At 46.9% G+C, this 278053-nt stretch overlaps 8 protein-coding genes and 1 pseudogene across 9 annotated transcripts; 7 read left to right on the forward strand and 2 right to left on the reverse strand.

The window, feature by feature from the left end:
- Positions 1-35851: 35851 nt before the first annotated feature.
- LOC117193640 lies at positions 35852-37468 on the reverse strand (annotated as a pseudogene).
- Positions 37469-37553: 85 nt separating this feature from the next.
- On the forward strand, positions 37554-38205 carry LOC108158646 (gamma-secretase subunit pen-2). The gene is made up of 3 exons (XM_017291130.2): positions 37554-37770; positions 37840-37944; positions 38014-38205. Exons 1-3 carry the CDS (start codon positions 37710-37712, stop codon positions 38151-38153), a joined length of 306 nt encoding a protein of 101 aa, XP_017146619.1. The 5' UTR covers positions 37554-37709; the 3' UTR covers positions 38154-38205.
- Positions 38206-48868: 10663 nt separating this feature from the next.
- On the reverse strand, positions 48869-240707 carry LOC117193553 (pneumococcal serine-rich repeat protein-like). 2 transcript variants are annotated; one of them, XM_033398299.1, is made up of 11 exons: positions 240298-240707; positions 60038-60338; positions 58771-59038; positions 55852-58528; positions 55443-55560; positions 54220-55381; positions 53113-54151; positions 52844-53057; positions 52532-52785; positions 51151-52466; positions 48869-51081 (listed from the first exon to the last, which is right to left on the reverse strand). In XM_033398299.1, exons 2-11 carry the CDS (start codon positions 60086-60088, stop codon positions 51008-51010), a joined length of 7173 nt encoding a protein of 2390 aa, XP_033254190.1. In that variant the 5' UTR covers positions 60089-60338; positions 240298-240707; the 3' UTR covers positions 48869-51007. The 2 variants fall into 2 exon arrangements, with proteins under 2 accessions (XP_033254190.1, XP_033254191.1); XM_033398300.1 differs by lacking the exons at positions 60038-60338; positions 240298-240707 and adding an exon at positions 59186-59338.
- On the forward strand, positions 64080-64748 carry LOC117193042. The gene is made up of 3 exons (XM_033397778.1): positions 64080-64142; positions 64208-64354; positions 64392-64748. Exons 1-3 carry the CDS (start codon positions 64080-64082, stop codon positions 64746-64748), a joined length of 567 nt encoding a protein of 188 aa, XP_033253669.1.
- Positions 66204-67147, forward strand: LOC117193554. Its single transcript, XM_033398301.1, has 3 exons — positions 66204-66450; positions 66510-66662; positions 66724-67147. Exons 1-3 carry the CDS (start codon positions 66355-66357, stop codon positions 66934-66936), a joined length of 462 nt encoding a protein of 153 aa, XP_033254192.1. The 5' UTR covers positions 66204-66354; the 3' UTR covers positions 66937-67147.
- On the forward strand, positions 68780-69516 carry LOC117193043. The gene is made up of 3 exons (XM_033397779.1): positions 68780-68842; positions 68906-69003; positions 69091-69516. Exons 1-3 carry the CDS (start codon positions 68780-68782, stop codon positions 69464-69466), a joined length of 537 nt encoding a protein of 178 aa, XP_033253670.1. The 3' UTR covers positions 69467-69516.
- On the forward strand, positions 71208-71881 carry LOC117193044. Its single transcript, XM_033397780.1, has 3 exons — positions 71208-71278; positions 71343-71495; positions 71570-71881. The coding sequence occupies exons 1-3, from the start codon at positions 71216-71218 to the stop codon at positions 71879-71881; spliced, it is 528 nt and encodes a 175-aa protein (XP_033253671.1). The 5' UTR covers positions 71208-71215.
- Positions 72454-73424, forward strand: LOC117193045. Its single transcript, XM_033397781.1, has 4 exons — positions 72454-72537; positions 72608-72760; positions 72813-73016; positions 73086-73424. Exons 1-4 carry the CDS (start codon positions 72454-72456, stop codon positions 73422-73424), a joined length of 780 nt encoding a protein of 259 aa, XP_033253672.1.
- LOC117193046 lies at positions 73827-74884 on the forward strand. The gene is made up of 2 exons (XM_033397782.1): positions 73827-74487; positions 74543-74884. The coding sequence occupies exons 1-2, from the start codon at positions 74485-74487 to the stop codon at positions 74882-74884; spliced, it is 345 nt and encodes a 114-aa protein (XP_033253673.1). The 5' UTR covers positions 73827-74484.
- Positions 240708-278053: the final 37346 nt, after the last annotated feature.

Below are 278053 nucleotides of genomic sequence, written 5' to 3' on the forward strand. Positions count from 1 at the left end.
AGAGAATGACCATATCTTTAAGACTGCGGAATCTGAATTGGATCGTAGCATTATTATAGCCAGCATCAAGAAAACAATTTCATTTTTTCTCGCCCTGTCTCTCTCTAACACACACGTAGCATAGGCGGCTTTGCTTAGAGTAAAACATTAGCGCCTAGATCTCAGAGACTACAAAAGCTAGAGCAACCAAATTTGGTATTCACACTCCTAATATATCGGACCGAGACGAGTTTGTTTCAAAATTTCGCCACACCCCCTTCCGCCCCCGCAAAGGACGAAAATCTGGGGATATTAAAAATCTCAGAGACTATTAAGGCTAGAGTAACTAAATTTAGTATCCGCACTCCTGTTAGATCTTACTATAAAACCCCTTCCGCCCACACAAAGGACGAAAATCTGTTGCATCCACAATATTGCACATTCGAGAAAACTAAAAACGCAGAATCATAGATAATGACCATATCTATCAGACTGCTGAATCTGAATCAGATCAGATCATTTTTATAGCCAATAGGAACAAATCAATTTGCAGTGGCTACGCAGCGCCCGACGTCACGCTCAGACTGATTTTCTGTCTCTCTCGCACGCACTCTTTGTCGTGTCGTTTAATATTAGCGGCGTCTGCCGGAGGAGAGCCATACTGACTTAGTATCGGGTATAACCGTAGAGTTGCGGTGTCCGCAGCAACTCACAACGTTCCCCCTCGTTAAGTGATATTTCACTGATTTTACCCCAGCTTCCCAAATACCTCCGAAGTGAGGTCCTGCCGGGGAATAAAATGCCACTCGATCTGTTCTCTTTTTAATATTGGAACCACTTTTATGTTGTCTTTGAGGGCTTTTTGGTATTCCTCGTCTAATTTGCGCGAAGCTCCCACAAAGTTAGTTCCATTATCGGAAACAATTTTTGCACATTTTCCTCTTCTTGAAAAAAATTTTCTAAGTGCAGCTAGAAATGCATCTGAAGTAAGATCGCTGACTACTTCCAAATGAATAGCTTTTGTCGCCATGCATACGAATACGGCAATATATCCCTTATAGGATTTCTGCCCCCGGTTTTTAGAGCATCGGATATGGTAAGGCCCGGCGAAGTCTACCCCTGTATTTGTAAACGGGTGCGACATTGTAGCTCTGTGTTTCGGCAAATTTCCCATAATTTGTTCTGCAGTATTCTGTCGATACCTAGCACAGGTGACACACTCTTTAAGTTTTTTTTTTAAGCAATTTCTTAGCCCGAATATCCAAAACTTTCGCTGGATATAGTTTCGCATCAGATTAATTCCACCGTGCAATGTTTCTTTATGTGCATTCTTGATAATTAAAGTCGTCAAGTGACACTTATCTAAAATCAAGGGATGTTTAACCTCAAATTCCGCATTGGAGTTTTGCAATCTACCTCCACCTCGTAACAATCCGTCTTTATCTAAGAACGGATTTAAGCTTAATAGTTTATTTTTTGTTTCTATTTCCTTTTTATACCCGATACTCAAAATGAGTATTGGGGAATATTAGATTTGTGGTAAAAGTGGATGTGTGTAACGTCCAGAAGGAATCCTTTCCGACCCCATAAGGTATATATATTCTTGATCAGCATCGATAGCCGAGTCGATTGAGCCCTGTCTGTCTGTCCGTCTGTCCGTCCGTCCGTCCGTCTGTCTGTCCGTCTGTCCGTCCGTCCGTCCGTCCGTCCGTCCGTCCGTCCGTCCGTCCGTCCGTCCGTCCGTCCGTCCGTCCGTCCGTCCATCCGTCCGTCCGTCCGTCCGTCCGTCCGTCCGTCCGTCCGTCCGTCCGTCCGTCCGTCCCCTTCAGCGCCTAGTGCTCAAAGACTATAAGAGCTAGAGCAACGATGTTTTGGATCCAGACATCTGTGATATGTCACTGCTACAAAAATATTTCAAAACTTTGCCCCGCCCACTTCCGCCCCCACAAAGGCCGAAAATCTGTGGCATCCACATTTTTAAAGATACGATAAAACCAAAAATGCAGAATCGTAGAAGATGACTATATGTTCTAGAGTGTAAAATCTCAACCAGATCGTATAATTATTATAGCCAGAATCAAGAAAACAATTTCATTCTTTCTCGCTCTGTCTCTCTCTAACACACAGGTTTCATGGTTGGCTTTGCCAATTGCAAAATATGAGTTCAAGGATCTCAGAACCTATAAGAGCCAGAGCAACCAAATTTGGTATCCACACTCGTGTGATATCTGACCTTGACCGTTTCGTGTCCAAATTTCGCCACACCCCCTTTGGCCCCCGCAAAGGACGAAAATCTGGGGATATTCAAAAATCTCAGAGACTATTAAGGCTAGAGTAATCAAATTTGATATCCGCACTTCTGTTAGATCTTACTATAAAACGTGTATCTCAAAATTTCGCCCCACCCCCTTCCGCCCACACAAAGGACGAAAATCTGTTGCATCCACAATATTGCACATTCGAGAAAACTAAAAACGCAGAATCATAGATAATGACCATATCTATTAGATTGCTGAATCTGGATCAGATCGGATCATTTTTATACCCAAAAGGAACAAATCAATTTGCACTGGCTACGCAGCGCCCGACATCACGCTCAGACTGATTTTCTGTCTCTCTCGCACGCACTCTTTGTCGTGTCGTTCAATATTAGCGGCGTCTGCCGGAGGAGAGCCATACTGACTTAGTATCGGGTATAACCGTAGAGTTGCGGTGTCCGCAGCAACTCACAACGTTCCCCCTCGTTTTGGTTTTGATTTGAATAAACCTCAATACATATGCAATGACTCTTTCTAGCTTATGCATACACGAATATTTTTGTAATAATTTACAAAAAATGTTATTTTTTGCTATTACCATTGTTGTGCTCACAACTAATTTTTCTTCAATTTCCTCTTTTGGCCAATGTTCCTTAGATTTCGCCAACCATTGAGGCCCTTTCCACCAAATCTTAAAATCTTTTAGCTTATCTGCACTAATGCCCCTTGATGCTACATCTGCTGGATTGTCTTCAGTTCTAACGTGTCCCCATTTAATTTCCTTAATCTTTCTTACTTCGTCAGTTCGACGCCTGATAAACTTGTCTTTATTGTCTCCATTCTTTATCCAGGCTAGAGTAATAGTAGAATCACTCCAGGCATAACACTCTACATTACTTCCAACCGCTACTTTCACCCGTTGAATTAATTTTGCCAGAAGATGTGCTGCACAAAGTTCTAATTATACCCGATACTCAAAATGAGTATTGGGGTATATTAGATTTGTGGTGAAAATGGATGTGTGTAACGTCCAGAAGGAATCGTTTCCGACCTCATAAAGTATATATTTTCTTGATCAGCATCAATAGCCGAGTCGATTGAGCCATGTCTGTCTGTCCGTCCGTCCGTCCGTCCGTCTGTCCGTCTGTCCGTCCGTCCGTCTGTCCGTCTGTCCGTCTGTCCGTCCCCTTCAGCGCCTAGTGCTCAAAGACTATAAGAGCTAGAGCAACGATGTTTTGGATCCAGACTTCTGTGATATGTCACTGCTACAAAAATATTTCAAAACTTCGCCCCGCCCACTTCCGCCCCCACAAAGGATGAAAATCTGTGGCATTCACAATTTTAAAGATATGAAAAAACCAAAAACGTAGAATTATAGAGAATGACCATATCTTTAAGACTGCAGAATCTGAATTGGATCGTATTATTATTATAGCCAGCATCAAGAAAACAATTTCATTTTTTCTCGCCCTGTCTCTCTCTAACACACACGTAGCATAGGCGGCTTTGCTTAGAGTAAAACATTAGCGCCTAGATCTCAGAGACTACAAAAGCTAGAGCAACCAAATTTGGTATCCACACTCCTTGTTCGGAGCTGAACCCAGCCGATTAGCTGCTTGCCAAATAGCACCTAATTCTTGGCCCTCAGCCGCTTATTTTGTTTGTTACTTATGTCTATGTCACTCATTTGTTTGTTAAAGCTCTGCGCTTGCTTGCCCTGCTAAACGCTCTCTGCCAGCTCGCTCTTCGCTATCTCCGCTTTGCGTCTGCCTACCGACGTCGGCCGAGCGAAGCTGCGCTTAGCGATCGGAGCGGCAATGTAAAGGGCAGGCAAGCCACACTTGCAATTTGGATGTCACGCATTAAACAACATATCGTAATTTTATTTCTGCGCCGAGTTTTATTTAATTCGAAATAATTAATCGGCCGATTGGGGATAAAAAACATTATCTCCACATAAAATTTGGTGACCCCGACGTGATCTCTGAGTTGCAGTGTCAATTAATAATCATTCGCGATCGACATTCGTTAGCCCTAGCAAATTTTCGGCGGTTAAGCACAATTCGGTGCTAAAACACACTTACATACACCTACATATAATTTCTCTGTCGCGACAATTCGGTCAGTGCAGTGCGGTAGGCAGTGCAGCGAACTCACTAATACACACAAGCGGAGTACAAAGCGGAATCGGACAGCTCGCACAGCCGCACAGCTAAAGGCATTAGCTGGAATCCCTTTGCTTTCGGTTCCCACGTTTATACGTATACAGGGTGTCTTTTTCGGTCGTGCTGAGTGACTCTTTTAAAACCTCAACATGGCAGCACCTGAGCATACCAATGTCGCGAACGCAGCAATGCCGAGTGATGTAGATTTCTACAAGCACAAGGCCGAGTCCATCGCGCGCCAACTAAAGGCCATGGATCGCTTTCTCACCAAGGAAGAGCTTGCCGAGTTAGATGAGGCAGAACTTCAAGCTCGCTTAGAGCAGATCGAGCGAATGAATGCGGATTTCGATGCCGCTCAAACGAGCCTTGAAAGGCTGGATTTCCTGCAGTTAGCCCATGATGCCCGACTGGACTTTTCGAATGTTTATGTCAAGGTTAGGTCCAGGCTGTCGCGGGAGTTGATGGCTGCTCGCACGGTAAAAGTTGCCAATTCAACGGCTCGGCATACTCTCGAGGGGAATTCGTCGTTGTTCGCCTATAATAGTATAGGCCGTTCTCGAATGCCCGAGTTGCAGCTTCCGCGATTCGGTGGGTGCTACATGGATTGGCCAGAATTCCACGCGATGTTTTCGACATTGGTGCACAAAGACCATCGTATACCAATCATCGAAAAATTCCAATATCTTCGTGGATGTCTAGATGGTGCTGCGCTGGATACGATTCGTTCCTTGGAACTTTCTGAGGAGAATTACGACAAGGCGTTGAATTTACTAATGTTGCGATTCGATAATAAACTGTTACATTTTCAGGCACACGTCAAGGCTATTTTCGGGCTGCAAGGGGTGGAGAAGGGCTCGGCTATCGGCTTGCGCGCGCTCAGCTATAAAATCAATTCGCACTTGCGTGCACTTCAGACCTTGGCGACCCCGCAGGAGATTTCCGATGGGTTGCTGATCTTCATCATAGGCACGAAATTGGACCACAAGACCAAGGAGAAATGGGAAGAGAACTTGCCGACGTCAGGATTGCCTCGGTGGTCAAGCATGGCCTCATTCTTGGAGGCAAGATGTCGGATGCTGGAAAATTTGGGATCGGCTATGGTAACAATTCCTAGCCAGCAGGTGGGAGAAAGTAAACCTAGCACCCTAATCACCTCCATTAACGATCATAATAGCTCAACATGCAAGTATGGCAAATCCTCCGATCACTACATATCCCGATGCCAGGCATTTATAGATCTCCCTGTTTTTTCTCGATACAAGGAGGTGAAGAAGCGCCATTTATGTCTAAACTGCCTCAACAAAGGCCATTCATTGCAACGCTGCAAGTCAGGGGCATGTAGAAATTGCCAAGCCAAGCATCACACACTGCTCCACATGCAGTCGGGCGCTGACGCTGAGTTGCCGTCGCCGAGCACGGAATCGACCCAGCATGATCCTGCAAGTGCCCTAGTAGCAAAGCAAATATATTAGCCCTCCCCCCTCGAGTCAAAAATCTCTGCCTAGCCAAAACGTGCTGCTAGCTACTGCAATCGTATATGTCAGGGGCCGTTTTGGATCGCTTATTCCATGTCGTGCCATTTTAGATTCCGCTTCTCAGGTGAACTTTATAACATCGAGCCTCGCCAATCAGCTGCAGTTAGATCCTCACCCGTCTCACGTTCAAATCGCCGGTATTGGAGAGTCAATTCTACCATCCAGCAAGGCTGTGGACATCGTCCTGCAATCTCAAGACGAAAGCTATCGCGGTTTCCTCTCTGCAATTATCACTGCCTCAATCACAGGAATGCAGCCTAACTTCGGCCTAGACGCAAAGGATTGGCCAATGCCAAATAATCTAAAACTGGCTGATCCTAATTTCGCCAAGCCCCAGCGTGTCGATCTGTTGATAGGTGCTGGTTTGTTCTTCGAATTAATGTGCGTTGGACAGATTCGACTGTCAGACCAATTGCCAACATTGCAGAAGACGAAACTTGGCTGGATAGTGTCAGGAAGTATTAAAAACTCTGAGAAAGCCCGTGCGGCGCTAGCAGCCGTTGAAGATCCCCCTGTCATCTCCGCTTGCGAGACTAATTTGTGCGATATTGTAAGGTGGTTTTGGGAAGTCGATGGAGATTATTCGCCCTCATCAATTTCGGAGGAAGATGTTCATTGCGAACAGCATTTCGTCACAAACTGCATTCGCCTAGAGTCCGGAGCTTACTCCGTGCGTTTGCCAACCAAATTAAGTCTAGAGGAATTAGAAGAATCGTATCAGCAGGCGCTACGTAGATTTCTCAATTTGGAGAGGAAGCTAGCAAAAAATGCACAGCATAAGGCAAAATATATGGAGTTTCTCCAGGAGTATCGTGATTTAGGACACATGTCGCCAGCTTCGCGGCAGTCAGACCTCCCGCAGTACTTCTTGCCTCACCATTGCGTCCACAAGCAGGATAGTACAACCACCAAATTACGCGTAGTGTTCGATGGATCTGCCAAAACAGCGTCTGGAGTATCACTGAATGATGCGCTAATGGCTGGACCCACCATCCAACCTAAAATTCTGATAACTCTGCTTCGTTTCCGCTTTTTTAAAGTCGCCTTGTGTGGCGATATCTGCAAAATGTACCGCTGTGTACGCGTTTCCCATCCCGATACGCACGTGCAGTGCATCCTATGGCGCAATGACCCGAAGGAGGAGATTCAGGTGTTCAAGTTGGAGACTGTTACTTACGGAACCAAACCTGCCGCTTTCTTAGCAATTCGTGCTATGCATCAATTGGCAAATGATGAAGAGTTGCGTTTTCCGCTTGGCGCTGATGTTGTTCGAAGAGATTTCTATGTCGATGATCTGATATCTGGAGGGGACAGCATTGATTCTGTCATCAAGATTCGTCAGCAGGTAAAGGAGCTACTTTCGAAAGGATGTTTTCCCATACGTAAATGGTGTTCCAATGAACCCGCTGCTTTGGAAGGCGTATCGGAGGCGGATCGCGAAAAGTTCCTTACCTTTCATGACGGGACTGAAGTAACCAAGGCGCTTGGTCTAGTTTGGGATCCCACCACGGACAATCTTCTGTTTAGCTTCGCTCACGTCGGAACCGCTGCAGGCCCAACCTCGAAGCGTTCGGTCCTGTCTACACTAGCTAGGTTCTACGATCCTCTAGGGCTCATCTCTCCCATCATCACAAAAGCTAAAATATTTATGCAGTCGCTATGGAACGAAAGCCTAAAGTTGAATTGGGACGAAAGCCTGCCCCAGGATCTACATACGACTTGGATTGAGCTGACTTCGCAGTTGTCGATGGTTAAAAACTTTAAGTTTCCACGTTACGTGCTTCGGCAGCAAGCCAGATTAGAAATGCACGCGTTTTGTGATGCGAGCCAAGCAGCATATGGCGCCTGTGTATACATGCGTTCGGAAGCTCTTGGCAGTCATCTCTTATGCTCTAAATCCAGAGTCGCGCCCTTGAAAAGTATGACTATCCCCAAGCTTGAGCTGTCCGCTGCCCTCGTATTAGCCGAACTAGTGTCCACCATAGTTAAGGGATTATCAGCTCCATGCCAAATACATTGCTGGTCGGATTCGTCCATAGCCCTTGCCTGGATTCGAGAATCACCATTGAATTTTAATATATTTGTTTCTAATCGAGTTCAGCGGATTCAGGAGCTCACCGCTGGAATGACTTGGCATCACGTGCCCACAAAGTTGAATCCTGCCGACATCATATCACGTGGATCCACGCCCGCAGAACTAATGGATAGCAGCCTTTGGATCTCTGGACCACCATTCTTGCGTCTGGAGAGCTCAGAGTGGCCTGCAGGCTTGCAATTGCCGACCGATGTACCAGAACGTCGTCATGCAGCATTGGTTGTTTCAAACGAAAGGGATGTATCGTACGATTGCAAATTTCAAAACTCATTCGGATCCATGCAGCGCGTCTTTGCTTACATATATCGATTCTACATTCTCAAGGACAAAGGCATAGCGCGGTCGAAGGGTCAACTTACCGTAATCGACATCTAAAATGGTACGCATTTCCTCATAAGGGCAATACAGCAGCAACAATTTTCGGAAAAGATAAGGGCCCTCGCCAGCAAACAGGCCCTACCCCCAAAAAGCACGATGGCCTCACTGAATCCATTTCTGGATAGCTTTGGATTGCTGCGTGTTGGAGGCCGCCTCCAAAATGCCGAATTGGACTACGACGCGAAGCACCCGATCCTGCTTCCTAAGGGACATCCTGTCACTGTCTCTATTATTATCTTCTTTCACGAAAGGTTTCTCCACGCAGGAGCAAAAGGATTGCTCGGACTGCTTCGGCAAAAATTCTGGCCTATTGGTGGACGCAAATATGTTGCGGGAATCATTCGCAAATGTGTTAGATGCTTTCGTTTGAAGCCATTGCTGAGGGAACATATCATGGGAAACTTGCCTGCGGATCGCGTAAGGACTAATCCAGCATTCCACACAACGGGCGTTGATTTTTGCGGACCCTTTTATCACAAGTCGGAAGTCAGAAGCAGGCCTCCTATCAAATGTTACATCGCTGTCTTCGTATGCTTTAGCACCAAAGCAACTCATTTGGAAGTCGTTCGGGATCTATCTACAGAATCCTTTCTGGCAGCATTAAGGCGTTTTATAAGTCTACGTCCCAAACCTCGAATCATCTGGTCAGACAACGCTACAAATTTTGTAGGAGCAAAAAATGAGCTTTTGGAGCTTCGGCAAATGTTCCTCAGCGATCCTCATACGTCGGCTGTGTCACATCTCTGCGTTTCTAGTGGAATCGACTGGAAATTCATCCCCCCTCGCTCACCTCATTTTGGGGGTTTGTGGGAGGCGGCTGTTAAAGCAGCTAAATATCATTTTCATCGCATCGTCGGGACCTACATTTTTACTCTTGATGAAATTCAGATCTTGGCTTGTGAAATCTCTGCTTTGTTAAATTCCCGTCCGCTTTATGCAATTACAGAAAGTCCCGATGATCTAGATGTGCTCACGCCAAACCACTCTCTCAATGGAGCCCCGAAAGCTGCATTCGACGAGCCAGATGTGGCGCATCTCCGGGTCAACCTACTTAGTCGATGGCAGCGGCTGTGTCAAATGAAGCAGGCGTTTTGGAGAAAATGGAGCACGGCGTATCTTTCGATTCTTCAGGAGCGGAGCAAGTGGCGGTCATCGTCTCCAAACATCAAGCTAGGAACGCTCGTCATGATCAAGGAGGAAACGCTGCCACCATTAAGGTGGCCGCTTGGCCGCATTGAGAGCGTCATACCAGGAAAAGATGGAACCATCAGAGTAGCCGTCATCCGCACTCAAAAAGGCCTTTTCAAGAGGGCCGTTGGAAAAATAGCGGTTCTGCCCCTTCAGGATGGATCTGTTGAAAGCCTTTGCCTTCCAACGGGGGGTGAATGTTCGGAGCAGAACCCAGCCGATTAGCTGCTTGCCAAATAGCACCTAATTCTTGGCCCTCAGCCGCTTATTTTGTTTGTTACTTATGTCTATGTCACTCATTTGTTTGTTAAAGCTCTGCGCTTGCTTGCCCTGCTAAACGCTCTCTGCCAGCTCGCTCTTCGCTATCTCCGCTTTGCGTCTGCCTACCGACGTCGGCCGACCGAAGCTGCGCTTAGCGTTCGGAGCGGCAATGTAAAGGGCAGGCAAGCCACACTTCCAATTTGGATGTCACGCATTAAAGAACATAACGTAATTTTATTTCTGCGCCGAGTTTTATTTAATTCGAAATAATTAGTCGGCCGACTGGGGATAAAAAACATTATCTCCACACTCCTAATATATCGGACCGAGACGAGTTTGTTTCAAAATTTCGCCACATCCCCTTCCGCCCCCGCGAAGGATGAAAAATCTAGGGATATTCACAAATCTCAGAGACTATTAAGGCTAGAGTAACCAAATTTGGTATCCGCACTCCTGTTAGATCTCACTATAAAACGTATATCTCAAAATTTCGCCCCACCCCCTTCCGCCCCCACAAAGGACGAAAATCTGTTGCATCCACAATATTGAGGATACGAGAAAACTAAAAATGCAGAATAGATAATGACCATATCTATCAGACTGCTGAATCTGAATCAGATCAGATCATTTTTATAGCCAATAGGAACAAATCAATTTGCAGTGGCTACGCAGCGCCCGACGTCACGCTCAGACTGATTTTCTGTCTCTCTCGAACGCACTCTTTGTCGTGTCGTTTAATATTAGCGGCGTCTGCCGGAGGAGAGCCATACTGACTTAGTATCGGGTATAACCGTAGAGTTGCGGTGTCCGCAGCAACTCACAACGTTCCCCCTCGTTAAGTGATATTTCACTGATTTTACCCCAGCTTCCCAAATACATCCGAAGTGAGGTCCTGCCGGGGGAATAAAATGCCACTCGATCTGTTCTCTTTTTAATATTGGAACCACTTTTATGTTGTCTTTGAGGGCTTTTTGGTATTCCTCGTCTAATTTGCGCGAAGCTCCCACAAAGTTAGTTCCATTATCGGAAACAATTTTTGCACATTTTCCTCTTCTTGAAAAAAATTTTCTAAGTGCAGCTAGAAATGCATCTGAAGTAAGATCGCTGACTACTTCCAAATGAATAGCTTTTGTCGCCATGCATACGAATACGGCAATATATCCCTTATAGGATTTCTGCCCCCGGTTTTTAGAGCATCGGATATGGTAAGGCCCGGCGAAGTCTACCCCTGTATTTGTAAACGGGTGCGACATTGTAGCTCTGTGTTTCGGCAAATTTCCCATAATTTGTTCTGCAGTATTCTGTCGATACCTAGCACAGGTGACACACTCTTTAAGTTTTTTTTTTAAGCAATTTCTTAGCCCGAATATCCAAAACTTTCGCTGGATATAGTTTCGCATCAGATTAATTCCACCGTGCAATGTTTCTTTATGTGCATTCTTGATAATTAAAGTCGTCAAGTGACACTTATCTAAAATCAAGGGATGTTTAACCTCAAATTCCGCGTTGGAGTTTTGCAATCTACCTCCAACTCGTAACAATCCGTCTTTATCTAAGAACGGATTTAAGCTTAATAGTTTATTTTTTGTTTCTATTTCCTTTTTATACCCGATACTCAAAATGAGTATTGGGGTATATTAGATTTGTGGTAAAAGTGGATGTGTGTAACGTCCAGAAGGAATCGTTTCCGACCCCATAAAGTATATATGTTCTTGATCAGCATCAATAGCCGAGTCGATTGAGCCCTGTCTGTCTGTCCGTCCGTCCGTCTGTCCGTCTGTCCGTCCCCTTCAGCGCCTAGTGCTCAAAGACTATAAGAGCTAGAGCAACGATGTTTTGGATCCAGACTTCTGTGATATGTCACTGCTACAAAAATATTTCAAAACTTCGCCCCGCCCACTTCCGCCCCCACAAAGGGCGAAAATCTGTGGCATCCACAATTTTAAAGATATGAGAAAACCAAAAACGTAGAGTTGTAGAGAATGACCATATCTTTAAGACTGCGGAATCTGAATTGGATCGTATCAATATTATAGCCAGCATCAAGAAAACAATTTCATTTTTTCTCGCCCTGTCTCTCTCTAACACACACGTAGCATAGGCGGCTTTGCTTAGAGTAAAACATTAGCGCCTAGATCTCAGAGACTACAAAAGCTAGAGCAACCAAATTTGGTATCCACACTCCTAATATATCGGACCGAGACGAGTTTGTTTCAAAATTTCGCCACATCCCCTTCCGCCCCCGCGAAGGATGAAAAATCTAGGGATATTCACAAATCTCAGAGACTATTAAGGCTAGAGTAACCAAATTTGGTATCCGCACTCCTGTTAGATCTCACTATAAAACGTATATCTCAAAATTTCGCCCCACCCCCTTCCGCCCCCACAAAGGACGAAAATCTGTTGCATCCACAATATTGAGGATACGAGAAAACTAAAAATGCAGAATAGATAATGACCATATCTATCAGATTGCTGAATCTGAATCAGATCAGATAATTTTTATAGCCAATAGGAACAAATCAATTTGCAGTGGCTACGCAGCGCCCGACGTCACGCTCAGACGGATTTTCTGTCTCTCTCGCACGCACTCTTTGTCGTGTCGTTTAATATTAGCGGCGTCTGCCGGAGGAGAGCCATACTGACTAAGTATCGGGTATAACCGTAGAGTTGCGGTGTCCGCAGCAACTCACAACGTTCCCCCTCGTTCTTAATTGGTTCATAGTGGAAACTGAACCTAAACTCGTCTTTAACCGGTTCCCATTGTAGTCCTAATGTTTTGACGGATTCATTCTCCTCAATGGTTAATACTTTATTTTCTTGGTCATCTCTAATGCCTTCTATAATTTCTGGGATATTTGTTATCCACTTTCTTAAGTTAAACCCAACCTTATTAAACTCCCGGGTAACTTATTTACATGCTTTTTAGCATCCAGTATCGTGTCGTCACCTGTCATCAGGTCGTCCATATAAAAATCATTCTTTATGATTTCCCTAATTGCTTGATTTTTGCAATTATCTGCTATTGCAACAAGCACCCTGGTTGCTAAGTAGGGTGCTGAAGCTGTACCGTACGTAACGGTTGTAAGTTTATAATCTTTTAACTTTTCGTTTGGATTATCTCTCCAAATTATATGCAAATATTGTTGATCCTCTTTATCAACATTAATTTGCCGGTACATTTTTTCAATGTCCGCAGATATTACAAATGGCCATTTACGCCATTTCACCATAATATCGAAGATATCTTTTTGGACCCTTGGTCCAACCCACATGATATCATTTAAACTTTTATTGTTTGTGGTTTTTGCTGAAGCATCGAAAACCACCCTCAGCTTTGTCGTTAGACTGGAATCTCTTATGACTCCTTGATGGGGTAAATAATATTTCCCATCTTCTTTGGACTCTACCATTTTGAATCTCCTAGATCCTTTTCTTTTTATACCCGATACTCAAAAGGAGTATTGGGGTATATTAGATTTGTGGTAAAAGTGGATGTGTGTAACGTCCAGAAGGAATCGTTTCCGACCCCATAAAGTATATATATTCTTGATCAGCATCAATAGCCGAGTCGATTGAGCCCTGTCTGTCTGTCCGTCCGTCCGTCTGTCCGTCTCCTTCAGCGCCTAGTGCTCAAAGACTATAAGAGCTAGAGCAACGATGTTTTGGATCCAGACTTCTGTGATATGTCACTGCTACAAAAATATTTCAAAACTTCGCCCCGCCCAATACCGCCCCCACAAAGGACGAAAATCTGTGGCATCCACAATTTTAAAGATATGAGAAAACCAAAAACGTAGAGTTGTAGAGAATGACCATATCTTTAAGACTGCGGAATCTGATTTGGATCGTATAATTATTATAGCCAGCATCAAGAAAACAATTTCATTTTTTCTCGCCCTGTCTCTCTCTAACACACACGTAGCATAGGCGGCTTTGCTTAGAGTAAAACATTAGCGCCTAGATCTCAGAGACTACAAAAGCTAGAGCAACCAAATTTGGTATCCACACTCCTTATATATCGGACCGAGACGAGTTTCTTTCAAAATTTCGCCACACCCCCTTCTGCCCCCGCAAAGGATGAAAATCTGGGGATATTCACAAATCTCAGAGACTATTAAGGCTAGAGTAACCAAATTTGGTATCCGCACTCCTGTTAGATCTCACTATAAAACGTATATCTCAAAATTTCGCCCCACCCCCTTCCGCCCCACAAAGGACGAAAATCTGTTGCATCCACAATATTGCACATTCGAGAAAACTAAAAACGCAGAATCATAGATAATGACCATATCTATCAGATTGCTGAATCTGGATCAGATCAGATCATTTTTATAGCCAATAGGAACAAATCAATTTGCAGTGGCTACGCAGCGCCCGACGTCACGCTCAGACTGATTTTCTGTCTCTCTCGCACGCACTCTTTGTCGTGTCGTGTAATATTAGCGGCGTCTGCCGGAGGAGAGCCATACTGACTTAGTATCGGGTATAACCGTAGAGTTGCGGTGTCCGCAGCAACTCACAACGTTCCCCCTCGTTTAAATGGTATTTTAACCACATACCTACCATTCTCATCTCTTGTTGTTGTTTTCAAGAAATGCTCCTCGCACACATCTTCTTCTACGTCATTCTTTTCACTTTCCAATTCCCAGAACCGCTCTAAGTCCCCAACTTCAATTGTTGTCGCCACAATAAATTTATCACCTTTTGATTTGGTGCAACCGGATATAATCCATCCGAATTCTGTATTTTGTCCAAGTAGTCCGTCTATTTTTACTACTCCTTTTTTTTTTAAATATGGGTATACAAATCTATCCCAATTATTACATCTACCCTACTTGGTTTGTTAAAGTTAGGGTCTGCCAACACATAATCTTGCCACTTACTTTTATCAATATTGAAAGACTTTAATGGTAAAGCTTTCATCAATTTCGGAAGAATAATTGCTTCAATATTTAGAGGACCTTTATTATAATCCCGAGTTTTTACCGATAAACTAACTTTGTACTTTGAAGTGCAAGAGTCTGTAGATGACACTCCACTCACCTCGGTGTTCGCTCTTTTTCGTACTAAGTTTAATATTTGCGCAGCTTCTTCTGAAATTATGGTACATTGCGACCCACAATCAATGAGAGCTCTAAGGTTTTGATAGCCACCATTCCTTGCCCTTACTTTTATAAGTGCTGTGGCTAAGAACGCTTGTTCTTTTGTCAAGCAAGTGTTAACATTTTCCCTTTTTTCGTAGGGAATACGGAGCATCGTATGATGAGGTTTTTTACAAATCCCACATAAAATTTCAGAAAAGCATTTCTTATACATATCATGCCTACAGCATTTTGTGCAAAGGCGCTGTTTTTTAATAAACTGGCCTCTATTTATCGGACTCATTCCCTTAAACTTATAGCAGTGAATTATGGTATGTCCTGCCATTTTACATAACGGACAATTTTCTTTTATTTTACCATATCGCACTACTTTTTTCAACGGTTTCCACTCTTTATCCTGCGACGTGTAAAGAGAAGTGTACCGTTGTTCTAAAAATTCCATCATATCTGGCAATGCTTGGATCTCTTTTGTCCTTTTTATATGACTTTCATATAATTGTAAGGTATCTTTGTTGACTTTTTTCAACACAATGTGCGCGAAAATCACATCAACTTCTTCTGTTAAGTGTGACTTTAATTTAATTAAATGTATTGACTCGTTTATAGAATCAGAAAACCATTTAAATGTTTCGCTGAAATATGAGACTTAGCTGATGAATTCTGCTTCTGCTGTTGTTGTTACTGCTGCCTCTGAAGTCGCTGCTGCTGATATCGCTGTCGCTGCTGCTGGTGTTGCCTCTGCTTAAGTCGCTGTCGCTGATCTTCCTGTCGCTGCAGTTATTGTTGCTGGCACAGGGGGCACACACAAACCCATTTATATATTTCTTTTTCACAGTCACAGTTATTACCCACTTTTTTTTTCAATTCTAGCCATTAAGCACTTTCGATGTTTCGGATTATTATTTTTTCTCTTTCGATGTTCCGGCCTCAAAAACGCCACCGTCGCGAAAAATTTTTATTTTTCAATTACAATAGATATACATATTTCGTTACCTATTAAAATACAGCCTGTCCAGCTCGTATTTTCCAAATTATTAATTGAAACTTCCGTTTCATTTATTTTTTTTTGTTTTATTCTCCGATCACAATAGATATACCCAGTTATCTATTAAAAATACAGCCTGTTTAGCTCGTATTTTGCCAAATTATTAATTTCATTAATTTATTTTATACTTTGTTCCTTCCTGTAGGAGGGAAATCAAAGTTTTTTATTTTGCTACCTTTAGCTGTCAGTGAACTAGACACTTGTTCAGTCTCAAGGAAGCTGGTTTAACTCCGTGCTCTTACCACAGGGGGGAAACAACGGAGAGTTTCGAAGGACCAAAATGTTAGGACCTTAAAAGAAAAGTCTAGACATTTGCGAGTTGAGTTGTAAATTCAAACTAAATTTTATTCTTAAAATCAGAGCCTTATATGTGATTTGACAATGAGGTAGGAGGTACAATTTGGTAGTCTATAATTATCGTTAGACCTACGCAGAGGATACACTTTACTGAGGGTGTCTTTTTGAGTACATGCTTACATTAGTTTTATTTTAGGACCGCATTTGTTAAGTGTTTTCTCCTTTTGTGTTTTGTTGTCGTATTAATGGGTTACAGATCTCTGTTTACACCAGTGCACTCATAACTTGTCTAATTTATGTTATTTCTTTAGAGATCGGTGTTGTTACATGAGTTTATGTGTACCATAATCTATTTATATTTTAAGCAGGCCCACTCCAGGGCGAGCATACGCACTTCAGACAATTCGAGAAGCAATCCGTTTCGGTCTCAAGGAAGTCCTCATCCTAGGAGTGCCCACTCGTTCGAGACCACAGTGAATCAAACGAGGAGCACGTGTGATTTCTGCTCCAAAGAGTATCATCCAATCCGGTTATGCCCTTACTTCCTTCAATGCCCGCTGGCGCTCGCTTCGACTACATTAAGCCAAAGCAGCTTTGTTTGAACTGCTTTGCAAGGGGCCACCAGATACGAGCATGCCCAAGCGCCCACAATTGCATAATTTGTGGTGACCGGCACCATACGCTTCTACACCGTAGCGATTTCCACAACGGCACAAAATTCCTCAGCGTGGCCCGAGTACCAAGCGTACAAAATCCAAGTTCGTCCGAAGCCCAGCCAAACGTTCAGTCGTATTTCGGCTCCGGCACGAGTGCTGTCCTCCTAGGCACGGCCATCGTTAATATTTGCCACCTGGGAAAACCTTTCCACGCCCGCGCTCTGATCGACTCTGGCTCAGAGGCGCCGTTCATTACAGAACGTCTTGTGGACATGATCAAATTGCCATTCCAACGTATTCAGGCACAGGTCTCCGGCCTAAATAATGCCGTATCCGCTCAGTCAAAGAAGCTCTGCAGTTTTTCCATCCGTTCTCCGACTAAGCCAGGCTTACAACTAAATGCCACAGCCTACGTTATTCCGGAATTGGCCGCGAATATTCCATCGCATCCGATCTCGCAAGGGTTCTTGAGAGACCTGCCGAACCTCTCATGGGCGGATCCGACCTTCTATGAGAGTTCACAAATAGATGTCCTGATTGGAGCGGATATCCTTCCGTCCATTCTGTTAAGTGGCTCACTGACCAACATCTGTGGCTCTCTCCTCGGGCAGGAGACCATTTTCGGCTGGGTACTCACAGGTCCAGTGCCTCAGGTGATGAATCAAATCTCATCGTTCTCGAGTCAAATTTCCAGACGACCTATCACACTGGTAGAAGACTCGGGGTCTTTTTACGACAGCAATTTCCTTCCAGCTCCCTCCGCAGAAGTTCTCGAACGGTCTCCTGACCGACGGAAATATTTCCAAAATATGCACTGTATGAAAGCTCTACGCTCCGGTCCGATTTCAAGCCTGAACTCGAAGGTGAATCCGTCCTTAGATCAACATAGCCTCACCGGTCTATGTAACCGGGCGGCAATTTCCAATGTCTTAAATGTGCCTCTCACCCGTTCCAAGACCGTTACTAATGTGTTTTCGACGCCTTTATTTCAACTTAGTTCTCCGCACCCAGATATGGCCCCACGTCCCCGCGCCAACCGCACCAGGGAGAACCGACGTGCTCGGGAAATTGGCTCCGACCGTTGCCGAATCTGCCAAGGAGTCCATCCGCTACGGACCTACCACCAATTTCTTCTCCTGAGCCCCGAAGAGAGACTCCGTGCTGTCCTTATCAACCAGTATTGCGGGAACTGCCTGGCTCACCAACACTCCGGCAAGAACAACCACACGCTACTCCACGTACTCACGTCTCGTCGTCCAGCCCGCTCAGCCTCGGGAGCTTCGTCACCATCTAAATCGAACCATGCCAAACGCCGCCCTCGTCGTCCAGCCCGCTCAGCCGCGACTGTACCGTCGCCATCTACATCGGCTCACGACGAACGACACACTCGTCTCCCCGCGAGCCGCCCCGTCGTAGGACCCACGGCGCCATCCACAAATTCCTCAAGAGCAACCCCCGTTTTGCGCATCCTCACGCCTATCCGACCGTGGAGTGACACTGAGTCGACGTCCTTGTCAAGTCCAGAGCGCTTTTTTTTGGGACGAATCGGGTCCGGGGCGTACGCCCAGCCATAGGCCACCCCATTATACTTTGCAATCCTGCAAGGGGGGGAGGACTGGACGACGAGACGTGGGGCAATGTTTGTAGTGGGGCGGATCGAAGCTCAACTCTCCCACAACGCAATTGATGTAGCCGTCATAAGAAATGAAAACCGTTCTGTTTCGTGGTATATATATAATTATGTGTGTGTATTTGGTTGGGCGGTCGCTCGGTAGATCGGCCGTCTGAAGCGGGGGTGAAATCGTAACTGCTTAACTCTATGCATTATGATGCTTTTTCTGCCGTGAGCGCCGTGTGGATCGTGGATTGTGGATCCGAGCGCCCCTCCGAGCGCGCGAGAGCGAGTTGTGACCGGGGCGCACGGAGTTGGCACAGTGCGCGGAAATTGTTTACTGCTGGCCTGAACACAAACAAACAAACAACGTGGATACACACACACATACAAACACACACAGGGGGGACCCCTGGGTGCGTTTTCGAATGAATGTGCGAGTATGGGTTAAGCTTTCCTACATTTCTCCCTGCAACTGCTGCTTGCTGCTGGCTGCTCATCATGGCAAATGGTAAAGTCATTTCTCATGTTGCCAAGATTTATGGCTTCCACCTTCTCGAGTCGCATGTGGAAGCCGCCGCCGCCGCCGTCTCACAAACGCCTCAGAATGCGGCTGCTGCCAGGAGCTGCAGCAGCAGCAGCAGCAGCGGCAGTGGCAGCAGCAGAAGAACGACTGCCATTCGCACTGAAATCGAATTCTGCTCCGTTGCGCACATCCCGCTATGATTGATCACTAAATTGCACAAGCTTAAGCCCGACGCGAACCCCCATCATGGAGGGGCGGGGAGCCTGGAGCATTCGCAGGGAGTAGGGAGTAGGGAGTAGGGAGTAGGGAGTAGGGAGTAGGGAGTAGGGAGTAGGGAGTAGGGAGTAGGGAGTAAGGAGCGGGGGTGCGGGGCAGGGCAGGGCGGCTCACATTTTTGTTGCATGCTTACAATCAGATCTGACAGATCAGTTTTCTCTTCTCGGCGGAGGATTTCTTGTTTCTGTTTTGTGAGCTCTTCTTCCATTTTCGGCAGTTTTGTTTTGTTCGCCGATTCGACGGCTCTCCTTCGGTCTGCTCTGCTCTGCACTGTTCTGTTTTGTTCTGTTCTGGCATACGTTTAATCCGACTCCTGCCTGGATGCTGAATGGTGGATGCGAGAGATCTGGTACCCGGCACCAGGCACCAGGCATCCGGCACCACTACCTCACCAACTCCGAAGGCGTTCCATGGGGCGTTTTATTGTTATATCGACACCAGTAGTTTCGGTGCACAGTTCCCGTCATTTGCATTAAGGCTGCCGCCATTTCCCCAGTGGTTCGAGCCGGGTTTGAGTGGACCAGTGGATCGGACCACCAAAAAGGCCATTAAAATCGCTCATTGAAAATATTTTAAGTGTTTTTATACCCGATACTCAAAATGAGTATTGGGGTATATTAGATTTGTGGTAAAAGTGGATGTGTGTAACGTCCACAAGGAATCGTTTCCGACCCCATAAAGTATATATATTCTTGATCAGCATCAATAGCCGAGTCGATTGAGCCATGTCTGTCTGTCCGTCTGTCCGTCTGTCCGTCCGTCCGTCTGTCCGTCCCCTTCAGCGCCTAGTGCTCAAAGACTATAAGAGCTAGAGCAACGATGTTTTGGATCCAGAATTCTGTGATATGTCACTGCTACAAAAATATTTCAAAACTTCGCCCCGCCCACTTCCGCCCCCACAAAGGACGAAAATCTCAACCAGATCGTATAATTATTATAGCCAGAATCAAGAAAACAATTTCATTCTTTCTCGCGCTGTCTCTCTCTAACACACAGGTTTCATGGTCGGCTTTGCCAATTTCAAAATATGAGTTCAAGGATCTCAGAACCTATAAGAGCCAGAGCAACCAAATTTGGTATCCACACTCCTGTGATATCGGACCTTGACCGTTTCATGTCCAAATTTCGCCACACCCCCTTCCGCCCCCGCAAAGGACATAAATCTGGGGCATCCACAAATCTCAGAGACTATTAAGGCTAGAGTAACCAAATTTGGTATCCGCACTTCTGTTAGATCTCACTATAAAACGTGTATCTCAGAATTTCGCCCCACCCCCTTCCGCCCCCACAAAAGACGAAAATCTGTTGCATCCACAATATTGCAGATTCGAGAAAACTAAAAACGCAGAATCATAGATAATGACCATATCTATCAGACTGCTGAATCTGGATCAGATCGTATCATTTTTATACCCAAAAGGAACAAATCAATTTGCACTGGCTACGCAGCGCCCGACGTCACGCTCAGACTGATTTTCTGTCTCTCTCGCACGCACTCTTTGTCGTGTCGTTGAATATTAGCGGCGTCTGCCGCAGGAGAGCCATACTGACTAAGTATCGGGTATAACTGTAGAGTTGCGGTGTCCGCAGCAACTCACAACGTTCCCCCTCGTTTTATATGTCATTTTATGGCTGGATATGGGATTGAAATGCGGGGATGGCATTGACGATGGGATCTCTTTTATACAGCTGATGCTCGGTAGAATTTGTTTATCGTTAATGGCCCCCATTTACGATGTAATTCTGTGATGAATGCCTAAGCATCCACTTCCATTCCATTCCATTCCCGGGCAGATCGGTTTCCTGCGCCGCCGCCTTATCTGTGCCAGAGCTTCCGTTGGGCGCCCAGATCGAGAGGAGCGATTGATCCTCAAAAATGCAAATGCATTAATAATAGTTATAATATCGAATGTGTTAAGCCCCCTCTAAATAGGGGCAAGCATTTTCACACCTCACCCAGCCGCAGAATAGATAGTTGATGTGGCCGTGGGTGTGGCTGCTTCATGGGGCTGTGGATGCTGCTTATGGACTCGATTTCATTTATGGCAAACCCAACAAACTTCCACCACAAAATGGTTAGAAAGCTCCAGTCCACTCCACTTCAGTCCACTTTGTAGCCCAGTGTGTGTGTGTGAAATTAACTTATTGCCTTTTATTGGCAGTATAAACAACTTGGCAGACATTTTCCAGCCCGGCCATTTGTTATGGAGCTACTTGTCCAACCGGAAATGTGACTCGCTCTGCGTCTGCGTCTGAGTTTGGATCTATGGCTGGTTCATACGGACCCTCGCCCTTCCTGGCCCACTGTTAACGCAGAAGAACGAACAGATCGAAGCGCCAGAAAACGCCCTGCAAGGATTTTCATACCAGCTTTGGCTCTGGCTCTGGCTCCAGCTCACTGCCGAATCAATTGAACCATGGAGCTCAGCGCTTATTTGCTTATTTGCATGGGAGGCTAGCGAAACTGGCCATGGCATAGAATCTTTCGTGTTCGCCGTGGCCGATGTGGCCGATGTGGCCGCTCCTGCCGTGGCTGACCTAACAACATGTTGCCGATGTACTCGCACTCGTATCCGCAGGAGAAGCACAAGGAGGGTCATTCAGTGTATGGCGATGATATCTCTCTTAGTGCTGAGAGCCGAGAGCTGCAGCAGCTCCACCAACAGCTCCAACAGCGCAAGATGTTGCAGCAGTGCCTATTTGCTGTTGCTGTTGCAGTTGCGCGCATTTTAATTGAATTAACATTTTTACTAGTGTAATGATTTCAATTAGTTTGCACCTCGCCATGTATTGTCAGGCTGCTTGGATGCACAGCACTCAGCCACTAGCAGCCATGTGGCAGTTGCAGTGGCAGTGGCAGAGTCCCGACATTGTACCGGCATTCGGTACACTCGAGTATACGAGTATACGATCGTATTGGTACGAGTATGTCTGCCGTCTCGATCTCGATCTCTGTTGCACTGAGCTGGTGGCTGGTTCGGCGGTGCCCTGCCTCCTGCTCGATTTGGCTGCCGGCTTCGGGTCTGGTCTCCACATTTGCATTAATTGCTTGTTGCTGTTGCAACTCCTGCATTGCTGTTGCAACTTCTTCTCTGGCTGCACGTGTTTGTTTTCTGGCATTGTACTCGTGTTTGGCTTACTAATGGCTTAATAGTTTTATTGCCGCATCGATTTGCATTCGAGTTTGGTCAGATCTTGAATACCTTGTGGCTGCGGTCCCTGCCCTTGTCTGCATTCCTGACCCGAGACCCAGAGACTCGAGTCTCGAGTCATCGAGGACCCTCGCACACCCTTCCGTCGCCCGCGTTTGTCAACTTGTCGTTTTGTTTCATTTCGCCGGCTTATCTTCAGAGTCGCATTCATTTTCGATTTTATTTCTGCCTTCTGACATCGCGGCCCCGGCCCTGGCCCTGGCCCTGGACCATCCTCAGTGCCCGCGTCGGCGTGGCCAGGCCCAGGCATTGATAGCAACAACAACAACATCTGCCGTGGTTGGTCCTGGCGGGCATGCATTAACTTTAAGTGTAGGTTACTGATAAGCGTGCCTCGGCATTGGTGATGCATCGCCATCGCTGGGTGCCGTGCACTCTCTGCCACTGCCACTGCACGCCACTGTCCCCTCTCCTCTGCCATGGTCCCTTTTTTGTGCCACTTTTTGGGGGCCCTACATCCTGCGCGCCTGTCGCCGGCGAAACAAGTTTGTGCGTTGAGTCTTTTGTTTTATGCGCTGATTCTTCTTTTCGGAATGTGATTTTGCGGCCAAATCACTGCATATGCATAAATAAATTCGATAAGGCCGGTCGCTGTCGCTGGGCCCCGCAACACCCCCCCTCCACCCTCGCCACTGTTGCCACTATTGCCACTCTCTTTTGCATATTTGTCGATTTGTCGTTGTCCCTCATTTCGTCGCAGCTTCCATTCCATTCCACTCGACTCGACTCCACTCCACTCCACTCGAGTTCACTCCACTCCATGACATACGATGTGTTGGGCTGCAATTCCCTGAGATGGGGAATACATTAAACTGGTCCCCGGCTACGGCTACGGCCCCGAAGGTCCGCTAAAAAGATATTCTGGTTTCGGGGGCCGTCCTACCCTACTCCCTTTCCCCTTCTGCCAGAGAATGAGACTCGCACAAATCTCGCTAAAAATTAATTATACCCGATACTCAAAATGAGTATTGGGGTATATTAGATTTGTGGTAAAAGTTCCAGAAGGAATCGTTTCCGACCCCATAAAGTATATATATTCTTGATCAGCATCATAAGCCGAGTCGATTGAGCCATGTCTGTCTGTCCGTCTGTCCGTCCGTCCGTCTGTCCGTCTGTCCGTCTGTCCGTCCGTCCGTCTGTCCGTCTGTCCGTCCGTCCGTCTGTCCGTCTCCTTCAGCGCCTAGTGCTCAAAGACTATAAGAGCTAGAGCAACGATGTTTTGGATCCAGGCTTCTGTGATATGTTACTGCTACAAAAATATTTCAAAACTTCGCCCCGCCCACTTCCGCTCCCACAAAGGACGAAAATCTGTGGCATCCACATTTTTAAAGATACGATAAAACCAAAAACGCAGAATCGTAGAGGATGACTATATGTTCTAGAGTGTAAAATCTCAACCAGATCGTATAATTATTAAAGCCAGAATCAAGAAAACAATTTCATTCTTTCTCGCTCTGTCTCTCTCTAACACACAGGTTTCATGGTCGGCTTTGCCAATTGCAAAATATGAGTTCAAGGATCTCAGAACCTATAAGATCCAGAGCAACCAAATTTTGTATTCACACTCCTGTGATATCGGACCTTGACCGTTTCGTGTCCAAATTTCGCCACACCCCCTTCCGCCCCCACAAAGGACGAAAATCTGTTGCATCCACAATATTGCACATTCGAGAAAACTAAAAACGCAGAATCATAGATAATGACTATATCTATCAGACTGCTAAATCTGGATCAGATCGGATCATTTTTATACCCAAAAGGAACAAATCAATTTGCACTGGCTACGCAGCGCCCGACGTCACGCTCAGACTGATTTTCTGTCTCTCTCGCACGCACTCTTTGTCGTGTCGTTTAATATTAGCGGCGTCTGCCGGAGGAGAGCCATACTGACTAAGTATGGGGTATAACTGTAGAGTTGCGGTGTCCGCAGCAACTCACAACGTTCCCCCTCGTTGTCTGTTATTATCGTGGATTATTCATAATTTATTCTAAGCTCAAGCTCGAGCTGAAGCTGTGGCTGAAGCTCATGACCGAACTTAATGCCGAAGTCGGAGCTGGAGTTATGCATTCGTTATAAATTAAGTCCAACTCGTAATTATGGTCATTTGGCAAGTGTTTACTTAGCGCTTAGATCGGGCGTGCCCTCCATTTGTCTTCATAACAAAGCCAGCCATGCCAAGCCATGCCCATGCCCAGACTCCCTCATTTGCATAAGAGAGCGTCTTCCCATCCAACCATCCGACAGCAGCCTCCGATCCGAAAATGTCAGAAACACATGTAATGCGCCTAATTACGAGTCTGCCTGCACTCGAACAGCCGAATGTGGCTCCGGATCGGTACAGATTGAGAAGAGAACCGCCTGTCCAGGGTGGGATTCGTCCGCCCAGTTATCCAGCTTCCGATCGTTACTCGCATCCCTTGAAAATGCCCCGCGTGTTGGGCGCCTGCTGATTGAGTCCGCTCCTGAAGGGTCCGTGCTCAAGCAACGATCAATAAAAAGCTGCCAGGCTGAAGCTGAGCCTGAGTCATCCTCTGTCCTCCGTCGCACTCTCTCTCTCTCTCTCTTGTGGTTGGGGCTGCTGCAGCAGGGCCACAAAATAAGAGCAAAGCCATCCAGAAATGCACAAATTTTTATGGTAACAACTTCAAGGAATTTGTCAAGCCAGAAGATGGAGATGGAGATGCTGCTGGAGCCAGCCGGGACTCGCATTGTCTTCATCTCGTTTTGTTTTGCTTCTGTTCGGTTTCGTTTCGTTCTTGGGGTCCATTTAATGCCCAACAATTTGTTTTGGGCAATTGTCACACGAGTTGGCACAATGTGCCTCAGACCTGCCAGGCCTGTCCCCATCCCAGTCCCCATCCCTTCACTCTCCTGCGACAGTGGCAGTCAAGAGGTTTCCCTTCGGTTTTCAGTGCGGAACTTAATTAACTCGCTGCTGTCTCATTTGGCCTGTCACATTTCGAGCTGCCTTTCTCCGAGAAACCGCAATGGGATGATCATTTGAATGCATTTTGTCATCGCTGCAACAGTTTCAACTACTCGAATTACCGCCGCTGACGTGTGTTTTGGGATGAGAGTGAGAGTCCGGGCCGTGGGTGGCGGGGAGGCCGAATGAAAGCCAAAGAAAAGCCGGCAGAATCCGCTCAAGCGCAAAAGCAGCCCACTGAGCTTTCTTGTCTCCTTTCAAATGCGGCGGCTGCATCGCATTTCCATGCGGGCCAGGCCAATACACCCTTCGTCAACGAGGCGGATCCTCCGCGTAGGGCCAATACTTTGCACTCACTTTGGCCAAATTGTAAATTATTTGCAATTTCTCAATTAGCAAATTGCTTAAATTAGCCCTCATCGAGGGAACAGACGACGGTATTTGGCATTGGCATTGGCAGAGGCACCCACCCAGGTGATGGCCATGGCATTGGTCGCAACATTTTGATGGCGCATGCGGCATTTATGCTGATTATGTTGCATATAAATTCTTTCCTCCTGCCGGTGCTGCCGCAATGGAGAATGTTTACATGCGAACGCGACTCCGAGTCCGTCTTTCGAGTCCGGCCCTTGCTCTGCGGTACTCTGATCTGGCTGCGGTTCATAAATTTTGCCAAAGCTCTGACTTGAACTCGTTCAACGCTGCAACGCTGCACTACACAGGCAAAAAGGCGACCAACAAGGGTAAAGGAAATCTCAAGAGGGCATTCAACGAGGCGGCAAACACCGGGAGACGCTTCCTTCGCAAACTCTGGATACCCTTGGGGCAACGGCAGTGGGAGCCCTACTGCAGGACTGTGCGAGCCCCTTGCCATAGTCGTCGCTGGTCGATCGGTTAGGGTACGGCGAGTAAACATAAAGTTCCATACAAATTGTTGCCTCGTCTCTTGGCCACTTGGTGGAGCAAAGTCGAGGCCTTCGTCTTTGTGTCCGTCTTCAGCAAACACATTTTAGCCTTTTGAGCGCGCCTTGACGACAGATTTAGACGTTAAGAAGCCGCGTTAAGTGTCCCCTGGGAAACGCGGCTAAGCATGCTCCGTGTTGACAAAACGACTCCATGTCTGGATGTTGTGACTCATGTTGTTGCCTCTTGCTCCCCAGTTGCTGTTGCTGTAGCCGTTGCTGTTGCTCTTGCTGTTGCTGTTGCTATTGCAGTTGTTGCTACTGCCATGTTGTTCAAGTGCTGTCGTTGCTGTGGCAATTTGTATGGCCATAGATGCAATCGCGGTACCAAATTTTAGCACCATTACCTGACCACAGTTTTCAGCTTTTAGTTCTCCGTTTCTTAGGTTTTTAGCAGCTCTCGAGTCGCGCTTGTTTGTCTCAATTTGCTGCATATTTTCGCGCCTAATTTGCGGCGGATCGGGATCGTGCGGCCCCACCCTGAAGCCCCGTTCTAGTCTTTGTGTGTGTGCACAGCTGCTCGGTGGGGCAAACGTCGTGAAGTGGCAGGCCACAACCGCAAAACGCTTGAGCTTTGAATTGAGAGGAAAGATGATTGATTGATTGATTGCAGCCAAAACGTCCCTCGACTGCAGTTTCCCCTGCCTCGGCCGCCTGTGGTCAGCGAAATTTGATCCCCATCTGAACATCAGCGCATCAGCAGCGGGGCCTTAGCCGGTAGCAACAGCGATGGTAGCGATGGCACAAGTGAAAAAACAGCAACAAAATGTAATAATTGATAGCGACAGTGTGGACAGTGGCTTTAGCTGGGGCTGTGGCTGATGGTCCAGGTCCGACTAGGAGCAGCCCCCTTCTGTTGGATTAAGCACAAATTGTGTTTATGTTCCACACATAGAAATTGTGACAAGTTAATATACGAGACGCAACAAATCCGATTATAGGCATGACTTGATTTCATTTGCATCTGGCCACCTGTCCGCAAATTGTTGCAGCCGCAGAGCACCTCCCATCGCCCGTCTTCCGACCCCTGTTTCTGTGTCTGTGTCTGTGTCTGCGCCAGGCCTTGGCTTGTCCTGTCCAGTACCGTACCGTCCCGCCGGCTCCTAATTGCATCCCCTGAACATAAAAATTAATTATAAATTCCATATTTGGCGGCGGAGAATGTCGCGAGTGTTGCTTATTTGATTGTTATGGTCAACCAGTTCTGCCACTCACTGCAGCTGGGGCACTGTTGTTCCAGCCAGGAGCCAGGCTGCCCCCAAACACCCAGACAAAAGACTGAGACGGAGACGGAGACTGGGACTGGGACTGAGACTACGACTAAGGCTGAAAAGCACAGCTTTTCAATTTAATTTAAATGGGTTTATAATTTATTTGATGCCTGCTCCGATCACACAGGGACCACACAGCACCACTATATCGCGTAGAGTATAACAAATTATCTCGTGGCCAATTTAAAATGTTTAATTCAACATAAAAATCAACCAGCAGAGTGGGAAGATTCCACTAAAGAGCCACACAACACATTATGTGGAGAAACAGAAAAAGAAACTAAATCCAAATGAGACACGAAACGCGATAAATTTGTACAATAAGAAACAAAACTGATTTCCGTCTAACGCGATTGACACCTAAAAACAAACACACACAATGGAGGGAGGGGAAACCAAAAAACCCTATACGACCTATAGTTTATACCCTATACATACTTCTGCGCCTATTTCTAGCATCTTTGTTTCGCTTGATTCCCAATTCCCTTTCCCATTCCAATTCCTGTGAAGTCAACCAAGTCAAACAAAGCCAATCACAAAGAACAACAGAAACAAACAACCGAAATAAACTGAAATACAAGATACATAAATAATGTTATTAACATAGACACACCACCATCGCCATACCTACTGGCAGTGTGACTCTGGCGCTGACTCGGGCTTGGGCTCCGACTCCGACTCTGACTGGGAGTCAGGCCGGGGGCCGTGCCAGGTCAGGTTGATTAGCTCATCACTTGGACCACTGATCAGCTGACACTGATTGGTCGCTGTGGTCCACAACTTGACAACGAGTAGTCGACGAAAAGAGAGAGAGGCAGTGAGAACTTTACTTTTAATGCTATCGACTGCTTTGATACCTGTCATTTTTATTAATCATTTATTCAGGGGGACTGGTTTTTACTTTCGCAAAAACTTTTCGATTTACAAATTGGCGCTCCCGTTTTTGCAAAGCTCGAAATTTTTCAGGAAACATTGATACAACAAAACGAATCTTAATTGCAGAAGGAAAACAAATTGATGACTTACATACATACAGTATGTCTATTAATTGTTTGCAAAATGAAAAAAGTCACGCAAGTTCAACTTAAACATAATTATTTATTAGAAAAGGCACTTGTTTTCATGTTCAGTCCTATACAATGGTTTTTTTTAGTGTATTCTTAACAAAATAGGTAACAAAAGAAAATGAAAAAGAAACAAAAACATAAGCAATTCATAAAAACAAAACAAAACGAGGGGGAACGTTGTGAGTTGCTGCGGACACCGCAACTCTACGGTTATACCCGATACTAAGTCAGTATGGCTCTCCTCCGGCAGACGCCGCTAATATTAAACGACACGACAAAGAGTGCGTGCGAGAGAGACAGAAACCGCAACGGCGTATGACCGAAATCGAGCAAGAATATGAAACAGTTTGGGTTGGATTACGGTACCAGCCATTAAAACGTCGTTCAGGGAATATCCAGATGAGGTTGAAGCGGATCCATCAAAAACGACGCGAGGCTTGGTCGTAGAACTATCTTCCTTCATGACGCAATGGTGAGGCAAAAAATATCGGTAGTTGCTGATTGACTGGGTAGGAACCTGAGACATATGGCCTAAATCAAGGTACTGCTTTATAAATGCTGCATACTGAGATTTAACATCAGGGCGACGATCTAACTTTCTCTCAAGGGTCAGGAATCTACGAGCGCTTGATTGTAAGATTCTCCAAGGAGATCCAAATTATATTTTGCTGGCAGCCGAACACAATAATCGCCTTTATGTAGTCGACGGAAATGCTGCACAAAGTGTGCTTCACAATCTAGCTCTTCTTTGGTAGACTTTATTATTGGTTCGATGCAATTTTCTACCTCCCAAAACCTCCGAAGAAGCACCTCAGCAGCTACGGCCCGAGCGCGAGAGACCATCAACGAGGAACCTTTTAAACGCGAACAACTTCCAGACACGACCCATCCCAAGCGAGTTTTCTGAATTGAAGGCAATCCTGGCAGTAGCTTGACCTGACCAACACACAGGAGCTCGAAAAACAGACTTTCGCCAATTAGCAGATCGACGCGCTGCGGCTTATAAAACTCCGGATCAGCTAGTGGTATGTTAGATGGAATGTTCCAGTTTTGAGTGTCAATTCCAAAGCTTGGCTGTCGATCGGTTATGCTAGAGGCTACAATGGCAGTGATGAGAGTTGAGTAATCCGATGAGCGAGAGTGCAGGCTAACGTTGACCGAAAATCCATCCGTGACGAAGCTAGAGTCGCCTATTCCCGAGACTGCAGTCGATGATTTCATTTTTCGAAGCTGAAGCTGATTCGCGAAACGAGAAGTTATTAGATGCAACTGGGAGCCGGAATCCAGCAACGCTCGGCAGGGAACTAAAACTCCGGCACGATTTTTGACTAAGACCGTGGCCGTGGCAAGTAAAACAACACCATTCCTGAGATCTTGGGCAATAAGGGCAGACGAGGTAGCCGCTGAAGTAGAGGGCTCAGTGGTATGCTCAGACGGCGTAGACTTAGACAGTGCAGACTGAGATGGAGTATACGGCGCTGATTTCCCTTGCACTGCGGTATCTTCAGGGCTACCAAAATGAAGGAGGGTATGGTGTCTACCCCCGCAGGTACGACAGTTGCTCGAGGTGCACTGAAGTAATCGATGCCCTGTTCTGAGACAATTTATATACAACGAAAGCCGCTTGGCTTCTTTATGGCGATTTGTGGGGGACAGCGCTTTAAACTTCTGGCAGTGCTGGACCTCGTGAGCACCAACGTTGCACAGCGCGCAGCGTGCTACGGTTTGGTTCGTTGTAACCAATGTGGACCTAGAATTATTATGCTTTCTACTTCTGCCCACCTGATTGCTCAACGCATAGATTGCCATAGAAAAGTCCATCGTCTCCAATGATCTGCATCGCTGCTCCAAGAACGAGGCCATAGATTCCCACGACGGAATTAAGTTTGCGAATGCGGGGTCGTTGAATCGTTCCTCCCACTTCTCTTGGCTCGCTGGATCCAGTTTTCGGAGAATTTCCTGCACGACGATGCGTCCTGCGATCTGTTCAGTGGTGCCCAAACCCTGGAGCGCGCGCATATGTGAATTGAATTTGTCTGAAAGCTCCCGAAGCATGACCACTGACCCAGGTTCCACAGCCTGGAGCGCCAAGATCTCATTGATGTGTGCCTGAAAGACCAATCGCCGATTATTGAATCTGTTTTCCAACAAATCTAATGCCACAGCATAATTGCCATCTGAGATTTCCAGCGACCGAACAGTCTCCAATGCCGAATCCCGCAGACAGGAACGCAAATGCTGGAGCTTTTCTATGTTTGTTAAGTCCGGATGGCTGTCGATGATGGTAGCAAACATTGAATAAAAGTCCGTCCATTTCGCATACCCGCCGCTAAACGTCGGCAATTGTATAGGAGGCAGGGATGGTACTTGTCTACGGTGAGGTAGAAATTGCGAGCCGGCAAACTCAACCGTAGTATTTCCTCCAGCCCAGGTAGAATGAAACGGCATGCGGCCGCTACTCTTAGCCATTTCCCTCATAATCGCCGCCTTCAGCGAGCTTGCAAGTGACTCAAAAATGTCACACAAACCACTGTGAATTTCGCTTCGATCCAATTCCTCAAGCTCGCCGTGAAACATCTCAAATTTGCTGATCAACTTCTCGACTTCCTCTTGCTTTACCACGAGCATGTAGTAGTCACAGTCTGACGACTCATTCTGCCAAGCGGTAGCTAACCTTTTCATTTTCTCGCATAATTCCGTTGACTTAAGCTTCAAACGAGGGGGAACGTTGTGAGTTGCTGCGTACACCGCAACTCTACAGTTATACCCGATACTAAGTCAGTATGGCTCTCCTGCGGCAGACGCCGCTAATATTGAACCACACGACAAAGAGTGCGTGCGAGAGAGACAGAAAATCAGTCTGAGCGTGACGTCGGGCGCTGCGTGGCCACTGCAAATTGATTTCTTGCTTTTGGCTACAAAAATGATCCGATCTGATCCAGATTCAGCAATCTGATAGATATAGTCATTATCTATGATTCTGCGTTTTTAGTTTTCTCGAATGTGCAATATTGTGGATGCAACAGATTTTCGTCCTTTGTGGGGGCGGAAGGGGGTGGGGCGAAATTCTGAGATATACGTTTTATAGTGAGATCTAACAGAAGTGCGGATACCAAATTTGGTTACTCTAGCCTTAATAGTCTCTGAGATTTGTGGATGCCCCAGATTTTCGTCCGTTGCGGGGGCGGAAGGGGGTGTGGCGAAATTTGGACACGAAACGGTCAAGGTCCGATATCACAGGAGTGTGGATACCAAATTTGGTTGCTCTGGATCTTATAGGTTCTGAGATCCTTGAACTCATATTTTGCAATTGGCAAAGCCGACCATGAAACCTGTGTGTTAGAGAGAGACAGAGCGAGAAAGAATGAAATTGTTTTCTTGATTCTGGCTATAATAATTATACGATCTGGTTGAGATTTTACACTCTAGAACATATAGTCATCCTCTACGATTCTGCGTTTTCGGTTTTATCGTATCTTTAAAAATGTGGATGCCACAGATTTTCGTCCTTTGTGGGGGCGGAAGTGGGCGGGGCAAAGTTTTGAAATACTTTTGTAGCAGTGACATATCACAGATGTCTGGATCCAAAACATCGTTGCTCTAGCTCTTATAGTCTTTGAGAACTAGGCGCTGAAGGGGACCGACGGACGGATGGACGGACAGACGGACAGACAGACAGGGCTCAATCGACTCGGCTATTGATGCTGATCAAGAATATATATACTTTATGGGGTCGGAAACAATTCCTTCTGGACGTTACACACATCAGCTTTTACCACAAATCTAATATACCCCAATACTCATTTTGAGTATCGGGTATAAAAAGACACCCTGTTTTGCTCACTGGTCATTGGAATTTCGTTAGCAGCATTAATTTCCATGGTAGCGGCAGCGTTAGCAGAAAGACCAACGTCTCTAGCGGGAAGATGATCGCAAAGAGTAACACGAGCAATAGACGACAAGAACCGAGCCCAGCAAGCGAACAGCTATGTACGAACTGTATATACAAAGGCGACCGGTGTAAGAAACGTTTCTTGCGGGAAGATGACCGAAAAGAAAAGCGCAAGCCAACAGCTCCGTGCACTACCGAATATGCAGGGGAGGCCGGTGTATATATGTATGGATAACTTATGTGGTCGATGACACTGGTTGAGATGGCAATTAGTTAAGATCTTTGAATGCTATATTAGTTTGTGATTGCACTGATGGATTATTTATTGCACAATCACGTCGGGGTCACCAAATGTTAAGCTATTAAGCGTTTTTAACAACTGTTGCAATTTGAAGTTAATGAAAGTCGAGAGGCTGTTTATAATTCACAATTTATTTGCATATGTAAACCAACTTATCGCGTGTGTACATATGGGGATGATTGGGGCGAACGATTGATGCGAGGATGTTAGTCTAATAGCTGCGACGATTAGCTCAAGACTGCCCATGCAAGGGCTGACGGGCCAAATTGCCGGGCCCTATGCAGCAAGCTTAGACGCGAGCGAGAGCGTATGATAGCCCGAGAGCGTTAGAGCTGCTCGGGGACGCTGTTAAGCCGAGTCCGAGAGATTGCGACATAAGGAGACGAAAGAATTCCGCTGCATGCGCATATGCGGTAGCAAATGATCTTTGCAATGGGGGCATTGGAAACGACAACACCAAAATGCATTTCCTTTGGGCCGCACCACTGGCAATATGTTTAAAATATTTAAGCTGCTAGACCCGACAAGCACTAAGCTGTGCGTTTGCGAAAACGGGAGCACCTAAAGACAAAAATAAAACGTTTTGGCTGACAATGCACAACACAAATGTAAGTGAAAACCCAAGCCTGCCTGATTGTTTCGCTAATTCCGATATTTTGTAGATACAAATGAAACGAGCATGCCCCACAAGCCATTAGTAGTACTGGGTATGCGAGCCGAAATAAATATAAATTCGTATAGGCCTTATAGAGTGGGATGACTGTCGGAGTGTCTATTTAGAGACAGACTGTCATTATTTATGGAGTTAAAATACGCGTATGGGATGTTCCGATGTACAACTCTGATCAAAGAATATCTTTGCATAAAACCGTCATTCCTCACGATTAATTATGTTGGGAAATATGTACATATAGTATGTACATAATTCGATTAGGAATTCAAATGGATTCGGCCAAGTTATAAACTTAATTCTGATGGGAAGCATCCATCTGCTGCAAGTGTCCTTTTGGGAACAGAGTTCACGCTCCCAAGCTCTCAGGCTCTGTCTCCGGAACAGCAACCGCAGCAGCGACAGCAACAGCAACGGCAACGGCAATGAGCCTGGTCAAGTTGCAACAATTAGCCGACTGATTTATCTATGTGGAGCACAGCCCGACAACGAATGCCATGCCTCGATCGCATGGCAGTAGTACGGACCGGAGCTGCTGCCTCGCTCCGTTTCAATTTGATTTGATTTGATGTGAGCGGCTACGAACGAATGTTCGCTGCCCGCTGGCTACTGGCCGGCCGGTCGTGTTTCTTTTCGTGTTGCAAGCATCAGAGTCGAGTCGGCAGCGGGCGCATTTGCTGCTGTGGCAAACGCATAATCTTAAAATTTGCAGTGGAATGTTGCAATATTTTTCGCGAGTCGCGAGCAATTTGCGCGTGAATTATTCCAAACGTTGCATTACAAATGTTTTCAGCAGCAACCAGCAGCGACAACGTCTTTACGTCTTTAATTGGCTTGCAACGAGGAAGTCATCGGCCAGACCAGGCCAGCACTCCTTATGCTCCTCCGCATCGCTATCCGCATCCCATTCTCTCTGACTACGTTGGACCCGCTCCACAGTTCCCCTACATAGGCGTACGTGATGTGGACAAAAGTTCTGTTTTCGGCTGTAAAGTCATATTCAACTTATTCCATGAATGTCACACTTGAGTTGCGGCGGAACTGAAGATGGCTGGCCATGGGCCTGGTCTTTTCGGGGGGCTACACTTTGCCGGGTGTGGGCACGGCTCTATTAACTAGTCGAGTAGCCCAGTCGAGGGAAACGTTCTTGCAGGCTTCCATTTAATTTCCATGGCCAATGGCATTTGGCTTGGTTTGCTTAAGCTGCCATTGTTGCCCCTGGGCTGCTGGCCAACCGAAGTCTGAAGCCTGAAGTTTACATGGTCGTCGTCGTTGCCTGGTTGTCGTCTGCGTCGTTGCAGCCATGTAGGTAATTCCTGGAAGTTAATTTCATTAAGAGCAACTAGCAATGCGCGGCGTATTTATTAGCCACACGATATATTGTATGGACCAGGCTTTGTTTTTCAAGGAATCTGCCGCCTGCTGCCTGCCGCTTGCTGGCGGTCTGGCCAACTGGCTGTTCCATGCATCTGTGGAATTCATCATCGGCGGCGACAGGCGGCTGCAACAGCCACCACAACTGCAACTGCAACAGCAACTGGCAGCGTTGGAGGCTCTTCTCTGGCATTTCCCCTGAGCTGCTGCTGTTGCGATTTTCATAACTTATTGCTGGCATGCATGGAACAGAGACCAGACCCACCCGGATCCGGTCCCGCTCGCCGCCTCTAAATATGGCACGAAATTTCCTTAAGAAAATGAAGAAATACGCGCAAGTGCGATTTCCAGTTAATAGCATTCAACGGCCACCCCCAACCCCAACATCAGCCCCAAGACGGTCGGGTTTGCCCTGTCCCCCTCCCGGTATTGGGTTAGATTTAAAAATATCGCACATTCACAGCAAACTTGAAAAATACTTATTAATTCTTATCGTAAAACAAAGATTTCTACTCGTCGCCGGACACCAAAACCAGCAGCAGCTGTAGCAGGAGCAGCAGCAGCTGGAGAGGAAGAGGACGGACGGTCTAAAGGGGCCGCATGGGCAGTGATCTTGTCATTGCGCCTTCATTTGGTCACAGTCATGCCGACAAGTGTTGTACACGCATTCCGAATACTTTTCCATCATTAGTCGATCGTCTCATCGTTGTCGCTGATGTCCGCTCCGATGTGATCTGCTCTGGGCAAACACCTGCCAAGTGCAGTGGATCGAATGCCATTTGAAAATACTCAAGTGGAAGCAATTCCCCTTTAAGTGGGCTTTATTGGAACACGGATAACATAAAATTTAGTGCTAGACAATCTCCAAACATAATTCAATTGAAACATAGTTAATACAGCGCCCGCGGATATTGACGGGAATCTTCACAAACAATTTAAACGGCGCGTTCCTGAATCTTATTCTAAAAAGCGAAGTTTGTTTTGACGTTCAATAAAGCCCACTTAAAGGGGAATTGCTTCCACTTGAGTATTTTCAAATGGCATTCGATCCACTGCACTTGGCAGGTGTTTGCCCAGAGCAGATCACATCGGAGCGGACTCTAGGGAAACAGGAAATAGACGCCAATCAACAATATGACTACGAACAATATAAACATTTTAGACTTAAGATTATAGGCTTCGTTCAAGCTATTGAGCCAGCCACGAAAGGCAGAGACACTGGCCTTGTTCGAGCGCAGGGAGCGGCGTGCCTGGGGCTCATAGCCCATGGAATTGGAGCTGGCTATGGTAAGCCTGTAGTGACTGTTGCGGTCCCCGATCTTTTCGGACCGCAGGCGAGCCAAATTGCGAGCAAAGGTGCTCTCGTACTGAGAATCTTCCGCCTCGTTTTCGTCGCTCAGCTCGTTGGCAAACGGTTGACGTGGTGGGGAACGACGGTAGCTGGAAGTGTAGGCCAGAGATGGCGCCGGTGCCATAGCTGCTGTAGCGCCCGGTGGGGTTGTTGAGGTAGTCGTATGAAGAGCTGCTTGTCTGTGCACGAAAGGCGGTGCTGGTCGGAGCACCTGATTCATATGCCTGTCGGCGGGGTGGGTCCGCGGCCTTGCTACTGGAGACCAGTGGAGCCATCGAGACAGCTGTCTTGCCACTATACTCGAATGTATTGGTTGTGGTAGTCGTCAGCTTCGATCTGGGTTTTGGTTTTTCCTTAGCCTTGTACTGTAGCTCGACAAGGTCAGCAGCACGTGCCAACTGCTCGTCCTCCTCTTCGTCGGACTCCAGGACGATCGTCGAGTTGACCTCCAAAGTGTTCTCATGGTAGCTGGTGCGCTTAGGCACAGCAGCTTCCTCGATGATAGACTCTGGCTTCTTGACTGGACGCTCAGATACCACCTCCCGCTTTTCTGAGGAAGTGGAGATGCGACGCGTCTTTGTGGGAGCCGCAACTACTGGTTTCTTCACCACCTGCTCCTCAGGGCGACGACGGTCAGCGGCTTTGGCGTCGATAGCTGTGGATGCAATTGTGCGGCGTGCTTTGGTGGATGCAGGGCCCGGCTTCGTTCCATCTGGTTTGTCCACCGGAGTGGAAGCAGAAGCTGGAGCTGCAACCGGCGCCAGGGTCTCACGCTTGTTGGTTTTCTTGGGACTGGCAGTGACTGCCGGCGACGCCTGGCCACCAATGGAGGCGCGCAGACGCTTGACCAAAACTTTGCGGCCGCTGCTTGTCACTGGAATATTCGTTAGTCCCTGGGCAATCATCTTTGCCCGCAATTCGGCATCGGATATAGTGTCAAAATCGTCCACGTCGGCCATTGCTCCCAGTTTTTTACACAATTTTAGCAATTTGTTGAAATTGAAATCAACGTCACTTTTACGCGGCGTGTGCTAAAATAGTGATGGGCCAGGCGCACTATCGATAGCTAAAAAGCGCAATTTTGCAGCACTGGACGTGATGAGAAGGGTCGATAGTCACTATCAAACAATCGATACGGTATTATCGATAGTACCATCAGATACAGAGCGAAAAGAGGAAAAATATTTACCAATTCTGTATCCAATCCAACCTACGTGCGTTTAAAAACAACTACGATATTTGCTCACACAACCGGTCAGACAACATAAAAGCTTACAAAGCAACGCCTACGCACAGAAAATGTATCATGGACTTCTCAAAGGCACCCAATCCACGAAAACTGCAACTCTGCCGTACATACTTCTATGGTACGCTGTGTTTTGGGCGACTCATCTCTCTGAAAAGTAAAACTCAATGAATTCTCCCTCTACTTTCAGCTGGATTTGCCCTTCTGCCCTTCGTGTGGGCCATCAATGTTTGCTGGTGCTTTGAGGAGGCATTCCGCAAACCCCCTTTCCCGGAACAGAGCCAAATAAAACGATGTTGGTACCAATGAAGTTATCTAAATTCTAAACGATGTGATTTATAACGCCCCAATCCAATCTTTACAGTTGTCATATATTCCGCAGTGGGAACGCTTTTGTGGATCGTTGCGCTCATAGCTTGGATCATCATATTCCAGACGAATCGCACCGCCTGGGGCGCAACCGCCGACTACATGAGCTTCATGATTCCGCTAGGCAGTGCATGAGAAAATGGCCAAGAACTTTAGGCATAAGTAACTTATGAAATTATTTACGTATTGTAAACTTTTAATAGCACGGTTTTATTATATGTTCTTCTTTCTTGATCGGCGTATTCGAATGAATGTGTGTTGGCATATCGATACTTGTCGAGGACAAGTATCGATATATCGAGTACATTGGTATTTCTTATAATACTATCGATGAGTAAATCTTAAACTAATATTCAAATCTTATAAACTAATTGTAGTGTATTGCCACTCAGACTTAAGCACGCGTTGTCTTCAAGATTCTCTTTTATTCTATATCCCTTGGATGGTGTAACCGTATATAGATATTAATATAATACCTAACACGCCTCTCCTTAGATGTTTAATATACATGTCATTTACAAATCTATTTTCTTATAACAATTTGATTTGTGTACTTAATCTAATTAGCGTATATAAAATTTATGTGATTTCGTATTTTTCTTTCTTCTTAATCTGTTTAGTATTTGTTTCAGTGTTTAATTTGTACATAATTTGATTTCATAATTCCTTTCTTTATATTATTTTATTGTTAAATACGCTTTACTACCTTCCCTGCCTCACGTGGTCTCAACTCTCTCCTGGTGGGTGTTGGTTGAGAAACTATTTGTTCATTGTTGGTTTTGGAATTGTCATCTACTGAACAATTGCTTTCGACATCAGGTGTTTTCGCATTAGGCGATGTATGATTGTTAGTGCTTTGGTTTCTAATTTGATCCAGGTGACGTTTTATTTCTCTGTTATTGTTCGCCAAAATACAACAATACGAATGCGGGCCCAGTTGTTGTTTTACAGTTGCCTGAGTCCAGCTTGCTTTGTTAGGATTTTTGTAGTCCCTAACCATAACTTTTTGACCCTTTAAAAATTCTGTGCTTCGTCTCCCTTTGTGATTTACAACACACTCAGTCTGTTTTTTATTTATTATGCTTTCGGCCGTAGGTGGTTTTAACAACGAAAATCTTGTTTTTAGTGTACGACCAAAAAATAATTTAGCAGGAGATTCGCCCGTAGTACAATGAATCGTATTTCGGTAATCGATCAAAAATCTATTTAAAATTGTATTAAAATCTTGTCTTTCATTAGCCTTTATGTTTGCATATAGTGATTTCTTAACAGTCTTTACAAAATTTTCTGCTTGACCATTAGTCGCTGGATGTCCTGGAGCAGTAAAAATGTGATTAACACCATTGTTTTTCATAAACGTTTTAAAATCATCAGAAGTAAACTGTCGTCCATTGTCACTAACTAACACGTCTGGTAAACCATATCGACAAAATACTTCTCTAAGCTTGTTGATAGTAAACAATGAAGTTATTTCCTTCGTTTTGAATACTTCTGCCCATTTTGTATAAGAATCTATAATAACCAATAAATGAAAACCTCTAATTGGTCCTGCAAAGTCTATGTGTACTCGACTCCAAGCCTTTCCTGTGGATTTCCACGGTATTAACAGACTCTTTTCTGGACTTGATTGTAGTTCCTGACAAGGAATACAATCTCGAATTAATTTCTCAATTTCAGAATCCATGCAAGGCCACCACACATAAGAACGTGCTAACATTTTGGTTTTTACTATTCCCAAATGCGATGCATGAAATTCTGCTAAAATAGCTTGTCTCAGTTTGGTTGGAATTACTACTCTGTGTCCCATAAGATACAATCATATTCCACTGAAAGTTCATTTGTTTTAGAGATGTAGGCAGAAAACTCGCTGCCTTTTAATCTTGTCTTCGAACCAGTGTTAATTGCCTCACAAACTTTTGATAATATTGGGTCACGTCGTGTTTCACGAGCTATTTCTTTGAAGCTAATTTTGAACACCTTTTCGGACTGTATAAAATGTATGTAATTATAGTCTTCGTTTGGTACAGCCGTTTCCCATTGAGGCATTCTTGAGAGTCCATCTGCTATATTTAAGGTCCCTTTTATGTGTTCAACTGTATATTGAAAACCTGACAAAGTCAGTGCCCATCTTTGCATTCGTGCAGAGGCCATCAATGGAAGTCCTTTCAGGTCTCCAAATATGCTTAGTAATGGTTTGTGATCTGTTCGAAGGATGAACTTGTTTCCTAAAAGATACTGTCTTAATTTACTCACACAGAACACTATAGCCAGGGCCTCTTTCTCGATTGTACTGTAATTATGCTCGCTTTTGGATAATGCTCTTGATACAAATGCTATTGGTTTGATATCTTCATTGCATTTATGTGATAAAACACCTGAAACTGCATGACTGCTAGCATCAGTCGTTAATACTAACGGTTGATCTGGGTTTTAGTGAACTAAAACTTGTTCAGAAGTTACTTCTTTCTTTACCTCTTCATATGCACTCTGACATTCGCGTGTCCAATTAAATTTTGTATTTTTCTTTAATAATGCATATAAAGGACTCATTATCTGAGCGAAATTATTGATAAACTTTGAATAATAATTTACCATGCCTATGAAAGCTCTAAGCTGTGATACGTTTTCCGGAGCCGGTGCAAACAATACACTCGCAACTCTATCATTGTTTTTGCTCAGTCCTATCCTGTCAATTGAAAATCCTAGGTAACAAATTTTGGATTTAAAGAACTCACATTTCTTGTCATTTAATTTAAGTCCAACTGATTTCAGTTTTCTAAGTACAGCTTTTAGGTTTGAAATATGTTCTTGAAGATCTCGTCCTGTAACTGTTATGTCATCTTGATAAACCACAACTCCTCGCATACCCTGAAACAACCCTTCCATTGTTTTTTGAAAAATAGCTGCTGCAGTTTTTATACCAAATGGTAAGCGTTTAACTTTCAATAGTCCAATATGTGTGCTCCAAGTACACAAATTTTGAGATTGCTCATCTAAATTTAGCTGATTGTAAGCATTTGACAGGTCAAGTTTTGAATACAGTGTACCCCCTTCAAGCGCTGCAAAAATGTCGTCTATTCGAGGTAGTGGATACTTTACGTCGACTAAAGACCGGTTTAATGTAACCTTATAGTCACCACAAATTCGTATGTCACCGTTTGGTTTTAAAATCGGTACCAAAGGTGTTGCCCATTCAGAACTAACAACTTGCTCTAAAATTCCATCATCTATGAATTTTCGTAACTGCACTTCAATCTTTTCTTTCCATGCTAATGGTACTGACCTAGGCTTGAAAAATATTGGTTTTGCATCTTCTTTTAATAGTAACGATATCGTATTCGTAGTATATGAACCTAAACGAGGCTCAAAAACTTCAGCAAACTCCGATTTAATCTGTTCTGTAATTACAGAATTTGGTTCATTTACGTACACATTGTTCACCTGCATTAACTCAAAATTAAAAGCTCTCAAAAATGTTCTACCTAGCAAAGGTGGACTCACTGCATTGGTTACAACAACAACAATTTGTTTTTTTAGACCTCGATATTCGATCGTTGCATCGTACTCACCAATAACTTTGATTGAATCTCCATTGTAATCTACATATGGAACTAGACATTTTCTAAGTGGTCTGCTGGTATTTAAGCTTTCGTAAAATGTTTTTGGAACCAATGTGCACGGTGCACCAGTGTCGCAAGCAATTTTCGTTATGTTTCCATCAATTTTTACAGGTAAATAATATACTCCATTAGTTGAGGTTGTATCAACGCTATAGATAGAAAAGTTATAATTATCATTATCAAAATTATTATCAGAATAGGTGTCATGTATTGTTTGAGATACATAATTTACGGATTTTTTTGATTTATTTTTACAAATGCTCGCCAAGTGACCTGTTTTTCCACAGCTGTGACATTTGCATGCCTTATACTTGCAATTGTTTGAGTTATGATTTCGCCAGCCACAGTGTGTGCATGGCTGCTGCTTCTTTTCTCTGCCAGCGTCGCAGTCGTTTTCGCCGTCGCCGTCACCGTCGCTTCTGCCGCCTCTGTAACTCACGTTTCGGTTGCCCTTGAAATGACTTCTGCCGTTGCTCTTTGCTTGATCTCTGTTCTCGCCTCTTTGCCTCTGCCATTGACTAGTCCCGTTCTTTTGATGCATGTAGTTGACGTTGTGTTCTGTCTTCCTTGTGCTGATCTTCGTCTCCATGATCATCGCCTTCTTGAGTGCATCAGCCAGAGTTAGATTTTCGTCTTCTTCACATATTCTTTCATATATAGGGTTGGGAAGGCTCATCACAAATTGGTTTAATACAAACGCTTCCAGATTTGAGCCAAATTTGCATTCCAATGCCAATTGTTTAACTCGAGCATACCACTCCGCTACAGTCTCATCTTCACTTTTTGTGGACATGTGAAATTTTTTTCTTTCTCTGAATATGAGTGTAGGTGGTGTGTAGTGTGTTTTTAAAATTTCACATAATTCTTTGTATGCTTTTGATACGGGTGATACCGGATTGCACAAACTATGTAGTACAGTGTAAGCCGCTGTACCGATCGACTTCAACAAAACTGCCTTTTTTGTGTTTTCCTCTTTCACATTCAATTCGCACAAATGTATGTCGAATTTTTCCTTCCAAATGCAGAACGTTTCTTAGTGTGGCGAAAGGAAAAACTCAGCAATTGTTGCCATTTGATAGAATGTTGGTGCTTCATTTTTCGTCATGTTGCTATTCATATATTATATGCACTTTTAACATGTGTATGTATATTAATACGTTTTATTTTATCCTCGTCGCCAATTATGTAGTGTATTGACACTCAGACTTAAGCACGCGTTGTCTTCAAGATTCTCTTTTATTCTATATCCCTTGGATGGTGTGACCGTATATAGATATTAATATAATACCTAACACTAATATTCATATCTTACATTCGGGCAACCTGACTACAGATCGCCCACGATCTACACACTAAGGCATACAGTTGGTTAAACATTTCTTATTCGGTATTGTCTTACTTAACATACTATTTCATCGATTAACAACATGAGACCATGGTTTTATCCTTACACTCTACCCAGGGTTTAAGCCTTGCTGGTTCTAATATACTTCGGAATGGCATTTGCGTCAACTGACAGTCCTCAATGTCGACAACCTCATAACGATCATTATCCAATACTCTATTGATCCTGTACGGTCCTCGATACTTTGGTGCGAACTTCTTATTGATCCCCGGTGTTGTGTCCACATGCCGGACTGCTACATAGTCACCAGGTTCATACTTTAATGGGGCTCTATGTTTATGGGCATACATCTTCTCATTTCTTTTCTGCGACAACCGTATGTTCTCACTTGCTATTTCTCTTATAGTTTCCAACTCTCTAAGCTCTGACGCTAACTTCTCCTCTAGGTATTCGGTTAATTCATCTACAACGGGTCCTTTCTGGGGTATTCCAAATAACAATGTGCTAGGTGTCTTTTTCGTACTGCTGTTAACGGAGTTATTAATGGCGTGCTCTACCTTGCTCATCAACCTATACCAATCGGCTTGCTCAAGGGGCTCTGACAGTTTTCCTAACATAGGAGTAAGAACACGATTCACCCGCTCCACTTGGCCATTCGCCTGCGGTGCACCTGTAGCTACCTTAATGTGCTCTATCCCTCTCTCCTGCAGAAAACTAGAGAACTCTAACGAGGTGAAACAGGTCCCACGATCTGATATTATCCTAGTAGGGCGACTATAGAAATCAAAATATTTACTTAAGGCATCCTTCGCTTCCCGCGTGCTGGTACTATTAACCGGGAACAATTTGACAAACTTAGTGAATGCATCTATTACCACAAGAAGGTGTTTTCGCTTAGATCTAATAATCGGCAACGGACCCAAATGATCAACATGTAGGGTATGAAAAGGAACACACGACTTTGGGATACTATAGAGCGTTCTGTTATGGATTGTTTTAGGCATCGAGTGTAGTATACACGGTAGACAGTTTCTGATGAACCTTGCCACTTTACTTCTCATTGACGGAAACCAGTAGGTCCTCAAAAGGTCACTCACGCACTTCTCTGCGGCCAGATGTCCTAGTTTTTCGTGTGACGGCCTTATCAACTGCTCTTCCATACACATTGGTACATAGAAACATAGATTGTTTTTACAACTCCTCTTGTAAACAATACCATCTATCATTTCAAAATCTACTTCAATTCCATCCTCTAGCATTTTTCGAATCCTAACTACTTCCTTGTCTCGCATCTGTTCTGTTTGCAATATCAAATCAACATCTTCTGGCGTTGCACCTACTACCCCAACTATCAATGATTTTAGTAATCTTTCCTCCTGAAACTCTAACTTGTCCCTCTCTACTGTATCCTCAACACATTTTTTCTCTTTATCTGAATTCCTACTACTAATGTACTTTACTCCCCCACCACATCGTTAACGCTTCCTCCCACGATCTGATATTATCCTAGTAGGGCGACTATAGAAATCAAAATATTTACTTAAGGCATCCTTCGCTTCCCGCGTGCTGGTACTATTAACCGGGAACAATTTGACAAACTTAGTGAATGCATCTATTACCACATGAAGGTGTTTTCGCTTAGATCTAATACTCGGCAACGGACCCAAATGATCAACATGTAGGGTATGAAAAGGAACACACGACTTTGGGATACTATGGAGCGTTCTGTTATGGATTCTTTTAGGCATCGAGTGTAGTATACACGGTAGACAGTTTCTGATGAACCTTGCCACTTTACTTCTCATTGACGGAAACCAGTAGGTCCTCAAAAGGTCACTCACGCACTTCTCTGCGGCCAGATGTCCTAGTTTTTCGTGTGACCGCCTTATCAACTGCTCTTCCATACACATTGGTACATAGAAACATAGTTTGTTTTCACAACTCCTCTTGTAAACAATACCATCTATCATTTCAAAATCTACTTCAATTCCATCCTCTAGCATTTTTCGAATCCTAACTACTTCCTTGTCTCGCATCTGTTCTGTTTGCAGTATCAAATCAACATCTTCTGGCGTTGCACCTACTACCCCAACTATCAATGATTTTAGTAATCTTTCCTCCTGAAACTCTAACTTGTCCCTCTCTACTGTATCCTCAACACATTTTTTCTCTTTATCTGAATTCCTACTACTAATGTACTTTACTCCCCCTACCACATCGTTAACGCTTCCTCTACATTGGCTCAAATCTCTAATTTCAATCTTCCATCCATCCTTTTCCCTATATTCACTATTCTCTATGTTATCTCTACAATCACCACCAAGGTTCTCTCTATCATCAGACTTCCACCTATTTCCCAATCTACTTCCTACTGCACTTGATTCTCCACACTCAATCGCAGGGTTCTGTACGGTACTACTACGCTCTCTATTGATATTTAATTCTCTACACTTAATCACAGGGTTCTCTACGGTACCTCTATGCTCACTACCAGTGTTGTCTCTACTTACACTATTCCTTGTATATTGCTTTCTACTCTCATCTTTTTCTAAATTAGACTTTTCTAAACCGTATTTGACTCTATAACCATCCTCTAACATATTCGTCACTTGATCTTGTCTGCTTAGCGCATCAACGTGCGCCATACTGGCCCCCGTTTCTCTATTTGGGCTAAAAATGGCTAATACCGGAGGATTTGCCAACGCATTCTTAAGAGTTTCAAACGTCTTCACCTGTTCTCTATTCATGGGAAACGGACCACCTTCTTTTAACAACTGCACCAAGGGCTTAGCTGTCGTCGCAAATGACAACATGAAACGTCGAAAATACGAAAAGAATCCCAAGCATGAGTGCAGTGCTTTTACATTTTGAGGGACTGGGTATTTTTTCAAGGCCTCAATATGGGAATCACTAGGAACTATTCCGTTTTGATTAACTTTATACCCCAGGAAATCGATGTTTCGATTGACAAACCTACACTTTTTTAGATTTATCTCTAAATTTTGCTCGCTAAACCGAATGCATAGTCTTTTTAATATATCCATGTGTTCTTCAACTGTTTTAGTCGCTACTAATATATCATCCATGTACACTACAATGCTTTTGTTCCTAATAAAGTCTCTCAAGAGCTCCGAAATAAATCTCTGAAAAATAGCGGATCCATTTTTTAACCCAAAGGGCATTCTCAAGTAATCATACTGTCCTTGCGGTGTCACAAACGATGTATACGGAACTGATTTTTCTTCTACGCCTATTTGATGATAACCACTTTTCAAATCTATAATGGAAAAACAGCACTTGTTTTCTAAAAACTCAAGACAGTCCTCAATAAGGGGCAATGGGAAATTATCTTTAACAATTCGTTTGTTCAGACCACGGTAATCGACACACATTCTAAGTTCTCCTGATTTTTTTTTTACTAGGACCAACGGGGAAGCATAAGGAGACTCACTATGACGGATTACTTTCTTTTCTAACAGATCATCTACTATTTCAGCTACTTTCTCTCTCTCATGGTAGGATAAACGACGCGGAGTACAATGAAACGGTGTTGTTTCTGTTACACGAATCTGCATCTGATACTTTGGTGGTGCTTTAAAGTCAAATTCTTTGTGTAAATAGTATGTCTTAATAACTTCCCTACACTTTTCTGCAAGAGTGAGGCCAAATTCGAAACCTACGTTAATATGTTCCTCTTCATCAATCTCTACCGACGCACAAAAGTTACTGAATTCGTCGCCTTGATTCATATTCTCGATGGCCATTTTGTCATTCCTTGAGTTTTCTTGTGTCTGATTTTTAAATGGATTAGAACGTTTGATTAGCTCGCTTCTTTCTGATTGATTACCATCTAACTTATCATATAGTCTTATGTTAATATTATTTTTACGTTCGGTGAATAAAGGAACAACGAACTTAATGATGTGTGTTGCTTCGCATTGATATTTTTCTTATGAACTAATTTTACTTCAATAACTTTAAGGGCATCGCGTCCCAACAATACGATGTTTAATAAAACGATATATTTCTTTGTGCAAAATTCAATATGGCACCTTAATTTTCCCCATATGGGAATTGGTTGTCCTCCTAGTCCATAGTATTTCCTAACTTCATTATAGGCTTCAGCTATAGCCGACTTCGGTATCAAAGACTTATGAATAAAACTTACAGGGCTACCTGTATCAAATAGACTAAAAATACTGACGCCTCTTTGTTCACCAACCGGAAGTCATAAAGTGATTAACTGGACAGCCGCTAAATCGTCGTTGTTTTTTTCTCCTGGTCGCTCCTCATCTTGAACTGCAGCTACCCTAGTGGCCATCTTTCGTTTCGGGCACTGCGTATATAAGTGGCTGGTACTCCAACAGTTAAAACATGCCCCATCCGGTCTCTTTGGCTGACTGCATTCCTTCATAACGTGCCCAAATTGCCGACAGTTGTAGCAACGCATTGCGCCACCACCTTGCTGCTGCCCAACTGCCATACTCACATTTAGTTTTCCCTTTGTCATACCTTCGCTACGAATTGCTACGACGCCAGGAGCTCTTCTGACCTTATCATAGGTGACCATCTTGTCACGCAGCTCGTTGAGTGTGCTGCAATATAGCATGGATGCTGCCATGCCCGTCTTGTCCTGCAGTCCCTCTACGATGAATTTGACCACATCGCTCGTGGCCATGTCTGCTTGCGACGCTATGCTGCACATTGCGACGAAATATTGCAATGCGCTTTCATTATTTGCAATTTTCCGTGCCTCCAGTCGCTTTCCAATGTCCCACGCTGTCACTTTCTGCTCAAAGACGTTGAGCAATTCTGCTCGCATCAATTGCCAAGTCAAAGGCGCCACATGGTCGATGTACGCCTTCGCCGATCCGCCTAGCAGCCGCTTCGCTAATATCCAGCATTTGGACTCGGATACACCATGGAAATTCATAATGTCCTCAAAGTTACTTATCCAACTGGTTACAGCCTGGTCGTCATCTCCAGAAAATGGACGCATCAACGCCTCAATGTGTGTCAAGTCGATGCAATCTCTCGGCGTTTCCAACTCCATAGCCTCTTTCTCCGTTTTCAATATGCTTAATTTGAGATCAGCTAAGCGCTTGCGAGAAACGTACAATTGTTCCAACTGCTGCAAACGGCGCGATTCTTCTTCGTATTCATCTGATCGCATGGTCAATTTCGAACAAGCGTTGTCTTGTCACGGCATGAATGCTTCTCGAGCCTTCTGCACATTTTCACCATATTCTTCTGGCGCCGCTTTTACTGCGTGTTGTGCACTACGGTTGTCTCTATCTATCTCGCGCTCAACCGGGACTGCAAAAATGTCTGCCTGCATAGTCTCGTCTGCGCTTGGCGCCGTATTTCCTAGCTCATGCGTGTCTTCCATGATTTTTTTCACTGCTGTACGTAATTGGTGTATGTTGGCATCTTGATCAAAATATACGTTATGTCGCTACGCAATATGTCGCTAAGTTCACTTTTGGTTTTCGCTCTTATGTCTGCATTGTTCATCGCAGTTTTTTTTTTTTTTTGGGCAAACCCCACACCTGATATGTAAACTTTTAATAGCACGGTTTTATTATATGTTCTTCTTTCTTGATCGGCGTATTCGAATGAATGTGTGTTGGCATATCGATACTTGTCGAGGACAAGTATCGATATATCGAGTACATTGGTATTTCTTATAATACTATCGATGAGTAAATCTTAAACTAATATTCAAATCTTATAAACTAATATTCATATCTTACAGTATAAAAGACTTAACCTCACGCTAAGCGCAACCATAAACGTCGTTAATTTTTGGGAAGACACAGCAGACGGGGAGAGATTAGCTGTAGCCCTAAAGTAGGTAGAGAGGATTAACTAGTATTACGCCATGGTTTAATTACATATTTTTTTATTCACATCTAAAGCTGTTTTTATAATTTCTGTATACTTTAAATATGTGTACTATATTTTCTTGAAATTTTCTTAGCCACTAGTTATGTATGTATTTTTTTCATAATTTGTAATATATTTGTATGAATGATTTGCTTTAGTTAGCTGTTTGTTGATTCCACCTCCGTTTTTGAGGCTGCTCACATACCAATCCCAGTCCGCCGCACACCCTGCCATGGGGTGGGTTGGTTTTGGGGGCTTCATTCGCTTAGATACAATTTCATTGTTTCGAATTCAATTCAATGTCATCTTTGTTTTCGTTTCACTTCTAAAATACATTTACTGTGCCGTATAAAACTACTTGTACCATTCGATAAGCAGTGATGTGATGGTAATGTTTGTTAATCCTCACTAAATTATTACGTTGCGTATGTGTATCCGTGAATTGATTCTGGTTAAGGATTGGATTGGGGTTACAAATTGCACTGTGAATGTCAAACACCTAGAGACTTTAAAGTGGTTTTTTGAGATTTGTAAGGACAACAATAACAAGTGCACAACTGATCTACACATGAAGACATTGATCAAATTTTAATATACGACAAATGGCTCTCGCGTATCTTTGTTTCTTTGTGGGGCTACATTTCGAAGTTACTTTACTGCTGTGCTGTGCCGCAGTAGCGGCTGCAAATACATATTGCTATACATATGCTTTAATGTTTATAACATAACATGCAGCAATGCAATAAATATCTCCTCTCCACTAGCCATCAAATCATTCATTTTTGAACTAATTTACAATACAATACAGTACAATACAAAAGACTCGCTTTAAGGTATATTTACAATCAATACTTGGTTTTTATTTGTAAATTCTATAGAAGAATTGTTGTTTGGGAAAACGGATTCTTTTTGGGTGGTGGGTTTGGGTTAGTTTAGGTTTGGTTTTTGTCTGGGAGCTTAGGCTAAAGAACATTAAGTGCCATAAATCACGCGCGTAGAGACTATGAAGCGGCTGACGAACTACTACACGCCGACGTTCGCATAGATAAATGCATATGCAATTACACATACATATGTCGCTATTATCATATCACATATGCCGATGCATGTGCATAAATATATGTATATTTAAAGTACAAATTGATGCTTAGAAACAATTTAAATCAGTGTGACTGCTGCTGCTGCTGTTGCGTTGGCTGCTGGCCAAAAATGTCGAATCATTTTCATTCATAGAGAACTTATAGCAAGAAACTACAGACACGAGTAGTACACACATACACATACAATAGATATAGATACAGATACACATATATATATATATATATATTTTGTATATATAATGAATGATTGGGCGGCGCGCCCAATTTGTCTTTTAGATGCAAATCTCGCGCAGCCTCCATCCGCAACACAGATAGGGATAACTAATACAAAACTCTGAATGCTAAAATTGTACGGTCTACTAGCATAATTTAATCGTTAAACAATATTAATTCGTTTATGTTCCTTATCTCTGGTTAGTTTTCGTTAAATGGTTATTTTTTACAAAGAAATCAACACACTACATACAGTTTCGGGGTTTGTCTGTTTTTTTTTTTTTTTTTTGTTTCTTTGCAGCATATTCTTTTCTTCGTCTGTCTGTTTGTTCATATTCGATTACGCCTCTTTCGTATGACATACAGTAATATATATATAAATATAGATATCTATATGTATATGCAAATACACTTAGGAAAAAACTATAGTAGCTATAGTAGTAGTTATGCTATATATATTTATATATGTATAGGTTGTATGTGCTAATAGTAGTGATACCTTAGGATAGCTATAGTTAACCACGTTGAACGAAACATACAAAAAATACATATGTATATAAATAGTCTATTCCTTATTAACTCGATTTCATGCATTTAGTATCCGAAGGACTGTTGAGACGCATAGAAGACCTAGACAGGATTCGACGGGAAAAAGTTGGCGGCGTGCCCAAGGAGATGGTCTTGGGTTCGGTTCGTGGGACAATCATTTTTATAAAAACAGCAAATGCATTCGCACATTGTAGATTCCCATTCAGTTTTCCATTCCGCTCCACGTTAGTTGTTCTTCACGTTATACACCTTCTCGCTGCTCCCATTCATTGGTTCTCATTTCGACGGTCCTGGCGGAAACGGGTTTATCACAGCTACAGCAGCCGCCTGCTGGCTAGCCAAGACAGCCGCTATACACGAAAAAGACAGGGTAGCCGGCGATTAGATACCATTTCCGAATCAAAAACAACACTACTCACCTCCATAGGGCGCCGGATACATGGGATAACCGAGTCCTACGTGCGTGTGGTGATGAGTGTGCACGTGCCTTTGGGGCGGCGGACTGCGGGAGTCAGCGGCACCTGCGCCACCTCCACCCGCAGGGCCATTCACAGCGGATCCACCGACTCCTCCCACACCGCCGTTGCCGGGTGGTCCACTGGGTGGTGGGCCACCAGGCATCGTCTGTTTGTGCGCGTCTAGCGCTGAGCCAGGCGGCACTCCGTGCTGCTTCTGGCTGGCCAGGTCGGGCTTATTACCGGGCGTCGAGCCCAATCCTCCTGATGGTGGCTGTAGGTTCAGCGGCACACCGCCCGCACACCCAGGACCCGAACCGGGCTGGCTGGGCCCGTTGCCACCGGGGACATTGGGACCGGAGCCCGGACCGCTGTTTGATGGGCCACCCGACTGGGGTGGTCCGATGCTGGGACTGCTGACGCTCACCTTGACGGGGCCGCTGCCGCTGGTGGGCGACTTGAGGGCACGTTCGCTGAGCTCATGGATCTTGTGCGTAGTGTAGTACTGGTTGGCTGCATGATGCAGTGCATCCAGTGCCTTGGTGCCCGTATTGCGAGAGAGATCTTCTGGCGCATGATAGCGTGGTATTGGAAGATGGTACGGTGCCGTGTTGTACGGGCCGGCTGCCGACATCAGCACGTTGCGGTACATGGGATGGTTGGGATCGAAACCAAACGGATTCGGCGATATATACGAGGGGTGAAGGAAGTACTGCGACGTAGGCGGTGGCGGCGGTCCCTGTGTTTCCATTGTTGGCTTCTGACCCTCCTGCTTCACCTTCAGCTGCTGCTGCTGTTGCTCATCCTCGCCAGAGTTGTTCTTTTGCTTCGGCGAGTCCTTTGTCAGATTCGTGGCCTTGTTGTTTGCCACTGACGACGCCTGAGCCTGCTTTAGCTTCTGTTGCTGCTGTTGTTGTTGCTGCTGCTGCTGTTGTTGCTGCTGTTGCTGCTGTTGTTGTTGCTGTTGCTGAGCCTGCTGCTGAGCTTGCTGTTGCTGCTGCTGTTGCTGTGCCTGCTGCTGCGCCTGATGCTGCTGCTGATGATGATGTTGCTGCTGGAGATGCTGGTGATGCTGTTGGATCGCCTGCTGCTGATGCTGGGCCAGAGTCATATGCTGTTGTTGCTGCTGCTGCAGGCTAAGATTCGACTCATCCTTGTGCAGCATGCCGGGATGAGGCGGAAGCCCTCCAGGGCCCCCGCCACTGGCAGCATTCTGAGCGGCCGCAGCAGCAGCAGCAGCGGCTGCTGCCTGGTTTTGTCGACCAGTAAACATGTAATACCTGAGAAAAAGGCAGGACGAAATCAGTATGCAGGATGGCACGGGAATGCAATGAATCTCTCTTACCGTCGCAGCTCCTCGTCGCGTGCCTGTTGCACCGCCGCCAAGCTCATCGAGTGACGCTGGTAGATGGCTGGGTACGCGCCCAGGGCCTGTAGATCCTTGGGATGCAGGGCGTGAGGCTGCTGGGGCTGCTGCTGTGGTTGCGGGGCCTGGGCCTGAGATGGCGGCGGGTGTTGCTGGCCAGGATTGGAGTTCGGCTCCTGCTTGATCTCCTGCTTTGTCATCGGCTCCTGCTTGATCAGCTTGTTGGCCAGCAGCTGAAAGAACAAGATCGATTATTCTATGCGCACTTGGAAGCTTTGCCGCAAAGCGCACCTGTTGCTGGGGCGCCATGTGCTTGGGGTTGTCGTGTGGACTGGGACTCTCCTTGAGCCGTTCCTCCTTGATGCTGATCCCTGATAGCTGCTGGGCTTGCGACCCGGGCAGACCAGGATGCCCGCCCAGCTTCGCCGCCTCCTCGGAGGAGCCCATAATGGAAACGGGCCCAAAGTTCGGATCGACATTGTACGGATACGCAGGCGGAATAAAGCTGAAAAACAGAAACGGTTGGAGAAATGAACAGCTGAGCGTTCGGCTCGACTCACTTGAAGGGATAGAAGTGGGGCATGCCTTTTCCGGGCGTTGGACCGCCAAGGGCGGCAGCACCCAGTGGTGAGAGGCCCCCCAGGCCGGGAGGCAGGGCTCCAGGCGGCGGGCCAGTCACGGCACTGAGATTCACAGGCGGCGGCTGGATGCCCGTTTGGGATGTGGGCGGGGCACCTCTCTCTTTTCCGACATTCTCCCCCTGGCCGGGTGGTGGTCCCGTCTGCAGTGGCTGATGATTTGACTGCTGGCCGGGCTGTGGCTTGGTCATCAGATCCAGAGGCGGATCCTTGTTCTTGTTTCTGTAATCGGCCAGGTGGGCACTAACCGCCTGCTGGGAGGGTGGCACCAGCAGATGTGTCTGCGGCTGTGAGGTAGGCGGAGGCGCACCCGGTTGCAGCTGCTGTTGCTGCTGCTGGACCTGTGCCTGTGCCTGGGCCAGCGTAGGTGGCATTCCGGGTGCCTTTCCGGGCTGCATGACATCGGGCCCCGTCTGCACCATGTACTGCTGCTGCTGCTGCTGTTGAGGAGGCGGTGGCGCCTGCTGCTGGGCTGGGTAGAACTGGTGGTACATCCCATAGCCGCCCAGGGCAGGCATGCTGGGTGTGGGAGCGGCCGGCACCACGCCCACCTCGGGGGGCTTCTTGCCGAGCAGCTCGATGTGCTTGGCCGGCTGCCCAACCGCCTTGTCCAGCAGCTCCTGCTCGGCCACGGGCGTGGAGTCGTCCGAAATATCACTGTAGGCCGGACTCTGCACGTCCTCGCGAGACACCCGACCATCGAAGTCCCCTGGCCCGGGGGACTTTCGGTTCTTCTTCTGCTTGCTGTTGGAGCCAACGCCCACAGACCCGGATCCTGGAGAGGTCTTCAGCCCCGCCTGCTGTGCGTAGCCAGCTGGTGTCTGCTGCGTATCCTGGGCATGGCTTGGTGGTCTCGGCGGCGACTGCAGCTGTGTCTGTGGATTTACCTGAACCTGGCCTGGTTGCTGTTGTTGCAGGGAAGTGGCATCGGGTGGGACAAAACGCAGGACTCCCGCTTTCACTGCAGAGAAGAGGAGAAGGGGATTAGTCGAGGATTATTCCCGGGGATAACGGGAGTCGAGTACTCACAGGCTCCTTGCTGGAGCAGCGCCTGATGCTGCTGCTCCGTTAGCATGGCCGGTAGACCGCCCATCAGCTGTTGCTGGTGGTGGGAGAGAGCCTGGCCAGAGATGCCAGCAGTGATGCCGCCCCCGGCGACAGGCTGTTTGCTCCCCGAACTGCTGCCTGGAGTGTGCAGCTGCTGCTGTTGATGTTGTTGCTGTTGCGACGGCGGCGGCTGTGTTGGTGGAGGCACTGACGACGACGCCGTCGATGCCGTTGCAGTTGCAGGGACTGCCAGCGGTAGATTGGCTGCCAAGGGCAACACAGAGACGGGGGTAGCCTCAGTTGTTGCTGCCAGACCAACTGGCGTCGCTGTTGCTGCGGCGCAGATGGGGGTCGCAGTGGGAGGAGTGACTGCTGGTGGAGCGGGAATAGCTGGTGTTTCCGCCGAGGATGTGGCAGCTATCGGGGCGACTGAAGCTGCTGCTGCTGCGGCTGTCGTTGCACCTGTCGCCGGTGGAGCACTTCCACCATTGACAACAGCAACGTTGGCGGTGGAGGTGGATGTGGAAGTGGAGGGTGCCTCTGGTACCCCTGTTACTGTTGTCGCCTGTGCAGCTGCAGCGCCGCCTGGCGAGGGCGGCGTGCCTGGCTCCTCCGGTGCCTGCATCGAGTCCTCGTCCATCGAGCTGGCCCCGCCGCCAGGCCCATGGGCGTGCGACTGGTGGTAGCGCAGCCCATTGGCATGCTTGTACTTCTTCCTACAGTCCTGCTCGGGACACTCGAGCAGCACCGGGGAGATCGCGCAGGGCGAGGCAGTCTTACATTTTTTTGTGTTGATTTGCACGTTGAGTCCGGTGACTGGGTTAAGCAGGCGCTGCGGCTGCGTGGCCAGGCCACCGCCGCTTGCCGATATTGGAATGCCGCTGGCGTTCACCATGCTCCGGTCCGAACCGCCGTCCGTGTCGCCGTTGAGCGGCGACGGTGCCTCGTCCTTCGACTTGCGCTTCTCCGGACGCGGCGGCAGAAATGCTGTGGGTGATGTGCTGGGCGTGGCCCCACCCCCATTGCCCGACGATCCGCTGTTGCTGTTCGTGGCCGCATTCCCCGAGGCACTGCGCGTTGCTCCTCGGCCCTTGGCGGTGCCGTTGCGCAGCTTCGAATGCACTTGGGCATGCGAGAAGTAAATCTGCAAGAGAATCTCGTTTTTAGCTATATCCATCCTCCATCTATCCATCCCTCATACATACCGAGCTTCTGGTTTCGGTGAAGTTGCTCAGGTCGGGCGTGAGCCCGGCGCTGCGTCCGCGCTTGCCGTTACCCTCTGGAGTTCGAGAATCTAATTCTTCAGTTGGTGAATCACAGAATCTGAAATGGGATAGGTGGATCATTGAGTATATTTCAAGTGTTTATCCCCCCCCCCCACTGCCATTGGAATCGATCAGACATAAGGGAAGCTTTCAGCTTGTTGCAGAGTAATGGATAAAGAATAATGTTGCTCCGATTGGACGGAGGGAAAACCAACAAAAAACGGAAAATTATAATAATGAAAGGCATCTTTATTCAAGTACGGATCTAGACTCTATAAAATAGGTTTGGTTTCTCTGAGCAACCCCAGAACGTCATGTCCCACTGCCACTCGCAGTCTCTCACACTCACCTTGGAGGAGCCCAGTCGTGTCGGGTGCAGTCTAGCAGGGTGCCCACATAGGTCTTGCCGCGCCACGTCACGTTCACGACGAGGACGCCGCCCTCGGTCTCGTGCCAAACGATGCCCTCGAGGGTGACCGAGGTGCCCGGCTCGCAGGGCCCCAGGCAGTCCGGCTCGGTGATGGTTCCCACCGAAGTGCCGATGCATATGTCGACCATCTCCTTGCCGCTGCTGCTGCCGCCGCTGCCGGAGCTGTTTGCCTCGTGCTTAGCCCGCTTGGCTGGCGGGGATTTGGTGTCCTCGTCACCAACACTGCCAGCCGGCACTGAAATCGTGTGGTGGACCGTCGCTGAGATCATCCCCGGAGCCATCATTTTGGCCTGGGCCGCAGCCGATGCCTTGCTGTCGCCACTGCTGCTGGAGCTGCTCTGACTGCTGTTGGAGTTTGAGCCGCTCCCGCTGCCGCCCTGTCCCTGTGCCAGACCCGGACCAGGGCCCTGGCCGGTGTAGCTGTTGGATGCGGCTGCGGCTGCCAGCTGTGCGGCGATGTGCGAGGATATCTTGATGCTGCTGCCGGAGGTTTCCTTGCCTGGCGGCCCCGGTGCATTCGGTCCTCCAGTGCCGACGCCGTCACCGACGCCGCCAGCGCTGCCGGATAGCTGCGAGGCGGAGGAGGAGACGGCCGTTGTGGCTGCCAGCAGAGAGGCGGCTGCTGGGACGACGGCCGATGGAGATCCCGCCGAGGGTGAGCCGGCCGACGGTGTAAACACCCCCGGCGGCACAGCTGACATGGAGGAGGCAGCTGCAGCAGCCACGTTGGCCGAACTGCTGCCGCCGCTGGAATTGGAATTGGAGTTGGACATGTGCGCGGCACGTCGGAAGCAGGCGTGGTGGGAGCAGGGCGTGCCCACGTCACCGCTGCAGGAGCAGGATAATGCGCCCGTTCCCGATACCGACCCTGATCCCGATCCAGATCCAGAGTTCTTCTCTGGCTTGTCCTTCTCCCCGGCCGCCGATGCGGCAGCGGCCGACTTGTCCACGGACATGCGATTGGAATGTGCGTTCTTGTCCTTGGTCTTCTCGCGCCTGTGCCCGGAGCTGCCCCTCTTTGTGCCCTGGGGCGTGGACTGGCTGCTGCTCGAGGACGTGCTGGCCGAGCTGCTGTGGCCGGCACTGTTCTGGGCGCCATTGGATGAGGACCCGCTGCCAGCACTGGAGTTGTTCATGTGTTTCTTGCTGCTACTCGAGGAGTTGCCACTGCTGCTGCTCCCGCTACTGGAGGAGTTGCCGCTGCTGGCGCAGCTCGAAGAGTTGCTGGATGAGAGGGAGGACGCGTTGTTGGCGCCCGTGCTCCCGTCCTCGTTGGAATTGGCTGCCGAGTTGACTCCCAGGGCTCCGTTCTGTTGGTCGGTGGCCTTGACTATCTCGTGCTTGGCCTCCGAGCTCTTGGTGCCCGGCTTGGTGCGCTTGATCTTCATTTTGAGTCCTTTGTCGAGCGTGGCTTGATGATCAATGGACATTTTTGCGCTCGATTTACCGCTGGAGCTGCTGCCGCCTTGCGAACTCTGGCCACCGACTGGGCCGCTGAGGCTGCCTCCGCTGCCGCTGCTGTTGTTCACGCTGTTTCCGGTGCTGTTGGCGTTGCCGCCTCCTCCCCCGCTGCCGCTTCCGCTGTTGTTGCTTGTGTTGCTGCCGCTGCCGCTGCCCGTTTGCGAGGACATGCCGCCAGCGGAGACTTTGGAGGCCTGCTGACCACTGCCAGTTACGGATGGAACTGCGGCTGTGGTTGTGGCTGCGGTTGTGGCTGACGCTGACGCTGTAGAAGAGGATACTAGGCTGCCTCCCTTCGAGAAGCCGGCAAATGTCGAGGATGACAATGTGCTGCCGGCTCCGGCTCTTGCGCTTGCTCCGGCTCCTGTTCCGGTTCCGCTGGCGCTTGAGCTTGCGCCAGGTGGTGCCTTGGAGTGACTCCCGCTGCTGTGGCTATTTCCGAGTGTACTCGGACTGTTCAGTTGTGCCACCACAGCGGATTTGTAGCCCTTGGAGCCGCCGCTGGAGCTCGACGAGGTAGAGGACGAAGATGATATCGAGTGATGGTGGTGGTGGTGATGATGCTTGCCCGAAGAGGAGCCCTTGCTAGCCACCACGTTTGTGTTGCTTCCGCTTCCGCTCCCGCTATTGCCGCTAACGTTCCCGTTCCCGTTCGAGGATGTTGACGACGCTGCTGATGCACTACTGCTCCCGGTGCCACTGGGGACGGGCTGGCGTGTGAACTTAATTGTGGTTGGCGATGTGGCCGACAAATTGCTATGCAATGTGGTCTTGTGCGACTTGTGATGTACTGCAGCCGCTGACGCTCCTGACGATGACGATGATGCCGCTGCTGCTGATGACGATGACCCACTCGCCTTGGCTGGCGCCGATGCAGAGGTGGATGTGGATGTGGAGGAGGAGCTGGTTGCCTGCTTGGCATTTATCGAGGTAGCCTGGTTGCCACCACCCGAATGCGCGGCAGACTTTTCGATGTCCGCGTCTAGATCGTCCAGCAGCTCTGGGATCCCACCGATGTTCCACTCGTCCTCGTACTCGAAGTTCGTGTCCTTTGACTCGCTCGAGTTGGAGCTGCTCGACGATGACAGCGCCGTGGAGTGGGAAGAGGCTGTTGTCTTTCCAGCTCCAGTTGCCTCTGCGAGAGGGTGAGATAAATGGAACAAAACAGAAGAAAGTGTGAGTGAGAGGAGCGGCGAGAGAGGGGAGAAAAAGATAGCAATTCGATTTGCAAGTAATACCCAATAGAAGGTAAGATCTGAGCTTGAGACTCCTCAGAGTGCGACCAGAAGAACGCGAGAACGGTAGAAAGGGAGGGAGGACTAGGTCGACACTTCGGGAATTGCATTTGCAGTACTTTCGCTCTTCTTTTTTACTTACTCGTGTGCTTCTTGCTGCTGCTGTTGTTGTGATTGCTCCTCTGATTATTCGCTGCCGGTGCCGTCACCTTCCCTTTGTTATTGTAATTCAACGTTTGATTCGTTGTTGTCGCAGCCGTCGCGTTTCCCGTTGTTGCCGTCGCTGTTCCTGCTGCTGCTGCTGCTGCCGCTGTCTGGATTGTTGCTGCGTTCGCTGCACTTACATTAGCTAACAATTTGTTACTCTTAATATTGCTTTCCGTTGCTACCTTGCTGCTATTCAGGGCCACCTGCGAACAAACGAAAAGGAAGAAAAAAAAAATCAGTTGCAGCTGTATTAGTCCGTGTGGGTGTGTGCGTTTGTGTGCGTAAACGAAGGAATAGGACGCACCGAAATAATAGACAAACTCGAATCACTTCACTTTATTCCCCTTTACCTTGGAAAACTTCCTTTCCATTCCATTTCACTGGCCCCGATTACATACAAATATATTCTAATTATTTCGACTAAACCACAAAAACAATAAAAACGAACAATTTCTTTGGAATATTTTGCGCGAGCCTTGTGCGGCGTCCTTTTTCGTTTGGCAGAGCAGCAACGCTGCAGATAAAACTGAACGGGAAACAAAAAAAAAAAATATATATGTACATACATACATATATAATATAAAAGAGCCATAGAGCAACCACCGAAAAATGCACACACACACACTCAAGAGCGGGAGAGGAAGAGCAGAGAGAGAGGTAGAGCTGCCAGAGGGCAGAGGCAAGTAAACAAAACGCGCTTAGTGTTGGTAAACGCTCTTCGGCGTCGAAATACACCCATTTGTACCAAAGTACATTGCTATTGCTGTTAATAAATAAATAACTACATATGCGCGACAACTTTAAGTGATTTCGATTGTACTCGCCCGCCATCCCCTCTGCCCACCGCGGAAAACAATAAATCAGACAATGCTAAAACGCCGCTACTGCTGTCATAAACCAATGACATCAACACGCAGAACGTAGTTGAATTACTTTCCCTTTGCCTTTAACATTGCCTCTTTCTCGTCTCCGAGGCTACCTATCACCGTTCCCGCTTATCGCACACTGCAAAAGTCTAGTGGCCACTTGAGAAAGCAGGCAAAGCAGACCAGACCCCCCTTCCCCATGCCCTAAGAGCACTTGAGTAGCCAGAAATGATGACAATAAAATAATTACGGTCTTATCGCCCACTAGCGCAGAGTGGAATGTACAGGGGAAGTACAGGGTAAAGGGAAGGGGGCAGGGGGAACGACTATTCTCACCTTATTCGGGTGGTGGCTAGTGTTCGCCTCGTTACGTCTCATTGACTCCATGCAGACGCAAAAAATTGGGCGGCCGCACTGCGCGGGCGGCCCAAAGTACTTCCAATAGTGCCTGGTAACGTGCAGGCAGCGGTGTTGTTTCTGCTGCTTTTCTTGGAGTTGGAGTTGCTGTTGTTGCTGTTGCTGTCGCGAACGTTACTGGGAAGATAGGGTTGTTGTTGCCGTTTAGTCGAGCTTTCCAGGCAACCACACAGGGAGACGCAGGGCCTCGGCCCTCGGGCCAAACTGTTCATTTTCAAAACTGCAAAGAGAGCGGAGAAACAAAAATTAATATGGAATAACAATATAATACACACTAATATAGTAGAGGCGGTCACTCTGAGGGGGCTATACTCTTATCACGTCGCCGCCTGTCAGTGTGCTTAAAGGTTACCTATACTGTGTGCTGTAATTTAAAAGGGGGTTTCGGGGGCACAAAGTATGATCAGCACCTTAACGACTCGGTAATTAAAGCACTTTGGCACAATTTACTGATAAGCGGCCTCTCTGGCATCTGGGCCCCTGCCCCCCGCCCACCACCCTATCAAGAAGTGAAGTGCCTCGAATCATGATTTAACATGCGTGCTCAAGCACAGTAGCAGCTGCGATTTCGATTGCAGATAAGATACATACATATGTACATATGTACAGCTCGCAGCTCGCTGGGAAATCTCTGCCGTTGCCCACACTCTCAACGCCATGACGTCATCGCTGTCAACTTTGGTTTTGGTTGGTTTTATTGCAAAATAAACACTGATTCCACTCAAGTGCCCAAAAGTTGTCAGAACTTGGGCTTAGAGCGGTTCGCTTGGCCTAATCCCCGCTTCTGTTGACCTTCAAAGCCAATATCCTCTGCGAAACTATACGGACCGAAGGGTATTTATACCCGATACTCAAAATGAGTATTGGGGTATATTAGATTTGTGGTAAAAGTGGATGTGTGTAACGTCCAGAAGGAATCGTTTCCGACCCCATAAAGTATATATATTCTTGATCAGCATCAATAGCCGAGTCGATTGAGCCCTGTCTGTCTGTCCGTCTGTCCGTCCGTCCGTCCGTCCGTCCGTCCGTCCGTCCGTCCGTCCGTCCGTCCCCTTCAGCGCCTAGTGCTCCAAGACTATAAGAGCTAGAGCAACGATGTTTTGGATCCAGACTTCTGTGATATGTCACTGCTCCAAACATATTTCAAAACTTCGCCCCGCCCACTTCCGCCCCCACAAAGGACGAAAATCTGTGGCATCCACATTTTTAAAGATACGATAAAACCGAAAACGCAGAATCGGTGAGGATGACCATATCTTCTACAGTGCAAAATCTGAACCAGATCGTATAATGATTATAGCCAGAATCAAGAAAACAATTTCATTCTTTCTCGCTCTGTCTCTCTCTAACACACAGGTTTCATGGTCGGTTTTGTCAATTGCAAAATATGAGTTCAAGGATCTCAGAACCTATAAGAGCCAGAGCAACCAAATTTGGTATCCACACTCCTGTGATATCGGACCTTGACCGTTTCGTGTCCAAATTTCGCCACACCCCCTTCCGCCCCCGCAAAGGACGAAAATCTGGGGCAACCACAAATCTCAGAGACTATTAAGGCTAGAGTAACCAAATTTGGTATCCGCACTTCTGTTAGATCTCACTATAAAACGTTTATCTCAGAATTTCGCCCCACCCCCTTCCGCCCCCACAGAAAACGAAAATCTGTTGCATCCACAATATTGCACATTCGAGAAAACTAAAAACGCAGAATCATAGATAATGACCATATCTATCAGATTGCTGAATCTGGATCAGATCGGATAATTTTTGTAGCCAAAAGCAAGAAATCAATTTTCAGTGGCTACGAAGCGCCCGACGTCACGCTAAGACTGATTTTCTGTCTCTCTCGCACGCACTCTTTGTCGTGTGGTTCAATATTAGCGGCGTCTGCCGCAGGAGAGCCATACTGACTTAGTATCGGGTATAACTGTAGAGTTGCGGTGTCCGCAGCAACTCACAACGTTCCACCTCGTTTTTTTATGAGCTTCCTCTGTGCCTACAGAACATGTGACTCGAAGAGCGAATATGCCTCACCTTGCATAAAAATGGCTTGCTAGGCGACGGCGACTGCAAACACTCACTTGTGTGTGTGTGTGTGTAAGTGTGAGCGGCCGCCAATTGCCAGAGAATACTATTGCCATCCTGCTTCAGCAACAACAGAGAGTCGGTAGAGTCTACTGTTTTGTGCTCCCTTTTGTTGCTTGCTATTTAATTGATTGATAGGTTTGCCAGAATCTCTGTTGATCTCTCTTTTTATACCCGATACTCAAAATGAGTATTGGGGTATATTAGATTTGTGTTAAAAGTGGATGTGTGTAACGTCCAGAAGGAATCGTTTCCGACCCCATAAAGTATATATATTCTTGATCAGCATCAATAGCCAAGTCGATTGAGCCCTGTCTGTCTGTCCGTCTGTCCGTCCGTCCGTCCGTCCGTCTGTCCGTCTGTCCGTCCCCTTCAGCGCCTAGTGCTCAAAGACTATAAGAGCTAGAGCAACGATGTTTTGGATCCAGACTTCTGTGATATGTCACTGCTACAAAAATATTTCAAAACTTCGCCCCGCCCACTTCCGCCCCCACAAAGGACGAAAATCTGTGGCATCCACATTTTTAAAGATACGATAAAACCAAAAACGCAGAATCCTAGATGATGACTATATGTTCTAGAGTGTAAAATTTCAACCAGATCGTATAATTATTATAGCCAGAATCAAGAAAACAATTTCATTCTTTCTCGCTCTATCTCTCTCTAACACACAGGTTTCATGGTCGGTTTTGCCAATTGCAAAATATGAGTTCAAGGATCTCAGAACCTATAAGAGCAACCAAATTTGGTATCCACACTCCTGTGATATCGGACCTTGACCATTTTGTGTCAAAATTTCGCCACACCCCCTTCCGCCCCCGCAAAGGGCGAAAATCTGGGGCATCCACAAATCTCAGAGACTATTAAGGCTAGAGTAACCAAATTTGGTACACACACTCCTTTAAGATGTCACTATAAAACGTATATCTCAAAATTTCGCCCCACCCCCTTCCGCCCCCACAAAGGACGAAAATCTGTTGCATCCACAATATTGCAGATTCGAGAAAACTAAAAACGCAGAATCATAGATAATGACCATATCTATCAGATTGCTGAATCTGGATCAGATCAGATCATTTTTATAGCCAAAAGGAACAAATCAATTTGCACTGTCTACGCAGCGCCCGACGTCACGCTCAGACTGATTTTCTGTCTCTCTCGCACGCATTCTTTGTCGTGTCGTTCAATATTAGCGGCGTCTGCCGGAGGAGAGCCCCACTGACTAAGTATCGGGTATAACTGTAGAGTTGCGGTGTCCGCAGCAACTCACAACGTTCCCCCTCGTTTTTTTGAAACAACAACAACAATTAAATTTGCATGTGCTTAACATTTTATGATAATTAAGTGGCAGACCCAGACGACAGCAAAACACGATTTGCGTGCGTGCGTGTGGTCCGCTCTGCCGGAGATCTGACTGATTTTTGTTGGTTCTGTTCACGTTCTCGTATGGGACACATATGTAATTAATTGAGTTGTTGTTGTCGCGCCCAGCGCCCACATATTGCGTGTTTTTATACATACATACATAACCAAATTCGAATATCAATCAAATTTCGATAACAAAAGCGAGGAACATACATATTTACACTTCATATGCATATATCTCGTCGCTCTACCTCTTTGCACTCCGCCATTTAGTCAGGTCTTTGGTTGGTTTTACTGCTCGAGTGACCAAAAAATGGAAACAGATAAAATCAAATATATAAAAATCTCCCAAGCGGTTCCACCGATTTTTATAACATATTTGTATAATTGGAGCCAATTAATTGCGAGGAAACACGATAATGCCGTGTGGTTCCAGAGCCCAAAGATAGCAACAAAGAGTATAAATACTCCATGCAGTCACATTGTTGCAGATCCAACTCCAAGTCGCGCCATGCTTTTTAAAACCTTCAAAATCTGTCTGCTTCTCGGGCTGCTTCACAACACCGTGGGCGAGGTGGGTAGATGTGTGGAGACCCCCCCAACAGCAGAATCCACAAATAATCCTCGGTCAAATTCTAGAAAAAATGGGAGCCCGTGTCCATAGAAACCTACAGCACGGATGAGAGCCAGCTGAAAATCGAGTCCAAAGTCGATCGTCTGAAGCGCGGAGAGTTCGGCCTTTCGTGCACCTTGGAGTGGAAATACGACGCGGATGAGACCACAATGGTGGGTGACCAACATCCCATCTTTCAATTCTTGAATCCAACCGCCGCAGGTCGAGGGCACTGCTTACCGCAGCAGCTCTGGGGCGGAGAACGACTATAAGATCCTGCCCTGGTCTGCACCCAAGCTGATCCTCTACGAGTATCTCGACACGTACTACAAGGACTTGCTCATCCCGAACTTTGGCCACTGCTCGAATCTGCCGCAGTTCGAGGGAAAGTTCCAGCCGCCGTGGCCGAAGGACACCTACCACTTGGACAAATCCGTCTTCGATGGCGAGGGACTTCCGGAAGTTGTTCCGCCCGGTTTCTACAAGATTATCTACACAGTCACCGGACCCAATCAGCCAGAATGGGGTGTACATTTAATCCTTAAGGTAACAGCTAAATTGTTTTAAGAAAATACAAATTAAAGGCTTCACCAAATGCGAATATTTGTACTCTCATTGTACTCTCCCTTTCCTTCTTTGCCATTTAGTCGCTTATTTAATCCCTTATTACACACTCAGCAGAAGAGATAATCGCACGTTTGACGCGAGAGAGAGAGAGTGAGACAGCAAGTCAAAGAGAGTGGGAGAGAGAAAGGCGAAGCACAACACGGCCGAAGACAGGCACAAAGACAGCGCCGGTCATCGTTCAAGTCGTATTTTAAATTGGGTCTGCGGCCAGCTACACATATTGTATGCCTCTCGACAGAAAGAGAGGGAAAACGAAAGAGCAGAGAGCAGAGAGTGGTAGTGGTAGTGGAAGGGGCCTGGCAACATCTTCTCGTTATGGCCCCAGTCCCTGTCAAGAAGTAACCAAGCCAAAAGACAGCAGCAGCAGCAGCAGGAGGAGAGCGTGGGGAAGTTAAAGATTTACGGCAACATCGTTGTCGAATCGCTCGGATTCATCGTCGTCGTCGTCATCGTCATCATCTCTGCCTCTGCCGCTGCCGCTGCTTCTGCTGCTGTTGTACACGATTGATCCTCTGCGGTTGCTAAATGAACGCCTCCAGGGAGTTGCCAGTGCGCTTTTATTAGCATCTCTCAGCCCCTTCCCTTCCAGCCCAGAAAACTCTTCTTCTGTTTTGATTCGTTCGAATCGCGATAATTTGATTTTGTACAAGATCACACACATACACATTCGATTATTCCATTGCGTTGGTGGGTGGCACTTGAGGCTCCAGATGCCCAGGGCCTGGGCGTCGTCCCATCGGATCCCAGCGTTAAATTAAATTAAGTGCAACAGCAGATCCCTTTCCACCACGAAGCGACACGACGCCCCGAAGTGTAGGCAGCTCAAGTGCCGATCATGCCACTTAGACGAGGGTCGAGCCTGGGATCGGTACGGGGCCGGAGCACTTCAAGGGGGTAGGACCACATTCAATTGCCTCTTCAATATATTGATCACTTGAGTCGCTCCGCAACTCTTGTGTGTACTTGTGTCTGGGCCCCTTTACATCCACTGATAGTACAGTGCCAGCCAACCAGAATTTATGACTTTATTCTCTCGACAGATCTTTTGTTTAGCCATCGCGTAATTTGTTGCCTACAATTATGAGAGCTCTCTTTGTTGTGGTTACGTCACATATCTCTGTGATACCCAACGAATGACAAACGGGAAGGGTATATAGAAATGAACAGAAGACCCGTCGATGCTCTCCCATCGAAGAACGGGTTGGTCAGAGTTAGTAGGAACCTTATACATACGAGTAATTATCAATAATTCCGTGTTCTGTGTATAAAATAATAATATTATCATTTTAATAAAACAAGAGCTTGAAATTCCACTTACTGGTCGGTCGCAAACCGAATCGATTTGGTGGAATTCCGGTATTCGTTTCGCTCGGTCCGATAGCGTTAGATCCCAAAAATTTCTGTATGGCTCGTGCTGTACCCAGATGTAAAACATACATGTGACACGAAGATTGCGTGCATATCGTGATTGGAGATGAGTTACACACAGTTGAAGGACCAGATTGTTAGCTGGTTAGCACTATAAAAGCCACAAAGCTGTGCCACTATGTCACAATTGTTGGCCAAAATGTTGCCCCGCTCGTTGCGATCGTTCTCTGGACTTTGCCTGGTACTTCTGGTCGCGCAGAGCTGGAACAGTGCGGTAAATATCTCCCCCGTGGACGCTGTTCGAGTGATCAAATGTTCCCCCACATTGAACAGCGCAAATGGGACTACGAGCCAATGTCCATCACCACCCACTCCTCGAACGAGAGCAAGCTTAAGATCGGAGCCAAAATCGATCGGGTCAATCGCGGCGGTTTCGCCATTTCGGCCACAATCGAATTCCGCTACCTTCTCGATGATACGGTCATGGTAGGTATAAATGAGAGAGTCTTCTGATTAATGCCTGATCGATCCTCTTCCGCTTGATCAGGTGGAGGCGACCGCCTATCGCAGTTCGTCGGGACAGGAGAGTGACTACAAGTTGGTCCCCTTCGCCATTCCTAAGCAGCCCTACGAGGATTTGCTAAACACCCACTACAAGGATATGGTGATCGAGAACCTGGGCCTGGAACGCCCAGTTCGAGGACAAGTTCGTGCCCCCGTGGCCGCAGAAGATCTACAACTTGGACAAGTGCGTGGCTGACAACGACGGTTTCCCCGAAGTTCTGCCCCTGGGCTTCTATAAAATAATCCTCACCTTCACGGGACCCGTTGAGTGGGGAATGACACTTATTGTAAAAGTGACAAGCAAACTGATGTGATATTCCAATGCGAAGGAACCCGAATGGACAACTATCTTTTACCCATACATTTAGAAATTTTGTAACGCTATGCAGACTATTAAATCAAGTAGATCGATCATACAAAATCAAAATGGTTGTCAGGAGAGGATTTTTATACCCTCGATATACTCGAAGAGTTTGGATCGCAAAGCCCCTAGATCTCAAAGACAAGAGCTAGCAGATTGCCGAGTCAAGTTTAGATCGGATCATTATAGCCAGGAGGAGGAGGAACTGTAGGCTAAGCTACCCCCAGCCACGCGCTTACTCCTTCTCCCTCTCTCTCCCACACACTCTTCATCGTGCAGGGTGCGCCCTCTGGTGGAAGGAGCGCGATAAAACGTTGTGGTGTTGTTGTTAGAATAGACACCGCAACTCTACAGTTATACCCGATACTAAGTCAGTATGGCTCTCCTCCGGCAGACGCCGCTAATATTAAACGACACGACAAAGAGTGCGTGCGAGAGAGACAGAAAATCAGTCTGAGCGTGACGTCGGGCGCTGCGTAGCCAGTGCAAATTGATTTGTTCCAATAAAAATGATCTGATCTGATCCAGATTCAGCAATCTGATAGATATGGTCATTATCTATGATTCTGCGGTTTTAGTTTTCTCGAATCTGCAATATTGTGGATGCAACAGATTTTCGTCTTTTGTGGGGGCGGAAGGGGGTGGGGCGAAATTTTGAGATATACGTTTTATAGTGACATCTTAAAGGAGTGTGTGTACCAAATTTGGTTACTCTAGCCTTAATAGTCTCTGAGATTTGTGGATGCCTCAGATTTTCGTCCTTTGCGGGGGCGGAAGGGGGTGTGGCGAAATTTGGACACGAAACGGTCAAGGTCCGATATCACAGGAGAGTGGATACCAAATTTGGTTGCTCTGGCTCTTATAGGTTCTGAGATCCTTGAACTCATATTTTGCAATTGGCAAAACCGACCATGAAACCTGTGTGTTAGAGAGAGACAGAGCGAGAAAGAATAAAATTGTTTTCTTGATTCTGGCTATAATAATTATACGATCTGGTTCAGATTTTGAACTCTAGAAGATATAGTCATCTTCTACGATTCTGCGTTTTTAGTTTTCTCGTATCGTCGAAATTGTGGATGCCACAGATTTTCGCCCTTTGTGGGGGCGGAAGTGGGCGGGGCAAAGTTTTGAAATATTCTTGTAGCAGTGACATATCACAGAAGTCTAGATCCAAAACATCGTTGCTCTCGCTCTTATAGTCTTTGAACACTAGGCGCTGAAGGTGACGGACAGACGGACGGACGGACAGACGAACAGACAGACATGGCTCTATCGACTCGTCTATTGATGCTGATGAAGAATATATATACTTTATGGGGTCGGAAACGATTCCTTCTGGACGTTACACACATCCACTTTTACCACAAATCTAATATACCCCAATACTCATTTTGAGTATCGGGTATAAAAAAAGAGACAGACCGTAAAAAGAAATGTACAGAATATGAAAACTGATCAGAAATAAATCATAAGCTCACAAATATAAAGACTGAGGACCGGGTTTCAAGTTGTTCCCCCCTTTCCATTAATCCCGGCTAAAATGATGTTGTAAATGGGGCAAATTAATTGCGAGGAAACACGATAATTCCGTGTGATTGCAGAGCACAAAGATAGCACCCAAGGGTATAAATACTCCATCCGCAGTCACATTGTTGCAGATCCAACTCCAAGTCGCGCCATGCTTTTTAAAACCTTCAAAATCTGTCTGCTTCTCGGGCTGCTCCGCGGCACTGTGGGCGAGGTAGGTAGAGATGTGGTGACCCCCAACAGCAGAGTCCTCACATAATCTACGGTCAAATTCTAGAGAAAATGGGACTACGAGCCCGTGTCCATAGAAACCTACAGCACGGATGAGAGTAAGCTGAAGGTCGAATCCAAAATCGATCGTCTAAAGCGCGGAGAGTTCGGAATTTAGTGCGCCGTGGAGTGGAAATACGATACGGATGAGACCACAATGGTGGGTGATCCGACCCATTGAAATCACATTCGATCTTTCAATCTTTTAATCCAATCGCCGCAGGTCGAGGCCAGTGCTTACCGCAGCAATTCTGGGGCGGAGAACGACTACAAGGTCCTGCCCTGGTCTATACCCAAGCAGCCCTACTATGAGTATCTCAACACGTACTACAAGGACGTGCTCATTAATAACCTTGGCCACTGCTCGAATCTGCCGCAGTTCGAGGGGAAGTTCCAGCCGCCTTGGCCGAAGGACAACTACCTCGTCGACAAATGCGTGATCGACGGCGAGGGGCTTCCGGAAGTTGTTCCGCTCGGTTTCTACAAGATTATATTCATAATAAGCGGACCCGATCAGCCTGAATGGGGTTTCACTGTAGTCCTTAAGGTAACAGCTAAACTTTTTTAGACAACTGTTTTTCGGATTCGGAAAGAATATAGAAATTTTCACACATTTGGGATACCAACCGACAGATCCCACACGTATGTGGAAAGTGCAATTACAATTGTAGAAAGTACTAGGATATAGATAACTAGAAGCTTCGAAGCTGTAAGATAAAACCCAAGGGCATAAATAGTGTAGCAAAATCACATTGTCGCAGAGCAAACTTCTTGCCAGAACCTGGCTTCTGTGGTGGGGATTTGTGGTGGAAGTGGATGTGTGTAACACCCAGAAGGAAGCGTTTACGACACCATAAAGTATATATATTCTTGATCAGCATCAACAGTCATGTCGATATACCCATGTCCGTCCGTCCGTGCGTGTAAAGAAAAATGGAAACTGATCAAATCTAGTATATCAAAATCTCCCAAACAGTTCATCCGAATTTTTTCGAATTTAGATTATTTTAAATAAATAAAGTAGGGCCGCGGCAAAGGCAGCGGCTCACAACGTTCCCCCTCGTTATACCCGATACTCAAAATGAGTATTGGGGTATATTAGATTTGTGGTAAAAGTGGATGTGTGTAACGTCCAGAAGGAATCGTTTCCGACCCCATAAAGTATATATATTCTTGATCAGCATCAATAGCCGAGTCGATTGAGCCCTGTCTGTCTGTCCCTCCGTCCGTCTGTCCGCCTGTCCGTCCCCTTCAGCGCATAGTGCTCAAAGACTATAAGAGCTAGAGCAACCATGTTTTGGATAGAGACTTCTGTGATATGTCACTGCTACAAAAATATTTCAAAACTTCGCCCCGCCCACTTCCGCCTCCACAAAGGACGAAAATCTGTGGCATCCACAATTTTAAAGATATGAGAAAACCAAAAACGTAGAATTGTAGAGAATGACCATATCTTTAAGACTGCGGAATCTGATTTGGATCGTATTATTATTATAGCCAGCATCAAGAAAACAATTTCATTTTTTCTCGCCGCATAGGCGGCTTTGCTTAGAGTAAAACATTAGCGCCTAGATCTCAGAGACTACAAAAACTAGAGCAACCAAATTTGGTATCCACACTCCAAATATATCGGACCGAGACGAGTTTGTTTCAAAATTTCGCCACACCCCCTTCCGCCCCCGCAAAGGACGAAAATCTGGGGAATTTAAAAATCTCAGAGACTATTAAGGCTAGAGTAACCAAATTTGGTATCCGCACTCCTGTTAGATCTTACTATAAAACGTGTATCTCAAAGTTTCGCCCCACCCCCTTCCGTTCACACAAAGGACGAAAATCTGTTGCATCCACAATATTGCACAATCGAGAAAACTTAAAACGCAGAATCATAGATAATGACCATATCTATCAGATTGCTGAATCTGGATCAGATCAGATCATTTTTATAGCCAAAAGGAACAAATCAATTTGCAGTGGCTACGCAGCGCCCGACGTCACGCTCAGACTGGTTTTCTGTCTCTCTCGCACGCACTCTTTGTCGTGTCGTTTAATATTAGCGGCGTCTGCCGGAGGAGAGCCATACTGACTTAGTATCGGGTATAACCGTAGAGTTGCGGTGTCCGCAGCAACTCACAACGTTCCCCCTCGTTTTTCATTAATCTCGGCTAAAATAGTTTGGATAACGATATTATAATTGGGGAAAATTAATTGCGAGGAAACACGATAGTTCTGTGTGATTGCAGAGCCAAAAGAAAGCACCAAAGGGTATAAATACTCCATCCGCAGTCACATTGTTGCAGATCCAACTCCAAGTCGCGCCATGCTTTGCAAAACCATCAAAATCTGGCTGCTTCTCGGGCTGCTCCACAGCACCGTGGGCAAGGTAGGTAGAGGTCTGGTGACCTCCTAGCAACAGAATCCCCACACAATCCACTGTTGAATTGTAGAAAAACTGGGACTTCGAGACCGTGTCCTTAGTTACCTACAGCACGGATGACAGCCAGATGAAGATCGAGTCCAAAGTCGAACGTCTGAAGCGCGGAGAGTTCGGCCTTTCGTGCACCTTGGAGTGGAAATACGATATAGATGAGACCACAATGGTGGGTGACCCAAGGGGTAGTGACCAACATCCAACATCTTTCAACCTTTCAATTCTTTAATCCAACCGCGGCAGGTCGAGAGCAGTGCCAAAGCACTTCTGGTGCGGAGAAGGACTATAAGGAGCTGCCGTGGGCTGTACCGAAGCAAACCTTCTATGAGTATCTCGACAAGTACTACATGGACGTGGCCATCCCGAACCTTGGCCACTGCTCTAATCTGCCGCAGTTCGAGGGCAAGTTCCAGCCGCCGTGGCCAAAGGACACCTACCACATCGACAAGTGCGTCTTCGATGGCGATGGGCTTCCGGAAGTTCTTGCACCCGCTTTCTACAAGATTGTCTTCACAGTCACCGGGACAAATCAGCCTGAATGGGGTTTCACTGTAGTCCTTAAGATAACCAATAAAGGGTTCTAGAAAAATAAATTTATATTTTCACACATTTGGGATATCAATACTCGAAAGTCGAAACTTGTATTCCTTGCACGATGACGGGGAGGTCTGGACCTTCACGAATGACTAGAGTCCTCCCCGAATCCCTGACAGGCTAGCGACGATACAGATCAGACCACAAACACATCCAACATTCAATCCATTCACAGGCCAAGAGAGCTGCTTTCCGCAGAAGCTACTACTACGTGTCCTGTGTCCCTTGAATCTCGAACACGCCGGCATTTCCAGGGAAAGTTCCAGTCGCCTTGGTTTCACTCTAGTCCTTCATTTATTCGCTAACGATCGAAACGGTTCGAAGAATTGGGCATCAAAAAGTTGTTCTTGTTCCGGACACGCAATATGTCGTTGTCGAATACTATATTCTACAGGAAATATACTCGGTATACAAGTATAATTTGATAATTACTGCAGCCACGCGCCGCATTCGACTAGAATATATATCCACCGATCGTGGGCTATATAGGTGCCTGTTCGATGCAATCAGTTTTCAGTTTCAGTTTTTGCAAGATGTTCTCCCGCTGCCCGGTGCCGCTCTCGTTCGCCGGCCTTTGGATGTGGATGGTCCTGATGGTCCATAGCTCCATGGAAGAGGTACAGTTAGATAGAGCATGATAACTTGCCCCAGAATAATGCCCAAACGATCCACTCCACCCACAAACAGCGCAACTGGGAATACGAGCCCTTCTCCATAGCTGCCTTCAGTTCGGACGAGAGCCTGCTGAAGATTGGAGGGAGGATCAATCGGTTGAAGCGCGGCGAGTTCGCCTGTTCGATGACCGTCGACTGGAACTACGATCCGGATGAGAACACAATGGTAGGTGGCCAACTCAGACGGCTTTTGGCTACTGCACTCAACCTCTCTCTAGATCGAGGCCGATGCGTATCACAGCAGCACGGTCGTTGAGAGCGACTACAAGATCCTGCCGTGGTCCATTCCCCAGCAGCCCTTCTTTGAGTTCCTGAACGGCTTTTACAAGGACGCCTTCATCAAGAACGTCGGCCACTGCTCCAATTTGGTCCAGTCCGAGGGCGACTACGTGCCGCCCTGGCCTACGACTGGAACTACGATGCGGATGAGAACACAATGGTAGGTGGCCAACTCAGAAGGCTTTTGGCTACTGCACTCAACCTCTCTCTAGATCGAGGCCGATGCGTATCACAGCAGCACGGTCGTTGAGAGCGACTACAAGATCCTGCCGTGGTCCATTCCCCAGCAGCCCTTCTTTGAGTTCCTGAACGGCTTTTACAAGGACGCCTTCATCAAGAACGTCGGCCACTGCTCCAATTTGGTCCAGTCCGAGGACGACTACTTGCCGCCCTGGCCCAGGAACGTCTACACACTCGACAAGTGCTTGGTCAACGGCGATGGGCTGACAGAAATAGTCCCCGAGGGGTTCTACAAGATCGTCTACAAGGCCAGCGGCCAGGTGGATTGGGGCTGCATCCTCATTGTGAAGGTCACCACAAAATTGATCTAATAAAGAGCCGGATGGTCCATGCAACAAGAGTTCCCTGTAACCACTTTGTATCTCCCAGATCTCTCTTAAGCGATATATTTTATTATGATCTGGTGGTGGGGACAATCGTCCAAGTCCTCCAAAGCTTCGGGTTACTTCAGACAGAAGACTCTTGAGGCTTGATCTTAAATCGCATGATCTTTGGTGGCCATTGCCCTCCTGTTGACCTTGTTCTGCTTTAAAGAAATACGAAACGCAAAACGCCTTGCCCATCTCCCGAGGACTTTCCTCACTTCAATTGGGAACTGCATGTTCCAAAGATGTTCTGAGCCCTCATCTGGGTGTACGGGTTGCTAGGTGGCTGTTGTTGGCATCCAAATCGTTCTAAATAGATGGTTGACTTCACACAAATCCAGAGAAAACCCATCTAGGGGCATGGCATGTGACAGAGTCCTTTTATGTAAGGGTGTAAGGCCTCTCCACGGCACAGAAGAGTGTCTCTAATGCAGAGAAATGTGTAGATCAGAGAGATCAACCATTTCAGAGTCAAAACAAGCTACATTCTATAATAATAGCTTTGATTTCGAGCTGGCATTTTACTAAACCATGTAAAAGGGAGCAAAATCCAATGTTAGGTCCGCCATAATCCATTCCTAATCCAAATTGGAGCGGGGAACATGATCTGTTCGTGTTTGCGATTGTAATTGCCAGTGTAATTCGGATCCGCTAATTATACTCTCCATTGTATGTGTATATAAGGCTGATGCCAACGGAACCTGTCCAACAGTTGTTGTTGTGTTTAGGAGATGTTGTCATACATCATTCCGTTTCTGATCGTTTCTTCGGCCTTGTACGATGGCTGTGCCGCAAAGGTGAACCCAAAGGATACACACCAGATACAAATACATAGTTTGATCGATGAAATCTATAGAAAAACTGGGAGTGTGAACCCCAATCGGTCAGCGTGTATTCCACCAACGAAAGCGTCTTGGATATTCAGGTGAGAATGGAGCGGGTGGGCCGCACGGGGTTTTTCTTCTCGGGAAACGTTTACTAGAACCTCGAAATCGACGACAGCCTCATGGTGAGTGACTACTATTATTCTGAACGACCTACATTGACGAGTGTGTGGTTTTTAGCTGGAGGTGGTGCTCTACCGGAGCACAACCGGCGCCGAAAGTGACTACAAGCTGACCCCCATGTCGATTCCCAGGCAGACATTCATCGAATACCTAAACACCTACTACAAGGACATGGTGATCAAGAACCTGGGCGACTGCTCCGATCTGCCGCAGTACGAGGACAAGTATGTGCCGCCGTTCCCGAAGAAAACCTACACCCTGACCCGCTGCACCGTCAATGGCAAGGGGATGCCACAAGTCCTTCTCGACGGATTCTACAAGATTCTAATCACGATCAGCCACGCGACAGTGATCCAAAAGTTGGAAGTCATTATTAAAATCACAAATACGATGTTGTGAACAGTCGCACTTATCCGTTAAATAAAGGCAAGCAAAAACAACCTCCTAGAAATGTCGGTCCGAGGGTCCCAGAGTCCCAGGGTCCCAGGGTGCCAGGGTCCTAGAGTTTTTGAGCCGAATTCCAGCTGCAAGTGTCGTTATTCCTGTCCCAAAATGGCTTGCGGATGAGTCAAGTTGGCCAGGTAGAAACCGATCAGAATCGCCTCTGCGGCACGGCATCCAGCAGTCCACTGCTCGAGTGAGAAATTGGCAAGACATGTTTGGAAATTGTTGTGGCAAAGAGTGTTTGGAGGCGTGTGCACGTTGGGGTGGCACGTTGGCGAAAAAGTGCCAATGTGTCTTGCCTTGCAGGGGAAACTCTGTGCCACAGTTGCACAGTTGCAGCGGCTAATTTATTGCAAATTGTTGAAAGCCGAAGCCCATGCTGTTGCCTTTTCCTGGTGCTGCTCCTGCTGGCTGTCAGCTGATGACAGCCGCCTGGCTGCCTCCCCTCGCGGCCCCACCACTGTGCTCGGTGCTGTGTTTTTCCCATTTTCAGCCAGCCCAGCTCCATTTGCTGCCCCAAAATTTACGTTGCGACTGCATGGGAACTGCTTGAACTGCTGCCAAATGAAGTCCTCTATGGGGATCGAGAATTGGAGGCAGCTGCGAAATACCCCGGGGTTCTTAGTGGCCCCAAAGCACAATCGTTGAATGTCGCCCAGTGATTCGCTGGAACTATATATCTATACATATATTCCACTTTGGCACAGAAAACCCTTTTACTATCAGTGTTTTATATCTATAAAAGACAGAAAAATTGTAGAATCATAGAGAAAGACCATATCTACCAGAGTGCCGAGTCTGGACTAGATCGGATCAATATTATAGCCAGAAGGAACAAATGAAATTGCACTGTTTCTCCCTCTCCCTCCCTCCCTCTCTTGCACACACTCTTCTTCGTGCAATGTGCGTGCTCTGTCGGAGGGGAGCGGGATAAAACGACTGCTGTTGTTGTGAGAATAGTGAGAGAAAAGGGACAGATGTAACGAAAAATGGAAACAGAAAAATCCATTCGTTGAATCAAATATATTTTAAAACTTGGCGAATGAACAGCTAAAACAAGAACAGAACCAGACAACAGCATTTCCATTTATTTATTTATATTATACATATTTCCATCTACAATCAATTGACGGAATTACAACAGAAATTGAACAATAAATGAATATTAGCCAAAGGAGTATCCAAAATACAACAACTTCGGGTGCACCGTGTGATTAGCATATTGAAAATGTTCAATTTAAGCGCTAATCAGCTACGGATACCCCCCTCCGGCGTACCCCTGGGCCGTGCTACTGTCACGACAGTATCTGGCAATAAATGGTTATCTGACATCAAATAATTACAGCGTTTTCGGCCAGACAAAATCGTTGTCGCTGTTGTTGTAGCTAGATGTATCCGCGTTGTAGTTGTTGTTGTTGTTGCTGCTGTTGACGGCTGCCTGCCGCCAAAGTTTAGCCGCCAATTTGAGTGCCAATAAAGCGCGTGTGCGCCATAGAAAAGAGATTTCATTTTCAAAACCTAGCGACAGCCCGACAGACCGGCGGACGGATTGATTTTGCCAGGGATAGAGCTTTGTTGCTGTCGCTGCTGCCTTTGCGCTAATTAACCAAAAACGCAGCCAATTATTTCGAAAAGTGGCAGAGCGCAATGGAAAATGGGTGGAGGGGGGCGGTGGGCACAGGGAAATGGGAAATGGGTGGCAAGGGGCAAACAAGTTTTGATTTTGCGATTGCTCTTTGAGGCGGAACCTGTTTGGTGATTTCCATTCGATCTGGCTTTTAATCTGCGTAGACTCTCGTCCCCCACTTGGATCATCCGAACGATAAGGGAGATTTATAGCCTGCTTGCCGTTCAATTCGGATCTCGATTGTGATTGGATTACGACACGAATGCAAAATCCAGCAAAATGAGGTACAATTCTCTGTTCAAATCCATCTATTTTTGAGGTTATCAGTCCCCAAATCGGGGCTTTTGAATATTTTGGGGCTGTATTGCAAACATCGGAGCACACACAGAGCTTTCGAGCTGCCACAAAGGGGGAGGGGGCAGGGAACGTGGCATGGCATGGCGTGTCGTGGGGAAAGCTGCGGCGGATAGTCAGTCAGAATGCAAAGCTTGTTAAAATTCATGTAATGCATTAACAGAGAAAAACAACCACAAATTACACACACACACACACACACAGACGAGAGGGAGGAACCCGGGGAGACGGGGATTGAGGGATTCAGGGATACTGCAACGCGGCACAGAGGCAAAAGGCCGACGGGCTGCAATGAAAAGGCAATTAAAGCGCAGCAGGATCGGATGTGCAGTGGAGGGGGTCAGTCCCAGGGTTCCAGGGGGGGACGGGATAGGAGACTGCAGTGGAGGTTGCTGCTGCTGCTGCTGCTGCTGTGGCCGTTGCAGCAATCAATTGCATGCTTCAATGGACAAATATACGAGCATAGACAAGTGGAGAGCCCGGCCAGATAGACATGGCCGATACGAACGCCGTAGCAAATGCGTTCGCCCAGCCCAGCTACAAAAGGTTCGAAAAGTGCCAAGTTGAGTCAATCAACTTGCAGCAGTGTTGCCCCTTGCCGCTGCCGCTGCCCCTGCCTGCTGTCTGCTGCGTGCCAGTGTGGCTGTGGCACCGTCCACTCGCCCTCTCACTTGGCAGCAATTAATCAAAAGACCAGCTCCAAATCGGTGCCCAGGCTGGGAGCTTTATTATTGCAATCAAGTCAATTACCTGCCCCAAAGTTGTGCCTGCAGCCGTGGCTGGGGCACAGACGTTTAATTATAACTTTTGGCAGCAATTAACAGACAGAAATTTAGCGGGCCACGCACCCTCCGCCATCGAGTTTCGGCTTCCATTTGTCATGAGAGGAAGCCTATTACTGAGAGTGCCCGGGATAGAGCAGCAGCGCTAACGAAGAGAGCAGCGAGCGATCGGGAGCAGGGCAGAGAGCGGAACGAAGAATTAGGAACACAAAAATATATGCCATTGATTACGAAACACTGCCCACTTTTCTACTCAAAGACCTAATTGCTTTTTCCACTGCATTTTGTCACACTGTGCGGTAGAGGGTCTTGGCAGGGGTGGAGGCAGGAGAACCATAAAGAACAAATAAGGCAGCGAGCAGCTTGAGAATCTCTACTCCGCCTCTCCTCTCTGAAGACATTTTTCCGTATTATGCATCCGCTTAACTCCTCCCTACTGCCTCTCACCGCTCGGCAAACCCCAACCCCAACCCCAGCTCAAGCTCAAGTGCTCCGTGTACTAGGGGTCTTTTGCTGCTGCAGCGACAGAAAACAAAAAGGACAAAAGACCAAAGACTCGTCGGCTCAGACTCATGACAGCCGGCGAAGTGGGGTGAGAGGGGGTTAGAAGGGGTAGCCTGTCTTGGTGTGATTTGGCAGCACACACACACACACACGAAAGGCAGCGGCAGCATCATTTTTTCTGCTGATGAAGTTGAACAATTTCAGATACCAGAGCCCCAGCAAGCAAGCAGTGCAGGAGAGAAGGTAAGCGAACGGCGGAGCAGCCAAAGAGAGGAGGACAGGGGCCTCAGGGTGATGAGAGGAGAAGATAGAGGTTAGCAAAACGGACAGAGAAGACAGTCAGGGACGGACAGGACAGTGCTGGTGCTGAGCCCAAGCCCGTGCCCATTGCAGGCAGTCCGGCCAACGTTGTTGGCGTTTTCAGTTTTTTCGTATCTCTGAATTTGTGGATGCCACAGATTTTCGCCCTTTGTGTGGGCGGTAGGGGGTGGGGCGAAATTCTGAGATATACGTTTTAAAGTTAGATCTAACAGAAGTGTGGATACCAAATTTGGTTACTCTAGCCTTAATAGTCTCTGAGATTTGTGAATATCCCCAGATTTGCATCCTTTGCGGGGGCGGAAGGGGGTGTGGCGAAATTTTGAAACAAACTCGTCTAGGTCCGATATATTAGGAGTGTGGATACCAAATTTGGTTGCTCTAGCTTTTATAGTCTCTGAGATCTAGGCGCTAATGTTTTACTCTAAGCAAAGCCGCCTATGCTACGTGTGTGTTAGAGAGAGACAGGGCGAGAAAAAATGAAATTGTTTTCTTGATGCTGGCTATAATAATAATACGATCCAATTCAGATTCTGCAGTCTAAAAGATATGGTCATTCTCTACGATTCTGCGTTTTTGGTTTTCTCGTATCTTTAAAATTGTGGATGCCACAGATTTTCGCCCTTTGTGGGGGCGGAAGTGGGCGGGGCAAAGTTTTGAAATATTTTTGTAGCAGTGACATATCACAGAAGTCTGGATCCAAAACATCGTTGCTCTAGCTCTTATTGTCTTTGAGCACTAGGCGCTGATAGGGACGGACAGACGGATGGACGGACAGACGGACAGACAGACAGGGCTCAATCGACTCGGCTATTGATGCTGATCAAGAATATATAAATTTTAATTTTATTTCTTTCAATTTTTATTTTATTTTTTTCGGTTTGAGATAGGCGTGGCGACGGCCGACGCGGTTGATTTCTCCCCCCGAACTGCTCTACTGCTTACAAGTAAGTTCCCAGCACTCCCGACGCTCACTGCTCGTTCTGCAACATTGTTGCGTACCCAAAACTCCGGTGTCGCTGGAAAACATCCCCTGTATAACGGCTGATCTTGTTATACCCAAAATATACTCAAAATGAGTATTGGGGTATATTAGATTTGTGGTAAAAGTGGATGTGTGTAACGTCCAGAAGGAATCGTTTCCGACCCCATAAAGTATATATATTCTTGATCAGCATCAATAGCCGAGTCGATTGAGCCCTGTCTGTCTGTCCGTCTGTCCGTCCGTCGGTCCGTCCGTCCGTCCGTCCGTCCGTCCCCTTCAGCGCCTAGTTCTCAAAGACTATAAGAGCTAGAGCAACGATGTTTTGGATCCAGACTTCTGTGATATGTCACTGCTACAAAAATATATCAAAACTTCGCCCCGCCCACTTCCGCCCCCACAAAGGACGAAAATCTGTGGCATCCACATTTTTAAAGATACGATAAAACCAAAAACGCAGAATCGGTGAGGATGACCATATCTTCTACAGTGCAAAATCTGAACCAGATCGTATAATGATTATAGCCAGAATCAAGAAAACAATTTCATTCTTTCTCGCTCTGTCTCTCTCTAACACATAGGTTTCATGGTCGGTTTTGTCAATTGCAAAATATGAGTTCAAGGATCTCAGAACCTATAAGAGCCAGAGCAACCAAATTTGGTATCCACACTCCTGTGATATCGGACCTTGACCGTTTCGTGTCCAAATTTCGCCACACCCCCTTCCGCCCCCGCAAAGGACGAAAATCTGGGGCATCCACAAATCTCAGAGACTATTAAGGCTAGAGTAACCAAATTTGGTATCCGCACTTCTGTTAGATCTCACTATAAAACGTATATCTCAGAATTTCGCCGCACCCCCTTCCGCCCCCACAAAAGACGAAAATCTGTTGCATCCACAATATTGCACATTCGATAAAACTAAAAACGCAGAATCATAGATAATGACCATATCTATCAGATTGCTGAATCTGGATCAGATCGGATCATTTTTGTAGCCAAAAGCAAGAAATCAATTTTCAGTGGCTACGCAGCGCCCGACGTCACGCTCAGACTGATTTTCTGTCTCTCTCGCACGCACTCTTTGTCGTGTGGTTCAATATTAGCGGCGTCTGCCGCAGGAGAGCCATACTGACTTAGTATCGGGTATAACTGCAGAGTTGCGGTGTCCGCAGCAACTCACAACGTTCCACCTCGTTTTTATATATTTTTTCGATCGATTGTGTTAACTCCTCCTTCACTTAAGTGGAAGACGTCCTCGGATTCCTTTAAGCCGTCAATTAGCACTTGGAGGTCACGTTGGCGTCTGTTTCTCGGAGCCAATCCAGATATTATCGGTCTTCTTACGAGTCCTGATTCCAGTTGGTCGATGTGTCGTAAGTTTCCATACTTAACCTTTAAAAGTACGGCAAGCTCGGTACGTCTTCATGGTTTGTTATGTCGAGGAATGTGGATACTGTTGATCCTGGAGACTTCCTCGCGTAGTTCTGTTTATCGATTGTATCCACTATGTCGTTTATGATGATTATGCCATCATCGATGCGTGTTACAGGTTCGCGATGACACCGGAGTGTAGTTGCTGCGCACAAGTTGTGTAGGGAAGTTTTTTACAGAATGTTGTTGTAAGAGTGGTAGCGCAGTTTCCGATAGCTGTAACATGGTTACCACCGTCGGCAATTTTTCGTCTTCGGCGAAGTTAATTGTGATGCCGTTGTGCTCAACAGGGTGATTACAGATTAATCTTACAGAATATTTTTTTTTTTTTTTTGTAAACTAGGTAAGGCTTAGGAAAGAATTCATTATTAAATAAAACTTTGATTTTAGCTTCCTCTATTAAATCAGTAATAGTTAAATTCGTAGAGTGTTCATTAATTATTATTCTCAAATCGTGAGAGTCTAATACGGAAGGGTTAACAATTCCTATCTTTGCAAGTGTAACTGATAACATTAATGCTTTTAATTCTGAAATAATTATTCTGTTTCTTGAAAGTAATGTCTCATTTGCGATTGTAGGAATTGGTTTCTTAACTCTTCTGTATCCTCTATTATTGTTGTATATTGAATAGTGAAGAGGAATATGAACTCATTATGAACTGATGTCTATCTTAAATTGTCCTTGTGGACCACCCTTCCTTTTATTAGGACCGTTGTCCCCAAGTCTGCCTCGATTTTATTTTCGGTGTACAAAGGTGTCAGTTTGTTTCCTAATCGTTTGTTTGCTTTTACAAGGACTGTGTCACCTACTTGAAACTGTCTATCATGTCTTACTTCATTCAGTTTTTTCATTTGGAGTTGTTGTGCTTTATGAACTCTATTCCTGATTTCCACCTCAAGTTCAGGGGAGGACGAGTGAATTACATCGACCGGACGTTTCTTCGTTACGGAGTGAACTGTGTTATTGTATTCAATAGTTGCTTGAAGTATCGTTTCCACAGTATTTGTAAGCTTCCTTTGGGCTGTTAAACATCTCGCAATGTCATTAAGGGTGCTATGGAATCTTTCGACTTGTCCATTGGAAGTACTATGAAGTGGTGGAGCATTTATAGTTTGAATGTTATATTGGTTACTTAATAATGATTTTATTGTCTCGGACTTTATGGAAGGTTCGTTATCGCAATAGATCGTCTTGGTGTTCCGGTAAAAATTGATAAGTTGTAAAATTGCTGATTGTATGTCAACTATTGTTCTTGAAGCGATGGGTTGGACAACTGCAAATTTTGAAAGCTTGTCTATGCATGTGAGGAAATATTTTTTATCGGTTGAATATACGTCGATATGTAGCATTTCGCCCACATACGAGGGTATGGGTGTTTCCCCAAGTATTTGTTTTTGTGGGTGTCGGTTGTACTTGGCCGTTTGACAAATTTTGCAATTTGCAACAACCTCGACTGCTAATTTGGTCATTTTCGGGAAAAAATAGTCTTGTAAAATTTGTTTTACATTCTCCTGTGCCGCCCTATGGGCTCTATTGTGTTCTGTAATAACTATTTCTTTTTGTTCGTTCTTGTCCAAAATGTCATTTACTATATGTTTTGTGTATCGGAATATTGTTGTTGGAAATGTTTCTATTAATTTATGTTGAATGAATGCTAATATGGGTAATTCGCAGTGGATTGCATTTACGACATCTTTTTTGACAGCGTCACTTATTTTTTTAATTAACGAGTCCCTACTTGAGAAATATATTGTATGTCGGTTCTTTTCAACGAACAAAATGGTTTTGCGATTTGAAGCTACTTCATGTTCCTCTATTATAATTTGGTTTCGAAAACAGTTGATTGGTTTGTCTGTTGATTCTATAGTGTATGTAAGTGATATTTCGCTGTGTATTGTGGCCCTGTCTGACTGTGCATCATCTTCTAAGGTATGGATGTTGTGTCGTGATAGTGCGTCAGCGACGAAGTTTTCTTTTCCTGGCTTGTAGAAGATATTTTCATTGTGCTCGTCTATGAGACCTTTCCAACGTCTTATTATACCCGATACTCAAAATGAGTATTGGGGTATATTAGATTTGTGGTAAAAGTGGATGTGTGTACGTCCAGAAGGAATCGTTTCCGACCCCATAAAGTATATATATTCTTGATCAGCAACAATAGCCGAGTCGATTGAGCCCTGTCTGTCTGTCCGTTTGTCCGTCCGTCCGTCCCCTTCAGCGCCTAGTGCTCAAAGACTATAAGAGCTAGAGCAACGATGTTTTGGATCCAGACTTCTGTGATATGTCACTGCTACAAAAATATTTCAAAACTTCGCCCCGATCACTTCCGCCCCCACAAAGGACGAAAATCTGTGGCATCCACATTTTTAAAGATACGATAAAACCAAAAACGCAGAATCGGTGAGGATGACCATATCTTCTACAGTGCAAAATCTGAGCCAGATCGTATAATGATTTTAGCCAGAATCAAGAAAACAATTTCATTCTTTCTCGCTCTGTCTCTAACACACAGGTTTCATGGTCGGTTTTGTCAATTGCAAAATATGAGTTCAAGGATCTCAGAACCTATAAGAGCCAGAGCAACCAAATTTGTTATCCACACTCCTGTGATATCGGACCTTGACCGTTTCGTGTCCAAATTTCGCCACCCCCCCTTCCGCCCCCGCAAAGGACGAAAATCTGGGGCATCCACAAATCTCAGAGACTATTAAGGCTAGAGTAACCAAATTTGGTATCCGCACTTCTGTTAGATCTCACTATAAAACGTATATCTCGGAATTTCGCCCCACCCTTTTCCGCCCCCACAAAGGACGAAAATCTGTTGCATCCACAATATTGCACATTCGAGAAAACTAAAAACGCAGAATCATAGATAATGACCATATCTATCAGATTGCTGAATCTGGATCAGATCAGACCATTTTTATAGCCAAAAGGAAAAAATCAATTTGCACTGGCTACGCAGCCCCCGACGTCACGCTCAGACTGATTTTCTGTCTCTCTCGCACGCACTCCTTGTCGTGTCGTTTAATATTAGCGGCGTCTGCCGGAGGAGAGTCATACTGACTTAGTATCGGGTATAACTGTAGAGTTGCGGTCTCCGCAGCAACTCACAACGTTCCCCCTCGTTTTTGCGTTTGGTTTGCGATCAGAAACTGCAAACGTTAGAGGCTGATGGTCTGTAAAAATATTTAAATTTTACTCCGTCCGTCGGTCCGTCCGTCCGTCCGTCCGTCCGTCCCCTTCAGCGCCTAGTGCTCAAAGACTATAAGAGCTAGAGCAACGATGTTTTGGATCCAGACTTCTGTGATATGTCACTGCTACAAAAATATCTCAAAACTTCGCCCCGCCCACTTCCGCCCTCACAAAGGACGAAAATCTGTGGCATCCACATTTTTAAAGATACGATAAAACCAAAAACGCAGAATCGGTGAGGATGACCATATCTTCTACAGTGCAAAATCTGAACCAGATCGTATAATGATTATAGCCAGAATCAAGAAAACAATTTCATTCTTTCTCGCTCTGTCTCTCTCTAACACATAGGTTTCATGGTCGGTTTTGTCAATTGCAAAATATGAGTTCAAGGATCTCAGAACCTATAAGAGCCAGAGCAACCAAATTTGGTATCCACACTCCTGTGATATCGGACCTTGACCGTTTCGTGTCCAAATTTCGCCACCCCCCCTTCCGCCCCCGCAAAGGACGAAAATCTGGGGCATCCACAAATCTCAGAGACTATTAAGGCTAGAGTAACCAAATTTGGTATCCGCACTTCTGTTAGATCTCACTATAAAACGTATATCTCAGAATTTCGCCCCACCCTCTTCCGCCCCCACAAAAGACGAAAATCTGTTGCATCCACAATATTGCACATTCGATAAAACTAAAAACGCAGAATCATAGATAATGACCATATCTATCAGATTGCTGAATCTGGATCAGATCGGATCATTTTTGTAGCCAAAAGCAAGAAATAAATTTTCAGTGGCTACGCAGCGCCCGACGTCACGCTCAGACTGATTTTCTGTCTCTCTCGCACGCACTCTTTGTCGTGTGGTTCAATATTAGCGGCGTCTGCCGCAGGAGAGCCATACTGACTTAGTATCGGGTATAACTGCAGAGTTGCGGTGTCCGCAGCAACTCACAACGTTTCACCTCGTTTTTATATATTTTTTCGATCGATTGTGTTAACTCCTCCTTCACTTAAGTGGAAGACGTCCTCGGATTCCTTTAAGCCGTCAATTAGCACTTGGAGGTCACGTTGGCGTCTGTTTCTCGGAGCCAATCCAGATATTATCGGTCTTCTTACGAGTCCTGATTCCAGTTGGTCGATGTGTCGTAAGTTTCCATACTTAACCTTTAAAAGTACGGCAAGCTCGGTACGTCTTCATGGTTTGTTATGTCGAGGAATGTGGATACTGTTGATCCTGGAGACTTCCTCGCGTAGTTCTGTTTATCGATTGTATCCACTATGTCGTTTATGATGATTATGCCATCATCGACGCGTGTTACAGGTTCGCGATGACACCGGAGTGTAGTTGCTGCGCACAAGTTGTGTAGGGAAGTTTTTTACATAATGTTGTTGTAAGAGTGGTAGCGCAGTTTCCGATAGCTGTAACATGGTTACCACCGTCGGCAATTTTTCGTCTTCGGCGAAGTTAATTGTGATGCCGTTGTGCTCAACAGGGTGATTACAGATTAATCTTACAGAATATTTTTTTTTTTTTTTTGCAAACTAGGTAAGGCTTAGGAAAGAATTCATTATTAAATAAAACTTTGATTTTAGCTTCCTCTATTAAATCAGTAATAGTTAAATTCGTAGAGTGTTCATTAATTATTATTCTCAAATCGTGAGAGTCTAATACGGAAGGGTTAACAATTCCTATCTTTGCAAGTGTAACTGATAACATTAATGCTTTTAATTCTGAAATAATTATTCTGTTTCTTGAAAGTAATGTCTCATTTGCGATTGTAGGAATTGGTTTCTTAACTCTTCTGTATCCTCTATTATTGTTGTATATTGAATAGTGAAGAGGAATATGAACTCATTATGAACTGATGTCTATCTTAAATTGTCCTTGTGGACCACCCTTCCTTTTATTAGGACCGTTGTCCCCAAGTCTGCCTCGATTTTATTTTCGGTGTACAAAGGTGTCAGTTTGTTTCCTAATCGTTTGTTTGCTTTTACAAGGACTGTGTCACCTACTTGAAACTGTCTATCATGTCTTACTTCCTGATTTCCACCTCAAGTTCAGGGGAGGACGAGTGAATTACATCGACCGGACGTTTCTTCGTTACGGAGTGAACTGTGTTATTGTATTCAATAGTTGCTTGAAGTATCGTTTCCACAGTATTTGTAAGCTTCCTTTGGGCTGTTAAACATCTCGCAATGTCATTAAGGGTGCTATGGAATCTTTCGACTTGTCCATTGGAAGTACTATGAAGTGGTGGAGCATTTATAGTTTGAATGTTATATTGGTTACTTAATAATGATTTTATTGTCTCGGACTTTATGGAAGGTTCGTTATCGCAATAGATCGTCTTGGTGTTCCGGTAAAAATTGATAAGTTGTAAAATTGCTGATTGTATGTCAACTATTGTTCTTGAAGCGATGGGTTGGACAACTGCAAATTTTGAAAGCTTGTCTATGCATGTGAGGAAATATTTTTTATCGGTTGAATATACGTCGATATGTAGCATTTCGCCCACATACGAGGGTATGGGTGTTTCCCCAAGTATTTGTTTTTGTGGGTGTCGGTTGTACTTTGCCGTTTGACAAATTTTGCAATTTGCAACAACCTCGACTGCTAATTTGGTCATTTTCGGGAAAAAATAGTCTTGTAAAATTTGTTTTACATTCTCCTGTGCCGCCCTATGGGCTCTATTGTGTTCTGTAATAACTATTTCTTTTTGTTCGTTCTTGTCCAAAATGTCATTTACTATATGTTTTGTGTATCGGAATATTGTTGTTGGAAATGTTTCTATTAATTTATGTTGAATGAATGCTAATATGGGTAATTCGCAGTGGATTGCATTTACGACATCTTTTTTGACAGCGTCACTTATTTTTTTAATTAACGAGTCCCTACTTGAGAAATATATTGTATGTCGGATCTTTTCAACGAACAAAATGGTTTTGCGATTTGAAGCTACTTCATGTTCCTCTATTATAATTTGGTTTCGAAAACAGTTGATTGGTTTGTCTGTTGATTCTATAGTGTATGTAAGTGATATTTCGCTGTGTATTGTGGCCCTGTCTGACTGTGCATCATCTTCTAAGGTATGGATGTTGTGTCGTGATAGTGCGTCAGCGACGAAGTTTTCTTTTCCTGGCTTGTAGAAGATATTTGCATTGTACTCGTCTATGAGAGCTTTCCAACGTCTTATTATACCCGATACTCAAAATGAGTATTGGGGTATATTAGATTTGTGGTAAAAGTGGATGTGTGTAACGTCCAGAAGGAATCGTTTCCGACCCCATAAAGTATATATATTCTTGATCAGCAACAATAGCCGAGTCGATTGAGCCCTGTCTGTCTGTCCGTTTGTCCGGCCGACCGGCCCCTTCAGCGCCTAGTGCTCAAAGACTATAAGAGCTAGAGCAACGATGTTTTGGATCCAGACTTCTGTGATATGTCACTGCTACAAAAATATTTCAAAACTTCGCCCCGATCATTTCCGCCCCCACAAAGGACGAAAATCTGTGGCATCCACATTTTTAAAGATACGATAAAACCAAAAACGCAGAATCGGTGAGGATGACCATATCTTCTACAGTGCAAAATCTGAGCCAGATCGTATAATGATTTTAGCCAGAATCAAGAAAACAATTTCATTCTTTCTCGCTCTGTCTCTAACACACAGGTTTCATGGTCGGTTTTGTCAATTGCAAAATATGAGTTCAAGGATCTCAGAACCTATAAGAGCCAGAGCAACCAAATTTGTTATCCACACTCCTGTGATATCGGACCTTGACAGTTTCGTGTCCAAATTTCGCCACACCCCCTTCCGCCCCCGCAAAGGACGAAAATCTGGGGCATCCACAAATCTCAGAGACTATTAAGGCTAGAGTAACCAAATTTGGTATCCGCACTTCTGTTAGATCTCACTATAAAACGTATATCTCGGAATTTCGCCCCACCCTTTTCCGCCCCCACAAAGGACGAAAATCTGTTGCATCCACAATATTGCACATTCGAGAAAATAGATAATGACCATATCTATCAGATTGCTGAATCTGGATCAGATCAGACCATTTTTATAGCCAAAAGGAACAAATCAATTTGCACTGGCTACGCAGCCCCCGACGTCACGCTCAGACTGATTTTCTGTCTCTCTCGCACGCACTCCTTGTCGTGTCGTTTAATATTAGCGGCGTCTGCCGGAGGAGAGTCATACTGACTTAGTATCGGGTATAACTGTAGAGTTGCGGTCTCCGCAGCAACTCACAACGTTCCCCCTCGTTTTTGCGTTTGGTTTGCGATCAGAAACTGCAAACGTTAGAGGCTGATGGTCTGTAAAAATATTTAAATTTTTTACTCCGTATAGATAGTTTCTGAGGTTTTTCAAAGCCCAAACTATAGCGAGCAGCTCTCTTTCGTTTGTTGCAAAGTTAAGTTCCCTATCATTTAGTGTCCTTGATATCATGGTAATTGGCTTCCCGTCTTGTGATAAGACGGCTCCCAGACCGAAGGACGAAGCATCTGTTGTTAGGTCAAATGCTTTCTTATAGTCAGGATAGAGTAACATTACGCTTTCGGATGCCAGAATCTCTTTTAGTTTATTGAATGCCGCGCACTGACTTTCGTCTAATTTTACTGGTATTTTCTTTGACTGTCCGGCGCTTACCTTGCCATTTTCGCCCTTAAGGATGTCACTTATGGGTTTAGCTATGGATGCAAAGTCTTTAATAAAACATCTATAGTAACTTGCATGTCCAAGGAATGATCTGACGTTGAACAAAGTGGTTGGTTGTTCGTAGTTACGAATCGCTTCCACTTTATTGGGGCATGTTTTTATACCATTACTTGAGACGACAAATCCTAAGTATTCGACATTCTCCTTGAAAAAGTGCGATTTTTCGCGCGAAGCTCTCATATTGGCATCATACAGTTTGTCTAAGACCCATGCGATATGCTTGACATGGCTTTCCATGTTTTCGGAAAAAATGATTACATCATCGACATAAACATAGCAAGTTTTCCCAATTTGCTCTCTGAGCACGTCGTTAATGGCCCTCTGAAAAATACTACGTGCATTTTTCAAGCCAAAGGGGAGTCTACAGAACTCATACTTCCCATTTGCTACGGAGAAAGCTGTTTTTTCTCTATCTTTTTCTGCAAGTAAAATCTGATGGAATCCAGATTTAAGATCTAGGGTTGTAAAGTATTTAGCTGTACCCAAGTTGGATAATATAGAAACTATATTGGGAATGGGATATTTGTCATCTGTTGTTTTTAAATTTAGTTTCCTGAAATCTATGACCAAACTTTTTTTTTATTTCCCTGTTCATCGGTAGCTTTTTTGTCTACAACCCAAACGGGGTTGTTGTATGGTGACCGAGACGGTCGTATTATACCACCTTTCAACAAGTCTTGAGTTTCTGCATTTACGAATTCTGAAACGCCCATTGGATATGGGTACAATTTTGAATATATGGGATCTTCATTTTCTGTTCGGATAGTGCCAATGATATTTGTATTATATGGGAGTGATTCATTTGGGTCTGCGAAAACCCCTGTTCGGTTTCCTAACATCAGCTGAAACTTTTGGGATATAGTCTCAGGGACCTGTATTTCCTCGACATTTGTGAAATTTATGTTTGCACATTTTAAAAATTGGATTGTTTCGGAACCGAAGTTTTGCATCCTGCATCCTTGTACGCCACCACTTGAGGAGCGTTAATTTGTACACTATTTAAGCTCTCCTGAATACCCTGTAGTTTTGAAGTGAAGCTCTGTTCCTGTACGGCTAGTGCGCTTGAAACCGCGGCCTCTATCATGAGTCTGAGCTGCTCGTTTGATATATTCATTTCTAAATTTATGTTCTCTATTACGTCTTCCTGATAATTTGTTCCTTTTAGTTTCTGAAATTCTTTTACCAAATCTTGTACTTCCTTATCACTCATAACCTAAACAAAAAATGCACCTGTTTTTATTTATTTCACTATCAATCAACTTGCAAGACTAAATTGTGTTTTATGTGGGGTTTTGAGTTTTTTTTTTTTTAATGAACACTCTACTCACATGTTCTTTGTCATAAACTATGTTAGTATAGCTGCTTCTTGATGTCTTCTTGTTGGTAGGTGGTGTATGGTGTACGGTTTATGGTGTATAGTGTACAATTTATGGTGTATGGTAGTATGGTGTCTTCTTTGTCTTCCAGATGCTGCTGGATTTATACTATGTTAGTATAGCTGCTTCTTGATGTCTTCTTGTTGGTAGGTGTATTATGGTGGTGTATGGTGTACGGTTTATGGTGTATGGTGAACAATTTATGGTGTATGGTAGTATGGTGTCTTCCTTGTCTTCCAGATGCTGCTGGATTTATACTATGTTAGTATAGCTGCTTCTTGATGTCTTCTTGTTGGTAGTTGTATGGTGGTGTATGGTGTACGGTTTATGGTGTATGGTGTACAATTTATGGTGTATGGTAGTATGGTGTCTTCTTTGTCTTCCAGATGCTGCTGGATCTGTTTTTTTTATTTATGTTCAATTGCGTGTATTGGTTTTTTATTTTTTCAGGTTTTGCCGTGGGTTCGAATTAGTTGGGCGCCAATTTTAATTTTATTTCTTTCAATATTTATTTTATTTTATTCGGTTTGAGATAGGCGTGGCGACGGCCGACGCGGTTGATTTCTCCCCCCGAACTGCTCTACTGCTTACAAGTAAGTTCCCAGCACTCCCGACGCTCACTGCTCGTTCTGCAACATTGTTGCGTACCCAAAACTCCGGTGCCGCTGGGCAACATCCCCTGTATAACGGCTGATCTTGTTTTTATATATTTTTTCGATCGATTGTGTTAACTTATATACTTTATGGGGTCGGAAACGATTCCTTCTGGACGTTACACACATCCATTTTCACCACAAATCTAATATACCACAATACTCATTATGAGTATCGGGTATAAAAAGAAGAGGAACCGAAAACGAACGAAAGAACGGGCCGCCGACAGAGCAGAAGCAAGATCGCTTCCCTGCTCGTTTGTAAGGGGGAGAGGAGGCGCAAATGGACGATGGGACGACGGTGGGAGGGGGACTGTTGAATTTTGTCGCCTCTGCTTGGCGGATGAGGTGGGGCGAAATTTTGAGATATACGTTTTATAGTGAGATCTAACAGGAGTGCGGATACCAAATTTGGTTACTCTAGCGTTAATAGTCTCTGAGATTTGTGAATATCCCCAGATTTTCGTCCTTTGCGGGGGCGGAAGGGGATGTGGCGAAATTTTGAAACAAACTCGTCTCGGTCCGATATATTAGCAGTGTGAATACCAAATTTGGTTACTCTAACTTTTATAGTCTCTGAGATCTAGGCGCTAATGTTTTACTCTAAGCAAAGCCGGCTATGCTACGTGTGTGTTAGAGAGAGACAGGGAGAGAAAAAATGAAATGTTTTCTTGATGCTGGCTATAATAATGATACGATCCAATTCAGATTCTGCAGTCTAAGAGATATGGTCATTCTCTACGATTCTGCGTTTTTGGTTTTCTCGTATCTTTAAAATTGTGGATGCCACAGATTTTCGTTCTTTGTGGGGGCGGAAGTGGGCGGAGCGAAGTTTTGAAATATTCTTGTAGCAGTGACATATCACAGAAGTCTGGATCCAAAATATCGTTGCTCTAGCTCTTATAGTCTTTGAGCACTAGGCGCTAATAGGGACGGACAGACGGACGGACGGACAGACGGACAGACAGACAGATCTCAATCAACTCGGCTATTGATGCTGTTCAAGAATATATATACTTTATGGGGTCGGAAACGATTCCTTCTGGACGTTACACACATCCATTTTCACCACAAATCTAATATACCCCAATACTAATTTTGAGTATCGGGTATAAAAAGGGAACCTGTCATCAGGGGACATGAAATATGCATTTTTCCTCTAAAGCTCCCCGTCTCGCTCTCGTTCTCTGCCAGCTATGCAGAATTTGAAGAATTTCCATTTGCATTTTAATTAAGTGAATGGACAAATGGCATGGACGGGTGGTGGGGCGAGGGTGGCTGGCCGGCCACTGGCACCGGGCACCGAAGAAAACTTTATTATCTGTACAAGCAATTATGCATATCATAAAACACTTGAAACATTAATGAGGGTCGGCAACGAGAGCAGACAATGGGATGGGGAAGGGGAATGGGAATGGCAGACCGGACCGGACTGGACTCCGGGGAAAAAAAGAGTCGTTCGCTTCATTTAAAACCCTTCGGTAGCAGGGTATATAGCGTTTTAGAGGTGGTAGATTTTTTTGTAATTTCCACTTGAATACATAAATAAATACTCGACAGCGAATATACTCTTACTTTTCGGTATACCCTCTGCTTCTGCGGCTCTTGAGGAAGTCGCTATTTTGTGATTCTGCATTGATTAAACCAAAACCAAAACCAAACCTAATGAATATTCATTCGAGGTTTTCCTCTCATCTATTTGCACAATTCGGCTTGTCCCATAGTTTGGGGGCCAAAACACACACAGACAGATCATAAATCATGGGTCGATTTGCATATCGGCATATCGCCTGCACTGCCATCTCTAAATAGACAGCAAAAACAGTAGAAACGCCCGGCCCCCAAGAAACGGTTTCAGTTTTGTTTATGGCCAAAGTCAGCGTGTTGCCACTTTATTGCCTGCTTTACATTTCTGTTAGTTCAAGTCCCGCGTCCCAAGCCAAACGCAACCCATACATACACACTTGTGTGACACTGTACCAGTGTCTGTGCCTGTCCGCGCACTCTGTGTGGAAGTGGAGTCGTGTTATGCTTTGCGGCCAAATTAAAATTCGACTTAATCGCTTCAACATTTAAAAGGCAAACTAAAAGCCAGCAGGCGTTGCCAACAAGCAAGGCTTGCCACTCCTCCTTCCACTCCGCCACTGCTTTTGCAGCAGACTACACTTTCCATTCTCTGCTCTTTTTATACCCGATACTCAAAATGAGTATTGGGGTATATTAGATTTGTGGTAAAAGTGGATGTGTGTAACGTCCAGAAGGAATCGTTTCCGACCCCATAAAGTATATATATTCTTGATCAGCATCAATAGACGAGTCGATAGCGCCATGTCTGTCTGTTCGTCTGTCCGTCCGTCCGTCTGTCCGTCACCTTCAGCGCCTAGTGCTCAAAGACTATAAGAGCGAGAGCAACGATGTTTTGGATCCAGACTTCTGTGATATGTCACTGCTACAAAACTATTTCAAAACTTCGCCCCGTCCACTTCCGCCCCCACAAAGGACGAAAATCTGTGGCATCCACAATTTTAAAGATATGAGAAAACCAAAAACGTAGAATTGTAGAGAATGACCATATCTTTAAGACTGCGGAATCTGAATTGGATCGTATTATTATTATAGCCAGCATCAAGAAAACAATTTCATTTTTTCTCGCCCTGTCTCTCTCTAACACACACGTAGCATAGGCGGCTTTGCTTAGAGTAAAACATTAGCGCCTAGATCTCAGAGACAATAAAAGCTAGAGCAACCAAATTTGGTATCCACACTTCTAATATATCGGACCGAGACGAGTTTGTTTCAAAATTTCGCCACACCCCCTTCCGCCCCAGCAAATTACGAAAATCTGGGGATATTCAAAAATCTCAGAGACTATTAGGGCTAGAGTAACCAAATTTGGTATCCGCACTCCTGTTAAATCTTACTATAAAACGTGTATCTCAAAATTTCGCCCCACCCCTTTCCGCCCACACAAAAGACGAAAATCTGTTGCATCCACAATATTGCACATTCGAGAAAACTAAAAACGCAGAATCATAGATAATGACCATATCTATCAGATTGCTGAATCTGGATCAGATCAGATCATTTTTATAGCCAATAGGAACAAATCAATTTGCAGTGGCTACGCAGCGCCCGACGTCACGCTCAGACTGATTTTCTGTCTCTCTCGCACGCACTCTTTGTCGTGTCGTTTAATATTAGCGGCGTCTGCCGGAGGAGAGCTAAAGTTGAGCGGGCATAGTGCGCGGACGCCAGATCTGGCCAAAATATTCTTGACACATTGTGTTTTTCATAAAAAGGTATAAGACGCTTTTTCCAACACTCCTTCATGTACACATCGGCGTTGATTGTCCCTTTTGTGAAAAAAGCACGGGTTCTTAGGCCACAGGTGCAAATGGCCTGCCATATTAGCACTTTCTCCCTAAATTTATCGACTTGAATTGTTGACACCGACTCGTCAACAGTTCCACCTTTAACTTTTGTATAAAACTGAGGGCCGGGTAAAGTTTTCGAGTCCAATTTGACAACCAGATCATAGTATTTAGTATATATATATATTAAATTTGTTTACAAAAATTCAAACTAAGCATTAGTATTAAATAAAAAACTTTAAAAAGTGTATATTTCGTTGAACAAAATTATTGGCACACTAGGCTTTATACATTAATTTTTCAGTATTATGTCCGATTGGGCAGCTCTTTTTTTTTTGGAAATATGGCAGCCTGGTTATCCCGTTATTTAAAATTTTGCAAATTAGCATTTGGAAATTTAAATTTGCGCTTAAATTGGGCTTGTTTTGATTTTTGCTGTCAATATGCCACCGAAACAAAAGGAAACCACCGTAGCGCAGAGGAAAATAATCCTGCACTTGCATAATCAAGGCAAATCGTATGCGGAAATAGGCGAAATTATGGAAAGAAGCCGCTTCACCATTAGGAGCATCGTTCAACGTTTTAAGGGAGCCTCAAACTTGGAGAGCTCTAAACACACAGGTCGCCCAAAAGTTTTAAGCAACCGCGAATGCAGCCAAATCATTCGCAAAGTGAAATTGAACCCCACCATATCCTCCACACAGATCGCTGCTGATCTAAAAAAAGACATTGGGACGGATGTTCACCCGATTACGGTGCGCCGAGTACTACACGAGGCCAACTACCATGCGCGTGTGGCTCGACGAAAACCTTTGATCTCGGAGACTAATAAAAAAAAACGTCTGAACTACGCCAAGGAGTTTATAACTAAGCCCAAAGATTTCTGGCAACGTGCTATTTTCCGATGAAAGTAAATTCAATATTTTCCGATCGGATGGATTCCAAACAGTGTGGAGAAAGCCAAATACCGAGTTCGACAATCAAAACATAACTCCAACTGTTAAGCATGGTGGTGGAAGTGTCATGGTGTGGGGTTGCATGTCTGCTGCTGGTGTGTGTGAATTGGTATTTATAGACGGCATAATGGACAAAAATATCTATCTGAATATTTTGAAGGATAACCTAAAAAAAAGTGTCGAAAATCTAAATTTACCAAATTCCTTCACATTTCAGCAAGACAGCGACCCCAAGCATTCGGCCCATATAGTCAAAATGTGGCTTACTTACAATACCGCCCATGTTCTGCCACACCCACCACAGTCCCCGGACCTCAATCCAATTGAACATTTGTGGGAGGAATTGGATAGGCGCATTAGAAAGCGGGCTATAAGGACAAAAGCCGACCTAAAACAAGCCTTAATGGAAGAATGGCAAAATATAGGGGAGGAAACTACTAAAAAATTAGTAGACTCGATGCCAGCTCGCTTATCGGCCGTCATTAAGGCTAAGGGATTAAACACCAAATATTAAAAATTTTTTACATACGTACAATATCTTATTTTTAAGTTTTTCTTGGGGTGTGCCAATAATTTTGTTCATCGAAATATACCTTATTTTTTAGTTTTTTAATTTTTACTATTACTATGTTTAAGTTTTTGAAATAAGTTTTTTGTTTATGTATAATAAATACTTTAATCTCTTTGTTCAATATACTTTTTACGATTTATTTTCATTCCAAGGGTCACACGGTGGCCAGAAAGTTTAAAAAGCTTACTGTGCCAAAAATTTAGTTCGTCAGTGTAAGTTTCGTCGTCCATAGTAACGCATTGAACTGCATCATTGAGCAAGCGATCATAAAGCTTTCGCACTCTCGTTTTGCCGACTTCTACTTGTCGCAGACTTTTTTTTCGGAACTTTTTGTTTTTTGTATGTTCTTAAATTATGGCGTTGCTTTATTCTTTGAACGATACTCATACTTGTTCGCGCTTTTTTTGCCAATTCTCGAACGGACATCGTGTTATGTTTGTGGATTAAGGCTAATACTTTTTCATCAATATTTTGATCCCTTGGACCCTTTTTATACCCGATACTCAAAATGAGTATTGGGGTATATCAGATATGTGGTTAAAGTGGATGTGTGTAACGTCCAGAAGGAATCGTTTCCGACCCCATAAAGTATATATATTCTTGATCAGCATCAATAGCCGAGTCGATTGAGCCCTGTCTGTCTGTCCGTCTGTCCGTCCGTCCGTCCGTCCGTCCCCTTCAGCGCCTAGTGCTCAAAGACTATAAGAGCTAGAGCAACGATGTTTTGGATCCAGACTTCTGTGATATGTCACTGCTACAAAAATATTTCAAAACTTCGCCCCGCCCACTTCCGCCCCCACAAAGGACGAAAATCTGTGGCATCCACATTTTTAAAGATACGATAAAACCAAAAACGCAGAATCGGTGAGGATGACCATATCTTCTACAGTGCAAAATCTGAACCAGATCGTATAATGATTATAGCCAGAATCAAGAAAACAATTTCATTCTTTCTCGCTCTGTCTCTCTCTAACACACAGGTTTCATGGTCGGTTTTGTCAATTGCAAAATATGAGTTCAAGGGTCTCAGAACCTGTAAGAGCCAGAGCAACCAAATTTGGTATCCACACTCCTGTGATATCGGACCTTGACCGTTTCGTGTCCAAATTTCGCCACACCCCCTTCCGCCCCCGCAAAGGACGAAAATCTGGGGCATCCACAAAACTCAGAGACTATTAAGGCTAGAGTAACCAAATTTGGTATCCGCACTTCTGTTAGATCTCACTATAGAACGTATATCTCAGAATTTCGCCCCACCCCCTTCCGCCCCCACAAAAGACGAAAATCTGTTGCATCCACAATATTGCACATTCGAGAAAACTAAAAACGCAGAATCATAGATAATGACCATATCTATCAGATTGCTGAATCTGGATCAGATCGGGTAATTTTTGTAGCCAAAAGCAAGAAATCAATTTTCAGTGGCTACGCAGCGCCCGACGTCACGCTCAGACTGATTTTTTGTCTCTCTCGCACGCACTCTTTGTCGTGTGGTTCAATATTAGCGGCGTCTGCCGCAGGAGAGCCATACTGACTTAGTATCGGGTATAACTGTAGAGTTGCGGTGTCCGTAGCAACTCACAACGTTCCACCTCGTTTCTCCCTGATTTTGGTAAATATTTTAAAGAACATGTCTCTCCAAACTTAATTATTATATTTTTAACACTATTAACACTAACTTTGTAGCGTTTAGCTAATTGTCTGTAAGACACACCTTTTTCTGTGCAATAATTGTACACAATTTTTTTGCGAACTTGCTCTTCAATTCGAGGCATCGTTGAAACTGATAACCGAATAGTGAAAAAGGAACATGCAAACAACGCAGAATTTCTCAAGCTTTCTAACGGTGCATCGAACGGCATGAACGAAAGCTCGCACTGCGAGAAATTGACGAGTGTAAGTGTGCAGTTTCTTTTCGGCACATTCCTTATAAGAGCGAGAGCAACGATGTTTTGGATCCAGACTTCTGTGATATGTCACTGCTACAAGAATATTTCAAAACTTTGCCCCGCCCACTTCCGCCCCCACAAAGGGCGAAAATCTGTGGCATCCACAATTTCGACGATACGAGAAAACTAAAAACGCAGAATCGTAGAAGATGACTATATCTTCTAGAGTGCAAAATCTGAACCAGATCGTATAATTATTATAGCCAGAATCAAGAAAACAATTTCATTCTTTCTCGTTTTGTCTCTCTCTAACACACAGGTTTCATGGTCGGTTTTGCCAATTGCAAAATATGAGTTCAAGGATCTCAGAACCTATAAGAGCCAGAGCAACCAAATTTGGTATCCACACTCCTGTGATATCGGACCTTGACCATTTTGTATCAAAATTTCGCCACACCCCCTTCCGCCCCCGCAAAGGACGAAAATCTGAGGCATCCACAAATCTCAGAGACTATTAAGGCTAGAGTAACCAAGTTTGGTACACACACTTCATTAAGATGACACTATAAAACGTATATCTCAAAATTTCGCCCCACCTCCTTCCGCCCCCACAAAGGACGAAAATCTGTTGCATCCACAATATTGCACATTCGAGAAAACTAAATACGCAGAATCATAGATAATGACCATATCTATCAGATTGCTGAATCTGGATCAGATCAGATCATTTTTATAGCCAAAAGGAACAAATCAATTTGCACTGGCTACGCAGCGCCCGACGTCACGCTCAGACTGATTTTCTGTCTCTCTCGCACGCACTCTTTGTCGTGTCGTTTAATATTAGCGGCGTCTGCCGGAGGAGAGCCATACTGACTTAGTATCGGGTATAACTGTAGAGTTGCGGTCTCCGCAGCAACTCACAACGTTCCCCCTCGTTTGCTTTCGTTTCGTTTCTTTTTCCTGCGCATGCAAAAAGCGCAGCACAACATGCGCCGAAAGTTGTAGCAGCATGTGGCCATGCCATGCCATGCCATGCAATTCAAATGTTAATTAAAATTGAAATACTTTAACAGTCCCATTGAACTGTCTATCGTTCTCTCTCTCTGAAAGAGAATTTAAATTTGATTAATTCGTCAGAGTCAGATTCGCCATGCAATAATTGTTTGCCCATCGAAATTCCAAAATTTTCTCCCCAATACAGAACGACAGGAGTCATCTGTCATCGGAGCCCCATGCCCCACGAACAGCGATGCGGTTTCAATTACCGCCAGGCACTAAACCCAAACGATCCGAAAAATAAATGTGTATATTACGAATAAAACACAGAACCACCACCCACCCAACAACCCGTCGCTGAGCAGCGGGCCCCCCATATCAGATAATGGCGGGGGTTTATGGACCGTAATATTTCCCCCAAATTATGAGGCACCGAAAAGTGGTGGTGGGTAAAGCAAATTAAATTTTCAGTTTATGGCATAGCACTCTGTGCGACAAAGAAACAGTCCCATGGCCTAGACTCAAGGAACTGGCGGTACGGCCTCAAGGTACGGATTATAGGCTTCTTTGCAGAGGTATTAGAACCTCCCACCTAGGGAGACGAGACCCATATATACCCCAGACTCTATTGCATTCCATAAATCAATCTAAATCCAGATTTAAGACCTAATAATGTGGCGTCGTCCGCTAAAGTGCGGATCATCCACACGCTCTCGTCTCTCAGAGAGACAAGCGCTAGAAAGAGATGGAAAACGTTTTACCTTAAGCATGTTTGCAAACGGATGGTCCTCGAAAGAGAGCAAATGTTGTGACGCCCTCACCTTGTCTCTAAATTCATCATTCCTCAACTGTGCTTTGCCTCTTAAGGCATTTCCCCCCTGTCAGTGGGGAGCGAGGGAGTGGCAAAAACACGCTCCATTTTGTTTCTTTTGGTTCCGTTTCGATTTAGTTGCTACTCAAGTACAATTTAGTAATGCTAATAATTTATTTGGCCAAAATTGCTCTTGATGCGGCTTTGACATGCAATCAAAAGTTTTCGAAAAAGAAGTAGCCCACAGCAGGGGGTGGCGGCTGCGGCAGGGGCAACATGCGAGGTAACACCAATGTTGTTGATAGCAATCAACATCAATTAAAGCAGCTGTGTCTCTCTCTCTCTCTGTCTCTCTTTCCCCATTCTCCCTATCTCCCAGTGCTTTCGAGGTGTAAAATTATATTTTGTTGCTGCGCCTCTTGCCATCGTCAAGGGGCATAAGCTGCCACTCTGGGGGCACTGCAATTGCATCTAGTAGTGACTGACTGACCGACTGTCCCTCCCCCCGCACTCCTCCTTGAGTGTGTGTGTCTGTGCCACCGATGGCAACTTTTGATAATTATAATCCGCTTGTGGTTAAAATGGTGTTGCCTACCTTACTGGCGATAAGCGGGCATGAATAATTATGTTGCCGCTGCTGTCGTTATAGTTTCTGCCACTGCCACTGCCACTACTGCTGATGCTGGCTCTGTGTCGCCTGCGTGCCTGCCTCGGCGACAACTCATGAATAGTTAATGCACTGCCGCCTGCTGGCCCCAGACCCGGCCCGGCCCGGCCCCGACCCGGGACTTGTCGCGGATTCATTCGCTTTGCTAGCAAAATGTTGTTGCGGCTCTGCCAGGCAGCAACTTGTCTTTGGCCAGGCCATTCTTTGGGAATATCTTTTCAATTACTGCCGGAAATCGTGAATTACAGCGGACACTGGAGTCCGGGACTGTGCACTGGCCATGCACCGAGAGAAAAACCCTTCACTTGTGTACCAGTCCATTCGATGGACTCGAAGTGGGGTGGCTCTCTGCTTTTTCCCAGTGTAGAATATATTGGCTATGTGCTGCTGGCCTGCCCCATCGCCCCATTGCTCTGTGGTTATTATTTTGATTAAAGCAGACAATTGCCGCTGCCGCAGTGCAAATATTTAACAGGCAAACGGACGGAGGAACGAATGGACAGCACAATGCCGCGCTGCCTCTGAAGGTGCCGCCGCCAACAATTAACACTTGAAGTAGCAGCAGCAGCCACAACTGGAGGCAGCAGCAACCACTATCAAGTGGCAGCCATTATCAACTCAATTTGAATGAAATTTTTGCAATCTCCGCTACCGCTACCGCTGCCGCTGCCCCTGGAATTCCCACCTTAAACTAAATAAGCCATGAGTTTGTCTAGAAAAAGGTTTGGGGCGGTCGCACAATTGGCACTTGAAAGGCATCAAGATACAATGGCAATAACTCCAGTGGCAGAGGCAGAGGCAGAAGGTAGTGGCAGTGGCAGTGGCAGGAACAGCAGGCAGGCAGGCAGCAGGAGGAGGCAGCAACAAACAAGCTAAATAAGTATTGCTGCTGCTGCTGCTGCGGCAGAAGCAGACAAAAGACACGAACGGAAAGACGGAGAGGTGGAGAGGTGGAATGGGGGCTACCGATGCTGCAGCATGGGAATTGAATTCCATTCAAAAGACGGCAGCAGGCTGTTTGTCATACTTGCAACAGCAGCAGCAGCAACAGCAGAAAGGAGAAGACCATGTGAAATGGCTTACATGCATTTCTCTGCTCTGCTCTCTCTCTTTGTGCCGTGCTCCAGTGGCAGCAGGCGTGTTGAGGTGTGTTGAGATAGCATCTTGCATAAAATTACTGCCAGGAGAAGAAGCTTGCACAGCAGCAGTAGGAGCAGCCACCAGCCACCACCGACGTGGCTGCCCGATGCTATGCCACTGATAGCCTCGAAATTGTTGGCAGTTGCAATTTGCTGTTTGGAATTTTAAGCGAGAGCCAACAATGAAGTTCAACCTGAAGCGAACGAAGAAGCCAAACGAGAGACCCAACGGAACAAAAGAGGTGGAACGGGGAAGGAAACCAGACGGAGACAGGGAGCCAGACAGCAACATCATTCTCATGCTCGTCATCAACAGCAGCAGCAGCAGCAGCTGCAGCAGGAGCAGCATTAACGTGGAGCAGATACGGTGGCGGGGGGAGACGCTTAACCCATTCGAGGCATCGATTTTTGATTCTATCGAATGCATCAGTTCCGATGGGATTCGGGACTGTGGGGATCCCCCGTGCAGACTCTAAGGATTTACATAAGGAATCTATAGAGAGGCACAGAGATGTTCGAGCTGGGAGTTTTAGTTCTTAAAAGCCCGGACAACAGATCTGCCAAGATCCGACAGAACAAAGCAGGAAATTTTGATTCTACAGATCATAAATCGATCTTGTTTTCACCGTAGTTTTCAAAGAAAACAGTAACTGTATATTTAATTTAATTTTGTCGGAAAAACGTAAAATATTTGGTGCTCCCGTTTTCGGTAAACGTCTTTTTTGTACAACAAAAAGAGTAATAATTCCAAAAGGAAAAAAATAGATGACTTATTGACGCATTAACATATATTTGACAACATTTCCAGGACAATTTAGCCTTTACTTTTTTTATAAATATTTGTTTTCTAAGCCAACCACAAATTAACAGACTGTTAACAGCAGTCCGAATCGTAACAGAGGATTTTGTGCGCTTAACAGTTTTAAAATGTGCGTTTAACAGCACTAAACTGTACGTTTAACAGGCCACGAGAATGTGTGACAAAAACGTACGAATTCGGGAGCACCTAAAAAACGAAAACCGTAAGCCTTAAATTCTGCTGAAGATTTCAAGTTTGTTTCTGCTTTAAACACAAAGTAAATAGACTTCAGGGCCAGCATGTTCAACAGATTTCTGCGAGTGTGCGCTCAAATGTGCCATAATTCAGCCCGTTTGGCACGAAGTGGGTTAAATTCCCCACCCTCCACGGGAGTTTGCAACTCCACAGGCACTGATGTGTTTGCAGTTCTCTCCCCATTGCCTGGTCGAACTCCTACCAGTACTCCCCTCCTCTCCACCCCCTCCCATGATGCTTCTGCGTCGCACTGCCGCTCTACCCTTCTGTTTGCTCCTTGCTGAAGTTTCATTTCAGTTTGCCTTTCGTTTTTATTTATTTATTTTTATACCCGATATAATCGTTTCCGACCCCATAAAGTATATATATTCTTGATCAGCATCAATAGCCGAGTCGATTGAGCCATGTCTGTCTGTCCGTCTGTCCGTCCGTCCGTCTGTCCGTCCCCTTCAGCGCCTAGTGCTCAAAGACTATAAGAGCTAGAGCAACGATGTTTTGGATCCAGACTTCTGTGATATGTCACTGCTACAAAAATATTTCAAAACTTTGCCCCGCCCACTTCCGCCCCCACAAAGGACGAAAATCTGTGGCATCCACAATTTTAAAGATATGAGAAAACCAAAAACGTAGAATTGTAGAGAATGACCATATCTTTAAGACTGCGGAATCTGAATTGGATCGTATTATTATTATAGCCAGCATCAAGAAAACAATTTCATTTTTTCTCGCCCTGTCTCTCTCTAACACACACGTAGCATAGGCGGCTTTGCTTAGAGTAAAACATTAGCGCCTAGATCTCAGAGACTACAAAATCTAGAGCAACCAAATTTGGTATCCACACTCCCAATATATCGGACCGAGACGAGTTTGTTTCAAAATTTCGCCACACCCCCTTCCGCCCCCGCAAAGGACGAAAATCTGGGGATATTCAAAAATCTCAGAGACTATTAAGGCTAGAGTAACCAAATTTGGTATCCGCACTCCTGTTAGATCTAACTATAAAACGTGTATCTCAAAATTTCGCCCCACCCCCTTCCGCCCACACAAAGGACGAAAATCTGTTGCATCCACAATATTGCACATTCGAGAAAACTAAAAACGCAGAATCATAGATAATGACCATATCTATCAGATTGCTGAATCTGGATCAGATCGGATCATTTTTGTAGCCAAAAGCAAGAAATCTGTCTCTCTCGGACGCACTCTTTGTCGTGTCGTTTAATATTAGCGGCGTCTGCCGGAGGAGAGCCATACTGACTTAGTATCGGGTATAACCGTAGAGTTGGGGTGTCCGCAGCAAGTCACAACGTTCCCCCTCGTTCTTGTTCATTTCCATTCAATTTCAGGTTGCCGTTTCTCTGACTTTTGATTATGTATGTATATGTATATATATGGATGGATGGATGGATGGTTGTGTGTGTTTGTGTGTAGCTTTTGCATAAGCCGTAGTTCATTCGAGTGAAGCGAAACAAAGGCAAAAATCGAAATAAGATATAGTCGGCGGGCAGCAGCAGCGGCAGCAGCAGCCAGGCACGATTTATGTTAATCAGACAAGAGGGCGGCAGGGCAGACAGTGAAGTGGAGTGCTGCCACAGATCCAGCGGCAGCGCCAGCGCCAAAGCCAGTTGCATTCAATCATCTTTTATCTGGCAGTCATCGCGACGGAGCTTGCCACGGAGTGTGGCGGCACGCAGGGGGGGCTGGTGCTAATATGTATCGCTTAGTTGCAGCATTTGCTTCAATTTTCCCGGATTTCTTCCCGTTTCCGAAGCAAAGTCAAAGTTTGATTCGTGTTTTAAAGACGGTTTGTTTGTTCGGTTCGCTGAGATTTCAATTTGATTAGTTATCGATTTGATTTCAATTTGCCAAATGCCTCTCTCTCTCTCTCCCGCTCTCTCTCTATCTATATATCGGTGCATTGTTCGGGGTGAAAGTCCAATTTGAATGCAGTCCCAATCGAGACCGAACTGGTCTTACAATATTTAGCCCTATTTCAATCTCCCCAAACCCCTTTGTTGTAATATTCAGGATTATCATACGTGTTCAATGAGGTCGAGGAATTAATTTGTACAATTACAATATTTGTGCGGCTCATTTCCACAGAGAAAAGGGGTGAGAGCAGTCGATGGGCGTGGTCGAATACAAACCTGCAATGAAAGAGATAATGAAGAGGGTTAGTACATTTTAATTGGCAGAGGAATGCCTTCCATACAGAATAAATCATTTGGAGGCCGAGAAATATTTCAATTTAATACCAAAATTCAAATGAATGCAAATTCAAGGCTAGAGAGAGACAGACGATGGCAGCTGCTGAAATGTTGACTGCAGATTATGCCAGGTGCCCGTTTTCCCTTCCCTTGGCCGGACCACTCCCTTCTTTGAATTCCCTTTAAATATTTCACAAACATTTTCAACCAAAACGCTCCTCTCTTGCTTCTGGCTCTTGGGCGAGAGCGAGAGAGAGGGAAACTGTAAAGTGGGCGTTAGGGTGGACCCAGAAATTCCCAATAAATGAAAAACCATCTGCATCTGCCTTCAGTGGAATGCATCCTGCAGGGATATATTCGTATCATGTTTCCAAATATTCGGACGAACGCTGAAACAGGGTCAATGACTTCCCCTTCCGCTTCCCCGAAGTGTAGCAAGTGAAAAATGTTGGCAATTTTTTGTGTAAAACGGATTGACTGAGGAACGTTTTGTTGGAGGGACAAACACTCTATTCGGGCAGCTCTTCTGCGCGCATTTCGTTTGTCTTATCTCTTGATCTGATCTACGAGCTTTGCTGCTCTCAGCAAAATCATTCTGTTGCTCTCTCGCTCTAAGCAATTCCTTCCATTCCACATACATACATATGCTTTCGCACAGCAGCAGCTTATGCAGGCGTTCTCTCTTCGCTATCGCTCTCTCGATCTGTCGCGCTCTCGCTTGCATTAGGGCACGGCTATCACCTCTTCTCTGGCACTAAACATACGCCAAACTAAGCTTCTGAAAAAGCTCATTTAATCGGTCTCTCCAGCAGCCACAACAATGCGCGCTGACTCTCTCTCTTCGGCCACGCTCGCCTCAAAAACGGATCCTCAGCTCGTGTGAAGTTTTAGTCTTTATATTGATGCTCTCTTTTGTTTTTTTGTACTTTTCACTCTAGCTGTTGTGTAGCAATCTGTCATTTATTCCGAATCTGATGGTTTTTTCTGTTGGGATCAACCTAATGAAGTGGATGGCCAGCTCCCCAACTAACTTTTCTGCCCCTCCTCTTCCGAAATAGCAGCAAAAAGAAGGAAGCAAGACTGAAAGAGTGGTAAAAGATATATGTACTTGGACATAGTGGTAGCTGTGCCATTTTTTCGCATTTTCTTGCACTTTTTGCACCGGATGTGCAGCACGAGGCGAACAGAGTGGGCGTGTGGGGGGGGGGGGGGGCAGTGAAAGAAAATTGTAATTTCAACAAAGAAGCGAAGAAAATGGCACAAAAACCTCACCCACTCTTCCCACCCACCCGTTTGGTATTTGTTGTTGTTGTTTTTTTTTCTAGAGCTAAAAACTTTTTGGGGGGAGGCGCTGACTGGGCGGAAGGGGACAAATGCGTTTTTGATGCTGCTGCCGCTGCTGTTCGGGGCGGTTCCGGGGCGTGGCATGGTTTTTGGATTTAGTTTAAGCCACCGGCACTTGGCAAGTAGCAGCATTAAGCGTATGCCAATTAAGCACTTTTCTTCCTCTGCTCCAACTATCCCCCCCTCCACCGCAAACAGTCGCACACAAAAGGTATATGCCATTGAAGGTGAGGCAGTCGGAGAATGCAACGAATGAGTGTGTACACCTTGCATTTAATACACCTTGCGCATAAGAGGCGATTGTTAAGCCTCTTTACTGCCCTCCCCTCCCATGGTGCTGCTGTTGGGCAAAAATTGAAATAACAACTTTTGCAATTACTTTCCGTAAACAAAACAAATGTGCTCCAGTCACGCAATCTCTCCCTCTCCCACTCTCTCTCTCTCTCTCTCTGCCTGTCTGTCCCGAAAACAATAATTACCCATGCATTGTTCAGGCACAAATACATGCACAACAGGTCCGAGCACACCGACAGGTGAGTATGCAATGGTAATGGCAAGGGTAATGACAATAACGAGGTGGAGCGAATCCAATGGGCGGGGAGGGGAGGGGAGGCCAGGCCGTCTTGAAACAAGTTGTTAAATTGTTATAGTTTAGCGCTTCGTTTCCTCCTCACCCCCCACCCCAGAGAGAATTACAGTGAACGCCCACAAATAAGGAACGGGACCCTAATTGAAGTGTTGCCCCTTCAATCACACGGGACTGAGCAGAGAGAGAGAGAGGAGCAGAGGACGGGGAAGAAGGCAAAACACATTTGCCATTAGTACGCATACATTTTTGCATATGTACAGATGCACGTAAGCACTATGCTCATGCACGAGCACGCGTACTCCAACACTCAAATCCCCGGCATACACTGCGGAAAATACAAAGCACCATAAAGCCATTCAATGCTTGGCTTTCATTTGAAAAGATATAGATACATACATATATGCGCCATGGGAGAGTGTGCATCTTCCTGAGGTACCAATGGCCCGTGCCGCGATCCATTGCCAATTGGATTCCAAGTTTCCAAACACCTCCTCAAGCTCGTACTCCGGTCTTGTTGTCGATATCTGTGTTGCAGATGTGTTCGCTGAGCACACACTTATTCTTCCAGGGCATGCAACAATTTTATTATTACGTTCATTTGACTTGCATATGTGCATACGCAAGCAGTTTGTCAGGACTGTGGCCAGGACTTGCCAGGACAATGCAATCATCGTTGTCGGTGGTGGCTGCTGCTTCTCTGAGTGGCTCGTAAATCCTCACACACACACACACACACACACACCACACACACAGCGTTCCCCACAACAGTGGCAGACGCCCCGAGGCATTTGGCCCAGGGAGCAGTCAGTTGAGAAGCCGGCCCAGCTAAGCCTTGGTACCGGAACTCCACTTAAGGCGCCCCTTAGAGTGCTGCCAGCACTGACTGTGTCTGCACCAGCAGAAGTCCCTGTCAATCCCTTTGACTTCAGCAGTGCTTCCACAGACAAAAGCGGACACCCACTCTTTCCACCCACCCGTTTGGTATTTGTTGTTGTTGTTTTTTTTTCTAGAGCTAAAAACTTTTTGGGGGGAGGCGCTGACTGGGCGGAAGGGGACAAATGCCTTGAGATCGGCCACGTTGCACTAAATTGCAAAAGCTCTGTGGACAGAAGCGGGTGGTGCTTCCGCTGCGGGTCTGCGGAGCACAAGGTAAGCGACTGCCACAATGAGGCAAAATGCTTCCTTTGTGTCGGAAAGGGCAAGCCCCACACACACGTAGCTGGTAGCCACAGGTGCCCCATGGCACCCAAAGAGAAGGCAAGTCAATACGCTGGACATGGTTAGGTTTTACCAAATAAACCTAAACCATTGCGAGGCTGCCACAGATCTGCTCTCTCAGTCGGTGCGTGAAATGGTCGGCCTGGAGCAACTTTGCAGCCGGCGCCATGAAGGAGCTGCGTAGGTGCGAGCGCCGAAGGAACGAGAGTGGCTAGGAGGAACCATGGTCCCTGCGAAGCATTGCTTTGCGGCCGTCCCGCAGAGACCCGGAACTTCCTGCCGGTCTCTCCAACTCAATACAGCTCCCTGTCTAGCTATAGTTAAGTCCCAGGCTAATAAAATTTAATAAAATTAAGAGTTAATACAGAATAAAAAAAAAACACCACACACACACACACCACACACACACACACACCACACCACGATGCAGACGCGTTTGAGTGTTTTCCAAGTGCGGTTGTGTTTATCACGAGCTCCAAGTTTTCCGGCAAAAAAATCCGCGCCACGCCTGGCAACTGAATGGAAAGCTGTTAAGAGCAGGTCACTGAAGCACCGGTACGTACTGCGTATGAAATCGGCCCTCGCCGACCACCCGTTCTGTTGCAGGGGCATATCCAGTGCGCTCCGTGCAGGAGGGGGAGAGGGGTGAACACTTGTTTGGCGCCTTCCGCTATACACATTGTTGGTGGAGTTGTAGCAAAACAATTTTCTCACTCAAATTTTTCTTTCTTTTTCTGTTTACGGTTCTCGCCGGGAGCCTCCCACTCAGCAGCTGATCACTGAGCTGCCAGTCAGGTGATCGCGCAGGGTGGCAACTCGGACGGTGTTGCCGGACAGCCTCGTACGGAACAGGGCTGCCGAAATGCCGGAGCAGAGTTACGCGCCAAACGAAATTTGAAATCTCAAATTAAAATCGACCCAGAATTAACTGGAACATCGATCAAAGGAATGGAAGAGGACGAAAACCTGGCTTTCATGAAGGGCAGCAAGCTCGCCCGATTGCCAGCAGCTGCGTCAGCTCCAGGAGCAGAGTTACAGAGCATGGACCCGGACGCCCGGGAGACCCCTTAGCGATCCCTGCAAACTCAGCAATGTGCTGGCAGGAGACGGATTTGTGCGCGCGAGAGCTGGCAACCTATGGGTATACAGCTGCTACCTAGCGCCCAGTCTACCCCTCGAGTCCTTCGAGCGAATCATTGAGGAACTAGCTGAAGACGCAAGAAACCGCGGGGCAGTCCTAATCGCCGGGGACTTCAACGTGTGGGCACACGAGTGGGGCTGTCAAGTCACCAACGCAAGAGGCCGAATCCTGCTATAAACTTTAGCATCGCTAGACCTAGCGCTGCTGAACCTTCTGCAGGGGTAGCGCTGGGTCAATCATTGACCTAACGTTCGCGAGCCCTTCGCAGCTGCGCAATGCAAGGTGGCGAATAGGAGACGTGTACACCGGAAGCGACCACGAAGCCATAGTATGCACCATTGGCGAACGCCCCAGACCCAGCAGATCAAGCGCGAGGAGCAAAGCCTACATCGTGGACACGCTCAACACCAGCGCTCTGGCTAGAAGCCTCGAGACGTGGGAGGCCCTCGGGGACACAAGTGCCAACGAATCGGCCAACCAGCTCGCCTTGCGAATGGAGGAGGCCTGTGACAGGAGCATGAGACAGCGGAAGCCATTCATGCGGCCCCACGAGCCAATCGTGTGGTGGAACGCCGACATCGACAGGCTCCGGACAACGTGTCTAAGGGCCAGACGAGCTATGCAGAGAGCGCGACGCACGACTCGGTTCGTCACATCGCATGAGGAGTATAGGACCGCCAGGAAGGCACTGAAGCATGCAATTCGGAGCAGCAAGCGGGAATGCTTTCTCCAGCTCTGCGACACAGCGGAACAAGACCCCTGGGGCAGGGCTTACAACATCGTTATGAAGCGGCTAAGTGCCGGGAGCAAGGCGCCAACGGACCCCAGCACCCTCGAGGACATGGTGCACACCCTGTTCCCCAGCGAGCAACAGAGGCGTTCAGGCCCCTTAGAAAGCGACGCACCGATCACGGGCATCGAAATGATCACGGAGCCGGAGATCCTGGAAGGCGGTAGGAGCCTGCCCAGCAAAAAAGCCCCAGGCCCGGATGCAATCCCAAATAGGGCTTTAAAACTGGCATTGGCATTACAGCCATCCGCCTTCGCCGAGGTCTTCAATAAGTGTCTGCTAGAAGGTACCTTCCCCGATAGGTGGAAGATTCAAAAGCTACTGCTGCTCAACAAGCCAGGGAAACCACCAGGCGAGCCTTCCTCGTACAGACCAATTTGTCTCCTGGACAACGCGGGGAAGGTATGCGAAAAGCTCATTGCACGTAGGCTCAGCCGTGCCATTGAAGATGCCGGCGGCTTGTCGCCCAACCAGTTTGGCTTCCGGAAAGGCAGATCAACCCTGGATGCCATTGGCATAGTCACCAACATAGCGGAGAATGCAATAAGTGGGACCCGCTGGAGAGCGGGCCAAAAGCAGTACTGCCTGCTGGTTACCCTGGATATAAAAAACGCTTTCAACTCTGCGGACTGGGGTAAAACGATGGAAGCCCTACGGAGGCTACGGATCCCGGAATACCTCCTGAGAATAGTGGACAGCTACCTCAGTGAGAGGGTGCTGCTGTACGAGACGAGCGAAGGGATAAGATCATATAGAGTGACTGCTGGAGTCCCGCAGGGGTCGGTGCTGGGGCCGCTCCTGTGGAATACGATGTATGATTCAGTTCTGCGACTGAATCTTCCCGAGGGCACGACGGTCGTCGGGTTTGCCGATGACGTCGCCATCGTAGTGGTAGCCAAGGACCTTGCAGCAGTTGAAGCAGCTGCAAACGGGGCAATCCGTGCCGTGGAGACGTGGCTCGCCATAGCGGAATTACAGCTGGCGGCCCACAAGACCGAGGCTGTTCTGATTAGCAGCAGGAAGAAGGTGGAGACGGCCCGAGTGTCGGTCGGCGGACACGACATTACTTCGCAAAGGGCCCTTAAATACCTAGGAGTAATGCTGGACACTAGGCTTTCATTTAGAGAGCACTTGGAGTACGCCAACACAAAGGCCACACAGACTTGCCGAGCACTCTCGCGAATCGTGCTCAACACCAGGGGGCCAAAGCAAGCAAGGAGGAAGCTGATCACCAGCGTCGTCTCCTCTCAGCTCCAGTATGCTGCCGCAGTGTGGTCCAAAGCGACGAAGGTGCCGAGCTATATGCGAGGAGTCGAAGCAACGCACCGCTTATGTGCCATCAGGATCGCCTGCTCGTTTAGAACCATATCTGACGACGCAGCACTGGTCATCGCGGGACTAGTCCCAATAGCAGAGCAAGCGAGGGAAAGGGCCGAGGTGTACGAGCTATCTCGCAGGGACACCCACAATCCTCCCACCGGAGTCGAGAGAGAATCACCCAGGCACGAGACCGTCGGGAGGGGGCAGATGAAGTGGGATTCCTCGACTAAAGGACGCTGGACACACCAGCTGATTCCGGAAATCAAGCTGTGGTTGGAGAGGAAGCACGGACAGGTGGACTTCCACCTCACTCAGATGCTGAGCGGCCACGGATGCTACCGATCGTACCTGAAGCGGTTTGGACACGAAACGGAGGACTGGTGCCCATCATGTGGTCGAGGTATCGTGGAGGACGCTCACCACGTCTTCTTGGAATTCCACCGTTTCGAGTACGAGAAACGCCAGCTAGAGGATGAGCTAGCCACAAGCATTAGCGTCGGAGCGCTCATGGTAGCGAATCCCAAGGCGTGGGATGCCACCACTAGGTTCGCCGCCACTATAATGCGGGAACTACGGAGAGCGGAGAGGAAAAGGAAAGTGTCGGAGGAGTAAGGAGGAACGGCTGTGCGAAGCAATGCTTTGCGGCCGTACCGCATAGCTACGCCCCATTACCCCACCAACAAACCACAGTACCAGACCCCCACAACTAGTTGCTAACCCTATATAAGATCTAGTATTAAAGCATAATAAAAGCAACAGAATACAACGAGGGGGAACGTTGTGAGTTGCTGCGTACACCGCAACTCTACAGTTATACCCGATACTAAGTCAGTATGGCTCTCCTGCGGCAGACGCCGCTAATATTGAACCACACGACAAAGAGTGCGTGCGAGAGAGACAGAAAATCAGTCTGAGCGTGACGTCGGGCGCTGCGTGGCCACTGCAAATTGATTTCTTGCTTTTGGCTACAAAAATGATCCGATCTGATCCAGATTCAGCAATCTGATAGATATAGTCATTATCTATGATTCTGCGTTTTTAGTTTTCTCGAATGTGCAATAGTGTGGATGCAACAGATTTTCGTTCTTTGTGGGGCAGAAGGGGGTGGGGCGAAATTCTGAGATATACGTTTTATAGTGAGATCTAACAGAAGTGCGGATACCAAATTTGGTTACTCTAGCCTTAATCGTCTCTGAGACTTGTGGATGCCCCAGATTTTCGTCCTTTGCGGGGGCGGAAGGGGGTGTGGCGAAATTTGGACACGAAACGGTCAAGGAGTGTCCGATATCACAGGAGTGTGGATACCAAATTTGGTTGCTCTGGCTCTTATAGGTTCTGAGATCCTTGAACTCATATTTTGCAATTGGCAAAGCCGACCATGAAACCTGTGTGTTAGAGAGAGACAGAGCGAGAAAGAATGAAATTGTTTTCTTGATTCTGGCTATAATAATTATACGATCTGGTTGAGATTTTACACTCTAGAACATATAGTCATCCTCTACGATTCTGCATTTTTGGTTTTATCGTATCTTTAAAAATGTGGATGCCACGGACTTTCGTCCTTTGTGGGGGCGGAAGTGGGCGGGGCAAAGTTTTGAAATATTTTTGTAGCAGTGACATATCACAGATGTCTGGATCCAAAACATCGTTGCTCTAGCTCTTATAGTCTTTGAGCACTAGGCGCTGAAGGGGACGGACGGACGGACGGACGGCCGGACGGACAGACGGACAGACAGACAGGGCTCAATCGACTCGGCTATTGATGCTGATCAAGAATATATATACTTTATGGGCTCGGAAACGATTCCTTCTGGACGTTACACACATCCACTTTTACCACAAATCTAATATACCCCAATACTCATTTTGAGTATCGGGTATAAAAAAAAACGAGGGGGAACGTTGTGAGTTGCTGCGGAGACCGCAACTCTACAGTTATACCCGATACTAAGTCAGTATGGCTCTCCTCCGGCAGACGCCGCTAATATTGAACCACACGACAAAGAGTGCGTGCGAGAGAGACAGAAAATCAGTCTGAGCGTGACGTCGGGCGCTGCGTAGCCACTGAAAATTGAATTCTTGCTTTTGGCTACAAAAATGATCCGATCTGATCCAGATTCAGCAATCTGATAGACATGGTCATTATCTATGATTCTGCGTTTTTAGTTTTCTCGAAGGTGCAATATTGTGGATGCAACAGATTTTCGTCCTTTGTGGGGGCGGAAAAGGGTGGGGCGAAATTCTGAGATATACGTTTTATAGTGAGATCTAACAGAAGTGCGGATACCAAATTTGGTTACTCTAGCTTTAATAGTCTCTGAGATTTGTGGATGCCCCAGATTTTCGTCCTTTGCGGGGGCGGAAGGGGGTGTGGCGAAATTTGGACACGAAACGGTCAAGGTCCGATATCACAGGAGCGTTGAGACCAAATTTGGTTGGTCTGGCTCTTATAGGTTCTGAGATCCTTGAACTCATATTTTTCAATTGGCAAAGCCGACCATGAAACCTGTGTGTTAGAGAGAGACAGAACGAGAAAGAATGAAATTGTTTTCTTGATTCTGGCTATAATAATTATACGATCTAGTTCAGATTTTACACTCTAGAACATATAATCATCCTCTACGATTCTGCGTTTTTGGTTTTATCGTATCTTTAAAAATGTGGATGCCACAGATTTTCGTCCTTTGTGGGGGCGGAAGTGGGCGGGGCGAAGTTTTGAAATATTTTTTTAGCAGTGACATATCACAGAAGTCTGGATCCAAAACATCGTTGCTCTAGATCTTATAGTCTTTGAGCACTAGGCGCTGAAGGGGAAGGACGGACGGACGGACGGACGGACGGACGCACGGACGGACAGACGGACAGACAGACAGGGCTCAATCGACTCGGCTATTGATGCTGATCAAGAATATATATACTTTATGGGGTCGGAAACGATTCCTTCTGGACGTTACACACATCCACTTTTACCACAAATCTAATATACCCCAATACTCATTTTGAGTATCGGGTATAACGAGGCGAAACGTTGTGAGTTGCTGCGGACACCGCAACTCTACAGTTATACCCGATACTAAGTCAGTATGGCTCTCCTCCGGCAGACGCTGCTAATATTAAACGACACGACAAAGAGTGCGTGCGAGAGAAACAGAAAATCAGTCTGAGCGTAACGTCGGGCGCTGCGTAGCCAGTGCAAATTGATTTGTTCCTTTTGGGTATAAAAATGATCCGATCTGATCCAGATTCAGCAGTCTGATAGATATGGTCATTATCTATGATTCTGCGTTTTTAGTTTTCTCGAATCTGCAATATTGTGGATGCAACAGATTTTCGTCCTTTGTGGGGGCGGAAGGAGGTGGGGAGAAATTCTGAGAAATACGTTTTATAGTGAAATCCAACAGAAGTGCTGATACCAAATTTGGTTACTCTACCCTTAATAGTCTCTGAGATTTGTGGATGCCCCAGATTTTCGTCCTTTGCGGGGGCGGAAGGGGGTGTGGCGAAATTTGGACACGAAACGGTCAAGGTCCGATATCACAGGAGTGTGGACTTTACCCGGCCCTAAATTTGATACAAAAGTTAAAGGTGGAACTGTTGACGAGTCGGTGTCAACAATTCAAGTCGATAAATTTGGGGAGAAAGTGCTAATATGGCAGGCCATTTGCACCTGTGGCCTAAGAACCAGTGCTTTTTTCACAAAAGGGACAATCAACGCCGATGTGTACATGAAGGAGTGTTTGAAAAAGCGTCTCATACCTTTTTATGAAAAACACAATGTGTCAAGAATATTTTGGCCAGATCTGGCGTCCGCGCACTATGCCCGCTCAACTTTAGCTCTCCTCCGGCAGACGCCGCTAATATTAAACGACACGACAAAGAGTGCGTGCGAGAGAGACAGAAAATCAGTCTGAGCGTGACGTCGGGCGCTGCGTAGCCACTGCAAATTGATTTGTTCCTATTGGCTATAAAAATGATCTGATCTGATCCAGATTCAGCAATCTGATAGATATGGTCATTATCTATGATTCTGCGTTTTTAGTTTTCTCGAATGTAAAATATTGTGGATGCAACAGATTTTCGTCCTTTGTGTGGGCGGAAGGGGATGGGGCGAAATTTTAAGATACCCGTTTTATAGTAAGATCTAACAGGAGTGCGGATACCAAATTTGGTTACTCTAGCCTTAATAGTCTCTGAGATTTTTGAATATCCCCAGATTTTCGTCCTTTGCGGGGGCGGAAGGGGGTGTGGCGAAATTTTGAAACAAACTCGTCTCGGTCCGATATATTAGGAGTGTGGATACCAAATTTGGTTGCTCTAGCTTTTGTAGTCTCTGAGATCTAGGAGCTAATGTTTTACTCTAAGCAAAGCCGCCTATGCTACGTGTGTGTTAGAGAGAGACAGGGCAAGAAAAAATGAAATTGTTTTCTTGATGCTGGCTATAATAATAATACGATCCAATTCAGATTCCGCAGTCTTAAAGATTTGGTCGTTCTCTACAATTCTACGTTTTTAGTTCTCTCGTATCGTCGAAATTGTGGATGCCACAGATTTTCGCCCTTTGTGGGGGCGGAAGTGGGCGGGGCAAAGTTTTGAAATATTCTTGAAGCAGTGACATATCACAGAAGTCTGGATCCAAAACATCGTTGCTCTAGCTCTTATAGTCTTTGAGCACTAGGCGCTGAAGGGGACGGACAGACGGACGGACGGACGGACGGACGGACGGACAGACAGACATGGCTCAATCGACTCGGCTATTGATGCTGATCAAGAATATATATAATTTATGGGGTCGGAAACGATTCCTTCTGGACGTTACACACATCCACTTTTACCACAAATCTAATATACCCCAATACTCATTTTGAGTATCGGGTATAATAAAAATTGAAATCGGAACGAAAACATCGAAGTTATAAGAAAAACAAAGTGTGCAGTTTCTTTTCGGCACATTTCTTAGTCTTTGAGCACTAGGCGCTGAAGGGGACGGACAGACGGACAGAAGGACGGACGGACAGACGGACAGACAGACATGGCTCAATCGACTCGGCTATTGATGCTGATCAAGAATATATATAATTTATGGGGTCGGAAACGATTCCTTCTGGACGTTACACACATCCACTTTTACCACAAATCTAATATACCCCAATACTCATTTTGAGTATCGTGTATAATTACAGAGGACGAAAACGCATTCACGAGGAGTGCAAGGATGGCAAGATCACCGGTGGAGGTGAGACCTGCGAGAGAAGCAGCAGTAGCAGTCCAGGAGCGGACTCAAAAAGATCGGAACAAAAAGGAGCTACAACAGAAGGAGCAGACCCAGATGGAGCAGACCCAGATAGGGCAGACCCAAACGGAGCAGACCCAGAAGGGGCAGAGCAGCACGGCGCTACGCGATCTCGGGCAGGAAATTGCAAAGCTGGTGGAGATGCTGGAAGACGGGAAGAGGCGCTCCATCCACCAGCCGATGAGGGACTCCATTGAAAGCATCCGATCGCTCTACGAGCTGGTGGCCATCCAGCTTCATGACGATAGGGCAAAGGCGGTGATCCGTTCCCACCAGTCCTCCCAAACTTCGCCGTTGTTTAGGACAGCGGTGGAGGCAAAAAGGAAGCAGGAAAATGGGAAAGCACCGGAAAACAAGAGGAGCAAAGGGGTGGACACCCAGACGAAAACCTGCGCGGTTGGAGTGGATGCGAAAACTCCAACTCCAGGAGATAACGTCACAGGGGAGACACCGACGGCGCCTCCGAACAGGGAGTGGAGGAAAGTTGAAAGAAGGCCGAGAGTAAGGAAGCCGAAGCCTTCTAGGGTGATGACGGAGAAGGCACGCCCGGATGCCATCATCATAGCGGCGAAAGACCCGAGCAGCTACGCAGAGATTCTGCGAAAGGTGAAAGGAGACGAGAAGCTACAAGGGCTAGGAGAGGCGGTGGCAAGAATCCGCCGCACCCAAAAGGGGGAACTCCTGCTCCAGCTCAGCAAATCAGGAGAGGAAACCTCGTCCTTCCAGAGTCTGGTCGGCGAGTCGCTGGGGGACGCAGCAGAGGTCCGCGCCCTCCAACAGCGAGTCATCGTTGAATGCAGCGACTTGGACGAGGTGACCACCAAGGAGGAGATAAGGGACGCCCTCATGTCCCAGGTCCAGTTGGCAAACGTCGCACTGGACGACATATCAATAAGGAGAGGGTACGGACAGACGCAGATTGCAACTGTTCGACTTCCGTCAGAGGACTCCCGCAGGGCACTCAAAATAGGAGGACTGAAGGTCGGCTGGGTAAGAGGCAGACTTAGGGAAAGGGTCAGCGTCACCAAATGCTTCCGCTGCATGGAGTTCGGCCACATGGCCAGACAGTGTAGGAGCGATGTAGATCGTTCTAAGCTGTGCCGGAGATGCGGGAAGGAGGACCACCTTGCAAAAGACTGCGACAAGGACCCCCAGTGCATGTTCTGCAAGGGAAAGAAGGAAGATTGGAGGCATATCGCAGGAAGCGGCAGGTGCCCCCTCTTTAGACAGGCACTTGCAAAGAGGATAGGATGAGGTGCATGCAGCTGAACCTTAACCACTGCGAGGCGGCACAGGCACTAATGAGCCAAGACGCCAGGGAGAGGAAACCGGACGTGGTCATCGTATGCGAACCATACAAACCGGTGCCAGGCCGCGGTTGGGCACAAAGTAAGTGTAGGAAGGCCGCGAAGGGGGCGTCGAGACCCCGCCGCTCGATGTGGATTCGTCAAAGGAGGGCTTTGTAAGAGATAGACTCAAGGGTGTAACTTTCTACAGTTGTTACGCACCGCCGAGTTGGGACCTGTCGCGTTTCCAAACTATGTTGGAACACATTGCGGAAGACACTCGTGGGAGGACACCCTTCGTCATCGCAGGGGACTTTAATGCGTGGGCCGTCGAATGGGGCAGCAAAGAGACCAACGCAAGAGGGTACTGCCTACTGGAGCAGTTCTCGTCTCTCGACGTCGGACTGGCAAACGACGGGAAAAAGATGACCTTCTGCAGGGCGGGAAGATCCTCAATAATAGATCTGACCTTTCTGAGCAGTTCGCTATGTAGACATTCCACCTGGAGAGTGGGTGACGAATTCACATTTAGCGACCACCAGGCGATACACTTTGAGCTCGGACAGCGCAACAGAGTCCCCAGGAAGCCAAAAACAACGGGGCCAAAGTGAAAGGATAGTCTACTGGACGTCGCAGCCTTCTCGGACTCCTTCAGGCAACACGAGCGGAACCTAGCTGGTATCTCAGCGGAGGAAGCGGCACGGGAACTGACCAGTCCATGCCAAGGAAGAAGCCGTCTCTACGAGGAAGACCTTGCTACTGGTGGACGCAGGAAATAGGCGAGCTTAGAAGGGCTTGTCTCCGAGCGCGACGGCGTGCCCAAAGAGCGAGAGGCCGCTACGCCTTCGAAACCAGGCAAGAGGAATTTCGCACGGCAAAACACGGGCTGAAGGTGGCCATCAAGAAGAGTAAGAGCGACTGCTTCCGCCACATATGCGACGAAGCGGAGGTAGACCCCTGGGGTACTGCTTATAAAGTAGTCACCAAAAGGATCAGAGGAATAAGCACCCCTACCCCGACGTGCCCGCAACTGCTGCATCGGATTGTGACAGCGCTGTTCCCCAGGCACCCGCAGAAGGAAGAAACTAACCTGGACCAGGAGGAACCACCATACGAGCCAGTATCTACACTGGAGGTCATAGAAGCAACCAGGAGAGTTGGCGACCGGAAGGCACCAGGGCCGGATGGAATACCCAACAAGGCCCTAAAGCTCGCGGTGGCCACCCGACCGGAACCCTTTGCGGAGACTTTTAACAGTTGCCTCAGGGAGGGAACATTCCCAAAACGATGGAAGAGGCAGCGTCTAATTCTGCTGCCCAAAGGCAACAAGCCAGCAGACGATCCATCGGCGTACAGACCAATCTGCCTGTTGGACACGGTGGGCAAGCTGCTTGAAAGAGTGCTGTACAACAGGCTTCTAGAGTTCGTGGAGGAAACAGAAGCACTCTCAGAGGCGCAATATGGATTCCGGAAATCCCGCTCGACCGTGGACGCCATCATGGCGGTAGTTAGCATCGCAGCGAAGGCCATAGAAGGAACAAGATGGAGGTGGGGCACCAAGGACATCCGAAACGCTTTCAACTCGGCCAACTGGTCAAGGATCGAGACGGCGTTGTACCGAATCGGGGTACCGGTATACCTTCTGAGGATGATCTCCAGTTACTTCTCGAACAGGGTGCTGGGCTACGAGACGGACCAAGGAGAGATAGCGTACGAGGTTACGGCAGGAGTCCCGCAAGGATCATATCCCCCCAGCAGAGTTGCTGGTTAGCTTTATGACAGCATAACTATATATACGTGTACCGTCTCATCAAGCGCATCCAGGATGACCTGAGACGATGCGAGAAAGATCGGCATGTAGCGGCCTAGAATAGGCCCCCCACCCCACGAAGTAATACCTAACGGTGATCCCGCGGGGGGAAGAGGTGTGTATGTGTGTGGGGTGGTTTTAGTACGTATGACTTGACTAGAGCAAGGAATCGTGCATGCCAATGGCACGGGTCATTGGTATCTCATGAAGATTTCCACTCCTCATAGCGCATCCATGAAAAAAAAACAAAAAAAACACACACCACACACACACACACTCTCGGATGGGGACACACTTGGTATTCTAGTGAGTGCGGTCGTGTTTTTAAATCGTTCCGTATAATTCAGTGGAAAACGTCGGAAGTTAGCCTGGAAAAGAGGCAAAGAGTAGTTAGCGCGAGCCATAGTAGTGCTGCGTTACTTAACTGCGCGGAACGCAAGTCCGCAAGCGGAGAAGCGGCCACCTGGCCAATAGTACTGGCCAAAATCCCAGTGGGACGCCATCGAGCCCGAAGGGGGGGGAAGGAACAGCAGGTAAGTGACTGTTTTCCTATTCTTCTTCGCTGTGATTCTTGGCGCCACTTGTTGGTTGCTGCCTTTTTTTTGTTTTTGGGCAAAATTGGCCAAGCACACCGCAAGCGGTGTTGGATAACGACTGAAGAACAGCTGACTGGAGGCACGGAGCTAAGTGCTGGAAAACGACAGCGTCTGGCCAATAGAGGGCGCGGCCACAGCAACCGGAGTTGCCAGATCAACGGCCAGATCGGAGATGAGCGATCAGCAGGAACAAGCTGCGGCTTGCAGCACTCCGCTGACAAGCTCATTAGCCTGGGATGAGGAGAATCCCTTTCGCCGGAAAAATGCTCTGGCGCGATCGCCAAACCAGCCGGCGGAAGCAGTGGAGGAGCGCGCAAGTTCCTCTCCTCCAACGCTGCAGCGCCCCCAAGAGGAGCAAGCAGACCCGGAGGAGAGGGCCATGGCGCATTTGGCGAGCTTGGGCCAAAAGGCCAGAGAGTTGGGGAAGCTGATGGTGCTCCCAAAGAGGTCCATCACGAACCCAATGAGGGATCTGGTGGATGAGATCGAATATCTGCAGCGAGAGTTGGAATCGTTCTGGCAGGCGATCTCTGCGGAGCAGGCTGTAGCCAAGGTTACACAGCCGGAAGTTACGGAGAGGGCGGGAAAGAGGGCACGGCCAGAGCCCAGGAACACCACCCACCCGTCCCCGTCCCCAAGGCCGAAGAAGCCAAAACATGGACCCAAAAAGTAAAAAAAAAACCGAGAAGAAGCCGCAGGAAGGCCCAATGAGGGACGCCGTAGCTCGCAAGGGACCGGAGGACGCCCCAAAGGATCGAGAGGCGGGGGGGGTGAAGGTCGTAGCTAGGCAAAGGCCAAAGCCAAAGCAGCAGCAACGACCAAGACCGCCACGCAGCGATGCAATAGTCATCGCCGCCACCAGCACTGTCTCATATGCAGACATTCTAAGGAAGGTCAAAACAGAGCCAAGTCTTAAAAAGCTAGGGCAATCGGTGCAAGGGGTGCGACGCACAGCAAAAGGAGAGCTTTTGCTGAGCCCACGAGATGCAGGCAGCAGTCAAGGAAGCGCTAGGAAGCACGGTTGAAGTAAGGAGTCTTACCGAAACTGTCATCTTGGAGGTAAGGGACATAGACGAAGTGTCCACCCAAGAGGAAGTCCTAGCGGAACTCAAAGCGCAGGCAGGAGTGGAAATCTGCGAGGCCGCAGCCATCTCCATCAGACCAGCCTATAGGAGCACGCAGACCCTGACTCTGAAAGTTCCCCCGGCCATAGCAAAGCCCCTCCTGGAGAAAGGAAGAATTCGCCTGGGGTGGGGGTATTGCAGAATACGACCCAAGTCAACTCCCAGAAGATGCTACAAGTGCATGGAGTTTGGCCACATCGCGCCTAATTGTAAGAGCAGCCAAGACTTCACGAAGTGCTGCTACAATTGCGCAGGAGCCGACCACCAGGCCAAAGATTGCAAAGTCGAACCAAGTTGCATTCTTTGCAAGCGCCACCGGGTGAAGGACCCGAAGCACCAAACGACGAGTTCGAGGTGCCCGCAGTACCAAAAGGCGATTCAGCAAATGAAGGATAGAGATGTGCGAGATGGCACAGCAGCTGCTGGACCAGACCATAAGGGAGCACCGTATTGATGTAGCAGTCATAAGCGAGCAATACCGGAATCGCAACTCGGGAGAGTGGATTGTTGACTCGAGCAAGAAGGCAGCGATATGGAGCTGTGGGAGTCCCACACAGCAACTACTGCAAACATACGTCGGAGTCGGATTCGCCAGAGCCCGGATAAATGGAGTGCACATATATAGCTGCTACCTGCCCCCGAGCCTCAGCCTACAGCAGGCGACGCAGGCACTGATAAGGATTGCTGAAGATGCGCGGGAGAAACACCCTACGCTCATAGCCGGCGATTTCAATGCTTGGGCGACGGAGAGGGGATGCCCGAGAACGAACCCAAGGGGACAGGCGCTCTTAGAATGCTTTGCGACGTTGGATGCCGTACTGCTGAACACAGGCACACAGCAGACGTTCGGCAGAGCTGGAACGGGGTCTATAATAGACCTTACGTTCGTGAGCAGCAGCCTCAGCCGCAGGACTACGTGGGAAGTTAGTGGCTTATACACCGGGAGTGACCACCAAGCCCTCATATGTGAAATCCAGGTAGCGGGCGCACCTAACCCGTTCATTGGCAAGCAGATCGGTTATAAGACCGAAACGCTAGAGCCGGATATGGTCCGGGCCATGTTTGAGGACTACGAGACCAACGATACGGCTGAAGAGAGAGCAAGCCAACTGGCCATACATACGCTGGAAGCATGTGATGCCTCCATGCTAAGGAAAAGAAGAAGCCTGAACAACCGCAGGCCAACGTATTGGTGGAACGCTGCAATAGGTAGCGCCAGGCAGGAGTGCCAGCGGAAAAGACGACTATACTAGCGTTCGAGAGGTTCCCCGGAATTCGAGAGGTTCCAAGGAGAATATAAGGAAAGAAGACGCTTATTGAAGAGGCAGATCAAGGATGCCAAGCGCAAATGCTTCGAAAAGCTCTGCGATGACGCAGATGCGAACCCTTGGGGCTACGCATACAGGCTGGTAATGAAGAGACTGCGAGTGTTCAGTCCCCCGCCGCCAATGTGTGCAGATCTGCTGGTTAACATAGTAGAAACCCTATTTCCAGAGAAAGTGGCAGCACAGAGGGTGATGGATAGAATTCCGCCACCTGAAATAGAAGCCACCACGGGAGCAGAAGTCCTAGAAGCTCTACAACGGATCAAGAACGGCAAAGCACCAGGACCTGATGGGGTCCCAAATGCCGTTCTCCGCACGGCTATTGAGACCAATCCACAAATGTACGTTGATTTATTCAATGCGTGCATGTCCGAAGAGACCTGCCCCAGACCATGGAAGCGACAGCGGCTAGTCCTCTTACCCAAGGGGAACAAGCCGACCGAGGAGCCATCATCCTATAGACCACTCTGCATGCTCGACACAGTGGGTAAGATCCTCGAGCGCATAATCCACACCAGGCTGGAGAAGGCAGTAACGCGTCAGCTCTCACCGAGACAGCACGGGTTTCGCAAAGGCAGGTCCACGGTGGACGCAATCGGCGAGGTATGTGAGATAGCAAAGCGAGCTATCGATGGCACCCGATGGATGTAAGGGACCAAAGAGTATTGCATAGTGGCAACACTCGATGTCCAAAATGCATTCAACTCTTCCAATTGGGATCACATACTAGAAGAATTGAGAAACTTTCAAGTACCGCCGTATCTGCAGAATATCATCGCGGACTACCTAAGAGACCGAGTGCTCATATATGAGACGGAAAAGGGGACACGTGAGCACCAAATCACTGGAGGAGTTTCCCCAAGGATCGGTCCTTGGCCCGCTGCTGTGGAACATCATGTATGATGGAATCCTCAAGATGGATATGCCAATGGGCGCCATGGTGATAGGCTTTGCCGACGACATAGCAATAGTCGCAGTGGAAAAACAGAAAGAAGCGGCGGAAGAAATCTGCAACGACGCGGTAGAGAGAGCCAGAACATGGCTATCAGGGAGGGATCTCTCATTAGCCACCCACAAAACGGAGGCGGTGCTCATAAGCAGCAGGAAAGTAGTGGAGACGGCCACGATCCGAGTAGGAGACTGCACTATTAGCTCCAGTCCAAGCCTGAAGTACCTGGGGGTCATGATTGACCACAGACTCAGCTTCAAGCATTACATGGCGTATGCAAGCAGCAAAGCAGGAAAGACGGCAGTGGCCCTATCCCGCATCATGGCCAACACCGGAGGCCCGAAACAGCCAAGGCGAAAGCTACTAGCGAGCGTAGCTGGCTCAACGCTAATGTACGCTACACCAATATGGGTTGATGAAATGAAGCATAAAACATATGCCCGAGAATGCAACGCAGTCCAGAGGCTGTGTGCCCTGAGGGTGTGTTGCGCATTCAGAACGGTATCCCAAGACGCCGCACTAGTGGTAGCAGGAATGATTCCCATCCATCTGCTGGCAAGAGAAGCCGCAGGAATCAGGGAACAGCGAACCCTGGGGACTACGGACCAGGCCATCCTGCAATGGCAAGATTCGTGGGATAACAGCAGCAAAGGGCGATGGACCCATAGGCTAATCCCAGACCTGAAGAGTTGGCTGAACCGTAGCCATGGACAAGTGAAGTATCACCTGACACAACTGCTGACAGGACACGGTTGCTTTAAAGCCTACCTGCATAGGTTTAAACACGAGGACGACCCTTTCTGCGTGGTCTGCGCAGGGGTCATCGAAGACGCAGAGCACTGCTTCTTCGAATGTCCAAGATTTCGGCAAGATCGAGAGGATCTAAGCAACAAGCTTGGAAGAATGCCAGCGGTGGCAAACCTGGCAGAATGCCTGCTGGAGTCGGAAGAAAACTGGGCCGCGATTAGATTCATGGCCGCAACTATGGCTACCAAACTGCGTCGCGAAGAAAGAGCACGCAATGCAAGGAGATAAAGGATAAAGGAGATTATTAAGAGAAGAGCCCTACGGGCATCTCCCCCCGGCGAAGTAATATCTCGCGACAGTACCGCCGGGATCCGGGTTGGTTTTAGAGCGGTTAGAGTCCCTCACTTCGGCTTCGGCTGAGTCGGCATGAAACTTTCCTGTAGTCACACAAAAAAAAAAAAAAAAAAACTAGTTGCTAACCTTATATAAGTACTAGTATTAAAGCAGAATAAAAGTAACTGAATACAAAAAAACACACACACACACACAGATGGAGGGAATCCAGGATGCTGCTAAACACCAGAGGACCAAAGCAGGCAACGAGGAAACTGCTGACGAGCGTCGTGACGTCGCAGATGCTCTACGCCGCACCGGTGTGGGCAGAAGCCGCGAAGGTGAGTAGCCACATGCGAGGAGTGGAGGCAACGTACAGACTGTGCGCCATTAGGATCGCGTGCTCGTTCCGGACCATCTCAGACGAAGCCGCGTTAGTCATTGCCGGGCAAGTTCCGCTCAGGGAGCTGATAAGGGAGAGGAAGGAGATCCATGATGCCATGACGGACAGTGCAGCCGAGGTACGCTCCAAAGCAGAAATTAAGGACGCCGCCAGAAGGACCAGCATAGACAGATGGCAGACTCGATGGGACCACTCACCCAAAGGCCGATGGACCCACACCCTCATCCCAAGCATAGCATGCTGGGTTGAAAGGAAGCACGGCCAGGTGGATTTCTACCTTACCCAGGCTGAGTGGACATGGCTGCTTCCGCGGCTACCTCAAGCGCTTCGGCCACGAGACAGAGGACTGGTGCCCCGAGTGTGGCACAGGCATAGAGGAGGACGCTCTCCACGTCCTCTTCGACTGCCACAGGTTTGACCTCGAGCGTCAGACATTGGAGACAGCAGCAGGGTCTAGGGTCAGCACCGAGACTCTGGTGGCGCTGATGCTGGCAGACCCGAAGGTGTGGGAAGCGGCCGCGGAGTTCGCCTCTAGCGTGATGCGAACGCTTCGGTCCTTGGAGAGAAGGCGGAAGGAGCAGACGGAGTAGGTGTCCACGCCACTGCGAAGCAATGCTTTGCGGCAGTACCGCAGTCGGAAACGATTCCTTCTGGACGTTACACACATCCACTTTTACCACAAATGTAATATACCTGTGGAGATAATGTTTTTTATCCCCAATCGGCCGACTAATTATTTCGAATTAAATAAAACTCGGCGCAGAAATAAAATTACAATATGTTCTTTAATGCGTGACATCCAAATTGCAAGTGTGGCTTGCCTGCCCTTTACATTGCCGCTCCGATCGCTAAGCGCAGCTTCGCTCGGCCGACGTCGGTAGGCAGACGCAAAGCGGAGATAGCGAAGAGCGAGCTGGCAGAGAGCGTTTAGCAGGGCAAGCAAGCGCAAAGCTTTAACAAACAAATGAGTGACATAGACATAAGTAACAAAAAAAATAAGCGGCTGAGGGCCAAGAATTAGGTGCTATTTGGCAAGCAGCTAATCGGCTGTGTTCTGCTCCGAACATTCACCCCCCGTTGGAAGGCAAAGGCTTTCAACAGATCCATCCTGAAGGGGCAGAACCGCTATTTTTCCAACGGCCCTCTTGAAGATGCTTGCTTGGGCGCAGCTGGCGGCTACGCTGGGATGATCGTCGAACGCAGCAATCGGCGCTTCTTTACGAAGGCGGCTTGTCGTGATTACGTCTTGATCATCGGGAACCTCTGTAATTGCATAGAATGGCAGGAAATTTGGCAATGTAGAAACTGTTGAAAGTTGAATTTCATTTGGCGTGGATATGTAGGTTTTTAATATAGGGAAAAGTTCGCGCTGCAGTTCCTGATTCTCCGATCGCAGTTTTTCCACTTGCACCTGGCACTCGAGCAGCTGCTTCCTGCATTGCTGCTCTAAGTTTTGGTACTCCAGCGTTGTGGGTCGAAAATCGTCAATAGAGATGCACGAGGAATTTTCAAAAGCGCTTAAAGCTGCACGCTTATTCTCCGAGCTATCAATGCTTCCTGATACTATCCAAACAAGTTTTGTCTCCTGCAATGTTGGCAATTGGGCTGATAGTCGAATCTGTCCGACGCACATTAAATCGAAGAACAAACCAGAACCTATCAACAGATCGATACGTTGGGGCTTAGAGAAATTAGGATCAGCTAGTTTTAGATTATTCGGCATTGGCCAATCCTTTGCGTCTACGCCGAAGTTAGGCTGCATTTCCGTAATTGAGTTGGTGACAATTGCAGCGAAGGAAGCTCGATAGCTTGCGTCCTGGGATTGTACAACTATATGTACAGATAAGGGTGATAAGGGTGACAGGTTTGTCTTCTCCCACCTGTTGACTAGGACTTGTTGCCATGGCTGATCCCAAATTCTCCAGCATCCAAAAATGAGGCCATGCTTGACCACCGAGGCAATCCTGACGTCGGCAAGTTCTCTTCCCATTTCTCCTTTGTTTTGTGGTCCAGTTTCGTGCCTATGATGAAGATCAGCAACCCATCCGAAATCTCCTGCGGGGTCGCCAAGGTCTGAAGTGCACGCAAGTGCGAATTGATTTTGTCGCTGAGCGCGCGCAAGCCGATAGCTGAGCCCTTCTCCACCCCTTGCAGCCCGAAAATAGCCTTGACGTGTGCCTGAAAATGTAACAGTTTATTATCGAATCGCAACATTAGCAAATTCAACGCCTTGTCGTAATTCTCCTCAGAAAGTTCCAAGGAACGAATCGTATCCAGCGCAACACCATCTAGACATCCACGAAGATATTGGAATTTTTCGATGATTGGTATACGATGGTCTTTGTGCACCATTGTCGAGAACATCGAGTGGAATTCTGGCCAATCCATGTAGTTCCCCCCGAATCGCGGAAGCTGCAACTCGGGCATTCGAGAACGGCCTATACTATTATAGGCGAACAACGACGAATTCCCCTCGAGAGTATGCCGAGCCGTTGAATTGGCAACATTTACCGTGCGAGCAGCCATCAACTCCCGCGACAGCCTGGACCTAACCTTCACATAAACATTCGAAAAGTCCAGTCGGGCATCATGGGCTAACTGCAGGAAATCCAGCCTTTCAAGGCTCGTTTGAGCGGCATCGAAATCCGCATTCATTCGCTCGATTTGCTCTAAGCGAGCTTGAAGTTCTGCCTCATCTAACTCGGCAAGCTCTTCCTTGGTGAGAAAGCGATCCATGGCCTTTAGTTGGCGCGCGATGGACTCGGCCTTGTGCTTGTAGAAATCTACATAACTCGGCATTGCTGCGTTCGCGACATTGGTAGGCTCAGGTGCTGCCATGTTGAGGTTTTAAAAGAGTCACTCAGCACGACCGAAAAAGACACCCTGTATACGTATAAACGTGGGAACCGAAAGCAAAGGGATTACAGCTAATGCCTTTAGCTGTGCGGCTGTGCGAGCTGTCCGATTCCGCTTTGTACTCCGCTTGTGTGTATTAGTGAGTTCGCTGCACTGCCTACCGCACTCCACTGACCGAATTGTCGCGACAGAGAAATTAATAGCCAGCAATGCGTGTATGTAGGTGTATGTAAGTGTGTTTTAGCACCGAATTGTGCTTAACCGCCGAAAATTTGCTAGGGCTAACAAATGTCGATCGCGAATGATTATTAATTGACACTGCAACTCAGAGATCACGTCGGGGTCACCAAATTTTATGTGGAGATAATGTTTTTTATCCCCAATCGGCCGACTAATTATTTCGAATTAAATAAAACTCGGCGCAGAAATAAAATTACGATATGTTCTTTAATGCGTGACATCCAAATTGCAAGTGTGGATTGCCTGCCCTTTACATTGCCGCTCCGATCGCTAAGCGCAGCTTTGCTCGGCCGACGTCGGTAGGCAGACGCAAAGCGGAGATAGCGAAGAGCGAGCTGGCAGAGAGCGTTTAGCAGGGCAAGCAAGCGCAAAGCTTTAACAAACAAATGAGTGCCATAGACATAAGTAACAAACAAAATAAGCGGCTGAGGGCCAAGAATTAAGTGCTATTTGGCAAGTAGCTAATCGGCTGGGTTCTGCTCCGAACAATACCCCAATACTCATTTTGAGTATCGGGTATAAAAAACGAGGAGGAACGTTGTGAGTTGCTGCGGACACCGCAACTCTACAGTTATACCCGATACTAAGTCAGTATGGCTCTCCTCCGGCAGACGCCGCTAATATTGAACGACACGACAAAGAGTGCGTGCGAGAGAGACAGAAAATCAGTCTGAGCGTGACGTCGGGCGCTGCGTAGCCACTGCAAATTGATTTGTTTTTAGTTTTCTCGAATGTGCAATATTGTGGATGCAACACATTTTCGTCCTTTGTGTGGGCGGAAGGGGGTGGGGCGAAATTTTGAGATACACGTTTTATAGTAAGATCTAACAGGAGTGCGGACACCAAATTTGGTTACTCTAGCCTTAATAGTCTCTGAGATTTTTGAATATCCCCAGATTTTCGTCCTTTGCGGGGGCGGAAGGGGGTGTGGCGAAATTTTGAAACAAACTCGTCTCGGTCCGATATATTAGGAGTGTGAATACCAAATTTGGTTGCTCTAGCTTTTGTAGTCTCTGAGATCTAGGCGCTAATGTTTTACTCTAAGCAAAGCCGCCTATGCTACGTGTGTGTTAGAGAGAGACAGGGCGAGAAAAAATGAAATTGTTTTCTTGATGCTGGCTATAATAATAATACGATCCAATTCAGATTCCGCAGTCTTAAAGATATGGTCATTCTCTACAACTCTACGTTGGTTTTCTCATATCTTTAAAATTGTGGATGCCACAGATTTTCGTCCTTTGTGGGGGCGGAAGTGGGCGGGGCGAAGTTTTGAAATATTTTTGTAGCAGTGACATATCACAGAAGTCTGGATCCAAAACATCGTTGCTCTAGCTCTTATAGTCTTTGAGCACTAGGCGCTGAAGGGGACGGACAGACGGACAGACGGACGGACGGACAGACAGACAGGGCTCAATCGACTCGGCTATTGATGCTGATCAAGAATATATATATACTTTATGGGGTCGGAAACGATTCCTTCTGGACGTTACACACATCCACTTTTACCACAAATGTAATATACCTGTGGAGATAATGTTTTTTATCCCCAATCGGCCGACTAATTATTTCGAATTAAATAAAACTCGGCGCAGAAATAAAATTACAATATGTTCTTTAATGCGTGACATCCAAATTGCAAGTGTGGCTTGCCTGCCCTTTACATTGCCGCTCCGATCGCTAAGCGCAGCTTCGCTCGGCCGACGTCGGTAGGCAGACGCAAAGCGGAGATAGCGAAGAGCGAGCTGGCAGAGAGCGTTTAGAAGGGCAAGCAAGCGCAAAGCTTTAACAAACAAATGAGTGACATAGACATAAGTAACAAAAAAAATAAGCGGCTGAGGGCCAAGAATTAGGTGCTATTTGGCAAGCAGCTAATCGGCTGTGTTCTGCTCCGAACATTCACCCCCCGTTGGAAGGCAAAGGCTTTCAACAGATCCATCCTGAAGGGGCAGAACCGCTATTTTTCCATCGGCCCTCTTGAAGATGCTTGCTTGGGCGCAGCTGGCGGCTACGCTGGGATGATCGTCGAACGCAGCAATCGGCGCTTCTTTACGAAGGCCGCTTGTCGTGATTACGTCTTGATCATCGGGAACCTCTGTAATTGCATAGAATGGCAGGAAATTTGGCAATGTAGAAACTGTTGAAAGTTGAATTTCATTTGGCGTGGATATGTAGGTTTTTAATATATGGAAAAGTTCGCGCTGCAGTTCCTGATTCTCCGATCGCAGTTTTTCCACTTGCACCTGGCACTCGAGCAGCTGCTTCCTGCATTGCTGCTCTAAGTTTTGGTACTCCAGCGTTGTGGGTCGAAAATCGTCAATAGAGATGCACGAGGAATTTTCAAAAGCGCTTAAAGCTGCACGCTTATTCTCCGAGCTATCAATGCTTCCTGATACTATCCAAACAAGTTTTGTCTCCTGCAATGTTGGCAATTGGGCTGATAGTCGAATCTGTCCGACGCACATTAAATCGAAGAACAAACCAGAACCTATCAACAGATCGATACGTTGGGGCTTGGAGAAATTAGGATCAGCTAGTTTTAGATTATTCGGCATTGGCCAATCCTTTGCGTCTACGCCGGAGTTAGGCTGCATTTCCGTAATTGAGTTGGTGACAATTGCAGCGAAGGAAGCTCGATAGCTTGCGTCCTGGGATTGTACAACTATATGTACAGACTTGCTCGAAGGTAGAATGGAATCTCCGATTCCAGAGATGTGAACATAAGACGAGCGATGATCCAACTGCAACTGATCAGCAAGTCTAGATGTTACAAAGTTTGCCTGTGATGCAGAATCCAAAATGGCACGACATGGGATAAGTGCTCCATAACGATCTGTTACATGGACGAGGGCAGTAGGTAGCAACACGTTCTGGCTAGGCTGAGATTTCTGGATCGAGGGGGAGGGCTAGAACACCCGCTTGCTAGAAGCACAGTCGCGGCTTCTTGCTGGATCGATTCCTCGGCCGGTGAAGAGGAAGATGAAGCACCAGTTCCCGATGGAATGTGGAGTAGCGTGTGATGTTTGGCCTGGCAATGCCTGCAAAGTCCTGACCTGCACCTCTGCAATTCATGGCCTTTGTTGAGGCAGTTCAAACACAAGCGGCTCTTCTTTGCTTCTTTGTATCGTTCAAACGCCTGACAATGCCTGACATCTAGATATGTAATGCTCGGAGGAATTGCAATGATTACATATGAGGTTAGGATGGTCGTTACTGGAGGTGATAAGGGTGACAGGTTTGTCTTCTCCCACCTGTTGACTAGGACTTGTTGCCATGGCTGATCCCAAATTCTCCAGCATCCAAAAATGAGGCCATGCTTGACCACCGAGGCAATCCTGACGTCGGCAAGTTCTCTTCCCATTTCTCCTTTGTTTTCGTGCCTATGATGAAGATCAGCAACCCATCCGAAATCTCCTGCGGGGTCGCCAAAGTCTGAAGTGCACGCAAGTGCGAATTGATTTTGTCGCTGAGCGCGCGCAAGCCGATAGCTGAGCCCTTCTCCACCCCTTGCAGCCCGAAAATAGCCTTGACGTGTGCCTGAAAATGTAACAGTTTATTATCGAATCGCAACATTAGCAAATTCAACGCCTTGTCGTAATTCTCCTCAGAAAGTTCCAAGGAACGAATCGTATCCAGCGCAACACCATCTAGACATCCACGAAGATATTGGAATTTTTCGATGATTGGTATACGATGGTCTTTGTGCACCATTGTCGAGAACATCGAGTGGAATTCTGGCCAATCCATGTAGTTCCCCCCGAATCGCGGAAGCTGCAACTCGGGCATTCGAGAACGGCCTATACTATTATAGGCGAACAACGACGAATTCCCCTCGAGAGTATGCCGAGCCGTTGAATTGGCAACATTTACCGTGCGAGCAGCCATCAACTCCCGCGACAGCCTGGACCTAACCTTCACATAAACATTCGAAAAGTCCAGTCGGGCATCATGGGCTAACTGCAGGAAATCCAGCCTTTCAAGGCTCGTTTGAGCGGCATCGAAATCCGCATTCATTCGCTCGATTTGCTCTAAGCGAGCTTGAAGTTCTGCCTCATCTAACTCGGCAAGCTCTTCCTTGGTGAGAAAGCGATCCATGGCCTTTAGTTGGCGCGCGATGGGCTCGGCCTTGTGCTTGTAGAAATCTACATAACTCGGCATTGCTGCGTTCGCGACATTGGTAGGCTCAGGTGCTGCCATGTTGAGGTTTTAAAAGAGTCACTCAGCACGACCGAAAAAGACACCCTGTATACGTATAAACGTGGGAACCGAAAGCAAAGGGATTACAGCTAATGCCTTTAGCTGTGCGGCTGTGCGAGCTGTCCGATTCCGCTTTGTACTCCGCTTGTGCGTATTAGTGAGTTCGCTGCACTGCCTACCGCACTCCACTGACCGAATTGTCGCGACAGAGAAATTAATAGCCAGCAATGCGTGTATGTAGGTGTATGTAAGTGTGTTTTAGCACCGAATTGTGCTTAACCGCCGAAAATTTGCTAGGGCTAACAAATGGCGATCGCGAATGATTATTAATTGACACTGCAACTCAGAGATCACGTCGGGGTCACCAAATTTTATGTGGAGATAATGTTTTTTATCCCCAATCGGCCGACTAATTATTTCGAATTAAATAAAACTCGGCGCAGAAATAAAATTACGATATGTTCTTTAATGCGTGACATCCAAATTGCAAGTGTGGCTTGCCTGCCCTTTACATTGCCGCTCCGATCGCTAAGCGCAGCTTTGCTTGGCCGACGTCGGTAGGCAGACGCAAAGCGGAGATAGCGAAGAGCGAGCTGGCAGAGAGCGTTTAGCAGGGCAAGCAAGCGCAAAGCTTTAACAAACAAATGAGTGACATAGACATAAGTAACAAACAAAATAAGCGGCTGAGGGCCAAGAATTAGGTGCTATTTGGCAAGTAGCTAATCGGCTGGGTTCTGCTCCGAACAATACCCCAATACTCATTTTGAGTATCGGGTATAAAAAACGAGGGGGAACGTTGTGAGTTGCTGCGGACACCGCAACTCTACAGTTATACCCGATACTAAGTCAGTATGGCTTTCCTCCGGCAGACGCCGCTAATATTGAACGACACGACAAAGAGTGCGTGCGAGAGAGACAGAAAATCAGTCTGAGCGTGACGTCGGGCGCTGCGTAGCCACTGCCAATTGATTTGTTCCTATTGGCTATAAAAATGATCTGATCTGATCCAGATTCAGCAATCTGATAGATATGGTCATTATCTATGATTCTGCGTTTTTAGTTTTCTCGAATGTGCAATATTGTGGATGCAACAGATTTTCGTCCTTTGTGTGGGCGGAAGGAGGTGGGGCGAAATTTTGAGATATACGTTTTATAGTGAGATCTAACAGGAGGGCGGATACTAAATTTGGTTACTCTAGCCTTAATAGTCTCTGAGATTTGTGGATGCCCCAGATTTTCGTCCTTTGCGGGGGCGAAAGGGGGTGTGGCGAAATTTTGACACAAAACGGTTAAGGTCCGATATCACAGGAGTGTGGATACCAAATTTGGTTGCTATGGCTCTTATAGGTTCTGAGATCCTTGACCTCATATTTTGCAATTGGCAAAACCGACCATGAAACCTGTGTGTTAGAGAGAGACAGAGCGAGAAAGAATGAAATTGTTTTCTTGATTCTGGCTATAATAATTATACGATCTGGTTCAGATTTTGCACTCTGGAAGATATAGTCATCTTCTACGATTCTGCGTTTTTGGTTTTCTCGTATCGTCGAAATTGTGGATGCCACAGATTTTCGCCCTTTGTGGGGGCGGAAGTGGGCGGGGCAAAGTTTTGAAATTTTCTTGTAGCAGTGACATATCACAGAAGTCTGGATCCAAAACATCGTTGCTCTAGCTCTTGTAGTCTTTGAGCACTAGGCGCTGAAGGGAACGGACAGACGGACAGATGGACGGACGGACAGACGGACGGACGGACAGACGGACAGACAGACATGGCTCAATCGACTCGGCTATTGATGCTGATCAAGAATATATATACTTTATTGGGTCGGAAACGATTCCTTTTGGACGTTACACACATCCACTTTTACCACAAATCTAATATACCCCAATTCTCATTTTGAGTATCGGGTATAAAAAACAGATGGAGGGAAGTGGAGTGGAGTTGAGTTCAGTCTCGATGCAAAAGTTCTTCAACAACAAACGAACAAAAGTTTTCTTTGCACACACACACACACAAACAGACACACATGTGACTGAACCTTCCCGAGGGCACGACGGTCGTCGGGTTTGCCGATGACGTCGCCATCGTAGTGGTAGCCAAGGACCTTGCAGCAGTTGAAGCAGCTGCAAACGGGGCAATCCGTGCCGTGGAGACGTGGCTCGCCATAACGGGATTACAGCTGGCGGCCCACAAGACCGACTGCTGATTAGCAGCAGGAAGAAGGTGGAGACGGCCCGAGTGTCGGTCGGCGGACACGACATTACTTCGCAAAGGGCTCTTAAATACCTAGGAGTAATGCTGGACACTAGGCTTTCATTTAGAGAGCACTTGGAGTACGCCAACACAAAAGCCGCACAGACTTGCCGAGCACTCTCGCGAATCCTGCTCAACACCAGGGGGCCAAAGCAAGCAAGGAGGAAGCTGATCACCAGCGTCGTCTCCTCTCAGCTCCTGTATGCTGCCGCAGTGTGGTCCAAAGCGACCAAGGTGCCGAGCTATATGCGAGGAGTCGAAGCAACGCACCGCTTATGTGCCATCAGGATCGCCTGCGCGTTTAGAACCATATCTGACGACGCAGCACTGGTCATCGCGGGACTAGTCCCAATAGCAGAGCAAGCGAGGGAAAGGGCCGAGGTGTACGAGCTATCTCGCAGGGACACCCACAATCCACCCACCGGAGGCGAGAGAGAATCACCCAGGCACGAGACCGTCAGGAGGTGGCAGATGAAGTGGGATTCCTCGACTAAAGGACGTTGGACCCACCAGCTGATTCCGGATATAAAGCTGTGGTTGGAGAGGAAGCACGGACAGGTGGACTTCCACCTCACTCAGATGCTGAGCGGCCACGGATGCTTCAGATCGTACCTGAAGCGGTTTGGACACGAAACGGAGGACTGTTGCCCATCATGTGGTCGAGGTATCGTGGAGGACGCTCACCACGTCTTCTTTGAATGCCACCGTTTCGAGTACGAGAGGCGCCAGCTAGATGATGAGCTAGCCACCAGCATTAGCGTCGGAGGGATCGTGCCGCTCATGGTAGCGAATCCCAAGGCGTGGGATGCCACCACTAGGTTCGCCGCCACTATAATGCAGGAACTACGGAGAGCGGAGAGGGAAAGGAAAGTGTCGGAGGAGTAAGGAAGAACGGCTGTGCGAAGCAATGCTTTGCGGCCGTACCGCATGGCTACGCCCCATTACCCCACCAACAAACCACAGTCCCAGACCCCCACAACTAGTTGCTAACCTTATATAATAACTAGTATTAAAGCATAATAAAAGTAATAGAATACAAAAAAAAACGAGGGGGAACGTTGTGAGTTGCTGCGGACACCGCAACTCTACAGTTATACCCGATACTAAGTCAGTATGGCTTTCCTCCGGCAGACGCTGCTAATATTAAACGACACGACAAAGAGTGCGTGCGAGAGAGACAGAAAATCAGTCTGAGCGTGACGTCGGGCCCTGCGTAGCCAGTGCAAATTGATTTGTTCCTTTTGGCTATAAAAATTATCTGATCTGGTCCAGATTCAGCAATCTGATAGATATGGTCGTTATCTATGATTCTGCGTTTTTAGTTTTCTCGAATGTGCAATATTGTGGATGCAACAGATTTTCGTCCTTTGTGGGGGCGGAAAAGGGTGGGGCGAAATTCTGAGATATACGTTTTATAGTGAGATCTAACAGAAGTGCGGATACCAAATTTGGTTACTCTAGCCTTAATAGTCTCTGAGATTTGTGGATGCCCCAGATTTTCGTCCTTTGCGGGGGCGGAAGGGGGTGTGGCGAAATTTGGACACGAAACGGTCAAGGAGTGTCCGATATCACAGGAGTGTGGATACCAAATTTGGTTGCTCTGGCTCTTATAGGTTCTGAGATCCTTGAACTCATATTTTGCAATTGGCAAAACCGACCATGAAACCTGTGTGTTAGAGAGAGACAGAGCGAGAAAGAATGAAATTGTTTTCTTGATTCTGGCTATAATAATTATACGATCTGGTTGAGATCTTACATTCTAAAACATATAGTCATCCTCTACGATTCTGCGTTTTTGGTTTTATCGTATCTTTAAAATTGTGGATGCCACAGATTTTCGTCCTTTGTGGGGGCGGAAGTGGGCGAAGTTTTGAAATATTTTTGTAGCAGTGACATATCACAGAAGTCTGGATACAAAACATCGTTGCACTAGCTCTTATAGTCTTTGAGCACTAGGCGCTGAAGGGGACGGACAGACGGACGGACGGACAGACGGACAGACGGACAGACAGACAGGGCTCAATCGACTCGGCTATTGATGCTGATCAAGAATATATATACTTTATGGGGTCGGAAACGATTCCTTCTGGACGTTACACACATACACTTTTACCACAAATCTAATATACCCCAATACTCATTTTGAGTATCGGGTATAAAAAACACACGTGTATTGGACACACAGTGTGTATTCTTGTGAGTGCGGTCGTGTTTTTAAATCGTTCCGTATAATTCAGTGGAAAACGTCGGAAGTTAGCCTGGAAAAGAGGCAAAGAGTAGTTAGCGCGAGCCATAGTAGTGCTGCGTTACTTACCTGCGCGGAACGCAAGTCCGCAAGCGGAGAAGCGGCCACCTGGCCAATAGTACTGGGCGAAATCCCAGTGGGACGCCGTCGAGCCCTAGGCCGAAGGGGGGGAAGGAACAGCAGGTAAGTGCCTGTTTTCCTATTCTTCTTCGCTGTGATTCTTGGCGCCACTTGTTGGTTGCTGCCTTCTTTTTGTTTTTGGGCTAAATTGGCCAAGCACACCGCAAGTGGTGTTGGATAACGACTGAAGAACAGCTGACTGGAGGCACGGAGCTAAGTGCTGGAAAACGAAAGCGTCTGGCCAATAGAGGGCGCGGCCACAGCAACCGGAGCTGCCAGATCAACGGCCAGATCGGAGATGAGCGATCAGCAGGAACAAGCTGCGGCTTGCAGCACTCCGCTGACAAGCTCATTCGCCTGGGATGAGGAGAATCCCTTTCGCCGGGAAAATGCTCTGGCGCGATCGCCAAACCAGCCGGCGGAAGCAGTGGAGGAGCGCGCAAGTTCCTCTCCTCCAACGCTGCAGCGCCCCCAAGAGGAGCAAGCAGACCCGAAGGAGAGGGCCATGGCGCATTTGGCGAGCTTGGGCCAAAAGGCCAGAGAGTTGAGGAAGCTGATCTGGTCTGATGAGCTCGTGAGGTGGCTCAAAGGGGGCCTAGCTGAGGCCACCGGACGGGTCGCAGGTTGCGGATAGCGAACGACCTACCTATATACAGGTCATATAGGTAGGTCAGCTGCGAATAATCGGACATCCCTAGGGAGAGTACCGAAAATAAGCAGCCCCGGACAGCCAGCGGGTGTTCGCGAAGTAGCAACACTGACGATGCGCTTGTGGTGCCGCCTCGTATAAGTAGCTCACACACTCCCCTATCCCTACACACTACCTACCCACATCCCAACCCCCCACATTCAGCTCACACCGGGCCGGACTAAGAGTGTTATTCGCCCCGTGCCGAGAGTCAGCCTGGCTGGGGGCCCGGTATATAAAACTAGCCCAGTCGTTAACGGAGAGCTCAGGGACTTGGCAGCCCCCTGTTCTAAGTATGCCTTATCCGGGCAACGTGGATCTCTGCCCGGACGGACCGTACCCCTTCTCTGCAGCTCGTGGGAAAAAGAATGGAAGAATTTAAAAACAAACAAAATGAGTCTGGCACTCCCCAAATGCCAACAGGGAGCAATCCCAAACAGGGGAAGGCAGCGGCCCAAAGGCCTGGCCCGACCCGCAAATCAGCAGGGAAAACCTGCGCGGCGGAAGATGCTAGGGAGAGCCCAAAGCGGTCCCATCCCGGTTTCGGGGTGGGTGGTGAATTGGCTCCCAAAACCGATACCTTGGCAGAGTGGCTATGCAATCCTGCGGCTGCTCTGCCTGCTGGTAAAGTGGCGGGTGATGAGTCACCATCTACTAGTGTCCAAGCCAAATCTTTTACATATGCCGATAGAAGGAGTGCTGGCAATATACTCCGTCGGCAGAACGCAAGCCAGATGTCCAGCCCGACGGACAAATGGATAAAGAAGGTTGAGTGGGCCTCGAAGGTGCTGCCGAACTTTGGCAAGGAAGCACCGAAGAAGGAAGCCCCTCAGCCAAAAAGGCAGCGCTCACAAGAGACTCCGGGGCCGACACCGAAGCGCTCCAGAGTGCTGCCTAACACATCATTCGCGCAGATTGCCAGAGAAAGGACGCTGATTGGCGTCCTGGACAAAGGCAGCGCGGACTCCCGGATACCTAGAAACCAGTGGAAGTGGGTGGAAGCGGCCCTGGCCGACCGCTGCTTCGAGCTGCTGGAAAAGCAGCCTGGACCCCCCCCCCGTCTGCAAAGACATGGGCTGGTACCAGGGCTGCATAAAAATCGTAGCCTGTGAAGACGAGCGCTCCGTACAGCTGTACAAAGCAGCGGTAGCGCAAGTCGGGGAAGTCTACCCAGGGGCGAAGCTCGTCGCTGTAGACTGGAGCGAAGTGCCCAGTAGACCAAGGGCGAGAGTCTGGGTGCCCGCCTCCATGAAGGAGCCGGAGCGCATCCTAAAAATGTTGCAAAGATGCAACCCCCACCTCCCAACAGCAGATTGGAAGGTGGACAAAGTTGAGAAGACACAGGGCCCCACAAACCAGGCGGTGGTCGTCCTCAACAAAGAGTCGCTGGCCCCGATTGAGGCTGCCAAAGGCGAGCTCAATTTTGGGTTCAGCTCTGTGACCGTAAAGGTCTACAAGTCGGATGCGGCGGCCGAGGCACGTCCTGTCGACAAGCCAGTTGAGCAGGACGCTGCCTCGGAGATCGAAGCACCCGACGATCACACAGAGATAGACCCAGAGGGCTACTCCACCGATGGCACGCTGAGATGCGACTTCGAGGCGATGTGTTGCCACGAGGAAGTCGAGGATGATCCGGATGCCGACATTACAGTGGTGGAGAACACTAAGGATGTCCTTGAGGCTCCTTCAGATCAATCTCCACCACTGTAAGGCAGCATCCGCTGCTCTTATACTCCGCCTCGAAGAGAGCGGAGCAGACGTAGCCCTGATCCAGGAACCTTGGATAGTGGGAGACAAGGTTTGTGGACTAGGGTCGAAGGAGTACAAGATAATTGTAGCTCAACATGAAGGTAAAACCCGCACCTGCATTCTCGCCAGAAAGCACCTTAATATCTTTCTGCTCCATAACTATAGCGATAGCGACAACACGGCGGCAAGCCTAGAGCTGAAAGGGACACATCTAAGGCTGATGTCGTCCTACATGGCCCATGAGGTAAACGATCCTCCCAACGACCTGGTTCGCAAACTAGCCAGCGACAGCGAGAGGTCGGACATAGACCTATTAATAGGTTGCGATGCCAACGCTCACCACACTCAATGGGGGAGCTCGAACACAAATGTAAGGGGTGAGTCACTTTTCAGCTTCATCCTCAACTCAAATCTATTTATTTGTAATCGGGGCAACGACCCCACTTTTATAATTAAAAATCGACAGGAGGTTATTGACATCACCCTAGTGTCTTCCAACCTGTTAGACATAGTCAAGAGTTGGCAAGTCCTTGATGACCACTCTTTCTCTGACCACAGATACATCGAGACCACACTATCCCTCGAGTGTCCGAAACCTAAGGACTATATTAATCCCAGGAAAGCCAACTGGGAAAAATATAGCTCAGCCCTGGAGGACTTACTCCCCTCCAAAGCACCATCATGCCCTGACACAAAAGACGACCTAGATCGCCTAGTGAACAGGTTCACAGAGGCATGCAACAAAGCCTTCGCGGCAGCGTGCCCCTCTAGCAAACCTAGGGGGAAAAAGAAACCCCCCTGGTGGTCAAAACAAATAGACATCCTACGTAAAAGCTGCAGGACCCTCTTCAACAGGGCCAAAAGCGCGAACGAGGAGAGCCACTGGGCAGACTACAAAATCAGTCTGTCACTATATAAAAAGGAAACAAGGAAAGCAAAAAGGGCCACTTGGCAAAAATTTTGCTCGGAAATTGAGGAAACGTCAGAGGCCGCAAGGCTTCGCAAGATTCTCTCAAAAACGAACCCCTCGGTAGGGTATCTTAAAAGGAATGACGGCACGTGGACTAACTCCAGTGAGGAGTCCCTGCAGATTCTACTAGACACACATTTTCCAGGGTGCACAACCATCGAGACGGCACATCTTCCAGGAGAGGGACCGGTAACCTCGATGGATCACATCCTCACAAAAGGTAACATAAGCTGGGCAATAAACAGCTTCAACCCGTTCAAATCGCCAGGCCCAGACCAGGTAATCCCGGCCCAACTTCAGAAGGCCGGGGATACGGCCATCAACTGGCTACAAGGTATCTTCAGGAAGATACTGGCTGTGGGTACAATCCCGCGAACATGGCTTAAGGCAAAGATAGTCTTCATTCCCAAAGCTGGGAAAGCCTCGCACTCAGCTGCAAAAGACTTTAGACCAATCAGCCTATCGTCCTTCCTTCTCAAAACCTTTGAGAGACTCGTCGGGCTGCAACTGAGGACAACTATACACCCTCAGTTGCTGTCAGGCGCACAGCATGCCTACCGGAAAGGAAAATCCACGGAAACGGCTCTTCATGAAGTGATCTCAGCGGTAGAGAAATCTCTGCATCACAAAGAGTACTCACTCATAGCCTTTCTCGATATTGAGGGAGCTTTCAACAACGTTGTACCGGGCGCCATTACAGAAGCCCTGACTGACCTGGGGGTGGACCGTCACTTGGTGATGCTCATTGATCAATTGCTCACATGCAGGACGGTGACATCATCGATGGGATCGTCCGCCCAGTCAAGGTATGTCAACAGAGGCACCCCGCAAGGTGGTGTCCTGTCTCCTCTTCTGTGGAACATAGCAGTCAACAAGATTCTATGTGACCTGGAAGGGGGGGCTGCAATGTCGTGGCCTATGCGGACGACGTTGCGATTATCTTCTCGGGGAAATACCCCCAAACACTGTGCGACTTAATGTCCACAAAGCTAGCGCAACTGTCGGATTGGACAGAATCGCGCGGTCTGGGAGTAAATCCCTCAAAAACGGAACTCGTACTATTCACAAATAAATACAAGGTCCCGCCCCTCAACCCTCCAATACTACAAGGATGCTGGCTCTCCTTTAGCGACAGTGCCAGTTACTTAGGGTTGGTAATTGACAAGAAGCTTAGCTGGAACCTGAATGTCAAAGACAGAGTGAAGAAGGCAATGACTGCACTCTACACATGCAAAAAAGCTATTGGGCTAAGATGGGGAATGATCCCAAGCATAGTCCAATGGATATATCAAGCTATAGTTAGACCAATACTACTCTACGGAGTTACGGTGTGGTGGCCGGCCCTATCAAAAAGGGCGATCACCAAGCAACTGGGCAAAGTCCAGCGGACTGCCGCCCTATGCATCAGCGGAGCTCTTCGCACCACCCCAAATGATGCGCTAAATGCCATCCTATGCCTACAGAGCCTTGACCTCGCAGGAAAGGAACGGGCAGAAGCAGCAGCAATACGTCTAAGAGACTCAGATCAATGGGTGACACAGTGCATAGGTCACTCAGCCATATTAAATAATAGCAGTACCGTCCCCTCAAAAACAGACTACCAAGTTCCAAGAGAGTACACAGACACTCCCTTCGACACAATCATCCCTCACAGAGACGAATGGCTCGAGGGACTCCCAGGCCCAGATGGGCCATAAACATCTTCACAGATGGATCAAAGCTGGACGACAGAGTCGGAGGGGAATCTACTCTGAACAGCTAAGCATAAGGCATTCCTTCAGACTCCCAGATCATTGCAGTGTCTTTCAAGCGGAAGTCATAGCAATCAGGGAGGCTCTAGACTGCCTACAAGCGGCTGCCGTCACGGCAACCAAGCTAAACATTTATAGCGACAGCCAGGCTGCGATCAAATCGCTGAGCGCGATTTCCTCGAACTCGGCCACCGTGGCAGACTGCCGCAAATCTCTGCACGAGATGGCTCAGCAATTTGCTATTAGCCTGATTTGGGTCCCGGGCCACCGGGACATCGAGGGCAACTGTATAGCGGACGAGCTGGCCAGATCTGGCACTACAATCCCCCTTCTCCAAGACAAGGAGGATATCTGTATGCCAATGGCCACCTGTAAGCTCATTATAAGGGAGCAATACAAGCGACTAAACAACGATATGTGGCAAACAGTGCCACGATGTCGCACAACTCGGCAAACATGGCCGACCATGGACATGAAGCGCACCTCCGAGCTCCTCAAGTTAAGCAGGAAAAAGTGCAGCGTGGTCACACGTTCCCTCACGGGACACTGGCTAATAGGCACCCACGCTAACAGGCTGGGGGCCCCACATAACGATTTTTGTCGCAGCTGTAGAGACGAGGAAGAGGAGGAGACAGTGGAACATCTGTTCTGCTCCTGCCCAGCTCTCAGCAGAAGAAGGCTACAGCACCTGGGCTCAGCCTTTCTACACGACATCTCAGAGATGTCCAAACTATGTCCCAGGAGGATAGCGAACTTTGTGAGAGCATCTGGCTGGGATAATTGCTGACAGGAAGTCTCACAACGCAGGAAGGAAATGATCCTATGCGGTATCACAACGGGCCGAAACCGGCCTAAGTGTGACGGGTTCCGAGCGAGCCCGGCAGCCGCCTCAACCTAACCTAACCTAACCTGAGGAAGCTGATGGTGCTCCCAAAGAGGTCCATCACGAACCCAATGAGGGATCTGGTGGATGGGATCGAATATCTGCAGCGAGAGTTGGAATCGTGCTGGCAGGCGATCTCTGCGGAGCAGGCTGTAGCCAAGGTTACACAGCAGGAAGTTACGGAGAGGGCGGGAAAGAGGGCACGGCCAGAGCCCAGGAACACCACCCACCCGTCCCCGTCCCCGTCCCCAAGGCCGAAGAAGCCAAAACATGGACCCAAAAAGTAAAAAAAAAAACCGAGAAGAAGCCGCAGGAAGGCCAAATGAGGGACGCCGTAGCTCGCAAGGGACCGGAGGACGCCCCAAAGGATCGAGAGGCGGGGTGGGTGAAGGTCGTAGCTAGACCGCCACGCAGCGATGCAATAGTCATCGCCGCCACCAGCACTGTCTCATATGCAGACATTCTAAGGAAGGTCAAAACAGAGCCAAGTCTTAAAAAGCTAGGGCAATCGGTGCAAGGGGTGCGACGCACAGCAAAAGGAGAGCTGTTGCTGAGCCCACGAGATGCAGGCAGCAGTCAAGGAAGCGCTAGGAAGCAGTTGAAGTAAGGAGTCTTACCGAAACTGTCATCTTGGAGGTAAGGGACATAGACGAAGTGTCCACCCAAGAGGAAGTCCTAGCGGAACTCAAAGCGCAGGCAGGAGTGGAAATCTGCGAGGCCGCAGCCATCTCCATCAGACCAGCCTATAGGAGCACGCAGACCCTGACTCTGAAAGTTCCCCCGGCCATAGCAAAGCCCCTCCTGGAGAAAGGAAGAATTCGCCTGGGGTGGGGGTATTGCAGAATACGACCCAAGTCAACTCCCAGAAGATGCTTCAAGTGCATGGAGTTTGGCCACATCGCACCTAATTGTAAGAGCAGCCAAGACTTCACGAAGTGCTGCTACAATTGCGCAGGAGCCGACCACCAGGCCAAAGAGTGCAAAGTCGAACCAAGTTGCATTCTTTGCAAGCGCAAATGAAGGATAGATGAAAATCATCCAACTAAACCTCAACCACTGCGAGATGGCACAGCAGCTGCTGGACCAGACCAGACCGTATTGATGTAGCTGTCATAAGCGAGCAATACCGGAATCGCAGCTCGGGAGAGTGGATTGCTGACTCGAGCAAGAAGGCAGCGATATGGAGGTGTGGGAGTCCCACACAGCAACTACTGCAAACATACGTCGGAGACGGATTCGCCAGAGCCCGGATAAATGGAGTGCACATATATAGCTGCTACCTGCCCCCGAGCCACAGCCTACAGCAGGCGACGCAGGCACTGGAAAGGATTGCTGAAGATGCGCGGGAGAAACACCCTACGCTCATAGCCGGCGATTTCAATGCTTGGGCGACGGAGAGGGGATGCCCGAGAACGAACCCAAGGGGACAGGCGCTCTTAGAATGCTTTGCGACGTTGGATGCCGTACTGCTGAACACAGGCACACAGCAGACGTTCGGCAGAGCTGGAACGGGGTCTATAATAGACCTTACGTTCGTGAGCAGCAGCATCAGCCGCAGGACTACGTGGGAAGTTAGTGGCTTATACACCGGGAGTGACCACCAAGCCCTCATATGTGAAATCCAGGTAGCGGGCGCACCTAACCCGTTCATTGGCAAGCAGATCGGTTATAAGACCGAAACGCTAGAGCCGGATATGGTCCGGGCCATGTTTGAGGACTACGAGACCAACGATACGGCTGAAGAGAGAGCAAGCCAACTGGCCATACATACGCTGGAAGCATGTGATGCCTCCATGCTAAGGAAAAGAAGAAGCCTGAACAACCGCAGGCCAACGTATTGGTGGAACGCTGCAATAGGTAGCGCCAGGCAGGAGTGCCAGCGGAAAAGACGACTATACTAGCGTTCGAGAGGTTCCCCGGAATTCGAGAGGTTCCAAGGAGAATATAAGGAAAGCAGACGCTTATTGAAGAGGCAGATCAAGGATGCCAAGCGGAAATGCTTCGAAAAGCTCTGCGATGACGCAGATGCGAACCCTTGGGGCTACGCATACAGGCTGGTAATGAAGAGACTGCGAGTGTTCAGTCCCCCGCCGCCAATGTGTGCAGATCTGCTGGTTAACATAGTATAAACCCTATTTCCAGAGAAAGTGGCAGCCCATAGGGTGATGGATAGAATTCCGCCACCAGAAATAGAAGCCACCACGGGAGCAGAAGTCCTCGAAGCTCTACAACGGATCAAGAACGGCAAAGCACCAGGACCTGATGGGGTCCCAAATGCCGTCCTCCGCACGGCTATTGAGACCAATCCACAAATGTACGTGGATTTATTCAATGCGTGCATGTCCGAAGGAACCTTCCCCAGACCATGGCAGCGACAGTCCTCTTACCCAAGGGGAACAAGCCGACCGAGGAGCCATCATCCTATAGACCACTCTGCATCATCCTCGAGCGCATAATCCACACCAGGCTGGAGAAGGCAGTAACGCGTCAGCTCTCACCGAGACAGCACGGGTTTCGCAAAGGCAGGTCCACAGTGGACGTAATCGTCGAGGTATGTGAGATAGCAAAGCGAGCTATCGATGGCACCCGATGGATGTACGGGACCAAAGAGTATTGCATAGTGGCAACACTCGATGTCCAAAATGCATTCAACTCTTCCAATTGGGATCACATACTAGAAGAATTGAGAAACTTTCAAGTACCGCCGTATCTGCAGAGTATCATCGCGGACTACCTAAGAGACCGAGTGCTCATATATGAGACGGATAAGGGGACACGTGAGCACCAAATCACTGGAGGAGTTCCCCAAGGATCGGTCCTTGGCCCGCTGCTGTGGAACATCATGTATGATGGAATCCTCAAGATGGATATGCCAATGGGCGCCACGGTGATAGGCTTTGCCGACGACATAGCAATAGTCGCAGTGGAAAAACAGAAAGAAGCGGCGGAAGAAATCTGCAACGACGCGGTAGAGAGAGCCAGAACATGGCTATCAGGGAGGGATCTCTCATTAGCCACCCACAAAACGGAGGCGGTGCTCATAAGCGGCAGGAAAGTAGTGGAGACGGCCACGATCCGAGTAGGAGACTGCACTATTTGCTCCAGTCCAAGCCTGAAGTACCTGGGGGTCATGATTGACCGCAGACTCAGCTTCAAGCATCACATGGCGTATGCAAGCAGCAAAGCAGGAAAGACGGCAGTGGCCCTATCCCGCATCATGGCCAACACCGGAGGCCCGAAACAGCCAAGGCGAAAGCTACTAGCGAGCGTAGCTGGCTCAACGCTAATGTACGCTACACCAATATGGGTTGATGAAATGAAGCATAAAACATATGCCCGAGAATGCAACGCAGTCCAGAGGCTGTGTGCCCTGAGGGTGTGTTGCGCATTAAGAACGGTATCCCAAGACGCCGCACTAGTGGTAGCAGGAATGATTCCCATCCATCTGCTGGCAAGAGAAGCCGCAGGAATCAGGGCACAGCGAACCCTGGGGACTACGGACCAGGCCATCCTGCAATGGCAAGATTCGTGGGATAACAAGGGCAATGGACCCATAGGCTAATCCCATACCTGAAGAGTTGGCTGAACCGTAGCCATGGACAAGTGGAGTATCACCTGACACAACTGCTGACAGGACACGGTTGCTTTAAAGCCTACCTGCATAGGTTTAAACACGAGGACGACCCTTTCTGCGTGGTCTGCGCAGGGGTCATCGAAGACGCAGAGCACTGCTTCTTCGAATGTCCAAGATTTCGGCAAGATCGAGAGGAGATAAAGGATAAAGGAGATTATTAAGAGAAGAGCCCTACGGGCATCTCCCCCCGGCGAAGTAATATCTCGCGACAGTACCGCCGGGATCCGGGATAGGTGTGGTTGGTTTTAGAGCGGTTAGAGTCCCTCACTTCGGCTTCGGCTGAGTCGGCATGAAACTTTCCTGTAGTCACACAAAAAAAAAAAAAAAAAAACACGCACACACTCACACACGGAGAGCACAGAGGGAAAGGAAAGTGTCGGAGGAGTAAGGAGGAACGGCTGTGCGAAGCAATGCTTTGCGGCCGTACCGCATTGCTACGCCCCATTACCCCACCAACAAACCACAGTCCCAGACCCTCACAACTACTTGCTAACCTTATATAAGTACTAGTATTAAAGCAGAATAAAAGTAACTGAATACAAAAAAACACACACACACACACAGATGGAGGGAATCCAGGATGCTGCTAAACACCAGAGGACCAAAGCAGGCAACGAGGAAACTGCTGACGAGCGTCGTGACGTCGCAGATGCTCTACGCCGCACCGGTGTGGGCAGAAGCCGCGAAGGTGAGTAGCCACATGCGAGGAGTGGAGGCAACGTACAGACTGTGCGCCATTAGGATCGCGTGCTCGTTCCGGACCATCTCAGACGAAGCCGCGTTAGTCATTGCCGGGCAAGTTCCGCTCAGGGAGCTGATAAGGGAGAGGAAGGAGATCCATGATGCCATGACGGACAGTGCAGCCGAGGTACGCTCCAAAGCAGAAATTAAGGACGCCGCCAGAAGGACCAGCATAGACAGATGGCAGACTCGATGGGACCACTCACCCAAAGGCCGATGGACCCACACCCTCATCCCAAGCATAGCATGCTGGGTTGAAAGGAAGCACGGCCAGGTGGATTTCTACCTTACCCAGGCACTGAGCGGACATGGCTGCTTCCGCGGCTACCTCACGCTTATGTGCCATCAGGATCGCCTGCGCGTTTAGAACCATATCTGACGACGCAGCACTGGTCATCGCGGGACTAGTCCCTATAGCAGAGCAAGCGAGGGAAAGGGCCGAGGTGTACGAGCTATCTCGCAGGGACAACCACAATCCTCCCACCGGAGTCGAGAGAGAATCACCCAGGCACGAGACCGTCAGGAGGTGGCAGATGAAGTGGGATTCCTCGACTAAAGGACGCTGGACCCACCAGCTTATTCCGGATATAAAGCTGTGGTTGGAGAGGAAGCACGGACAGGTGGACTTCCACCTCACTCAGATGCTGAGCGGCCACGGATGCTTCCGATCGTACCTGAAGCGGTTTGGACACGAAACGGAGGACTGGTGCCCATCATGTGGTCGAGTTATCGTGGAGAACGCTCACCACGTCTTCTTTGAATGCCACCGTTTCGAGTACGAGAGGCGCCAGCTGGAGAATGAGCTAGCCACCAGCATTAGCGTCGGAGGGATCGTGCCGCTCATGGTATCGAATCCCAAGGCGTGGGATGCCACCACTAGGTTCGCCGCCACTATAATGCAGGAACTACGGAGAGCGGAGAGGGAAAGGAAAGTGTCGGAGGAGTAAGGAGGAACGGCTATGCGAAGCAATGCTTTGCGGCTGTACCGCATGGCTACGCCCCATTACCCCACCAACAAACCACAGTCCCAGACCCCCACAACTAGTTGCTAACCTTATATAAGAACTAGTATTAAAGCATAATAAAAGTAATGGAATAAAAATAAACGAGGGGGAACGTTGTGAGTTGCTGTGGAGACCGCAACTCTACAGTTATACCCGATACTAAGTCAGTATGGCTCTCCTCCGGCAGACGCCGCTAATATTAAACGACACGACAAAGAGTGCGTGCGAGATAGACAGAAAATCAGTCTGAGCGTGACGTCGGGCGCTGCGTAGCCAGTGCAAATTGATTTGTTCCTTTTGGGTATAAAAATGATCCGATCTGATCCAGATTCAGCAGTCTGATAGATATGGTCATTATCTATGATTCTGCGTTTTTAGTTTTCTCGAATCTGCAATATTGTGGATGCAACAGATTTTCGTCCTTTGTGGGGGCGGAAGGGGGTGGGGCGAAATTCTGAGATATACGTTTTATAGTGAGATCTAACAGAAGTGCGGATACCAAATTTGGTTACTCTAGCTTTAATAGTCTCTGAGATTTGTGGATGCCCCAGATTTTCGTCCTTTGCGGGGGCGGAAGGGGGTGTGGCGAAATTTGGACACGAAACGGTCAAGGTCCGATATCACAGGAGTGTGGATACCAAATTTGGTTGCTCTGGCTCTTATAGGTTCTGAGATCCTTGAACTCATATTTTGCAATTGGCAAAGCCGACCATGAAACCTGTGTGTTAGAGAGAGACAGAGCGAGAAAGAATGAAATTGTTTTCTTGATTCTGGCTATAATAATTATACGATCTGGTTGAGATTTTACACTCTAGAACATATCGTCGTCCTCTACGATTCTGCGTTTTTGGCTTTATCGTATCTTTAAAAATGTGGATGCCACAGATTTTCGTCCTTTGTGGGGGCGGAAGTGGGCGGGGCGAAGTTTTGAAATATTTTTGTAGCAGTGACATATCACAGAAGTCTGGATCCAAAACATCGTTGCTCTAGCTCTTATAGTCTTTGAGCACTAGGCGCTGAAGGGGACGGACGGACGGACGGACGGACGGACGGGCGGACAGACGGACAGACAGACAGGGCTCAATCGACTCGGCTATTGATGCTGATCAAGAATATATATACTTTATGGGGTCGGAAACGATTCCTTCTGGACGTTACACACATCCACTTTTACTACCAATCTAATATACCCCAATACTCATTTTGAGTATCGGGTATAAAAACACATGTGTATTGGACACACAGTGTGTATTCTAGTGAGTGCGGTCGTGTTTTTAAATCGTTCCGTATAATTCAGTGGAAAACGTCGGAAGTTAGCCTGGAAAAGAGGCAAAGAGTAGTTAGCGCGAGCCATAGTAGTGCTGCGTTACTTACCTGCGCGGAACGCAAGTCCGCAAGCGGAGAAGCGGCCACCTGGCCAATAGTACTGGCCGAAATCCCAGTGGGACGCCGTCGAGCCCTAGGCCGAAGGGGGGGGAAGGAACAGCAGGTAACTGCCTGTTTTCCTATTCTTCTTCGCTGTGATTCTTGGCGCCACTTGTTGGTTGCTGCCTTCTTTTTGTTTTTGGGAAAAATTGGCCAAGCACACCGCAAGTGGTGTTGGATAACGACTGAAGAACAGCTGACTGGAGGCACGGAGCTAAGTGCTGGAAAACGACAGCGTCTGTCCAATAGAGGGCGCGACCACAGCAACCGGAGTTGCCAGATCAACGGCCAGATCGGAGATGAGCGATCAGCGGGAGCAAGCTGCGGCTTGCAGCACCCCGCTGACAAGCTCATTCGCCTGGGATGAGGAGAATCCCTTTCGCCGGAAAAATGCTCTGGCGCGATCACCAAACCAGCCGACGGAAGCAGTGGAGGAGAGCGCAAGTTCCTCTCCTCCAACGCTGCAGCGCCCCCAAGAGGAGCAAGCAGACCCGAAGGAGAGGGCCAAGGCACATTTGGCGAGCTTGGGCCAAAAGGCCAGAGAGTTGAGGAAGCTGATGGTGCTCCCAAAGAGGTCCATCACGAACCCAATGAGGGATCTGGTGGATGAGATCGAATATCTGCAGCGAGAGTTGGAATCGTGCTGGCAGGCGATCTCTGCGGAGCAGGCTGTAGCCAAGGTTACACAGCCGGAAGTGACGGAGAGGGCGGGAAAGAGGGCACGGCCAGAGCCCAGGAACACCACCCACCCGTCCCCGTCCCCGTCCCCAAGGCCGAAGAAGCCAAAACATGGACCCAAAAAGTAAAAAAAAAAACCGAGAAACTCGCAAGGGACCGGAGGACGCCCCAAAGGATCGAGAGGCGGGGGGGGGGAAGGGCGTAGCTAGGGAAAGGCCCAAGCCAAAGCAGCAGCAACGACCAAGACCGCCACGCAGCGATGCAATAGTCATCGCCGCCACCAGCACTGTCTCATATGCAGACATTCTAAGGAAGGTCAAGACAGAGCCAAGTCTTAACGAGGGGGAACGTTGTGAGTTGCTGCGGACACCGCAACTCTACAGTTATACCCGATACTAAGTCAGTATGGCTCTCCTGCGGCAGACGCCGCTAATATTGAACCACACGACAAAGAGTGCGTGCGAGAGAGACAGAAAATCAGTCTGAGCGTGACGTCGAGCGCTGCGTAGCCACTGAAAATTGATTTCTTGCTTTTGGCTACAAAAATGATCCGATCTGATCCAGATTCAGCAATCTGATAGATATGGTCATTATCTATGATTCTGCGTTTTTAGTTTTCTCGAATGTGCAATATTGTGGATGCAACAGATTTTCGTCTTTTGTGGTGGCGGAAGGGGGTAGGGCGAAATTCTGAGATATACGTTTTATAGTGAGATCTAACAGAAGTGCGGATACCAAATTTGGTTACTCTAGCCTTAATAGTCTCTGAGATTTGTGGATGCCCCAGATTTTCGTCCTTTGCGGGGGCAGAAGGGGGTGTGGCGAAATTTTGACACGAAACGGTCAAGGTCCGATATCACAGGAGTGTGGATACCAAATTTGGTTGCTCTGGCTCTTATAGGTTCTGAGATCCTTGAACTCATATTTTGCAATTGGCAAAGCCGACCATGAAACCTGTGTGTTAGAGAGAGACAGAGCGAGAAAGAATGAAATTGTTTTCTTGATGCTGGCTATAATAATAATACGATCCAATTCAGATTCCGCAGTCTTAAAGATATGGTCATTCTCTACAATTCTACGTTTTTGGTTTTCTCATATCTTTAAAATTGTGGATGCCACAGACTTTCGTCCTTTGTGGGGGCGGAAGTGGGCGGGGCGAAGTTTTGAAATATTTTTGTAGCAGTGACATATCACAGAAGTCTGGATCCAAAACATCGTTGCTCTAGCTCTTATAGTCTTTGAACACTAGGCGCTGAAGGGGACGGACAGACGGACGGACGGACAGACGGACAGACGGACAGACAGACAGACAGACAGGACCCAATCGACTCGGCTATTGATGCTGATCAAGAATATATATACTTTATGGGGTCGGAAACGATTCCTTCTGGACGTTACACACATCCACTTGTACCACAAATCTAATATACCCCAATACTCATTTTGAGTATCGGGTATAAAAAGCTAGGGCAATCGGTGCAAGGGGTGCGACGCACAGCAAAAGGAGAGCTGTTGCTGATGCTGGAAAAATCGTCGGACCCGAGAACCCACGAGATGAAGGCAGCAGTCAAGGAAGCGCTAGGAAGCACGGTTGAAGTAAGGAGTCTTACTGAAACTGTCATCTTGGAGGTAAGGGACATAGACGAAGTGTCCACCCAAGAGGAAGTCCTAGCGGAACTCAAAGCGCAGGCAAGGGTGGAAATCTGCGAGGCCGCAGCCATCTCCATCAGATAGGAGCCTATAGGAGCACGCAGACCCTGACTCTGAAAGTTCCACCGGCCATAGCAAAGTCCCTCCTGCAGAAAGGAAGAATTCGCTTGGGGTGGGGGTATTGCAGAATACGACCCAAGTCAACTCCCAGAAGATGCTACAAGTGCATGGAGTTTGGCCACATCGCGCCTAATTGTAAGAGCAGCCAAGACTTCACGAAGTGCTGCTACAATTGCGCAGGAGCCGACCACCAGGCCAAAGATTGCAAAGTCGAACCAAGTTGCATTCTTTGCAAGCGCCACCGGGTGAAGGACCCGAAGCACCAAACGACGAGTTCGAGGTGCCCGCAGTACCAAAAGGCGATGCAGCACTGCGAGATGGCACAGCAGCTGCTGGACCAGACCATAAGGGAGCACCGTATTGATGTAGCAGTCATAAGCGAGCAATACCGGAATCGCAACTCGGGAGAGTGGATTGCTGACTCGAGCAAGAAGGCAGCGATATGGAGCTGTGGGAGTCCCACACAGCAACTACTGCAAAAATACGTCGGAGACGGATTCGCCAGAGCCCGGATAAATTGCTGAAGATGCGCGGGAGAAACACCCTACACTCATAGCCGGCGATTTCAACGCTTGGGCGACGGAGTGGGGATGCCCGAGAACGAACCCAAGGGGACAAGCGCTCTTAGAATGCTTTGCGACGTTGGATGCCGTACTGCTGAACACAGGCACACAGCAGACGTTCGGCAGAGCTGGAACGGGGTCTATAATAGACCTTAGACCGCAGGACAACGTGGGAAGTTAGTGGCTTATACACCGGGAGTGACCTCCAAGCCCTCATATGTGAAATCCAGGAAGCGGGCGCACCTAACCCGTTCATGGGCAAGCAGATCGGTTATAAGACCGAAACGCTAGAGCCGGATATGGTCCGGGCCATGTTTGAGGACTACGAGACCAACGGTACGGCTGAAGAGAGAACAAGCCAACTGGCCATACATACGCTGGAAAAGAAGAAGCCTGAACAACCGCAGGCCAACGTATTGGTGGAACGCTGCAATAGGTAGCGCCAGGCCGTTCTCCGCACGGCTATTGAGACCAATCCACAAATGTACGTGGATTCATTCAATGCGTGCATGTCCGAAGGGACCTTCCCCAGACCATGGAAGCGACAGCGGCTAGTCCTCGGAACAAGCCGACCGAGGAGCCATCATCCTATAGACCACTCTGCATGCTCGACACAGTGGGTAAGATCCTCGAGCGCATAATCCACACCAGGCTGGAGAAGGCAATAACGCGTCAGCTCTCACCGAGACAGCACGGGTTTCGCAAAGGCAGGTCCACGGTGGACGCAATCGGCGAGGTATGTGAGATAGCAAAGCGAGCTATCGATGGCACCCGATGAATGTACGGGACCAAAGAGTATTGCATAATGGCAACACTCGATGTCCAAAATGCATTCAACTCTGCCAATTGGGATCACATACTAGAAGAATTGAGAAACTTTCAAGTACCGCCGTATCTGCAGAATATCATCGCGGACTACCTAAGAGACCGAGTGCTCATATATGAGACGGATAAGGGGACACGTGAGCACCAAATCACTGGAGGAGTTCCCCAAGGATCGGTCCTTGGCCCGCTGCTGTGGAACATCATGTATGATGGAATCCTCAAGATGGATATGCCAATGGGCGCCATGGTGATAGGCTTTGCCGACGACATAGCAATAGTCGCAGTGGAAAAACAGAAAGAAGCGGCGGAAGAAATCTGCAACGACGCGGTAGAGAGAGCCAGAACATGGCTATCAGGGAGGGATCTCTCATTAGCCACCCACAAAACGGAGGCGGTGCTCATAAGCAGCAGGAAAGTAGTGGAGACGGCCAGGATCCGAGTAGGAGACTGCACTATTTGCTCCAGTCCAAGCCTGAAGTACCTGGGGGTCATGATTGACCACAGACTCAGCTTCAAGCATCACATGGCGTATGCAAGCAGCAAAGCAGGAAAGACGGCAGTGGCCCTATCCCGCATCATGGCCAACACCGGAGGCCCGAAACAGCCAAGGCGAAAGCTACTAGCGAGCGTAGCTGGATCAACGCTAATGTACGCTGCACCAATATGGGTTGATGCAATGAAGCATAAAACATATGCCCGAGAATGCAACGCAGTCCAGAGGCTGTGTGCCCTGAGGGTGTGTTGCGCATTCAGAACGGTATCCCAAGACGCCGCACTTGTGGTAGCAGGAATGATTCCCATCCATCTGCTGGCAAGAGAAGCCGCAGGAATCAGGGCACAGCGAACCCTGGGGACTACGGACAAGGACACCAGAGGTGCCTTAAGGCAGCGCACAATCCTGCAATGGCAAGATTCGTGGGATAACAGCAGCAAAGGGCGATGGACCCATAGGCTAATCCCATACCTGAAGAGTTGGCTGAACCGTAGCCATGGACAAGTGGAGTATCACCTGACACAACTGCTGACTGGACAAGGTTGCTTTAAAGCCTACCTGCATAGGTTTAAGCACGAGGACGACCCCTTCTGCGTGGTCTGCGCAGGGGTCATCGAAGACGCAGAGCACTGCTTCTTCGAATGTCCAAGATTTCGGCAAGATCGAGAGGATCTAAGCAACAAGCTTGGAAAAATGCCAGCGGTGACAAACCTGGCAGAATGCCTGCTGGAGTCGGAAGGAAACTGGGCCGCGATTAAATTCATGGCCGTAACTATGGCTACGAAACTGCGTCGCGAAGAAAGAGCACGCAATGCAAGGAGATAAAGGATAAAGGAGATTATTAAGAGAAGAGCCCTACGGGCATGTCCCCCCGGCGAAGTAATATCTCGCGACAGTACCGCCGGGATCCGGGATAGGTGTGGTTGGTTTTAGAGCGGTTAGAGTCCCTCACTTCGGCTTCGGCTGAGTCGGCATGAAGCTTTCCTGTAGTCACACAACAACGAAAAAAAAAAAAAATAAAATAAAAACATGTGACTGAACCTTCCCGAGGGCACGACGGTCGTCGGGTTTGCCGATGACGTCGCCATCGTAGTGGTAGCCAAGGACCTTGCAGCAGTTGAAGCAGCTGCAAACGGGGCAATCCGTGCCGTGGAGACGTGGCTCGCCATAGCGGGATTACAGCTGGCGGCCCACAAGACCGAGGCCGTTCTGATTAGCAGCAGGAAGAAGGTGGAGACGGCCCGAGTGTCGGTCGGCGGACACGACATTACTTCGCAAAGGGCCCTTAAATACCTAGGAGTAATGCTGGACACTAGGCTTTCATTTAGAGAGCACTTGGAGTACGCCAACACAAAGGCCGAACAGACTTGCCGAGCACTCTCGCGAATCCTGCTCAACACCAGGGGGCCAAAGCAAGCAAGGAGGAAGCTGATCACCAGCGTCGTCTCCTCTCAGCTCCTGTATGCTGCCGCAGTGTGGTCCAAAGCGACGAAGGTGCCGAGCTATATGCGAGGAGTCGAAGCAACGCACCGCTTATGTGCCATCAGGATCGCCTGCGCGTTTAGAACCATATCTGACGACGCAGCACTGGTCATCGCGGGACTAGTCCCAATAGCAGAGCAAGCGAGGGAAAGGGCCGAGGTGTACGAGCTATCTCGCAGGGACACCCACAATCCTCCCACCGGAGTCGAGAGAGAATCACCCAGGCACGAGACTGTCAGGAGGTGGAAGATGAAGTGGGATTCCTCGACTAAAGGACGCTGGACCCACCAGCTGATTCCGCATATAAAGCTGTGGTTGGAGAGGAAGCACGGACAGGTGGACTTCCACCTCACTCAGATGCTGAGCGGCCACGGATGCTTCAGATCGTACCTGAAGCGGTTTGGACACGAAACGGAGGACTGGTGCCCATCATGTGGTCGAGGTATCGTGGAGGACGCTCACCACGTCTTCTTTGAATGCCACCGTTTCGAGTACGAGAGGCGCCAGCTAGAGGATGAGCTAGCCACCAGCATTAGCGTCGGAGGGATCGTGCCGCTCATGGTAGCGAATCCCAAGGCGTGGGATGCCACCACTATGTTCGCCGCCACTATAATGCGGGAACTACGGAGAGCGGAGAGGGTAAGGAAAGTGTCGGAGGAGTAAGGAGGAACGGCTGTGCGAAGCAATGCTTTGCGGCCGTACCATTACCCCACCAACAAACCACAGTCCCAGACCCCCACAACTAGTTGCTAACCTTATATAAGAACTAGTATTAAAGCATAATAAAAGTAATAGAATACAAAAAAAAAAAACACATGTGTATTGGACACACAGTGTGTATTTTAGTGAGTGCGGTCGTGTTTTTAAATCGTTCCGTATAATTCAGTGGAAAACGTCGGAAGTTAGCCTGGAAAAGAGGCAAAGAGTAGTTAGCGCGAGCCATAGTAGTGCTGCGTTACTTACCTGCGCGGAACGCAAGTCCGCAAGCGGAGAAGCGGCCACCTGGCCAATAGTACTGGCCGAAATCCCAGTGGGACGCCGTCGAGCCCGAAGGGGGGGGAAGGAACAGCAGGTAAGTGCCTGTTTTCCTATTCTTCTTCGCTGTGATTCTTGGCGCCACTTGTTGGTTGCTGCCTTCTTTTTGTTTTTGGGCAAAATTGGCCAAGCACACCGCAAGTGGTGTTGAATAACGACTGAAGAACAGCTGACTGGAGGCACGGAGCTAAGTGCTGGAAAACGACAGCGTCTGTCCAATAGAGGGCGCGACCACAGCAACCGGAGTTGCCAGATCAACGGCCAGATCGGAGATGAGCGATCAGCGGGAGCAAGCTGCTGCTTGCAGCACCCCGCTGACAAGCTCATTCGCCTGGGATGAGGAGAATCCCTTTCGCTGGAAAAATGCTCTGGCGCGATCGCCAAACCAGCCGGCGGAAGCAGTGGGTTAGCGCGCAAGTTCCTCTCCTCCAACGCTGCAGCGCCCCCAAGAGGAGCAAGCAGACCCGAAGGAGAGGGCCATGGCGCTGATGGTGCTCCCAAAGAGGTCCAGCACGAACCCAATGAGGGATCTGGTGGATGAGATCGAATATCTGCAGCGAGAGTTGGAATCGTGCTGGCAGGCGATCTCTGCGGAGCAGGCTGTAGCCAAGGTTACACAGCCGGAAGTGACGGAGAGGGCGGGAAAGAGGGCACGGCCAGAGCCCAGGAACACCACCCACCCGTCCCCGTCCCAAGGCCGAAGAAGCGAAAACATGGACCCAAAAAGTAAAAAAAAAACCGAGAAACTCGCAAGGGACCGGAGGACGCCCCAAAGGATCGAGAGGCGGGGTGGGTGAAGGTCGTAGCTAAGCAAAGGCCAAAGCCAAAGCAGCAGCAACGACCAAGACCGCCACGCAGCGATGCAATAGTCATCGTCGCCACCAGCACTGTCTCATATGCAGACATTCTAAGGAAGGTCAAGACAGAGCCAAGTCTTAAAAAGCTAGGGCAATCGGTGCAAGGGGTGTGACGCACAGCAAAAGGAGAGCTGTTGCTGATGCTGGAAAAATCGGCGGACCCGAGAACCCACGAGATGCAGGCAGCAGTCAAGGAAGCGCTAGGAAGCACGGTTGAAGTAAGGAGTCTTACTGAAACTGTCATCTTGGAGGTAAGGGACATAGACGAAGTGTCCACACAAGAGAAAGTCCTAGCGGAACTCAAAGCGCAGGCAGGGGTGGAAATCTGCGAGGCCGCAGCCATCTCCATCAGACCAGCCTATAGGAGCACGCAGACCCTGACTCTGAAAGTTCCACCGGCCATAGCAAAGCCCCTCCTGGAGAAAGGAAGAATTCGCTTGGGGGTATTGCAGAATACGACCCAAGTCAACTCCCAGAAGATGCTACAAGTGCATGGAGTTTGGCCACATCGCGCCTAATTGTAAGAGCAGCCAAGACTTCACGAAGTGCTGCTACAATTGCGCAGGAGCCGACCACCAGGCCAAAGATTGCAAAGTCGTACCAAATTGCATTATTTGCAAGCGCCACCGGGTGAAGGACCCGAAGCACCAAACGACGAGTTCGAGGTGCCCGCAGTACCAAAAGGCGATGCAGCAAATGAAGGATAGATGAAAATCATCCAACTAAACCTCAACCACTGCGAGAGGGCACAGCAGCTGCTGGACCAGACCATAAGGGAGCACCGTATTGATGTAGCAGTCATAAGCGAGCAATACCGGAATCGCAACTCGGGAGAGTGGATTGCTGACTCGAGCAAGAAGGCAGCGATATGGAGCTGTGGGAGTCCCACACAGCAACTACTGCAAACATACGTCGGAGACGGATTCGCCAGAGCCCGGATAAATTGCTGAAGATGCGCGGGAGAAACACCCTACACTCATAGCCGGCGATTTCAACGCTTGGGCGACGGAGCGGGGATGCCCGAGAACGAACCCAAGGGGACAAGCGCTCTTAGAATGCTTTGCGACGTTGGATGCCGTACTGCTGAACACAGGCACACAGCAGACGTTCGGCAGAGCTGGAACGGGGTCTATAATAGACCTTAGACCGCAGGACAACGTGGGAAGTTAGTGGCTTATACACCGGGAGTGACCTCCAAGCCCTCATATGTGAAATCCAGGAAGCGGGCGCACCTAACCCGTTCATTGGCAAGCAGATCGGTTATAAGACCGAAACGCTAGAGCCGGATATGGTCCGTGCCATGTTTGAGGAATACGAGACCAACGGTACGGCTGAAGAGAGAGCAAGCCAACTGGCCATACATACGCTGGAAAACAAGAAGCCTGAACAACCGCAGGCCAACGTATTGGTGGAACGCTGCAATAGGTAGCGCCAGGCAGGAGTGCCAGCGGAAAAGACGACTATACCAGCGTTCGAGAGGATCCCCGGAATTCGAGAGGCTCCAAGGAGAATATAAAGAAAGCAGACGCTGCTTGAAGAGGCAGATCAAGGATGCCAAGCGCAAATGCTTGGAAAAGCTCTGGGATGACGCAGATGCGAACCCTTGGGGCTACGCATACAGGCTGGTAATGAAGAGACTGCGAGTGTTCAGTCCCCCGCCGCCAATGTGTGCAGATCTGCTGGTTAACATAGTAGAAACCCTATTTCCAGAGAAAGTGGCAGCCCAGAGGGTGATGGATAGAATTCTGCCACCTGAAATAGAAGCCACCATGGGAGCAGAAGTCCTCGAAGCTCTACAACGGATCAAGAACGGCAAAGCACCAGACCTGATGGGGTCCCAAATGCCGTCCTCCGCACGGCTATTGAAACCAATCCACAAATGTACGTGGATTTATTCAATGCGTGCATGTCCGAAGGGACCTTCCCCAGACCATGGAAGCGACAGCGGCTAGTCCTCTTACCCAAGGGGAACAAGCCGACCGAGGAGCCATCATCCTATAGACAACTCTGCATGCTCGACACAGTGGGTAAGATCCTCGAGCGCATAATCCACACCAGGCTGGAGAAGGCAGTAACGCGTCAGCTCTCACCGAGACAGCACGGGTTTTGCAAAGGCAGGTCCACGGTGGACGCAATCGGCGAGGTATGTGAGATAGCAAAGCGAGCTATCGATGGCACCCGATGGATGTACGGGACCAAAGAGTATTGCATAGTGGCAACACTCGATGTCCAAAATGCGTTCAACTCTGCCAATTGGGATCACATACTAGAAGAATTGAGAAACATTAAAGTACCGCCGTATCTGCAGAATATCATCGCGGACTACCTAAGAGACCGAGTGCTCATATATGAGACGGAAAAGGGGACACGTGAGCACCAAATCACTGGAGGAGTTTCCCCAAGGATCGGTCCTTGGCCCGCTGCTGTGGAACATCATGTATGATGGAATCCTCAAGATGGATATGCCAATGGGCGCCATGGTGATAGGCTTTGCCGACGACATAGCAATAGTCGCAGTGGAAAAACAGAAAGAAGCGGCGGAAGAAATCTGCAACGACGCGGTAGAGAGAGCCAGAACATGGCTATCAGGGAGGGATCTCTCATTAGCCACCCACAAAACGGAGGCGGTGCTCATAAGCAGCAGGAAAGTAGTGGAGACGGCCACGAGACTGCACTATTAGCTGCAGTCCAAGGATGAAGTACCTGGGGTCATGATTGACCACAGACTCAGCTTCAAGCATCACATGGCGTATGCAAGCAGCAAAGCAGGAAAGACGGCAGTGGCCCTATCCCGCATCATGGCCAACACCGGAGGCCCGAAACAGCCAAGGCGAAAGCTACTAGCGAGCGTAGTTGGCTCAACGCTAATGTACGCTGCACCAATATGGGTTGATGCAATGAAGCATAAAACATATGCCCGAGAATGCAACGCAGTCCAGAGGCTGTGTGCCCTGAGGGTGTGTTGCGCATTCAGAACGGTATCCCAAGACGCCACGCTAGTGGTAGCAGGAATGATTCCCATCCATCTGCTGGCAAGAGAAGCCGCAGGAATCAGGGCACAGCGAACCCTGGGGACTACGGACCAGGACACCAGAGGTGCCTTAAGGCAGCGCACAATCCTGCAATGGCAAGATTCGTGGGATAACAGCAGCAAAGGGCGATGGACCCATAGGCTAATCCCAGACCTGAAGAGTTGGCTGAACCGTAGCCATGGACAAGTGGAGTATAACCTGACACAACTGCTAACAGGACACGGTTGCTTTAAAGCATACCTGCATAGGTTTAAGCACGAGGACGATCCCTTCTGCGTGGTCTGCGCAGGGGTCATCGAAGACGCAGAGCACTGCTTCTTCGAATGTCCAAGATTTCGGCAAGATCGAGAGGATCTAAGCAACAAGCTTGGAAGAATGCCAGCGGTGACAAACCTGGCAGAATGCCTGCTGGAGTCGGAAGAAAACTGGGCCGCGATTAGATTCATGGCCGCAACTATGGCTACCAAACTGCGTCGCGAAGAAAGAGCACGCAATGCAAGGAGATAAAAGATAAAGAAGATTATTAAGGCATCTCCCCCGGCGAAGTAATATCTCGCGACAGTACCGCCGGGATCCGGGATATGTGTGGTTGGTTTTAGAGCGGTTAGAGTCCCTCACTTCGGCTTCGGCTGAGTCGGCATGAAGCTTTCCTGTAGACACACAACAACAAAAAAAATAAAATAAAAAAAACACACACACACCCGTGTGGTGAACCCCGTGTGGTGAGCGGGCAGTAGAATACCCCCACAGCATGTCACAGCTTGTCGTATGAGGCGACTAAGAAGACACGGGGATGTTCTGCTCCCTCTAAAGAGCACTAAAGCAACTCGTAACCGCCGGCACATGCCAGGTATCCCCCGGATAGGTCTAACCACTTGTGAAACACCTAGCTAATACGAGAAGGCGACTAAGACGGAGACCAGTAAAGTCTTAGGATAGAAACTGGACCCCCCTTTTTTTGGATTGATGACCCCAGGGCTGACGGAAGCCAGCATACTAGCACTTTAGTACGCGGAATGAAACCCCGCCGAAATGGCTGCTAGGTTAATGCTGCTTCTGCCCCCGTCCCGTGAAAAATTGGCAAATCTCTAAGCGCGCTCCTTGTTCCGTAGCCATTAAATTGGACGTACAGGCTCAGTTGAGTCACTCCTGACTAGCGCGGATCCGGCTCTGAACTCCCGACCCCATAAGGGCGGGAGTCAACCCTCGCATGGCCTCCCTGCTTGCATAGACAACCATGGGATCATAACGCGACTGTACAACAGACAATGACAACAGCTTACGAGTTGGGACCCAACAAAATGAGTAAAAATATCACACCCATAACGACGAACGACTCAGAAGGCTTCAATAAAAGCAAAAAAATGGCGAGAACGCCAACTGGTGAGCGGACCGACGCCCCGCTGCCGGCCCTCCCTGGCCCGGAGCAGCACCAAAAAGCTCAGGGCAGCACAGCGCTGCGCGATCTAGGACGAGAGATCACGCAGCTAGTGGAGATGCTCGAGGATGGCAAGAGGCAATCCATACACCAACCCATGCGGGACTCGATCGAGAGCATAAGGGTGCTGTATGAGCTGGTTGCTATCCAGCTGCACGACGAAGGAGCTAAGGCGGTGATCAGGACCCACCAGTCCTCTCAGACGTCACCGATTTTCAGACCTCTCCCGGAGCCTAAGAGGAAACAGGCGGCAGGTGCACAAACACCCCGGACAAAGACGACCAAGGCAGCGGTCGAGGTCCAGACCACACCAGGAGTAGCAGTTGAAAAGGCCGCCCCCGCTGAAAGGGAGAGAAAGGAGCCGGAGGAGACCGCATTTCTGACGGTGACCAACCGGCGCAGAAGGAAGAGGCCGCAAAAGCCGACTGGAGTGCTCGCGGACAAGACGCGACCAGACGCCATCGTCATTGCCACCAAAGGTGAAAAGACCTATGCAGAGATACTGCGCAAGGTTAGGACGGACGAAACCCTGCGTGGACTCAAAAAGGAGAGCTACTTCTACAGCTCAACAAGTCGGGAGAGGAGACGGATACGTTTAAAAGCCTGGTAGCCAATACGCTGAAGGAGCACGCAGAAGTCCGTAGCCTGTCGCACCGGGTGACCGTAGAGTGCAAGGACCTGGACGAAATAACCACCACGGAGGATATATGCGAAGCTCTGAGAAGCCAGGTGGAATTGGCGGAGCTGTCTGCGGATGACATCCAGCTGAGAAAGGCATACGGCGGAACCCAGACGGCCACAATCAGGCTGCCAGCGGAGAGCGCTCAAAAGGCTCTGAAAATAGGAGTCCTAAAAGTAGGCTGGGTAAGATGCAGACTGCGTGAGCGAATCAGCGTCACCAAATGCTTCAGATGTCTCGAGTTTGGGCATATGGCACGACAGTGCAGTAGCAAAGTAGATAGGTCCAAGCTGTGTAGAAGATGTGGAAAGGAGAACCACCTGGCAAAGGACTGTAGCCTGGAACCACAGTGCATGCTCTGCAAGGGAACGAGCGCAGACTGGAAGCACGTGGCCGGCAGCGGTAGATGCCCCCAGTTTAGGAACGCCCTGACTAAAAGATCAGCATGAGGTGTACTCAGCTGAACTTAAACCATTGCGAAGCTGCTCAGTCTCTCCTGAGACAAGCAGTCAGGGAGAGGAGGACCGAAGTCGTGCTCATCTGCGAGCCATTCAGGGCGATACCAGGAAGCGGTTGGACCAGCAGCAGTTGCGGCAAGGCGGCCATCTGGGCCGTACAAATCCACCCCCAGGAGATATGCGCAGCCAACGAAGGATTTGTTAGAGCGAGGCTTAGAGAGGTAACCTTCTATAGCTGCTATGCCCGCCGAGCTGGGACCTAGCGCGCTTCCAAAGTATGCGAGCGCATATAGCGGAAGACGCGCGCGGAAGAGCCCCCGTAATAATAGCGGGAGACTTTAATGCGTGTTCCGTAGAGTGTGGCAGTAAGGAAACCAACGCCAGAGGCACGTGTCTGCTCGAGGAATTTGCGTCCTTGGACGTAATACTCGCAAACGATGGCAGGAAGCTAACCTACTTCAAGGCGGGTCGAGGGTCCATTATCGACCTAACCTTCATGAGCGTCTCACTCCATAGGGGATCTACGTGGAGAGTAAGCGAGGAGTTTACGTTCAGCGACCACCAGGCGATCCACTTCGAATGCGCAGCAGCAACGAAAAGACAGCTAGCCAAAATTACCGGACCTAAATGGAAGGGCGACCACCTGGATGTGGAAACCTTCACGGAATATCTGCGCAAGGCCAGCTGGAGCCCTGCGCGAGAAACGGCAGAGGGCCTGGCTCAGAAACTGGCGAAGCTCATGGAGGAGGTATGTGATGTGGCAATGCCAAGAAGGAAGCCTTGCAAAAGAGGAGCGCCCTGCTACTGGTGGAATGCGGAGGTTAACCAGCTAAGGAAAGCCTGCCTACGAGCAAGACGGTGCTACCAGAGAGCACGAGGTCGGCCTGAGTTCGAAACCAGGGGAGAGGAACTCCGATCAGCGAAAAGAGCCCTTAAGCGTGCCATAAAGGAGAGCAAGTCAGCCTGCTTCAGGCAGATATGCGAGGAGGCTGACGTCAACCCTTGGGAGCCAGTCAACACCGGAAGTGACCTGCCCGATCCTGCTTAGTAGCATCGTGGAGGCCCTATTCCCACAGCACCCGTATCGGGAGGAGAGCGTCTCGAGCCAAGACTTCGAGCTGAGGCAACAGATTTCTGTTGAGGAGGTGATAGCGGCTACCAGGAGAATTGGGGATAAAAAGGCACTCAAAGGCATTGAAGCTTGGAGCAACCACCAGACCAGATGTATTTGTTGACACGTTCAACAAATGCCTACGGGAAGGAGTGTTTCCAGAGCGGTGGAAAGTGCAGCGGCTAATCCTTCTGCCCAAAGGAAATAAGTCCCCGGAGGAACCATCAGGATACTGCCCAATATGTTTGCTGGATACGGTCAGCAAAACCCTGGAGAGAATCGTCTACAACCGACTGCAAGTTGTGATCCAGGAGAAGGAGGCCTTATCGGAGTCCCAGTACGGATTCCGGAAGGCCAAATCAACGGTCGACGCCATCAAGGCAGTCACCGACATTGCATCCAGAGCGATCGAGGGAATAAGATGGAGATTTGGCACAAAGGAGTACTGCGCGGTGGTGACCCTGGATATCCGTAACGCGTTTAACTCAGCGAACTGGTCTCGGATAACCGAGGCGCTCGGGAGAATTGGAGTTCCCACCTACCTGCTTCGGATAATAGCCAGCTACCTGTCGGGTAGGGTACTGAGGTACGAGACGGAGGAGGGACCAAAGCTCTACAGGGTGAAAGCCGGAGTTCCACAGGGATCAGTCTTAGGACCTCTACTGTGGAACATAATGTACGACGACGTCCTGAGACTCCAGCTCCCGCAGGGATGCACGCTTGTCGGTTTCGCTGACGATCTCGCCCTGGTCGTGGTAGCCAAATCCGATGTCGAGGCGACGGCCAACGAGGCAATCCGGATCGTATCCAACTGGATGGAAAACGCGGGATTGGACTTGGCTGGCCACAAAACGGAGGCTGTACTCATCACGAGTCGAAAGAAGGTGGACGCGACGTTTCGCGTGGGTAATGCGACTATTAAGTCGCAGGAGTCAATCCGGTACCTAGGCGTGACGCTGGATAACCGATTGAACTACCGGGCCCACATCGAGTACGTGAGTCAAAAAGCCTCGCGGATGCAGGCAGCAGTCGCAAGGATGCTCCCCAATATTGGTGTACCCAAGGCAGGTCGACGCTTACTCCTGGCGAGAGTAGTGGCCTCGATCCTACTGTACGCTGCACCGGTGAGGTCTTCAACCCTATCCGGCAACATGAGTCTTAGAAGAAAGATGTCAGTGCCATATCGGCTCTTCGAGTATTGTCTGGATATAGGACAGTTTCGGATAACGCAGCCCTGGTCCTCGCGGCTATGATACCGGTGTATATACTAGCGCTCGAGATGACGCATGTATATGAAGCGCGCGCATGGATGCGAACTAATGCATCGCTAGAGACCATCCGTGCGTCGAAAAGGCGGGCGTCGATAGAAAAATGGCAGGCAAGATGGGACACGGCCACAACTGGACGGTGGACCCATAGAATAATCTCGGACATTGAGTCATGGATAGGGCGGAGAAGCGGTGAGATAAACTACCACCTCACCCAATTCCTGATGGGTCACGGAGTATACAGGAAGTATCTGCATAGGTTCAAACACGAGGATACTCCCGAGTGTCCTGAGTGTTCGAATGAGAGCGAGCATCCGGAGCATGTGATCTACCACAGCACGAGGTACCGCTCAAGTGCAGAGTATTTCCCACGACCAGAGGAGCTAATGGCGTTCATGACGGAGTCCGACGAGAACTGGCAGCGCGTTAGCAACACCCTAATAGCCATCCAGACCGATCTGAGAAGATGCCAAAGGGAGCGACGCGTAGAGGAGAGTGCCTAAAGTAGGCAACCCATCCCCGCGAAGTAATACTTTGCGGTGATTCCGCGGGGAATGAGGTGTGCAGCTGTGCGTGGTGGTGAGTTTAGCTGGTAAGCCCCGAAGGGGTAGTCCAGTTCGTTGACTGGTACGGGCCGGTCGCGTCTCTTAGAGATTCTCACCCACCGTGGCGTATCCATGGAAAAAAAAACACACACACACCAGACAGTGTGTATTCTAGTGAGTGCGGTCGTGTTTTAAATCGTTAATTCAGTGGAAAACGTCTGAAGTTAGCCTGGAAAAGAGGCAAAGAGTAGTTAGCGCGAGCCATAGTAGAGCTGCGTTACTTACCTGCGCCGAACGCAAGTCCGCAAGCAGAGAAGCAGCCACCTGGCCAATAGTACTGGCCGAAATCCCAGTGGGACGCCGTCGAGCCCTAGGCCGAAGGGGGGGAAGGAGCAGCAGGTAAGTGCCTGTTTTCCTATTCTTCTTCGCTGTGATTCTTGGCGCCACTTGTTGGTTGCTGCCTTCTTTTTCTTTTTGGGCAAAATTGGCCAAGCACACCTCAAGTGGTGTTGGATAACGACTGAAGAACAGCTGACTGGAGGCACGGAGCTAAGTGCTGGAAAACGACAGCGTCTGGCCAATAGAGGGCGCGGCCACAGCAACCGGAGTTGCCAGATCAACGGCCAGATCGGAGATGAGCGATCAGCGGGAACAAGCTGCGGCTTGCAGCACTCCGCTGACAAGCTCATTCGCCTGGGATGAGGAGAATCCCTTTCGCCGGAAAAATTCTCTGGCGCGATCGCCAAACCAGCCGGCGGAAGCAGTGGAGGAGCGCGCAAGTTCCTTTCCTCCAAAGCTGCAGCGCCCCCAAGAGGAGCAAGCAGACCCGAAGGAGAGGGCCATGACGCATTTGGCGAGCTTGAGCCAAAAGGCCAGAGAGTTGAGGAAGCTGATGGTGCTTCCAAAGAGGTCCAGCACGAACCCAATGAGGGATCTGGTGGATGAGATCGAATATCTGCAGCGAGAGTTGGAATCGTGCTGGCAGGCGATCTCTGCGGAGCAGGCTGTAGCCAAGGTTACACAGCCGGAAGTGACGGAGAGGGCGGCAAAGAGGGCACGGCCAGAGCCCAGGAACACCACCCACCCGTCCCCGTCCCCAAGGCCGAAGAAGCGAAAACATGGACCCAAAAAGTAAAAAAAAAAACCGAGAAACTCGCAAGGGACCGGAGGACGCCCCAAAGGATCGAGAGGCGGGGTGGGTGAAGGTCGTAGCTAAGCAAAGGCCAAAGCCAAAGCAGCAGCAACGACCAAGACCGCCACGCAGCGATGCAATAGTCATCGTCGCCACCAGCACTGTCTCATATGCAGACATTCTAAGGAAGGTCAAGACAGAGCCAAGTCTTAAAAAGCTAGGGCAATCGGTGCAAGGGGTGTGACGCACAGCAAAAGGAGAGCTGTTGCTGATGCTGGAAAAATCGGCGGCCCCGAGAACCCACGAGATGCAGGCAGCAGTCAAGGAAGCGCTAGGAAGCACGGTTGAAGTAAGGAGTCTTACTGAAACTGTCATCTTGGAGGTAAGGGACATAGACGAAGTGTCCACACAAGAGAAAGTCCTAGCGGAACTCAAAGCGCAGGCAGGGGTGGAAATCTGCGAGGCCGCAGCCATCTCCATCAGACCAGCCTATAGGAGCACGCAGACCCTGACTCTGAAAGTTCCACCGGCTATAGCAAAGCCCCTCCTGGAGAAAGGAAGAATTCGCCTGGGGTGGGGGTATTGCAGAATACGACCCAAGTCAACTCCCCGAAGATGCTACAAGTGCATGGAGTTTGGCCACATCGCGCCTAATTGTAAGAGCAGCCAAGACTTCACGAAGTGCTGCTACAATTGCGCAGGAGCCGACCACCAGGCCAAAGATTGCAAAGACGAACCAAGTTGCATTCTTTGCAAGCGCCACCGGGTGAAGGACCCGAAGCACCAAACGACGAGTTCGAGGTGCCCGCAGTACCAAAAGGCGATGCAGCAAATGAAGGATAGATGAAAATCATCCAACTAAACCTCAACCACTGCGAGATGGCACAGCAGCTGCTGGACCAGACCATAAGGGAGCACCGTATTGATGTAGCAGTCATAAGCGAGCAATACCGGAATCGCAACTCGGGAGAGTGGATTGCTGACTCGAGCAAGAAGGCAGCGATATGGAGCTGTGGGAGTCCCACACAGCAACTACTGCAAACATACGTCGGAGACGGATTCGCCAGAGCCCGGATAAATGGAGTGCACATATATAGCTGCTACCTGCCCCCGAGCCTCAGCCTACAGCAGGCGACGCAGGCACTGGAAAGGATTGCTGAAGATGCGCGGGAGAAACACCCTACGCTCATAGCCGGCAAGAGAGAGCAAGCCAACTGGCCATACATACGCTGGAAGCATCTGATGCCTCCATGCTAAGGAAAAAAAGAAGCCTGAACAACCGCAGGCCAGCGTATTGGTGGAACGCTGCAATAGGTAGCGCCAGGCAGGAGTGCCAGCGGAAAAGACGACTATACCAGCGTTCGAGAGGTTCCCCGGAATTCGAGAGGCTCCAAGGAGAATATAAGGAAAGCAGACGCTGCTTGAAGAGGCAGATCAAGGATGCCAAGCGCAAATGCTTCGAAAAGCTCTGCGATGACGCAGATGCGAAACCTTGGGGCTACGCATACAGGCTGGTAATGAAGAGACTGCGAGTGTTCAGTCCCCCGCCGCCAATGTGTGCAGATCTGCTGGTTAACATAGTAGAAACCCTATTTCCAGAGAAAGTGGCAGCACAGAGGGTGATGGATAGAATTCCGCCACCTGAAATAGAAGCTACCACGGGAGCAGAAGTCCTAGAAGCTCTACAACGGATCAAGAACGGCAAAGCACCAGGACCTGATGGGGTCCCAAATGCCGTTCTCCGCACGGCTATTGAGACCAATCCACAAATGTACGTGGATTTATTCAATGCGTGCATGTCCGAAGGGACCTTCCCCAGACCATGGAAGCGACAGCGGCTAGTCCTCTTACCCAAGGGGAACAAGCCGACCGAGGAGCCATCATCCTATAGACCACTCTGCATGCTCGACACAGTGGGTAAGATCCTCGAGCGCATAATCCACACCAGGCTGGAGAAGGCAGTAACGCGTCAACTCTCACCGAGACAGCACGGGTTTCGCAAAGGCAGGTCCACGGTGGACGCATTCGGCGAGGTATGTGAGATAGCAAAGCGAGCTATCGATGCACCCGATGGATGTACGCGACCAAAGAGTATTGCATAGTGGCAACACTCGATGTCCAAAATGCATTCAACTCTGCCAATTGGGATCACATACTAAAAGAATTGAGAAACTTTCAAGTACCGCCGTATCTGCAGAATATCATCGCGGACTACCTAAGAGACCGAGTCCTCAGAGATGAGACGGATAAGGAGACACGTGAGCACCAAATCACTGTAGGAGTTCCCCAAGGATCGGTCCTCGGCCCGCTGCTGTGGAACATCATGTATGATGGAATCCTCAAGATGGATATGCCAATGGGCACAAGGGTGATAGGCTTTGCCGACGACATAGCAATAGTCGTAGTGGCAAAACAGAAAGAAGCGGCGAAAGAAATCTGCAACGACGCGGTAGAGAGAGCCAGAACATGGCTATCAGGGAGGGATCTCTCATTAGCCACCCACAAAACGGAGGCGGTGCTCATAAGCAGCAGGAAAGTAGTGGAGACGGCCACGATCCGAGTAGGAGACTGCACTATTTGCTCCAGTCCAAGCCTGAAGTACCTGGGGGTCATGATTGACCACAGACTCAGCTTCAAGCATCACATGGCGTATGCAAGCAGCAAAGCAGGAAAGACGGCAGTGGCCCTATCCCGCATCATGGCCAACACCGGAGGCCCGAAACAGGCAAGGCGAAAGCTACTAGCGAGCGTAGTTGGCTCAACGCTAATGTACGCTGCACCAATATGGGTTGATGCAATGAAGCATAAAACATATGCCCGAGAATGCAACGCAGTCCAGAGGCTGTGTGCCCTGAGGGTGTGTTGCGCATTCAGAACGGTATCCCAAGACGCCGCACTAGTGGTAGCAGGAATGATTCCCATCCATCTGCTGGCAAGAGAAGCCGCAGGAATCAGGGCACAGCGAACCCTGGGGACTACGGACAAGGACACCAGAGGTGCCTTAAGGCAGCGCACAATCCTGCAATGGCAAGATTCGTGGGATAACAGCAGCAAAGGGCGATGGACCCATAGGCTAATCCCAGACCTGAAGAGTTGGCTGAACCGTAGCCATGGACAAGTGGAGTATCACCTGACACAGCTGCTGACAGGACACGGTTGCTTTAAAGCCTACCTGCATAGGTTTAAGCACGAGGACGACCCCTTCTGCGTCGTCTGCGCAGGGGTCATCGAAGACGCAGAGCACTGCTTCTTCGAATGTCCAAGATTTCGGCAAGATCGAGAGGATCTAAGCAACAAGCTTGGAAGAATGCCAGCGGTGACAAACCTGGCAGAATGCCTGCTGGAGTCGGAAGAAAACTGGGCCGCGATTAAATTCATGGCCGCAGCTATGGCTACCAAACTGCGTCGCGAAGAAAGAGCACGCAATGCAAGGAGATGAAGGATAAAGGAGATTATTAAGAGAAGAGCCCTACGGGCATCTCCCCCGGCGAAGTAATATCTCGCGACAGTACTGCCGGGATCCGGGATAGGTGTGGTTGGTTTTAGAGCGGTTAGAGTCCCTCACTTCGACTTCGGCTGAGTCGGGATGAAGCTTTCCTGTAGTCACACAACAAAAAAAAAAAAAACGAGGGGGAACGTTGTGAGTTGCTGCGGACACCGCAACTCTACAGTTATACCCGATACTTAGTCAGTATGGCTCTCCTCCGGCAGACGCCGCTAATATTGAACGACACGAAAAAGAGTGCGTGCGAGAGAGACAGAAAATCAGTCTGAGCGTGACGTCGGGCGCTGCGTAGCCAGTGCAAATTGATTTGTTCCTTTTGGCTATAAAAATGATCTGATCTGATCCAGATTCAGCAATCTGATAGATATGATCATTATCTATGATTCTGCGTTTTTAGTTTTCTCGTATCCTCAATATTGTGGATGCAACAGATTTTCGTCTTTTGTGGGGGCGGAAGGGGGTGGTGCGAATTCTGAGATATACGTTTTAAAGTGAGATCTAACAGGAGTGCGGATACCAAATTTGGTTACTCTAGCCTTAATAGTCTCTGAGATTTGTGAATATCCCCAGATTTTCATCCTTTGCGGGGGCGGAAGGGGGTGTGGCGAAATTTTGAAACAAACTCGTCTCGGTCCGATATATTAGGAGTGTGGATACCAAATTTGGTTGCTCTAGCTTTTATAGTCTCTGAGATCTAGGCGCTAATGTTTTACTCTAAGCAAAGCCGGCTATGCTACGTGTGTGTTAGAGAGAGACAGGGCGAGAAAAAATGAAATTGTTTTCTTGATGCTGGCTATAATAATAATACGATCCAATTCAGATTCCGCAGTATTAAAGATATGGTCATTCTCTACAAATCTACGTTTTTGGTTTTCTCATGTCTTTAAAGTTGTGGATGCCACAGATTTTCGTCCTTTGTGGGGGCGGAAGTGAGCATGGCGAAGTTTTGAAATATTTTTGTAGCAGTGACATATCACAGAAGTCTGGATCCAAAACATCGTTGCTCTTGCTCTTATAGTCTTTGAGCACTAGGTGCTGAAGGGGACGGACAGACGGACGGACGGACAGACGGACAGACAGACATGGCTCAATCGACTCGGCTATTGATGCTGATCAAGAATATATATACTTTATGGGGTCGAAAACGATTCCTTCTGGACGTTACACACATCCACTTTTACCACAAATCTAATATTCCCCAATACCCATTTTGAGTATCGGGTATAAAAAAAAAAAAAAAACACACACATCGTTGTCCCTTTCACCCGTTCAATAATTCAATTATGCTTCCCATTTAATGTGTCACATTGGTGGCGTATCTGTGTGCGTGCCTGTGCGTCTGTCCGTGTCCGTGTGTTGTGTAAGTGTCAACTAATTTCAATATTCCATAAAGCGAGTTTATTGTCCACACAAAACCCAATCAAATCTCATAAATTTTTGCATATACTCGTACACATATACATACACTCTGTTTTGCAATTCTAAAGTAATGTGTGTGTTTATTCTACCCCCTCCCCAGGACATACCCCAGTCACGTGAGGCCAGAGGAGTCTTCCAAGTTCTCCCCCACCAATAATACGACGGTCCCATTTCCCATAAGTCCCATTTCCCACTGGTTTCCCCAAACGCTAACCAATCATATATCGAGTCAAATGCGATATTTCGGCTCCCATTTGGATCCGAAAATGATACAAATATTAAAGGTCCTTCTCTCGTTCAGTGAAAGTATCATTTCTGATGGCTATCTTTTGCGATAAGGTCTCAATCGGTGCCAGATCTGCCCACTGCGCCCTCTAATTGGGGAGGCCTCAATAAAGGCCTGTTCATGAGATACCACAGTTGGTGGTTATGTTCCTCCGCCTGCCACCACCCACTCTTTGTACTCTTTCGAGTTTCGAGTTCAATGCCTCTTCTGCCAACAAAAACCAGAGTCAGCATTCTGTGCATTCTGGCAATTTTGTTTGAATGAAATCTAAAATGAATTTAATTTGCGCCTGCAATGCAGTTTCCATTCATCGCATTTTTCGATGTTTTCCCCGCCAACAAATTGAAACATAACTCGATTCCTGTGTGGGTTGTGTGTGTGTGCATATCAAAAACAATAAATAATGCAAATTAATCAGACTTTCATTTTGTTCCCACTCATAGATAGGCACTCATTAGGCGGCATCGGAGGAGGCAGGATGCAGGAGGCAGGCGGCTGGAGACAGGCGGCAGGAGGGGCACACAATTTGCGGCAAATGCCTGGCAATTTAATTGAAAATGGCAGCACCCGGGGGCAGGCCCCGCCGATACCACAGTATACATACATATATCTGAATCAGGCAGTCAGGCGGATCAAGTTTCTGTCCGCCTGTCCGCCTGTTGGTCCGTCCGCCAATACGGCACTTGGCACGCTCCGTGCCAGCGAAAAATTCTCATAATAATTAAACGAAAAACGCGTTGATTGCATGCAATTTGCATTTTACGACGGGCGACGACGACGACGTGGGCAAACATGGCAATGACTGGGCAGCCGCCACACGGAGAGGGAGGGGCGGAGAGGCAGGCTGTGCATCCAACACAGACATCAGATATGCAAAGAGAATTTATACTCGTAATACCTGTGCGAGTGCAGGCTGCTGGCTGCTGGCGATGGCTGCGTGACTGCCAGCCACTCGTGGATCGGCTATGGAAAGGATTAGGCTTCCATTCGATAGTAAGCACTCACCGTGAGTCTCGTGAGTCACGCCACCATCGCCAGGGGTTGTTCCACATGGGAGTGGGAGGGACCTGTTAGGGGGCTGCAATTGTTAGGGCAGGTCCGAGCCGGCCGTAATTGAAACTCAATAAGCCAGAGCTATTATTATCGACTTGAAGACTCCCCGCGGGCCACATGCCCCGCCAGCAGCAGCAGCTGATTGACAAAAGCTTCTGATTCCGCTTAGGTCCATTAGGCTAATGGGGAGCAGGAGGGTGAGGGGAGAGTGCGTGTGTGTGGGGGTCATAATTCACTCTGAATGGGAGATCTATTTAGGGGACTGCTTCCGTTTCTGATTTCAAATAAATAAATGCATGGGATTTGCATTTGCTATGCATTTGTGGGCGTGGCTCTTTATTTATTTGCTGTTAATTAATGTCAAGCATTTCAATGAATAATCCACAAAAGGAAAAGCGCCACAATTGAAATATATGAATGCCTCCGGGGCGAGCCACCTTGTCTATCCCTCTAGTCCCTCCATTTCTCTCTCTCTCTCTCTCTCTCTCTCTCTCTCTCTCTCTCTCTCTCTCTCTCTCTCTCTCTCTCTCTCTCTCTCTCTCTCTCTCCCTCTCTCTCTCTCTCTCTCTCTCTCTCTCTCTCTCTCTCTCTCTCTCTCTCTCTCTCTCTCTCTCTCTCTCTCTCTCTCTCTCTCTCTCTCTCTCTCTCTCTCTCTCTCTCTCTCTCTCTCTCTCTCTCTCTCTCTCTCTCTCTCTCTCTCTCTCTCTCTCTCTAGGGCTGCTTCATGCTTCATGGTGCATGAAATGCTACAACAGAAAAAGCGTCTGAATAAATTTGTTAAATGCATTATTCCCGTTGTTGCTGTAAATCATCAATGACGCCCATCCCACCCCCCTCCACCGCCCTGCCTCCAACAATAGGCGCCTTGGCAGGAGATTTTAAGTTTCAAATTTTCCATTTTCCATTTTATTTGATTTTTTGCGCTTTAATGAATGTTGCCATGGAGCCTGTGGGGCTGTGTGGCTGCGGATCCTTCTCACCTCAATTTGTGGGCACCACGACACGCCAATGCCACGCCCAGCCCAGCCCGGTTCGGTTCTGTGTTGTCCTGGCCATCTCCTGTGACCGGGACATTGCATGTCAGCATTGGTGGCCCCATGAAAGGGAGAGCGGGGGGGTCAGTGGACACAACGTTTGATTTCTGCGCAATTAACGAAGGCAGCGGAAACGGGCGGTGCCGGGGGGAAAGGCAACAAATGAAATTTGCACGAAAACAATAATCAATGCAAATGCCTGATAGGGCTGGGGGCTGGTGGCTGGTGGCTGGGGGCCGCGCCTCTATCTGTATAATCGGATGTATGGCCGGGCACGGCAGGTTGCCGACTGCTCGATTAAATTTTAAGTGCCGTGTCATTAAAATCGCGTGCGAGATCCGCGCTCACGTTGTTCACTTATGATGGGGGGAGGGTGTGGGGCACCTGGGGAGTCGTGTTCGGCAGGCGATTTCGGAAAAGCAAGAGAACCAAAAAGGCAGCACCGGCAACAAGCCGCCAATTGGCCAGAAGGGAAGCCACAAGAGAGACCAAGGAAACGTACATTCACACCGTTTATGCGGCACCATTGACTGTGCGATCAGGGTCGAAATATTGCGAGTTCTCCCTCTAAGAACGTGCCCCAAGAGTGGTCCTAGTCCTGTACTCCTGTTCCATCGAGAGATGCCCGTGAATAGGGAGGGCTTCCCAGAAATGTGTTCGGTATTGGTTCACCTTTGGGTCAAGCACGCCGTTTAACCCATAAACGAGGTTCAAGCTCAAGTCTCGATTCCCATGTACGAGGCAGCGGCGGATCCGTCCGTCTGTCATTAGCGGTTAAACACAGGTTGCAACGGCCACACCCACAAACCTCGTCATGGCGATCAGGGCCATCACAACATCATCATCATCAGCATGATCATTATCATATGTCAATTAGCAGCAGCAGTGGGGGGGGCAGAAGGAAAGGGGCCAAAGAAATTATTTGGGTTTTGCCATTAGGAAAAGGAGATGAGAAGGACCCAAAGGAAATGAGCCAAAAGGAGCACTAATTAAAAAGAAAAAGGCAAAAGAAACATCGTGTAGGACATACAGAGAGACAAAGACAGAGACAGGGAAAAGAGAGTGCGGGAGAGTGGATAAGTGATAAAAGCAAAAGCGACAGCAACGGCAACAACGAAATTAATTGAGTTGGAAAACACACAGAGCCGAAAGGGAATCGCGCCCCATCATCCCCCCATTCCGCATACCCACAACAACGCCTCCACCCACGAATGACAGAAGCAACAGGGCCGTTTGGGGAGGGGGGGGAGGCGTTTTCAATTAATAAAGAGCTTCCCCTTTGACCCCGCGGCCTGGGAAAAACTGTTTATTGTTAATTGTCAATATGCACATGATTAAAGCCAGGCCCAAAAGCACACAGTGTCCTATTAAAGCTGATTTGCCACTTGGCTGGGCTCACACACACACATACACATACATTATGCAAACCACACACACACACAGAGAGAGGGGCATGCAAACAGGACTTTTATTCGCGCATTTCGCATTTTATCAGGCATTACGTTACGCTCCTTGCACACGACAGGGAGGGGACGACAAACCACAGCCGGGACATATCCTGTGTGCATAGACCTGCCCCGGGTCCTCGTAAATACATACACAGATACCTACATGTGGACATGGACATGGGTATGGGTATGTGTGTGTGTATGTATACCATTTATTTTTTCGTCCTGCTGCTGCTGCTGGTCCGTGCATGTCACATCCGTTTGGCAAGTCCGGGGCGTGCAACGAACAACGAACGGCAGCTGGAATTTACAATGGCTGTGCCCTGCCTACACAAATACACACCCAAACACAAACACAAACACGTGAGGGAAGGACCCACCAAATCTGAACCTCAGGCCATACCGAGAGTCCAGGCATGTTGAATGAAAGGTAAGGCCATCACGTATATACGAATAGGTCCCTGCCAGGAGTTCCCTGCCTTCTATAAAATATAGCTTGCACCCAAACCCCACTCACACTCACATACCCTAAAATCCCACCCCAAACGTTTATTTTGTCGCAGTGACAACAACAATGCCTTTTTCTCGTTCCCTTTCTCTCTTTCCCCTCCCTCTCTATCTTTCCAGTTATCGTAGTTGTCGCTTTTGGCTTTGTTGTTGCCTTTTTGTTGTCCATAGGAAGGGCGGCAGGAGCCACAGGGGCCACCGTAGCCACAGGAGCCACAGGAGCCACGGGTGCCACAAGGAGAGGCGAGTGGCGAAGTCCAGAAGCTTTTGTTTAGATGGGGGAACGTGTATCCTTCTTCGTCGTTTCATTACATTCCACGCCACCCTCTCTTTTTAAAGCAGACTTTAAATTTCAACAAACTTTTACAGGGAACAGCAGTTAGGTACATATTCGGAGCAGTATTTTTGTTCACTGTAGGAATACCGTTCTCCTCCCTCCACCATCCCCTTCCGATCTCACGCGTTAACACACTAAATGAAACGTGACGAGTGACGAGTGACGAGTGCCGAGTGCCGACAATCGTTATTCCCCCTCCACGACGAGTGCTGGGCAAACCGTAGCACGTGCCCGGCTTCCGCCACCAGTTTGATCCCGAAACAAATGTTATTTTTATTGTTATTTGCAGTTATAACTTACTCCACGAGCACCCTTTAACCCTTCCCTGCTGGTGGCTTTCATAACTCGAAGCCAGAAGCACAACAACAACCCTCCGAAGCAGATGGAACCCCAAATGGATTTGATCGCATGTTCAACTCAAATTAGCTGAAAATAAAACTCAAGGGGGAGTAGAGAACCGAATGGAAAGGAAAGCCATGGAATGGGCACGAAACGTAAGCATAAGGAAGCAGAATAATACACATAGAATAGAAGAGAAGCGAGGGCAGAGGCAGAGGAAGAGGAAGAGTATATTTCGTGGTTATGAATTGCTCTTTTCTCACTCGTTTCACCATCACAGCTATTTTCTTTCTCTCTCCTGCAAATAGATATTGTTCAACTAAAGGAATGCACAGTTTATTGGTAAACGAAAGCCCCAGTATGCCTGTAATTTCGAGAACAATTAAATTGATTTCTGTGACGATCAGCGCAAGCCGTGCCCAAACGCAAGCGAGAGCACGAAAGAGAGCGATAGAAGGCGAGCGTCAGAGCAGATTAATTGAGTAATAAGGTGACGCGAGAGATACCAAAAGAAGCGGTACCATGATTAAGAATTTGAAAACTAAATATCTGCCTGTGAATACCCACAAAAGTGGGTAAAATGGTATTAGCATTTTGTTGATTAAAAGCAAACGAAGCAAAGGGACAGAGACACACACAGACACAAACGTTGAAACAGGAGAAAGAGAGCGTATCATTCGGGTTCCACTGTTGCTGCCGCTTCCTGCAAGTCTGTCGAAGATTACCAGCCACCGACGGCACTCGGCAGGGGCTTTTCCACAAAACGTCCTTTGGATAATGAGTGAAAATCTTTCCTCTCTCTCGCTCGCTCTGTGTGCGGGTTATTTATGGGCGTTGTATCCTTTTTCTTGCCATAAATGAAGACACCGCAACCCACCCCACTGCACGGCCCATCCCTGGGTTCCTGGTCTACGATTTGGGAATCTTTTCACTCTGTCAAAATGTAGCACGAAAATATATTACCAAAAGTGTGTGCCGCAAGTGCTGGCAACAAAACTATTTTACAGATACATAAATTTCCCTTCATTCCGCCTACTTCTGTGTGCCACAAGAAGACGTTGGCAGGGGAGCAAGAGAGAAGGAGAGTGGGAGGTGGGATGCTAGTCAAAGTTTTACGAGCATTCTCCTCCGTTCCGTGGGCCCCCCGCCCCTCGCAACAGTAGTGGCAGTGGCATTTGCCTCTTACTTTTGCAACTGGCACTTTCAAATCAGTTGACGCCCACAAGCGACCGGAGACTCCTTTTGCTGCAGCGCATTTCAACCACGATTAAATATATGTAAATCAAGCAGCGGCGGCAGCAACAACAATTGTCGTTGGCAACTTGTGAAAATCAAATTAAGAAGCGGGGCGTCAGGGACAGGCAGCAAAACGAAAAGAAGAAGAAGGGGAAGAGGAAGAACTGAGTTGAGTTGAGACTTTGTTGCTGGCTTGGGGCGCGTGGGCGTTGCAAGAAAGTGTTGCATGTCGCAGTCCATGCTGCTACACTGCGCCCAATGCAGAGACAGAGTCAACAATGTCATCCTGTGTTGGGCTCTGTGCCAACGTTTGGATAACTTGGCCCGAAACGGGCTCCGAAAAGGGAAACGCTGCCAAGTGTAGGAATCGCTGCACCTCCTCCTCCTCCGCACACACACACACAAAAAGGGCAACTGTAAAACACAAGAGAGAAGAAAATTGAAATTTCCCAGCATCGTCGCCCACTCCACTCCCCTGCTTCGGGTAGTTTTGCACTGATTTCACTCGAAAAAGCTCAAGTAAAGGGTAGATCAAAGGAGGCTGCTGGCAGGGGGGCACGGACTGGTGGCAGGGCCACGGAGGAGCATCATCCAGTCCAAGTTGGCATACGAAATTGAATTGAAGTGCGCTTCAGTTTGTGTTGCCAAGGGAACTCAAGGGAAAAGTTTTTCGTGCGCACGAGAAAACGAGCAAAATAAAAGCGAATACAAAAAGAAAGGGAAGAACAAGAGGGGGGGGCGGACACAAAGCAGAAAGAACGAATGAATTTCGAACAGCAGGCGGAAGCCTTTTCTTAAAGATTCATATATATTCATACATATATATAGCCAAAAATCGTCAGAAAGCTATGCCTGTAGCCACAGTGAGAAATGGCGAGAAGTGCAGGGTGTACCATTTGGAGATTCGCCTCCTAATCGGGCACACGTCTATCCCCACAGCAATCCTTTGATTAGTCATCCCCGTGCCACCATTCCTCTGCAGATCTGCAGTCGGAATCGGTTGACCCATCGAATGGGGCAGAGAATTAGCTGAGAAGACCTCAGGAGAGAGAACTGGAGAGAGGGAGAGCTGGAGAAAGCCAAGTCAAATGGGAAGTATCCCATCAATTGGCCGGCTTATCATTTGCTGCCTTTGCGGATTCTGAAGGATTCCCATCTATTGGAGGACAAACTTTCGCTTCATAATGTCAACCGAAGGTCAGTCCCAAGTCAAGCGAGTTTTTTCTGCCATTGATAAATGATGTTGGAGGGCCTGTTGTCAAAGTTTGTTCGTAGAAACTTTGGCCACATTTCCATTTTCCATTTTTGGGAATGGGTTCGCTAGTGGCACACGCACACACGCTCATGCGACACCTGGATACCCTCTCTAACATGACAGATGGAAGGAAGATCGTACATACAGTCGTGGAAACAACAATAGAAACAGGATATCCCTAGCACTCGGAACTATAGTATGAAATCCATCACTTTGTACTCGTATTCTGATTTACATTTCAGTTTTTTACCCAACTTTTGCGGTACATATCCACCCCTTCCATTGCAAACAACTCCCTGGATTATCAACCGCAAAAGCACACACACATTCGGGGGTTTCCTCACGATAATTATGCACACAAGTTGTTGTAAAATTTAACAATTTTCTGCTCGGCACCGCTCTGCTCTGCCCTGAACGGCTCTGCTCTACTCTGCTCGGCTCAGCTCAGCTCGGATCGGCTCTGCTCTGCCCTGAACGGCCCTGCTCTGCTCTGCTCTGCCCTGCTCTGCTCTGCTCTGCTCTGCCCTGCTCTGCTTCGCTCTCCTCTACTCGGATCTCGTCCTCCTGGCTAGGGCTTCTCAAGCAAAGTTTTGCGAGCGAAAATCATTTTAATTGCAAAAGTTTTTTAATTAAAATTTTCTTTACTCCAGCAACAACAACAACACGAACCAAAATGACAGACTCCACTACTGGGGCGGCATATTTAGTGCGTACGAGAGTCGAGTCGAGAGTCCCGCTCTGTAGCTTAATTTTGATCTAGCAACGCTTTTCGGACTAATTGGCACTCACCTGCAAGAGAGAGAGAGAAAAGAGTATTAGAGTAAATTCAAAACAAAGCAAAACACTCACAAAAATATGAATAAATGTTTGTAGCTTGTAAATGCGCAATTAATGTGACGCATAAATAATTTATTGACATTCGCAATGACAATTGAACGGGGTGGATGGAGTGTCCAGTGGGCAACAACAGGGGGGGAGAGGGACAGGTTCGGAGTAGGGGCATAATGGATTATGCGACAAATGTGCACCAACAACAACGACAACAATCTGTAATTGGCAACACAATATTAAATCTGTCAAGGCAGAATCGAATAGATATAGACAGACAGACGGACAGCTAGAGATGAGCAATGAGAGAGAGACAGAGAGACAAATGCAACTCAATCTGCCATAAAATACACACATAAAACAAAGAAAAAACTGATTTAGTAGATACTAAAAAACTGGTTTTTTGTTGGCCGTTTCGGCGCTGTGCTGCTTCTGGTTTTCGCCACTCGATTCTCTCGAGGAAGGGAGAGAGATAGAGACGCGAAAAAGCAACGAACTAGTTCTTCTTCCCCATAAAACTTTATAAAAAAAAACTGATTTAGTAGATACTAAAAAACTGGTTTTTTGTTGGCCGTTTCGGCGCTGTGCTGCTTCTGGTTTTCGCCACTCGATTCTCTCGAGGAAGGGAGAGAGATAGAGACGCGAAAGAGCAACGACATTTAATTATGGATAAGAAATAGTTCCTATATCAGTGGGTTCCATGTAATATTCATTATCAGATTCTCAAACCGCTTTATTCAAGAGAAAGATAGATTCCCGATGCCATGGCTCACTGAAATAAGGAACTTTCTAATTACATTTTCAGTGCCACAGAATGCCAACACTTGTATCTGGCCCTTGCTCCCGGGCCGGTCCGGTGGTCGGCCACCTCTCCAGCCATCAGGCCATTAATCAGTGGGGCAACAAAACGAGCAACTGTCAGTCATGTAGGGGCCCAGAGGGGGCAGGGGCAAGGGGCTAGAGGTGGCAAACAGCTTCGAATAACTTAATTAAATGGAACCCTGCTAGGCGCCATCCCACTCAAATACCTACCCCCCCCCCCCCCCCAGGCCACCCTCAAGTAGCTTCAATTAGCCGACTGAAAGCGGCGACAATGTCATTTGCGAGAGACCCGGAACCTCTCGAGATTGACTTTTAATGACCGGAAATAAAATAAGAACGAAGCTGAAAAGAGTCGAGAGCAAAGAGCGGAGCAGCGGCCAGCAGCAGAGGCAACAAAAACGAGGGGGAACGTTGTGAGTTGCTGCGGACACCGCAACTCTACATTTATACCCGATACTTAGTCAGTATGGCTCTTCTCCGGCAGACGCCGATAATATTAAACGACACGACAAAGAGTGCGTGCGAGAGAGACAGAAAATCAGTCTGAGCGTGACGTCGGGCGCTGCGTAGCCACTGCAAATTGATATCTTGCTTTTGGCTACAAAAATGTTCCGATCTGATCCAGATTCAGCAATCTGATAGATATAGTCATTATCTATGATTCTGCGTTTTTAGTTTTCTCGAATCTGCAATATTGTGGATGCAACAGATTTTCGTCCTTTGTGGGGGCGGAAGGGGGTGAGGCGAAATTCTGAGATATACGTTTAATAGTGAGATCTAACAGAAGTGCGGATACCAAATTTGGTTACTCTAGCCTTAATAGTCTCTGAGATTTGTGGATGCCCCAGATTTTCGTCATTTGCGGGGGCGGAAGGGGTGTGGCGAAATTTGGACACGAAACTGTCAAGGTCCGATATCACAGGAGTGTGGATACCAAATTTGGTTGCTCTGGCTCTTATAGGTTCTGAGATCCTTGAACTCATATTTTGCAATTGGCAAAACAGACCATGAAACCTGTGTGTTAGAGAGAGACAGAGCGAGAAAGAATGAAATTGTTTTCTTGATTCTTGCTATAATAATTATACGATCTGGATACTCAAAATGAGTATTGGGGTATATTAGATTTGTGGTAAAAGTGGATGTGTGTAACGTCCAGAAGGAATCGACCCCATAAAGTATATATATTCTTGATCAGCATCAATAGCCGAGTCGATTGAGCCATGTCTGTCTGTCCGTCTGTCCGTCCGTCCGTCTGTCCGTCCCCTTCAGCGCCTAGTGCTCAAAGACTATAAGAGCTAGAGCAACGATGTTTTGGATACAGACTTCTGTGATATGTCACTGCTACAAGAAAATTTCAAAACTTTGCCCCGCCCTTTTCCGCCCCCACAAAGAGCGAAAATCTGTGGCATCCACAATTTCGACGATACGAGAAAACCAAAAACGCAGAATCGTAGAAGATGACTATATCTTCTAGAGTGCAAAATCTGAACCAGATCGTATAATTATTATAACCAGAATCAAGAAAACAATTTCATTCTTTCTCGCTCTGTCTCTCTCTAACACACAGGTTTCATGGTCGGTTTTGCCAATTGCAAAATATGAGTCCAAGGATCTCAGAACCTATAAGAGCCAGAGCAACCAAATTTGGTATCCACACTCCTGTGATATCGGACCTTAACCGTTTTGTGTCAAAATTTCGCCACACCCCCTTCCGCCCCCGCAAAGGACGAAAATCTGGGGCATCCACAAATCTCAGAGACTATTAACGCTAGAGTAACCAAATTTAGTATCCGCACTCCTGTTAGATCTCACTATATAACGTATATCTCAAAATTTCGCCCCACCTCCTTCCGCCCACACAAAGGACGAAAATCTGTTGCATCCACAATATTGCAGATTCGAGAAAACTAAAAACGCAGAATCATAGATAATGACCATATCTATCAGATTGCTGAATCTGGATCAGATCAGATCATTTATATATTATAGCCAAAAGGAACAAATCAATTTGCACTGGCTACGCAGCGCCCGACGTCACGCTCAGACTGATTTTCTGTCTCTCTCGCACGCACTCTTTGTCGTGTCGTTCAATATTAGCAGCGTCTGCCGGAGGAGAGCCATACTGACTTAGTATCGGGTATAACTGTAGAGTTGCGGTGTCCGCAGCAACTCACAACGTTCCCCCTCGTTATATTACGGGCAAAGCTGTTTACAATTTTGAAAAATTCACCATGTCGCTTATTCGGAAGCATAGGGAGATTTGGAACCATTTCGAGGAAGTTGGACGCCAGGAAGCCAAGTGCAAGTATTGCAAATCTATTTTGAGTTGCAAATCTCAAAGAAACTTAAGCTGCCATTTAAAGAGCAAGCACCCGGCGTCTATGGAGCCCGTTATCCGGCAAAACACCGATGGCCCGATTTTTGTGCAAAGTGCGCAACCAAAAATAACAAGCTTTGCTGAAAGGCCTGTACCAGCGAGCAAAGCGCAGCAGATTGATCAGTAACTTGTACGGATGATCGCCAAGGGTCATCACGCCTTGCGCTTGGTCGAAGAACCAGAATTTAAAAAATTTATTCACGATGTGTCGCACGCCCCAAATTATAAGCTTCCGACGAGGAAAACATTAACCAGCTCCTTGATTCCCAAAATTCGTGACGAGTACACTGGGACGATAATAGAAGAACTACGTGCGGCCACAGCGGTGTGCTTAACTACAGACGGTTGGACATCTATAACCAACGAAAGTTATCTGGCTGTCACAGTACATTTTATCGATAAGGAATCAACGATGCTGACCTCCTATACAATTGCTTGTCAGGCCTTTGAAGCGTCGCACACTGCTGCGAATCTGTGCAGCTTTTTGGAAAAAATTGTGAATGAATGGGATCTCAAAAACAAAGTCGCAGCAATAGCATCCGATAATGCACACAACATTGCTCTTGCTATTAGAACCGGCAATTGGAGTCATATACGGTGTTTTGCTCATACCCTAAATCTAATTGTCCAAAAAGCTCTAGATAAAAGCTATAAGCGAATATTTTCATCGCAGCTCATCAGGCTTAAAAAGCTTAAAGATATGCAAGCGCTGCTTAAGTTGGCTGACCTCAAACTAGCACAGGATGTGCCAACACGTTGGAACTCAACGTACAAAATGTTTGAACGGCTGTCTATCCTGAAGGAGGCAGTCGTGGCAGCTCTGTCAACAAGGACAGATTTAATTTTGTCACCAGAAGACTGGGATGTCATTGATGGAGTGCTTCCCGTATTAAAGCCATTTTATGAAGTTACAGAAGAGATCTCAGCTGAAAAAAACGTAACATTGTCAAAAATAATTGCTTTGACTGGATTACTTCAAAGAAAAATGGCTCAAATATATCCAACAGTTAAAAATAACCTAGTTGCCGAAGTAATCAATGAAATCATAAACGAGATGGACGGCAGGTTTAACGATTTCGATTCTAATATTTTGTATGCGGAGAGCACTGTTCTGGATCCCAGGTTCAAAGGACTCGCATTTAAATCTGCGGAGGCCTTTAAAAAGTCAGTAGCGGATATCAACAAAAAATTGGCTCAAACGATACGGTCACTCCCTGAACCTCCACAAGAACCTATAAGCAACAAAAAACAAGAAGAGGACACAATATGGGCTGAATTTGATACTTTTCAGCAAGTAAGCCAACCCACCAACAATACGGCAGCATCCATAAGAGAAATGGATAAGTACCTGGCTGAGGAGTACATCAGCCGAAAAGATGATCCATTGGTATGGTGGAATCAGCGGAAAGCGCAATACCCGCTACTTTATAACTATATGCTGAAGCGCCTCTGCTTAGTCGCCACCTCAGTACCATGCGAGCGCATATTTTCAAGTGCAGGCGAAACCATACGTAAAAGGCGCTCCCTTTTAAAGTCAACAACCGTTGAAAATTTAATTTTTTTGCATAACAACATGTAAATCGGAAGTGAGTTCAACCTAATTTGTACTTGATTGCTTGTTTGCTTGATTACCATTTTTTTCTCTTATAGCGCTAAAATAAAGAAAACGAAAAGTATAAGAATTCCTATGAAAGGATCTCCTTTTTTTTAAGTTAGTATAAGAATTCCTATGAAAGGATCTGCTTATTTTTATGTTAGTATAAAAATTCCTATGAAAGGATCTACTTATTTTTAAGTTAGTATAAGAATTCCTATGAAAGGATCTCCTTATTTTTATGTTAGTATAAGAATTCCTATGAAAGGATCTCTTTATTTTTATGTTAGTATAAGAATTCCTATGAAAGGAAAAAAAAAGTTTGTTTTTTTGTTATATACATTTTTTTTTTTTTAGTTATAAATGTTTGATTAATATTGAAATGTAACGTATTTTATTTGTGTAAAAGTCTGTGGGGCTTAGGGTTCTGTGCATGAATAGTGAACAACTGAGCAAGTGAGCAATTGAGCAACTGAGCAAGTGAACAACTGAGCAAGTGAACAAGTGAGTAACTGAGCAATCTAAGAGAGCAAGTGAGCAAGTGAGCAATATGAGTGAGTTGACTCACTTACTAAAAAAGAACAAGTGAACATGTTCACCAAAATGAGCAATGTTTACCCAACACTACAAAACTGACGCCCCACAGTTGCAGTCGACAACAGTCCGCACTCCACAGTCCACAATCCACACTCCTCTCTCTCCACAGTCCACGCTCCAATCTCCTCTCTCTCCACAGTCCACAATCTACACTCCTCTCTCTCCGCAATCCACACTTTCCACTGCACAATCCGCATTCTCCACTCCCCGCTCCACGAAGCGAAGTCGAAGTCCGAGTCGAAGACGAAGTTGCGACACGACAAAAACAACAAAAATGAAAACAAAAACGCCAGAATGGAAGGAGAACGCAGAAAAGCCAAGGTCCCGACTTTTGTTGTACCCTTTGCTGTTGAATACCGAGTTGGAGATCCCCACATACATGCCATACATACATTTGCCTAGTGGGATCCCAAGAGCGGAGTATTTTAAGTGCCTAATTACCGCGCTAATCGAGCGAAGAGTACCAGAGACAGATTCAGAGCCACAGCCAGTACAGGGTGTTGCCGAGTCTCAGCGTTATGGCCCGATGCTGCCCGGGAGGCAAAAAGATTAATCTTCTTGTGTGCTACTCCCCTCTCCCTGGCCCATTGAATTGATGAGTTTCGCCTCAAATGAGTTCAAAAGGTTTGTTCGGAGCAGAACCCAGCCGATTAGCTGCTTGCCAAATAGCCCCTAATTCTTGGCCCTCAGCCGCTTATTTTGTTTGTTACTTATGTCTATGTCACTCATTTGTTCGTTAAAGCTTTGCGCTTGCTTGCCCTGCTAAACGCTCTCTGCCAGCTCGCTCTTCGCTATCTACGCTTTGCGTCTGCCTACCGACGTCGGCCGAGCGAAGCTGCGCTTAGCGATCGGAGCGGCAATGTAAAGGGCAGGCAAGACACACTTGCAATTTGGATGGCACGCATTAAAGAACATATCGTAATTTTATTTCTGCGCCGAGTTTTATTTAATTCGAAATAATTAATCGGCCGATTGGGGATAAAAAACATTATCTCCACATAAAATTTGGTGACCCCGACGTGATCTCTGAGTTGCAGTGTCAATTAATAATCATTCGCGATCGACATTCGTTAGCCTTAGCAAATTTTCGGCGGTTAAGCACAATTCGGTGCTAAAACATACTTACATACACCTACATACACGCATTGCTGGCTATTAATTTCTCTGTCGCGACAATTCGGTCAGTGCAGTGCGGTAGGCAGTGCAGCGAACTCACTAATACACACAAGCGGAGTACAAAGCTCGCACAGCCGCACAGCTAAAGGCATTAGCTGTAATCCCTTTGATTTCGGTTCCCACGTTTATACGTATACAGGGTGTCTTTTTCGGTCGTGCTGAGTGACTCTTTTAAAACCTCAACATGGCAGCACCTGAGCCTACCAATGTCGCGAACGCAGCAATGCCGAGTTATGTAGATTTCTACAAGCACAAGGCCGAGTCCATCGCGCGCCAACTAAAGGCCATGGATCGCTTTCTCACCAAGGAAGAGCTTGCCGAGTTAGATGAGGCAGAACTTCAAGCTCGCTTAGAGCAAATCGAGCGAATGAATGCGGATTTCGATGCCGCTCAAACGAGCCTTGAAAGGCTGGATTTCCTGCAGTTAGCCCATGATGCCCGACTGGACTTTTCGAATGTTTATGTGAAGGTTAGGTCCAGGCTGTCGCGGGAGTTGATGGCTGCTCGCACGGTAAATGTTGCCAATTCAACGGCTCGGCATACTCTCGAGGGGAATTCGTCGTTGTTCGCCTATAATAGTATAGGCCGTTCTCGAATGCCCGAGTTGCAGCTTCCGCGATTCGGGGGGAACTACATGGATTGGCCAGAATTCCACTCGATGTTCACGACAATGGTGCACAAAGACCATCGTATACCAATCATCGAAAAATTCCAATATCTTCGTGGATGTCTAGATGGTACTGCGCTGGATACGATTCGTTCCTTGGAACTTTCTGAGGAGAATTACAACAAGGCGTTGAATTTACTAATGTTGCGATTCGATAATAAACTGTTACATTTTCAGACACACGTCAAGGCTATTTTCGGGCTGCAAGGGGTGGAGAAGGGCTCGGCTATCGGCTTGCGCGCGCTCAGCGACAAAATCAATTCGCACTTGCGTGCACTTCAGACCTTGGCGACCCCGCAGGAGATATCCGATGGGTTGCTGATCTTCATCATAGGCACGAAATTGGACCACAAGACCAAGGAGAAATGGGAAGAGACCTTGCCGACGTCAGGATTGCCTCGGTGGTCAAGCATGGCCTCATTCTTGGAAGCAAGATGTCGGATGCTGGAAAATTTGGGATCGGCTATGGTAACAATTCCTAGCCAGCAGGTGGGAGAAGACAAACCTGTCACCCTTATCACCTCCAGTAACGACCATCCTAACCCCATATGTAACCATTGCAATTCCTCCGAGCCTTACATATCTAGATGTCAGGCATTCCTGAATCTCTCTGCGTTTGAACGATACAAAGAAGCAAAGAAGAGCCGCTTGTGTTTGAACTGCCTCAACAAAGGCCATGAATTGCAGGTCAGGACTTTGCAGGCATTGCCAGGCCAAACATCACACGCTACTCCACATTCCATCGGGAACTGGTGCTTCATCTTCCTCTTCACCGGCCGAGGAATCGATCCAGCAAGAGGCCGCGACTGTGCTTCTAGCAAGCGGGTGTTCAGCCCTCCCCCCTCGATCCAGAAATCTCAGCCTAGCCAGAACGTGTTGCTACCTACTGCCCTCGTCCATGTAACAGATCGTTATGGAGCACTTATCCCATGTCGTGCCATTTTGGATTCTGCATCACAGGCAAACTTTGTAACATCTAGACTTGCTGATCAGTTGCAGTTGGATCATCGCTCGTCTTATGTTCACATCTCTGGAATCGGAGATTCCATTCTACCTTCGAGCAAGTCTGTACATATAGTTGTACAATCCCAGGACGCAAGCTATCGAGCTTCCTTCGCTGCAATTGTCACCAACTCAATTACGGGAATGCAGCCTAACTTCGGCGTAGACGCAAAGGATTGGCTAATGCCGAATAATCTAAAACTAGCTGATCCTAATTTCTCCAAGCCCCAACGTATCGATCTGTTGATAGGTTCTGGTTTGTTCTTCGATTTAATGTGCGTCGGACGGATTCGACTATCAGCCCAATTGCCAACATTGCAGGAGACAAAACTTGGTTGGATCGTATCAGGAAGCATTGATAGTTCGGAGAATAAGCGTGCAGCTTTAGCCGCTTTTGAAAATTCCTCGTGCATCTCTATTGACGATTTTCGACCCACAACGCTGGAGTACCAAAACTTAGAGCAGCAATGCAGGAAGCAGCTGCTCGAGTGCCAGGTGCAAGTGGAAAAACTGCGATCGGAGAATCAGGAACTGCAGCGCGAACTTTTCCATATATTAAAAACCTACATATCCACGCCAAATGAAATTCAACTTTCAACAGTTTCTACATTGCCAAATTTCCTGCCATTCTATGCAATTACAGAGGTTCCCGATGATCAAGACGTAATCACGACAAGCCGCCTTCGTAAAGAAGCGCCGATTGCTGCGTTCGACGATCATCCACCCGTAGCCGCCAGCTGCGCCCAAGCAAGCATCTTCAAGAGGGCCGTTGGAAAAATAGCGGTTCTGCCCCTTCAGGATGGATCTGTTGAAAGCCTTTGCCTTCCAACGGGGGGTGAATGTTCGGAGCAGAACCCAGCCGATTAGCTGCTTGCCAAATAGCACCTAATTCTTGGCCCTCAGCCGCTTATTTTGTTTGTTACTTATGTCTATGTCACTCATTTGTTTGTTAAAGCTCTGCGCTTGCTTGCCCTGCTAAACGCTCTCTGCCAGCTCGCTCTTCGCTATCTCCGCTTTACGTCTGCCTACCGACGTCGGCCGAGCGAAGCTGCGCTTAGCGATCGGAGCGGCAATGTAAAGGGCAGGCAAGCCTCACTTGCAATTTGGATGTCACGCATTAAAGAACATATCGTAATTTTATTTCTGCGCCGAGTTTTATTTAATTCGAAATAATTAGTCGGCCGATTGAGGATAAAAAACATTATCTCCACAAGGTTAATAAACGTGCCTCATAGCTGGTCGGCTCTGGCTCTGGCCTGTCATTTGAATTGCCTCGGAATAAAGCAATTTATCTAATTGTTTGCCTACTGCCACAGCCAGGGCACTGGGAAAATGTTTTCATTTTCTTCGATGGAAAATTATGCCAAACGAATGCAAATTGCAGTTGACAATAATTGTTTAGGTGGTTTTCCCCCATTCTTTGTTGCTAAATTGAGCAACGCCAAGTGCCAAAAAAAAACAAACAAAAAACGAGGGGGAACGTTGTGAGTTGCTGCGGACACCGCAACTCTACGGTTATACCTGATACTAAGTCAGTATGGCTCTCCTCCGGCAGACGCCGCTAATATTAAATGACACGACAAAGAGTGCGTGCGAGAGAGACAGAAAATCAGTCTGAGCGTGACGTCGGGCGCTGCGTAGCCACTGCAAATTGATTTGTTCCTATTGGCTATAAAAATCATCTGATCTGATCCAGATTCAGCAATCTGATAGATATGGTCATTATCTATGATTCTGCGTTTTTAGTTTTCTCGAATGTGCAATATTGTGGATGCAACAGATTTTCGTTCTTTGTGTGGGCGGAAGGGGGTGGGGCGAAATTTTGAGATACACGTTTTATAGTAAGATCTAACAGGAGTGCGGATACCAAGTTTGGTTACTCTAGCTTTAATAGTCTCTGAGATTTTTGAATATCCCCAGATTTTGGTCCTTTGCGGGGGCGGAAGGGGGTGTGGCGAAATTTTGAAACAAACTCGTCTCGGTCCGATATATTAGGAGTGTGGATACCAAATTTGGTTGCTCTAGCTTTTGTAGTCTCTGAGATCTAGGCTCTAATGTTTTACTCTAAGCAAAGCCGCCTATGCTACGTGTGTGTTAGAGAGAGACAGGGCGAGAAAAAATGAAATTGTTTTCTTGATGCTGGCTATAATAATAATACGATCCAATTCAGATTCCGCAGTCTTAAAGATTTGGTCGTTCTCTACAATTCTACGTTTTTAGTTCTCTCGTATCGTCGAAATTGTGGATGCCACAGATTTTCGCCCTTTGTGGGGGCGGAAGTGGGCGGGGCGAAGTTTTGAAATATTCTTGAAGCAGTGACATATCACAGAAGTCTGGATCCAAAACATCGTTGCTCTCGCTCTTATAGTCTTTGAGCACTAGGCGCTGAAGGGGACGGACAGACGGACAGACGGACGGACGGACAGACGGACAGACAGACATGGCTCAATCGACTCGGCTATTGATGCTGATCAAGAATATATATACTTTATGGGGTCGGAAACGATTCTGAACGTTACACACACTTTTACCACAAATCTAATATACCCCAATACTCATTTTGAGTATCGGGTATAAAAAGTATATGTATATAAATAAATGGCATGGGGCCTGGCTGTGGGCTTGGCCCAGGCGTAGGGGGTTCTGTTAATTTATGCAAATTGCACGGTGACCAAATGTCTGGCGAGTGAACAAAGAACCCGTCATTAAGTGGTCTAAGCAGCGAGCGCCACAACTCAAACTATTATTGATTAAGTGCCGCCATTATTCGCTGCAATTAAAACGAGGGGGAACGTTGTGAGTTGCTGCGTACACCGCAACTCTACAGTTATACCCGATACTAAGTCAGTATGGCTCTCCTGCGGCAGACGCCGCTAATATTGAACCACACGACAAAGAGTGCGTGCGAGAGAGAAAGAAAATCAGTCTGAGCGTGACGTCGGGGGCTGCGTAGCCACTGCAAATTGATTTGTTCCTTTTGGCTACAAAAATGATCCGATCTGATCCAGATTCAGCAATCTGATAGATATAGTCATTATCTATGATTGTGCGTTTTTAGTTTTTTCGAATGTGCAATATTGTGGATGCAACAGATTTTCGTTCTTTGTGGGGGCGGAAGGGGGTGGGGCGAAATTCTGAGATATACGTTTTATAGTGAGATCTAACAGAAGTGCGGATACCAAATTTGGTTACTCTAGCCTTAATAGTCTCTGAGATTTGTGGATGCCCCAGATTTTCGTCCTTTGCGGGGGCGGAAGGGGGTGTTGCGAAATTTGGACACGAAACGGTCAAGGTCCGATATCACAGGAGTGTGGATACCAAATTTGGTTGCTCTGGCTCTTATAGGTTCTGAGATCCTTGAACTCAAATTTTGCAATTGGCAAAGCCGACCATGAAACCTGTGTGTTAGAGAGAGACAGAGCGAGAAAGAATGAAATTGTTTTCTTGATTCTGGCTATAATAATTATACGATCTGGTTGAGATTTTACACTCTAGAACATATAGTCATCCTCTACGATTCTGCGTTTTTGGTTTTATCGTATCTTTAAAAATGTGGATGCCACAGATTTTCGTCCTTTGTGGGGGCGGAAGTGGGCGGGGCAAAGTTTTGAAATATTTTTGTAGCAGTGACATATCACAGATGTCTGGATCCAAAACATCGTTGCTCTAGCTCTTATAGTCTTTGAGCACTAGGCGCTGAAGGGGACGGACGGACGGACGGACGGACGGACAGGGCTCAATCGACTCGGCTATTGATGCTGATCAAGAATATATATACTTTATGGGGTCGGAAACGATTCCTTCTGGACGTTACACACATCCACTTTTACCACAAATCTAATATACCCCAATACTCATTTTGAGTATCGGGTATAATAATTAATTAAATATACAGGTGCACACAAGAGTGTGTGTCTGAGAGGAAGGGGCGCGTGCCTCTCAGCATCGTGGGCTCTCGGACTCCTAGACGGAAGGTAAAAATCAATTTGAATATGCAAATTAGCTGACATAACAATGGCCGACGCCTGTTTCGGCCTGGCCAAAAGTGTTAATAAATATTGTACTGCCAGGCAGCGGCAGACAATGGGCCCAAGAAAAGATACTGCCGGCTGCTACTTCAAGACTCGATCGATTTGTTCGCTCTGCGGTGTCTGGGCGCCTGATTTATGCACTACCCGATGCTATCGCTCATACGCCGTGTTGCCGTCGTTGGAAATTAATAATGCAAATAACTCGTCGCTCCCTCCCCCTCCGTTCAGTGCGTTTATTATTTATGCACAATATTGGCTAGACATTTAGTTTGCTGGCATTCCCTTTTTTGCCTATCGTTTGCTTTTAATCGACAAGCGATTAAGGAACCGACGAGACATCAGTAATCTGTAATCCATGCCCAGCCATTTGCTGTTGTTTTTGTTTATTTAAAACTTTAAAAATCAGCAAATATGTTTAGATTTGGTTCCACCTCCTATCAATTTGCATTTATGTGATATTTGGAATTGATTTGTAGTAATCATAATTTTTTAAATCGTAAGAATCTAACGATTTATGTCGATTTGCGATAACCGGAGCATGGCTGTATCTCCTTCCGTGACTTGCGCCTTCCCGACGATGATCCAAGAGAGAGAGGCAGCCGAAGTTAGCCGAAGCAGAACTGAGGAGTCACTGAGGAGTCATTAAGGAGTCTCTAAGCAGTCGCTGATGTGTCACTGAGAATCTCCCTCTGCCTGAAGGAAAAGCCGCTTTGGATGACGGCTACAAATAGAATTCTTCACAGAAACAAAATACCATTTATTTTTTTTTTTAATTTTTCTGAACTTCAAACACAGTCAAACATTTTACGAAAAATTGTCAAAGAATTAATTACAGTCATAATAATATTATTAAAATTCTGCACTTGACGTTTGCGCAACAAAAGAACTTTTTCCAAGTTTCAATTGAGTTTTTGAAAAGTAAGCAATTGGGGGTTTTTTACAATCAGATGAAAGTTAATTAATAAATATGGCCATCCAAAAAAGCAACAAAGCCTGAAATATTAATTAATTACATTTAAATTCATATAAAAATCAAATCAATGAAAATTCAGTGAAATGAAAAAATACGATGAAAAAAAAAACATGTGGAATTATTATATGCAAATGATGGCCGCTATTCAAAGCGAGCTGAAAGCACTTTTGGCATCATCCTCTGGCCCCCAAGGCCCAACCGAAAAAGCGGGTGATGACGAGGAGAAAAATATGCTATTTGGGGAGCGCAGTGAACCCAAAAATCAGAAACAAAGTATGGTTTCTGGGGTAGAAGCTTTTAATACCCTTCCTGCGGTACCCTCGCACAAGTCTCGCTAACAAAATGCATGTCTTGGGCATGACGAGGCAATGTAGCAATCGGATTGTGGAACGGAGGTAGAGCATAGATAGCACCAGTACCCCTTTCGATGAACGAATATTGGAAGTGGAATTGTATAGTCTTTGATTGTGTGCCTCTTCTGATCCAAATCGGAGTATACTCTTCCCTGCGAGGGCATGCCGATGGGTGATTTTGTGTATTTCTGTGTTTGCGGGCTCGCCTCCTCGTGCTCTTCGTTCTTTGCTGTGCCTTTGCTTTTGCTCTGCGGGTGGTCTTTGTCACACACATGCCTCTCTCCCTCTCCCTCTCTCTCTCTCACTCTCTCTCACACTCTTGTATGGCTGTTTGCTCTTGTTAACTTGTTCGCTTGTCGTTTCGTGTCGTTCCATTCGTCTCGTTTCATGACGTGCTTTCATGTCGCTAGATTTTATTTTGTGTAGCAGACAGCACGGCAGCCGCAGCAGCGAAATTATGGCCATTAAATTGGCTTTTTTCGATTGTGGGGGCCATGCCCCACACCCACAGAATAGAGTGGGCAGCGCCGTGGCTCTGTGGCTCGGCTCGTTCATTTATTATTGATATTAGCCACGCATTCATTATAAATGACCAATTTCCGATTTGCTTTTGTGCTGCTCTTTGGACGCTTTAATCTCTTTTCACCCGCTATTTCTCTCGCTCTACCCTACCCTCCCTCTACGGGTCGCTTGTTTATTAGCCACACATTTACTACATTTTTGTTTGTAATTTCACACTCGAGTGCCATAAATGCTTAATAATATGTCACTTGGCGACGAAAGGCTCTCACGCGGGCAGCGACAAAGAGAGAGCTTTATGTCTGTGGCGCGACAGCGTAACACGCTGGAAATACACTTTCCTTTGATTTCGATTTCAATTTCCACCACATTTTATTTCCTATTTATTTACTTTCGTTCCATGGACTTTCCTCTTTCTGTTCCGCTTTTATCGCCTCGCTCTTCTATCGTCTTTGAGCGAGAATAACGGACAGCAAGATGAATTTTCTAATAAGGTGACGTCGTCCGCTGTGCTGAGAACCATCCACTCTCTCTCTCTCTCTCTCGGCTTTCGCGCTTGCATGCCTATTGACAGAAGGATGGTCCTCGAAAGAGAGCACATGTGGTGACGACGTCTGAGAATAATCCTCATTTTTATACCCGATACTCAAAATGAGTATTGGGGTATATTAGATTTGTGGTAAAAGTGGATGTGTGTAACGTCCAGAAGGAATCGTTTCCGACCCCATAAAGTACAGTATGTCAAAAAACTCTTTACACACTGAAAATAAATTAAATTTTTTGACTTTGGATAAGAAAATAATGGCCTTTGGTTCAAATTTATCAAATTTTTTTAATTCATAACCATTCAGGGATTAATTATAAAGTAGTTAGTGAAAAAAAAATTAACAAAACTATAAATAGGTAACTTAAAAAATAACAAAAACAATGATTACTCATCTTTCACACTGTCAAGAAAGTCTTTACACAAAATATTTTCATTTTTTAAATTCAAAATTCTTCGTAATTATTTAATATATTTAACTTATTTTAATATTTGGTCTGTCCACCCTTAGCATTGACTACATGCTGGAGCCGTTTTTTCATCGAATTTATCAATTTTTGTAGGTCATACTCAAAGGGAATCTTTTGCCACTCTTCCAATATGAATTCTTTGAGCTGATTGCGGTTTTTGGGCTGTCTTTTTCCCACTTTCTTCTTCAAATAGGCCCACAAATTTTCAATGGGGTTAAGATCGGGACTCTGGGGTGGTGTATCAATAACTTTTCCACAGTTGTAAAGCAGCCAAGCTCTCACATTGGACTCTTTATGTTTGGGATCATTGTCTTGATAAAAATTAAATTTGGCCCTATTGTCCGTAATGAGACCAAATTTCTCCGCACTGCTTTTTAAATTTGTTTTTAAAATTTGGAGGTACTGTTTGGCATCCATTGTGTTCTCAATAAATTCAATATTTCCCACTCCTCGGCTAGAGATGCACCCCCAAATCATAACCGAAAGTTTTCCAAACTTTACAGTCGGAATGATGTTTCGGTTATCTAAAGCTGTTAACGGCTTGCGCCATACTCTGGGGGGACCATCATTGTAATATAGCATCATTTTTGTTTCGTCGCAAAATATGACGTCCTCCCAATACTCTGCCGGCTTACTGATCATGTTAACAGCGAAAGTGAAGCGCTTTTCCACATTGACCGACGAAAGCAGCGGTTTTTTTCGTGCCACTCTGGAAGAGTATTTATGGCGTAGAATAACCTGGCGTACTGTTTCGTGTGAAACAACCAAGTCAAGTTCTTCGTCAAGTTCCTTGGCCAGAGTCCTGACCGATATTTGCGGATTCTGATTAATTTTCCTCATGATTATGCGGTCTGCCCGTTTGTCTATCTTCCTTTTACGGCCACCTCCAGATTTGGTTTCCAGTCTCCCTTCGTTCTTCGCGCGACTTAGGACATTGTAAATTGTTTTCCTTGATACTGAAAACATGTCTACCATGTCTGCAACAGATTTGCCCAACTGGTGATTATAGTAAATCAACTGGACAACGTCAAAGCATAGTCTTTTGCCAGGCATTTTAAAAATTTCAGAAAGTTAGTCTGTAGATGTGCACCGGTCAAAATTTCGCAACCAAATCAAAGTCAATGCAAAAATAGAGCATCACTGAGCAACGCCAAAAGCATAGATTACGGTAAAGTCCCGTTTTTTCTAAGAACGAGATCAAAACAGAGCTCGAAAACGAAAAGTGTAAAGAGTTTCTTGACAGTGTCAAAAATGAGTTATCATTGTTTTTGTTGTTTTGTAAGTTACCTGTTTATAGTTTTGTTATTTTTTTTTCACTAACTACTTTATAATTAATCCCTGAATGGTTATGAATTAAAAAAATTTGATAAATTTGAACCAAAGGCCATTATTTTCTTATCCAAAGTCAAAAAATTTAATTTATTTTCAGTGTGTAAAGAGTTTCTTGACATACTGTATATATATTCTTGATCAGCATCAATAGCCGAGTCGATTGAGCCATGTCTGTCTGTCCGTCTGTCTGTCCCCTTCAGCGCCTAGTGCTCAAAGACTATAAGATCTAGAGCAACGATGTTTTGTATCCAGACTTCTGTGATATGTCACTGCTACAAAAATATTTCAAAACTTCGCCCCGCCCACTTCCGCCTTCCCAAAGGACGAAAATCTGTGGCATCCACATTTTTAAAGATACGATAAAACCAAAAACGCAGAATCGTAGATGATGACTATATGTTTTAGAATGTAAGATCTCAACCAGATCGTATAATTATTATAGCCAGAATCAAGAAAACAATTTCATTCTTTCTCGCTCTGTCTCTCTCTAACACACAGGTTTCATGGTCGGTTTTGCCAATTGCAAAATATGAGTTCAAGGATCTCAGAACCTATAAGAGCCAGAGCAACCAAATTTGGTATCCACACTCCTGTGATATCGGACCTTGACCGTTTCGTGTTCAAATTTCGCCACAACCCCTTCCGCCCCAGCAAAGGACGAAAATCTGGGGCATCCACAAATCTCAGAGACTATTAAGGCTAGAGTCACCAAATTTGGTATCGGCACTTCTGTTAGATCTCACTATAAAACGTATATCTCAGAATTTCGCCCCAGCCCCTTCCGCCCCCACAAAGGACGAAAATCTGTTGCATCCACAATATTGCACATTCGAGAAAACTAACGAGGGGGAACGTTGTGAGTTGCTGCGGACACCGCAACTCTACGGTTATACCCGATACTAAGTCAGTAAGGCTCTCCTCCGGCAGACGCCGCTAATATTAAATGACACGACAAAGAGTGCGTGCGAGAGAGACAGAAAATCAGTCTGAGCGTGACGTCGGGCGCTGCGTAGCCACTGCAAATTGATTTGTTCCTATTGGCTATAAAAATGATCTGATCTGATCCAGATTCAGCAATCTGATAGATATGGTCATTATCTATGATTCTGCGTTTTTAGTTTTCTCGAATGTGCAATATTGTGGATGCAACAGATTTTCGTCCTTTGTGTGGGCGGAAGGGGGTGGGGCGAAATTTTGAGATACACGTTTTATAGTAAGATCTAACAGGAGTGCGGATACCAAGTTTGGTTACTCTAGCTTTAATAGTCTCTGAGATTTTTGAATATCCCCAGATTTTCGTCCTTTGCGGGGCGGAAAGGGGTGTGGCGAAATTTTGAAACAAACTCGTCTCGGTCCGATATATTAGGAGTGTGGATACCAAATTTGGTTGCTATAGCTTTTGTAGTCTCTGAGATCTAGGCGCTAATGTTTTACTCTAAGCAAAGCCGCCTATGCTATGTGTGTGTTAAAGAGAGACAGGGCGAGAAAAAATGAAATTGCTTTCTTGATGCTGGCTATAATAATAATACGATCCAATTCAGATTTTTGGTTTTCTCATATCTGTAAAATTGTGGATGCCACAGATTTTCGTCCTTTGTGGGGGCGGAAGTGGGCGGGGCGAAGTTTTGAAATATTTTTGTAGCAGTGACATATCACAGAAGTCTGGATCCAAAACATCGTTGCTCTAGCTCTTATAATCTTTGAGCACTAGGCGCTGAAGGGGACGGACAGACGGACGGACAGACAGACAGGGCTCAGTCGACTCGGCTATTGATGCTGATCAAGAATATATATACTTTATGGGGTCGGAAACGATTTCTTCTGGACGTTACACACATCCACTTTTACCACAAATCTAATATACCCCAATACTCATTTTGAGTATCGGGTATAAAAACGCAGAGTCATAGATTCTATCTATTCTATCCATATCTATCAGATTGCTGAATCTGGACCAGATCAGATATTTTTTATAGCCAAAAGGAACAAATCAATTTGCACTGGCTACGCAGCGCCCGACGTCACGCTCAGACTGATTTTCTGTCTCTCTCGCACGCACTCTTTGTCGTGTCGTTTAATATTAGCAGCGTCTGCCGGAGGAGAGCCATACTGACTTAGTATCGGGTATAACTGTAGAGTTGCGGTGTCCGCAGCAACTCACAACGTTCCCCCTCGTAATGATTAATTTTCTTCCAACCGAGTTCTGTCTTCTTATGATTCAGATATAGACATTTTCCAATATGTCACCTTTTCCCTGATTCCGTTTGTCCTTTCGTTTTCCTCGCCCCTTTAATGCGTTGAGAGGAAAACAATTCCGATCAATTCCAGAGACTGGAAAAAAGGAGAACTCAAGTGCTGTCCCCCCTGTTTATGTTGACATTGTGCGTCGTGTCCATGCGATTACCACCCACCCCCTCCCCTCTGCAGTGCACCCCAGACCACTCCACTCCCCCCCACTCCCCCTTGCTGACACCCTCCCCCCACCAAACCCTCAGCGGTAGCCAGCAGCAGCAGTAGACAGAAGGCGACCTTTTATGGCATTGGGATATGGACCCCTGCGGTCGTTTGCATTGCAAAGCGTGCACAGACTGGGGGAGGGGGGATAGCGAGTGCGCACGGCAGGGGCTGAATTATGGAGAGATGATGAGGGGGCTCGGGCCGTAGTCTTAGCCATAACGGCTGTGGCAGTGGCAGTGGCCGGGCGGGGCAGGGGCTAACATGATTTGCTCGCTTCGTTGCTTCGGTTGCATTTAACATGCCCCGCGGAGGGTGCTCGGATACAGGGAACAGACGGTGAGCTGAGCAGTGGGGCGCGGGCAGGGGAACTGATGGCGTGTGGTTTTTGCCGCCGTTGCGGTTTCAATTCAAGTGACCATCCGTCCCCTTGTCGCGTCCCGTCACGTCCATGCCACTGCCACTGCCACTGCCTCTGCCTCTGCCTCTGCCTCTGCCTCCATTCCAATTCCACTTCGACAGAGTCCGTGCAACGGACCGCATTTGGTTACAATTTGGTTTTTGTGCTGCGGCGCCGCAAAACGCGTTTCGTTCTTGCGGCTGCGGCTGTGGCTGTGGCTGCTGCTGCTGCAATTTCGTTTCGTTTTCAGTTTTCGTGTTGTGCATGTTGCAGCGCCATAAAGTGCCCCGTGTGCCCCTGGGGCTGGCCAAAAGCAAACTGCAAACTCAATATGGAAATAAATTATGACACTAATGCCACAAACGAACGAGACAAGATCGAATTTTGCTCGTTGTTTTCGCCATTTGCTGCGGCTGCCGCGTGTCTGATGTTGCATGTGCTCTCCGTTGTGTCGCATAAATTATTTAGCGGCGCCTAATGGCAATTAGTTGCAAGTGACACGCGGCAAATCAACCGAAAAACGGCATGGAGTGGGTCGGACGGTGGCTGGGGGCAATGCTCGAATCATTGCATACCCTGCAGGAGAGAGCGAGTCTTGACAAACCGGACCCCCCCCCCCCCCCCAACCCATTCGAGGATGTGAACTCTCCAACGTAGAGGGTATCCATCGCCGGCCCTGTGGCATATGCAGCCGAAACAAAAAACTCTTGGGGCAATTGGGGCGTGGCTCTGCGTGTCGTAAATGCTTCATTGGGAATGCACATAAATTATAAAGCAAACAGAGAGGCGACACACACGCACACAAACAGGCGCGCACATCGGAGAGCAAACAACAGTTCTGCCTCTCCTCCTCTTGGGCTCTCTCCACACGGACAGCTGAAAAAAGTTATCGATAAATGTTTAATAGCTCGATAGGCACTTTTCTAGATAGGGCGAACGGGTGAGGGGGGGGGGAGGGGGAACGTAACGAATGTGCGTATAAATAAATAAATGAAAACATAAATAAATAAACGAGCAAACGAGCCGGAGGGCAGGAGGAGAGCAGTGCAGCAGCACACACACACGCTCACACACTCGAATCCAAGTCGAGGTAGAAGGTATTCCCCTCGCCTCGTTCCACCATGGGACAGGGCAGGCAGAGCAGTATTTAATATGAACAAACATGCGACGAGCGTGTAAATATTTACTAATGAACAATATTTACTTTGTTATTAAAGTAGTCGGCGCAAGGGAGGTGGAAGGTGAGTGCTGAGCTCCGGGCTGTAGTGGGAGCGGGGCAGAGGAGAAGGAGGCCTTCTCTCCTTTTGCGTGTTAATGGCTGTGCAAGAGGTATCTTGTCTCACTCTCACTCTCACTCCACTCGACTCGACTCGATGTTGTGATTTGTGGCGTGAACCAGAAGACCTGCCCTGAGGGGTGCACCACACAGAGAAGAAGGTAAGGCCATTCAGGAGTAAGCAAGAGCTGACTCTCAGCACTGCCCTACCGTCTGGCAAATATACCTTTATCTGGGCAGCCCGAAACACAAACCGAAGCGAAGCCGAGCGAGAGGTAAGAGGAGATGATGGTAGCTGCCAGCCATACGGTCATAAAACAACTTGACTTGTTCAATCCACGTTCGCTTCGCACTTCACACGAACACACACAACCAGGCAGGGGAATCGGAGAGGTTGAGCGAGCGCGAGCGCGAGCGCAATAATGAGAGATGGGGGAGAGATAATTGCCCTGAAGGGCAAACCCAATAGTGACAAAAGTGGCATTACTTTTCAATTTACAGCAAACAAACAGCATTCGACAGTAGCCCACTCTCTCCCTCCCTCTCCCTCCAACCCTCTCACTCTGCAACGGTTCCGAAAACGGAACGAAACGAAACGAAACGAAGCAACGGAGTGCAGAAGGGAGATGACACGACTCTCGGGCTCGGGCTTGGGCTTGGGCTCAGGCTCGGGCTCGGGCGGGGTTTGTCTGTATGCGAGACCTGTTCCATTATAATTATGACCCTCATCAAAAATATTTGACTCAAGCGGTTTGTTTCCCCTTCCCCAGCATCTTTTGCTTTTTTTTGCTTTCATAATTTCATTGAGGATAATTTGAAAATGCGCTACGCCAGAAATGGACCCTGGGACTCTGGAAATATCTTTCTTAGAATTTTATGGCGAAAAGCGATTACGCAGCAGCGAAGGGTCGGAGGGGAGCGGTGGCAGAGTGCCAAAATAACGATTAACATGGAAGGCAGAGAGGCAGAGGCATAGCAGGGAGAGCTTAAGGGTTGCTGTGCCTGAACGAGGGTTGCTTGTTTGCCTGCCGCATGCCGCCTGCCTTCTGCCTTTCTGTGCAAATATTTGGCCCTGGCCCGTCCCTGGGGAAAGGCAGAAATTTGCAAATTAAATGATCTCCTGGTCAAAAGAGTGGCAGGCTTCGTCTCTGTTCTAGGGCAAATATTTATCCAGAGTCCGTAGCAGAAAAGCAGAATTTCCAGAATTCTTTTTACAAATTTTGCAAACCCCATAGATACATACGAGTGTGTCAGCAAAAATTCTTCTCAAAGGAGGGACAAGTGAGAGGAAATACATTGCATTCAAGGTGTTCGTCAGTAAATCAAGAACAAAAATTTTGTACGGATTACCTACCTCTTTCTGGCTCTTCACCGAAAGCCGCCTAATCGTACTTGAATTTTCAAGAATTTATGTTTCTTCCAGTGTAACGGTACTCAGGCCCTCGACGAGGACTCTTACCCTCACATTTTCCCCCTTCTCCAGCGAGGGCTATGCCTTTGCCCACGTTTTCCCTACAAAAATATGAAAGAGGGAAAAAAACGAAGCTCGACATGTGAACCAACAACATTATCCACCCCTCCCCCTCCACAGACCACCTTCTGGGTTTTCTGCTTCTCTGTTTTCCCCCTCAAGGGATTCCGAGCGTGTAATGTATGCTTTTCATGTGTGTGTTTTTCTGTTTTTCTGTGTTTCTTTTTTTGTTTTGTCTCCCATTGTTTAGCACGGAGTTGCGTTTCGTTGCGTTTCGTCCCTTTTCCGGAATCTCTCACCGGGGGTAGGGGGGTGGGGGCATCATTTAGGAGCATCAACTGCGACAAACTGACGACACGTCCTGGCCATGCAAAGCCTTTTGGGGGACAGACTCTACTCTGTTCATTTCCACTCCTTTCTTTCTCTCCCGAGAGACTGCCTTTCTCCCTTCCACTGCCAGACGTCAGCTCTTTTCTCCTTTTCTGTGTATTTTTATGACGCAAAAACACAGCCAGAGTGCCAGGGCGGAGGCTGGATGAGAATGTGGGTGGATGTGGGCCACTTAATTAGATTATGCGCCACCCTGCCCTGTCCCCCTCCCCAGCCACGGTAGAAGCCACTCGGATAATTAACCGCGAAAGGTGAGCGTGCGAGAGAGGCTGGGGGCAAGGTGGAAAGATGTTGATTAATGTGTCGCTGGGATTAATTACATATAATTGTTGCAAATATCAGCGCCCAGGCAGGGAAAAGGAGCGGTCCAGGCGAACGAAGAAAGGACCCTCTGCAAAAGTAATGAGGAAAAACGGGGAGGGGAGGCGAAGGGGAAATGTGCGCAGCTGTCGCGTAAAGAGAAAGAAGCCACAAAGGAGCGGCAAAGCAGGCAGCAGGGGGACACAGGACAAATATGCTTAATAAGTAAACAAGGGAGGGATGCGACAGGGGAGGGCACAGGACAATGAGGCACGTATAATTACATAGCCGACACCTTTTGTCAGGCAGCAGCAGCAGCAGGAGGTGGGGACGAGGATGAGGAATGAGGATGCGGTATAAGGAGGGTTCGTCCCAATCCTGAAACTGCAATCAATTTCCGTTGCCTCCCCGTCTCTCACTGGGACTCCCAGGAGGACAGGGGACAAGGAGGATTGGCCGCAAGAGGGTTGGTTGTTCGCGTCCCCTGGGGACGGTCCCGCTCCTCTCCTCTCCACCATCCCTTGGCTTTCGGGCGCATTAAATGCTAATTTTCATTTGATTGAGTGTTCGGGGTTCGGGGCTCGGGTAACAGGACCAGGCTTAGGTCCAGGACCTTCCACTCGCCGCCCAGCAATGCCCAGCGAAGCGTAGTGCAACGAAAAAAAAAAATCCCAAGTGCCGTGAAAATTAATTGATTTGCAGATTAATTCCTTCAACAATGTGCGAAAAAGGGAAACCGTGGAGCAGCTGCTGCAGAGTCAATCCCCGCGCGAAACCGGTACCCGGTACCCGCACCCGATACCCGAACCCGGTACCCGGACTTCCTACCGGAGTGCCCACTCGAGTAAAATATTGAATCGACTTGAGACCCTTGACTTTTCCCTTGTCTACGGCTCAATGCTAGTACATATCCGGATTTGGCTCCGGTTTTGGTTCTTTCCCTCCACTCAAGTGTCCGCAAATACATCCGCATCCGGATCCTCATCCACACACACACATTCACACACGTGCACATCAGTCGGGACAGTCAACCGCGAATTTTTCGAGTGCGGACGCGCCAAACAGCTGCTCTGCAAGACACAGACAAATCGCGAAAGATACCTGGAAAAAAATACCCGAAATTAGCTCAAGCTCTTGCTGACCCCGCGTGCTCACCTGGGAGGATCGAGTCTCACCCCGACTGGCTTCTGATCCGGGCTGCGCGTTGCACTTCCACGGTCACCCAAAGGGGGCAGGGGCGCTGGGGCCCACCGTGAGTGCTTTGGACGGCGCTTTTCACTCGTCACTTGGAGATTCCCACCTTTTTTCATCCTTTCTCTCCTTTGGGCCGGTTCTCCCGTTCTTCTTCTTCACTCCAGGCCTCGCAGCTGATCGACTGGGGTACCAGGGCTGGATAGTGCAGGCCACTAACCAGCTGATCGACTGCAGTGCGGTGAAGGGGCACTAGGTGCCAAAGCATCCAGCCCTCGACAGAGCCCGCTGCGGAAGATAACTGCGCCCACAGCAGCTAGCTTCTGTCAGCGACCGCACCTGAGGGAAGGTACTGCCTAACTCCTAGGCGGGATCACTTGCAAACCGCACACACCCCTACGCATAAGTTCCATCCCAAATTCACACGCGTGGAGGAATCCCGTGGCCGGGGCGCGGACCCTGGAGGCCCTGAGAGATGTTCCCCCGAATCCTGCTTCGCCGGTGGCACACTTGGCCGACGAAGCAAAATTCGCTACAAGCCAAGGAGCAATGGCTTTCCAAAAAGCCTCAAAGGTGGCCCGAACACCGCCACAAGCAGCTTTAGCACCGCCAATGAAGCAGAGCTCGTTGCACAGCTTTGCCAGTGGGGCTACGCAGGACGGCGGCAAGGGCACTGATACTCTGAAGAGGCCGAGGGACCCCCCTACACCATCGAGTAGCGGGAGAAAAACCCCCCCAAGCGAAGCAGGAACTGCTTACAGGACATAGACGAGATTGGCGCAATCCTGGACGACCTACTCCACCAGATGAACGAGAAGGGCCAGAGGTCGATCAACATGGCCATCAAGAAGATGGTAGCACGCATGAAGGAGTTGCAAGTGGAAGTCAAATCCCATCTGCAGGCGCCAGAGGATAAAAGGGCAGCGCCAGGAGGATGCCAGTGCCATGATCACACTGCAGGCCCAACTGGCCCCCTACCCAGGATGACCAAGCCCAGTGCGACTAAGGCGACGCAAACGGCATCAGGAGCTCACAAGAGCGAGGCAACATTCCGAACTGAGGAGAAGAGCGCGCGCGGAAGGCCCAGGCAAGGACACCAAGCTGACGCCACTCGACAAGAGGAAACCAAGATGCAGTGCGGCAAGGCGGAAGACACCAACCCTACACAGAAGTGGAGTGAGGTGAGAGGCAGGCGTGCGAAACGCAAGCAGACAGGCCGACCAGACGCAGTGCTGGTCAAATGCACCGAGGAGGCATCATACGCCGACATCCTCAAACTGGTGAAGGCAGCACCAACACTCCAGAGCCTCAAAAACAAGGTTCAGGGCATCAGGAAGACAGCCTCGGGCGAGCTGCTTCTAAGGATGCAACAATCCTCAGACCCCGCCACCCAGGAGCTGCAGATGGCCATCCAGGCAGCGCTTGGGGACAAGGCAGCCGTGAAGGCCATGCAGGAGACAGTCGCGGTTGAGGTACTCAACATAGACGAGCTCACGACAGGCGACGAGGTATGTGAGGCCATAGCTGCAGCGACCGACGGCGACTTAACACAAGGAGCAGTGCCGTACATGCGGAAAGCATATGGCGCAACGCAGGTAGCTACGCTGAACCTTCAGCCCGCACTCGCAAAGAAGCTCCTGGAGCTCGGAAAAGTTCGAATCGGCTGGGTTGTCTGCCGCGTGCGGCAACGGATTGCGCCAACCCTCTGCTTCAAGTGCATGGCCTATGGACACACTGCAGCCAGGTGCAGATCCAAGCGGCCTGTGGCAAGCAATGCATGCTACAAATGTGGTGGGGAGGGGCACAAGCACAACCAGTGCAACAACCCGCCAATGTGCATACTATGCGCTGGCAAGCCAGGAGACGTCCGCTCAGCAGCCCACTCGGCCCTCAGTCGCAGCTGCCCTGAGTATAAGAAGGCACTAGCAAAACTGGTTGATGGTTAAGCTCCTGCAGCTCAACCTAAACCACTGCCGAGCTGCTCAGGATCTGTTGGCGCAAACAGTCCTGGAGCAGAAGATCGACATAGCGCTACTCAGCGAGCCGTACGGCAAAAAACACGAAGGAGTCTGGCAGCAAAGCTCAGACGGAGGAGCAGCAATCTGGAGCTGTGGCCCACAACCAGGCCAGCTTACCCACAGAGCATCCAGAGTGGGATATGTGAGAGCTAAGCACAGCGGCACTTTTGTCTACAGCTGCTACATAGCACCGAGGTTCACGCAGCAGGAGTATGAGGCGATCATCAGCAACATCGCTAACGACGCACGAGGCAAATCGCCGGTCCTGATAGCGGGCGACTTTAACGCCTGGGCCACGACTTGGGGCAGCGCCAAGAACACACCCCGTGGGACATCGCTCCTGGACGAGTTCGCAAGCCTGAACGTCTGTCTCCTCAACACAGGAACCACACCAACGTTCAGCAAAGCAGGGCGGGAGTCTATTATAGACCTCACCTTTGCAAGCCCAGAGCTCGCACGCCACGCGAAGTGGCAAGTGCTGAGTGCTTACACCCATAGTGACCACTTAGCCGTAATGACGGAAACCTTTGCACCCAGGAACACAACAAGGATACAGCGGGCGCTCCAGGCCGGGTACAAGGAGGAAAGCCTGAGCAGAGCCGCGCTCCTCTCGGCAGCAGAAAACCTAAGCGCCGCCGGGGATGCTGAAGCATCCGCGCTTGCCGTTTACAGGACCGTCAAAGCGGCCTGTGATGCAGCCATGAAAAAAAGAAAGATCGGAGGAAGCAGGCACCGGCCAGTACCGTGGTGGAATGAGCACATTGCCAAGGCCAGGAGGGAGTGCTGCGCAGCTCGGCGTGCCTACCAGCGAGCAAGAGGCTCCGCCCAATTTGGCAGAAATGGCGCGGCATTCAAGGCCAAAAGAAAAGAGCTGAAGGAGGCCATCAGAAGCAGCAAACTCAAATGCTTCAAGGAGCTCTGCGATGCAGCCGATGCGGAACCTTTTGGTGGAGCATACAAACTAGTCATGGGGAGATTAAACAGACAGCCTATGCCCAAGGATCCGGTGCATATGAGAAAGATAGTCGGCACCCTATTCCCTGGACAACCACCCTTACAAGAGGAAGCTAGGCTAGAAGGAGCTAGCCTGAGGGACACCACCACCATCATCACTGCCAGAGAAGTACTGGAGGCCACGGGTAAGCTGAAGATCGGGAAAGCGGCAGGTCCAGATGGAGTCCCTAATGCAGCACTAAAATGCATAATTAGAGCCCATCCGGAAGCATTCGCCACAATGTACACCCAGTGCCTAGCGGAGCGGACAGTCCCACGAGCATGGAAACGGCAAAGGCTGGTTCTGATACCCAAGCCAGGCAAAGAGCTCAACGACCCATCGTCATACCGGCCGCTGTGTATGCTGGATACCATGGGCAAGATTTTCGAGAGGATGGTATGTAACCGACTGGAGGCGGAACTGGCTGAGCGTCGCGGACTTTCCGACCTCCAATTCGGGTTCCGCAAGCAGAGGAGCACCACTGACGCCATCGAGATGGTGACAAACCTTGCCAGGGAAGCCATGGCAGGAACGCGATGGGCTGGAGGCGACAAAAAGTACTGCCTAGTATGTACACTAGACGTACGAAACGCCTTCAACTCTGCCAGCTGGAAGAGCATCCTAGAGGCCCTGACCAGGAGGGGTATATCTGAGCAAATCACACGGACTCTGCGAAGCTATTTCACGGACCGCGTCCTGATCTACGACACGGAAGAAGGAGCAGAACATCACCAAATCACCGGAGGCGTCCCACAGGGCTCGGTCCTAGGGCCGATACTGTGGAACGTGATGTATGACGATATCCTGCGGCTTACATTACCGGAAGGGTGCACCCTGGTGGGCTTCGCCGACGACATAGCACTGGTGACAGTGTCGAAACACGTAAGAGACGTAGAGGAGAAAACCAACGTAGCAGTCGGGATGATAGTGGCCTGGCTCGCAGCCAACGGGCTAGCATTGGCGGAGAAGAAGACGGAGGCTGTGCTAATGAGCAGCAGAAAAAAGGTCGAGCAGGCATGCGTGAGAGTCGGTAGCACGATCATCAGGACCAAGCCTGCGCTAAAGTACCTAGGGGTAATGATGGACCAGAGGCTAAACTTCAAGGCCCACCTGGAATACGCCAGCGCAAAAGCGACTGCAGCTACGGCGGCCATAAGCAGGATGATGGCCAATACAGGGGGACCACGGCAGCGTAGCAGGCAGCTCATCGCTGGGGTGGTCACCTCCATAATCTTATATGGATCAGCAGTGTGGGCACCAGCAATGATGGTTTCCACATACAGCAGAGACTGCAGAAGCGCATACCGACGCTGTGCCCTGAGGGTTACATGCTGCTTCCGGACGGTGTCTGAAGACGCCGCACTTATTGTGGCAGGCATAGTCCCACTGGATCTCCTGGCAGCTGAGCGGCAGAGCGGAGTGGAGGTAGCCAGCGAGCGGCGAGAGCGCACTATAGCCCAGTGGCAACGGCGCTGGGACCAAGCGGCAAAAGGGAGGTGGACCAGACGTCTCCTTCCCCAGCTTAGCCCATGGCTGCGAAGAAGGCACGGCCAAATGGACCATTATTTGGGCCAACTGCTGACGGGGCATGGCTGCTTCAAGCAGTACCTGCATCGCTTTAGGCATGCTGACGACCCGTATTGCAGCTGCTGCGGGCCTGGAGTCGACGAGGATGCAGAGCACGTCTTCTTTGTATGCCCCCGCTTCTCGCAAGAACGAACGAGGCTAGGGGAGACGCTTGCAGAAGTGAGTGTGGACCCCCTCACCGACCAGATGCTAGCCGATGAGCAATCTTGGAACGCGGGCGCCTACATGGCAGCAAGCGTGATCAAGGAGCTGCGCAGGCTGGAGCGAAGCCGGACAAACTAAGCCAGAAGGATGACCCCACAGCCCGCACCGCGAAGTAATGCCTAGCGGCAGTCCCGCGGGAGCGGACCCACCCCCTTCCCAGCCATAATTGTTATTTTATAAATATAAATTGTTTTCCCAATAAAAAAAAAAAAAAAAACACGTGCACATCACATTTGATATTGAATAAGCGAAACGGCAGTCGAGAAAACATGAATCAGTAAAATGCCAATACAGTCGATGGAAAAAGGCATGTTCCCCGGAGGGGAGTGGACGAAACAAGTTTGACCTAGAGATGGCATCGTGCATTTTTCGCTAAACATTCATCGATTTCGGGCTTAAATGATGTATGCAAATGTCGAAGAGAAAGATCAATCTCCGCCGTTTAGTCCGTGGAGCAGCCGTCAAGCCACGATGCCTCCGCCTCCCTCTTTCAATCTCGAATCACGCTCGCATCATCCGCGTTCCACGTTCAGAAAACCAAGAAGGGAGCTCGGCCAAGTGGCAGCCAGAGCTCGAAGCGAATGGAAAGAATCAGAGACCAGCAAAGGGGGACGGGGACAGACGGGGGACGGGTATGAGGACAGACGGGGGGGACTGGAGCTCTGGTCCGGGGTCCGATATGTATTCTGTATGCTGTTTGGCATGCAAATTGTGTGCTGCGCCATTCTGGCTGGCCCAGTCATGTCCACGTGGGGGGGGGGAAACGGGGGAGTGTGGAGTCTCCGTCTCTGGCGCGTTTCCAGCTCAATGCACAAATACTGGCAAAAAGGCAGCAACAAACAGCAGAGAATGAGTGGGAAAGAGAGAGCGGCAGAGGGAAGAAGTGACAACAATGACGATGTTGGCAACGTCTTCAGTTGCACACACACAGACACACACACGGACACTGAGAGAACTCAAATCGGACTTGGCCATACTCAGCGAGCCGTACAAATCAGGTGACAACGAATCCTGGGCGACCGACAGAACAGGGAAGGCATCCCTGTGGGCATGTGGAGGCGATCCCTGCAAACTCAGCAATGTGCTGGCAGGACGCGGATTTGTGCGCGCGAGAGCTGGCAACCTATGGGTATACAGCTGCTACCTAGCGCCCAGTCTACCCCTCGAGTCCTTCGCCCGAATCATTGAGGAACTAGCTGAAGACGCAAGAAACCGCGGGGCAGTCCTAATCGCCGGGGACTTCAACGCGTGGGCACACGAGTGGGGCTGTCAAGTCGCCAACGCAAGAGGCCGAATCCTGCTAGAAACTTTAGCATCGCTAGACCTAGCGCTGCTGAACGAGGGCTCCCAGCAAACCTTCTACAGGGGTAGCGCTGGGTAAATCATTGACCTAACGTTCGCGAGCCCTTCGCAGCAGCGCAATGCAAGGTGGCGAATAGGAGACGTGTACACCGGAAGCGACCACGAAGCCATAGTATGCACTATTGGCGAACGCCCCAGACCCAGCAGATCAAGCGCGAGGAGCAAAGCTTACATCGTGGACACGCTCAACACCAGCGCTCTTGCTAGAAGCCTCGAGACGTGGGAGGCCCTCGGGGACACAAGTGCCAACGAATCGGCCAACCAGCTCGCCTTGCGAATGGAGGAGGCCTGTGACAGGAGCATGAGACAGCGGAAGCCATTCATGCGGCACCACGAGCCAATCGTGTGGTGGAACGCCGACATCGACAGGCTCCGGACAACGTGTCTAAGGGCCAGACGAGCTATGCAGAGAGCGCGACGCACGAGTCGGTTCGTCACATCGCATGAGGAGTATAGGACCGCCAGGAAGGCACTGAAACATGCAATTCGGAGCAGCAAGCGGGAATGCTTTCTCCAGCTCTGCGACACAGCGGAACAAGACCCCTGGGGCAGGGCTTACAACATCGTTATGAAGCGGCTAAGTGCCGGGAGCAAGGCGCCAACGGACCCCAGCACCCTCGAGGACATAGTGCACACCCTGTTCCCCAGCGAGCAACAGAGGCGTCCAGGCCCCTTAGAAAGCGACGCACCGATCACGGGCATCGAAATGATCACGGAACCGGAGATCCTGGAAGCCGGTAGGAGCCTGCCCAGCAAAAAAGCCCCAGGCCCGGATGCAATCCCAAATAGGGCTTTAAAACTGGCATTGGCACTACAGCCATCCGCCTTCGCCGAGGTATTCAATAAGTGTCTGCTAGAAGGTACCTTCCCCGATAGGTGGAAGATTCAAAAGCTACTGCTGCTCAACAAGCCAGGAAAACCACCAGGCGAGCCTTCCTCGTACAGACCAACTTGTCTCCTGGACAACGCGGGGAAGGTATGCGAAAAGCTCATTGCACGTAGGCTCAGCCGTGCCGTGCCATTGAAGATGCCGGCGGCTTGTCGCCCAACCAGTATGGCTTCCGGAAAGGCAGATCAACCCTGGATGCCATTGGCATAGTCACCAACATAGCGGAGAATGCAATAAGTGGGACCCGCTGGAGAGCGGGCCAAAAGCAGTACTGCCTGCTGGTTACCATGGATATAAAAAACGCTTTCAACTCTGCGGACTGGGGTAAAACGATGGAAGCCCTACGGAGGCTACGGATCCCGGAATACCTCCTGAGAATAGTGGACAGCGACCTCAGTGAGAGGGTGCTGCTGTACGAGACGAGCGACTGCTGGACTGCTGGAGTCCCGCAGGGGTCGGTGTTGGGGCCGCTCCTGTGGAATACGATGTATGATGGAGTTCTGCGACTGAACCTTCCCGAGGGCACGACGGTCGTCGGGTTTGCCGATGACGTCGCCATCGTAGTGGTAGCCAAGGACCCTTGCAGCAGTTGAAGCAGCTGCAAACGGGGCAATCCGTGCCGTGGAGACGTGGCTCGCCACAGCTGGCGGCCCACAAGACCGAGGCTGTTCTGATTAGCAGCAGGAAGAAGGTGGAGACGGCCCGAGTGTCGGTCGGCGGACACGACATTACTTCGCAAAGGGCTCTTAAATACCTAGGAGTAATGCTGGACACTAGGCTTTCATTTAGAGAGCACTTGGAGTACGCCAACACAAAGGCCGCACAGACTTGCCGAGCACTCTCGCGAATCCTGCTCAACACCAGGGGGCCAAAGCAAGCAAGGAGGAAGCTGATCACCAGTGTCGTCTCCTCTCAGCTCCTGTATGCTGCCGCAGTGTGGTCCAAAGCGAGGAAGGTGCCGAGCTATATGCGAGGAGTCGAAGCAACGCACCGCTTATGTGCCATCAGGATCGCCTGCGCGTTTAGAACCATATCTGACGACGCAGCACTGGTCATCGCGGGACTAGTCCCAATAGCAGAGCAAGCGAGGGAAAGGGCCGAGGCGTACGAGCTATCTCGCAGGGACACCCACAATCCTCCCACCGGAGGCGAGAGAGAATCACCCAGGCACGAGACCGTCAGGAGGTGGCAGATGAAGTGGGATTCCTCGACTAAAGGACGCTGGACCCACCAGCTGATTCCGGATATAAAGCTGTGGTTGGAGAGGAAGCACGGACAGGTGGACTTCCACCTCACTCAGATGCTGAGCGGCCACGGATGCTTCAGATCGTACCTGAAGCGGTTTGGACACGAAACGGAGGACTGGTGCCCATCATGTGGTCGAGGTATCGTGGAGGACGCTCACCACGTCTTCTTTGAATGCCACCGTTTCGAGTACGAGAGGCGCCAGCTAGAGGATGAGCTAGCCACCAGCATTAGCGTCGGAGGGATCGTGCCGCTTATGGTAGCGAATTCCAAGGCGTGGGATGCCACCACTAGGTTCGCCGCCACAATAATGCGGGAACTACGGAGAGCGGAGAGGGAAAGGAAAGTGTCGGAGGAGTAAGGAGGAACGGCTGTGCGAGGCAAAGCTTTGCGGCCGTACCGCATAGCTACGCCCCATTACCCCACCAACAAACCACAGTCCCAGACCCCCACAACTAGTTGCTAACCTTATATAAGAACTAGTATTAAAGCATAATAAAAGTAATAGAATACAAAAAAAACGAGGGGGAACGTTGTGAGTTGCTGCGGACACCGCAACTCTACGGTTATACCCGATACTAAGTCAGTATGGCTCTCCTCCGTCAGACGCCGCTAATATTAAACGACACGACAAAGAGTGCGTGCGAGAGAGACAGAAAATCAGTCTGAGCGTGACGTCGGGCGCTGCGTAGCCACTGCAAATTGATTTGTTCCTATTGGCTATAAAAATGATCTGATCTGATCCAGATTCAGCAATCTGATAGATATGGTCATTATCTATGATTCTGCGTTTTTAGTTTTCTCGAATGTGCAATATTGTGGATGCAACAGGTTTTCGTCCTTTGTGTGGGCGGAAGGGGGTGGGGCGAAATTTTGAGATACACGTTTTATAGTAAGATCTAACAGGAGTGCGGATACCAAATTTGGTTACTCTAGCCTTAATAGTCTCTGAGATTTTTGAATATCCCCAGATTTTCGTCCTTTGCGGGGGCGGAAGGGGGTGTGGCGAAATTTTGAAACAAACTCGTCTCGGTCCGATATATTAGGAGTGTGGATACCAAATTTGGTTGCTCTAGCTTTTGTAGTCTCTGAGATCTAGGCGCTAATGTTTTACTCTAAGCAAAGCCGCCTATGCTACGTGTGTGTTAGAGAGAGACAGGGCGAAAAAAAAAGAAATTGTTTTCTTGATGCTGGCTATAATAATGATACGATCCAATTCAGATTCCGCAGTCTTAAAGATATGGTCATTCTCTACAATTCTACGTTTTTGGTTTTCTCATATCTTTAAAATTGTGGATGCCACAGATTTTCGTCCTTTGTGGGGGCGGAAGAGGGCGGGGCGAAGTTTTGAAATATTTTTGTAGCAGTGACATATCACAGAAGTCTGGATCCAAAACATCGTTGCTCTAGCTCTTATAGTCTTTGAGCACTAGGCGCTGAAGGGGACGGACAGACGGACAGACGGACGGACGTACAGCCTGTCTGTCTGTACGACTCAATCGACTCGGCTATTGATGCTGATCAAGAATATATATACTTTATGGGGTCGGAAACGATTCCTTCTGGACGTTACACACATCCACTTTTACCACAAATCTAATATACCCCAATACTCATTTTGAGTATCGGGTATAAAAACACGGACACTGTGGCACACAGATATGGCTGATGCATATCTAAAAGCATATTAAGAGTCTGCAACAACAGCGACTGCAACAACAACAACAACAACTGTGGTAAGTGTGTAAAATGATCAGCAAGTTGCAAAATGCAACACGAGACGAAGGGAGATGCGGAGGGGACCCATGTCATGCCATGCCACGGATGTGAATGTTTGGATGAATGCAGGGTGTATGAAGCAGAAGGTAGGGCCAGACCATCACACGCCTCAGAGAGAGAGAGTGAGAGGCAAACCTTGTATTGAATATACCTTGGATGGCTGGTATAATGATGGTGGGGTAGAACAAAGCGCCGGCATCAGCTCAAGTAATCCCAATAGAGAGAGTTGCGAACAATGGCTGAGGGGACCAGAGAGGGGGGGACAGTGGCTCTGAACAGGAGAGGAGCCAGGACCAACCAAGGCGCGTTGCCCTCATTGCCGGTCCAACTAATAGATACTCCAACATATTCCTATTTGCATAGATCATGATTGGATGGTATTCCACATATTCCACAAACTTTTGGGTGTGTGTGTGTGGGGGGGTATGTAATGGTGACCACAGGAGTCACCGTTCACTGGCAGCTGTCACATCACTCTACACTATACATACATTGACTTTGAAGTACAAATGGATATATTTTCTTTTATAACATTATCTTATAATATAATCAAGTTTATTTGATTGAAAACAAATACTTAAGGAATAATTGAGAACTAATTTTAAGTTTAATATATTGCATAAAACCGTTTTCTGTTATGTTAAAGTTTCGTAGATGTGTGTACCTATTATTATTATCAAGTGTGTATGTAGATATGTATGTAGATATGTAGATGTGTATGTATATACGGGGCCACCAGGGCACATGTAAGTTAACGTACCCAATTCTATTGAGCTCTTATACGAGTTGTAAACAATCATTGGCTTTCCAAAACGAAAACAATTTCAATCTTGGGCCTCCGCCTAATTGATTTCTAAGATGTACAATCTCAAGGGCTCTCGCCGCAATCCCAATCTTTGACACTCGCCTAAATGGAAAACCAATGTTTGCCCACACCCGGCTTCTCATAAACAATCTCACTCCCGGCTTTCTGCAGATCCTGCACTTTAGGCATTTTACAGTTCTCTCTTTGGATGACGAAATCCAATACTCGGGATGGCGAAATCAATTGAAATGTTTATAGAAAAACTATTCCCGAAAGGGATCAACGATGCAAAGATCAGAAAGTTCAAGTCAGTCTTGATCCAGAAGCGACACCGCAAAGTCGAGCTAAAAATTAAGATCGCGCAAACCCTTTGTCCGGAATCCTTTGTGACCCTCTACTTAAATCTATATCAGTGAAGTTAGAAGTAAAATAAAAACTTTTTAAAAACACAATCCGCTACCGCAGTTATTTAATTGGCGCCCAACGTGGGGCGACGTTGTATAAAAAGCACCGAATAATAAAAGTGTTGCGTCGTGCCGAAACCCGAAGGACAATTAATTAATGGAATAAATCCTTCAGATATAAAAACGCGGAGTGACTGTGAGATATAAGATAAGAAAAAGTGAGATAAAAAGGAAACAAACCGGAGCTTAGGGTGTGCAAAAATAAATACAATATACAATACAAATACAAATACAATACAAAATACAAATAAATACAAAAGCTAATCAAGACAATTCAAAAATACAAAAAAACCAAAAAAACCAAAGTTTTTAAACAAAACCAACCAAACCAAAACACAAAGAAAGTGAAACTATCAGCTAAACCAAAGAAGTAAGACCCCCAGAAGACCCAGTTAAACAAAGAAATTTAAGAAGGAAGACCCGTTCGAAGACCTGTCAGCCAAATCAAGAAGGAAGACCCGTTCGAAGATCTGTCAGCCAAACTAAGAAGGACGACCCCTACCGGATAGTTCGTGAGCAAAAGTTGTATTAATAAATATATAAGTTAAATTAGGTTATATTAGATTATAAAAACAAACATATAAGAAAAATTTAAGGTGGATCAACTAACTTTAGATTTTGAAAAACTCAAAATGATTAACGCACAAACAAGGACCGATCTCACTGCAGATCTGGTCAAACAATTGATAGCACTTCAAATTTCACAAGTACAGGAGCAAATTGTAAATTTAAAACAACAAATAGAAACTAAATCCGATCAGGTATTAGATTATCAGGCAGAAACAATAGACGAGACAATAAAAGATGACACCACATTAAAGGTAATAGAATCCCTACCAATTTTCAATGGTGGATAAACCAATACGTAGGATGGAGGGAAGCTGCAGAAACTGCAGTGAAGTTATATAAGAAAGGAAGTAAGCAATATTATATTGCCTTAACAATTTTGAGAAACAAAATAACAGGACCAGCACATGACGCACTGACCAACCACGGGACAGTTTTAAATTTTGATGCCATACTTTCACGACTTGACTTTGTTTACAGTGACAAGAGACCAATTTACATAATAGAACAGGAGTTAAGCGTTCTCCGACAAGGGAACCTTTCAATAATAGATTTCTATAACGAGGTTAACAAGAAAATGACCTTGTTAATAAATAAGACAATAATGACTCACGGAAAGGACAGTGAAATCACGAAAGAATCAAATAAGAAAATTAGAGACAATGCCTTACGCATTTTTGTCACTGGCCTAAACGGCGGCATTGCAGAAATTCTATTTTCATTGAATCCCCCAGATTTACCGAATGCCTTGGCAAAGGTACAGGAATTGCAATCAAATATCATTCGGGCCCAATTTGCCTACCAATTCAGTGGCCCCAGAAATTCAGGGAATAATAACTACAATACATTAAGATTCAACCAACGACAACCAAGGACTAATAGTTCACCATTCGACCAAAAAAGGGATCTTCAGAGGAATAACATGTCATGGGGACAACCCTATTTCTTGGGTAATAGACAACAAAATCAGGCCCCAGAACCAATGGATGTAGACGAATCGATACAAATCAAGAACCGACAGAACAGCAATCAATTCAGGGGAAATAATAATAATAGAAATTATCGGGAGAATACTAACGGTTATTATAGGAGAAATAATAACAATTATAACCAAGCTCAGCATTTTAGGGCAAACGTAGTACCGAATAATCAGTCTAACGAAAATCAGGCGCAGAAACGAAAGCCAAACGAAATGTCGGAACAACCAGCTAATAAAGCAATGCGGATAAATAACATTGAGGAGGACCATTTTTTAGATCAGCCCCCGAAGTAGGTCTGCCCTACTTAAAAAGAGTAGATAAAAAAATAAACAGAGAATTACAAGTTTTGATAGATACGGGAGCAACTTCCTGTTATATAAAAAAGAGAATTTACGAAAATAAAAAAGAATTATCAATTTATAAGAAAGTTGCTACAGTGAATGGGTTTTCAATAATTAAATATTTCCATAATATAACTATTTTCAACACAAAACAAGTGTTTTATGAAATAGATTGAATGGAGGCAGATTTACTAATAGGATTTAACCTATTAAAGAAAATCGGAGCTGTTATTGATACAGGAAAGGGGACTTTAAGTTATAAAGACAATGAGGAGAAACTAATATATGACGAGGTCCTTTCTTTAAACAAATTAACCTTTATAGAAGGAAAAACCATCCTTCCGTTGAAGGAATATATAATAAAAAAATATTTTAAAGAAGAAAAAGAAATGAAAAGTGATTCAGTAAAGGTAGAAGGAAGTTTATATAGCTTGGGATAAAAAATCCTGAGCACGCCGACGAAGAATTATCCGTCAATAGTTTGGGATTCAAATATCCTGAACCCGCCGTCGTTGAATTATCCGACATCCAAAGTTTTAATAGTTTGGGATTAAAATATCCTGAGCACGCCGTCGTAGAATTATCCGACACTAAAAGTTCGAATAGTTTGGGATTAAAGAATCCTGAACACGCCGTCGTTGAATTATCCGACAATGAACAATTTAAAAGTTTGGGATGCAAAAATCCTGAACGCGCCGTCGTAGAAATATCCGACATTCAAAATTATGCAAATTCTGAATTGAAAAAAATGAAATTGTATAACACAATAACCTACAAAGAGGACAATTTAGAAAATCTCAGAGAGAAAATGGTATCTATCATCGAAGAAGACCATGCCAATATAAATTTACAGTTACCGTTCAGAACGGATATAAAAGGAGAGATTAACACTGAACATGATAGACCGGTATATGGCAAGCAGTATCCATAAGCTTATTCGGTTAACGATTTTGTTAATAATGAAATAAGTAAAATGTTAGATGAAGGTATAATCAGACCTAGTAAAAGCCCATATAATTCACCGGTAATAGTAGTACCCAAGAAGGGAGTAAATGAGGACGGAACTCCTAAACATAGATAAGTAATAGACTTTAAGAAACTTAATGAAAACACCATACCGGATAGATACCCTATGCAAGATCCTTCAGTAATCCTTGCCAATTTAGGTAAGGCAAAGTATTTCTCGGCCATTGATTTAGAGTCAGGTTTCTATCAGATTTTAATGAGGGAATCAGATATTGAAAAAACATCTTTTCCCATAAATAACGGCAAATATGAATTTCTAAGAATGCCTATGGGATTGACGAACGCTCCCAGAATTTTCCAAAGGGCAATGGACGATATACTTAAAGAACAAGTTGGGAAAACTTGTCACGTCTATATGGACGATATAATAATATTTTCAAAAACTATAGAACAACATTAAAAAGATCTAATTCATATAATACAGATATTGCAAAACGCTAACATGAAAATTTAGAAAAGTCTAAATTCTTTCAATTGGAAACCAAATTTCTGGGATACATTGTTTCCCAAAATATCATTAAAACAGATCCAGACAAAATCTCCACAATACAAAACTATCCAATTCCTAAAAATATCAGAGAGCTACGTAGCTTCTTAGGACTAACAGGGTATTACGGAAAATTTGTCCGAAATTATGCTACAATTGCCAAACCATTAACAAAATATCTGAGTGGAGTAAATGGGAAAGTTTCACGAAGGGCATCCAAGAAAACATTAATACAGCTGGATGAACCACCAATGGGAGCATTTAATAATTTAAAGGACAGTTTAATAGCACATATTGAATTAGTACAACCAGATTACAATAAAAAATTCACATTAACCACAGATGCATCGGACATAGCAAGATGGGAATCCCATAACATTTATTTCTAAAACTTTAAGTAAAACCGAGCAATTATATGCTACTAATAAAAAGGAATTATTAGCTATTGTATGGGCATTAAAAAATCTGCGAAATTATTTATACGGAGTGAGTGGAATTGAAATACATACAGATCACCAACCTTTGTCCTTTGCAATGTCGCAAAAAAATCCAAATGTTGAAATGAAACGTTGGTATTACTTCATAGAAAGTTTCACACCAAAAATCATTAATAAGCCAGGCTAAACTAACGTAGTAGCGGACGCTTTATCTCGGATTAAAATAAATCATATGACAGATAGTGATGTCGACCAGACAGAATCAGAATCAGACATAAATACTCAGCATTCAGCAGAGAGTAGTTTTGAAAACGTCATTCAAGAGACTAGCAAGCCTCTAAACCAATTTAAACAGCAGCTACTATTAGCGCAAGGGAGATTCACAGTTCATGAGTTAGTAAGAGTTTATGAAAATACCCGACATATTATTGAATTTGATACGGTAGACAATCTGCTAATCATTTTAAAAGAATTTATTCAGCCTCACTTAACCACAGGAATACGCTGCACTTTAGAAGATTTATACCTTATCCAAAATAAGCTAAAGGAAAACTTCATAAATAAATTTCTCTTCACGAGAAAGTTCCTCCAAGATGTAGTAAATTCAGAAGATAAAGCTATAATTATAGAAGAAACACATTGCAGAGCCCATAGAGGACTAGACGAAAATTACAAACAAATAACTAAGCTGTATTATTGGCCAAACCTGCACAAAAAATTAAAAGAATATATAAAAAATTGTGAGATCTGTAACAAAAACAAATATCACAGACACCCTGTAAAAATTCCAATTGGGGAAGCTCCCATTCCAGCAAAAGAAGGAGATTAATTACACTTAGACATATACTATGCCCAAAACCTAACATTCATAACTTGTATAGATTCTTATTCCAAATACTTGGTGGTCAAGGAAACAACACTTTCCGTTAGCAACATCTTTAATGACTGACAACGAACCAAGCTTTACTTCAGCACAATTTAGATCATTCATACAAAGAAGTAACTTAACTATTTATTATGCTGATCCCAGACACAGCACCTCAAATGGTCAGGTAGAAAGGGTACATTCCACACTAACAGAAATAGCGCGGTGCATCAAGGATGAACTAAATCTAACAGATTATTCAGAAATAATAATAAGGGCGGCACTGAAATATAACCTGACGATACATTCAACGACCAATCAAATGCCATATGACATATTGTATAACAAAATAGAACACAAGCATAATCCAATATTACTTAAGGAAGCTCAGACCAAAATGCTTAAGCTACATAACAAAGATAGAAGAGAAAAAGATTATAAAATAGGAGAAGTAGTTTATGAAAAGAAATTCGGGGAAAGAAATAAACTTCAATCCCGATACAAAAAGCAGGTAGGTAAATATATGCGAATATACTAATACTGACTTTTGTTATATTGACGACTTCGGAAGTAATTGACTATACGCATAGTGACTATCTATTGCTCAAAGACGACAGAGACGTTTACACTTATGAAACATACGCTGAACTTTTCCATATTACTAATTTGAGTTTTTATAGAGAGATAATTGATAAAGAATCCAAATATGTCAACAAATCAATTAATTCAGACGATGAGTGGGAAATATCAATGGACTTAAGTCTATTAAAATTAATGATTTCAGAATTAGTTCCAAAACGGAATGAAAGGGGAATAAATGAATTAGGTACCATTTGGAAATGGATAGCAGGCAGCCCTGATCATGACGACTTTTTGAAAATACAAAATAAAGTAAAGAAAATAATAATAAACAATTTGTAATAAATTCCAAATTTTTCAAAGAAATTGAATTGCTATCAAATTCATTAAAAAATGTCATCTTCAATGAAGAAACGATACTGAGAAAGCATCGTTTAAAATTAGTAACTTTTTACCTACTAAATTTAGTTGATACCATAACCCTCTTAAAAGTAAACATCTTCAATACAAAAAATTTTAAATAATAACGAAATAGAGGACATTTATAAGCATGAAAAACATCCTGTTGAACTGTCTGATCTGCTGGACATTGCAACGGTTAAAATAATTCGAAACGCTGATTTAATAATCATTTACATAAAATATCCTCAAATTAAAGATATTTGCAAGTTTTACCATGCAAGAGCCATCTCACAAAATGATGGAATGTTAGTTATAAGTGAAAAAGTTTGTGAATGTAAGGAGAAATACTATTTAATGAATAATTTTAAAAGTGAAACTTTTAACAATTACGCACAAATAAATTTAAAGAAGACCTGTTTCACCAATTTACTTAATGGCTTTAAAGCCAACTGCACTAAAAAAAGGAAAAAAAAACAAAGAAATAGACATCATTCAGGATGGTGCCATATTAGTTTCAGGCAAAAATATCGTAGACAATACTACTTTGTTAGGATCGTATCTCCTTATATTCAACAACGCAATTGTAATAACTAATATAACCCACATAAATGATAAGGGTAAAATTCTAAGATATATATCGCATCATAGATATAGCGATTTTGAATTAGTTGATTATATACAATCGAATGATAAGCAATTTTCTTTTGATAATGTTAATATTTTAAATCCCCTTATAACATTAGGTAATACGGCCTTACCATTAACAACATTATTCTTAATCATTTTGATATTGAAAATGTTATTTTACTTCGGCTATAAATTAACAAAATTTGTACTTATTAAATCAATAAGAATACCGTCAGTAGAAATAGTGGAAAGCAACATTCAAATACTGTCAGAAGAAATTAGAGCTCTATCAGAACTTCAAAATGTATCGGGACGAAACATTTAAGAATGGGGGGAGTTAACGTACCCAATTCTATTGAGCTCTTATACGAGTTGTAAACAATCTTTGGCTTTCCAAAACGAAAACAATTTCAATCTTGGGCCTCCGCCTAATTGATTTCTAAGATGTACAATCTCAAGGGCTCTCGCCGCAATCCCAATCTTTGACACTCGCCTAAATGGAAAACCAATGTTTGCCCACACCCGGCTTCTCATAAACAATCTCACTCCCGGCTTTCTGCAGATCCTGCACTTTAGGCATTTTACAGTTCTCTCTTTGGATGACGAAATCCAATACTCGGGATGGCGAAATCAATTGAAATGTTTATAGAAAAACTATTCCCGAAAGGGATCAACGATGCAAAGATCAGAAAGTTCAAGTCAGTCTTGATCCAGAAGCGACACCGCAAAGTCGAGCTAAAAATTAAGATCGCGCAAACCCTTTGTCCGGAATCCTTTGTGACCCTCTACTTAAATCTATATCAGTGAAATTAGAAGTAAAATAAAAACTTTTTAAAAACACAATCCGCTACCGCAGTTATTTAATTTGTACACCCACTCGTGCATTCAATACGAACCCTCTAGTACCATACAACTAGTTCCGCGCTGGTGCCGCACTAGCTACCATTCTCACCTCCCTGGTTCCAGATCGATTACCCGCAATGTGTTTCAGCGGAGAATTTAACACATGCATGTCCTAGGGCGGAACCACCCCTGGTTACCGCTCGATTACCCTTCGATTACCTGTAGCTAGCTCTGATCTAGTTACCAGTAACTAGTTCCGAACTGACTATTGGTAGTAGTCAATCTGGCAGTCTGGAATAATACAAAAATAAAAACACAATGTCTTTCATTATAACGAATAATTTTTAATTTTATGATGCTTAGCCTACTCCTGGTTTTTGGCAAGACACTTCTTCTTAAAAACCCTTTTCTTCATCCTTTGCATTGCCTTCCGCACAGTGTTTTCGGGGGCTCATCGCCAGGCGGAATACATTCTGTAATTAATATTTGTTTTAATTTATATGAAAAATTTTTAAATCTCTAGAAGTGTAAATGGTATTTTACCTAGCAAAGCTGCAAAAAATTCTTTGTGGGTCCTAAGGGCCTTCTTTCCTTGGACCCCATCGACGTTATAGGCTAGAACAATTTCCTCACTCAAAATAAAGTTTAAGCCGCTCAAAACGCCAGCTGGCTGGAGAATCGATTTCCTTGCTGTTATCTGTTATCTTTCCTGCACAACGCTAACTTTGCAATGTTAGCTTCCCTTTCACTCTTACGGAGTCTACGCAAATGCCTTTTGCTCATCATTTTATTTGAAATATATAATATTTATTTGCACGTACCTGTTTATATAAATTTGATTTATTTATTAATTCTTTTCCACTTTTTTAATAAATGTTTACACAAAAGACTCTTCCAGCGATTAGATGTTGTACAGAAGTGAACAAAATCAACGCATAAAGCAAACGAGGAAAACAAATGCATTTTGTTTGTGTAAATTCTTGTCTCTTTCATTCCACGAGCGCAACTACAGTAAAATATCACGATTAACTTACCATTTCGGTGCTTATTGCATGTCGTTGCTCGGTAAAAACTAGCTGAGTGGGCACTGTAACTCCACGGAATTGCGGTTATTTGCCGCCTTCAAAAACAAACCGAAGGCGTCTTCGTTTTTCGGTTCTTTTTCGACTGGTCCGCGTTCGCTTCCCGCGTAACTAGTTGCAGAACTAGTACATTGTAGTCGACGAAGACCTGGTCCGCGTTCGCTTCCCGCGTAACTAGTTGCATAACTAGTACATTGTAGTCGACGAAGACCTGGTCCGCGTTCGCTTCCCGCGTAACTAGTTGCATAACTAGTACATTGTAGTCGACGAAGACCTGGTCCGCGTTCGCTTCCTGCGTAGCTAGTTGCGCGGTAAACAGCGCAGAACTAGTTCGAGAGGGGTCAATTGACCCCTTTGGTTCTACAGGGAAATGCCTGAAGGCAATAATAAAACAATTCCACACACACCCACACACACACCCTCTCAACCCTCAATAAACCCTCCTGCACTCCACTCCACTCATTCCACTCGGAACGGCAACTGTTGGCTGGATAACCATTTTGGTCTGTGCCAGAAGTAAAATCTATTGTCTGCCAAAAAGTTAAGGCACTTTATTGCCATTGTTCGCTCCCGGTGGCAGAGCCGAGTCGTGTCGAGGGGAAGGGCAGGGTATCGGATGCCATGCTCTACTCAAGTTCTACTCCAGTCATTTGTCAAGTGAGCTTGCTCTCTCTCCCCCTCTCTCGATGTCGTCGTAAACTTTGCGGCAAAGCAAAAAAATATGTAAAAGCAAAGAAGAAAATTTGTTGTACCCTTTCACATGCAGCTTAGTCGTATTTGTTGGGAAAGAAAGAAAGAGTTGGTATATCTGTAATGAAGAATTCCGTCGGAAAATAAGACTACCCTCCGCAAGGCTAGGGTATCAAAGCACACAAGCAGTGAGCAGCCCAAGCAGAAGAAGAGGATAGAAGGAGCATGGAGAAGAGAGAAAAAATGTTGGCAATACAATATTTTGCCATTATGTCGAACAATAACAAGTAGACATACATAAGTACCGGCCAGAGGGGCATGATGAGGGAGAAACAAGAATCGAAGCAAAGGCAAAGGCAACGACAACGGCAAAGGGAGAAGCAGAGCAGAAGCAGAAAAGCCAGGCAGAAAATCGAATAGCTGCCAATTTCAGGCTTAAGTGTTCTTTTCTGGCTCTCCTCCTCCTTCCCTACACCCGAACACAAACAACGAAACGACCGACGAACCGACCGACCGACAAACCGACGGAGCGACACTCCTCATCAGATAATGGGCTACAAGACATTGAGCCAAAGAGCAACGACGCATATGAAATTTAATACTACTTCACCTTTATTCTCTCTTTTTTGCGCTCTTCTCTGCTTTGTGCGGCATCCGCTCTGCTCCTTGTGCCATCTCCCTTCCACCCGCGCGCAGACTTGTCCAGAGAAGAGACGACAGCAGCAGCGGCAGCGGCAGAAGCATCAGCAGCAGTGGCTTGAGCGCTTTATTAAGCGCGTATTTACAGCAAGGAAAATGATTTTAATGTTTTAGTGTTTTTAATGAATACACACACCGTTGTGTTTGTGGAAAAGCCAACGAGGGAAATGCGGTCACTACGTGGGCAGTGGTGGGGTGGGGGTAAAATAATGAATTAACAAACACAATTCGCATTTTATGGCCCCCACGAAAATGAGGCAAGAATTAAGAAAAGAAGAAGAGAACGCACACACACACACACACAAGCATACATTTCGCATGAGCAAGCACAAACAATTCGGAAAGAGAGGGAACGAGCAAGGGAGCGTCAGGGGAATTGAATTGAACAAAGAAACTCAACAAGAACGAGGGGGAACGTTGTGAGTTGCTGCGGACACCGCAACTCTACAGTTATACCCGATTCTTAGTCAGTATGGCTCTCCTCCGGCAGACGCCGCTAATATTAAACGACACGACAAAGAGTGCGTGCGAGAGAGACAGAAAATCAGTCTGAGCGTGACGTCGGGCGCTGCGTAGCCAGTAGCCAGGTTTCACGGGCCACAAAACTTCCAAGCGGCATCTGAAGAATGTGCAATTGAAACTAATTCGGTTAAGTGATGTGGCTGTGTGGCTGTGCGGCTGTGGCCCCACTTGGGGCATAAATTCACGACTCTCTGCCTCCCGTTCCTGCAACATGGCTGTTGGCATGCTGTGAAACAAGTTGCAAGTTTGGCTGGCCGGGCTAGTCGAGCTGCACGCACGCACACAGCATGCAACAAATTTCTCAGCACATTTTTTTATGGAGCTGCCAGTGAACAAACAGTTTCAGTTGCCACAAGCACTCCAAGTAGCCACCAAAAAAACAACAACAACAAATGTACGTTCGCAGCCTTTTTGGCATTGTTATACCCGATGCTCAAAATGAGTATTGTTATACCCGATACTCAAAATGAGTATTGGGGTATATTAGATTTGTGGTAAAAGTGGATGTGTGTAACGTCCAGAAGGAATCGTTTCCGACCCCATAAAGTATATATATTCTTGATCAGCATCAATAGCCGAGTCGATTGAGCCATGTCTGTCTGTCCGTCTGCCCGTCCGTCCGTCTGTACGTGCCTTCCAGCGCCTAGTGCTCAAAGACTATAAGAGCGAGAGCAACGATATTTTGGATCCAGCTTTCTGTGATATGTCACTGCTACAAGAATATTTCAAAACTTTGCCCCGCCCACTTCCGCCCCCACAAAGGGCGAAAATCTGTGGCATCCACAATTTCGACGATACGAGAAAACTAAAAACGCAGAATCGTAGAAAATGACTATATCTTCTAGAGTGCAAAATCTGAACCAGATCGTATAATTATTATAGCCAGAATCAAGAAAACGATTTCATTTTTTCTCGCTCTGTCTCTCTCTAACACAGGTTTCATGGTCGGTTTTGCCAATTGCAAAATAGGAGTTCAAGGATCTCAGAACCTATAAGAGCCAGAGCAACCAAATTTGGTATCCACACTCCTGTGATATCGGACCTTGACCGTTTCGTGTCCAAATTTCGCCACACCCCCTTACGCCCCCGCAAAGGAAAAAATCTGAGGCATCCACAAATCTCAGAGACTATTAAGGCTAGAGTAACCAAATTTGGTACACACACTCCTTTAAGATGTCCCTATAAAACGTATATCTCAAAATTTCGCCCCACCCCCCTTCCGACCACACAAAGGACGAAAATCTGTTGCATCCACAATATTGCAGATTCGAGAAAACTAAAAACGCAGAATCATAGATAATGACCATATCTATCAGATTGCTGAATCTGGATCAGATCAGATCATTTTTATATCCAAAAGGAACAAATCAATTTGCACTGGCTACGCAGCGCACGACGTCACGCTCAGACTGATTTTCTGTCTCTCTCGCACGCACTCTTTGTCGTGTCGTTTAATATTAGCGGCGTCTGCCGGGGGAGAGCCATACTGACTTAGTATCGGGTATAACCATAGAGTTGCGGTGTCCGCAGCAACTCACAACGTTCCCCCTCGTTATACCCGATACTCAAAATGAGTATTGGGGTATATTAGGTTTGTGGTAAAAGTGGATGTGTGTATCGTCCAGAAGGAATCGTTTCCGACCCCATAAAGTATATATATTCTTGATCAGCATCAATAGCCGAGTCGAGTGAGCCCTGTCTGTCTGTCCGTCCGTCCGTCTGTCCGTCCCCTTCAGCGCCTAGTGCTCAAAGACTATAAGAGCTAGAGCAACGATGTTTTGGATCCAGACTTCTGTGATATGTCACTGCTACAAAAATATTTCAAAACTTCGCCCCGCCCACTTCCGCCCCCACAAAGGACGAAAATCTGGGGATATTCAAAAATCTCAGAGACTATTAAGGCTAGAGTAATCAAATTTGGTATCCGCACTTCTGTTAGATCTTACTATAAAACATGTATCTCAAAATTTCGTCCCACCCCCTTTCGCCCCCACAAAGAACGAAAATCTGTTGAATCCACAAAAACGCAGAATCATAGATAATGACCATATCTATCAGATTGCTGAATCTGGATCAGATCGGATCATTTTTATACCCAAAAGGAACAAATCAATTTGCACTGGCTACGCAGCGCCCGACATCACGCTCAGACTGATTTTCTGTCTCTCTCGCACGCACCCTTTGTCGTGTCGTTCAATATTAGCGGCGTCTGCCGGAGGAGAGCCATACTGACTTAGTATCGGGTATAACCGTAGAGTTGCGGTGTCCGCAGCAACTCACAACGTTCCCCCTCGTTTCTTTTTATACCCGATACTCAAAATGAGTATTGGGGTATATTAGATTTGTTGTAAAAGTGGATGTGTGTAACGTCCAGAAGGAATCGTTACCGACCCCATAAAGTATATATATGCTTGAACAGCATCAATAGCCGAGTCGATTGAGCCCTGTCTGTCTGTCCGTCCGTCCGTCCGTCTGTCCGTCCCCTTCAGCGCCTAGTGATCAAAGACTACAAGAGCTAGAGCAACGATGTTTTGGATCCAGACTTCTGTGATATGTCACTGCTACAAAAATATTTCAAAACTTCGCCCCGCCCACTTCCGCCCCCACAAAGGACGAAAATCTGTGGCATCCACAATTTTAAAGATATGAGAAAACCAAAAACGTAGAATTGTAGAGAATAACCATATCTTTAAGACTGCGGAATCTGAATTGGATCGTATTATTATTATAGCCAGCATCAAGAAAACAATTTCATTTTTTCTCGCCCTTTCTCTCTCTAACACACACGTAGCATAGGCGGCTTTGCTTAGAGTAAAACATTAGAGCCTAGATCTCAGAGACTACAAAAGCTAGAGCAACCAAATTTGGTATCCACACTCTTAATATATCGGACCGAGACAAGTTTGTTTCAAAATTTCGCCACACCCCCTTCCGCCCCCGCAAAGGATGAAAATCTGGGGATATTCACAAATCTCAGAGACAATTAAGGCTAGAGTAACCAAATTTGGTATCCGCACTCCTGTTAGATCTTACTATAAAACGTGTATCTCAAAATTTCGCCCCACCCCCTTTCGCCCCCACAAAGAACGAAAATCTGTTGAATCCACAAAAACGCAGAATCATAGATAATGACCATATCTATCAGATTGCTGAATCTGGATCAGATCAGATCATTTTTATAGCCAAAAGGAACAAATCAATTTGCACTGGCTACGCAGCCCCCGACGTCACGCTCAGACTGATTTTCTGTCTCTCTCGCACGCACTCTTTGTCGTGTCGTTCAATATTAGCGGCGTGTGCCAGAGGAGAGCCATACTGACTAAGTATCGGGTATAACTGTAGAGTTGCGGTGTCCGCAGCAACTCACAACGTTCCCCCTCGTCTGTTTTCACTTTATTTTCTTCTTCTTATTGCTGTTTTATTTTGTTTGGTTGTGCCTCACAAAAAAAAAACGTTGCAGCTAATTTGCTTTTTGGGGGGGGAGGGGCTGCCTCTCTGCAAAAAACCAAGCAAAAAGCCATTTCGCAATTTTCAATTGTTGCACGTCAAAGTGTTAAAACGGCACGCGATTTATGGCCAACAACAACAAACACACAGGCAAAAACGTGCACAGACAACAGTGTATTAGTGTATTAGTGGTGTGCGTGTGCGAAGTGAGGGACTCTAACCGCTCTAAAACCAACCACACCTATCCCGGATCCCGGCGGTACTGTCGCGAGATATTACTTCGCCGGGGGGAGATGCCCGTAGGGCTCTTCTCTTAATAATCTCCTTTATCCTTTATCTCCTTGCATTGCGTGCTCTTTCTTCGCGACGCAGTTTGGTAGCCATAGTTACGGCCATGAATCTAATCGAGGCCCAGTTTCCTTCCGACTCCAGCAGGCATTCTGCCAGGTTTGACACCGCTGGCATTCTTCCAAGCTTGTTGCTTAGATCCTCTCGTTCTTGCCGAAATCTTGCACATTCGAAGAAGCAGTGCTCTGCGTCTTCGATGACCCCTGCGCAGACCACGCAGAAGGCGTCGTCCTCGTGCTTAAACCTATGCAGGTAGGCTTTAAAGCAACCGTGTCCTGTCAGCAGTTGTGTCAGGTGATACTCCACTTGTCCATGGCTACGGTTCAGCCAACTCTTCAGGTCTGGGATTAGCCTATGGGTCCATCGCCCTTTGCTGCTGTTATCCCACGAATCTTGCCATTGCAGGATTGTGCGATGCCTTAAGGCACCTCTGGTGTCCTGGTCCGTAGTCCCCAGGGTTCGCTGTGCCCTGATTCCTGCGGCTTCTCTTGCCAGCAGATGGATGGGAATCATTCCTGCTACCACAAGTGCGGCGTCTTGGGATACCGTTCTGAATGCGCAACACACCCTCAGGGCACACAGCCTCTGGACTGCGTTGCATTCTCGGGCATATGTTTTATGCTTCATTGCATCAACCCATATTGGTGCAGCGTACATTAGCGTTGAGCCAACTACGCTCGCTAGTAGCTTTCGCCTTGCCTGTTTCGGGCCTCCGGTGTTGGCCATGATGCGGGATAGGGCCACTGCCGTCTTTCCTGCTTTGCTGCTTGCATACGCCATGTGATGCTTGAAGCTGAGTCATGATTGACCCCCCAGGTACTTCAGGCTTGGACTGGAGCTAATAGTGCAGTCTCCTACTCGGATCGTGGCCGTCTCCACTACTTTCCTGCTGCTTATGAGCACCGCCTCCGTTTTGTGGGTGGCTAATGAGAGAGGGATCTCTCTGATAGCCATGTTCTGGCTCTCTCTACCGCGTCGTTGCAGATTTCTTCCGCCGCTTCTTTCTGTTTTGCCACTACGACTATTGCTATGTCGTCGGCAAAGCCTATCACCGTGGCGCCCATTGGCATATCCATCTTGAGGATTCCATCATACATGATGTTCCACAGCAGCGGGCCGAGGACCAATCCTTGGGGAACTCCTCCAGTGATTTGGTGCTCACGTGTCCCTTTATCTGTCTCATATATGAGCACTCGGTCTCTTAGGTAGTCCGCGATGATATTCTGCAGATACGGCGGTATTTGAAAGTTTCTCAATTCTTCTAGTATGTGATCCCAATTGGCAGAGTTGAATGCATTTTGGACATCGAGTGTTGCCACTATGCAATACTCTTTGGTCCCTTACATCCATCGGGTGCCATCGATAGCTCGCTTTGCTATCTCACATACCTCGCCGATTGCGTCTACCGTGGACCTGCCTTTGCGAAACCCGTGCTGTCTCGGTGAGAGCTGACGCGTTACTGCCTTCTCCAGCCTGGTGTGGATTATGCGCTCGAGGATCTTACCCACTGTGTCGAGCATGCAGAGTGGTCTATAGGATGATGGCTCCTCGGTCGGCTTGTTCCCCTTGGGTAAGAGGACTAGCCGCTGTCGCTTCCATGGTCTGGGGAAGGTCCCTTCGGACATGCACGCATTGAATAAATCCACGTACATTTGTGGATTGGTCTCAATAGCCGTGCGGAGAACGGCATTTGGGACCCCATCAGGTCCTGGTGCTTTGCCGTTCTTGATCCGTTGTAGAGCTTCGAGGACTTCTGCTCCCGTGGTGGCTTCTATTTCAGGTGGCGGTATTCTTTACATCACCCTCTGGGCTGCCACTTTCTCTGGAAATAGGGTTTCTACTATGTTAACCAGCAGATCTGCACACATTGGCGGCGGGGGACTGAACACTCGCAGTCTCTTCATTACCAGCCTGTATGCGTAGCCCCAAGGGTTCGCATCTGCGTCATCGCAGAGCTTTTCGAAGCATTTGCGCTTGGCATCCTTGATCTGCCTCTTCAAGCAGCGTCTGCTTTCCTTATATTCTCCTTGGAGCCTCTCGAATTCCGGGGAACCTCTCGAACGCTGGTATAGTCGTCTTTTCCGCTGGCACTCCTGCCTGGCGCTACCTATTGCAGCGTTCCACCAATACGTTGGCCTGCGGTTGTTCAGGTTTCTTCTTTTCCTTAGCATGGAGGCATCACATGCTTCCAGCGTATGTATAGCCAGTTGGCTTGCTCTGTCGTCAGCCGTACCGTTGGTCTCGTAGTCCTCAAACATGGCCCGGACCATATCCGGCTCTAGCGTTTCGGTCTTATAACCGATCTGCTTACCAATGAACGGGTTAGGTGCGCCCGTTTCCTGGATTTCACATATGAGGGCTTGGTGGTCACTCCCGGTGTATAAGCCACTAACTTCCCACGTTGTCCTGCGGCTGAGGCTGCTGCTCACGAACGTAAGGTCTATTATAGACCCCGTTCCAGCTCTGCCGAACGTCTGCTGTGTGCCTGTGTTCAGCAGTACGGCATCCAACGTCGCAAAGCATTCTAAGAGCGCCTGTCCCCTTGGGTTCGTTCTCGGGCATCCCCACTCCGTCGCCCAAGCGTTGAAATCGCCGGCTATGAGCGTAGGGTGTTTCTCCCGCGCATCTTCAGCAATCATTTCCAGTGCCTGCGTCGCCTGCTGTAGGCTGAGGCTCGGGGGCAGGTAGCAGCTATATATGTGCACTCCATTTATCCGGGCTCTGGCGAATCCGTCTCCGACGTATGTTTGCAGTAGTTGCTGTGTGGGACTCGCACAGCTCCATATCGCTGCCTTCTTGCTCGAGTCAGCAATCCACTCTCCCGAGTTGCGATTCCGGTATTGCTCGCTTATGACTGCTACATCAATACGGTGCTCCCTTATGGTCTGGTCCAGCAGCTGCTGTGCCATCTCGCAGTGGTTGAGGTTTAGTTGGATGATTTTCATCTATCCTTCATTTGCTGCATCGCCTTTTGGTACTGCGGGCACCTCGAACTCGTCGTTTGGTGCTTCGGGTCCTTCACCCGGTGGCGCTTGCAAAGAATGCAACTTGGTTCGTCTTTGCAATCTTTGGCCTGGTGGTCGGCTCCTGCGCAATTGTAGCAGCACTTCGTGAAGTCTTGGCTGCTCTTACAATTAGGCGCGATGTGGCCAATCTCCATGCACTTGTAGCATCTTCGGGGAGTTGACTTGGGTCGTATTCTGCAATACCCCCACCCCAGGCGAATTCTTCCTTTCTCCAGGAGGGGCTTTGCTATAGCCGGTGGAACTTTCAGAGTCAGGGTCTGCGTGCTCCTATAGGCTGGTCTGATGGAGATGGCTGCGGCCTCGCAGATTTCCACCCCTGCCTGCGCTTTGAGTTCCGCTAGGACTTCCTCTTGGGTGGACACTTCGTCTATGTCCCTTACCTCCAAGATGACAGTTTCGGTAAGACTCCTTACTTCAACCGTGCTTCCTAGCGCTTCCTTGACTGCTGCCTGCATCTCGTGGGTTCTCGGGTCCGCCGATTTTTCCAGCATCAGCAACAGCTCTCCTTTTGCCGTGCGTCGCACCCCTTGCACCGATTGCCCTAGCTTTTTAAGACTTGGCTCTGTCTTGACCTTCCTTAGAATGTCTGCATATGAGACAGTGCTGGTGGCGGCGATGACTATTGCATCGCTGCGAGGCGGTCTTGGTCGTTGCAGCTGCTTTGGCTTTGGCCTTTGCCTAGCTACGACCTTCACCCACCCCACCTCTCGATCCTTTGGGGCGTCCTCCGGTCCCTTGCGAGCTACGGCGTCCCTCATTTGGCCTTCCTGCGGCTTCTTCTCCGTTTTTTTTTTTACTTTTTGGGTCCATTTTTTGGCTTCTTCGGCCTTGGGGACGGGGACGGGTGGGTGGTGTTCCTGGGCTCTGGCCATGCCCTCTTTCCCGCCCTCTCCGTCACTGCCGGCTGTGTAACCTTGGCTACAGCCTGCTCCGCAGAGATCGCCTGCCAGCACGATTCCAACTCTCGCTGCAGATATTCGATCTCATCAACCAGATCCCTCATTGGGTTCGTGATGGACCTCTTTGGGAGCACCATCAGCTTCCTCAACTCTCTGGCCTTTTGGCCCAAGCTCGCCAAATGCGCCATGGCCCTCTCCTTCTGGTCTGCTTGCTCCTCTTGGGGTCGCTGCAGCGTTGGAGGAGAGGATCTTGCGCGCTCCTCCACTGCTTCCGCCAGCTGGTTTGGCGATCGCGACAGAGCATTTTTCCGGCGAAAGGGATTCTCCTCATCCCAGGCGAATGATCTTGTCAGCGGAGTGCTGCAAGCCGCAGCTTGTTCCCGCTGATCGCTCATCTCCGATCTGGCCGTTGATCTGGCAACTCCGGTTGCTGTGGCCGCGCCCTCTATTGGTCAGACGCTGTCGTTTTCCAGCACTTAGCTCCGTGCCTCCAGTCAGCTGTTCTTCCGTCGTTATCCAACACCACTTGCGGTGTGCTTGGCCAATTTTGATCAAAAACAAAAAGAAGGCAGCAACCAACAAGTGGCGCCAAGAATCACAGCGAAGAAGAATAGGAAAACAGGCACTTACCTGCTGTTCCTTCCCCCCCCCTTCGGCCTAGGGCTCGACGGCGTCCCACTGGGATTTCGGCCAGTACTATTGGCCAGGTGGCCGCTTCTCTGCTTGCGGACTTGCGTTCCGCGCAGGTAAGTAACGCAGCACTACTATGGCTCGCGCTAACTACTCTTTGCTTTTTTTCCAGGGTAACTTCCGACGTTTTCCACTGAATTATACGGAACGATTTAAAAACACGACCGCACTCACTAGAATACACACTGTGAATCGCAGTGGTGTGCGTGTGTGTGTGTGTATGGCAGTAGCTGCAGAGTCTTAGATGCGCTTAATTAGGCAAAACGCGGCAGTCTCTGCAACTAATTTGTTCTGCCCCTCCTTCCTTGGTTCCTGATTGTTGTGCATAAATTATAATAATTATTTAATAGTTGAATAAATCAGAAAACTGATTCGCACTAGGGGAAACCCATTACGCTCCAGTGGTTTGAGGGTATGGGGAAGCCCCGCCAAGAGATCCAACGAATATGCCCCTTGCTCTGTTGGATATTGGGTATCGAGGAACATCAGAATTCATCGACAAGTCGTCGCCGGATTGCCATATTAAGCAATTTTCTGATGGGTCAGACCCACCCCTCCCCCTCCCCTCACGCAAATGGCCATAATAATCATATGATTAATTACGATTATACACGTTTAACTCCTATCCGATATATGTACGATGTACGATAATCACACAAATTACAGAAAAACAAAACAAAACAGCACCAAGAAAAAAAATTGCAGAAAATTCAACAATTTAAAAAAAAAGACCACCCTCCCCCCACTGTACGGCCCATGAAACATGAAATATTTTTGTAATGAATACCGAAAAAGTATCGTAGGAAAAAACAAATTAAATACAAATACACGAGTATGTATCCACAAAGAGTACAAAAATAAACGTGCGGTACATAAAAAACAAATGCACACAGACACACACAGGGAAAAATAATAATAATAATGGTTTAATCTTTTTACAACCAGACAGCAGCGGGGGGTGTGCCCCCTAGCCACCTACCCGCTGAGATCTGTGTATTTTTTCCATCGGATGGAAAGGGTATACGGAGTGATAGAAGAACACCAGAAGCAAATTCTAAAGACTATGAGTAGGCCTGAAATATGAATGGTATGGGGTCCCCCAATGACAGATACGTATTGGGGTCACATATAAGTGTCTTTCGATTAGGGTCAATGGTTTGTGGATCGCCTTTCCCACGAAGTATCCTTTAGAAGCAGATGTAGTCCCAAAAGCAGGGCATTCTCTAGTCGATCATCCATTTGGCCGTGCGTACCACTCGACTGAAAGGTCGCTCTCTCTCTCTCTCTCTCTCTCTCTCTCTCTCTCTCTCTCTCTCTCTCTCTCTCTCTCTTTCCCTCGCCCTGTGCTTGATTATTTACATATTTCAAGTCCCCAAGCCAGAGGGGTCGAAGTCTTTGATACCCTTCATATTCGTCGTATATTCTGTGGTCCATGGCCTACACCTGATGGAACCAGTAATACCCTCCGGGGCAGGGGAGAGTTTCATTTGCGTTGCGGGGAAGCCAAAGCCCACCAAATAAAGAATCATAAAAGATATCAAAATAAAAACGAGGGGAACGTTGTGAGTTGCTGCGGACACCGCAACTCTACAGTTATACCCGATACTAAATATGGCTCTCCTCCGGCAGACACCGCTAATATTAAACGACACGACAAAGAGTGCGTGCGAGAGAGACAGAAAATCAGTCTGAGAGTGACGTCGGGCGCTGCGTAGCCACTGCAAATTGATTTGTTCCTATTGGCTATAAAAATGATCTGATCTGATCCAGATTCAGCAATCTGATAGATATGGTCATTATCTATGATTCTGCGTTTTTAGTTTTCTCGAATGTGCAATATTGTGGATGCAACAGATTTTCGTCCTTTGTGGGGGCGGAAGGGGGTGGGGCGAAATTTTGAGATATACGTTTTATAGTGACATCTTAAAGGAGTGTGTGTACCAAATTTGGTTACTCTAGCCTTAATAGTCTCTGAGATTTGTGGATGCCCCAGATTTTCGTCCTTTGCGGGGGCGGAAGGGGGTGTGGCGAAATTTGGACACGAAACGGTCAAGGTACGATATCACAGGAGTGTGGCTACCAAATTTGGTTGCTCTGGCTCTTATAGGTTCTGAGATCCTTGAACTCATATTTTGCAATTGGCAAAACCGACCATGAAACCTGTGTGTTAGAGAGAGATAGAGCGAGAAAGAATGAAATTGTTTTCTTGATTCTGGCTATAATAATTATACGATCTGATTGAGATTTTACGATCTAGAACATATAGTCATCCTCTACGATTCTGCGTTTTTGGTTTTATCGTATCTTTAAAAATGTAGATGCCACAGATTTTCGTCCTTTGTGGGGGCGGAAGTGGGCGGGGCGAAGTTTTGAAATATTTTTGTAGCAGTGACATATCACAGAAGTCTGGATCCAAAACATCGTTGCTCTAGATCTTATAGTCTTTGAGCACTAGGCGCTGAAGGGGACGGACAGACGGACGGACGGACGGACGGACAGACGGACAGACGGACAGACAGACAGGGCTCAATCGACTCGGCTATTGATGCTGATCCAGAATATATATACTTTATGGGGTCGGAAACGATTCCTTCTGGACGTTACACACATCCACTTTTACCACAAATCTAATATACCCCAATACTCATTTTGAGTACCGGGTATAAAAAGAGGGAGAAAAACAGCAGACCCGACAAATCAGCCGCTAGGCAAATAAATAAAGTGAGTTTTGCGCGACCCACGAAATAAATAACCGCCGAAGCCAATGCCCGCCCGGACCCGGGCCTGGTCCAAGAGATAGATTTTTTATTTTTTTTGGGAGGTGATGGAGCAGAAGATCATCTATTTATTAAATTTTATAAAATCCATTAGATCTCACAGATTATGAAATATATTTGGTACTACCCAAAATGATGAGTGTATTAAGTCACAAAAGACTTATCCTACGACGTATCGGTTTTTTTTTGGGGGAAGAAGTATAACCTCTGTAATAGAAGCCTATGGACATAAGACTTTGCTACGAAGAGAGAGTGAGAGAGATAGCTTGAGAGATAAAACTAGTGTAGCCGTAGCCGTGTAGCCAGACACGTCTTTTCCGGCTATCAGCCAGTCAGAAGCGTAATAATCGATCATTTCTGCCGCAGCGCGGCACTCAATTAGCGGGCTATCTGTGCACCGCCAAGGACTTAATTTAAACGTTCAAAATGGGGCTGTCATGTTGAAAATCCATCATAGACAAATTCGATGAGAAAGAAGGTGAAATGGCCATACAAGTCTTCAACTTTGGGTCGCTATATCTTCTGGTATATCCCCTCTATCGAGAGGAATACAAAATCCTGCGAAAGGTCGTACAGTTTTGGTTGCAAATCATTTTTTGTACATGTCGATGCGGCAGATGTCGAGTGAAAATTTTAAATATGTTTTTTTTTTTTGTTTTTTTTTCAAATTCTTGTTCCGGCCAAAGTACCTTCCAAAAGTGGCATTTTTTCGCCCAGTGTATTTATATAATAACTATGAAATAATTATGCATTGACAGAGAAATTTCCCTGAGGGGTTCGGGGGGAGGCCAATGAATTTTGGCAACTATATACATATATAAATATTTATTGTGATTATCGCCATCGTGATATTGTTATATTTACATTTTATTTTTATTTATTCAGGTTTTGGCCCCCACCCGGCCGCCTCTCCTTCGGTAAGGATATCGTTTAAATTGAGTTATTTGCAAGAAAGTGGAATAAATACGATTTTGTGCATAAATTAAATGAAATTAAATTAAAGCTTGTTTAAGCGACACATTAAGTGTGGTTTTTTATGGAGATTTCTGTTGATTCCTCTGTATAAAATATCATTTATTCCCGTGTGGCAGGCAGCAAGCAGGCAGGCAGCATAAATTAATTATCAAAAGCATTCATTTACACGGCTGACTGCCCGACAGACACGACACCCGCTGCCCAACACACCCAGATGCAGATACAGATACAGGCCGTATCTCACAGATACACGACTGCCAGTACGAGTACCCACTGAAGTCAAAGTCTCGGATTCGAAAACATCATCACAATCAATTTGCCTCGTTTCTCGTGATGGGAGTTGAGTTTTGTGTTTTCTCGTATCTTCCCCCCATTTTCTGGCTCGGTTCGCTGCTGCCTTCCCCACCGCCGCACCCCCCGCCTGGCTGGCCCACATTATCTAGTGCATGATGCAATTATACAAGGTGGTCTCGTCGGGAGCCGAAGTTCGTTCGTGTTGTCCCTTATCGTCAGTGCATGCTTGCTTGTTGATGATGAAGGTTGTTCACGGACGAATTTTTTGATATATACTTAACCCTTATGTCCCGAAAACAACAAAATTATAAAAAGCATATAAAAAAAAATACCACAGAATTAGAAGTTATCTTTATATATTATGTAAAAGAACATTTTAATATAACTAAAAATGTTGAAGAAAAATTATTAATGGCTGCATAAAAGTTAAATATTAATATATCAGTAAAATCATTTTATTTTAAAATTTTAAAACCCACGGGCCTGTTAAGGGCTAATCAACATCAACATATACCGTCTCACTCACACTCACTATACTATGTGCCCTTCACTCGCACTTATTGCTAGCATACGTTAAGGGACTAACTTTTGCCGACGAGACCACCTTGTATAATTGCCGCTGCCGTTGCTGTTCTCCTCTACATGTATTTAGCGTGTTCAGAAATGTGATTTTTTAATGACGCTCTTGTTGATTGCCGGCTATTTGTTTTTGCCCCTCCAACCCCCCCCCCCCCCCACCACCCTACCGTTGAAATGGCAAACATGGAGCTCTCTCGCTGCTAATTTGCATGGGCGGACGACAGACAGACAGACAGTCGGAGGCGTGGGCGGACGTGGGCCTGGTGGGAAGCGAGCGTTTGTCACTGTCAGCCGTTTCTATGAAAATTGAACAAATCAATTAGTTGTAATCGTATCGGGTTGTGCCCCCACACAGGGGTGGGGCTTTTCAGCACAGTAGCAGTGTGTCCCCCCCAGGCCAACACACCACCACATGCTACCAATTATGAGCGCTGCAATTATATTTGGATAATGTTTTGTCAGCCAATTCACACATTTTCCCGCGCTATCAAATAGTGGGGCCATAGTGGTCCCCCCTCTTTGGCCGAAAAGGCAGCACAAACAGGCCAACTTACGAATGCGCCAACTAAAACTAAAAGTCGGTTAACGTGGCTCTGGCCTGGTTGTGTCGCTTGCGGTTACAGTGTTACTCCCGGGACTGTGTGGTGGGGATCGGCTGTCGGTACTTGGACTTATGGCTTCAGGTCCCACTGTGTCTGGCGAGCGTGTCGGCCAGCGTCTGGCTGCTGCTATCGCATATTGCTTGTTGCCGTTGCCGTTGCTTTTGCGTTTGCCACAGCCAGAGCGCAGTGTGACAAATTATTGTGTACGAATGTCTGTAGAGTACATCTGGGGATATGCACACCGAGCACAGCGCCAATCGCTGTTGCTCCCGGTGCTAATGACCGTAACTAAGTTGGCGTCACGATTGTGCGCGCCACTGGAAACACTGGTCCGGTCCTCTGTCGCCCCTCCACGGCGATGCTGTTGCGGAGCCCAGATCGGACTGAACCGACCATTTGTGTGAAATATTTTTGCCTAATAGACGCTTAATTGTGCCTCGGCGTGTGCATGTATCTATGTATATCTGTATCTGTATCTATAGGTGTGTGCATTTATGACTTGAACAGTTGTTTAAATAAACATTTTTGGCATGTTTACAGTGGAACTGCACTAAAATGTTTATCCAATCGAAAGCATATCCGTCGGATACACTTGGGGAGGCTCCTAATCAAAGTCAAAGAGAGAGAGAGTACCGTTTTTTGCTATTCCTCGTTCCACTTCCATCAATAAATCTCCAAAATGGCCCATTCTGTATTCGGTAATCGCTCAGCAAAACAATAAAAACTTCATTTAATTGCAAATCGGCATAAATTGAAACACCTTAATTGGCATTAGCTCGGAAAATGCGTGTGCTTCTGTGTGTGTGTGTGTGTTTGTGTGGAAAGAGTACGGACATGCGGCGGCAGTAAGTGGCGTGCGGCAATTAATCAAACTGGAAATAATTCACTATCTTTCTCGCTCTCTCCCTCACACCACAGAGTCAGAGTCAGAGTCAGAGCCAGTTTAAGACAGACTGGGGACAGACTTGTACAATAAATTGACTGAAAAAATATACATGTACGAGAATATATGTATGTATGCATGTATTTGTAGACAGATCAAGAGGATGCTCACCTTTTTATAAATCCAAAATAATCGCAATTTCTGCTCTGATATGCTCGTTCCTTTCTCATAGACAGCATCCAGTTGATGGAACGTACGTGGGGGAGAGGTTGATGATGATGAGGAAGTGGTGTTAGGCAGGTGATGAAGAGCTGTGTGGCGAGGCGAGGACTCTGGCAGCTTGCTGGCCTGTTCGCTCTCCTCCTCTTAGGTGAGTGTGAGTGAGTGGGGAGAGAGAGTGTGCGAGAGGGCGTAATAATCCACAAAAGAAACGCCAGGCACACACACACACACACACACACACAGACGGAGTCCGACGAGAACTGGCAGCGCGTTAGCAACACCCTAATAGCCATCCAGAGCGATCTGAGAAGATGCGAAAGGGAGCGACGCGTAGAGGAGAGTGCCTAACGTAGGCAACCCATCCCGCGAAGTAATACTTTGCGGTGATCACGCGGGGAATGAGGTGTGCAGCTGTGCGTGGTGGTGAGTTTAGCTGGGAAGCCCCGAAGGGGTAGTCCAGTTCGTTGACTGGTACGGGCCGGTCGCGTCTCTTAGAGATTCTCACCCGCCGTGGCGTATCCATGGGAAAAAAAAAAACACACAGACGCACACACAGGGGCGCTCGCTTGCTCGCCCAGGAAGACGGAAAATGTAAGTCCACAAAATTTTCCTGCGTTTCGAGTTTGCTGCTGGCTTGCTTGGCTTTGCCGAAAAGCAATCTCAAGAATTATTCTCCATTAATGTAAACGGGGGCCAGAACGAGACAGCCAAACTCTTTGGCTCTTTGTGCGGCCTTTTTTCTTTCTCGTTCTGCCGTTGCTGAATTTCCTTCTTGTTTTTTTTCACTTCTTTGACACTTTTTTTCATTCCTTTTGCGACAAATGTTTAAACTTTTTTTTATGAGGTTTGTTGTTGTTTTTCTTATTTCTGTACAAAAATACGAGAAAACGGCACATTGAGTAAGCGGGATGGGAAGAGGGAGAGAGAGACAGCGACGCGTGTCCAAGCTCTATTGCCTGCTCCGGAGAACAGAAGCTGCTCCACACACACCCGTACGTACGTATGCATGCATACATATATGAATGTGTGTATGTGGGCATGGGTATGTGTATCGAGTCGGTGAACAGAGCTTGGGGCACAAAAAAATGCACGGGGGAGTTGTATGACAAAGCGACCGAACGACCGACAGACCAACCAACCGACCGACCGACCGATTGACCGACAGAGCGACGACGCGACGAACCGACGACAGCCCAGCGCTTCACCTTGCACACGCGCCCGCGCAGACGACTCAATCAGAAATTAGTGAGAGCGGCGAAACGACGAGTTCGGCAGCGGAGCGACGAACGTTTGTCGGCGTTCTTTTACCGCAATGTTTGTGCGAAACATAAAAAAAATCTCTTGCACACATACACACATGCATATATATACATATATATGTATGTATGGACTGGGGTAAAACGATGGAAGCCCTACGGAGGCTACGGATCCCGGAATACCTCCTGAGAATAGTGGACAGCTACCTCAGTGAGAGGTGCTGCTATACGAGACGAGCGAAGGGATAAGATCATATAGAGTGACTGCTGGAGTCCCGCAGGGGTCGGTGCTGGGGCCGCTCCTGTGGAATACGATGTATGATGGAGTTCTGCGACTGAACCTTCCCGAGGGCACGACGGTCGTCGGGTTTGCCGAAGACGTCGCCATCTTAGTGGTAGCCAAGGACCTTGCAGCAGTTGAAGCAGCTGCAAACGGGGCAATCCGTGCCGTGGAGACGTGGCTCGCCATAGCGGGATTACAGCTGGCGTCCCACAAGACCGAGGCTGTTCTGGTTAGCAGCAGGAAGAAGGTGGAGACGGCCCGAGTGTCGGTCGTAGGACACGACATTACTTCGCAAAGGGCTCTTAAATACCTAGGAGTACGCCAACACAAAGGCCGCACAGACTTGCCGAGCACTCTCGCGAATCCTGCTCAACACCAGGGGGCCAAAGCAAGCAAGGAGGAAGCTGATCACCAGCGTCGTCTCCTCTCAGCTCCTGTATGCTGCCGCAGTGTGGTCCAAAGCGACGAAGGTGCCGAGCTATATGCGAGGAGTCGAAGCAACGCACCGCTTATGTGCCATCTGGATCGCCTGCGCGTTTAGAACCATATCTGACGACGCAGCACTGGTCATCGCGGGACTAGTCCCAATAGCAGAGCAAGCGAGGGAAAGGGCCGAGGCGTACGAGCTGTCCCGCAGGGACACCCACAATCCTCCCACCGGAGTCGAGAGAGAATCACCCAGGCACGAGACCGTCAGGAGGTGGCAGATGAAGTGGGATTCCTCGACTAAAGGACGCTGGACCCACCAGCTGATTCCGGATATCAATCTGTGGTTGGAGAGGAAGCACGGACAGGTGGACTTCCACCTCACTCAGATGCTGAGCGGCCACGGATGCTTCAGATCGTACCTGAAGCGGTTTTGGACACGAAACGGAGGACTGGTGCCCATCATGTGGTCGAGGTATCGTGGAGGACGCTCACCACGTCTTCTTTGAATGCCACCGTTTCGAGTACGAGAGGCGCCAGCTAGAGGATGAGCTAGCCACCAGCATTAGCGTCGGAGGGATCGTGCCGCTTATGGTAGCGAATCCCAAGGCGTGGGATGCCACCACTAGGTTCGCCGCCACTATAATGCTGGAACTACGGAGAGCGGAGAGGGAAAGGAAAGTGTCGGAGGAGTAAGGAGGAACGGCTGTGCGAAGTAATGCTTTGCGGCCGTACCGCATAGCTACGCCCCATTACCCCACCAACAAACCACAGTCCCAGACCCCCACAACTAGTTGCTAACCGTATATAAGAACTAGTATTAAAGCATAATAAAAGTAATAGAATACAAAAAAAGCATATACATATATACATATATATGCACATGCGCCGTATTTACAAGCACTGACACAGCCCCCGCTACTGACGATGAGAGAGAGAGAGAGAGAGAAACGACAGGCACACTCACACACAGACACACACACACACACATAGGCAAGTTTGGGGCCAAGCTGTATAGTAATTTTATTCCGGTACTATTCCGACTGATGGAGCTTCTGCTTCTTGCTGCCAGCAGCAACATATTGCCAGTGCCACATTCTCGTTCCTCTTCCTTTTTATACCCGATACTCAAAATGAGTATTGGGGTATATTAGATTTGTGGTAAAAGTGGATGTGTGTAACGTCCAGAAGGAATCGTTTCCGACCCCATAAAGTATATATATTCTGGATCAGCATCAATAGCCGAGTCGATTGAGCCCTGTCTGTCTGTCTGTCTGTCCGTCCGTCTGTCCGTCCCCTTCAGCGCCTAGTGCTCAAAGACTATAAGAGCTAGAGCAACGATGTTTTGGATCCAGACTTCTGTGATATGTCACTGCTAAAAACGCAGAATCATAGATAATGACCATATCTATCAGATTGCTGAATCTGGATCAGATCAGATCATTTTTATAGCCAATAGGAACAAATCAATTTGCAGTGGCTACCCAGCGCCCGACGTCAGGCTCAGACTGATTTTCTGTCTCTCTCGCACGCACTCTTTGTCGTGTCGTTCAATATTAGCGGCGTCTGCCGGAGGAGAGCCATACTGACTTAGTATCGGGTATAACCGTAGAGTTGCGGTGTCCGCAGCAACTCACAACGTTCCCCCTCGTTTTTTACTACTATTGTGGCGGCTTTGGCTTACACTACTTTTTACACCAGTGTTGGTGCATAGTATTTTTTCTTTTCGGCTGCTACCAGATGATGATGATGAGCCAAGGCAATGAATGCGATGATTACGCTGCTCTTTTCATAGCCATGCACATACGCACGCACGCACACGCTCCAACACAAACACACACTCATACCAGTCAGACCCCAAGTGGGTAATTTGTTTTATGAGTAGCGGCAAATAGCACTTGTGTATGATTGTCGCTGTTGTTGCTGCTGCTTCTTGTGAATGACAGACGGCAACGAGTAATAATTTTTAATGCGTTTTTGGCATTTCTACGCCGCTTGGGTTAATTGCTGAAACCGCGACGCGACTACGTCAAACACACGCACGCACACGTACACACACATGCATATTGATCGCTCACGATCGAGAAAGAGAGGATGAGAGAGAGCAATAACACTTTTTGTAGTTGCTGCTTTAAATTAAATTGAATTGAATGCACAAGTAAAACACATTTCCATCGAGATGGCTCGGTGATAATTGAACGATTTTACATACTTATTTGCACTGGGTAAATCTTTTGTTTTAGCACTCAAATTATGGGAACAAAATGTTGAGTTGTAGGTGTTTTTCCACACAATTTTGTATGTTTTTCACAGCATTTCACAGTTTGCGACAGCGTTAACCGTTGCTGTCGGCACGAAGCGAAGAAGAAAACAAACGCGCATAAATTGAGTGGCGAGAGTGGCCTGGCAACGAACAGGGTTTCCAACACATACACATACTCAGTCGTCCGCACACAAAGGCATTCCCATGCATATACACAACTAAGCTTCGCTCTCTGAGCGAATGTTTTTAAATGGCGGCTTTTTTTCTTCTCTCTGCGCAGTTGCACCAGGGTATAATAATAGCAAGGTCCCTCTCTCTCACAGATGCAGGCAACTGAGGCCTCGTATGACACTAAAAGAAAATGCTTTCTTGCTTGCCTCTCCATATTATGGTTGTACCTTGCTTTCGTGACGCCATATTGCGCAGGTATGTATGTTCATCTCTTTCCAATTTGTTTACAGTGCCGTCGTGTGGTCTCACTTGTCGGCGTTGCTGCTGCTTCTTCCTCTTTCCACAAACTTTTTATTGCCTTCTGTGTTGTAGTTGTAGTTGCTGTTTTTGGGCCTCTGCAAATTGTTTTTGGTGGGGTCCTCTCGTTGTCAATGTGCGTGCGGTATTGATTACTGATTGGCATGTCGTTTGCCCATAGCTGGTGGTGGTGGTTGCTCCTCTTGTTTCCCTGCTTCGTCTTGTCGGTTGTTTTAGGCAGCTTTTTACCTTCTCCAAAACACACACACACACACACAGGCGGAAGGAGCCTTCCTGATGGTTGCTGGGGCGGGTAGGCGGTATATAATGACATAATGAGATTTATTAGGCGCAAAATAAAGCCATAATGTTCAGTTTGACCTTTGTATAACTTTGACACTGGTAATTTTTGCTTTCCTGTGGATACGCCGGGCAGAGCTTATTATTTCGATGACACGACAAACGAGTCATTCAAGTAAAAGGCAAATAACTGGTATCGCTTTGGGTGTCCTCTCCAGGAGGGATCACAGGAAAGAACGAAAGGGAATTTCAAATTCTTAACATTTGGCGCCCACCTCTTTCCACTACCGATATATATTCGGTGCATACTTTTGGGCGGGACGCGTAAATAATTACCCCACCGTGTAAAATACGTGTAACTCTGAATTCCCTTTAAAAGTCCGGAGGAAGCGGAACCTTTTTCGTAGCAGATCCGGCCCTGTTCCGGCTTGTTCGTCCCTGGCTGCCCCTCAACTTTGTCGGAAACTTGCAGGAGTATATCCCATGCCTTCGGAGGTGTTTGCTAGCTATTTCTCCATCGACATTCGTGCACGCTCCTTCCATTTTATTGCTTTGATTTTGATTTCTAGTTGGATTTGACAACTCCCTCACACAGATACACACAGACACACATTTCAGGCATTCTGGGAATTGATATCCTTGTGCGCTTTTTGGGGGTGGGGGTGGGGGGGATGGATAACCATGTCCTGCACCCAGGGGGGCTTGGGCAAATAGAATTTGTCAGGACTGGCAATATTTCATTCCGGGATGGACCGCTGCCACTGGATGCCCTCGGCTTATGGCCAAAGGACCCCGAAAGGCCTCACAAATCCCGGCTATGCTTGTGTATGTGCGAGTGTGTGAGTGCGTGTCCTGTCAAAATGAAAATAATCCCCCAGGAGGCACATGAATTTGGTTTTGCCCCAAAATGTTTCACATCGATTGAGCTGTCGACCCGAGAGGGCAGCCCGGCACTCAAAATTATGCAATTATGTGCGTTAAAAAATGTGCAAATAAATAGAATACGAATGCTAATGAAGTTATTATTATTTTATGCGCCATTTAAGAAACACGGAGCCTGGGGGCCCACACCAGACACCCGGAGAAAGTCAGTACCCCACCCGAGGGGACACACAACATGAATAATAAACGGCAGATTCGACGACTAGCAAATGGACAAATATTTGTGCCAACATATTGCCATCCACGACTCGGCTTATGGGGCCTTGGCTGGTCATTCGTACTGATCGAAAATGGGGGAAAATGAAAAGCTCCGTTGGCTGCGATTTTAACAGTTCCCATATCCATTTCCCCGCTCAGCCGCCGCCGCCGCCACGCTTGTTGCAAAATATGATTTCATTGTGCTCAAATTGAATTAAATTTTGGGGAATGTGACGGGGGATCCAGGACCCAAGCGACTGTCTCTCCGTCGCTCTGTCTGCTCTGGCGCTGTTTTCCTTTCGGTAGCTTTCGGAACGGAAGCGGATATTTTCAACGCGCCATTGTTATTTTTTGAGTGCGGGAAATTGTTCGTCTCATCTCGCCTGCTTCTCCTGCTGCTGTTGTTCTGTCAGTCATTGCGTCCGTCTGTCGCTTGTTCTTCGTCCTTTGTGCGGGCCCCCCGCTTCCACTTTCCTCCACCCTGCCACTCTGCCACCCGCCCCCACTCTCTGTTTCCCGTTTGCCCTTCATCAACTGTAGCTGCTTTTTGTCTGTCGCTTTTTCTCCCACACTTAACATTTTATTAAGCGAAAATGCTTGTGCCGTAAAATGTGCGCTTACATGTTGCCGCCCACGCTTCCAGGCCCCTTTCGCCACCGCTTCGAGCCGCACGCACCCATCGAGCCGCACCCGCACCCTCACCCTGCCACTTGTACTTCCTCCTCCACTTCCACTCCCCCTCCCACTGCCACTCACCCTTAACCGTGCCCTTGGGCAGCTCTGCCGCAGTCCTTGTCGTCATTTTCATTTGCTGTGGTCGTATTTATGCTTTTTATTTGAATTGATTTTATTTCGCTGCCTTTTCCGTGTGGCGTGAGCCAGCTTATCCTTGTGCTTGTATCTCTATCTTTGTATCTGTGTATCTGTGTGCGTTGCGCAGTTAATACGCTGATTTCATTTTCATTTTTATGATCCCCTTGGCCACTTTAATGATGATGTTAATGTTAATGCCATGATTATGATGAGTTTGTTCAAAACTGAACCCAGCTCCACGGCTGTCGCACTGACTACAAATTTAACCCTATGGGTGCATTACTAAATGCGTTTAGATGGAAAGTATATGTGTGGTTACTTTTGGAAGGAAATTGGTTCGATTGATTTGAATAGAAGTTGGGACTGTTACATCGTGTGGTGCATACAAATTAAATAACTGCGGTAGCGGATTGCGTTTTTAAAAAGTATTTATTTAACTTCTAAGTTTACAGATATAGATTTAAGTTGAGGGTCACAAAGGATTCCGGACAAAGGATTTGCGCGATCTTAGTTTTAGCTCGACTTTTCGGTGTCGCTTCTGGATCAAGACTGACTTGAACTTTTTATACCCGATACTCAAAATGAGTATTGGGGTATATTAGATTTGTGGTAAAAGTGGATGTGTGTAACGTCCAGAAGGAATCGTTTCCGACCCCATAAAGTATATATATTCTTGATCAGCATCAATAGCCGAGTCGATTGAGCCCTGTCTGTCTGTCCGTCTGTCCGTCTGTCCGTCCGTCCGTCCGTCCGTCTGTCCGTCCCCTTCAGCGCCTAGTGCTCAAAGACTATAAGAGCTAGAGCAACGATGTTTTGGATCCAGACTTCTGTGATATGTCACTGCTACAAAAATATTTCAAAACTTTGCCCCGCCCACTTCCGCCCCCACAACGGACGAAAATCTGTGGCATCCCCATTTTTAAAGATACGATAAAACCAAAAACGCAGAAACGTAGAGGATGACTATATGTTTTAGAGTGTAAAATCTCAACCAGATCGTATAATTATTATAGCCAGAATCAAGAAAACAATTTCATTCTTTCTCGCTCTGTCTCTCTCTAACACACAGGTTTCATGGTCGGTTTTGTCAATTGCAAAATATGAGTTCAAGGATCTCAGAACCTATAAGAGCCATAGCAACCAAATTTGGTATCCACACTCCTCTGATATCGGACCTTGACCGTTTCGTGTCCAAATTTCGCCACACCCCCACCCCCTTCCGCCCACGCAAAGAACGAAAATCTGCGGCATCCACAAATCTCAGAGACTATTAAGGCTAGAGTAACCAAATTTGGTATCCGCACTTCTGTTAGATCTCACTATAAAACGTATATCTCAGAATTTCGCCTTACCCCCTTCCGCCACCACAAAAGACGAAAATCTGTTGCATCCACAATATTGCACATTCGAGAAAACTAAAAACGCAGAATCATAGATAATGACTATATCTATCAGATTGCTGAATCTGGATCAGATCGGATCATTTTTGTAGCCAAAAGCAAGATATCAATTTGCAGTGGCTACGCAGCGCCCGACGTCACGCTCAGACTGATTTTCTGTCTCTCTCGCACGCACTCTTTGTCGTGTCGTTTAATATTAGCGGCGTCTGCCGGAGAAGAGCCATACTGACTAAGTATCGGGTATAAATGTAGAGTTGCGGTGTCCGCAGCAACTCACAACGTTCCCCCTCGTTGATCTTTGCATCGTCGATCCCTTTCGGGAATAGTTTGTCTATAAACATTTCAATTGATTTCGCCATCCCGAGTATTGGATTTCGTCATCCAAAGAGAGAACTGTAAAATGCCTAAAGTGCAGGATCTGCAGAAAGCCGGGTGTGAGATTGTTTATGAGAAGCCGGGTATGGGCAAACATTGGTTTTCCATTTAGACGAGTGTCAAAGATTGGTATTGTGGCGGGAGCCATTGAGATTGTACATCTTAGAAATCAATTAGGCGGAGGCCCAAGATTGAAATTGTTTTCGTTTTGGAAAGCCAAAGATTGTTTACAACTCGTATAAGAGCTCAATAGAATTGGGTACGTTAACTCCCCCCATTCTTAAATGTTTCGTCCCGATACATTTTGAAGTTCTGATAGAGCTCTAATTTCTTCTGACAGTATTTGAATGCTGCTTTCCACTATTTCTTCTGACGGTATTCTTATTGATTTAATAAGTACAAATTTGGTTAGTTCATAGCCGAAGTAAAATAACATTATCAATATCAAAATGATTAAAAATAATGTTGTTAATGGTAAGGCCGTATTACCTAATGTTATAAGGGGATTTAAAATATTAACATTATCAAAAGAAAATTGCTTATCATTCGATTGTATATAATCAACTAATTCAAAATCGCTATATCTATGATGCGATATATATCTTAGAATTTTACCCTTATCATTTATGTGGGTTATATTATTTATTACAATTGCGTTGTTGAATATAAGGAGATACGATCCTAACAAAGTAGTATTGTCTACGATATTTTTGCCTGAAACTAATATGGCACCATCCTGAATGATGTCTATTTCTTTGTTTTTTTTTCCTTTTTTTAGTGCAGTTGGCTTTAAAGCCATTAAGTAAATTGGTGAAACAGGTCTTCTTTAAATTTATTTGTGCGTAATTGTTAAAAGTTTCACTTTTAAAATTATTCATTAAATAGTATTTCTCCTTACATTCACAAACTTTTTCACTTATAACTAACATTCCATCATTTTGTGAGATGGCTCTTGCATGGTAAAACTTGCAAATATCTTTAATTTGAGGATATTTTATATAAATGATTATTAAATCTGCATTTCGAATTATTTTAACCGTTGCAATGTCCAGTAGATCAGACAGTTCAACAGGATGTTTTTCATGCTTATAAATGTCCTCTATTTCGTTTTTATTTAAAATTTTTGTATTGAAAATGTTTACTTTTAAGAGGGTTATGGTATCAACTAAATTTAGTAGGTCAAAAGTTATTAATTTTAAACGATGCTTTCTCAGTATCGTTTCTTCATTGAAGATGACATTTTTTAATGAATTTGATAGCAATTCAATTTCTTTGAAAAATTTGGAATTTATTACAAATTGTTTATTATTCTTTTCAGTTAAATCATTTACTTTATTTCGTATTTTCAAAAAGTCGTCATGATCAGGGCTGCCTGCTATCCATTTCCAAATGGTACCTAATTCATTAATTCCCCTTTTATTCCGTTTTGGAACTAATTCTGAAATCATTAATTTTAATAGACTTAAGTCCATTGATATTTCCCACTCATCGTCTGAATTAATTGATTTGTTGACATATTTGGATTCTATATCAATTATCTCTCTATAAAAACTAAAATTAGTATAATGGAAAAGTTCAGCGTATGTTTCATAAGTGTAAACGTCTCTGTCGTCTTTGAGCAATAGATAGTCACTATGCGTATAGTCAATTACTTCCGAAGTCGTCAATATAACAAAAGTCAGTATAAGTATATTCGCATACATTTTCTGGAAAAAATATTTAATATTTAATGTTATCTGTATGTATAATTCTGTTTCTATTGTTGATTATAATTTTATTCGGTCGATTTTCCTTAACTACCTGCTTTTTGTATCGGGATTGAAGTTTATTTGTTTCCCCGAATTTCTTTTCATAAACTACTTCTCCTAATTTATAATCTTTTTCTCTTCTATCTTTGTTATGTAGCTTAAGCATTTTGGTCTGAGCTTCCTTAAGTAATATTGGATTATTTTTGTGCTCTATATTGTTATACAATATGTCATATGGCATTTGATTGGTCGTTGAATGTATCGTCAGGTTATATTTCAGTGCCGCCCTTATTATTATTTCTGAATAATCTGTTAGATTTAGTTCATCCTTGATGCACACCGCTATTTCTGTTAGTGTGGAATGTACCCTTTCTACCTGACCATTTGAGGTGCTGTGTCTGGGATCAGCATAATAAATAGTTAAGTTACTTCTTTGTATGAATGATCTAAATTGTGCTGAAGTAAAGCTTGGTTCGTTGTCAGTCATTAATGATGTTGCTAACGGAAAGTGTTGCAAAATTTCCATTACCTTATTTTCAATGTTTAATTTACTTTGAATTTCCTTGACCACCAAGTATTTGGAATAAGAATCTATACAAGTTATGAATGTTAGGTTTTGGGTATAGTATATGTCTAAATGTAATTGATCTCCTTCTTTTGCTGGAATGGGAGCTTCCCCAATTGGAATTTTTACATGGTGTCTGTGATATTTGTTTTTGTTACAGATCTCACAATTTTTTATATATTCTTTTAATTTTTTGTGCAGGTTTGGCCAATAATACAACTTAGTTATTTGTTTGAAATTTTCGTCTAGTCCTCTATGGGCTCTGCAATGTGTTTCTTCTATAATTATAGCTTTATCTTCTGAATTTACTACATCTCGGAGGAACTTTCTCGTGAAGAGAAATTTATTTATGAAGTTTTCCTTTAGCTTTTTTGGATAAGGTATAAATCTTCTAAAGTGCAGTGTATTCCTGTGGTTAAGTGAGGCTGAATAAATTCCTTTAAAATGATTAGCAGATTGTCAACCGTATCAAATTCAATAATATGTCGGGTATTTTCATAAACTTTTACTAACTCATGAACTGTAAATCTCCCTTGCGCTAATAGTAGCTGCTGTTTAAATTGGTTTAGAGGCTTGCTAGTCTCTTGAATGACGTTTTCAAAACTACTCTCTGCTGAATGCTGAGTATCTATGTCTGATTCTGATTCTGTCTGGTCGACATCACTATCTGTCATATGATTTATTTTAATCCGAGATATAGCGTCCGCTACTACGTTAGTTGAGCCTGGCTTATAAATGATTTTTGGAGTGAAACTTTCTATGAAGTAATACCAACGTTTCATTTCAACATTTGGATTTTTTTGCGACATTGCAAAGGACAAAGGTTGGTGATCTGTATGTATTTCAATTCCACTCACTCCGTATAAATAATTTCGCAAATTTGTTAATGCCCATACAATAGCTAATAATTTCTTTTTATTAGTAGCATATAATTGCTCGGTTTTACTTAAAGTTTTAGAAATAAATGTTATGGGATTCCCATCTTGCGACAAAACTGCACCTATTGCTATGTCCGATGCATCTGTGGTTAATGTGAATTTTTTATTGTAATCTGGTTGTACTAATTCAATATGTGCTATTAAACTGTCCTTTAAATTATTAAGTGCTCCAATTGCTGGTTCATCCAGCTGTATTAATGTTTTCTTGGATGCCCTTCGTGAAACTTTCCCATTTACTCCACTCAGATATTTTGTTAATGGTTTGGCAATTGTGGCATAATTTCGGACAAATTTTCCGTAATACCCTGTTAGTCCTAAGAAGCTACGTAGCTCTCTGATATTTTTAGGAATTGGATAGTTTTGTATTGTGGAGATTTTGTCTGGATCTGTTTTAATGATATTTTGGGAAACAATGTATCCCAGAAATTTGGTTTCCAATTGAAAGAATTTAGACTTCTCTAGGGAAATTTTCATATTAGCGTTTTGCAATATCTGTTTTATATGAATTAGATCTTTATAATGTATAGTTTTTGAAAATATTATTATATCGTCCATATAGACGTGACAAGTTTTCCCAACTTGTTCTCTAAGTATATCGTCCATTGCCCTTTGGAAAATCCTGGGAGTGTTTGTCAATCCCATAGGCATTCTTAGAAATTCATATTTGCCGTTATTTATGGAAAAAGATGTTTTTTCAATATCTGATTCCCTCATTGAAATCTGATAGAAACCTGACTCTAAATCAATGGCCGAGAAATACTTTGCCTTACCTAAATTGGCAAGGATTACTGAAGGATCTTGCATAGGGTATCTATCCGGTATGGTGTTTTCATTAAATTTCTTAAAGTCTATTACTAATCTATGCTTAGGAGTTCCGTCCTCATTTACTCCCTTCTTTGGTACTACTATTACCGGTGAATTATTCGTTAACCGAATAAGCGTATGGATACTGTTTGCCATATACCGGTCTATCATGTTCAGTGTTAATCTCTCCTTTTATATCCGTTCTGAACGGTAACTGTAAATCTATATTGGCATGGTCTTCTTCGATGATAGATACCATTTTCTCTCTGAGATTTTCTAAATTGTCCTCTTTGTAGGTTATTGTCTTATACAATTAAATTTTTTTCAATTCAGAATTTGCATAACGTTGTATGTCGGATATTTCTACGACGGCGCGTTCAGGATTTTTGCATCCCAAACTTTTAAATTGTTCATTGTCGGATAATTCAACGACGGCGTGTTCAGGATATTTTAATCCCAAACTATTAAAACTTTGGATGTCGGATAATTCAACGACGGCGGGTTCAGGATATTTGAATCCCAAACTATTAAAACTTTGGATGTCGGATAATTCAACGACGGCGGGTTCAGGATATTTGAATCCCAAACTATTGACGGATAACTCTTCGTCGGCGTGCTCAGGATTTTTTGATCCCAAGCTATATAAACTTCCTTCTACCTTTACTGAATCACTTTTCATTTCTTTTTCTTCTTCAAAATATTTTTTTAATTATAAATTCCTTTAATGGAAGGATGGTTTTTCCTTCTATAAAGGTTAATTTGTTTAAAGAAAGAACCTCATCATATATAAGTCTCTCTTCATTGTCTTTATAACTTAAAGTCCCCTTTCCTGTATCAATAACAGCTCCGATTTTCTTTAATAGGTTAAATCCTATTAGTAAATCCGCCTCCATTCCATCTATTTCGTAAAACACTTGTTTTGTGTTGAAAATAGTTATTGGACGGTTTTCTAAGGGTTAAACTACAAAGAGAGTGAGAGCGCTCTAACTGCGATTGCCCACTCGGAGAACGGCGTCGTTTCATGCTAGGGCGGCGTAACCTCGTTTCCGATCACCATAAAGAGTCTTCGTTTGCGTTTCGACGAAATCACAACGACAATTAGCAGTTGCAGCCGGCCGCGCTTAAACCCGTATTACCCATTACATTGTACTCTATACGCGATTAAGATTAAAGTTTAAGTTGATTGAAGTCCAAATGAATAAATCTCGAATTGTCTATATCGTGTAGTACATTATTAAACGCAAAGATTCCCCAGAGCATTTCTGCTCAACATTGAAATCTCGTATCGAGGATTTCACAACATTTTTGGTGGCCCATGAGGGGAACCGCGTTTAATTCGTACTATACGCATATGATTCTACCTCGTTCCGCGTTCAGTTAAATGTACAAATAAAATCATATTTTACCGGCTGCAACTGTAAACGGCAAACACAACGCAAACCAACGGTTTATCCAACAGCCGCTATCTCTCGCACGAAGCAGGGACAAGGAAGACCAGACGATAGCTCTGCGCCTGGACAGTAGCACACAACAACAACACAAGCCGACGGTTAGACAGCAGCCTCTCTCTCGTGCAAAGCAGAGACCAAGAGACCAACGAGCGTTCTGTTGCTGCACATCATCTCTAGACACATGGCCTCAACTCAACGCTCACAGTAGCACAGTTTCTGCTCTCCGCTCGGACAACACCAACAACAACGACTCGCAAGTTCTCTTAAGCTATGCTTTAAGCAAAGAGAAGCACTCCCGAAAACCAGAGTAAGTGTTTCGTTGTGGGTATTTTGTACAAGGTCAAAGGGAGTGCAACTAAGGGTGAGAAAGGTACATACACATATAACAGTAACATGTCAACAGCCGAGTCCCACGACCTCGAAGCCGATCCTCAGGTGGAGATCGACAATCTCAGTGTTATTCAGACAAATTTCATTGCGAGGGTTAATCAAACGGTGCGTAATTTCAGAAAGGATGGCGCAGATCCGAAAACAAAAGCTTATTTTCAAACGCGCTTACAAACTTTGCAACGGTTCTTAGGTGAATTTGAGCAAAATCATCAACGTTTACTAATACTTCGATGTCCAAGTACGCATAGTTATGTGTCCAGCGAAGTGGCCTTTCGCTTTGATGAAGACTATACAACGGCATTCAGCATCATATCAGAGGCCTACGAAAATGTATGTCCAAGAGCACCACCGGTACAGCAGAATCCGGAGCCAGCAAATCCATCTGTATCATCAGTGCAATTGCCCAAGCTACCTGTACCGACATTTACAGGCAAGTTTGTGGATTGGCCGGCATTTCACGATGCATTTGTTCAACTCATCCATAACAACCAGAAACTGTCCGACGTCCAAAGGTTTCATTTCCTGAAGCAAGCTCTTCCCTCGGATCGCGACGAGGATATTCAGCAGATGGCGCTTGCGGGAAATAACTATGCAACAGCTTGGAGTCTCGTCCTCAAGCGATACGACAACAAACGGCTGCAGTTTATGTACCATATGAACGGTTTGTATGACTTGCCACAGTTGACAAAGGAGCAGTCTGCTGATATAAAACATATGCTTAATGTTGCGACGGTTTGTCTCAATGCTTTCAAGAATCTAGATGTTCAGCATTGGATGGCTCATCATCTCACTTCCAGACTGCCAAGCACGACACTGCAAGCTTGGGAGCTCCATCTCGGTAGCTCTGCCGAGCTTGCCACATTTTCTCAGCTACAATCATTTCTCAACGACCGTCTCGTCAGCATCGATGTGTTCGAAAATCGAGGCCACTCCACGACGCGGACACCTGTGCCGCAGCCTGTCAATCAAAGGCACCCGAAGAAGTCAGTTGGCAACGTAACATACAAGGGCAACAGTTTCCACGCCAAGACTGCGGTTGCCGAACACACTCGCTGCCCTTACTGTAGCGACAGTCACAATCTTCGGCATTGCCCGGACCTTTTGTCCAAGGACTGCTTTGCAAGGAAAGCCATCGTCGATCATGCAAAGGCATGCCTCAACTGTCTGAGCCGTTCCCATGCACTTTCAAAATGTACCAGTAAAAGGAACTGCACGCAGTGTGGTCAAAGACACCATACACTGCTGCACTTCCCAACTCCTGCTCAGGTGTCAACACAGCCTCACGGAGCCTCCCATAGCGCTCGTTCCGGTAACTCCTGGCAGTATACAACGAGCGACTCATCTGGCAGGGCTACACCTACGCAACTCTACGCTAGGACCCCACTTCCTACTCAGAGCACTGCACAGCCTCTCCCAGTTGTTCCCAACACTAGTTCCGGTGGTCATCCACAGTCTGCAGCGACCGACTCGTCTGTGAGAACACACTCTGCGCAACTAGTCTCCGCTACGGCAACGCATCACGGACCCAGCACTGTCCTTCTGGCCACTGCCCTGGTCACAATCCACAACCCCCACACTGGCCAATCAGCTGTGGTACGTGCGTTAGTGGATTCAGGCTCGGAAGGAACCCTCATTACAGAGCACACAGTGCAGGCTCTCAACTTCAAGCGGCATCCAATTTCGGCAGAAATCGCTGGAGTTGGGTCCACCTCCAAGAACAGGTGTACCTACACTACAGAATTGTCATTAAGTTCTTGTACTTCGAAGTTTTGTACTACCATTGATACTGCGTTTATACTTAAAACGCTTACATCGCAATTACCTTCAAAATCCATCAAATTGCAGCAATGTCCTCATTTGAACGGAATAGAACTCGCCGATCCCAGGTTCTACAAATCACAACGGATTCATCTTCTGCTGGGAGCGGACGTAATCCCACAGATCCTGCTTTCAGATATCCGCAGAGGAAAGGAGAACCAACCAATTGCACAGCACACCCAGCTGGGCTGGATAGTCTTTGGTCGAGCCACTTCCACACGCTCACACGCTGTCACCATTAGATGTCACCACAACAGGCTAGAGAATCTCGTCCAGAAATTCTTCGAAATGGAGCATCTCGGTTCTGCAAAACAGCTCACACCAGAAGAGCGATGGTGCGAGGAGCATTTTAAACGAACTCACATCCGTCAACGAAACGGCAAGTATTTGGTACGATTACCACTTAAGCGTTTGTTTGACCCTTCGCAGGTGCTAGGCAAATCACGTCAAATCGCGATTAATCGATTCCAAATGCTTCAACGAAGATTCCAAAGGCAGCCGGAGCTGCAAGCCAAATATTCGGAAGTCATGAAGGAGTACTTTCAACTAGGCCAGGTGACCAAAGTAACAACCAAGGAGCAGCAGCATTGCATCATTAGCAAGGAGAATGGAATCGAGTCCACATGTTGCACTTTGCCTCATCACGCAGTATTCAAAGAGGAAAGTGTCACTACTAAGGTTAGAGTAGTATATGACGCCTCCTGTAAAACGTCAAACGGAAAATCGCTCAATGACGTCCTATGCACCGGACTAGCGCTCCAAAACGATCTAGCCGGCGTGGTCCTGAATTGGCGTTTCCATCGTTTTGTTTTTGCTGCCGACATTCAGAAGATGTATAGATGCATTGACATGAATGCAGAGGATTCGCAATATCAACGCATCTTTCGGCATGACGAACACAACCAAGTAGCTGAGTATTATCTCAACACAGTTACGTTTGGAACCGCTTCAGCTCCTTACACAGCCATTCGCGTCATACATCAACTGGCGCAGGATGAACGAGACCGATACCCACTCGCGGAAAGGGTCCTTCGACACGAAATATACGTGGGCGACGTACAAAGCGGAGCTTCCACTCGCGAAGGAGCATTAGAAATTCAAAATCAATTGATCGGAGCCTTAAGATCAGCAGGAATGGAGCTTCGAAAATGGTCTGCGAATGACGCTTCTCTGCTACAAGACATACATCCAGACCATTTATCTCATAAGACATTATTAGAGTTTGAGTACCAAGATCCCGTTAAAACCTTAGGCCTCTATTGGCATCCACATCAAGACTATTTTGGGTTCAAGATAAATTTTGAAATCAGTCACGCACATACTAAACGTTCTTTACTTTCCACAGTCGCCCGACTGTACGACCCATTAGGTTTCATCACGCCCTGTGTCATGACCGCGAAGGCGATACTCAAGGACTCATGGATGGCCCGCATCAAACGCAACGATGGCAGCCTAGCACAACTGGACTGGGAACCGCTGCCAACCGAACTGCTTGATAGATGGCAGGGACTCATACAGAACTTGCCATATGTCGAGCAAATTCAAGTACCACGATGGCTGCGCTTCAACATCCACGATCTTGCGTCATTACAGCTACATGTTTTCTGCGATGGATCATCACTGGCGTATGCAGCATGTGCATATATTCGTGCAGAGCTACCAAACGGAATGATTCAAACTCATTTGCTAGCTGCACGCAGTCGAGTCACACCCACGAAACCGATCACAATTCCACGAGTCGAACTTTCGGGTGCGCTGCTGGCAGTTAAACTGGCAAAATGGATCCGGGACCAACTTCGCACTGCAGGACCACCTATGGCAACCTTCTATTGGTCAGATGCTACTATCGTTTTGTTTTGGATAAATGGAGATCCCCTCCGATGGCAAACCTTTGTGTCAAATCGCGTTGGACAGATTTTGGAGCATAGTACATCAACTCAGTGGAGACATGTACCTACTGCGGTAAACCCAGCGGACTGCGCAACTCGTGGCTTAACACCACAAGAGTTAGCAGTACATCCATTATGGTGGTCTGGACCATCATGGCTACAGCAGCCGGAAAGCCAATGGCCGGCAAACGGAGTTCCCAGTCAGGACATCGACAGGACTATAATCGAGGAGAAACCATCAGTTTTGTTCCAAAATGCTGTGCAAGTCTCGGAGGCTCCAGAAGCCTTCATCCAAAACTCGTCCTCATACGACAGGTTAATATCAGTCATGGCATATGTTCTACGGTTTATACATAACATTCAAGCCAAACGGGACAAACTGTCTGGACCACTGAGTGTGCAGGAGCTCGACAACGCTTTAATTCATCTCGTTCGCAGCATTCAACAGGAGGTCTACGCGACAGAGATATTGAGGTTGAAGGGAAACAAGGCACTATCGGGCACACACAAGCTGTGTCAATTATCCCCATTTCTAGATGACCAACAAATTCTACGAGTCAGAGGTCGACTGCGAAATGCAATGCACCTTCCGATAAGCCAGCGACAACCAATGATCATTCCCAATCATCATCATTTTACCGATCTCGTCGTGCGTAATGCCCACCGTCTCGCACTCCACGGCGGCACCGAATTAACGCTGGCCACTATTCGACACAAATTCTGGATAGTCAACGGAAAACAAACTGTCAAACGCATTCTTCGACAATGCGTCCGATGTTTTCGTCACCGACCGAAACCAGCAGCACAATTGATGGCCGATCTTCCCCTACATAGAGTCAATCCGCCAACTCGTGCATTCATCGCCACCGGAGTGGACTATACAGGCGCGTTCGAAATTCAAGCATCCAGATTCCGTGGACACACAAACTACAAGGCGTATTTTGCAGTTTTCATCTGTTTGGCTACAAAGGCAATTCATCTTGAAGCGGTCACGGGCTTAACCACCGAACACTTTCTCATGGCCCTACAACGTTTCATCGTGCGTCGGGGCTACTGTCAACACATGTATAGCGACTGCGGCACGAACTTCATTGGTGCCGACCGGGCTCTTCAAACCTGGCAAATACATTTGAAACGAGAGCTAACCACAACTGTAATACCTGCTTTAGCGGCCCGAAACGTCCAATGGCATTTTAATCCACCGCATAGTCCTAATTTCGGAGGCCTTTGGGAGGCAAATGTAAAGTCTGTTAAAACACATCTCTATCGAGCCTTTTCAGGATATAAAATGACCTACGAACAACTTGCTACCGTGCTAACACAAATTGAAGCCTGTTTAAATTCCAGGCCATTATGTCCACTAAGCGCGGAGCCGGAGGACCTAGCTGTCCTCGCCCCGGCACATTTTCTTATTGGAGATTCATTATTAGCATTAGAATGGCATTATTAGAAGTTCACCCTGGAGCTGACAGTTTAGTCAGAGTCGCAACTGTTAAAACAGTTAAAACAAACAAACGATCGGTCTCTAAACTATGTCGGCTACCGTTGCCACAGACCTCAGAATAATTCTACCACCGTTGCTAGCTCTATTCGACCATACATGTACCATAACGAACACTTTATTTATTCACAGAGCATTCACATGTGACATCCTTTGGTTTCTAATACTGGTCCCAGTATTGGGGGCGGCATGGACGTTTTTCTAAGGGTTAAACTTCAAAGAGAGTGAGAGCGCTCTAACTGCGATTGCCCACTCGGAGAACGGCGTCGTTTCATGCTAGGGCGGCGTAACCTCGTTTCCGATCACCATAAAGAGTCTTCGTTTGCGTTTCGACGAAATCACAACGACAATTAGCAGTTGCAGCCGGCCGCGCTTAAACCCGTATTACCCATTACATTGTACTCTATACGCGATTAAGATTAAAGTTTAAGTTGATTGAAGTCCAAATGAATAAATCTCGAATTGTCTATATCGTGTAGTACATTATTAAACGCAAAGATTCCCCAGAGCATTTCTGCTCAACATTGAAATCTCGTATCGAGGATTTCACAACATTTTTGGTGGCCCATGAGGGGAACCGCGTTTAATTCGTACTATACGCATATGATTCTACCTCGTTCCGCGTTCAGTTAAATGTACAAATAAAATCATATTTTACCGGCTGCAACTGTAAACGGCAAACACAACGCAAACCAACGGTTTATCCAACAGCCGCTATCTCTCGCACGAAGCAGGGACAAAGAAGACCAGACGATAGCTCTGCGCCTGGACAGTAGCACACAACAACAACACAAGCCGACGGTTAGACAGCAGTCTATCGTTCGTGCAAAGCAGAGACCAAGAGACCAACGAGCGTTCTGTTGCTGCACATCATCTCTAGACACAAGGCCTCATCTCAACGCTCACAGTAGCACAGTTTCTGCTCTCCGCTCGGACAACACCAACAACAACGACTCGCAAGTTCTCTTAAGCTATGCTTTAAGCAAAGAGAAGCACTCCCGAAAACCAGAGTAAGTGTTTCGTTGTGGGTATTTTGTACAAGGTCAAAGGGAGTGCAACTAAGGGTGAGAAAGGTACATACACATATAACAGTAACATGTCAACAGCCGAGTCCCACGACCTCGAAGCCGATCCTCAGGTGGAGATCGACAATCTCAGTGTTATTCAGACAAATTTCATTGCGAGGGTTAATCAAACGGTGCGTAATTTCAGAAAGGATGGCGCAGATCCGAAAACAAAAGCTTATTTTCAAACGCGCTTACAAACTTTGCAACGGTTCTTAGGTGAATTTGAGCAAAATCATCAACGTTTACTAATACTTCGATGTCCAAGTACGCATAGTTATGTGTCCAGCGAAGTGGCCTTTCGCTTTGATGAAGACTATACAACGGCATTCAGCATCATATCAGAGGCCTACGAAAATGTATGTCCAAGAGCACCACCGGTACAGCAGAATCCGGAGCCAGCAAATCCATCTGTATCATCAGTGCAATTGCCCAAGCTACCTGTACCGACATTTACAGGCAAGTTTGTGGATTGGCCGGCATTTCACGATGCATTTGTTCAACTCATCCATAACAACCAGAAACTGTCCGACGTCCAAAGGTTTCATTTCCTGAAGCAAGCTCTTCCCTCGGATCGCGACGAGGATATTCAGCAGATGGCGCTTGCGGGAAATAACTATGCAACAGCTTGGAGTCTCGTCCTCAAGCGATACGACAACAAACGGCTGCAGTTTATGTACCATATGAACGGTTTGTATGACTTGCCACAGTTGACAAAGGAGCAGTCTGCTGATATAAAACATATGCTTAATGTTGCGACGGTTTGTCTCAATGCTTTCAAGAATCTAGATGTTCAGCATTGGATGGCTCATCATCTCACTTCCAGACTGCCAAGCACGACACTGCAAGCTTGGGAGCTCCATCTCGGTAGCTCTGCCGAGCTTGCCACATTTTCTCAGCTACAATCATTTCTCAACGACCGTCTCGTCAGCATCGATGTGTTCGAAAATCGAGGCCACTCCACGACGCGGACACCTGTGCCGCAGCCTGTCAATCAAAGGCACCCGAAGAAGTCAGTTGGCAACGTAACATACAAGGGCAACAGTTTCCACGCCAAGACTGCGGTTGCCGAACACACTCGCTGCCCTTACTGTAGCGACAGTCACAATCTTCGGCATTGCCCGGACCTTTTGTCCAAGGACTGCTTTGCAAGGAAAGCCATCGTCGATCATGCAAAGGCATGCCTCAACTGTCTGAGCCGTTCCCATGCACTTTCAAAATGTACCAGTAAAAGGAACTGCACGCAGTGTGGTCAAAGACACCATACACTGCTGCACTTCCCAACTCCTGCTCAGGTGGCAACACAGCCTCACGGAGCCTCCCATAGCGCTCGTTCCGGTAACTCCTGGCAGTATACAACGAGCGACTCATCTGGCAGGGCTACACCTACGCAACTCCACGCTAGGACCCCACTTCCTACTCAGAGCACTGCACAGCCTCTCCCAGTTGTTCCCAACACTAGTTCCGGTGGTCATCCACAGTCTGCAGCGACCGACTCGTCTGTGAGAACACACTCTGCGCAACTAGTCTCCGCTACGGCAACGCATCACGGACCCAGCACTGTCCTTCTGGCCACTGCCCTGGTCACAATCCACAACCCCCACACTGGCCAATCAGCTGTGGTACGTGCGTTAGTGGATTCAGGCTCGGAAGGAACCCTCATTACAGAGCACACAGTGCAGGCTCTCAACCTCAAGCGGCATCCAATTTCGGCAGAAATCTCTGGAGTTGGGACCACCTCCAAGAACAGGTGTACCTACACTACAGAATTGTCATTAAGTTCTTGTACTTCGCAGTTTCGTACTACCATTGATACTGCGTTTATACTTAAAACGCTTACATCGCAATTACCTTCAAAATCCATCAAATTGCAGCAATGTCCTCATTTGAACGGAATAGAACTCGCCGATCCCAGGTTCTACAAATCACAACGGATTGATCATCTGCTGGGAGCGGACGTAATCCCACAGATCCTGCTTTCAGATATCCGCAGAGGAAAGGAGAACCAACCAATTGCACAGCACACCCAGCTGGGCTGGATAGTCTTTGGTCGAGCCACTTCCACACGCTCACACGCTGTCACCATTAGATGTCACCACAACAGGCTAGAGAATCTCGTCCAGAAATTCTTCGAAATGGAGCATCTCGGTTCTGCAAAACAGCTCACACCAGAAGAGCGATGGTGCGAGGAGCATTTTAAACGAACTCACATCCGTCAACGAAACGGCAAGTATTTGGTACGGTTACCACTTAAGCGTTTGTTTGACCCTTCGCAGGTGCTAGGCAAATCACGTCAAATCGCGATTAATCGATTCCAAATGCTTCAACGAAGATTCCAAAGGCAGCCGGAGCTGCAAGCCAAATATTCGGAAGTCATGAAGGAGTACTTTCAACTAGGCCAGGTGACCAAAGTAACAACCAAGGAGCAGCAGCATTGCATCATTAGCAAGGAGAATGGAATCGAGTCCACATGTTGCACTTTGCCTCATCACGCAGTATTCAAAGAGGAAAGTGTCACTACTAAGGTTAGAGTAGTATATGACGCCTCCTGTAAAACGTCAAACGGAAAATCGCTCAATGACGTCCTATGCACCGGACCAGCGCTCCAAAACGATCTAGCCGGCGTGGTCCTGAATTGGCGTTTCCATCGTTTTGTTTTTGCTGCCGACATTCAGAAGATGTATAGATGCATTGACATGAATGCAGAGGATTCGCAATATCAACGCATCTTTCGGCATGACGAACACAACCAAGTAGCTGAGTATTATCTCAACACAGTTACGTTTGGAACCGCTTCAGCTCCTTACACAGCCATTCGCGTCATACATCAACTGGCGCAGGATGAACGAGACCGATACCCACTCGCGGAAAGGGTCCTTCGACACGAAATATACGTGGGCGACGTACAAAGCGGAGCTTCCACTCGCGAAGGAGCATTAGAAATTCAAAATCAATTGATCGGAGCCTTAAGATCAGCAGGAATGGAGCTTCGAAAATGGTCTGCGAATGACGCTTCTCTGCTACAAGACATACATCCAGACCATTTATCTCATAAGACATTATTAGAGTTTGAGTACCAAGATCCCGTTAAAACCTTAGGCCTCTATTGGCATCCACATCAAGACTATTTTGGGTTCAAGATAAATTTTGAAATCAGTCACGCACATACTAAACGTTCTTTACTTTCCACAGTCGCCCGACTGTACGACCCATTAGGTTTCATCACGCCCTGTGTCATGACCGCGAAGGCGATACTCAAGGACTCATGGATGGCCCGCATCAAACGCAACGATGGCAGCCTAGCACAACTGGACTGGGATGAACCGCTGCCAACCGAACTGCTTGATAGATGGCAGGGATTCATACAGAACTTGCCATATGTCGAGCAAATTCAAGTACCACGATGGCTGCGCTTCAACATCCACGAGCTTGCGTCATTACAGCTACATGTTTTCTGCGATGGATCATCACTGGCGTATGCAGCATGTGCATATATTCGTGCAGAGCTACCAAACGGAATGATTCAAACTCATTTGCTAGCTGCACGCAGTCGAGTCACACCCACGAAACCGATCACAATTCCACGAGTCGAACTTTCGGGTGCGCTGCTGGCAGTTAAACTGGCAAAATGGATCCGGGACCAACTTCGCACTGCAGGACCACCTATGGCAACCTTCTATTGGTCAGATGCTACTATCGTTTTGTTTTGGATAAATGGAGATCCCCTCCGATGGCAAACCTTTGTGTCAAATCGCGTTGGACAGATTTTGGAGCATAGTACATCAACTCAGTGGAGACATGTACCTACTGCGGTAAACCCAGCGGACTGCGCAACTCGTGGCTTAACACCACAAGAGTTAGCAGTACATCCATTATGGTGGTCTGGACCATCATGGCTACAGCAGCCGGAAAGCCAATGGCCGGCAAACGGAGTTCCCAGTCAGGACATTGACAGGACTATAATCGAGGAGAAACCATCAGTTTTGTTCCAAAATGCTGTGCAAGTCTCGGAGGCTCCAGAAGCCTTCATCCAAAACTCGTCCTCATACGACAGGTTAATATCAGTCATGGCATATGTTCTACGGTTTATACATAACATTCAAGCCAAACGGGACAAACTGTCTGGACCACTGAGTGTGCAGGAGCTCGACAACGCTTTAATTCATCTCGTTCGCAGCATTCAACAGGAGGTCTACGCGACAGAGATATTGAGGTTGAAGGGAAACAAGGCACTATCGGGCACACACAAGCTGTGTCAATTATCCCCATTTCTAGATGACCAACAAATTCTACGAGTCAGAGGTCGACTGCGAAATGCAATGCACCTTCCGATAAGCCAGCGACAACCAATGATCATTCCCAATCATCATCATTTTACCGATCTCGTCGTGCGTAATGCCCACCGTCTCGCACTCCACGGCGGCACCGAATTAACGCTGGCCACTATTCGACACAAATTCTGGATAGTCAACGGAAAACAAACTGTCAAACGCATTCTTCGACAATGCGTCCGATGTTTTCGTCACCGACCGAAACCAGCAGCACAATTGATGGCCGATCTTCCCCTACATAGAGTCAATCCGCCAACTCGTGCATTCATCGCCACCGGAGTGGACTATACAGGCGCGTTCGAAATTCAAGCATCCAGATTCCGTGGACACACAAACTACAAGGCGTATATCGCAGTTTTCATCTGTTTGGCTACAAAGGCAATTCATCTTGAAGCGGTCACGGGCTTAACCACCGAACACTTTCTCATGGCCCTACAACGTTTCATCGCGCGTCGGGGCTACTGTCAACACATGTATAGCGACTGCGGCACGAACTTCATTGGTGCCGACCGGGCTCTTCAAACCTGGCAAATACATTTGAAACGAGAGCTAACCACAACTGTAATACCTGCTTTAGCGGCCCGAAACGTCCAATGGCATTTTAATCCACCGCATAGTCCTAATTTCGGAGGCCTTTGGGAGGCAAATGTAAAGTCTGTTAAAACACATCTCTATCGAGCCTTTTCAGGATATAAAATGACCTACGAACAACTTGCTACCGTGCTAACACAAATTGAAGCCTGTTTAAATTCCAGGCCATTATGTCCACTAAGCGCGGAGCCGGAGGACCTAGCTGTCCTCGCCCCGGCACATTTTCTTATTGGAGATTCATTATTAGCACCGCCGGATGTAACGACAAGGGATGTTCCACTCACAGTCCAATTTCTGGAAGGACAGAAAATGATCCGGCAATTTTGGAAACGTTGGAGTTCGGATTGGCTATCACATCTTCAAGCCCGTCCAAAGTGGCGACATGAAACCGACAATCTACAAGTCAGCGATCTAGTAATTGTCAAGGATGACCGACTGCCACCCAACGAGTGGAAACTGGGAAGGATAATAGAAGTTCACCCTGGAGCTGACAGTTTAGTCAGAGTCGCAACTGTTAAAACAGCATCAGGCGTATACAAACGATCGGTCTCTAAACTATGTCGGCTACCGTTGCCACAGACCTCAGAATAATCCTACCACCGTTGCTAGCTCTATTCGACCATACATGTACCATAACGAACACTTTATTTATTCACAGAGCATTCACATGTGACATCCTTTGGTTTCTAATACTGGTCCCAGTATTGGGGCGGCATGGATGGTTTTCTAAGGGTTAAACTACAAAGAGAGTGAGAGCGCTCTAACTGCGATTGCCCACTCGGAGAACGGCGTCGTTTCATGCTAGGGCGGCGTAACCTCGTTTCCGATCACCATGAAGAGTCTTCGTTTGCGTTTCGACGAAATCACAACGACAATTAGCAGTTGCAGCCGGCCGCGCTTAAACCCGTATTACCCATTACATTGTACTCTATACGCGATTAAGATTAAAGTTTAAGTTGATTGAAGTCCAAATGAATAAATCTCGAATTGTCTATATCGTGTAGTACATTATTAAACGCAAAGATTCCCCAGAGCATTTCTGCTCAACATTGAAATCTCGTATCGAGGATTTCACAACAGTTATATTATGGATATATTTAATTATTGAAAACCCATTTACTATAGCAACTTTCTTATAAATTGATAATTCTTTTTTATTTTCGTAAATTCCCTTTTTTATATAACAGGAAGTTGCTCCCGTATCTATCAAAACTTTTAATTCTCTGTTTATTTTTTTATCTACTCTTTTTAAGTAGGGCAGACCTACTTCGGGGGCTGATCTAAAAAATGGTCCTCCTCAATCTTATTTATCCGCATTGCTTTATTAGCCGGTTGTTCCGACGTTTCATTTGGTTTACGTTTCTGCGCTTGATTTGCGTTAGATTGATTATTCGGTACTACGTTTGCCCTAAAATGCTGAGCTTGGTTATAATTGTTATTATTTCTCCTACAATAATCATTAGTGATCTCCCGATAATATCTTTTATTATTATTATTATTATTTCCCCTGAATTGATTGCTGTTCTGTCGGTTCTGGATTTGTAATGATTCGTCTACATCCATTGGTTCTGGGGCCTGATTTTGTTGTCTATTACCCAAGAAATAGGGTTGTCCCCATGACATGTTATTCCTCTGAAAATCCCTATTTTGGTCGAATGGTGAACTATTAGTCCTTGGTTGTCGTTGGTTGAATCTTAATGTATTGTAATTATTATTCCCTGAATTTCTGGGGCGACTGAATTGGTAGGCAAATTGGGCCCGAATGTTATTTGATTGCAATTCCTGTACCTTTGCCAAGGCATTCGGTAAATCTGGGGGATTCAATGAAAATAGGATTTCTGCAATGCCGCCGTTTAGGCCAGTGTCAGAAATGCGTAAGGCATTGTCTCTAATTTTTATACCCGATACTCAAAATGAGTATTGGGGTATATTAGATTTGTGGTAAAAGTGGATGTGTGTAACGTCCAGAAGGAAGCGTTTCCGACCCCATAAAGTATATATATTCTGGATCAGCATCAATAGCCGAGTCGATTGAGCCCTGTCTGTCCGTCTGTCCGTCTGTCCGTCCGTCCGTCCGTCTGTCCGTCCCCTTCAGCGCCTAGTGCTCAAAGACTATAAGATCTAGAGCAACGATGTTTTGGATCCAGACTTCTGTGATATGTCACTGCTACAAGTATATTTCAAAACTTCGCCCCGCCCACTTCCGCCCCCACAAAGAACGAAAATCTGTGGCATCTACATTTTTAAAGATACGATAAAACCAAAAACGCAGAATCGTAGAGGATGACTATATGTTCTAGAGTGTAAAATCTCAACCAGATCGTATAATTATTATAGCCAGAATCAAGAAAACAATTTCATTCTTTCTCGCTCTGTCTCTCTCTAACACACAGGTTTCATGGTCGGTTTTGCCAATTGCAAAATATGAGTTCAAGGATCTCAGAACCTATAAGAGCCAGAGCAACCAAATTTGGTATCCACACTCCTGTGATATCGGACCTTGACCGTTTCGTGTCCAAATTTCGCCACACCCCCTTCCGCCCCCGCAAAGGACGAAAATCTGGGGCATCCACAAATCTCAGAGACTATTAAGGCTAGAGTAACCAAATTTGGTATCCGCACTTTTGTTAGATCTCACTATAAGCCGTATATCTCAGAATTTCGCCTCACCCCCTTCCGCCCCCACAAAAGACGAAAATCTGTTGCATCCACAATATTGCAGATTCGAGAAAACTAAAAACGCAGAATCATAGATAATGACCATATCTATCAGATTGCTGAATCTGGATCAGATCGGATCATTTTTGTAGCCAAAAGCAAGAAATCAATTTTCAGTGGCTACGCAGCGCCCGACGTCACGCTCAGACTGATTTTCTGTCTCTCTCGCACGCACTCTTTGTCGTGTCGTTTAAGATTAGCGGCGTCTGCCGGAGGAGAGCCATACTGACTTAGTATCGGGTATAACTGTAGAGTTGCGGTGTCCGCAGCAACTCACAACGTTCCACCTCGTTTTATTTGATTCTTTTGTGATTTCACTGTCCTTTCCGTGAGTCATTATTGTCTTATTTATTAACAAGGTCAATTTCTTGTTAACCTCGTTATAGAAATCTATTATTGAAAGGTTCCCTTGTCGGAGAACGCTTAACTCCTGTTCTATTATGTAAATTGGTCTGTTGTCACTGTAAACAAAGTCAAGTGGTGAAAGTATGGCATCAAAATTTAAAACTGTCCCGTGGTTGGTCAGTGCGTCATGTGCTGGTCCTGTAATTTTGTTTCTTAAAATTATTAAGGCAATATAATATTGCTTACTTCCTTTCTTATATAATTTCACTGCAGTTTCTGCAGCTTCCCTCCATCCTACGTATTGGTTCAATCCACCATTGAAAATTGGTAGGGATTCTATTACCTTTAATGTGGTGTCATCTTGTATTGTCTCGTCTATTGTTTCTGCCTGATAATCTAATACCTGATCGGATTTAGTTTCTATTTGTTGTTTCAAATTTACTATTTGCTCCTGTACTTGTGAAATTTGAAGTGCTATCAATTGTTTGACCAGATCTGCAGTGAGATCGGTCCTTGTTTGTGAGTTAATCATTTTTAGTTTTCCAAACTCTAAACTTAGTTGATCCACCTTAAATTTTTCTTATATGTTTGTTTTTATATTCTTGACCACCGCTGGGCTTAAACCTAATTGAACTTATATATTTAGTACTACAACTTTCGCTCACGAACTATCCGGTAGGGGTCGTCCTTCTTAGGGCCTTCCTTCTTGGTTTGGCTGACAGATCTTCGAACGGGTCTTCCTTCTTGATTTGGCTGACAGATCTTCGAACGGGTCTTCCTTCGTAAATTTCTTTGTTGTTTAACTGGGTCTTCTGGGGGTCTTCCTTCTTTGGTTTAGATGATAGTTTCACTTTCTTTGTGTTTTGTTTTGATTGGTTTTGTTTAAAGATTGTGGTTTTTTTTGGTTTTTTTGTATTTTTGAATTGTCTTGATTAGCTTTTCTTGTATTTATTTTTGCACACCCTAAGCTCCGGTGGGGCCAATTAAATACTCTGCGGTAGCGGTTTGCGTTTTTAAAAAGTTTTTATTTAACTTCTAAGTTTACAGATATAGATTTAAGTTGAGGGTCACAAAGGATTCCGGACAAAGGGTTTGCGCGATCTTAGTTTTTAGCTCGACTTTTCGGTGTCGCTTCTGGATCAAGACTGACTTGAACTTTTTGATCTTTGCATCGTCGATCCCTTTCGGGAATAGTTTTTCTATAAACATTTCAATTGATTTCGCCATCCCGAGTATTGGATTTCGTCATCCAAAGAGAGAACTGTAAAATGCCTAAAGTGCAGGATCTGCAGAAAGCCGGGTGTGAGATTGTTTATGAGAAGCCGGGTGTGGGCAAACATTGTTTTTCCATTTAGGCGAGTGTCAAAGATTGGGATTGTGGCGGGAGCCATTGAGATTGTACATCTTAGAAATCAATTAGGCGGAGGCCCAAGATTGAAATTGTTTTCGTTTTGGAAAGCCAAAGATTGTTTACAACTCGTATAAGAGCTCAATAGAATTGGGTACGTTAACTTACATAGGTCTTCAGCTATGTGCTACATTCGACTTATCGTTGATCGGTATCGATATGTGGATGGGACGGGGCCGAAATAAGAACACAATATTATTTAGTTTTATATTCATATTTGTTTAACAGCTTGTCAAATATTTGGTAGATCTATGTTCTATTCACATCTAGACTCAGAATCAAACGAGAGAGAGAGAGAGAGCGCGCCATATACAAGAGTAGAAACACACCAAATTTTGCCCGACTATGCTCTCAACATTTTGGAGAGTTTGATCGCTGTTGCTTTTGTTGGCACATAATAACGTTGATAACGTTAGGGATGGCAAATGTCATGTAAAATTGTAACAGCTGGGAAGTTATTGCTACTGATATTTTCGAATATAATCATAATTATGTGTGATTGTTCTCGTTAGTAAGGAGGGAACTCACTGGCTGAGAGAGAGAGAGATTCCAGCGAGATTCCAACAGAGATTTGAGCTCATGTGTTGGACTTTCACCAAGAATAGTAACTACTACAAAGTGGCAGATTGGCAGCAGTAAGTCCTGCTCATTCTAGGCCCCAATTAATATAGCCACAACTGCTGTCCAAACTGGCTAACTTATCAGTTAACGGCGAAGGGCAGCACGTTAATGGCCTGGCATACGCTTGGGATCGACAATTACATGGCACAAAAAAAAAACCGCAAATGGATGTGGCCGGAGCATGGAACCTGGAACTTGCCACATCATGACGAGCTTACCGCCAGCAGAGCGAGGCTAATTTTGATGGCGTGATCTCGTGTCCCGCACAGAGATCCCCCTTAAACCTATCAAAGTTAATGGTACTTGAGCGGGAAAAGTTTTTGCCAGTTTTGCATTGTTTTATAATCAACTTGCACATAATTTATATGCACAAAAGTTGCTCCTTAAGAAGCTGTCTTTCCTAGCTTTCCCTTTTCCGCTCTCTTCTCTCTCTCTCTCTCAGTCTATTTATCTGACAAAAGGGAGCCGCAATGAGCAGAGGTTAACCGAGACACACCCACACACACACCCACACCACACACACACACATAAACACACACATTTAGAGCTAAAACTAATCTCAACAAATTATCTTTCTAGCATTCAGAGTTTGTCCGTTGCCTACATTCTGGGTTGGTTGCATTTTCCTTTTTATTTTTTGCCAGCGACGGAGAGCAAAGAGAAAGTTTCGAGTGTGGATGGCGGTGCGCTGCTGCTGGTGCCTGGACTGTGTGCAGAAAGTTGATGCGATTATGATTTTCAATTTCCAGCAGTCAACGCTGAGAAGCGAGAATAGACATAAAGTCCTGCTGCTCCAGGGATAGGACAAGACAGGACAGGACAGAACAGAACGGAACGGAACGGGACAGAGCAAACACAACCGCAGGGCAGAAGGAAGAACTATAGCAAATATAATAGATGGATAATGTTGAGTGAGCGGCGGAGAAGGGCGTGGATAAGGAGAAGCAACGTCTGCTTGCTGCGGCCAACAATAAATTGAGTTTTGCGAGTCCGAGTCCAAGTCTAAGTCCGAGTCAAACCGAGGCTGAAGCTGCCGAAAGGCGGCAGCTGTTCCACTCCCAAACAGTGGCGACAAATCCTCAGCACAGTTATAACATTTACCGTTGGCCAGCAAACTGCCAGCAGCAGCATTAGGAGTGGAGTGAAACTCGCAAGAGAGAGGGCTTGAGAGGGTGAAACCAACCGAACTGTGTACGTAATACGTATGAAAGCGAGAGGCATTGGCGATGCACAGTGGTCCACGGAATGACAGGATTGAAACAGCTTAATTTGCACAGTGAGTGTCGAAGCTGTTTGATTGTATTGTACTCTACTTTGGTAGCCCGTATTTCGACCTTTCTCTGGAGTAACTACAGTACATATCCTTTCAATTGAGACCAGGAATGAGTTTCTTTGTGCCATGCATTGTACTTCATATTGTGTTATATTTATTTGTATAACACTTCCGCTTTCTGGCTTTTCTGTATTCTGCTGAGGTGCTTTAAGCTGAGCTTTAAGTCCTTTCAAAACTTTGGTGCAGAAAATACACAAATAAAAAACATTTTGTTCACATATTTTATTTATACAAAAATTACACATTTTATGTATGTGTGTGTGTTCCCACACTCCGTAGATGGGTCTCCAGTCCAGGTCTGGCTCTGGCGCTGGCTCCGTATCCTCCATTTCCGCTCCGTTTCCCCAGCCAGCAGCAGGGGCCACCGTCATCTGGACCTGTCGATGCCCCATACAGAGGCAGACACTGGGAGAAATAGTCTACTAATAACTTTTCTTTAAGATAAGTAGCAAAAAATTGTACACATGTCATTTTTGTCAGTGTAGAGTGACGGTATACCAACATACTCTTTGTTCGAGCTCATCCATCCATACTTGAGCGCCTTTTCTCCAAGTGTAGCAGCAACCACAGCAGAATCGAACGATGCTTGGCCCTGATGCAGATACAGAGGCAGCTGGTCAGGTAATTACGTAAATGAAATCAGAATCGAGGTAAGCTGCATAATGCAGTCGGACGAAGAGGGGGGCAGGAAAATTGAATGACCAGTTGATCTGGGAGGAGGTGAAGGTGGGGCTGCAGCTGGGACTGTGGGTTGTGTGTGGCCCGAGGGTGTGGCTTGCCAATTGTTTTCCTGTGGGTCCACCAGGACATGTGGCCGCCGGCCAGCACTTGATGCGGCTGTGCGAGTGTAATGGAAGATGGAACGGATATTTCGGGTTCGATTGTATAATCGGTTCACAGTCATCTGTTCCAAGAGAAGTTTAGCCCCGAGGGGTCATAATTGCAATGACAATTCCAGCACAGAGAAGGGAATACGTTCATTTCTCATCTCCCAGTCATTGCTTTGGCATGAAAGCTCTTCAGTAACGTTTCGTTCTGTCATCTTGAAAAGAGTTCAAGATGAAAATAAAAAGCGGAAAAGCGGAAACGCAAAAAACGGAAACAAATTGCAAGCCACTTTCATTCCTGGTAGGACGCCGCTGGGTGCACGAGGGGAGGTCTGTATAATGCGATTGAAATGCCGATGGAAGAGGGTAAGGGTAAACCTTTTTTTGTGCAACTGTGCGAATGCGCAATGTGACGTAAAGCAGACGAAATGAAATGAATTTAATTATGAAAAATCGCATCGCCCTCGATGGAGTACTTAAAAAATACAATAAATCATTTGACATCACAACCAAGAGTGGAATTAATCAAATTTTTGCCAGAAGTTTCCACTCGAATCCACTGAATCGAAAGGCAAATAATGAAGAAATGAACAAAAGATAGAGCCGATGACAAATCTATCAAGTGTCTGCAATGATAATTTTTTGTGCTGCTTTATTTGCTGAGTCTTTCCTCCCTCCCCACCTGAGTCGCGCTCCCTTCAATCTCCGCCCAAACCAAACCCAATTTCCGCCAAAGAAATCAATGGCGTGACACGCTGGCAGGGGCGGGGTAGCCTGGCTGCCTGGGGCGGCCTTTCAATCCATAAAAAAAACGAGGGGGAACGTTGTGAGTTGCTGCGGACACCCGATACTAAGTCAGTATGGCTTTCCTCCGGCAGACGCTGCTAATATTAAACGATACGACAAAGAGTGCGTGCGAGAGAGACAGAAAATCAGTCTGAGCGTGACGTCGGGCGCTGCGTAGCCAGTGCAAATTGATTTGTTCCTTTTGGCTATACAAATTATCTGATCTGGTCCAGATTCAGCAATCTGATAGATATGGTCGTTATCTATGATTCTGCGCTTTTAGTTTTCTCGAATGTGCAATATTGTGGATGCGACAGATTTTCGTCCTTTGTGGGGGCGGAAGGGGGTGGGGCGAATTTCTGAGATAAACGTTTTATAGTGAGATCTAACAGAAGTGCGGATACCAAATTTGCTTGCTCTAGCCTCAATAGTCTCTGAGATTTGTGGATGCCCCAGATTTTCGTCATTTGCGGGGGCGGAAGGGGGTGTGGCGAAATTTGGACATGAAACGGTCAAGGTCCGATATCACAGGAGTGTGGATACCAAATTTGGTTGCTCTGGCTCTTATAGGTTCTGAGATCCTTGAACTCATATTTTGCAATTGGCAAAACCGACCATGAAACCTGTGTGTTAGAGAGAGACCGAGCGAGAAAGAATGAAATTGTTTTCTTGATTCTGGCTATAATAATTATACGATCTGATTGAGATTTTACGATCTAGAACATATAGTCATCCTCTACGATTCTGCGTTTTTGGTTTTATCGTATCTTTAAAAATGTGGATGCCACAGATTTTCGTCCTTTGTGGGGGCGGAAGTGGGCGGGGCGAAGTTTTGAAATATTTTTGTAGCAGTGACATATCACAAAAGTCTGGATCCAAAACATCGTTGCTCTCGCTCTTATAGTCTTTGAGCACTAGACGCTGAAGAGGACGGACAGACGGACGGACGGACAGACATGGCTCAAAAACCTAGAATTTATTGAAATCTGTGGATTTTCCCAACCGAGAAAGTGAAAACGTTGTGAGTTGCTGCGGACACCGCAACTCTACGGTTATACCCGATACTAAGTCAGTATGGCTCTCCTCCGGCAGACGCCGCTAATATTAAACGACACGACAAAGAGTGCGTGCGAGAAAGACAGAAAATCAGTCTGAGCGTGACGTCGGGCGCTGCGTAGCCACTGCAAATTGATTTGTTCCTATTGGCTATAAAAATGATCTGATCTGATCCAGATTCAGCAATCTGATAGATATGGTCATTATCTATGATTCTGCGTTTTTAGTTTTCTCGTATCCTCAATATTGTGGATGTAACAGATTTTCGTTCTTTGTGGTGGCGGAAGAGGTTGGGGCGAAATTTTGAGATATACGTTTTATAGTGAGATCTAACTGGAGTGCGGATACCAAATTTGGTTACTCTAGCCTTAATAGTCTCTGAGATTTGTGAATATCCCCAGATTTTAATTTTTTGCGGGGGCGGAAGGGGGTGTGGCGAAATTTTGAAACAAACTCGTCTCGGTCCGATACATTAGGAGTGTGTATACCAAATTTGGTTGCTCTAGCTTTTGTAGTCTCTGAGATCTAGGCGCTAATGTTTTACTCTAAGCAAAGCCACCTATGCTATGTGTGTGTTAGAGAGAGACAGGGCGAGAAAAAATGAAATTGTTTTCTTGATGCTGGCTATAATAATAATACGATCTTTTTCAAATTCTGTAGTCTAAAAGATATGGTCATTCTCTACGATTCTGCGTTTTTAGTTTTATACTATCTTTAAAAATGTAGATGCCACAGATTTTCGTCCTTTGTGGGGGCGGAAGTGGGCGGGGCGAAGTTAAGAAATATTTTTGTAGCAGTGACATATCACAGAAGTCTGGATCCAAAACATCGTTGCTCTAGCTTTTATAGTCTTTGAGCACTAGGCGCTAATAGGGACGGACAGACGGACAGACGGACGGACGGACAGACGGACAGACAGACATGGCTCAATCGACTCGGCTATTGATGCTGATCAAGAATATATATACTTTATGGCGTCGGAAACGATTCCTTCTGGACGTTACACACATCCACTTTTACCACAAATCTAATATACCAATACTCATTTTGAGTATCGGGTATAAAAATGGGTAATTTCCTTGCACTATGCCATTTTTCTCTCAGTGTAGAATATAAATAATATCTCAGAAATTAAAGACAACCGCTGGTTCCGTTCCTTCCCCAATTTTAGATACCCTGCCGTTCATAGCAATATCAGTGTCATCCCATGTGCCATCGCAGGAGATTGAAGAGAGTGATTTCTCCGATTGAAGCGTAATATATACGATATAGTACTAATCGAAAGGTGAGTCCTAACGAGTGCACTCATTTGGAGTTTACGCCGGAAGCCTTCCATGGCTGTATCTTTTCCATCTATCAAATAATTCCGATCCAATTTTTCAACTCCAATCTAATTATACCCGATACTCAAAATGAGTATTGGGGTATATTAGATTTGTGGTAAAAGTGGATGTGTGTAACGTCCAGAAGGAATCGTTTCCGACCCCATAAAGTATATATATTCTTGATCAGCATCAATAGCCGAGTCGATTGAGCCATGTCTGTCTGTCCGTCTGTCCGTCCGTCCGTCTGTCCGTCCGTCCGTCTGTCCGTCCCCTTCAGCGCCTAGTGCTCAAAGACTATAAGAGCTAGAGCAACGATGTTTTGGATCCAGACTTCTGTGATATGTCACTGCTACAAAAATATTTCAAAACTTCGCCATGCTCACTTCCGCCCCCACAAAGAACGAAAATCTGTGGCATCCACAATTTTAAAAACATGAGAAAACCAAAAACGTAGAATTGTAGAAAATTACCATATCTTTAAGACTGCGGAATCTGAATTGGATCGTATTATTATTATAGCCAGCATCAAGAAAACAATTTCATTTTTTCTCGCCCTGTCTCTCTCTAACACACACATAGCATAGGTGGCTTTGCTTAGAGTAAAACATTAGCGCCTAGATCTCAGAGACTACAAAAGCTAGAGCAACCAAATTTGGTATACACCCTCCTAATGTATCGGACCGAGACGAGTTTGTTTCAAAATTTCGCCACACCCCCTTCCGCCCCCGCAAAGGATGAAAATCTGGCGATATTCAAAAATCTCAGAGACTATTAAGGCTAGAGTAACCAAATTTGGTATCCGCACTCCTGTTAGATCTTACTATAAAACGTGTATCTCAAAATTTCGCCCCACCCCCTTCCGCCCACACAAAGGACGAAAATCTGTTGCATCCACAATATTGCATATTCGAGAAAACTAAAAACGCAGTATCATAGATAATGACCATATCTATCAGATTGCTGAATCTGGATCAGATCAGATCATTTTTAGGATCCAATAGGAACAAATCAATTTGCAGTGGTTACGCAGCGCCCGACGTCACGCCCAGACTGATTTTCTGTCTCTCTCGCACGCACTCTTTGTCGTGTCGTTTAATATTAGCGGCGTCTGCCGGAGGAGAGCCATACTGACTTAGTATCGGGTATAACCGTAGAGTTGCGGTGTCCGCAGCAACTCACAACGTTCCCCCTCGTTTTGTTATACCCGATACTCAAAATAAGTATTGGGGTATATTAGATTTGTGGTAAAAGTGGATGTGTGTAACGTCCAGAAGGAATCGTTTCCGACCCCATAAAGTATATATATTCTTGATCAGCATCAATAGCCGAGTCGATTGAGCCCTGTCTGTCTGTCCGTCTGTCCGTCCGTCCGTCCGTCCGTCCGTCCGTCCGTCCGTCCGTCCCCTTCAGCGCCTAGTGCTCAAAGACTATAAGAGCTAAAGCAACGATGTTTTGGATCCAGACTTCTGTGA

Source organism: Drosophila miranda, assembly GCF_003369915.1.
Source record: "Drosophila miranda strain MSH22 chromosome Y unlocalized genomic scaffold, D.miranda_PacBio2.1 Contig_Y2_pilon, whole genome shotgun sequence".
Taxonomy (NCBI): Eukaryota; Metazoa; Arthropoda; class Insecta; order Diptera; family Drosophilidae; genus Drosophila; species Drosophila miranda.

Bases quoted from the DNA above. Each gene is read 5' to 3' on its own strand.
- LOC117193043 (XM_033397779.1), top strand. From the start codon at position 68,780: ATGCTTTTTAAAACCTTCAAAATCTGTCTGCTTCTCGGGCTGCTCCGC. The intron at 68,843-68,905 runs GTAGGTAGAGAT...GTCAAATTCTAG, and splicing joins TCCGCGGCACTGTGGGCGAG to AGAAAATGGGACTACGAGCC. The intron at 69,004-69,090 runs GTTCGGAATTTA...AAATCACATTCG, and splicing joins GATCGTCTAAAGCGCGGAGA to ATCTTTCAATCTTTTAATCC.
- LOC117193553 (XM_033398299.1), bottom strand. From the start codon at position 60,088: ATGGAGTCAATGAGACGTAACGAGGCGAACACTAGCCACCACCCGAAT. The intron at 58,529-58,770 runs GTAAGTAAAAAA...ACCCTCTCGCAG, and splicing joins CAGCAGCAAGAAGCACACGA to AGGCAACTGGAGCTGGAAAG. The intron at 53,058-53,112 runs GTGAGTCGAGCC...TCTGTTTTTCAG, and splicing joins CCCCACTTCTATCCCTTCAA to CTTTATTCCGCCTGCGTATC.
- LOC117193044 (XM_033397780.1), top strand. From the start codon at position 71,216: ATGCTTTGCAAAACCATCAAAATCTGGCTGCTTCTCGGGCTGCTCCAC. The intron at 71,279-71,342 runs GTAGGTAGAGGT...GTTGAATTGTAG, and splicing joins TCCACAGCACCGTGGGCAAG to AAAAACTGGGACTTCGAGAC. The intron at 71,496-71,569 runs GTGGGTGACCCA...CAACCGCGGCAG, and splicing joins ATATAGATGAGACCACAATG to GTCGAGAGCAGTGCCAAAGC.
- LOC117193554 (XM_033398301.1), top strand. From the start codon at position 66,355: ATGTCACAATTGTTGGCCAAAATGTTGCCCCGCTCGTTGCGATCGTTC. The intron at 66,451-66,509 runs GTAAATATCTCC...CACATTGAACAG, and splicing joins CGCAGAGCTGGAACAGTGCG to CGCAAATGGGACTACGAGCC. The intron at 66,663-66,723 runs GTAGGTATAAAT...CCGCTTGATCAG, and splicing joins TTCTCGATGATACGGTCATG to GTGGAGGCGACCGCCTATCG.
- LOC117193042 (XM_033397778.1), top strand. From the start codon at position 64,080: ATGCTTTTTAAAACCTTCAAAATCTGTCTGCTTCTCGGGCTGCTTCAC. The intron at 64,143-64,207 runs GTGGGTAGATGT...GTCAAATTCTAG, and splicing joins TTCACAACACCGTGGGCGAG to AAAAAATGGGAGCCCGTGTC. The intron at 64,355-64,391 runs GTGGGTGACCAA...AATTCTTGAATC, and splicing joins ACGCGGATGAGACCACAATG to CAACCGCCGCAGGTCGAGGG.
- LOC108158646 (XM_017291130.2), top strand. From the start codon at position 37,710: ATGGACTTCTCAAAGGCACCCAATCCACGAAAACTGCAACTCTGCCGT. The intron at 37,771-37,839 runs GTACGCTGTGTT...CTCTACTTTCAG, and splicing joins CTGCCGTACATACTTCTATG to CTGGATTTGCCCTTCTGCCC. The intron at 37,945-38,013 runs GTTGGTACCAAT...CAATCTTTACAG, and splicing joins ACAGAGCCAAATAAAACGAT to TTGTCATATATTCCGCAGTG.
- LOC117193045 (XM_033397781.1), top strand. From the start codon at position 72,454: ATGTTCTCCCGCTGCCCGGTGCCGCTCTCGTTCGCCGGCCTTTGGATG. The intron at 72,538-72,607 runs GTACAGTTAGAT...ACCCACAAACAG, and splicing joins TCCATAGCTCCATGGAAGAG to CGCAACTGGGAATACGAGCC. The intron at 72,761-72,812 runs GTAGGTGGCCAA...ACCTCTCTCTAG, and splicing joins ATCCGGATGAGAACACAATG to ATCGAGGCCGATGCGTATCA.